The 236,391-nt window shown below is 40.3% G+C and overlaps 12 protein-coding genes across 27 annotated transcripts; 6 read left to right on the top strand and 6 right to left on the bottom strand.

Annotated features, from left to right (window-relative positions):
* Nucleotides 1-31,798: 31,798 nt before the first annotated feature.
* Nucleotides 31,799-40,667, top strand: LOC127374166 (melanin-concentrating hormone receptor 2). The gene is made up of 2 exons (XM_051419220.1): nt 31,799-32,466; nt 34,768-40,667. Exons 1-2 carry the CDS (start codon nt 32,063-32,065, stop codon nt 35,405-35,407), a joined length of 1,044 nt encoding a protein of 347 aa, XP_051275180.1. The 5' UTR covers nt 31,799-32,062; the 3' UTR covers nt 35,408-40,667.
* Nucleotides 40,668-64,804: 24,137 nt separating this feature from the next.
* Nucleotides 64,805-82,314, bottom strand: tspan17 (tetraspanin 17). Its single transcript, XM_051419225.1, has 8 exons — nt 81,674-82,314; nt 74,008-74,058; nt 72,074-72,220; nt 71,052-71,222; nt 70,444-70,569; nt 69,875-69,922; nt 68,072-68,188; nt 64,805-67,825 (listed from the first exon to the last, which is right to left on the bottom strand). Exons 1-8 carry the CDS (start codon nt 81,758-81,760, stop codon nt 67,760-67,762), a joined length of 813 nt encoding a protein of 270 aa, XP_051275185.1. The 5' UTR covers nt 81,761-82,314; the 3' UTR covers nt 64,805-67,759.
* A 3,066-nt stretch (nt 82,315-85,380) lies between these two features.
* Nucleotides 85,381-102,211, bottom strand: LOC127374153 (synaptopodin 2-like protein). 2 transcript variants are annotated; one of them, XM_051419177.1, is made up of 4 exons: nt 102,128-102,211; nt 97,066-98,323; nt 90,530-92,610; nt 85,381-88,564 (listed from the first exon to the last, which is right to left on the bottom strand). In XM_051419177.1, exons 2-4 carry the CDS (start codon nt 97,232-97,234, stop codon nt 87,362-87,364), a joined length of 3,453 nt encoding a protein of 1,150 aa, XP_051275137.1. In that variant the 5' UTR covers nt 97,235-98,323; nt 102,128-102,211; the 3' UTR covers nt 85,381-87,361. The 2 variants fall into 2 exon arrangements, with proteins under 2 accessions (XP_051275137.1, XP_051275136.1); XM_051419176.1 differs by having other exon boundaries at nt 102,003-102,151.
* Nucleotides 102,212-130,290: 28,079 nt separating this feature from the next.
* dctn4 (dynactin 4) lies at nt 130,291-140,883 on the bottom strand. Of its 2 annotated transcripts, XM_051419204.1 has the most exons (14): nt 140,697-140,883; nt 139,914-139,984; nt 139,637-139,815; nt 139,381-139,424; nt 138,779-138,886; nt 137,985-138,005; nt 136,660-136,733; nt 135,091-135,203; nt 134,887-134,996; nt 134,710-134,783; nt 134,229-134,283; nt 133,918-134,025; nt 131,932-132,029; nt 130,291-131,806 (listed from the first exon to the last, which is right to left on the bottom strand). In XM_051419204.1, the coding sequence occupies exons 1-14, from the start codon at nt 140,829-140,831 to the stop codon at nt 131,587-131,589; spliced, it is 1,410 nt and encodes a 469-aa protein (XP_051275164.1). In that variant the 5' UTR covers nt 140,832-140,883; the 3' UTR covers nt 130,291-131,586. The 2 variants fall into 2 exon arrangements, with proteins under 2 accessions (XP_051275164.1, XP_051275165.1); XM_051419205.1 differs by lacking the exon at nt 137,985-138,005.
* A 2,777-nt stretch (nt 140,884-143,660) lies between these two features.
* gpx3 (glutathione peroxidase 3) lies at nt 143,661-147,341 on the top strand. Its single transcript, XM_051419037.1, has 5 exons — nt 143,661-143,829; nt 145,447-145,597; nt 145,694-145,811; nt 146,330-146,429; nt 146,824-147,341. The coding sequence occupies exons 1-5, from the start codon at nt 143,737-143,739 to the stop codon at nt 147,043-147,045; spliced, it is 684 nt and encodes a 227-aa protein (XP_051274997.1). The 5' UTR covers nt 143,661-143,736; the 3' UTR covers nt 147,046-147,341.
* Nucleotides 147,342-147,480: 139 nt separating this feature from the next.
* On the bottom strand, nt 147,481-162,224 carry tnip1 (TNFAIP3 interacting protein 1). 5 transcript variants are annotated; one of them, XM_051419030.1, is made up of 18 exons: nt 162,083-162,224; nt 157,547-157,729; nt 156,836-156,979; nt 156,594-156,679; nt 156,350-156,409; nt 155,509-155,718; nt 154,454-154,548; nt 153,854-154,013; nt 153,501-153,593; nt 153,325-153,390; nt 151,748-151,879; nt 151,498-151,626; nt 151,282-151,416; nt 151,055-151,180; nt 150,842-150,925; nt 150,136-150,351; nt 149,777-149,861; nt 147,481-149,170 (listed from the first exon to the last, which is right to left on the bottom strand). In XM_051419030.1, the coding sequence occupies exons 2-18, from the start codon at nt 157,692-157,694 to the stop codon at nt 149,082-149,084; spliced, it is 2,058 nt and encodes a 685-aa protein (XP_051274990.1). In that variant the 5' UTR covers nt 157,695-157,729; nt 162,083-162,224; the 3' UTR covers nt 147,481-149,081. The 5 variants fall into 5 exon arrangements, with proteins under 5 accessions (XP_051274990.1, XP_051274989.1, XP_051274992.1 ...); XM_051419029.1 differs by lacking the exon at nt 162,083-162,224 and adding an exon at nt 158,813-158,947; XM_051419032.1 differs by lacking the exon at nt 162,083-162,224 and adding an exon at nt 158,813-158,947 and having other exon boundaries at nt 150,136-150,261.
* A 1,321-nt stretch (nt 162,225-163,545) lies between these two features.
* On the bottom strand, nt 163,546-176,305 carry anxa6 (annexin A6). Of its 3 annotated transcripts, none has more exons than XM_051419034.1 (25): nt 176,131-176,294; nt 175,101-175,156; nt 172,899-172,983; nt 172,643-172,737; nt 172,439-172,552; nt 172,271-172,361; nt 172,101-172,180; nt 171,914-171,970; nt 170,913-171,006; nt 169,989-170,084; nt 169,837-169,895; nt 169,507-169,629; nt 169,361-169,419; nt 168,996-169,074; nt 167,773-167,854; nt 167,586-167,680; nt 167,325-167,438; nt 166,533-166,623; nt 166,371-166,450; nt 166,096-166,149; nt 165,911-166,004; nt 165,685-165,780; nt 165,509-165,567; nt 165,138-165,275; nt 163,546-163,997 (listed from the first exon to the last, which is right to left on the bottom strand). In XM_051419034.1, exons 2-25 carry the CDS (start codon nt 175,101-175,103, stop codon nt 163,938-163,940), a joined length of 1,998 nt encoding a protein of 665 aa, XP_051274994.1. In that variant the 5' UTR covers nt 175,104-175,156; nt 176,131-176,294; the 3' UTR covers nt 163,546-163,937. The 3 variants fall into 3 exon arrangements, with proteins under 3 accessions (XP_051274994.1, XP_051274995.1, XP_051274996.1); XM_051419035.1 differs by having other exon boundaries at nt 165,153-165,275; XM_051419036.1 differs by lacking the exon at nt 163,546-163,997 and having other exon boundaries at nt 165,153-165,275; nt 165,509-165,596; nt 176,131-176,305.
* A 1,550-nt stretch (nt 176,306-177,855) lies between these two features.
* LOC127375028 (cationic amino acid transporter 2-like) lies at nt 177,856-185,097 on the top strand. Of its 4 annotated transcripts, none has more exons than XM_051420814.1 (14): nt 177,856-177,959; nt 179,298-179,372; nt 179,666-179,687; nt 180,095-180,468; nt 181,014-181,169; nt 181,256-181,421; nt 181,607-181,743; nt 182,506-182,728; nt 183,069-183,205; nt 183,300-183,402; nt 183,511-183,644; nt 183,796-183,962; nt 184,061-184,169; nt 184,257-185,097. In XM_051420814.1, exons 4-14 carry the CDS (start codon nt 180,099-180,101, stop codon nt 184,385-184,387), a joined length of 1,833 nt encoding a protein of 610 aa, XP_051276774.1. In that variant the 5' UTR covers nt 177,856-177,959; nt 179,298-179,372; nt 179,666-179,687; nt 180,095-180,098; the 3' UTR covers nt 184,388-185,097. The 4 variants fall into 4 exon arrangements, with proteins under 4 accessions (XP_051276774.1, XP_051276773.1, XP_051276775.1 ...); XM_051420813.1 differs by having other exon boundaries at nt 179,961-180,468; XM_051420815.1 differs by lacking the exons at nt 177,856-177,959; nt 179,298-179,372 and having other exon boundaries at nt 179,580-179,687.
* A 784-nt stretch (nt 185,098-185,881) lies between these two features.
* Nucleotides 185,882-189,189, top strand: LOC127375029 (platelet-derived growth factor receptor-like protein). Its single transcript, XM_051420817.1, has 7 exons — nt 185,882-186,176; nt 186,477-186,628; nt 186,722-186,864; nt 186,946-187,097; nt 187,250-187,543; nt 188,194-188,333; nt 188,673-189,189. The coding sequence occupies exons 1-7, from the start codon at nt 186,095-186,097 to the stop codon at nt 188,877-188,879; spliced, it is 1,170 nt and encodes a 389-aa protein (XP_051276777.1). The 5' UTR covers nt 185,882-186,094; the 3' UTR covers nt 188,880-189,189.
* Nucleotides 189,190-190,179: 990 nt separating this feature from the next.
* n4bp3 (NEDD4 binding protein 3) lies at nt 190,180-214,515 on the top strand. Of its 2 annotated transcripts, none has more exons than XM_051419653.1 (10): nt 190,180-190,433; nt 208,947-209,227; nt 209,352-209,523; nt 210,274-210,486; nt 210,749-210,870; nt 211,016-211,211; nt 211,294-211,386; nt 211,482-211,733; nt 211,918-212,176; nt 212,953-214,515. In XM_051419653.1, the coding sequence occupies exons 2-10, from the start codon at nt 208,980-208,982 to the stop codon at nt 213,330-213,332; spliced, it is 1,935 nt and encodes a 644-aa protein (XP_051275613.1). In that variant the 5' UTR covers nt 190,180-190,433; nt 208,947-208,979; the 3' UTR covers nt 213,333-214,515. The 2 variants fall into 2 exon arrangements, with proteins under 2 accessions (XP_051275613.1, XP_051275614.1); XM_051419654.1 differs by lacking the exon at nt 190,180-190,433 and adding an exon at nt 197,394-198,156.
* A 1,105-nt stretch (nt 214,516-215,620) lies between these two features.
* On the bottom strand, nt 215,621-222,173 carry rmnd5b (required for meiotic nuclear division 5 homolog B). Of its 2 annotated transcripts, none has more exons than XM_051419656.1 (10): nt 222,066-222,173; nt 220,310-220,486; nt 220,040-220,182; nt 219,823-219,960; nt 219,591-219,691; nt 219,025-219,191; nt 218,666-218,831; nt 218,425-218,527; nt 218,180-218,334; nt 215,621-217,639 (listed from the first exon to the last, which is right to left on the bottom strand). In XM_051419656.1, exons 2-10 carry the CDS (start codon nt 220,446-220,448, stop codon nt 217,576-217,578), a joined length of 1,176 nt encoding a protein of 391 aa, XP_051275616.1. In that variant the 5' UTR covers nt 220,449-220,486; nt 222,066-222,173; the 3' UTR covers nt 215,621-217,575. The 2 variants fall into 2 exon arrangements, with proteins under 2 accessions (XP_051275616.1, XP_051275617.1); XM_051419657.1 differs by having other exon boundaries at nt 222,110-222,168.
* Nucleotides 222,174-222,844: 671 nt separating this feature from the next.
* Nucleotides 222,845-235,407, top strand: si:ch73-43g23.1 (serine/arginine repetitive matrix protein 2). 3 transcript variants are annotated; one of them, XM_051420631.1, is made up of 3 exons: nt 222,845-222,989; nt 226,033-226,096; nt 226,591-235,407. In XM_051420631.1, exon 3 carries the CDS (start codon nt 226,670-226,672, stop codon nt 234,875-234,877), a length of 8,208 nt encoding a protein of 2,735 aa, XP_051276591.1. In that variant the 5' UTR covers nt 222,845-222,989; nt 226,033-226,096; nt 226,591-226,669; the 3' UTR covers nt 234,878-235,407. The 3 variants fall into 3 exon arrangements, with proteins under 3 accessions (XP_051276591.1, XP_051276592.1, XP_051276590.1); XM_051420632.1 differs by lacking the exon at nt 222,845-222,989 and adding an exon at nt 225,652-225,681; XM_051420630.1 differs by lacking the exons at nt 222,845-222,989; nt 226,033-226,096 and adding an exon at nt 225,717-225,995.
* The last annotated feature ends 984 nt before the right edge of the window (nt 235,408-236,391 follow it).

Below are 236,391 nucleotides of genomic sequence, written 5' to 3'. Positions count from 1 at the left end.
TTCAGTCAATGTCAAATTGTCAGACGTTGCCTCTGTAGTTATTTTCATTTGCTATAATCCCACTATCTCATGCCTATTGTTAATTAAAATTGTATGTTTCATTTTTAAGTCACTGGGTTCAAACGTTGGATTAACAAAGTAAACAGAGGACTCCAGAGGAAGAGAGTCTGCTGATGCAGCATCAGGTGCAGTTAACGGCGAGCAGGTTGTAGCTCTGGTTTCCTCATATTTTATTAATATATAATAAACATGCTACTACAGCAGCACTGACATTTCGGAGAAGACTTTTATTCAGATACCTAGAGACGGTTTGCAGATGTCACAAATTTTACAATTTCAAGGTCAAGACAAACCATAGAAGCTGTGATCAGTATGCAGTAGTCACACTTTTATGGTTTGTTGCAGCTGTGACTGATAACATTGAGACATTTGATAAACATATTCAAGAGCCAAGTATTTTAGTTTGGGCCTAATGAAGTGTGAAAGCCATAAATAGATTATCTAAAGAGGCCAGGTGCCACCCCTCCCGCCTCACTTTTCCACCTTGCACACACATGCACGCACACAAACACACACACACACACACACACACACACACACACACACACACACACACACACGGATACACTGTCTCTTTAAATTGTGGTACCATGCTTTGAAAACTGATTTTCCCTCATGTTCCTATAAAGTAACTGGAAAGAGTTTGACAGTAAGGTAATTATGTTTTTACAGTGTTCATCTTTTTTTCACCTTTCCACTGGTGTGCGTGCTCAGTAAACCTGGAGTCTATTTACAAAAGAAAAAATATAATCAAACATGACAACAAAGTTCAAACACTTCATAATACCAATTATAAATATATATATTGAGAGAGAGAAAAATGCTAAAAATGAGGAGACAGTCATCGGCAATTCAAGGAGGTGGCCACAGAGAACATCACAAATAACAATGGTGTTTTGTTCTGCAGGCAAGTACAACTAACACACTTCTATTTGTTGGCTGGAGTAGGTGTTAATTAAGAAGCTCCACCAGTGCAGCATGAATTACGGTCCTGAAGAGAGTGAGCTTACAACTGTACTTATGAAGCTCTTAATGAAGGCCTCAGAATATATTTATATTCCGAAAAGACACTCCTGAATATTTTTTGTGCAATAATAAATTGCAAATTGTTTTCTCCATAGATTTTTGACCATGCCAAAACGGAAGGGTCATGCATTAAATAGGCATATTAAACTCCTGCAAACGGAGATATATCAGTGAACTATCTTGTGTGTAATATTAATTTCAGTCAAGAACAGGAGGACCTGCCACTTACATAGTGTAGCAGAGATTTGTTTATCCAATTAATACTCTGTGGTGAAGAGGGACTGGATGTGGTGCAACTGTGTGCTTGAATGATGAATGTTTGTCCCAAGTAACAGCTTGCTGGGAGGACAAGTTTGGGTGTCCTTGACCTTCAATCTTTTTGTACCTGTTGGGCCCGACAAATGATAAGAGCACAGCATGCTATAAATAATTCCTTCTCATTATAAGGAAGTGCCCATGTTTGTCACACACTGAATGTATAATTGAGCACATGCAAATCTGTAGTGTGTGGCACTATTATGGATCAAAAAAAGTAAAGAAGATGAATGTCATGTTTTGCCTTTGCAATAATAATGTTAGGTGCTCATTGTTCAAAATATAAAAATTGCATTATGTTATTTGATGCATATTTTGTCTGAACTTTCTCCTCAGTGACACCGATATTAGTTTTACATTTCTATTCTAGTCCTGGTGCTGCACCATGCTGACAAGAGAAACACTCATGATTGCAGCCACAGGTGAGCTTCTTTCACTATAATGTTATCATCTATTGTTTCACAGACGTGGGGAAGTTACTGTAAATTATAGCTTCCTGTCAGAACAGTTACTCATACTTTGACGGTGACTGAATTGGAAGCTCCCTCACTGTAGGAGGATTTTGTTCCCTGACATAAGGAACACAGCGACTTTCAGTCTGCCCACATTCACCTGACTCATCCTGACAGCTGTCCATGGAGCTGTGCAATGGACTGAGCTAGTAGACCAGAGAGACACAGGTGTTTTTTTTTTTTTTTTAAATATTAACAAAAAAACTCAAGCACAAACAGAAAATAACTGAACAACACAAACTGATCTGACAAACAGAGACATGGGGGAAATAGTGGCTGATCAGACAATTTAGACTCACAGGGGGACAGCCTATGACATAACCATCAAAAAACGATTATAATGATAAAATATGTCAGTATAAGACTACCTAATATTAGCGAAGGGAATAAAATGAAACCACAATATCAAAAACAAAGAAATGATAACAAAAATCCAACTAGAAAACATCATCCCTGTCTAGGCTGCAGGGGAAACATGGTGCAGTGCAACTGCCAGTCAACACCATTTATGCAAGACTGTTGCAACTGGGACTCCTTTTGTTGGCCAGCCAGACAACTCCAGCAGCAACCCTCAGGAACTAAAAACTCAAAGAAAACTAAATCATGAATATATAGAAAAATTGCCAAAGAAAGTTCATGAAGTTAATTTGTTATGAAACAGTTTCAATTTAGTGCAGATGCCTCTACATGACCTACATAAACAAACCAGACCATCAGCGAGAAGACTGGCTATTTCTATCGTTATTCTTAACACCACCACCACCACCTGCCACCGGGTCAGATTCCCCTTCGAAATCAGATGAAACGAGGCGGTTGGAACACTACTGCTTCTGTCCACAGCCGCTGCCAGAATCAACACAAAATGAAAGTTCCTTGTCGCTGCTTTAGCTTAATGAGTACACTCCAAAGAGATAGCTGTGCTGTCATAAATTGCTAATAAAACTGAGAGTGTTTCTGTTTGTTTACATGCATTTTGAGTGTTGTGCTGAAAAAGAAACCTAAACTAAGTAAATTGTCCTTTGGTCCAGTGTGCGGCTGCTCGTGTGGCCATCACAAGCATGATGTCATCTGCACGCTCTCCCTTCCCAAGTCAGACCTTGTACCTCCATGATTAGAAATGAGTGTGGTGCAATGTAGGCGTCACTCTTCCACAGCAATACCCGAGAGGTGGAAAGGAAAGTCAACAGGCTATAACACTAATGATTATCCTGGATAGCAGTCATTCACTGTGACTTTGTTGCAGAGGTGAAAAGAAACATACATTATCGCAGTGAATTAACAAAAAGTCCCATGGGAGGACATATCAGACATGTTCACAGTTAGGTGTTGGGACAGTGATGTCATGGCTTCAGACGGCAGCCTTGCCATCTGATTGGACCATGGAGAAGGTCGAAGCTCTCATGACTCAACTGTTGTTGGCAATCTGCTGAGCTCCACCTGCTGGTTTAGACTGTAGCATCAGACAGTTGCCTTCTGTTGTGGCGTAGTTAGTCTGTGTGATACCTCTCCTCGGTGTTAGAACGGGCAGGAAGTGAATGACATGCTACTGTGAGTGGCCTTTGATTGTGAATCATTTCCCTCAGATGGTCTGTTTTAAGTGCATGAAACTTAGATCCCATCTCAAGCTTTGTGTCTAGTCTGAGAGGGATCTTCAAAGTCAAACAAGTGTTTGTTGCAGAGCATGAGTTCCACTTAAAGAGGTGGTGTTGACATTTCTGGGAAACAGCACTGCTGACAATATTAGAACAAGAGTGTATGATTTGCTTTTTCAGCTCTCTCTGCTATTTTTCTGGTGATCGTATTACCTTCTATGCCGGATATGATTCACAGATGGGGAGACAATAGCATGTTCATAATAATTTTTACACAATCAATAATTACTGACTGAAATGCAATTACCAGCAGACCAATGACTGCAAACACACTCGTCACTCACAGTGTGCGCACTATTCCAGAAACCTTGTTTTATTCCGAAATTCTCCTGGGAGCCACTGCCCTAATTTCTTGATTTCCAAGTGGGATTCAGGCTAAAAGAAAGGTGAAGAATGTGGAAGAAGCCACAGAATGAAACAGAATGCATTATAAAGCTGTAATGAGTCACAAGTTCAGACACCCTCCAAAGCTTATGAACAAAACCTGTTATAAATGCCTGTGTGCTTCAGTTTACACTTAAAGGACCAGTGTGTAGGATTTCATGGCAGAGGTGTAGTGAGTACAACACCCTCGCCTCACCCTCCCGTCCCAAACATAAAGGAAAAACTACAGTGGCTCATTCTGAGTTACTGGAGAAACATAGCAGCCTCCGTAGAACAGGACCAGCTCCCTTTGTAGATAAACCATCTCATTATAAGGTAATAAAAACACAAAGATTCTCATTTTCAGGTGATTATACACTAATTAAAAAATTTCTTCCAATAGATCCTCCTAAATGTTATACATTGTATCTTACACTATAGGCACTATAACATGCACAATATTACCAGGACTGAGACAGCTTATATAACATCATGACTGTACATTACTTTTATGGTTTAAATTTTTTAACAAGGAGGTCTGAGGACATCTGTGTGCCACAGGCTTTTTTCAAAATTTTTAGTTTGTGGCTTTTAGTAGCTAAGTACATTTTTATACACAGAGTGTACATATATATGTATTTGTTGGGCTTTTATTTGTCAAGTGAATAAAAACAACAACCATGACATCATCATATGGCCTCCAACCTTTTTATCGTGTCATATAGCCAGGGCATATTTTTAAGTGAAACTGGTATGGAAATAGAATAAAATAGAATGCATAGAAGGATTTGGGCTGATAGAAAGTAAGACGTATTTGAGGTTTCAAAACTAATTATGCCTATAAAAATACCACTGTAGCCTAAGGTTCCTAATTAAAGCATTACAAAGCAGCTTCAAGAAAAAAAAAACTATTCATTTGGATAATAAATAATAATAGAAACTTGATCTTAAGACTGGCAATAAATCTGTGTTCATGATGCAAATAATATTGAAGCTTGAAACAAAATATTTAAAATACATAAGGAGCTGGCATGGTGTATTTGTTTTTACAACTATACCTATGACTACACAATAAATCGAAGTTGGATTTTAATACAAGAAATGTAAAAGTATGCTTACATTTTTGCATATTATTTGTGGCATTGTCAGTGTTTTAAGCATTAAAAGCTCTTTTGGCCAGTTTTCAAATATATTTTGCACTGAAAATGGCAAACTGTCTCGTGTCGGACTATAGTCGGCAAACAGTAGATGGTGCATTATGCTGCCTGTCTGAGTTGAGGGCTCCATATAAAACAATAAAAGAAGTAGTCAGCTAATTTCCAGAGGAATTTTATAACACTGTTAGGTAGTCTATTCCAGATAAATAGTAAGAATGACCCAGGCACTCTTGTGGCAAATTGGAAATTGAACCCAGCATGTGATAGACACGACTTCCAAGTAGGGGAAATGACCTTTCAATATTAATGATGCAGAGAGCCATGATGTCATCAGGACCTGTTTGGGTCCATGTGATCCACAGCACAGGAAATGAATAGATATGACTGTACAAGAACACCAGCTCATCCACAGCCCCATTTACGCCATATTTACTCTAATAAAAATGTATCAAACCGACTACCATGCTCCAAGCTTGAGTCACTCTTTATTGAATACAGCAGCAGAAGTGTAGTAATTCAATGAGCACATCCTCCCACTCTCGACACAGCTGATGATGGCTTGTTGAAATGCAGTTTTTTTTTCTTTTCTTTAGCTCAAGCAGAACTGATAACCCCAAACATTTGTTTGTGTACTGGCCGGCTAAGGAAGTATCTCACACAATGTATTGAAAAATCAAATTTTCTCCAAACATCCCGATTGCAATGCAGAACCACAAAAGTCTTCTTCAGGCAATGAAACAGCTGAAAAAGGGGGGAAGTAATGCTGCGCTTCTGTGTACTCGGCCGTGCCTTGTTTTTGATACAGTGCAAAGCATGGGTCATTGGAAGCATAAAATCCTCACACATCACAGAAAATGCAGCGAGGGAAAGCGATGCTCCGTTAGTCTGACATTGATTCTTTCCGATGTAAGGACTCCTGGTGGGGAGGATGTCACCAGTATCATCGTTTATTTGTGGTCTCCATTTTGAGCTGTTGTCAGTCAACTTCACCTGATGTGTTGCTGTGATTTGAATGGATAATGAGGAGTAGAAGTGAGTGAAAAGTTTTTAGCAGAACCTGATAGCAGCAAAAGGCATCTTCCCCCTTCAGGGCTTCAAAATTCAAGCGGCAACTCTTGCAAAAATAGCTGTGTTTTGAATAATGAATACGAGATTGAAAAAAAGCTGATCTACTGATATGCAAAAATCTTGTACGAAATAAAAAATACACAAACTACAAATGCTACTGATGTGATTATCCATTTCCCAATACATGGTAAAAATCAGTTTTTATTCCTCTAAGAGTACTCTCAAACCTGAAGGGAATTCAACGAAAATGTTTATCGTCAAAGTGCGATGGATAATTACCCATAAATTATCCAGAATGACATTCCTTACCCTCTCTGTAAATGCATTACCTGCAAGTGAAAACATCCATTTGAAGAAGTGACAGTGCAGGGAAACACAGCAGGGATGCAGTTTTAGTAAGAAAACCCATAATGCTTACTTGGAAGTGTGTGGTTGCTGTGAACCTGCTTGCTGATGGCTCTGAGTGAGATACAATGTTGAAATACTGCTGGACCAGACAGCAATAAACGCCCAGTCGTTGCCAGGGTCCACCACAGTAAACAATCGCTGGGTATCTGTCAGCTGGATGTCTAATCAATCATGGGGATGTGTCCACTTTAATGCACTGTCAAGGGAGGTTTATGGATTTCTATTTTGACACGTCAATGTTGCCAATAACAGGGAATCCCATGCGTCTATTATCAAAATTTCATGATATTTCATAAGAGGAGATAAAACTGTTGTAGCATAAAATCAATGGAAAGACTGGACATTTTTAATTCACTGATTTTGAACACCAGATTGCCTTAACTGATCACATGAGTAAAAGAGTTTGCTACTTTTTACTTCTATCATACATACTACTGGTGTTTGAATTGGACCAGCACTACCCTAACCACAACATAACCCTAATCCTATTGGTTTGGCATTTTTCACCCATTTTAACAAGGACTGTTTCAGCACTGTTCTCAGCTAGTGCTATGTGTTACTTTTTTCCCACCTGTATTTCTTCTTCTTCTGATTGGCTCTGACCCTGACATTTTTTCTAACCCTAATCATCTCACTTCTCATGACTAAACCTAACCAACCAAACCAATAAAGGCAATGGACACTCAGACCCAAGTAGGGCGGGTCTTTCGCAGAATGTCGGTGGGGAAAAAACATCAAACATTACTCTGGTGTTCAGGGTTGCATACCTAGACTCACCAAGAGGTGGCAGTATGCAGTAAGAAGTAAAGGTACTTGTGGAAAAGAAATTAAACAAGTACTCATTACTGGCCCTGTACACTACAAGTGCTGCAACTTATAATTATTTCAGTTAAACAAAAAAAAAAACATTACAAGTTTCTAAACCTTACAGTGTATGGTGATGTCTTACCAATGGTGCGAACACAAAAACTATTCAGTTTTACTATCAGAGAAAACACAATTTTTTGTCATTTTTGCAAAATAAGAATACAGATTAATAAATTATCAAAATTGCAGATAATTCATATTGACTTATTTATTCAGCTCCACTGCATACTGTGCACAGTAAACAGATATGGAGTCACAATAGGTTCATTAAGATATTTAAAGCGATTATGCTCAGTATTTTTTATGATAACAATGTATCAAATGACTATGTGAAAACAATGACACAATGTGAAAGTAGTCGCTCTTAGACATTAACCAGCAGGGGATTATCACCTGAGTCTGCAGCTCCCCTCAGCTTTATAACCAGTTTTAGCTCATTATTTAGCTGTCAGGCCCTAAATTTTAGTATTTTGGTTAACTCTCAGCGTCATTTTCGGTTGCAGCAGGCAGCTGTTTTCAGTGTAAAAGCACTAAAAACCCCATTGTACACTACCTGCTCAGAACCAAACGACAGACACACTCAGAGACTAACTGCTCAACATAGTGGAGCATTTAGCAACTAAAGAGCCAACATATCCCTCCGGAGCTAGTGGAGGCCAAAAACAGCAAAAAAATTAGCTCCCTAACTGCTGGATGTGTATGTAAGCCGAAGAATCTAATTGAAAATACAACAAAACAAAGCCAGTATTTTATAATACATATGACCATATTTGTTATAATATGCAGAAATATACACAAATAGTCAAATTGTGTAAGAAAATGTCATGCACCACTTATAATGTCACATCTCTAATATTGTGTCAGTTTGCAAATTTGAACACAAATTCAGATGCCTGACATAGGTTAACAACCAAGGTCCAAACACTGATCAACTGTAATAATCTGTTCAGTAATGAGAAGTGTTGCAAAATGACATTTTATCTGAGACCTTTCACTGAAAGTCACTTAATTACACTTGGATGTGTACAAACGATCTAAACTGAAAGACAAGGAGTTATGTCCAGAAAAAACTGATCACAGCCTGTCAGTTTACATTTTGTGTGACAGAGCTGACATCCACTCCGTAGCAGCACATCCACAGTAGGATAAAGTACATGGAAGCGAAAACTAATCCCAGGGTTAAACTACAGTTGACTGTAGCGCTGACATGTCTTTGAAGACAGACAAAGACAAGACAAAGTGATAATAGAAGACACTGTCACATGGCAATTTCATCTTGGAAAGGACTATTGTTGCTCCATTTAACATACCAAGGTTATCTAGTGACAGGCGACAGGCAAGAAAAAAATACAACAAGGCTGTGACAAATGTAATGCAGCTTATCCAAAAATGTGTCTTCTCTTAAGTATAATGAAACCATTAAGCATGAAGCATGAAAAGATGAGAATAACAAGTAGAATGAGAAGACTGACCCAGCTGTGTTTTGTACAGAATTGGAGAGAAGAAATAGGTTTAGAGGGGCAGAATAAAAGAAGGAGACAATGTGAGGAATGGATGCAGTTAAGAAGAAGCAGTGATCAAAGCACAGGAATATGTAAGAAATCTGCAGCTAGCCTGTGTGTTGCAGTATTAGGTCTCTCATTGCATATATGTCAAAGAGCTTTGAAAGGACCAGTCTGCACCTTTAACTCATTTCTTCCTGATTGCTCAGCTTCATTTCACTGATTGTGTTAAATGTTTCATACACTATTGGAGAGGGTATACCCACAAGGAGGGCCTCCTTATAAAAGATTTATCCCGACAGATGTCTTAGTCCTCCTTCACTGCCACGTAACGCTCATCTAAGCCAACAGAGAATTGATTAGAAAGCTATCTATACTCACTGTGGGGACAAATGCTTCTAATGCTGTCTTGCATCAAGTTGCATTAGAAGAATATAACACTGACATAATTACAAGTCATTAATATCAAAGATATCAGACCCCTGAGCTACAAAATCTCAAATTGGGCTGAAATAATGAATATATTTCATTTTGAATATAGTTGAATGAAGAATTTCCTAAATTAAATACTCAACGCTTCTCAGCTCTATTTATCTTTTTTTGGCTGTTTTAGCTCATTATTTTGGTTTTATGGTCCACACATTTACTGTAAAGTTCAGTAGGAGCCACTCTCATTAAACAAAGAGAAAGATCTAGCTTGTGAAAATTTATTTACACCTAGCAGCTAAAAACCTAGATATTTTTCCTCAGGAGTTGATGGAGCCCAAAACAGAGATAGTGAATATGGAGTATTGCACTTAAATGCATAATTTATCCCAAAAATGGCAAATGACTGCTAATGTTACTCATTGTCTGCTTAACGTGTAAGTAGCAATTGTTAATTAATATGTAAACAGCCATTACCACATTAGAACACTGTAATGGTAGTGATGGTGTGGTTGTTGCTGATTTTCTGCCCCCTATTGGCCAAAATTCAGCATAAATGCAGCTTAAAATGGATCTATGGCATTGTGTCATCCCTCCACTTTAATATGGGGGTTGCTTACTGTGACGGTCCATATGGAGTACAGGTATGTGTATAAATACTTCCTCACTTGTTTTGTTCACATTGTTTTAAAAAGATGACCAGCTTCAATGACGACGCTGGTAGTGTGTGTTTGTGTCTGTGTGTGTGTGTGTGTGTGTGTGTGTGTGTGTGTGTGTGTGCATGTGTGGGCGTCTTATGAGCTGGTAGATTGAGTCAACACATTTTTCATAATAAGTGCCCTTCATTCGTCAGCAAAAGCCATTCTATATAGAAAGATGAGCCACTTCCTAATCTCTTAATGAAAAAGTAGAAGGACGCTTAATACTCTTGACAGATTCCACTGTTATTTAATTATTTCAGCATTTTTGTCCTTCTACACTGAACTTTTAAAACATTGGATTCAAAATAACCCTCAACTATTGCAAATGATTTTTGTTAACACATGGGCCATATTATATATATCACATATAATATATGCTTTAGATGTACAGCTGGAGAATTTATAATAAATGCAACATGGAGACTTCAAGATAACTGCTCTTAACTGAGTTAAATATACATTAAAAACTTAGATTCAACTCCTAGAAAGTCCCTAGCCCTCGCGGACTCTTCTTTTACAATTATTTTTTAATCTTTCATTACTAAAGCTAATGGACAACTGTAAACTGTAGGGCCACTTCTACTTCACATTAAGGTAAGGTATCTTTATTCAGATTGCTACCCATCTGAGTGTGGCCTTTAATACATGGCAGACAAATATCTCTAAATGTCTCATCACAGGGACCTCCCTGCAGTGTTTTGGTTAGAGCTGCAACAATTGGTCGATTGATGATTTTTTTATGGACCAAACAACTGATTTGATTTGATCTATTAATTAATTAATTAACTCGATTCAACGACTTGATTAATTGAGAAAATGATCAACAGATTAAGAGATGATGAAAATAATCGTTGGTCGCTGCCTTAGTTGTGGAACAATAAAAGTATAGAGGAATGTTTTTAAAACAGGAAGACAGTACCTGGAGTTGAAATATAAAAAAAAAATACAGCATTTTATAATAATATAATAATAAACCTATTTTCTGGTCTTGTTACTTTTCTCTATTCCTCACTTTGAGAAATAATTTGTAAAAATGTTTTACACTGCTATGCTGATGACTCTCAACTTTATCTAAACATTAAATAAAATACCTTTTTTACTACTCCAAATCTTAGAGATGTACCGAATTCAAACTGCAGATCTCTGTAAACGTGCTGCTCTTCAGTCATAACAAAACATTTTTCTCTCTGGAACAAATTTTGACAGTAGCTGTAGCCTCTTAGTTGTCCCCATTAGCATCTCACTTCAACAAGGCCTCAGGAGGGTTTCAATTATGGAGCTGATCCTTTCTGTGCAGAGTCTGCATGTTCTCCCATTATCTGTGTTAGTTTTCCTCAATATGTTTTGATTCCCTCTCACAGTCCAAAGACATTCAGGTTAGCTTGATAAGACACTGGTGACCAGTCCAGGGCTCTTATGTACAATCCTTGCTGGGAGGTGACATTTAGTTGCAGCAAAGACATATTACTAGGATTAACATCATCCTGTTTATTAGATCTTGTTGATATATACTGCTGTGCAAGGCGATTATCAATCAATGCCACCAGGTAGCCTTAACGACACTCCCTTGCATTAGAATGGTCTGTCTATTAAGATTGGGGAGGCGAACTCTGTAGACCTCCTTAAAGCCAGGCTGAAAATGTTATTTATTTTCTAATGTGGTCATTCTCAGCTTTAAACAGTTACTGCAAGTGACTCAGTACCTCATAGTTAGCATTAGGTCAGGTTCCTGCTGATTGGAATTGATTTTGCCTTTGCTGTCTTCCAGCTCTGTGTCTTTTCTGTTGATTAAAATGTATAAATGTATTTTAGTGTGAATGAGAATAAGGCATAAGGCTAAATGTACCTTCGCTGTGTGTGGCTGTCTACAAATTTATCATGTATTAATTATATTGCAGTGCTATTAACTTGGCCAGTGTTGTTAGAAACAAGGAATGATTAAAAATACATGTTGTAATGATTGAGTAAACTGAGGTAATAAGCATTCAGGCTTGCAATAAGCCTCAGAGCATTATTTTTATGTACTCTAGCAGTCTAAGCAGTGTAATCTGAGTGTTAAGTTTACATTTTGGTATTTCAGACATATGCTGCTTTTGCATTTTACACTTTGAATTTTACACTTGAAGAAACTGGGCCAAATCTATCCTAACTATAAGACAGATGAGCATAAGGAGCTTAAGGAATATCTTCTAACACTGGTTTTCTCATTGATAGACATACAGTATGTTCTTTCTCTGACCCTACACTGCACTGAAATGTAAAGTTGTCAATGACTGAGTGGTCAGGAATGTTGAGTAGCAGAGGACCAGGAGTTGACATACAGATACAATAGCCTGAGGTATGAGTGGGAGAAAGCAATACTATTGTCGGTGCTTGTTAGTTGATTGTGTTAGAACAAGTATTCCTGTTAGTTTGAAATGTGTAGGAGAGAGTAAATGACCCTGTATGAGGTAATTGGTAAGTGATTGGCAATTTTTATATTTTTTAATAATGAAACATGTCATGTTATGCAAGTCTTATATAAATGTGAAAATATATCACTGGGTATTCAGTCAGCAGTCAATGATGTGTTGTTAAATCTGTCTAGAGCCTGCTACGAATGTGCTATATTAAACCTAAGAATGGGGCAAGAAAAGCTGCTGTTCTGATTTGTTTGTGTGCATGTATGTGTGTCTGTGTGCGTCTGGACTAATTTAAAGCTGTTTTTCTGTCTCATACCCATGGACACCTGATGAAACTGCAGTTATATTACACCAAATGCTATCACATCTGCAGTGATGGTGTGAATTATCCAATTTGAAAATAATTATACACTGTTGAAACTTTTCACAGTTGAAAATGAAATTCCACATAGGTGTGTACAAGACACTTCACTCAGAAAGCAATGCCTCAGTGGCAGCTCAAATATTGCCTAAAAAATTAATCAAATCAAAATTATGTTGACTGATATATATGACTGCTCATAGTAAAGTACAAATATATACTTTGTTTTTTATTTTAGCTGCTGTCTGCCTCCCAATACTGCCAAACCTGCTGCATAAAACCTGTTAGAGCAAATCTCTCATCAGAAAGAATTTTGATGGCGAATCATCCATCATGCTCTGACGCAAGGCTATTGTGCTGCAATCATGAATGTGTTTACCGTGGTCCATTTACAGTGGTAGTGAGTTAATGTCAAGTGTATATCATGTGCTCTACCTGGAGGTTGTAAATGTATAGGCAATGGGCTGTGTTCATTCTGTGAGTAGCAGAGGACATCATAGCTGGTCTCAGCCGTGCCATTAACAGTAATGTACTGGGTTATTGTAAAAAAAAAAAAAAAATGACTGGCATTAGGTGTGCAAGTCCATTTGGACACAAAGAGACAGAACACAGGTAAGAAACCACAGAGGCAATCACACGAATAAGTATTAGAGTATTTTTATCCTTTCTCCTTTGTTTTTCCCTAATAAACAACTCGAGCGTTTGATTGTAATGTTCTGGCCTAACAGTGTTGAGATTGGGATTTATTTTCTTTTCCATTATCTGACTCTTGATAACAGCAAGGTAAATTATTTGGTGATTATGGTAGATGGGAAAGCACTGAGTCAATCAGTTTCCAAACGGAAACTGGATGGAACAAATACAAATTAAATATGGAGAATTTGTCTCCGGGGACACAGCAGATAGATGGACGTCTGGTCAAATTCTCAGCATGCTAAACAACTTTTGGATGATTCTAATTCTCGCAGCCCACCCAATTCAGCTGACAGTATAAACAACAAAGGTTAAAGCCATATTGAGACCCTGTGAACCAAAATAGCTTCAGAGAATTTTCATTAAAAAGCAAGAGAAAGCTAGCTGTTTTGCATGGGCCCTGGCTATAGTCATGGTTGAAATTCAGTCACAAAGCTTTCATCACAATGCTCCACTGACTTTGATAAATTTCATTCCACATAGCTTCAACTCAGTGATGCCCCGGCACACTCACCTTATACACGCACACAAACACACACAAGAGTGTAGCATGCACGATCAAGTAAACACACATGAGAAGCAAAAAGAGAGGGAGACATAGATTCAGTACCTTTAGGAGGAAGAAAAATGAACTTACTTGCTCACCATTTTACTGCCAGAAAAAAATACACTTTCCTGTGGCTTCACCCCCAGGGACCAACGCTCCCTTGTGCACATTACTGTCTGTCCTATATTATAGCTTTTTTTTATATCTGGTAAGTATCTGGGAGGACTGCACAGTCATGTGATAAGTTTTCACTATTAGCGTATTCTTGGGTGAAATCCTCTCTTTCACCCATTCTTCTAAACCCTTCAGAAGAGCCTGCATGCCATAACTCACATAGCCACCCATGCTTTGCAGCCAAGCCCAGGAGCTTCCTTGGAGGAGATTAAAGAGGAAAATTCTGAATGCATGGAGGAACATTCGCTACTCTGAACACTCGTCTTCACTGTCACAGGAAAACACGTTCACAATAACATATGAAGGTAGAGGAAATTGTTCATATGCACACAAACAATGCATATATAGTGTTGTTTTCTGCTGTAGTGATCACTGAGGTTGCAAACTGCAGTTTTTCTGTAATGAAAAAATAATACAAAACTTGCAGTTTTCTATAAAACTCAGATACGTCAGCTCCAGATGTGTATCCGTTATGAATACACATCTTCCCATCAGCTATCACTGTGGAGACACGGGCCTGCTAAATTAAATCCAGCCGGTTGAGAATAAAGCTATTTTTACCAGCACCATGAGACTGAGAGTCAATCCACGCTGGAGCTGCCTATAAAGAGGAGAGGCAATCTTGGTTCTGAATGGGTCTGAACGCTCAATCAGCAATACACTGCACTCCAAAGGAAATAAGGCAACCACTTCAATCCTGACATTGATTTCTTTGGTTTTCCTCTCAAGTATTGTCTTCATGATCACAGACAGTCACATAACTCCACATTATACTCAGATGAAACATGCATTGCTATACATGCACCCCTGAAGCTCAGGCTCAGTTTAAGCCCTCAGTATGGCTATCAAAAGCTCTAATGATCTGGCATAGTTAAGAGCTACAACCACAAATGTAATATTGCATCAAACCACAAGAGGGGGAGGCACCACCTGTTTTATTCCCAGTAGCTGAACATCAGAGCAGGTTTAGATGACAGGCTTAATGTAAAATGCACCATAAGAATGGTTTGGGTGCTGTGTCGTCCTGTATGAGAGGAAATTTGCAGCATGGATCAAAAATTGACGCACTGGACAAATTAAATGCAGGGACACCTGAGAACGGAGACACAAATCAACACAGGCCTGAACCAGCCTGTTTTGATAACCTCTATAAACCCCAGAGGCTGCCAGTGATACGCTCCACTGGCTGCAATCTATTATATAAATATGCTAAAATTTTACATGCATGTCTACTATGTGTTCAAATCTCAATTTTGCAGCAGTAATTTAGATTTGTATCATAAACTGGAAAATAAAAAGAGATGAGGATGATGTGCAGTGTTATCACTTGACCAGTAGGTGGAAATACATGCATATTAAGTGGCTGAGTCACTGCCAAAGAGCTTTTACTGCAGTGCCAAGAGCAGGAAGAAGAACCTTTAAAGTTTAAAGGCAAACAGATGCTTTTTATTACAAAGAATATTAATTATGGAAAACAGGAACTGACTTTAAAATGGTATAATATATGCACACTATTACACAAAATATATTCACTGTGACACTGAAAACACAACAGTGCTGTTTCTGTTAAGCATGACTCAGGGATTTTGCTGTAAGTTTTGGGAGATTGTATCTTGTATTATTTTGAAAGTAGTATGAAATAAATCTTAACAGTTGAAAAAAAAATATCTCCACTCAAGGCCCACTTACGTACCAGCTTTCCACTCTATCAAATAGTCCTCTTAACATGCTTTTTAAAAATGTGCTACTTTCCGTCTGAAATCTCTATCTCTACTTGTTTGTGTGTGAGCATGCATGTGTGTTAAATTAATTGGCACAAGGAGTATAGTGGAATGTTTTCATGTGCTATAAAACAAATCAAAAATAAAATGTGTATTTCTGGGCTGAATGTCTGTATACCTGATCTGGGAACTTCAAAGAAAGAAAGAGTTGCACTTTGTTTCCTTTTATTTCAGCACAGAGAACAACTCAAGAATACTTGAAAGGCAACCCCGAACAGAAGACCTTCACTCAGAATGCTAAAATACAACTACGAACCTGATGGATTTTGGATCCACAGGACCATGCTGTAATCTTTATGTTTGGTAGACTCGATACCAGAGAGGAACTCCTTTGTTCCTGTCTGCTCCTACATCTGATCAAATTACTAAAATTTGGCCTGAGTTACATGTTGATGTGGCTGAATATCGAATAGAACAAAGATTGTCACTTGTCAGGTATAAACCACTCCCCTCTGGGTAGAAAATCTATTATTGATTCAGACTGTGCTATAGGCTTAGTGCTTCTGTGGTGAAATCAGTGAAGTCCACTGAGGATTATGTTTAAGGTTGGCTGCAGGTCGATTTGCTTGTGACCATCTGCACTGACGCAGTCTGTACTTCTGCAAAGAAAGGCGGCGAAGAGATGTTATCTCGAATCCCATTTTGTTTGGCATGTTCATTTTTGGTCTGAAGAGCTGACAGGTGCAGGTGAACAAAATGTTATCTTTTGTCCATGAGATTCATGTGATGTCTGTTAACATGTATAAAAACTAATCAGACAAACCCACTTAACCACCAGCTCCATCTGCATCAGCACCTATTCAAATTATTCATTAAATTTTATGGCTAGTGGGGAAAAATTTGCACAACCCCTGGTTGATTGGAATGACTGTGTTGGAGCCTGTGTATTACTCATAAATATAGCAATAAAGTATAGATCAACAAATGGGCGGGGTGGTGGGTGGGGGGCACATGCCACAGAGTTATTTGCAGACCTGCAGGCATGTGTGCTGCATACTGATAATGCTGAAACCCCACAGACACTATATGAATCCCCAGATGCTACAGAGAGGTGAGAGCTCTTGCTATGGAGATGGTGAGCACTAATTCATAAAGCTCATTGGGCCCAGCAGGATCAATACAGCATATAGACTTTTTCTTTTTACATCTCCGAGGTGAAAAAAAGCTTTTTGAGTTTTGTTTATTGCTGGAAAGTTGACTGACTGCACTTATGTATACTCTTTACACAACCATCAAAAGACCTGCTAAGGATAAACTGCATGGGGGCATTTTATACTTTCAAATAAAAACACTTTGATGGCTGTCAGGCAAAAACATTTGTGCCCTCCCAGAGGCCTGAGGAATTGTGTAATTATGCCATTAAAAACTCAAAATGACATAGAAAGAATAGCACTAAAAATTTGTCAATTCAACAAAGCTGCGTTTGGCATTCCACATGGTGGAACAGCAATGGGTACGGCAGGGAAACAAATTGTGATTTTGTACTTGATGATTGCAGTTGCAAGAAAAATCTATTTTAAAAATCTGTAACCAAATGTTGCACGCAGCACTCTGCAGTATAACTGATAGATTTTCAACATCCAGCAAATTTGGCAGACATATTAATAGATGTAGTTTTTGAAAATATGGGAAGGCAATCAGTCATTGCCTGGTGCATCAATAGGTCCTCAGGAGCGAGGACATTAATAGAAGGCCAGACTGGAGGAATACAAATAAAAAGATGAAAGGATCTTGTTCAGAAGTTGTGATTAAAGAAGAAGAGATCAAATGTATCCATCAGTGGGCTTATTGACACAAACGTCATTACTATCAAAAAAAGATTCAGACAAGAGTTAAATCACGGTAGTACAGTTTCTTTAACAAAAAGTTTGGCTGATTACCACTGGCTTTTAACTTCACTTCATTTCCCCTTTTCTTTTAGAGTGACTCCAGCTATAGAGGTAATATGGCGCACACTGACATACTGTATTCCCATCCCACACACAACCCATATCAGTGAATCTGTATATAAATATATAGGAGAGTGCTTATTTAAATCTAATTATGGATAACAATGTTTACTGTGGCCTTAACTGTGCTGTGACCGGTCATAAATGATCATAATGTACCTAATAGGACAAACAATTCCAGGGGTTTAATGTTTGTGCACGAAGCAAAATGTTAAATTCATTATGAGCTTTTTTCTCTTTTCATGTGTGGTATTTTGTTGTTCCATGTGCTGAGGAGGAGGAGGGCAGAAATCCGAGTGTCATGGTTGTAGTCTAGTGTAATCGTGTTTGGAGATTTATGAAGATACATCTCAAGTTTAGTCTGCATACCTATACATATATTATTTTTTAATGAATTACACAAATCTGTAAATGGAGACTGTCCTCCAGAACAAAAGTTGTTACAGCAACACAATCCAGTACAGAACCAAATGGTTATTAATGTAACCATGACAATGAAGCTCTTTTAACCTTAATAATGTAGTAATTTTAACACAATTTACAACATTTTCCTAAACCCAACCTTGACCATAGCACGGTCACATCATAGAACTGATGTATTTTTCCAACAATAATTTGTCATGGTTTTAAAAGAAATTATGTTGTTATGTGTCTGACATGTAACCTTTCCCTGGGTGGGGAATCTATGCTATTAATCCTGACTTTAGTATCAAGAATATTTAAGGATTAGTTGAATCCACTTGGTTTGGTAAGTAGAGTGGCGGTGGAAATGCATATATATATATATATATATATATATATATATATACATTGTATATATCATTTAAAAGTTTTAATGAGCCTTGACAACAACAAAAAACACAGCGTTGGCTGGGCGCACTAGCCTAGAAAGCGCCTACTGGTGGATGATGTGCTCTGGGAAGATCTATAAATTGGGGCTACAGAAAATAACCTGGGTTACAGTGTTGTCAGGAGCGTCATATCAGACATTGCAGATTGTGTAATTTAACATGAAAAAAATTTTCAACAGCATGAAATCTTCTCAGTTGACTGTCTTTTATATGTGATGTTTACTACAATTAGTCTCCCTGGTCAAACCAGGTCAACAATGCACTGCGCACCCTTATTCTGAGCTATTTTCATCACTTGACATTTGGCTTTTACATTGTATAGTATCACTAACCAATAAACATAGCAAATGCACAGCAAAAATAATGTTTTATTCTTATGGCCATAATGCCAGGAAATGCACAGTTTAGATTGTGTTCACCATATCCAGCATATTAGATGCTGCACGAAGGCTTTCCCTTTCAGTTGATTAGCTCTCTATACAGTCACATGAAGATGGAGGGTACGTGTTCTGATTTGAGTGACACACATTATCAAAGCATGATTACGCACGGCAGATCCACTGTGGCTCCTTGATTAAATCTTGAGCACACAGCAGACCAGACAATTTTTTTTGCTTATCTGCCCATAAAAGCTGTTGGTCATTTGATATTGGTTATTGGGTATTCTGTTTCCTTCTTGGTTTTCCAGTTTACACAGTGGGAAGCGGAATAAAAAGAATCTTGTGGATAATAAATGGCAGCATTATGGAGACGAGTCAGTCCATGCCAATGTTTCTTTCTTATTCTCCAGGCCTAGTCTCCAACTCTGCTTGAGCCTTCCTGAGGTGTTTCTGACTTATAATCCTTTCAGTGTGTATCAAGACTGCCAAAGGGTCTCCTTCTAGTTAGGTGTGTCCAAAATATGTCAGCTTAAGGACAGGAAGGAGATCACACCTCGACTGGCACAAAGGAGCAGGTGCCACTCCGAGCTCCTTACATACTGTGTATATTTTAGCTCATCTGACTCGTGATGAAAGAAGTTTCCAACTCAACACATTCAGGTACAAGGCCCACGTCTCTGCAGATACCTCACCAATTCACCTGGCAATGTCATACTTTATCTTTACCCCTAATGAACAAAACCCTGAGTTGCCTGAATTCCTTCCCTTTGGCTGCCCTAAGTGTGTAACAGCTCACCGATAATTGGAGCCACGTTTTTTTTCTAAAGAAATAGGAGCCCACAGGAACAGGCTATGATCTCCACAAGAAACTGTTAATACATGATAGCTAAAGCAACCCAGCAATATCTAGAGCCCTCTGTCTGTATCTCCTGTTCAATCTGTTGAATCTTAAAAGCTTAAGTGAGGAACAGGAAAGAGAGAGAGAGGGGACGACATGCGGCTGAGGGCCACAGGCTGGAATCAAACCCAGACCACTGCGGCAAGGACCTAGTGTAGCAGTTTCAACTTCTGAAGATAGGAGATCAGTCTTTAGGAATATCATTTCAATATATTATATTGAAATGATATTCCTAAAGCCTGGTAATACAACAAAGCCCAATATGAGAAATAACTAATGCCAGCACTACAGTACGCTGCAACATATAAAACTTCACTTAGATCATTTCAATATATTAATGTTTAAACACGTTATACACAAAGTGCTTCACACAGGACTGCAACTTCATAACAAGTAGATTTTACAACGGTAGCGTTCACGATCATCCTGTAATGAGTTTAATATGTCCTTTCTCTGTCATTTTAATCCTTCATATTTGTGAACTGGCGGCTTGGAATTGGGGGATGGCATTGTGCGTCAACTGTGCATCCTTAACAAGTTCACCCCCAGGGATCAATAAACTATTCCTGATTCTGATTCTGATCTGATTATCTCCTTTTGTATCTGAAGGATGGTCCAGAGTATCCTATGCTAAAGGAGATAATAAAGGAAGCATTGAAGCTCCTTTCCTTAGCATTTAGAGAATTTGAACAGCTCTTATCATTCCCTCTCACTCAGTTAGGAAGCTTCCTAAGCAAAAAAGAGTATTTGACCGGACCCCCAGCATTTCCAGAAAGCAGCTCTCCACCTGTATTTGCCACATTGTTGTTGTTTCTTTATTACATGCCATTTCTCCTTTTATCACACTTGCTCGGTCTTTTAAACATACGTTTGAATAACACATTTGTGATCCAGGGTTAAACATGGACTTTTTGATCGTTACTACATTAACTTGAAGAATTTAGTAAATTTTCCACGTTAGAATCATTCGTCCAGAGACATGAAGGTCAAATTAACTGGCGCCTCTAAATTGCCCGTAGGTGTAAATGTGAGCATGAATGGTTGTCTCTATGTGTCTGCCATGTGATTGACTAGCAACCAGTCCAGCTGTACCCAGTCCTGCTGTGTCAGCTGGGATTGACTCCAGTCCCCATGCAACCCTCAAGGATAAGCGGGTACAGACTAATGGATGGATGGATTTATAAAAATAACGAATCAAACAAAAACTAAATAGTTTTTAAAGTGCTGATGTCTCCTTGTGCTGCTCTCTTACTCTTTCATAGTCCATTTCCACATTATTTTCAGTATCTCCTTTAGAGGTCAGCCAGCAATCACCCTAACAGTAGTCTAATTTGTTTACAGTAATTGTACTTGTACTGTATTAAATTGATTATGAAACCATTTTTTAAAAATGCTACACAAAGCACTCCTAAATGAAATTTCTCACACTTTAGTGGGATTCAGGCTCAGTACAGAAATAGCTGCAGGGGCCACAAGGTTAAAGAACATTGTTATCAGTATTTTGGTAACCTTGGTCAAGGAAAACATAAACCCATCTGATAAGATTCGTAAAACAAATCAAGACAAAATATAAATCATCTGATATGTCACTGATAACAGTTCAGGCAGAGGAGGTTTGTCGGTGATTTCATTACAGACTAATTTGTTAAAATATATATATTGTTCCTTTTATATAACGCAGCTCAATCGCTGTAATATGACAAAGTTCATAAAGGGAAACATTATTTATCCTCATATGAAGAAAAAAAAATCTATGATAAAATAAAACAACACTGAATATGCAGGGTTTTTGTGACATAGACACCTTATTATAAAGCCAGTTCTGCTTAAAATGGAAAGAATACAAATGTAAAGTACTATAATTTTTCAGTTTTCCACTCTATAACCTGTAGATGCTTTATTGGCATTGCATATCAAACACAACAAGACTTGATTTGACAGTCAACAACTCCACCTAGCACTATGTTTGTGTTATTGTGGCAATGAAAATGTCGCTATGACCACAAAACTGTTTTTTAGGCTCATACGGGACATGTTACTTGTTATGTTATTAAGAATATGAGGCTGAAACACATTTTCTCCCACACCACCATTTCATCCTGTATGTCACCAGTGCTTGTTTTAAATCAGAAATAGATCTACAGTAATAATGTGAAAAATGTTCATGTTTTGTATGAAATATTAGAAATTGGCATTCTGAGAATTCCTAGGGCACTGATTTCTCAAGAATCATAATTGGGCAAGAATAACTGATTGTTGTTCTGTATCAAATCTATAATTAGATAAGTGGGTTTTCATCTTCCTAAAGCAATGTTTAAAAAGCATTACACATCTAACAAGATCAGCAGCAATCTGCTAAACTTTGAGGGTAAACAGAGACACAAAATATCTATATTATGACCACTGGAGGCAACGGAAGAACCAGGATAAATAAAACTATGTAGACACCAGTTAGCTAAAATCTTTTGGTTTTAAATTCAACTTTATTGCAAATCACCCCAACTCTTATTTTCTCTCCTGTGTGTAATGAAATGGAGACACTCTACAGTTTTTTTGAAAGTACTTCAACAATATTGTTCTTGCTTTCTAAGAACATACAGTACTTTCTAATCTGAGTCAACAGGCTGTTTACATTAAAGAAATGGGATTACTAGATAAAATGTCAGCAAATCCCGACATTGTTAAAAGCCTGAGAGAGAATATAATATTGTTATGACTGTTCATTCTTAGAAAATGAATATCGTAAAGTGATTTGTAAAACTGGAGTAGATGTGTGGTTACTTTATAAAGGGTTCACCACATTATATGAGTTTGTCTTGCTCAATCCCCTGGAGGAGCTGCAGAAGGAGATCATATGATTGTCCAAAGATCCTCCACAAGATCTGTGTCATCCAGCAGCCAGCAGAGAACAAAACAAGCATGTCAGTACGAACGCTATGGTCAGACTAATTTCAGGGGAGCACCTGTCAAAGACAATTTGGTTTTTGATTCAAGCGAATGTAAAGCAATATAGCTTGAGCTGAGTGTGAGTTGAGAACTCCAAAATCTGATAATACACACGATTGGATGAGAGTTTTTCTGACATGTGTTGACCTATTGCTACTTCGTATTGACAGAGCTGTCCTGCTGAGAGTGAGTCATAATCTGATCAACCATGCAGTCAGAATGAATATAACGTCAACCTGCGTGGGAAGACACATACAAGGGATGTTGTCTTTGTGTGTTATGGCTGGAGAAAAAAACAACCTCAGAGCGGTGTTGTTGTTTACTACTAGTGTTTTGTCAGGATGACATTTATTTTTATTCACATATATTTCATGAATGTTTCATTATCTGAGAAGAATTTGAACAAAAAGCGTACTCATCGTGTTGAAACTCATACAGTGAATGTATTGAATAACACACTGGTTATTTATAAATGAAACAGACCACCAAAAAGAGTGTCACAACTTCATAGTGACACTCATAGGCAGAGGAGATATGTAAATGAGGCTGTGCGCCAATGGGAATCCTTCACAAAACCCAACATGAAAACACTGTCAGAATGTATTCTGACATTGAACGCTACTCATTTTGACCTTTCTTATTGTGTTCATCACATGTCCTGTGAAGACTCTCACACTCTGAACACAATATTTAGCATTGTCTTTCCTAGCGTTAAATATAAACTAAACACTGACCAGAGCATGCAATTAACATTAGCAAAGACCCGGAGGATTTATTGAGATGTTTATCTTATCTTGACAAAAAATCATATGACATCTAAGGCATGTGATACTATTAACTGTGAACCAGACAGGGCAGGCTACTGTTTAGTTTTTGTTGCTGTTCATGTTTTCTCTCTGGATTTGTGCTCAGCTTTAACAACACAGCCTGACTGGCTCAGTTGAACGTGCAGCACAAGCAAATGTATATTTGCATCACTCAAATGACCATAACTGCACAATAAATTACACCATGTCTGGTCTGACATCTGTGAGAAATCAGACAAATAGTAATTATATACTAATTTTATTAAAGTTTCTCTCTATAAAGCATATAGACGCTGTGGCAACTGTGGCATTTCAGTTCACGTTTTCATAATTTAATTATAGGCCTCAGGCATACCAGCAGCTATTCAATTAAAGATGGTCTTAGAAAAGTTAGTTAAGCGCTCTGTTATGTCCCACTCATTTGCAGACAGCACTTATCACTCACTGTTTTCAGTCCCATGTCTATAGAGTGTATTTATGGATACAGAGCACAGGATGTTTTCAGGTCAGTGTTCCTTGATGTGATAGAAAATTATGTGCTTTGGCAAGTCACTGATTAGAATTAGTGTCAGTCTATTTAAAGGTAACTGAATGGATGTTGAGTTTTTTCAACCAAATGAAATGTGGTGTGGGACAGGAGACAATATATGTGTGCATATATGTACTATATTTATGTGTGTATGTGCATTGTATTATATATTCTCACACTGTAGATGTATAGTTCTTTATATAGACATTTATGCTTTTTTATTTCTGTATATTTCTGTATTTTTACATAGGTGATGTAGAAAGTATGAATCGAGTAATTGGAAATAGTGCATTTCATACAACAGCACACTGCATGTGGTTCTAGCAGTCAAAAACACTCACGTAGACCGAGAGCGTTCTGTTATCCAATCACCAAGGACGTGCCAAAGCAACAGCCCATTTGCCCTCTTTGTTTTATTTTTGCTGTTGTGGTTGCATAAATACGAGTAGCCCACAACTGCTTAAGTAAGTCACCATATCATCTAAACTTTTTGTAGTGGCTTTCCTTCTGGATGTCACTATAGGCCACAAATGAACTGTGGGCACAGTAACTTCAGTCTGACGCTCACAGGAGATTTAATTCAATTTAAAAACGTTTACCAAAAAAAAAAGGTGAAATTAAATTGTGTCACACGGTAGAAAAACTATGCGCTCCCGTGCCTAACACAGCTCTCTGCCTGACTGACGTCACTCACTACATCAACAGGAGCATGAATAATCAATTCTACATGCATTGTTTCTGCACATTTTAAACATCACACATGACTAATGTTTGCAGTATATTTAAATTAACTTGTTGCCTCACATTATGGCTCTTACACTTTTATTACTTTTGTATACCTCCGCAGGACACATATGATGGGACACAACGATGGGGCAGTCCAGAGCCCTATGGCCCCGTCATGTGATACTGTAGCATCCAAACTTGGCATTGTTTCTGTTGTGTGACGGCTTGTGGAAAATGGTAGTTGTGGACATGTTTAACAACGATTGGTATAACCAGTGGGATGGCCTCTTAATATAAATCTCCTCATATGGTTCTCCACATTATGGATCCGCATCATGTTGTGCAATATTGCCTTATATTATCACGACCAATTTTAGCTAACTAGCCAGCTGGCTAACATATAGGCACATACAGGCTTTGTCGAAGTGACAAAAAGAATCACAACCTTGCACTTTTGATACCCAGTGACAGAACATCCTCTTTACCGTGAAAAACACTCCCACGTTACCCATTCCCTCTCTCTACCTGAGCTGAGAAACCGGAGGTTAATTTTCTAGTTTTTCTAGTTTCTAGTAATGATGAAATCAGTGCAAACTCCTTAATGCTCCTGTCACGTAAGTTAAGTAAAGGTCCATTATTTTACACTTTTCCAATGTTTTGATATCCATAAGACGGAGTGTTTTTAAGTACCAAAACGTCTCAGTATAGTTTTACAGCTCCTCTCTGTGGAACTCCAGCAAGACCAGGGCGTTCTGGGCTGCGTTCTGTCCGTATTAACATTAATGTACCTCTCTTCTGATTGGCTGACTCATTTCTGTTTGACACACAACCAGGCCAACCTCAGCTTTAGGAGCAGCGCCTGGGGACCTGCCTTAAGCCAGTGCCTTGGTCAAGGACACGGACGGGGGAATTAACCTAACATACATGTTTCTAATGGTGGGGAAAACCAGAGTGCCTAGAGGAAAAAAAGCAAACACGGGGAGAAAATGGTAACTCTGAGGAGAAAGTCCCTGCCCCAGCTAGGATTAAAACTCCTTTCTGGGAAGCATTAGTGCCAACCACTGAGCCACCGTCTTGCTGGGCTAACTTTATGTCACAGGCAATTATACTCTTCACAGTAACAAGACCTCATCAGGAGTGAAGGGAGAAATGTGAGAAGAGCAGGGCATTCAGCCAAGAGTCAATGTTTTTTTATTTCTTACTTTTTGTTTTTACATTTATGCTTCTTTAAATCAACACTACATTACTTGGGTGCTATGGGGAAATAAGATCGTAGTAGTTTAAAGGAATAGTTTGGAAACAGCTCATTCGGATTCTCTCTGAGAGATAGAACAGAAGATCAATAGCGCTCTTGCGTCTGTGTGATAAATATATAGGTCGAGCCAGCAGCTGGTTAGCTTAGCTTAGCTTGAAGACTGAAAAACAGGAGGAACCAGCTGGCCTGGTTCTGTCCAAAACTGGCAAAAACCTGCCTACCAGTAACTCTAAAGCTCCCATTATATATTATATCTTGTTTATTTAATCCATACAAACACTAAAGTTTGTTGCTGTATGTGGACGTATGTGCCAGACTATTTCTTAGTGGGGAGCAGTTGCCAACCAGCAATGGTTCCAGGCACATAACTCCCCCCCCCCTCCATGCGTTTGGTAATATGCACCATTTAAACTCAGTTGAAAGGAAAGGATCCAAGTCAAGGGGCAGATTCAAACCAAGAACAGTGTTATTACATACAAAAAGAGGCCACCAACAAACGCTTGATTATCTTTCATGTGCAAATAATTTCCTTCAATTACCAGGGGTGGATCTAGAGAAATCGGCTGGCATGGAGACTTTAAGGGATAGTTTTATTCTGATTTTATGGCAAACAATCAAATATATCAATATTTGCTCGTAAAAGTCCCGAAATGAAGAATGGATTAGATTACTGTGGCACATTAGTACAGCATTACAGAGAAATATCTACAAGTGGCATTAGAAATCAATTTATTGTTTTATTTCTGAATCTTTCAAATCATTTTTCTAAATACTTGTCTTTTCTTGTTGAGCATAAATCTGTCACTTAGTCTAAATGTGTCCATAACAGATCGTTACAATATTTGTTTTAATTTCCATTTGAAACATGTTATTTAGAAAACAGCTTCCCCAAGATCCTCCCCTGTGAACTGTACATCTCTACATCTCTGTCTATACCTGTATCTATTTAATGTGCCTAAAAAGAGTCCTTTGTCTTAGGAAAAGGGAAATTCTCATTATTTATATTTGACCCAAGATGCAATAAAGTACAGTTCTCCTAAAACTAGAAGACAGAGTACCAGCTAATATGTGATGTATTCAAGTGAATTAGCAGCAGTGAGTGGAGGAAAGCTGCGTGTCCAGTAATAAAACTAGCTCCAGACTAAATTGGCCTTTCAAATCAGACTAGTTCAAACTAGATCTCAATAGATATTGTTTGGAAAAACCCTAGATTTACACTAATAAACTGTACTCATTTTCTCAATGCTAATGAAGACTTGAATTAAACCTCCAAAGAAACAAGAATAATGCTGTTTGTCACATGGATACCACGTGGACTTGTTGGTCTATTTCAGTGTACGGGCCAGTTGTTATTGAAAAGAATAAACCCACACAATGATTTTGCTGAAATTATTTTCCGGCTCAATTTTCACATACACATAGAAAATGCAGTAAACATCAGTTCACTGCTTCATCACAAAAGGTAACAATATCCTCTCTCCATGTGCTGATCCCTTTAAGCGTTTTGTTTTTGTGACTGTATTCCTTTTTATGCTTCTGTTGTTCTGTCAGTCCTCTGATACCACCATATTGTGGGCTTTATGTGATCTGTTCCAGCTTTTATAAGCCGCCTCAGGCCAGTGGAGTGTGCTTATTATCTAATTAATGAGGACTAACATATTGTAGATTGTTAGAATTAAGTCCTGGACTCCATTGTCAAGAACTAACTTATCCATATGTAAGGTGTCTTTTAAAAAGCCAAGATTTTAAAGCTGGGATTAACTATTCTCAATTAGAACCTACTTTGGGTTTAATTTATACCCTTAAACTGGCAATAAAAGTCTTTACACTTTAATGAGCTGTAATATTGTGTTGATCCAGGTTGGAGATTTATTGAGTACTGATGCCCTTTTTGAGCAGTGTCCCGCTTCAAATTCGCACAGGTGCACACCTTCAGCAACGTCCTCCTCTGTCGACCACTGAGCAGATGGGAGGTACGACCCTACTAACCCTGTCTTGCACCAGTACACACGGTGGCAGTTGTTGAAGGAAGAACAGATTCACTGCTCGGGTTTAAAGATATTTGTAGCAGCCACAAGTCCAGTTCTTAAAGCTTGTAACTGCAACCCATTACAGTTCATACAAATTCAACTCCCAATAGCTACAGAAAGACAATAAAAAGTGACTTTTATGACTATAGAGTCTCCATAAACCTGCTTTGTCCACCCACTGTCAACATACTGTATGAATACCCTGATCACTTGATGCATGGACAGATCTGAAGCACTTTATTTCTCTGAAGAAAAACAAACCATTATAATAAAAAGACATGACACATATATTTTTCTTACGGAATAATGTTAGTAGGAAAAATGGAGGCAAAGGGGAAGCTTTTAAGCAAATTATTGAAAGCAGAAAAAAGATCATTGTGGAGAAAATGTGTCAACAATCTTGTCTTTTGCATCTTGCTACAATTATGTCACATTTTTCAACCAGCTTTTAAGGACGTGAATCTGACAGTCTGAACGTAATGTGCTAGACATTTTCAGGACTTTGGCAACCCTCTGAGTCCCTGTAGGCTTCTGCATCATTATACCTTCACCATCATTGCTATACTTCACTGGAATCAGCATGAGCCTTTCCTGGACATGACTGGATGAACACACCACTCGCTGGGCTGTCTTCGGTCCTGACTTTCAAACTGACAAAACATGGCTTCTTTAAAAAAATATTCAACTTCTTCCTTAATCTATTCATCAAAATCACTTTCTCTTTTCACTGCAACATCATCTGAACCAGGCTCACAATAGTTTGATGATGGTAGCAACTTCAGGCAAATAATAGATCTTTTGTTGTTGTTGTTGTTGTTGTTGAGATATAATAAAGAAAATTATTTGTCCTAGTTTTTATATCACAGACCACAGTAATAAAATACTGAAAGTCTCCAGTCAGGCTAGGCTCTATGAAGCTGTATTTAGGCACAGCAGTACTTTGAGCTAAATGCTAACATCAGCATGCTAACACGATCATAATAAAAATGCTAACATGGTGATGATTGGCAAGTATAATTTAAAGGACTGTTCAACATTTTACTTTAGCATACTATAAAGGGGATGTCATTACTTTTGCAGGTATAAAGATAGATAGATAGATAGATAGATAGATAGATAGATAGATAGATAGATAGATAGATAGATAGATAGATAGATAGATAGATAGATAGATAGACTTTATTAATCCCCGGAGGGAAATTGGGTCGTCATAGCAGCCAGTACACATAGTTATTATTATGGTCATAAACCAAAGTATGTTTTAACCTGATGGTGGCGTTAGGTGTTAAGTCAGAATAAGAGTAAAGTAATTATAATTCATCCTGAGAGGGACATGGATCTGTGCACCAAATTCAAACTGAGTCAGGGTGCTGTTGTTATGCTCACTGGAAAGGCTCTGCTACACTTAGTTTGTATCATTGGCAATCATTGGAGTTTACTTGACTTTTGGATAGACCTTTTTTTACAGCAGCCATTTGGACATTTTTTAAAGGTCTATGCATCCAACAGTTGTTGAGCTATTTCATTCCAAACCCACAAATGTGAACCTTGCAGGGGTGCTAGCGAAGAAATCAGGGGATAAGCAAAAGTCATTACTGGGAACCATGAACGACTGTAAAAAATGATGTGCCCATCCATCTTGTAGAAAATATGGATTTATCCTGAGGGGAACATGAGCATCTTTATCTGTTTTCTTTCTCTCGTTTCTTTTACTACTGTTGATGAGGGTTTTTAGTATAGTATATATAGTGTGTGCTTTGTAGAAATTGTCTGTGCTATGTGTTTTTTTGTTTGCTTATTTTGGTTTCCTTGAATAATAATGTAATTTTATTTTGCTAAAACCGGGGAGGACTCTGAATAAGCCTTTCAAGCTTTCTTCCTCTCCTGCAGTGTAATTACTGTTTTCTATATGTATGTATTTTGCTTTGTATTATTTTCCAACTTAACTAAACTAAAATATAAACTAAACTAAACTAATATCTGTATGTGCAGAGTTTCATGGCAATCCATCCAAACGTTAATTAGTTTCAACAGATAAATAAAATGGATTAGCCCAGAGCCTCAAGGTTTTGCTCAATAAGCAACTGAGTTCCTTCTTAGGGGACTAAATGCAGGTCCTCAATTTAAAAGTTGGTCACTTTAATTCTCTCTTATTTGATCCCACTGTATCTAAGAGTCAGAACCAACTGGCCTTGCTCTTTTAGTCTTTCAGACTTCATAGCCACACTAGACAACTCTTGTTTCTGTCTCTGGTAAAGAGCGGGTTAGACTCACAGCTCTCACTTGAAGAGATGAAGATGATAAAAGAAATTAATAATGGGAATTTTATTCAGGGTGGATTTTTCTTTTGCCGTCAGTAATGCACAGAGCTGAGTTTGAAGAGCTCATTGAAGCAGGTCTACTGTGTTCTGGACCAGCGAGAATGGCCAAGAGTCAACGTGTATTTTTTATGAAGGCTTGTGTGAAAATAATTATATTACTGTGCACTTTGAACGGTAGTTGGAACAGTAATGAAGCATCACAGGGAATGAACAATAGGTACCTGAAGCTGGCATGAGCTCACATTTATTCCTGCTGACCTGTGGTCAGATTCCAGCAGAACCCCCTTTCTGCTGAGCTGCTTTAAACTCTGGATCAGCTACTGGCCTACTAAAGCTGATAATGTCAGAACAAAGCTCTGAAGAAAATCATATCTTTAGTATGAGTGTTACACAGCAGCCTTCAGGGCACATTCACCATTAAAAACATAATTGCAGGTGATAGTCTGAATCAGTTCAATTTCTTAAAGCTGGAACTAATCATAATTTGGAGAAAACAAAAAGGGGGTGTTCAAAAGCCCTCCAGAAGTGTGTGTTTTAATTGAAAACCAAAAAGGAACACAAATCTCTTTTTATGTAAAAGTAATTGAACCATGTGGCTTTAGTTTAGCCTAGGGGTATATTCAGTTTTAAAAGTCCCTTAGATTTATTTGTTTGTTTATTTGTGAAGATTCCCGGTAGGTGGCCTAAAGCAAAGTCATCCTGGATTCCACAAATTTCCCACTGTTTCATCTTGTCTTAAAACTTTTACCATAAAGAGGTCATAGTTATCTTTACTGTCTTTCTGATTCTTCCATTTGGTTATCTTATAAAGTTTAAACCTGAAAACCTTTGTAATCTATGTATTTATCACACTAGGAAACAACATTTCACTTCTTAAAATACACAATAAACATGTAGCAGAGAGTTTGTTTACTCTCCTCCTTAATTTAAATGTGGTATTAAGATGTAAAAACCAAGATTTCTGGCATTTAAGCTCAATTTGAAGTGCTTTCTTTTCATTTGCTTGTCTTACATGTACGACAGATCTTTGAAGGGAGGGAACTAGTTGCCCCTGAGGCGCATACTGTGTTTAGCACAGCGGATGCGCACGGTAAATGTTCAGATCATAGTTTGCTTCCAGAGATAAACATGTTACTGCGACCACCACTGCTCATGCACTAAAACGTGATTAGATTCTGCGTTTTCCTGTTTTACATCATATAATCTTTGCCAGGGAAATCCACCTAACTCAAGAAGAGGCTACGCGCTCTTGGAGAGTGCGCGCGCCCAAGTTTGGAGACCAGACACCGGCCAGAGAGCGCCCGGTGCGCGCGTTAATTACAACCACACCGAGGCGATTATTAAGAGGATCTGAAGATGAATGACACGGACATATTTTGCAAAAACAACCAAACAGCGAACTTGACTGACCCATCATGTCTGAACTCAACCCACCCGTCTTACAACCACATCGACATCACCACTTTCATGCACATATTCCCTTCAATTTATGGGATCCTGTGTTCAGTTGGAGTTATAGCCAATGGACTGGTCATCTACGCAGTGAAAGCATGCAAGAAGAAAATGGTTTCGGACATCTACGTGTTGAACTTGGCAATAGCCGACATGCTGTTCTTGCTTGTGATGCCCTTCAACATTCACCAGCTGGTCAGAGACAGACAGTGGGTCTTCGGAAACTTTATGTGCAAAGCGGTTGTGGTGGTGGATGTCAGCAACCAGTTTACCACAGTGGGGATTGTTACTGTGTTGTGCATTGACCGGTAAGTTATGAATCCATCCATATGACAGAGTTGATGCCAATGTGTTATTACTATTATTTTTCTTTTAAAAAGAAAAAAAAGTAAGATTTGTTCTTTAAAGCACCCCAGTATAACACTATAACTACGAAATACAATATTTAACTATATATTTTTAAACAACTACAATAATACTTAAAAAAAACCTCTCTGAGAATAAAGGTAAAACTATTAGAATAATAAATTAGTAAAAGTATAATTTCCTCCTGTTACCCAGTGCCCATGGTGCCATCATTTTAAAGGAGGTAATCACTAAACAGTGCATCTAAAAATATATCAATGGAGTGGTAATGATCTGTGCAACAGCCCATGAAGACACAATGTTCCCTGCATAAATTATGTATATGTCATGTTTATGATCTGAACACACTTAGAACATTTAAATTAGTTTATTGCCAAGTGTTAGACCAATTTGAAGGTAATCACGGGAGCAGGAGTTGTTCCCAGAGCTATACATCTTCATTATGATATACATAAAGCATTTCCATAGTGCCACTAGACCAGCTAATTGTGTTCTGATGAGGAGCAACACCTGTAGTGGAAAATATCCTTTTTAACTGGTCTCAAAAACAAAGTGGACTCTTATTTTTTTATTATTACCAGCACTGTTTGGAGTAGACTTGATATGACAGCAATTCAACTCTGTCCTTTCAAATAACTATAATCATTTTTTTAAATGTTGCAAAGCTCTGTTGTTGCACATCATGCACAGCCCTATGAATCCTTAAAAACAGCTAATTATAGGAGATAAAACTAATGATAACATACAATAAACAAATACACAGAGAGTCTAGCCTGTGTGTGTTACCTCAACAGGTTATGAAAAATAAAAGGAGACATCATTTTAGTTTTTAAAATGTTTCACGAGGCAGATTAAACATCTTATTTGTCATCCTAATTCAATGAAACTATTGTGATTAGTTTTCCATTCGGCAGCTCCAAATGATAACCCTCAGGCCCCTGTCCTAATCAAAATCACATTTCTAGTTGTTTGTCTGACTTTAGGAGCACAGTGTAGTCATAGTGAAAATGGAAGCATCAAATATTAATATTACCAAGTTATATCTGTTAAAAAGATGTATATCATGTCATAATTCACACAAGTTACTTCTGTTTGTACCACTTTATCTCAGGACACGTGTGTAATTTCATGTCGTGGCAGTTTTTTGGACTCACAAAAGTCACAAAAGATTTGAAAAGTATAGAACATTTTGTTGAAGAGCAACTTTATATTAGGTTTGTACAGGATCACGAGAAATATTTAAACATTAGAAAGAAATACTGTCTGGATGCTGTCAAAACAAAACCTTTTTGGACCTGAATCTGTTTGCCCTAATGCAGTTTTTCTACAGTGAAATCAATAATGTAAACTTACATGGTTGGTACAGTTTATGCCCTTTATAGCAACTGCTTCTTCCTCTGTATAAAAACCTAAATGGATGTAGCCACATTTACAGCTACAGAGCATAAAACATTTAGTGCACTGGAGTTCCAGTAGTCCGGAGTGTAAGTTTTGATCGTATCAATATCTAACTTGGCTGATCTGAGGCAACACATGAGTAGGACAGAGACTGATTATTGATCTGCACTTATTGATTTGACCATCACACTAAAAGTACATTTATTTAACTTCAACAGAGCTTCTGTTGATAAACAGAATGCTAAACTATTCATTTATGGTCTAATTGCAATTAAGCAGGATTTCCTGGAAAAAATTACTAGAATGTCTGTGTCTTATGAAGTGCTTCAAATGCTATATGGACACAGCTAGTTGTATACATGTTTGTTCTGGCATGACCACAGCGTAGCATGTAGAGAGCAACTGGAAATATGTAATTTGCTCCACTCAAATGACACTTGGTGTAAGTAATGACATAGTGGCCATTTATTTCCTGCAAATGTCCTAAAGATGGAGGTCAGTTTTGATGAAATTAGCTGAGCAGCTTCTCATATTGAAACACAATCAAATATAAAATCTAAATGGAAATCTGTTCACTTTCTCCTGTCTCCCTGTTTAAATGATACTAATTTGTCCGTGCATGCATCACTTTACTGAGCACGTAATATATTGAGAGTGTACCTCTGACATAGCACTTGGTTTCATCATTCCCCCTTGCCTGATTTGATTCTTTGAGCTTGTCATGGATGAAAATTACCTCTTAAAGCAAAGCTAATGTTCTTGATATGCACTTCAGCAAAGTTGCGTTTATCATTTGTTGCCTCAGACTGCAGTCCAGCTCTAAAAGAGAAACTTCTTCCTCCTAGGTACATTGCTATTGTTCACCCCACCTCAGAGAAGAGGACCATCCAGTGGACCATCGTCATCAACATGCTGGTGTGGCTGGGAAGCTTCCTCCTCACTGTGCCGGTCATGCTGTACGCCAGAGTTGTTCGCAGACAGCATTTGGAGGTGTGCATGATGTACCTGGACGGGCCTGAGGACATGTACTGGTACACTCTCTACCAATCTATCCTGGGCTTTATCATCCCTCTGATCATCATCAGCACCTTCTACTCACTCACCCTCTATCACGTGTTCAGCTCCATCCGTCGCGTCAAACGTAAGCAGTCTGTTTGGGCTAAAAGAGCCACCAAGATGGTCCTAATGGTCATCGCCCTGTTCCTGATCTGCTGGTCGCCCTACCACGTCATTCAGGTGATCAACCTGACCAACAACAACCCCACTATTGCTTTTGTGTATGCCTACAACATCAGTATCTGCCTCAGCTACTCCCACAGCTGCATCAACCCACTCATGTTGCTCATCTTCGCCCAGAATTACCGCGAGCGTCTTTGCCACAGGAACGCACCGCACAGCTCCCAGCACTCGTCCAAGATCACGGTAGTCAAAACGGATGGATCCAGTACGACCAATGATCCCAACTACCGCTGTACTGTCATCTGATCAGAAAGATTACTTTTTGTATATACACATGTAAATGTTTTGCTGCTGGCCCCCGAAAAGGAAGTGGCTTGATGAATGGTGTTGCCTGTGAGGTAATATTCTCCAGATATTTCAAATAAATAAGTCGAAAATGAACACCTTACAAAAAAACTGGGTGTGAAGCTTGAGAGGCAATATCAACCGCGACTAACAGGTAACGTCAATGGTTTTCAACCTATACAGTACCACAATGTCTCATTCAATCACTCACAGTCACATATAATCATGTCTAAAAATAACAGCCACCTCCCTTTGCTGATGAAGCCACTGTCTCTCTCTACATGCCAACTGATTATCAAACTATCTGCCCTGCAAGACGGGCTTCTTTCCCCCTGAAAGCTGACCTACAGTGTACATCTCTTTTTACTTATCCTTGTAGGATGAACCTCCCTTCACACGTCTAGCCTTGTCTAATGACCTGCACTCATTATGATAATGATAATTACATATTATCCCATGTTATTATTATTATATTATTTATCTACCCAACACTTCCCCCTTTCATTATAGTTATTATTTCACAATATAAGCAATGAGATCACAATGGTTATTACTTTTTAATGGATTTTCTCCTGCTAAAACTTGGTCACAGCCAAACACTCATACCAATGCACATACTGCAGATCAGCCCACTAGCTCACACTTTCATCTGCATATTAATTTACTTACATAATTCTCTGCTCTACACCGACTTATTTATTTATTAACCCATTCCTGTTTGATCGTTTTATCGTTTTATTTAATTATTTGTTTTGCACCCAGACCCATTCTCTCCCCCTCCCAGTTACGGTTAATGAAGTTTCAGGAAATCATCCCACCATCAACGGTGGTGATGAGGCAGCACCTCTAGCTCAGCTGTAGAGTCCAGCGCAGGGTGGTGGTAGTCTCGGGGGGGGGGGTTTACAGGGCAGGGTAATAGAGCAAGGACTGGGTCCACTGCATTAAAGCAACGTTTTATATGATTTGGTATTTGTTGCTGGGTGTGCTCTGTGGTAAATATGGATAACGTTACAAATGTATTTGTTATGATTACATTGCTTATGATCAAAAATGAGCTAGTCAACATTTTGTTAACACAGCACAGCTAAACATCAAGCAAGTGCAACAACACAAGACTTTGCTTGCCAGCTAATATAACTTATTAGTCCCACAGCCAGAAGGCCAGCTTGCCGCTTTTTACTTCACAAAGCTCTCACAAGTCAGTCTGAGATTTACTTGAAGAAGCTGCTGAGCCTGGTTACACTCCCCGCCTGCTGGCATGTTGGTTGAGTGCTCTGAGCAACCAGTCCCAGGCGTTAAGGGCAGTACAGCGGCTAAGCAAACTAGCAAACAACAGCTACATTTGGCAACTCTTTTAATCACAGAGAGTTGAGGCAGAGCAGACATCAGAGGGAAAATGAGAAAACATTTTCTCCATAAAATATGATCCAGTTTTCACAAATATCAGTGACATAGTTGGTGGTGTGTGACTTATTGCCATAAAGCGCTACGCATGTCCTGATCTGGAGCAAAAAGTTACATAGTGCAGGAACAGGTGTATAAGGCACAGAGAGGGAATGAAGCTGTTATTGAAGCTGTTATTTTAAGGTGGGAAAGTTACATAATTGTTGGTTTAAAAATAAACCAAAAATGATCTCCCTTTCTTGGCAGTTCCTGAAAGGGGCCATGGGTATCTGCAATGGACCAGCACCCTCCCAAGGGTCTAGGTGTGACCCATACACTTAGGGTTTAGTTTATCTACTTTCATTTTATTCTATATTTGTTTATTTACTCAGTCTTTCACTCATACACATACACATGTGTGCCCTGCATAACAACTCTTAGCAACAATAACGGGCTTGCATATATTATTATATAATTATATAATTATATTTATCATAATATCTATTATTTTCTTTTGGGGGGGGGTGTTCTGTCAAGTTTCTGTCATGTTTCCTCCATTTGAATGTACATATAAACCCTTTTCCTCTACTTCTATGTATTTTATATCTCTACCTCTGTCTGTGTTTATGTACTGTCCCCTTTCACATAAAACAAAATGAAACAAAGGTTTTAAACAGAAACTCTAAGGAAAAAGAAACAGATCTACTGCTCAGAGGGAGGTGAGCTTGCTAACGAGGACAGCAACTGTCCCTGAGCCAAAACTAGAGAGAATATCAACACTGACTTTCAAAGATGCACAGATGACAAGGGACACTGAAAAGTCACTCATATGTGGCTCTTTTTTCTTTTGGACTCAGACCTTTCATTATTAACCTTTGTCAACCGCCGGCTACGTCCATGCTGGACAGTGACAACACTGAAGTGCAGCTTGTGAGATTTGTCACTGGCGAATATTAACAAGATCAAGTGTGAAATACTGAGATATTAGCTGTCTTATTATCAGCCAGCTTCCTGGGGGATTATGATAAAATGTAATTCCACTTCATAGTTGTAAGAGTTGTCTGATGGAAACATTGTGACTTAGTCAATGGGAACACTTTGCTCATAACCAATGGCTAATAAATAATGTACTAATTCTTTATAGATCAGTTATAAGGGTTCAGGTTGTAAAAAATCTAACTGGCTGGTGTGTTTTTTTTTTTCAATAATGCAGTTATAAATGTTGGTAATCCATTAATAAATGCTCAAGAGTTTCGAATAACACTAACTCATTGTTTGGTAGGTGAAAGAAATCAAAAGCAATTCAATTGTATAGTAGTCAAACATTAGAGAAACATTTCACAGCTGGTTTCAAGTGCTTTTGTAAGTCCAATAACAGCTCAGTTGTGTTAAAAATTTGTCACTAACATAACATATAACATACATAAGTACTGTATCTAATGAATATTTGCCAATGGCTGCAGAATGGATGACACATACATACATGCTGTACCTGATAACAGAGCTGAACAGTCAGTACACTGTTGTTATAAATACAGTATTTAAAGAGAAATACTGGTTGGTTATCATGAGCACAGATTTAAAGCCTGGTTAGTTTTAGACTCGGAAGAACAGCCCATTTCTGTTGGTTTTAGACTCTAATCGCTGGAAAATGCAGCGTAAAACACCAGCGAGTGCTTTACACCCAATGTCTGAACAACATAAAGGCAAACAAGACAGATTGTCGGGACAGGCCTACGATGGGGCAGTTGATCCCAGTGGATGTGTTACAATCTTTATGGATTGTTTTTAAAATGTCCTTTCTTTTTTCTCCTGAGCTACAGTTACGATCATTTTAGCTGCACACCCCACCAACAGCGTCCTGTTATCAGGTGGGGGTCAACTAAATACTTGCAGGTTTGTTACCTGGGAGGTTATCTGGTGAAACAGATACAGTGAAAAAAGTGGATACTATATATTATATATTAATTTAGATGGTGTTGGTTGCCTTAATTAGCAGAATAATGTAGTTGTGTTCTCTTGTTGTCATATTCATTGTACAATGTCCTTCAGGTTGTTGTTTGTGGGTTTTTTTTATTTTCAGTGCAAGATCAATCTGTATTCACCCAAACTGCTCAGGAGCTGCTTTTAAATTTAAGCTTTGAAGTGTATCGTTTGTGACAAGGAGCTTTTTTCATAATGGACTCAAAAGACAGAAACAGTGATATTGCAGAGACATGAAAGTACCTGTCCTGTGCTCTTGAATCGCTATAATGTAATTTGGCTGATTGTATAGTACATTTGGACATTTGGATAATGAAAAGTGAGACACGTTGTACAGAAACATTATATTTGCATTATCTTTTGTCATCAGAGTTATTAAGTATGTTTACAGTGGCACTGGAGCACTAAATGTGATGTACTTTGTGTCCTGTATACAAATCACTCCTCCATATGTTCAAATAGACGTGCACCACACTGTCATTATAGGGTTCTTTTCTGTGCTGTGTGCAAAGATTGTACAGTAGGCATTGTTTTAGTCTGATCAAGGCTGGATTACCATCTGGGCAAAGCAGGCAACTGGGTCCCAGGTCTGTAGGTTCACTCTGTGGAAATTAGTGTATGGTAATTTTATAATATGCAAATGTGTTTGGTTATATTCACCAGTAACGCACAATATAAACTGAACTGGTAAAGGTGGCTCCTGCATTCTTTTCATGATCTTGAGGCCTTGTGTTTTAATCTAGTTTGAATACCTTTAAAGGAGCACTCCCGTGATTCACAATTCAATTTAAAATTGGGGTCAGACGTTTAAGCCTTAGTGTTAGTTCAAACACACTAGATCCTACATTTCCTATAATGCAACCGATAGCATATTTTTATGAGACGTAATCACGGTTATTTTCAGACCTTTACGAGAGCTCCTCCAGAGCCACAGAAGAAATTATTCAACTGTTGTTGCTGTGAGTATTCCTAAATAAAGTTGAGTGTGATCAGGTGGCCCACAGCTTATTTTTGCCTCAGTGGTTTAATCCGGCCCTGACTTCGATGTATAGTCCATTTTCAGTGTGGTATTGTTGAAAAGTTGTCACACATTTTTGATGTTGAAGTAATGGCTACTAATTCCACTGGCCAATGAAATCATTTCAATTGTATGTGGTTGTTGTAGTCTATGGTGAAACATACATGCCATAACTTATAAATAATCAATATATGAGTCATAACTGAATGTAAACATTGTTTGTAAAGATTCAGACATATATTGTGTGGTATACTTGTATACTTAATTATTTTCCAAATGTTGTCAATGGAGAAACTGCAGCCTGTACTTTGATAGTCAGTAATTTAAGCTTTGTCACACAAGCTGTTTTTATTTAATTAATCAGTGCTCTTATTTCTTTTTACAATATTTTACAATTTTAACAACCATAAAGAATATCTGGAAGATTCAGGCTTTTAATCATTGATTGGTGCAGTGGTAATATTCAAGATTTATCTTTGATTGCCCTCACCACATCAAACAGAAACACTTGACTTTGCTCTTAACAGTGATTTTTCATGAGCTTCTAGGGGATGCCAAGTGAAGAAGTAGAAAAGGACTGCATGAAAATAAGACGGACTGTCATTTATGGTGTTGTGTCTGATGTTGTGGGACATATTGTGACTAATGTGACCCCATTGGAAACAAAGGTCAGTGGGTTAACAGTAGAAACAGTCGCAGAGGGACAACAACAAACAATCATCCACTTACGTGACCCTGGATGAGACCACGACCTTGTTTCTTGTTTGATTAACTAACGGCAGATTCAGACTGCAGAGGATTTCATAAAACTGCATTAAATTTCCTCTGAATTATCAATGTGTCGTCACAGCAGTTTTATGAATGATAGATTTTTTTTTTCCTGTCATGAGGCCAAAATGCTTTGGGAATTATGGATCCTCGATGTAATTTGATTTGAAAGTTATGGACACAGTTGAACAAAATTATCATGGTAGCCCAAACTGTATCTTTGCAATTTTTTCCCTATTTAATGAGATTGCCTGATTGAATCTTTGACAATCCTTATTTTTCAGACTGGATGAGTGTAACACAGCAAATATGTGCTGATGCCCCTTTGAGGAAAACAAAACACATGCACATATAAATATAGAACACCCCTAAAATAAAAAGAGGTGTATTGTGGTGTTAGTGATAGCTATCATTTTTATTTTGACTCTCATGAAGTCAAAATTGTATGTTACCATGAGGTTGCTAGGCAACAAGCATAGACTGTAGGAAGATGCTAAGCCTGAGCGCTAGTTGCTAAAAAATAGGCTAGTTACTGTGTGTAAAACCTTGTGTAGCCACATTTTTATATTTCTGTTAGTGAGGGAATCAAGCAAACAAGATATAATGTGTTAATGTTAAATAAGTTGAGCAGAGATATTTCGCCCTGTTTCCGGTCTTTATGGTAAGCTTAAGCTAACAGGCTGCAGGCTGCAGCTCATAAGAGTGTTATCAATCTTCTTTAACTCTCTGCAAGAAAGTGAATAAGTGCATTTCCCAAAATGTCAAACTCTACCTTTAAGTCCTGCCAGAACATAATGTCTGATATAAATAGCAAATTGAATTAAATTGGCAGGACAGCATTAGTTAAGAACAATCACTTGTTACAAAAGCTGAAAAATAGGCTCCCACAAAAATGATTGGTCAAACTGAACTTATTCTAATGTCCGCATTAAATTGTGACACAAACACATCAACAAACATGAGAAACTTAAGAAGAGAAGGTAGTAGGCAGGTATTAGAATGTCAATTCACTGTATATATTAAATATACATTCCTGAGGAAAATGTATATTTTCATTTTTAATGGAAATGACTTTGTTCCAAAATAAAAGTCTTCTTTTGTGGATGGCCTTAATCAACCTCTTAAATGGGATTATTTTCATCTCTCTGTTCAAAGTGAGATTTTACAGCTTGTGTTCTGACAGTTCATTATTAAAGATTAAGAATTTCAAATTACCCTCTTCTTCACACTGGTACAAGCAGCACCTGTTCTGCACCAAAAACACATTCCAGTCCTGATTCAATAAATGGTTTGACAGCAGTCCTTTGATAATCTGTGCGAACACATAAATCACATGATTTTCTCCTCACCTCTCCTTTCTACTGACTTCTCTTTCTTATCTCAGTAAAGCAGATCCCTCCAAGTCCCTCTGGAGACAACATAAATCAAATTATGGATTCTTTACACTCATGTCTCAGGCGTGGAGAAGAGAGGCAAAACTTTTTTCCCCCTTGCATTTATTATAGGAAGAGCTATCATCATGAGATTATAATAGATGCACATCTGACGAACTCTCTGCTCGGCTTCTAAAACATTAAAGATCACTGCATGTAGAGTAAGTGGGCTGGTTTTAACAGCGCTTTTCAGGTGCTCAGGTGGAGAGTTATAGCTGGTGAACCAACGCTGACGATAAAAACTTCACTTGTTAACACTAAAATGCTGCGGTAGCACAGTGCTGTCCCAGTGACATTGATATTACACTTGAAAATATCGCCCTGTGGAAGTGGAAGTAAGGTGGACTAAATTTCTGCTCATCCACCGTCCACACCCAAACGTCATCCAGATATCACACGCTCTCCCTCGCAACACTATGCTATTTCTATGTTATCAAACTGTTTTGCCAAAGATGACTCACTGGCTATAATAACCATTATGGGATGAGTTTTTCTTTTCTTTAACAAACTTAATTAAATGATAACACTGGTTATAATAATAATAATAATAATACATTTTATTTATAAGCGCTTTTCTAAATACTCAAAGACACTTTACATAAAAAAAATAAAATAAAAAATAGAATAAACATAAAAGCAGCCAAACAACATCAAATAGTAAAACATTAAAAACACATCAGACTTAGCTAAACATTAAAAGCAATTTTAAAAAGGTGAGTTTTTGTCAGTGATTTGAATGTTGGAAGGTCGGTACAGTCACGGATGGGTTTGGGGAGAGAGTTCCAGAGGGAGGGGGCAGCTACAGAGAACGCTCTGTCGCCCCAGGTTCGGTGCTTGGTCCGGGGTGGAGGAGTCAGGAGGTTTGCTTCAGATGAGCGGAGGCTGCGGGATGGATTGTGGCGATGGAGCAGGTCAGTCAGGTAGGAAGGAGCCTGGTTATGGAGGGCTTTGTGTGTAAGGAGGAGGATTTTGAACTGAATGCGCTGTGGAACTGGGAGCCAGTGGAGGGTCTGGAGGACGGGAGTGATGTGATCACGGGTGCGGGTGTGGGTGAGCATACGTGCAGCGGAGTTTTGGATGTATTGTAGCTTATTTAGAGTTTTGGATGGTGTGCCATAGAGGATGCTGTTGCAGTAGTCGATTCTGGAGGTGATGAAGGCGTGGATGAGGGTTTCAGCAGCAGAGAAGGAGAGTGATGGGCGAAGACGGGCAATGTTCTTGAGATGAAAGAAGGCAGTTCTCGTGATTAGGTTTATGTGATGTTCAAAGGAGAGGTTAGTGTCAAAGATGACTCCGAGGTTGCGACTGTGGGGGGATGGAGACAGGGTGGAGTTGTCAATGGTGAGGTGGAAACTGTCTGTGGTTTTGGTGAGGGATTTGGGGCCGATAATGATAAGGTCTGATTTGTCACAGTTGAGTTTGAGAAAGTTGGAATGCATCCAGGATTTGATGTCGGTGAGGCAGTTGGAGAGAGTCGAGTGAGTGCCCGGGGTGATGGATTTGGTGGAGATATAAAGCTGGACGTCATCGGCATAACAGTGGAAGTGGAGACCATGGTGGCGAATGATGTTGCCAATGGGGAGCAGGTAGAGTATGAAGAGGAGAGGACCAAGCACCGAACCCTGGGGGACGCCTTGGGACAGGGGAGCAGTGGAGGAGGTGCAGTTGTTGACATGGATGAATTGTTGTCGGTCTGTGAGGTAAGATTTTAGCCAGGAAAGTGCAGTGCCAGTGATGCTGAGAGAGGACTCAAGACGGGAGAGGAGAATGGTATGGTTGATGGTGTCAAAGGCTGCAGTGAGGTCCAGGAGGATAAGGATGGTGAGGTGGCCGGAGTCAGCGGAGAGGAGGATGTCGTTGGTGACTTTCAGGAGGGCTGTTTCGGTGCTGTGTTGGGAGCGAAAACCGGATTGAAATGGTTCGAACAGTTCATTTGAGCAGAGGTGGGTTTTGAGTTGTGTGGCGACAATACGTTCCAGTATTTTGGACAGAAAAGGAAGATTGGAGATGGGCCGAAAGTTAGACATGATGTCAGGGTTGAGTCCAGGTTTTTTGAGGATGGGGGGTGACAGCAGCCAATTTGAGTGAGCGGGGGACTGAGCCGGACTTGAGAGAGGAGTTGATGATTTCTGTGATGAGTGTGGAGATGGCTGGTAAAGAGTCCTTGATGAGGTGAGATGGGATAGGATCCAGGACACATGTAGTGGTTTTCATGCCTGTCATGATTTTGGGCAGCTCCCCTGGTGACACGGGGCAGAACTGAGACAGAGGCTGAGAGGCGAAGGGGGGGGGAGCAGATGAAGGAGTGGGATTGCAGGCTGTGGGGGCAGGAGCGGAGGACAGATTGTTATAAATGGTGTCGATTTTTGATTGAAAGAATGAAAGAAAGGAGTTGCATTTGTCAGTGGTGAATGACTTGGAGGTATTGTCGCTGGGCTTGAGGAGTTTATTTACTGTAGAAAACAGAGCCTTGGGGTTGGTGGAGCCAGCGTGAATGAGGTGAGAGTAGTAGGTGGACCGGGTGGTGTTGAGGGCATCCTTGTACTGCAGGAGGTAGTCTGTAAAAGTTTGGAGATGAACAGTTAAACCGGTTTTCTTGTAAAGTCTTTCAAGTTGTCGTTTGCGTGTTTTCATTTTGTGCAGTTCAGGAGTGTACTCCTTTTCTTGTCAATGAATCCCACAAAAAGACCAAAACCAACAATGAAATGACTCTACTAACAAGCATTGTGTACCTAAATCCTGATTACATCTTCACTGGTCCACTGTTAGGGCACTGGCTATTATTACAATAAACACGGGCATTGTAGTTTACTTTTAATCAATCCCACATAAACCATCCTGCTGCTGTAAATACAGCACCAAATGTATATATACATAGTGCCTTTCTAGTCTTCCCACCACCCAAAGCGCCTTACAATACATTAATCAGAATCATCATCAATCAGAAACAGGAAGCCAATTATTCGCTCACACCATTGGCACAGCATTGGGAGCAATTTTGGGTTCACTAACTTGTTCAAGGTCACTTTGACATGCAGAGGGAGGAGCTAAAATGTTTTGACACATTTTTAAAGATGCACGTCTTCAGTAGGAACCAATATAATATGTTCTGATTGCCACAGACAGGGTGGAGGAATCAGAAAGTACTGAGTGATGGACACAAAGTTGGTTTTGACCTTTTCAATCAGAGCCATTCAATCAGAGCCAATCAGCCTTATCCTTTAAGGAAACCGACACTGTTCATGTGATCAGTTAAAGACACAGTTCTCTTCCCTACTGACAATATTAACTACACCGCTCAGGGGAACATAGACTCAGAACGTAGAGGTGGATGCTGGGGTGGAGATTAGGCTTATGAACAGCAGCAGCAGCAGGAGAAGCAAGTGTCTGCATAGCTTTCAGGCAAGCAGCGTGGCAGCAGACATGATAGCAAAAAGAATGTGCTGGACCTGAATGTAAACTAGACCTGTTGCTGCAGGTGCAAAGTAAAGATTTTTTGGAAGTGCAAAGGACGACTGGTGTGACTTCATGCTGATCGTCAACTGTTTCCACTCAAGAACAAATTACACATAAGGACACTTGGAGGCTTTAAGAGCAATCGACCTAATACCCTTTAAAAAAATGTAATGAACAGACTATTAACACACAGATGGAAGCTGCGACTGAGGTGCTTCTAAAGATTGATCCACTGGAAAAAATCATTGCTGGCGTTGTCAAGACCAGACTGGTGACTATGTTTATTAACATGCACCCAAGAAACCAGAAAGAGAATAAAATCACACTGTGTGGAGGATAAATGTGGGATGTTTGTGTTGCATGGTCTGCATCTTCACAACTAGAAACAAAGGAAGTGAGTTTGGTGACGTATGAATCAATGTTTTGCACAGATGTGTGACATTTGTGGAATAGTTGCGGTGAATGGACAAAATTGCAAGGTCATGCAGAATTTACAGGGAATGGTTGAATTTGCGATTGCAATATCACAACTTCCTGGAGGGACTGAAGCAATTATATCCACACCAAAACACTGATTTTCTACGTCATGTAAACATGAAATCCATTTGAAAAAGGCTCCTTACATCTCGCTTGTCATCCTTGTGTTCTTACATTGTTACTTTAAAGTTTACATTCCATCATTTAAAAGAAGGAAATTGTTAAATCACTCCTGCTTCCCCCTCTTTCTCTTGACGAACAAATTATGCATTACGGCCATCACCTGGTTAGTGGGGGTCAGATCAATAGACAATTTTGACAAACAAGTTTAGACACTTTGTGCGTGTTCTCAGCAGGTTAAATGTGCCTACTGTTACCTTCAACTTTCTGTGATCACTTCTTTTGTGTTCAGAAGAGACCAACACAATATAGCTGTAGAAGATGACTGCAGAACTGTAAAATAGTGAACTTTTCAGGGCTTTCAAAGGCAAACAGTAATATCTGAACTGATGCATTGAGATCCTCAGTATAATTGCTGCTTTATACTCACATACTATATAGCTGTCAGTATAAAAACACAGTATGTCAACACCTCTATTGTGTGATCAGCTATTGAAGAATAAAAAATGAGTGACCACAAAGAGATCTGAAGGCTTCCCCACATTGCTGCTGCACAAATGCACCCACTATGTCTGTGAAGGTTAACAGGCACACATACGTGATTTCAAAAAGTAGTTTTTCTTTCCTACAGTGTGTTTTTCAAATTCATTCATTGTGATGTTTTTAACAAGCTCAGTTCTCACGTGGGTAAAACAGAAGTTTGGTGTGGATAGAAGAAGACTAAGAAGGACAAGGACAGAAAAAGAGGCTGTCATGTTTATATCCATCAATGTGGACACGCTCTTAAACCCCAGATTACATACAAGTCAAGTCAATTTTATTTAGCTCACTATCACAAATTTGCCTCAAGTGCTTTACATACAGTCGGCCATTAATCAGATATCTCCTCTACGCCTTTGCCACAGCGATACTGTTCTCCGAATCTGTATCACCATCAGGGCTCACACTCACACATTTTTTTCCTACCAACTCTTCTGAATTTGAAAGCACACATTCCAGCTCTCTTTTAGAGCATCACAGAGACTGTCTTGTGATGTTTGAATGTTTTTCCTTCTCAAACGTTCCCAAAGATATTCATTGGGGTTGCGGTCTTGTGACTGCTGACGGAAAGCGAGTGAACACTTGCTGCTATTCCTCGGACTTTGAATAGGCCCAGTAGAGCGCGCCGATGTTTGTTTAGGCTTTTGTCTTCCTTTGCAGCACTATTTTTAGTCGGTACTGTACTGCATGCTTCTGCAGGACAGAGCGCCACTTGTCTTTGGTTGGTGCAAGTCACCAGCTCTGAATATGCTAAACATCCTTCTCCCATTTTTCCATCGGAGATCATATCATCAGATCATGTTTGTTGATTTCATTCCTTTGTCTCTGATTTGGAAAATGCTGTTCTTCCACCATCTTTTGAGAGCACTAAAAGGAGCAGGGAGTTCTTTAGTCAGCTGGCTTTGAATCACTTTGTATCTTTGATGCAGATGCTGTTCCAGCTCATAAAAGTTTGTAAAGAAAATCACTCCACAGTGTCATATAAAGCCCTCTTAAAAATGTACAATGCAGCACTGCGATTATTTCTTGGCACCCGGAGAACATCTTGGCTCCAGTGTACTTTACGAACTCTAATCTCCAATTTTCTACCTCGATTTCCCCTTTTCCTCTTTCATTCAATTTTTCTATTTGCATGTATCTATTTAATTAGATTAGATAATTTAGTTAATCCTCAGGATAGATGAGGTTAAACGTTTGGTAACCCATGCACAGTGAGTGACAGGTCCCAGCAGACAACATACTGACTATAGTACTAACTATATTCTAAGAGGACATTAAAAAATATATATACATTTCACAGCTGTGAAAGCTAATTATAGAACAATTTATTTAAACAAAGTGAATGAATCAATAATAATCTATCACCGAACAAATCCACAATGATTACCAATATAAAAAATAAACTTGAACTTGACTCACTCACTCAGCAGCAGGGAGAGGGAAAAAGAAGAAGTAGAAAAGTAAATAAATCATATATTTGCAAGGCAGTTACTGCCTTCCAGTCTTAACATTAAAGACATGACATTAACCTCTTTACTGTATACTAACAGGCTCACAGGCAAAGTGTGACCATTAAAGTTATAAAAACCTCTTTCATGTTTTTCTAAAATAAAAAACACCTTCAGAGAAAGAATGTGTGATCAATGTAGTTGATAGAAAACATTATTGTGAGATTAGAAGAGGAAACAGACAAAGGTATGTGGTTAATTGTGTGCATCGATGATCCACACTGGAAGTCATTTGTGCATTGAACTTGGCTCAAACTTGAAAGCATAAGCCATGCCCTCCGTTCATTTAGAAATAATGAACGGAGGGCCTTGTACTGATGAATACCTTCCTCCAGGCCTCGCCTCAAAATGAATCTGCAAAGCAAAGCCTGTATATGTATTCTTATAAATATAAATATATAGAAGTCTGTGTTGAAAGAATGTTTTGTGTAATTACCGCATGACTTAAGGATCAATAAAGTGTAATGTGGTCTCATGAAGGCTCTCAGGAAAATCATTGCCACTGGTATAAGAATGAGGAGTCAGCCAAAGTCAACATCAAGCTGCTCAACAGTGTTTCCAGGAAGGTTTAAGTAAACAAAGTTATTAGATGCATCATAGTCCAACAATGTAAACAAAGAGTAAATATGTTTGTCTCTATAGGATACTGTATGTGAACTACATTAATCTCTTTCATAAAGCTTTTTTTAATTTTCTCTGTGACCCTGAGTGCAGCACAATTTCCTGCACTTGGGTGATTTAGTGTAGCATTTCTATATACATATCTATGAAAAGAAAAGAGGAGGCATGAGTTTAACGTTGTGGAGGGAAGATTAGGAGAAGTGAGCAGAAACTGAATCAGATGGCAATAGTCTGGTGTTTTGTTTATAAATCCAACTATCTAAACAGCAAAAAATTTCATTTACAGAAGGTTACCAAATAGACCAGAGGCTGGTTTGTCAGTCTAGCCAATGAGAGAACAATTTCATCATTGGAATCCTTTGTAACAGAAGGGAATCCAAGCAGCTGTTGTCCTAGTCCTGATCCAGAACTGTTATACTCCAAAGTTATCTCTGCTGATCTGCCCATAGAATTTATTTCTTGTTGTTTCTTGGTTTCCCACTGTTAGATGACTGCACGTCTATAAAGCAGTGAATTTATCAGGATTTGCAAACAGCGTGCAAACTAAAGGGGAGCCAGGGCGAACTTGGCTCCTCTTAATAAAACATGAGCTCCCCTGAATACATGATTTGTTCAATTTTGGGGGGTCTCTAAAATATTGACAGCATGTTCTTTTTGCAATGCTTTTCTTTCTGTATATACCTCATGGATCATGTATAAAGTAAGGCTATTATTGATGTGTGATTCACACATGAGAGCAAATTCACTTTAATAAAGATACCAGCATGCATGCTATTCACCATTAATGGGAAGCAGTGCAACATCATAAACTTCACCCAGCCGCTTTAACTCAAAGATGAGTAAAAACTAAACTTTTTGCTCTACTCAATCTGCACACCGAATCGCCACGCTGTTTGTAAATGCTGCCTGACCAGGGTTAACAGTTATTTGGGAATGATATATAACTCACCAGAGGATAGGAAAGGTTCTTCGAGACCTATAAGCTGGGAAAACTAGTGTAAAATAACAAAAAACATGATAAATTCAGTCAATCCAAATCATGATGGCATGATGTCAAAGATGGCAAAGATGTGCAAACTACAAACATTTTACAGACATCTTTCAAACCTACATGAGATTAGTGTACGAGAGGAAAAGTTTAACTTCTTAACAAACCAGATGGACTGAAGTCTTATGTATTTTAACAGGGTCAAACAAAAACCTTTGGCTCAAGGTTTCAGCGTTTTTCAACAAATGGAGTTTGTGCAGTTGTCATGGAGATAGCTCAGTTCTGACCATGTGACCTAAGTCGCTGAACCATGTCCATGACAACTTCATGAAACTCGAAACTCCCTCCACTGATGTATAAATATGTATTATGCGTATCTATTAATATATAAAAAAAAGAATGGCAATGTCTTTGGAAACTTTTTTACCCCGAAGAAACTGAAAAAAAGTTCTCAGATAAAAAAATGTGTTGCCATCAACTGCACGCACTAACTTGAAAAAGAACATCTTAACAACAACTTTAAAATGTTTCTGTCTGTCATTTATCCACAAAACAAACAAAAACAGCAATTAGCTAACATATCACATGTCTACCCCCCCCCGCACTGGCACTACTACTGCAAATGATTTGTCTCATATCCTGAAGGTGTAGGAAGAATCCTCCTCAATTTGTCATACTGCATCAAACGCTCACCAGAATACATCCACCTGCTTTAAACATATTAGCTAACATGCACTTATTGACGCCACTGAATCTAGTTGCTTTCTCTGATTAAGTGTTTTTCAGTCTCACTGAGGAGCGTCAGGCCTTCCAGTCATCGAGCAGGCCTGTGTGGGATGGTAATGTGGGGTGAAATAACTGAGATTGAATATTGATCAGGTGCCTGTGTACAGCCCTGAGGCACCTCAATATAATCACTTCCACACTTGTTCTGTCTCCTTCTGACCGCAGCTGATGGAGTGATGACAGAGGATGCAGCCGCGCTGTGTGAGGTGTGATTTGTCATAATTCAGTGTGCACAAACACACACACACACACACACACACACACAAACCAGTTATGAGACTGAGATTAGGTTACATTCAAGCGCTGATACAGATGCATCATAACTTAATTGTTTTGATCATCTGTTTTTAGGAAGTTGTGAGATGTAGATTAAATAGCGGGGAAATGCTTGAGTGTACTGAAATTGAAATGAGTTAGATCCAGTTCCATCCACTGAATCCAGCCTTTTTTTTTTTTTTTTTGTGCAGCACAAGTTTAATTGAACTGTGTCAGCAGTGTTAAAAAAAGTGGTGCACAGGCTGAAAAAGAGAGTGTCTGAGAGACATATTGATTAGCTGCTCCTGGAGGAAAGGATCCTCCTCATCACACTTCCTTGCAACACCTCCCACAGGGCATCCATCTTAATGTGATATGACAACCCTCAGCCATATCAAAACTAAATCTGGACATCGATTTCGACATTCAATTTCAGCGCTGAAAAACACTTTACGCTTTCATACGCACAGCCAGACGCTGGGGTGTTTTTCTTGCTGAGAGGGACTCCTGCTGAGGCCTTACACAGTGCACGTTGGAAGCCCAGACCCTAACTGCCAATAAATACATGTTTCTCAAAGTTTCTTGCTGTTTTTTGTATGATATTTTCTATTAAACTCTATATTGCCTGACCACCACGCAAAGTCATAAATAGATTTAAAGCAAGTACAACAATGAAAAGGTCAACTTCTGTTTGTCCTTTTGACTTTATTGTTACTGTAGGACAGCTCAAGATAGGAGAGGAGACCATGAGGCCCAAGTTCTACCAGGTGAGCATGACGAATCCCTGTGGTTGCCAATTCCACAGATCTTAGCTGAGGGGAAAAAGCCTGAGAATCAGTTCCCACCGCATAATACAGAAAATATGGATAAACAAATACTTTCACAATGAATAAATGTCTCTTTGATAACAAATGCCTCTTCAGAAAGTAAAAAAAATGGGTCCTAAGAGAGTTTGGAGAAGGGGCATTCTGTGTGGAGTTTACATATTCTCCCCGTGTTTTTGTGGGTTTTCTTCTTGTGCTCCAGTTTCCCCCACCACCAAAACATGTGTATTTGGTTAATTCTCCGGTCAGTCCCAGTGACTGAGGCACTGGCTCAGATCTGGAGCTGGGGCTGCACAGTGGCTGCCCACTGCTCCGAATACATAGGATGGGTTAAATGCAGAGGATACATTTCACTATACTGTGTATTGTGTATCGTTTTATGTGACAATAAAGTTGATTCTATTCAATATAATGAAAAGAAACCAATAAATAAAGCCTGCCGGCAGCAGGTAATTGTAGGGCAAGCAAAACTCTTGGATGAATGGCACTAAGATGCAGGTAACCATGTGGTAAGGGGTTCCTTAATATTCACTCAAGTTTCGGTTTCAGAATACTCAAAATAACTGTTCAGTTAGAAAACAAAAGAGACGGCAAAGAAATCTCAATAGGGCCTAAAGACCAGAGTTTCTGGCTGACAGCATCTGCTACAGTCTGCACTAAGTTAAGGAAGGATCATAATACCCTGGGTGTGCAGCTCTCCACCTCTCTTATACTTATGCGTTGTCACACCCTGATTGGCCAAAAGGGGAATGCAGCAAGCTGCTCTCAATAACCCTCCAATCAACTCAGAGGAATTTTGACATTCAGCAAAAATAAATTGGATAAAAGTAAATTAAATGACAGCGAGTACGAAAGAATGAGGGACTGCTACAATGTACTGTTTGCGCCGTGGCGCTTAAAGGGGAGAATATGGTTTAGCTATTGGCTCAGAGCTCAGGAGGCAATAAAAGGCCAGAAGACGAGAGTTTTGGCAGCAAAAACCAGCAGACCAGTTTAATAGGTGCAGACGCACAAATCTGCTCTGAGGTTTAAAGAATATATACGACCAACAGTGATGACACGGCCAAGGCTGGTGTGCCCATGTGGAAGTACAGTACATCATTTACTATACAGATTGTTAACCACACATCATTCAACCGTCTTGGCAAACTGATTGGTGTGTGTAGGTTCAGCTGTGTTGAATGTATGCTGCTGTTAATGTGCATTCCTCTTATGGTGTTTTTGTGTCTGAGTGAGGAATGTACAGTTGAACTTTATATCTATGAAAAGTCAACTTTTTTTTTAGAATTATTATAATATTGCCTTGTTTCTAGCCTGGGTGGTCCTTTTTTTTAATGTTATGGGTTGGATTTTAACACGGTCCAACAAGTTCAGCAAGTCAGAGTTTTCTCCTCCTACAGAGGGTCATGTAATTCTGTGTAGATGCATAAACTGCCAAAACTTTTTTGTGACAAGGTTCACATGACAATGGAGATGCATAAAAGATTCAGGATTATTGGTTTCTTACTGTATATATTTTTGGTGCCTTTGTATTTTGTATATTTTGATGCTACAGCAACAGACTTTTAAGGATTCATAGATTCAATTCAATACAGTTTGTGTACAATATGTGCAGGTATAAGACTGTGCTTGAAGAGAAATATGCAATGAATGATAATTGTTATTCCATAAGTATGAATAGGAATTAGACAAATAAATATAAAAGATAAAAAATTATAACTATAGGTAACATAAGTATTCAAAAGCATGTTTTTTGGCCCAGTGTGTAGGTGGACTTTTTAGACTTTAAAAACATCAAATGTACATAGAGTGCTCTAAGTTTGAACATTTTATGTAAATTAATGTAAAAGTATGTAAATTATAGCACTCTCGCAATTAAGTATTAAAACAAAACAATTATTTTGTATTTACTTTGCTGCATTCAAACAAGCAACAGACGACATGCTGGATATGTTGAGCTTTATTCTTGATGTTGGAATGGTTGAGACCAGACCAGAAGGTACATTTAGTAGCTGTTCTGAAGTTTTTCGATCACATCACAGGATCTTCATCTGCAGAGGGAGTTTGCCCCGTTGTTGTGATGTTATAAATGCTCAAGTTTTTGTTTCTGTTTAAGAACTTTTCATTCATGTTGGCCTAAAAGCCATCACAACTGGGCTCAATCTGCTGATGAAGATTATGTGATGTGGTTGAAAGCTCCAGAGCAGCCACTACGCGGAGCTTGAGGTGACATCTTTCTCTCAAATGATGAATGAGACTTTAATTGTGCTATAATCTGCTTTACAGTATGCTTTTGGTGGTTTTCTTTTCAGTAACGTGCAAAATCGAGATTAGGACTGTTGTCTGGATGAGTAGTAGAGTGTCTTTACGTGTTCATGTGAATGTCTTTGTGCAGTGCTACATGTGCTTCTTCATCCCCTTCTACCATTCCTGACAAGTACAAAGGTCCCTTTCAACAAGGTTGCCACAGTGTTTGGGCGTCCGTCCCACACACAAAAAAGAGTGACTCAGTTTAGGTAGCTCTGAGCTACAGTAGCTATCCATGTCCATGACTTCACTAAAACCAAACTCAAAAGGAGTGTGATTAACTTGCCTTGTAGTAACATATATGGTGGGAGATCTGCAGCACTGAAGAGGGTGAGGAAGAAGTCGGAGGTATTAAAGAAACTGCTTCTCACTAATATGATTAAGTAGGACTTGTTGGCAGCTGCATACTTATGTAAGCTTGCCTTGATGATATATAGAGGAATGATGTGATTATGAGCATACGGCTGTGTAGATAGGATTCCATATTTCATGCTAAATAAAGCTTAAACTCTTTGGTACATGAAGTGTGTAAGGAACTCTTATTGCACTTCACTTTGAGCTGTTTTCAGTGTGCCATTAGCTGATCCCTTTATGGTGGAGTTTGACGTGATTAATATCCTGGAAAGGCAGCCATTAACTTGTTAATTAACACGATTCAAGGCCTTTAAAATGCTTTACTTCTACACTTTAATTCTTCAGCATTACTGAGGAGACATAACGCTTTTTTAGAAGGAACATCTTAATTTGTGTGTTTAGTGGAATAAGTGCACACACACTCTTTAGGTCTCACAGAGACATTAGAGGTCTGAATGGAGAGATACAGTGTGAGTTTGTACGCTGTGGTACAACTTCCTCATACACAACACATACAGTGGATTATACCTTTAGGGAGGCACCGATCTGACTTTTTCTTTCTCTTCTTTCATCAATTATGACACCTTGCATATGGTGATAAATAAGGCAATATTAAGAACTGCTGTGAGACAAAAAGAATTGAGAGGACAACCTGAGGCGACAGTGCTGTTTTCAGCTAAATGCTAACGCCAGCATGTTAATATACTCACAGTGACATTTCTAACATGCTTATGGTTAGCAGGTATAATGTTTACTATGTTAAGTTTAGCATGTTAGCATATTTAGCATTTTACACAAAGTATAAAGAGCAAAACTATCTGAAAAACTTAAGATGGTATATTGTTAGTTTTGGAAGTATTTATTAGAAACCAAAGAACTTTTGTACAAAATTGACCTGATGCAAAGTTTATCCTGAGGGGAACATGAATATTTGTGAAAAAATGTTTTGGTTTCAGACTGGATTAAAGTGGTGGATGGCCTTGGTTCATCCCTTGAACCATGCTGTTAGTGTGGCTATAAATACTCCCGACAGCGTCTGTAAAACTCACTAATTAACACAAGCAAGCCCCCATTTGTCACAAACTAGCTCAGGGAATGTGACACATAGGGCGTCCACGCAAGCGGTTTACTTAAAACAAGAGTAATTTATTAAACTAAGTTAACACAAATCATAGGACAGCACAAAACACAAAGATGCAGGGTGGATGCCTGATCCAGCTCTGGAAGAGAGAGCAAGCGAACACATGGGTGTCCAGGTGAGCTTGATCAGCTGATGACCCTCTCATGTCAGCCAGTTGCCTGCTGAGGTTGGCTGGGGCAGCCTCCAAGGCAGTGTGAGGACCTTCATAGTCCATACAACAACAAAAAAAAAAGTGGAAAAATTAAACAAAAGACACACAAGTATTTCTTGACTGGGGGCACTGACTTCCTGGAGTCTTCAATGTGAGGTTGCCAGGCAACCAGCAGACTCTCGACAAGACCAAAAATGCTGCATTATTCCTGACAAGTTTTGTAAAAATACTCCGCTGAGGTTAATATTTAGTTTAACGTGATTTTCCTAAGTAAAAAGGGGCTGGAAGCACATCTACTCTTTCTCCCTCATTGAGAAATTCTGGATCAAATGAATGCCCGACCCACCACTGCTGCTCGCACTAGGTTTAAATCCGAAAAAAATGCACACTTCACCACTTTTGCTGTCAAATCTTTTACTATGCTAATAATGCAATCTCTCAATCTGTGTACTGACAAGTTCTGCACTGGAGGTTTCAGGGGTTTTTTGCTTGTGGCATTCGCAACACAGTGATTGGCTTTCGAATTTGTTACGTACCAAATCTAGTGTACAGACATCTCCTTCAAGTAGGGCAATGTAAAATCACCTCTCTAGTGACCAAGGTTATTATAATTAACTGAAAGAAAAATAAAAACTTGACCTTAGACAAACAAAAAAATATTTTGTTCTTACCAAACTAACTAAAATAATGTCTATATCTTTAGTCTTTGTCATTTTGGTCAAATCTGAGGAGGCGTTGCTGAATATTTTTCTTGAGACTGTCTTTATGACTTTGAGTCAATCTGTTTGTGTTGTAATACCTATTCTGAACTTCCTAAAACTTTCCCCTGACAAATACCCCCATATTATAATATGTGTATATGTAAATAAACTAAAACTAAACATTTTTAAGAAATTAAAACTAAACATAAATGAGCAAACCCACCCAACCCTACTAGTGACAATCTCGACACTGGCTACGCTCATTCTCTGTAGTCTAACTTTAACCATAACGAATACATGTAACAACCTAAACCAATCTGCTAGTCTTAACCATAGCTAATAAAAACAGAAACCAGTTTACATTTCAACAAATGGAACAGTAGTGCAACCAATTTGGGAACACCAATTTATCCCTGTAGTCACAAAAACCCCAGTTAACTGGTTTAAATGTAGAAAATCGTCCACATAAAGGCCCTAGCTCAACACACACACACACACACACACACACACACACACTCACACACTCACACACACACATACATCCTGTTCTTCTTGTCGAGCACCTTGAAAGCACTATAAATATATATAGCGCAGATAAATATTCCAGCTAAAAATGGGTGACATGCAATTAGCTCTTGTGTGATTCTGTCTTTAAAGCAGAGCCACTTGGGTGAGTTATGTTCGGCCTGAGAGGCTCTCTCCTTCAACTTAACCCCATGGCACGCTCCTGTGACTGAGGTGCCAGCAGATTAAGAGCAGTGCTGTGAGTTTTGCGCTTCGGCCATAATCCCTCTTGCCCATTAATTAAATTGGGCTCTGATTCAATCACTGTTTTGCAGGTAATTACAGAAATTCATTGGATTACACCATCAACCAATCAGGACTGTTGGACCTCCACAAACGGCACAAAGCTCCGACATCATGACATCATTGGACGTCTGTGTCTATCTGTCTTGTCTAAGAGTCAAGAAGAGGCCATTGCCCGCTAGTATGGAGTTTTGGACCATGCAGGGGTACAAAACTTAAGGATAAGAGATAAAAATCTAATTATTTCCTCATAAGACACAGTTCTCCTCATTTAATTACAAACAGGAAGGAGCACACTACTTCAAAAGATGAAGCGTATTCATGTTTTTCCAAATTCTTCAAAGATTTATATTTCTAGCAACTTCTGCATGTCAACTTCCTCGTACCCCTCCATCTCTGCCCTAGTTGCTCTGAAAGAGTGCCTTTAATACACCACATGAAAAGGCGAGGAGCTGAGTACTGTCATGTGATGTCTGTTTCTCCAAGTTAGCTGACGCAGATGTTACGTCACCAGCTACTGAATGGGTGCCTTTGACAGTTTGGCGGGGATAGTTCGCTACGCAGAACACATCAATAAAATCAATTGCAGTCCCTGCCAGCGGGACTAAAAGCCATATCTGGAGGCTTGCATGGTCTTTCCCCTCGTGAAGAACCATAGGAACTTTTCCCACTGCCACTTAATGAGTTGGTGTTCCTTGATGACTGGTTTCATTGCTGTGAACTATAGGAAATAATTCTATTCTTGCTGAGACACCTTAACCATATTTGTGTTATGATTTGTCTGATTTATTAATTCATTCTCATTAATGAAACGGGAGGGGCTTAGATGTTGCAGACAAGATCATTTCTAGCATTGATTCACCTTTAATTTATCATGCTCAAGCTGAAGTGTAAAAAAAAATTATTTTGTCCCCACAAACATCGTTGAAACTAGGTTGAGCTCAGAGTGACATCCCTTCAGGAACAAGAGGCTTTTTCTTCTCAGGGTGTCAAATGGAGGCCACTAGGCTCATTGAACATACTCTTTAACTGGCTAATTACAAACTGTATGGATCTCAGCTGCTCCGCCAAAGATTAAAACAAAATGTATGGACTCTTGTTCTATGGACGACTGAGACACTGCAGGACTGTAAGGATAACTGGACTTATCCCTGGCTGTCATTCACATGATCACATCTGTAGTGCAACAAACCGTGGGAAATCTCACTAATAATTCTGCAGAGTAAAAAACTCAACAGGCTTGATGAATGTTGAAAGGCTTAAGGTCTCTTGGGCAGAGCAACACAAAGTCTGTTAAGCCCAGACTCACAAGAAGAATAAATCTAGTGGAAAGCAAATTAAAGACAGTTTTGCTTGTCAATATGTAACATTAATACAGAAACTGTTTGGGTATAAATTCATTCATCAATTAATTAACAATATTGACATTTTAAATGCAAAGCACCTTGTTGAACCGGGTGGTAAGTCACTCACTTATTTATGTTCAACAGGCTGAAGATTATTCACTAGCAGAAACAGAAGCTGTGTAGTCAGAGCGATTTTATACACCATCCCGCAACATGTGATCGACAGCAAGTCAGCCATTTTTTGGAGGATCCCAACTGTGTCATCACCCATTTAGCTAGGTAGTCTCAACCTGTCCAACGTGGTCTAACTCGGTTAATGTTGAGTTTCAACATGATTGGTAAACACTGATGTATAATGGGTTGTAACAGCCAAGCACACGAGCAAAATGAAAAATAGATTGTGGGATTCTTTCCCAACATGGAAACTAAAAGAGGAAGGGAATCTGAACGTTATCTAGCAACAGCAAGCTTACAAGCCTGACTTGGGGGATAACGCTTTAGATTACAGCCTGTAGTGTAAGTACTTTGAAGTTACGGTGTAACAACACAGTACGTATCAGTACATATACTGTATGTAGGTACTGGGGAACAAGATGTGAGGTTATGGAATAAGGGGGCAACAATTCAGGATTGTAGAGAGAATTTATACTGTAGTTTGTTTGCTTTTTAACCCACTGAGCCATAATCTGGACAGTTGTGAGAAATTATACTGTAGTTATTATTTAACTGGGTGCCTATTGTGTTATTACAGGGTATGTATGACCTACTGAGAAATAAACTGGACCTGTCAGCAAAGAAAGAGAGATGACTGCATCAATTAATAAATCTTATGTGGGGTTTTTTTCAAAAATACCTTATTACCAACAAACAAGCAAACTACATTGTCCCTTTTTAATTATTACTTTGAGTAACAATGGGGTACATCTGTGTGTTTACTTCAGGGGACCAGATTATTGCTCAGATTACACCGTAACTGAAGTAATTACGCTGTACGTTGTGGGCTGTCATCTAAAGCGTTACCCTTATTGGTGTATTTACCATTGCTCTCCCATGTGCTCTCTCTTTATAGCTACAGTTCATTTAATAGCTGTTGCTTTTGTGTTTTTCTGCAGTTTGTACCACCTTAATTAAGCAAAATGTGGAATTGTTTCATCAATTACTGTAAAGCATCAAATTGGTTTCCCTATGAACCTGGTCATAAGGTAGGCAAACTATGAGATAGATATTTATATTTTATTATTGACACAAGTTACAGTTTAGTTAAAGATATTTAAATGTAAATCAACAGAGGATTCATAAAGATAGTGAAAAGAAAAAAAATATTCTTCCCAGTATTTGGCAAAAGTTGAGTACCAGTTAACAAAATTTATTTTGGTGGTTTAAGATATAAAATGGGACACAGACACAAACAGCAGCTTTAAAAACGAAAAAAACTACTGCCTCCATTACTTTCCCAAGTTAGACGAGAACAGAAGATCCAGAATTGCAAGTCCTGGTCCTGCAGAGGTGAAACTGGATGATACTGGTTGGTTAAGAATAATGCACCACCACATAGCCTACAGTAAGAAGCAGTTACTAAGACCAATTCTTAATATACACATTTGTTACATCCACTAACTCAACACAAAGGTCTGATATGCAATCCTTCCACTAAATGAAGAAAGTGTTGATCAGTGCCTGAGGAGATCAGCCAGACATGGTGTCACGTGGTTCAGTTGCTGTATAGCAATAAAACATGACCTATATGTATTCTGCTTCCTGCTTTCATTTCATTCACATTTTAAATTCTTAGAGAAGACAGAAATCTTTGTCTAACAGCATCTCATGGGAACACATACCACATCGGTAGATATCAGACAGAGGAAAATATTTGAGTAGTATTTAGTTCTGAAGGAGCAGCCTTGAAGGATGTGACTGCTCTCTAGTTAACGTTAAAGGAACAAAAATCAGACCAGTGAGAAGAAAACTGAACATATTATGAAGACCCAGTGCGTGTTTACATACGTGTGGGTTAGATGTCTGTTTATGAATAATGTACTGCTTGTGTAACACATATAGTATTTATTATTAAAGGCCATTATTTGATATATGGTACTATACTGTACTATATGTATACATGGACTATATGTTACAGTATGTGCAGTATATAGCACGTACATGTGTTTTATATATACATATTAGTATTATACATGTGTTCATTTAACATAGTTGAATTACATCAAAACCTAACACAAACTAAATGTATAGGTTGTTAGATTATTGATTAAGTTGCTTTTACAAGTAGTTTTAAGTAGCGCTAACTTAGTTTTTTAAGTCACAGCAATAGTCCTGATTAGTACCTTTTACGAGGTATTTTGTTTTCACAGTACAAATTACAAAAATTACTAAAGCTACTTAACCAAGAATGTTTTTTTTTAACTTACAAAATGTAGGTAGTTTTACTTTTTCAATTTGATGTAATCAATTTCAGCAATTTTTTTAGTTAAATGAACTTATCTGGTTTTACAGTGTATCTTTACTTCCATGATTACTTATTTGACAAAATAGATCTTTTGTTTATTTACTTACTGCATTGCAGACATTTATTAGGACTTCTCTTTTATAAAAATATATCTATTTGACCAGAGGGGTTGAGGTCAGGGTTTAGTGTGGTGTGGTGTGGTGTGGATAGGCATCGGATGTGGCTGGATAAGAGGACTGTATATTTCATGTATCATTGATCCTTTGTACTACTGCTGTTGAACTGTCTTGAGAGAAAAATAATAAAAACAAATTTAAAAAAAGGAAACAAAAGAGCACATTTCACAATGAGATAAAACCTACATGTTTTTTTTATGGAAATGCATTCAAGATCACTTATTTGTAAAGCCAAATAGTTACAGCAAACTGCTGTTGACACTCTGTTCATACATCAACGCGCTCAGTCAGCCGCAAAACAGAATAGATTATCAGGTGATGAAAATTAAACTATGCTTTAGATAAGACTACACCCTCAAGAGAGAAGGCACTTTTCTTTTAGCACACAAATCTGACTTCACCACTATCTCACAGATCTACAAACCACCATGGATTCAGGCTTCATTTATGAGTTTTCTGGCACTCCAACAGTCTTTAAAGTGAACTACTTAAAAAACAACGAGGTACCAGTGTAATGCAGAACAACATCTACTGTATCTACTGTTAAAGTCAGGAGGTCAGATGCATTAACACGGTTTGTCCTCTTGTAGCAGAATACAATAAGAAAGAAAGCAGCAGCATCAGCATCTGGTGTGGACTTGCAGATCTAGGATACAATCTGGTGAATAAACTTAACTCATAAGGGGGAATGGAGTGTGTATGCAGCAGTGATATCACTGATCTGCATCCTTGAAATAATATTAAACGGCCTTAATTTTGGATGATGAACTACTGCGCGGATGAATGGAAGCAGATTGTCGCTGCCTACAGTACATGTTGCTTCCTGTGCAGATAAAAACACAAGGCCAGTTACATTTATTGGACAGATAAAGCTCATGGTAGCAGCTGCTTTAAATCAAATCAAAAAGGAGGAATCTCAGTTGCAGTAACTGTCCTTCCGGCCATGAAGCTGCATGCTTTATGTAAACAGGTACGACACTAAATTCATGAATTTTCAAGGGTGGCTAGGTTTACAAATGATCATTTGCTGCAGTTCCCCGTGGCCATAAACTGTAACATAAAGGCCATAAGAGCACTGGAGCTTGTGTCCGTTCAGTCATTCGTTCATTGTCATGGAAACGGCTCCACTTTGTGCATCCTGCTTGTTTCATCCTACATGGTAAAAGAAAATGTCAATAACCTCTGAAGTTGATGGATTAATTTTGGTGAAGAGTTCTTCTCTTTGATTCTAACATCTTAAGACAGAGCTGTAATATCAGGTGATAAAATGGATTTAAATAGCTTCAAGCTGCTCTACAAAAGCCACTAACGGCAAGAACATAATACAATATAATGCTGTTGCTGCTCTGCCTGCTTTGTCTATCAAATCTTTTATTTCATTTTCTGCATTTCATTGTTACCTTACAGGATTAATAGAGGAAGTCATGGCAGAAGAGTGTCAGTGTCTGAATACAGTCACTATTTGTCTCCCTCTGTTGGTTGACTCATCAATCATATGATAAATTAAAGCATATTCTGATCAAAGAAAACTGTAAAAACAACATTCCAGTGTAACTGAAACCAGTGCACGGTTGCTTGACGTCTTTACTCGGAGTTCAGTGGCGGAAGAACTCAGATCTTTAGTATAAATCTGAAAACATATTCTATATATATATGTATATTATATAGCAAGTAAAAATCCTGCATACATGAAGTACATAACTATTATAAGCAAAATTTATTTAAGTCACTCTTTCTGATATATCATTATACATATCATTACTGGATTATTATTACTGATGCATTAACATGGAAGCAGCATTTTAATGTAGTAGCTGGTCAAGGTGGTGATATATATACACACATACACACACACACACAAATGTCAAACACAGTAAATGAAGCAGAATAAATGCAAATGGTCTCGTTGAAATGTAATGGAGTAGAAAATATTCAAGTACAATTACATCAAATTGTAAATACAGCTCTTTATAGAGTATAGTAAATGCACTTACTGTCAATGATTGCTTGAGTTAAAACAAGAGAACACTCCTCTGTTATCATAAATCCTTTAATATATGAAAGAGGCATAGTTTAACACAATATACAGTGTAACAGACCATGTCCCACAGTTTTCATATACAACATTTCTCTTTACAAGGCTACCCATCCGTGTAGACAGGTCCAAACTGTAAAACAGACAGATAATATGGTTGTTTGTTGTATTCTGCCGCAGTCGACACACACAAATAAAGACTGACATACTGTAAAGTAAAAGTAAAAACTGAGGAGAAATTTTTCTGTTGTCCAGCTGAACGAACGGATATTTATAGTGGTTTCTGTGTAACTACTTCATCTATATTCTGATATAACTCTGAGCCAATCTGTAAAAACCATCTTCAACTTGAAGCACTATTTCATTCCAGTCAGATCACGTTTGTGTCTGGCTCAGATATCTTGACCTGGTATGGAAAAGTCAGTCCTAACAACTGTGATATTGCTGTTAATATGCGCACAAAACAAGTCAATTATGCTGCTTCAATGTGCTCTGATGTGACCGGCGTTTCTCTGCACACGATGAGGTAAGACTTGTGAATGTCTGATGTGCTGCTCAACTTTGTAAGAAATATCAACAGAATTACCTCAAGACATTTGCAGACTTCAAAGCAGGAAAAAGGATCACAGGACAGATTATCAGAGTCACAATGTCACTTTGTATTGTATGCATAAAGACCAAATCATTCATATATGCATATGTAGCAAAATAAGTTTTACATCAATAAAATATGATCATAACCTAGACATATCAAATGATTTTAATATTTAGGAACCATCCACATTGTTTACAGCTACTGAGGAGAGATTAAGAATCAAGACCATTAAACTGGTTGTTTCTGATGATTGAAAAGCTCTGCGACTGTATATAAAATGTCCATGTAGGTCTGCAAACACACCTGGAAACACAATAAAATGGAATGCTCTTCTGCTTTCATGCGCACTAAAACAAATGTAAAAATCTAAAAAAAAAAAAAAAGAAATCACTTAAGACAACTCTTTATTTCACATTCCTAAACTTCACTTGTCTTGTGCATTGCGCTTCGTGAGAGTAACAAGAAATTTTCTAACAGAGCATGGAGCTGTCGGTCCACGCTGATACGGACTTATACATTCATGGTATGCACAAGGCTCCTCCTCTGGAATGATTTAACTGCCCACAGGGAAAGCAGGGAAATTAAGAGGGTGTTTCATGATGCAAGGCCATTATGATAAAAGGACAAAGCATAATTAGCATGGTTGTCTCCCTCCGTCTTTCCCCCTACATTAAAAGGAATACAAAACCAGAATCACCCAAAGCTGTTAAAACAAACATATTCCAGTAAGTCACCTTTGGAGAGTCTGCATATTAAAGTCCTGCCACTGCTACTACCGATTATTAGGGCATTATTGTCCTTATTACCAAGGTGACTGTCTGATTATTGGCATATCCATCCAGACACAGTGGTGGCTGCAGAGAGAGAGAGAGAGAGAGAGAGAGAGAGAGAGAGAGAGAGAGAGAGAGAGAGAGAGAGAGAGAGAGAGAGAGAGAGAGAGCAGGAGTGCTTTTTGTTTAAGAGCTGCAGCTCTGTACTGCCGCAGAACTGACACCCGTGGCCTCCATCTGCCTTCAGCCAGATCCTCAGCATCACTCAAAAGGCAGCGGCCCTCCATTTTATACAAGACAGAATCTTCCGGCATGCATAAGCATAGGGGTAGCATTTTTTTTTGGGGGGGTAAATGGGGGGGGGAAAGAGTTAAGACCCTGAGCAATGACTTCCAATCTGAGAATATGGAAACACTTCAAAGATTTGTTGAACTAATTAATTACATATTATATGCTTCAGCCCACTTTTCGAGAGATAAAACTAGAAAGGTGTTGGGGGGGGGTTTGATCCTGATCTTCTAGACTCTAGTGGTACCGATTGATTTACAACAGTTAGTGAAATCAAAGAAGCCCACACACATTTACAATAACAGGATGAGAAACTAAAGAAATCATGTTGCATCAGGCAACTTTGTGTGAGAATTTAGCTCTAAGTTGGGTTTTATCCTGTAAATGTTTCTACATTTGATCGAAGGAAAAAAACATCTGTTCTCTCAGATTGCTCGAGGCTCTTACTCAGTGATTACACCTTAAGCCCTAAAATGAATGAGCTTCTCCTATGCAAACTCATCCATTTCAACTGAGAGAAGTCATTAAGACTCCCATCACTCCAGCAGAGCTGCATTGTGCTCCACTGGATCTATTCTATTCGTGACGCCTAAATCAACTGACTGTTGTTTCGTCTTGCGTTTTACTTTTTTTCAAAACGAGCCGTGTTTAAAAATACATCAAAATGACAGGCTTTGAAACAGGTGCAGTCAGATCAGGTTTTGTTTTGAAGAGGGAGCGTGTGGGTGAAAGCAACATGTGACATGTACGCACACCAGACGATCATAAGGTGCTGTTACTGAATGTGCTCCTATATATGTATATATATTCTAGAGACAGACTCAGTGAAGCAGGAAAAGTTTTGGTGCACAGAATATTAATGCTACTCATCTTTCAACTCATGTGCGTTGCAATTCAAACCATGTTTTTTTGGCCGTGTGTGTGTTTATATATGGAGCCGTGTGTGTGTGGTCGGGTAAATCCCACCCAAATCCTGCCTGTGCTATGTATCCTAATAATACTGCTACAACCAGAAACAACTGTAGTGGTTAAATGCAGGCAGAAATATGCAGTATTATCAAGTGAACCCAGTTATATCAGACACTACATTCTGTGAGGATCGTGGACGAGATGAAAAGCTGCGAGGGCAACTCATAATGTAAAAAGATTTTTTAAAGAACAAATGGCAAGGTAAGCGGAGTACAAAGTGTAAACTTGAGAAAGAACAAATAATCTGAATATTACCCTTAGCCTGGAAAACAATAAAAATATGGCAGATTCTTTAAATGCCACCATGTGAGACGTGTTGTTAGCTCGGTTACTGTACTACATATTAATCTAGTCAAAGTTAAAGCAGCATTCATGTTATATTGAGGCTGTTGCTAATATCAAAAAGGTAACAGCACGTATTTACTATTCTATTTAAAAACCAGTCCAAACGAAAAGACAAAACATTGAATTAAAGATAAAGGCGATACTGTAACATTTTTAATTTCTGTTTGATTTTTCATTTTAACTCGCACTTCCCACATAAAAGGGACAATAGATTCACATTTTGCCCATCTAGAAATGCTATTTGTTATTCTTGGCATTCCTAACAAAATCAGAATTGTAGCCAGACAAAACCTTGGCAATTAGCTTGTGGCCAGCTGATATTATTTGGTCTCCATTAGGACTGCTAATAACGCAACAAAAAGAAGCTATTTCGCAGTTGACTGATGGGTCAGAGGTAAAATAGGTGCCTGCTAAAGTCAAACAATGAACCCAGAATTAAAATCTGTGTCTATGAAAGGACAGGAAATAAAGGATGAATAAAGGACATCTTTAAAAAAAAACAACAGACAAATATTCTTATTTCACTATGCAGAGCACAAAATATAAGACAAATGTGATAACATACGTCAAGTTAAAAAGGCCCCAAACCAGCAATCCCATGTGCCTGAGGGAAGCCCAGAGATAGACAATCTCAACTAACATTAAACCCTTTTCCCTGTATAGCATAGACCTACAATCCTAACCACACCAGGCCCTTCCATATAATACAATACAATATCCTTCAGTAAATCAACAGATAATACAATCACTGCAGGGCAAACAGGGCAACTTTCGAGGAACTGTCATTGTTTTTCTACATTAAGTTAGTGTATCTAAATTCAACAGACATGGATGGAAAAAAAAAGATATGCTTTTAACCGGTGGCAGAAAGTATACGTGTGTATTTTCAGCCAGGCCCTGAGGTATTGAGGGGCGGGGTGCAGAGATTCCATGTAAAGAACAGGAAGAAGACAAAAAAATATCACTGGAAATTAATGGCACTTTTTACATTTTGATTTATAATGTTAAATCTCCTGAAATGATTTGAAGTTGCAGGCTTGACCAGCCAGTGTTCCCGAGTCTTTTTCAGTGGTCATAAAAAGGTCACGATGGAGAAAAATGACACGCAGAAGAATCCGTGTGTGTGTTGGCCAGCCGGCCTCTACAGAAGTAAAGTGGGGATAAGCAAGTTAAAAACAGGCCGCTTGTTGGAGATGTTCAACCCCTCACTGAGTAGAAAGAGGCTCTGGCTTGATCTAAAAAAAAAAAAAAAGGAGACGTATTGTCCCTCTTCCTTGGTTTTTGTGTATCCTCTCACTTTCATCCATGGCTTCCAATCCCAGTTGACAGAAGTCCTTTTGCAACTGCGCCCCATAAATACATGCGTCCAAAGAACAAAATAAAACAAAAAGAAATAAAAGAACAAGGCAGGACCGTCCTCTGTATATTTGGGTTAAAAACCCAGCTGAGTGGTAAACAAAGTGTTGACTGTTTGTATGTTTGTTTGGGTCTGTTCCCTTCAAGTGTCACTGATAAACAGGGAAGTAAACTCTTGGTGTCCGCACATATACAAGTGTGGGAGAGTGTATGTGCTGCTTAGTTCAGTGGCAAAGTAGAGTTGAATGCTGTCGGTGCTCCGTCCTCAGCTGGACGGGACCGTTAGTGTGCTGTGTTGACTTGGCTGGCCGTGAGGGACGGGGGGGGTTGTCCCTCACTCAACCTCTCCTGTCACCAGTTGGCTTTCACAGCCTTAACATCACTAACCAGGTTTTGAGCAAGGCAGATACCAAAAATCTGAAGAGGACACAGGGGACAGATATTGAGCTCAGGATACAGCATGAAAAACAAAAAAAGAGCAGACTGCTGTATTGCAGAGGTTTGCATGATGCTATATGCTATGCTCACCACTAGATGGCAGTGATGAAACAAAATCAGAACCCAGGCATATTGTTAGTTTTAGGGTAAACACCTTATTTGAAATGCACTAGCTTTCCTCATGTAAATGTAAAAGAAAGTAAGTCTGCTAAGCCAGAGACTTACCTGTAAAAGTGCAATACCAACAAAGATCCCAGCTACAATAATCAAGTTGTCCTGAAGCCACTTCTCAAACTGTCCCACACAGCCCTTGGTATAGATATATTTCTGCCGGTCCAGCTCCTTTTTAAAAAACAAAAACAGTTTAGAAGTAAATTAAAATGAAATGTGACTAAATGTTTTTTTTTTTTTTTTTTTAAATCAGACCAGTTCTCAGAGAGGACATTGAACTTTTACATGATTTTAAATAAACATCTGAATTCTGACTAATATAGGGCAAAACAAACAACACAGATAGCATTTTGTCCACTGACTCCTTCACCGCTGAGGAGAGCATGAGGAGTGAGTGAGAGCTGAGTCACCCTTAGTTTACAACGTGTCAGTGTCTGGATGACAGGGAGAATATCAAGGCAGTGTATTCAGTTTCTCGGAGGACACTGTTGGGACTGAACAAACAGGCAGAGGCTGTTTCCTGTTACCGGACAGATGGCTGTTTGTGTTGTCAGATTCAGGCAACGCACATGGTCTATTCAGAGACGGAAAAGAAAAAGGTGTAATTTAGAGCTGCAAAGACACTAAAATAGGGGGTAAGAATGGGTGTGAACAGCACTCTTTACAATGCTCTCTTTGTTACTCTACGAGACAAGTCAACCCGGCAAACTCTTTGTTCTCCTGCAAAACCTGAAAGCTAGCTTTCAACCAATGGGAGGTAAGGGGAGCCCCTTGGCAGCCAATAAAAAAGCAGGAAACACTATGTTGTTCTGGCTGTGAACTTCCTCTGAAGCTATTTCAGCCCTCCGCCTTTGTTGCACTGCTGTCCTCCCCATGTCTCCTGCTCTTCCTCTTTCCCAGCCTGCCCTCCACAAACAAGCTGAACAGGAACTTTCTGCACATCACTGATAGTTAATATATAACAAAATGCCAATGGCCAGGGCGTTACAGCGGAAGAGCACACAGAGAAAATGAATTCATACCAACTCAGTGGCAGGTGGTTCACTGTATTGCAGTGCGCCTAGCAACAGCAATCTTTCTGACTGCAGTGCAGTGAGTTGTAACCACCACACCCACACTCAGAGGAAAAGGGAACGGACTGGCATAACCCACTGAGTCGCCAATTACAGAGTGTAGTATGGCTGCTCTCTGGGCTATAACTGGAGCCTAATTATCCCTGTTAGAAGAACAATCTGTTATTAAGGCAAGAAGCATGCAGAGGAGCCTGTGTGCTATTTAACCCTATATATTCTCTGTCTGCTGTGTTGGTATGGTTTTTGTGTGTTGTTTTTCCTCATCAAGAAGGTTAAGAAAGATGCTATGAAATCTTAACTTGACTGGTTTCATTCAAAGCTATTTCTTTATCAACTGTTAATTAATCAATTTTTTTATTTACTGAGACAACCAATCAAGCCCAAAACAAATGAATCTGATTGCCACTCCACCCTTCAACAACTGCTTAGATCATTTCAATCAAACTGGTTTGCAGCTTGTCAATCAACTTGCTCTCAGGAGTAATTCCACTCAGCAGCTTTGCGTCATTTTAACCAGAACGGCTGGCACTGGCTGCCAATCATGTTCAACTACTGCCGGAGACTGCACTGTGAATGAGAACTAGCTCCATTAAACTGGTATCGTTTCATTATGTTTTAGATGATATAGATTCATTTTAAAAAATATCATAAAACACAACATTCATTTTCAGTGAGCTCAGTCTTGAAAGGAGAAACAACTGGAGAGTATAGTAAAACAAATATAAGTTTATGTAACATTTTAGAGACATACAGAAGTGGTAGAGACATGTCTAGAGATACGAACCCCTTGAAGCCGAACATCATAACCACACTGCGTGTTGATGACATCCTCCTGCAAGAACAACACAAAAATTTGAAATCCTCACAGCTGCTGGTCACAGTGTCTGAGATGTTGAAAGACTCTTTTCAAATCTGAGAGGAGCAGAAATAAATTAAGAACTTAGTTGCTGCTTTTGAGAGTAACTTTACAACAAGTAATTGATCAACACTGGTCAGTATGGCTACACAAGAAATGCTAGATATTGGGAGTCATTAAAGGCAAAATATTACATAGTACTCTATCTTGTAACTTTCTTTTTCAACATGAAATAAAATGATGCTAAAAGAAATACTGCAGGTCCAAATTATATTGGGGCTGTAGCCTATCACTTTCATTATCGGGTAATCTGTCTATTATTTTCTCAATTAATAATTTTGTCTCCAAAATGTCAGAAAATCATGAAAAATGCCCATTAGATATCCAGTCTAAGGTGACGTCTTTGAGTAGCTGAAACCAGCAAATTTGGAATTTTTCTTTCTATACTAGAAAATTAGGCAGAATTAATAATGCATTATTATTGTTGAATGACTCACTGCAGGGTCTTTGATACAGCAGGAGAAGGGGACTCCACAGCGCTCCCTACTGGGGTTCAGCTCAGTGCAGTTAAAATAGATGTTCAGGTTCCAGTCGTCCGACCCGTGAGCTCCACAGCATGACCACTGAGACAGCAGCAACAACAGGGAGAGATTAAACAGCCAACTGTGGTTAACAGACAGATTTATTTTCTCTGATCTGGTCCTGAAACAACTCTTTAGAGCCTGACTCAGGTCAGCTTGGGTGGGTAGCCAGCTTACTGTGGCGGGTAGTGGCTACAGATAGTGGGACACAAAGGGCGAGAAAACAGCGGATCTAATCGCCTTTACAGTATGTCATCACAGAGAGCGGAGTTTACACACGGGACCCAATTATCTAAACTGTTTCATTCATGTAATTGGATAATGATTTGAGGGAAATACAATCACATTAATCGTGAGATTTATACCACAATTGCAATGGCTGACTCATTCTCTGCCCAGAACTGAGCTGACTCAAGATCAGTGTTGCAACATTTCTAGAGAAGGGAGTAAGTTCTTCAAGCCAAGAAACATGAACCATTACAAGGAAGTAACACACAAGTGTCAGTCAGTAGTTGTGGACTCACATATTCCTGGGCAAAGTCAATGAGATTTTGCAAGTCGATGTCATCGCGGTAGGCCTTGACATTGTTGTTGATGAAGAAGTTCAGCTGGTCTTTGATCCAGTCCTTAAAGACGAAGGCAAGGATCCCTGCAGTCAGCTCCAAGAAGAAGATCAAACCCAGGAACACAGAAAACTGCAAGTACATGACACACACAAGAGTGAACGGACGCAAACACACAAACAGAAAACAATAAATCTGTCACTTTAATCAGGGAATCAGGGAGTGCCCCCAAGAAAATCCTGTTTAGTAATGTATCAGAACACTAATAAAAAAATTTTCTCGTGAAAGAATTAAAAGGAACAGCTCTGAGGTAATGTCCCTGTACAGGTCTGGTTGTTGGGCCTGTCCTGATTTGCTGAGTGAGAGTGTGGCAACAAAAGCCGCAGTCCCAGAGGTACCGTTATATCATCCCTTTACAGTAAATGTAGGAGGAGAGGAGACAGGGCTGATGATAAATGCACAAAAGCCACATTAGCTCCTCACTCTGACGCCTGACTTACTGCTGCTAATGGACATCGGCTGGAGTTAATAGCTACTCAGAATCGCAGCCAGCAACAAGGCAAGTTTGTCTCCATCAGTCACATGTTGTTATCAATACAGCTGAACCCAAATAAACCTCCCCAAATGGTGTTCTTGTGGCTTTGGGCTTTAGAAGAAATCTTAGCTGTTTTTACACATAAAAAAGACAAAATCGAAAAGGAGCAGATTAAGAAAATAATATTTGACACGCTTGAAAACGGCTTATGGGTCACAAATCAGTGTTTCTGATCATTATTCTCTGATGAAACAGGACTTGGTTTAGTGATGAGATAACACATATTTGTGCCATGTAACCACCCATAGCATTTGGCTTGGGTGACTCAACCGAGTCCTGTGACACCTGCTGCACCGACAGCCTCATCTCTGGTGCGAACTGCAGATCTAAGGGGGTGTGAAACGGTTAAAATGGTGTCTGTGCTCGGAAAGTCTGGAGCCTGGCTTACAAATTTAAGCAGGAAAGTGTTCTCTCTGAGCGCTCCGATACAGCCAGCAAAGCCCAGGATGAACATGACCCCTCCAACGACAATGAAGAGCCACACGGGGTCAAAACCCCCTAGGTCTGTGATGGATGACAGATTGGACAGCACGCCCTGAGGGAAAGGAGGAAAGATGAAAGAGAATGGTTAAAATTCTGACTATAGTACTTCCAAATATAATCCTTTCTATCTCTATTACAAGGTCAAAGCTAAATTCTGCACTCTACAAAAACACACAGTTAACCTTGACAAGAGCCTGTGATGTCAAAGAGAAACAGTGACAATTTAACTAATGATACAGCCAAGAGGCCAGGGTTGCCTTGTTCAGAGATATATAGAGAAGTATAGCAGAAAAATCTATTATAAGGCAATACTGTTTAGAATGGTATCTATCAAGTGTGTTGCCTTCTAAATCAAATAGCAACTCCCAAGGTGTTATATATCAATTTATCTACAACACAATTTCACTCTCTAGCAGATCTCGGTCCAGCCTATAAAACAAATAACTTTTATCAGAACAGACACAGTTCAGAGCCTCTGGCAAGCATTCACAAAGAGATGTCCTTCCTCTCTGCATATCCTGCCCTCACAGCTCTGAGGCCACAGTGTGTCCGACATGTTTTCCTGTCAGTCCCATGCCTCACGCTGTCATATTTCTCAAACAGGAACGACACCTCGGCGCCAAAGAGCAAGCTCACTGGAAGATGTCACAAGGTAGTACATCGCAAGGAGGTGCAGTTTGTAAGTACAAAACCTTTTCGAATATAATGTGCGTTCTGGTTCACGCATAATCTCTCATCATCTCTTTCTGTATTTCTCACCATCTTGAAAGGGATCCCACCAGCGTCTGTAAATGTGGGCACCATCTCTTAGTTCTGACATCCCATTTGCTTGTCACATATAGTGCACATGTCAGACACTTGCAGCTAAAGCCCAGGATGCCGAAATCTCATACTGCTTAAGTTAAGCTCCCACTGCACTGAGCCAAGGGACAACTATACGACAGAGGCATAACGGCATTCTTGTGTTTTTTATGGCACTGGTGAAGAATAAAGTGCCTTCATTTGAATTTAAGCATAAGGCCCTGAAACAATAAACCAGACTGGCTGAACGCAGCAGGCCAGAAACTAATCATCTTAGTCACTGAGACTCAAACTCACCATTATGCCTTTCCAGTACCCGCTATTCATCATCGGACCTAATCCCTTTAAATTATTCACGTTGTTCCACCAGGTACTCCAATACAGGCCTATTTGCACAGAGTTCATGGCCAGACGTTACTAATCAGTACATGCTTCCACACTGTTGCAGCATTTACTGAACCGACTGGTACAACTTCTAGATAATTAATGAACAAATTGACTGTTAACTCGATTTGGAGGGAGTTTTAAACGTGGCCACGATCCACTGCACAAGAGGATAATGGCAGCACCTGACCTTGGGGCTAGTATACTGTGGAAAGTAAGCAGTAACCAGAATTTGAGGAGTTCGTGGACAAATAGATTTATGCCTGGTGGCTATGAGTCGGAGGAGTTCATAGTTTTGTTTATGGATCCATATTTGTAGCTGTGCCTATTTCTAGCGCCTGTTAAACTCTGCAACTCTTTAGAAAAAACATATTGGCTCAACAAAACTTTAACAGTCACAAATCACACTGCAGCAACATATTTCATCTCCTAAGGAGACTAAGACATGTTTACCAGGACCATCATCAGTTAATAGTGCTATAAAGCGTTTCAAAAAAGCCCTCATAAAAGCCCTGCTTTCATCTGACCTCTCTTCTGCAAATTGTACTTAAAGCTTATTCCCGCTGGAATATGCAAAACAAATTTAGCTATGCTGTTGAGGCAATCACATTGTACTTCAACAGTGTGTGTTTGTGTGCATGTGTTTATACTTACCTTCTCCGCCCATGCCCACAGGCCTATGCCCAAGAATGCTGCTCCTAGTAACTGTAAAACAAAGCACAGAGAAGCACAGAGAAGAGGATTCAGTGTCCTCTTTTCAAGAAACACTAACAAGATGAAGAAATTACATATTTGAGACTCAATGAGCATCAAAGTTAAACCTCGACAAATTAATAGAAGTTTAAGACAACAAAGACTTATACCGGGACTTCGTGGGTGTGGTTTTATCACATATGATTTACAGTAGTGTCTCCCCTGGCAACATATGCAAACAACCCAACAACTATCTTCACACTGATCCATAGTAATGTATGAAATCACCTTTTCCCCACACAGCCTCACCCACACTAAACAAGAAGAGCACAGTCAAGACACACATACAGAAATCTCCCCAAAAAAAAAAAACAGTATTCGTCTCAAACGGGCAGATAATTGTGCATTCACGTAGAACCGCATCACTAATAGAAATAATCAAATTGAGAAAATTGGCTTTTAGAGCTTTTTTTTTTTAAAAGCAAATTCTGAGAATATACCTTTTAACTTGCTGTCGATAGAGTGACTCATTACATCTGCAGGTTATTGCAGGTTAAAGTCACTGCACTGGGCCGTTTAAGAGGTTGGAGGATCTGATATCCTGAGAGTTAAGGAAAATCCCTTTGGTATTAGCCTCCCGTCCCATGAAGGATGAATGTAGGGCACACAGTTTAAAACATGCCAAAAACGAGAAAAGAACTTTGAAAAACCACTGGGTGAATGCTTGAGATGGCCACAGTACTGGACGACAATATGTAAAGATAAAGAACATTTAACAACATAACAGTAAGTCTTCAGGACTAATCTAATCAGACTGCATTTCAGTAAGAATCACACATTTCTGGGTAGTGTGGTTTCACTCGTATAATGTGATTTTCTAATCAACTGCTTAGCTGCCACAAAATGTCATTCCTAAGAGATTTGGGATGGTAATGAACTTAACTGAGGAACACTATAATGGCAGAGCCTGATATATAATAGCCCCATTGAAATTGGGAAAAATCATATTGTCGGGAAGCTGATTAAATTGGGTGAAGCAGGTAAACTGATGGCAATACGTCAGCGCACATAACAAGACCAACAATGTGACGGTATACCCAAACAACCAAAGCAACTGTGAGGGATTGCTACAGGGTTGGCCCTGGCAGTTACACAAGAGGTAGTAGTGAAGGGTGTGGTGCTTCAGCTGGAAAGTGACACGCAGGCAGAGTCGAGGTAAGCACATGGAGATCAGGTATTGGAGATTACACTGACAGAGCAGAGTATTAAACCATTTAGTCTCAGAGACTAAATATTCCACACAGATAAATAAGAGAGCAAGAAAAGCTGTGGCAGAGAAAACAACTCTCCCCTGCAGCAGTGAAACCACTAGTACACAACTCCATCTAAAAGTATAATGTTACAGAATGGTTTTCTAGATATTGTGGATAATTATCAATTCTGAACACTTAATCACGGTGAATTACAGATTCAAATTCAATAACCATTGTCAACTTAAACCAAAGAAAATCTTTAAATGTTGCCTATGATTTTTTTCTATAATTCTTAACTGTGAAAATTAGAATCGGGATATTATTTAAGCGACGCTATGAAGATTAGCTTCAGATAGAGTTAGATTGTTGCAGCAATCGATGTAAATTCATGACAACAGTTAATTCATTCTCCATTGTATCAAAAAGTTGTTAAAAACTGTGGCAAATGTGGCAATAACAGGACTCATCTGGTACAGCTGAACATTTTTCAATATTTGGATTTGAAAAAGGGAAGAAAAGCTTTTGTATGTTAGCCTTTGTGGTATTATGTTGTTCCTGTGTTTTTACCACTGCTGCAGCGATCACACTGCCATCACAGTATTCTGCAAAATACCTGATTATACCTCGTAGACTACTGCTCTACAGAATAAAAACCCAATATGCATATTTACTATATGAAAATCTTCTTAGCAAGACCTGTCTGCAGCATACATACAGTATGCAACAAGCTTTAGTTGTATTTGGTGCCAGTATTAGGTGGCAGAATGCAATAGTTTCCTCCTATAGATGGAGAAAATGGCCAGTAGACTGGCTAAGCAGTGCTAGTACACAAAAGCAGGCATGAAAATACAGATGCTGTTTGGATCCAAGGACATATCATGAGACCATAAAAACAGGAGAGGTTAGCCTTTTTTTGCTTTGAGATCAATAAGTCACATTAAAAGTGAGTCATGACTTACTGAACACTAAACAAGATACAAGTACTCTTTTTTTTGGTGTCTGGACAACCCAACACCTGTATGTGTTATATAACAGGGTGCAACTTTTCTGGCCGCATTTTCTGACTCTGACTCTTCGATTCAGGGTCTGGAAGTTTCTAAAGGACACAGCCAGTGAAGGAGTATCCTTTAGAGAACCAGAAGGCTAAACTAAAGCTGCACCTTCTTTCTAAATGAGATGATTCAGCTGCACACAGCCCAAAATGAATGTGGCATTTGAGTGGCCCTTAGAGCTGAAAATCCCCAGAGGTCATCACCAGGAAGTTGCCCTCAAATGGGCAACAAAGTGGCCAGAATTTTGAACATTTGGTGCAGCACTAAGGATTTAATCCCTACAGTATCTGTAGCAGTCTCACTAAGGATGTTTCACTAATGCGGCTTACTGCAGCCTAAAAAGAAAACAAACTTTTATGATTATTATCTGAAGATAGACATTTCTCTAGTAAATTCCTACCCACTGACACATGGGATGTTCTTCCTGACTTATTCCCATTGCTCTGCCCTCAACAGGAAACCAGAAAGAGTTGATGACACTTTGATGGATAATATCCTGTACACATAAAAACTGTTTTTTCCTTAACTAGATTTAATTTATACCATTGCTACATTTGGGATTCATTTGAAACTGTCATAATTAACCAGAGACAACATTTTATGTTCACGTATCACAATGGATCACCATTGTTTTTTGGCAGCTACAAGCATTTTTTACCCGCATTCGGCCGTTGCCAATTTTGTGCGCTGGCCAGACAGTATTAAGAATATCTTGGATTTGAGGGGGACCATTGTAGTGTTGGTGTTGCCTTCAAGTACTTCAAGAAGTATCCATACAGCAGACATTTCTGGTATTACCAGAGCTGCAGAAATGCAACATTCAAGGGACAAATACATAGGATGTGTCTTGTGTCAAACTGTGTATTGTTTATCATGCAACATGTCATGGAAATGATAAGAACCTGAAATAAATATACAACTATTTCTGTCGAAGCCCTCAAATCATCAATTACCGGAGGCCCTGGTGGTTCAGTAAATATGGACACATCCCTTTCCCATCTCTCCCATTTCCTCTCTGCTGTGAACAATCCAATAAAGCAGAAACGGGGAAAAAATTGCTTCTTCACTCTGGTGCTTCTAAAAGAAAACACCAGCCAAACACCAGAAAAGTACTTTTGTTATATGGCCAATTTTCTTATTATTTCCAGTCAAACGTACTTCAATGAACGTTAAGTTGCATTTCCTCCTGCCACAGCTTGAGGCGACCTGGAAGGAAGCATTAAGTGAGACTGCTACGAGGTATCCAAGCCTGGTACCCTGTCATTGTGACTTACCATTTCTGAATCTCTTTCTCAGTCGGCGAATACTTGTTTCATTAACTTTATCATTATATTAAACTCACAATTTAAATTTAGCCAATTTAAGCACAAGTTCAAGTTCAACTGTATTTAATTCCTTTTTTAAAAATCACACTATTGCAGAGAATTGACCTACTGCAAACTCAAAGTTTCACTTAGTTGTACTGTGAAGTATCTGTTACTGTAAAGGCCCAACACACTATCTAACATGCAAGCCTGTCAGCACATCCTGTACCCGGATTATGTGCCTTTTTAAAGCCATATTTGCTGACCAAACGTCCCTCATGGGAGACTATGGTTTTGATTGAAGTGAGTTTGACTGAATGAGTACATTGAAACTGAACTGAACCTGCCTTTGTACAGTCCTTGTGTTATTTCCTTTTATCTAAATTTTCCCACAGTGTAATGTGGTCAGCCAGAGTCAAATTCAGGTCGTCAATGGCATTGAATACACTACCTGAGCTAAAGTCTGTCAACGCCACCCTTAGACAAAAATGTTCTCCTGAAACTCTGTGCTTTTTACTGAGCAGTAGATAAAACCTAAGGGGAAATTATACACAGGTTTCTATAATAATAAAGAATAAATCAATAAAAGCAGAGTATTGTGTCCTTGTTTCTTTAGTTTATACCTATTGATTCTGTTTGTTTGGAGACAAGATGTTTTAGAAGTCCCTCAGGATTTGTTTCCCCCCCATTTTCGTCTGCATATTTTCATTATTCTACCTAATGCCTGTGCTCTTATCACTGTACTTCTACGTTTTATCACTGAGCAAATAAACACAGTCTGGAACTAGATGTCCTTGTATTGGCCTCGTTATTCAAATCCGCCTGTTAGGTTGTTGTTTTTTTCTCAAGTGCTGCTGTAAGATCTTTGTGTCCCAGAGCAAGGGGTTCCTCTCCATGTGGACAGAGAGATTATCAACACTTGAGAAGATGCCTCCCTAAGCCAGCTGATCCCATTAACCTCAACTAACTAGCAGACAAACCAAGCTCCACGCTGCCTGGACACACACAAATGCACAGGCTATAGGCTTACTCAAGTGTGACTGACCTTTCAATGACTCCCTAAAAAAGCTGAATTTCTAATGTGGCCGGCCGTGTGAACACACCCATTCTTGATGATATGATATCAGCGGCACTGCCAACAGCTCATCTGATTGTGCAGCAAGGAAACACTTCCACGCATTTTGCATTCACACTCCTCTACACTCGATACAGCAAAATCAATTTATCAATTTGGCTGATGAATTGCAACAGCATGTAACTAAAAACAAGTTTCAGGGGCAAAATGTATCTGACTCGAATGGACAATGAAAACTCTGGGCTGAGGCTATAATCGAAAGAAGGTTAGGTCCTGTTCTAAGCTATTATCTTGTATCCAGATATATCCAGATATCTTGCAGACCCAACTGAGACAGACTGCACTTGACAGAGTATCAGAACGAATCAGAAAAGAAAAATCCCCCTGTGAGTGGTCTTTGCCTCCGTGTTCACATTTGATTTTATCTGTGGGAAGCAGCTACCACAAAACAGAAAAACATACGCATTTGTTCTCACACGTAAGAGTGGAACGAAGCTAAATAGATGTTATTTGACAACAACTGCGTTTAGGACGTTTTAAGTAGTATACAACTAACAATTATTTGCATTATTTATTAAGCTGATTAAGTGAATTTGTCAAGAAATAAACAGTGAAAATGTTCTGACTTCCCAGAGCATAAAGTGACATATTCAAAATTCCCTGTTTTATCTGATAAATTATCCTAAAACCAAATATATTCAGACGACTATCCCCCACGACAAAGAAAAGCATCAAACCCTCACACTTGAGAGGCTGGAACCAGTAAAATGCTTGCAATTGTTGCTCGTAAACCGACCATTAACTTACACAGTGTGTGGACACATGAATCCCTGACTACCTGTAAATGCAGCTTGAACGATGCATTCACACCTGGTTCTCTACCGTCGTCCACCTGTGATGTGATCACCCAATTTTGGTGCCAAATGTGCGCGCAGACACTTAGAGCTGTAGCTGGCTAATAACACACTGCCTGCACCCAACTACCTCAGCAACTTGGTTACAGCTTAACAAGCTCTTAATTACAGCATGCAGAGCTCCCAAACATTTCAGCAGCTCAGGCAGAAAATATGATTAATTAAGTTGATGTGAGGAATGAGTATATTGTGAGGACGAGAGAAGGTGTGTTGTTCTCGGGTGGGAATGTCTGGCTGTCAACAACAAGCTTGTGCACTGGAAGAAATCACACAGAAAAGGAGCACTAGGTTTTATTACTCCATTTTGTCCACGATATTTAGGGCCTTACAAGCATTCTGTCTCACTTTAGGCAGCATTTTCAAGCCTGACAAGATCACTATAGAAAAGACAAATGGGTTGATTTGTGGAGAATAAACCCCATCTCTCTCTATTTCAGCAATGTATTGGCTTGTCTGTCAAATCCAGTTTCACAGCACAGAGACAAGAGGAGAACATCTTCTAGTGATTATTAACCGAAACAGCTAGCGAGCTGGAACTTGTTCCACAGTTTCGCAAAGGGCTCAGAAACAGGACTGTTAGCTTGGCCTGAGTGTCAAACAGCCTGAAAGAACACAATACGAATCACACAACACTTTAGCGCTATGACTCAATACTTCCTGCTTGATTGCTCACTCCAAAATGAATTATAGAGCACTTTTCATTTGTGAGGGCAATTGTAAAACGTATTTGCGCATTGTTTGTCGCATGTTTGGCAGTTCATATCACCTCAGTTTCACAAAAATAAAATAAACATGACGGTGATATAGTGCAATACTCCTACATTTTAAAGAGGAGTGTTGAGGAATGAAGAGAAGCAGGAGGAATGGGATGAGATCCAGTTGCATGTGGATCCCATGTGCCTGATGAGTCCATCAGAACAAGCATAGGAGGGGAGAAAACACAGAATCACACCCGTCGTCCGTCCCCCCCCCCCCCGAGTCTTTGTTATCACCATCACTCTTTGTGCGTTTGTGGGTGTGTGAGTGAGAGAAACAATGCTGTCCCGTAGAGCCCGAACACTATTGTGGTGGAGGGAGTGAAAGGGGTGCTTGACAAGAGGAGGGCTGGGTGGTATTCAGGCCCGTGTGGCCTTTTTCCCTCCATCAGTGTGTGAGAAGACCCTCTGGGGCACGCAGACACGCCATTCCTTCACCCACAGACATTATAGTACACCAGCCGCACAGAGGCGACGCAGACGGGCGAGGAGGGAGGGGTGAAGCAGACTGAACAGAGGAACTTTTCAGACTGGGGGGGTGCGGGGGTAAAGATGGATGGGGGCATTGTAAGGGGCTCACTTGCCGCTGGCCTAACAATACAGATGAGACTGCCATTTCTCAAACTCAAAACACAATGGTACCAATCCTTGGAGAGAGCAAATTACATCAGCCAGGGTTTTTAACTATGTTAGTTTGCATCTTCCACCGGTTACTCTTACAGACAAAGAAACCATCACCAGAACTCCCCTTTAGTTAGCCAATATAGTATTTATTTAAAGTGATATCTGTGACTTACTCACCACTATTAACAATCAGTTTTATGAAAGAAAAGTAGCAGCTGACAATAAAGAATAAGAAGCTAAAAGAAGGGACATTTAATATTCTAAAGCCATGACAAGAATTATAACTTTATTGCTACTTTTAAAGATTTATAGCACTTCTTGACTACTCTCCTACAACAAATATTATATGTGAATTTTCTCTGGGAAAAAAAAAACAAGTAAACAAGCGTCTCTGTTATGCAAGTTACCACACATAAGAAACAACAATCAAAGCAGAACAAACAAACAAACAAACAAACAACAACGTATGGCACCTAATTTAACACGTTTCTAGTTAAGTTAAATGATCATATCACTGAGACCTGGAGGTTTATTTAGATTCAAAGTCGGTCGAGACCCACGGTGCTAACGTTAGGCTAACTTTAGCAGCACATTTAATGAGACTTTAAAGTTAGTTTCGAGACGGCAACCGGTTCAAAGACTTTACTCACCCAGAATAAAATGTTGAATCCAAATAAGAAGTACTTCACGCAGCAGCTGACTTCTGCTCCTTTTAAATGATTGTGTTTTCTACTCATTCTTCCAAAGGGGGGGTTGTAGTGGTGGCTAACTAGCAGGCTAACGTTAGGAAACTACTTATGTTAAAGGTTTGATACTTTAAAAAGCTTAGCCAAAGCTGCAGCTCTTGAACCACTGAAGCCACGGTGAGCTGGCTCCATCAGCATACACAAAGTCGAGTTTACTCGCCCGACAGCACTGAGTAAACCAAAACACACAGCTGAGCTAAAGCTAAATGCTAAAGCTAAACTAAACGCCTTTTCAGCGCTTTAACCATTAGCATGCTAGGCCAGCTAGCCTGCTAGCTCGCAACTTCTATGGTTAGCATTAGCGGCTAACAACAACAAATCCGAGGGGCAGTTTAAGACTCAGGCATTCATCTGCAGTCCGGTCGATATTCAAGTTGCCCCGGCGTTGATTTCGCAGCGCACAGCGGGAGATATAGAGAAGAGCTGTCGGTCCTTTGAGCTACCTAAACCTCTCCTCGGTTATCTCTGTTGCCGCATCGTCGCTGGAAATCTTCATCCTTGTTGTTTTGTGCAGTAAAACGAGCCCCTGCTGTCAAACGAGGAAACCACTGCGCTGGCTTTCGCCCTCTTCACCTCAAGAGCGGCCTCTTGTGTCTCAATGGAGGGTTTTCACTTTTTTTTTTTTTTATTTTAATAGGTGGACAGCAAGATATGACTTTTTTTTTTTTGACACCCACTGAAATGAGCACAGTGCTTTATTTCTGGTTAGATGAGGCAGCAGATGTTAAAGGTTTATCTTTAATTCATGCAAAACTGAGGATAAACAACAGTATTTTATTTACATGGTTCAGAGAGCATATTGTATTCCCACCCAGAGCGAATGAACTAATAATAAAGCATTTTCTTTATCTTAAGTTTAAAAAAAACCCCAATACAATGAGATGAGTAGTGGAGGTTGAAACTGCTCGGCTTTTGAATAAAGGCTCCCAAACCCTGTGTAGAGCTGCTGACTATATACCACCTTATTTGCAGTTCTCCTGCAAGCCTTTCACATTTTTTGGGTTGAATGGTGTGATATCTAACACATATATCATCTTTTTTCTCTCTCTCAGGGCAACGGCTGATGCCACATTAACATAAGTCGTAATCATGGTGTGTCACACTGCTCACCGTGTTGTGGCTGGAAATGAAAGACTGCTATACAAGTATGATTAATGTCATGACTCTGACACTGGGAGAGTATCCGACTGTTTCACAATAGGCATTTTGTCGTAGCAGAAAAAGCACAGGAGCATAGTAATAAGATTAACAATTATTCCACCAACATGCGTCTTACCTGAGAATGAGTAAATGCAGTCGTCATTCATTTTATTAATTACGCTTCTGCTTTTCCTGCTGTGTTAAAATGTGTGTTAGGAATTACATTTATTCCTACTTTGATAAAGGGATATTAAAGTGTTTCTGTATTATTTTCCGCAATATTGCCTAATTTTAATGCTTTGATAAATTATTAAAGTAAATGGAGGCCATGAGATATAAGATATAATGTTTATTTTAGGAAACAGTTGCGTGTACACAATCAGCTCCAACAGTGCTGCTTCATTTGAACTTCTGTCTGGAGTCCTACAGATGGCACTCTATGAACCTGTGATAAATGGCTTTGCTTTGCTTTTCACCCCGAGGGGTTGCTGTTGGGGATATTTCAGTTCCCCTAACTATCACCACAAATATGTGGTATGTTGCACTGACAGTGAAGCATAACATTAGACTGCGAAACCAAAGAAATATGTCTACAAATGTGGTGGTTGGTCCTGTACATGTGCCTGTACTGACAAACTTGTGAGCATTTTCAAAGGGCATGAAAACCAGGGGGCCTACCTTTGTAGAGGATTGCATGTAAATAATTGACTAATACTACTAAATTTATTATTATCTAGTTAGTATGTTGTAATAATAGAAATCTAAGAAGTTTGAGATTAAGAGACATCAAATTATCTACATTTTCTTGGCTTACAATTTTAACAGAGGGGCTTTAAAGGACCAGTGTGTTGGATTTAGTGGCATCTAGTGGTCAATTCGATGACTCTGCAATGGGAACGGGCTGTGAAGTGTTTTAGGAGAAACTGTGGTGGCTGCAAAACTTACTAACAACACAAAAGGTCCTGTCTACAGCCAGTGTTTGGTTTGTCCGTTCTGGGCTACTGTAGAAACATGGTGGACTGGTTTTCGTTCTCTACACAGCTCTGAGACCACTCTGGTGAAGGTCACCAATGACTTACTGCTTGCTGCCAATGCAGAGAAATAATAAAATAAAATATAATAAAAATATATACAACTATATAAAGTGTAATAAATGTATTACATTGTGCCCCTCTCTTTTGTGGGGTCCCCCAGGGGTCTATTCTGTGTCCCCTCCTGTTTACTATATACATGCTATCACTGGGGCAAATCGTGCATGGCATGATAATAAAAATATAAGATTTCCATCGCTACATAAAAAGATACACAACTATATGTTCAATAAAGCCTGGTATTACCAGTGTATGCTGTATTATGTTGTACTTCACTGAAATTAAGAATTGGATGAGCAAACATTTGCTACTGTTGAATGACTACAAATCAGAAATTATTATAATTACCCCTTATGGGGTTCTTTATCCAGTTTGTTTATTCCAACTTTGTGGATGTTGCACATTTAATACAAATTCAACCAATCACTCTGAATTCTCCTCAACCTTGCGATTTTGTCTAACTTTTCTGCAAATATGACCATCATTGTAGTTTTCTGTGACTTTCAACAATCAGTCCCTGATGTAAAATGTTGAAAAACTACTTGCAATTTTATTCTTACTGGATAAAGATTAAAAAAAAGAAAATAACAACAATTTTCACTTTTTCCAGCAATTGTATTTCATTTATTTAATTAAAGACCTAAAATCATTGCAACATGCATTACAATGTTTAAGAGAAGTGCCTTTGAAATCAGGCATTTTAGGCCGCAACAATCCCAAAATACCACAAAATCTTTGTGGGACTGCTTATTGAATAATGTCAAAGAAGAGGTCTGTAACCTAGTTGTACTTTTTCTTGCTCAGGTGACTAAAGTGGGGAGACATTTAACCAAGATAAGGTCATTCCTTTCATTTACAAATATAGAAAAGGTCATCCTTGCTGTTGCCTCCTCCAGAGAACGCACTTTATTCTGGTATCAGCAGGCAAAACTGATACTTGTTGACTTCAACTTATACAAAACACTGCAAGAGAAGTGACGATACCACATCAACCCTTGCTGCCCTTCACTCGTTATCTGCCAGTTTTAGAATTAATTTTAAGATGTTACTGCTTGTTTTTAAAGCCTTGAAAGGTCAAGATCAAGCTTATATCTTTGACCTGCCAACCGCCTGTGTGCCTGATCGCTTCTTGAGATCCTTTGGCAGGACCGTACTAATTTACTTAGAGTAAATCAATTAAATATTCATGACTGATTTAAAAGTATACGTGTGTGGATAAATGTGTTGTATATGAATTGATGTGCATCCTATGGCATACCCTCATAATGTTTTATTGTGGTATATTAAAAAAGGTGTAGTATAGTGTGTAGTGTGTAGTGTGTAATTAAACTGCTATTTTCAGTTCAAAGTATGATAATAAAACAAGTGACATACCAAACATTCTTTAAATTGGTGTGTGTTTTTATTTCTGCATTCATTTTCAGACATGATACAGTTATGAAATGAGAGAAATTTCAGCTGTATTGGAAAATTACGGGCATGCAATCACAGAAACACCCAAACTCAAACTTGCACTGATTATTTTCTGTGTTTGAGGGTGTCAGCAATGTTTGGTTTGTCCAGAAGTGACCTAGGTTGAAACCAATCCATGACAGTGATAGGTTTAATCCTGCTGAAGGAGGCAGGTTACCATGTAGCAGGTGTCCCTGTCACTCAAAAGACACACATAAGTTAATATTTAGAAATGTGCTGATGCTTTTGGCCTGGAGCCAGGGACTGAAGGAATGATCTGTTGTGTGTGCTGGTACAGGTCTGGGAAAGATGGGAATGGTGTAAACGTGCTTTCAATAATCCCACACTTGAAACAAGATGCCAGTTGTGGTTTGAACGCCGCAGTCGGGTTTACAGTTAATTCCCACCATTGAGTGAAGGTGTTGAATAGTGTAGGAATGTTATTAACTTTACAGCAGGAAAGGTATTCGCTGGTTTTATTGTGAGTTACACCTGTTTAAGCAAATCAAGTTTTAAACAATGCCAACTTAGCTACTGAAATTGAATGAACAGAAGTGCAAATCAAGTATAAAAAGAAACTTTAGAAGTTAAAGAGAATGTACATTAGAGTTATGTATTTAAAATACAATCCATTCCTCTGATCCTTTTCTCACAAACACTTTTACAACATACAACATTCGTCTAACCTCTTTTCCCCATGACAGTTTAACAACATTTTGTTGTACCTTCTCTACTTGTGTGACACATGCATTTGCTTCTAAACCTCATCCAAACAGCCACTTTACAATAAGTACAGGCACTTTTCTATTTAAAGACATTATTGATATAAAAAAGACTTACTTAGAGTTTGTGCTCTTCTTTCAGGAAAAGCAACAAAACTTAGACATACATATCCATCTCCAATATGAATAATACAATCAATATGCCATTAAATTGTTAATAGCTAATATGTGTTCATTAAATTGTTCTTCATCTATCATTAAATGTTTTGAAACATTTTAATTTTTTTTTTCCTGAAACATGGAAACAGTGTTTGATTGAACAGGTGCATCAATGCCCCATTGAACCTCCACGTAACTCTTCATACTCAACGCTCACTTTGTCATTCTCTGTCAATCTGTCTGTAAAGCTTACATTCATTTTAGCAAATGCAGTACATAAAGCAACATATATACACTGTGATTATTGCACTGCGATAATTATGCATATGATTTATTTCGCATTGATTAAAATGCATAATAAACTGTTGTGAATAATTGACCATGTATGATAATGTGTATAGCACGTGTCCCACCTACCACTGTGTTTTTTTATGGAAACTCATTTTATCCAGTACGTTCTAAATCAGCATTCAATGAATAGTTAAATTTGATGCTTCACTAATAGAGTACGCTGAGAACTCCTTAACCAAAGTACTGTACAGTCCAACGAGCGATATATTTACACATTACTCATTCAATGTGTCCCTTCTATGCCTTAAAATGTTTAAGTCTCTTCCCATTTTGACTCACGTCAGCCCAGTAAACATAAACTACTACTCAACTATAAAAGTGGCTGTGAAGGTGAAAAAAATTATAAGTAACATTCATTGAAGTGAATTCAAATATCTTTGGTTATTTTGAGTCTTTGCACTTTTTGGTATGTAAGAAGCATACAAGCCACAGCAACTGCGTTATATTAAAAGCTTGTTCTTGTCAGTCATACATATTCTGAATGTAAGTCATATAAAATACTAATACTACCTTGATACAACATGTATTATTGTCCAGGATCCTATTCAAAGTTACAGAAAGGTAACTTATCTAATATTATTCTGAAATATCATCAGAAACTCTTTTACTGGTTGACCCAATGCCACAAAAGTCCATGAAAACTGAAATAATCTCTTAATCGCCACCCAGTAACACCCTCACAGGTCAGTGGAGACGGTGCTTCTCTTCACCCTTAGGCTACCGCCCCACCCACGGGGGCAGGTGTTGTAGGAGTGTAGACCAGGAGATCGGAGGCCTGAGTCTTCAGACTCAACAGAAGCATCAGAGTCGGTGAGGGAGCGAGTGTTGTACAGCCTCACAGGGGAACAGATCCTCTGTGTTGGGGTGGCAGGAGGGCTGGTGAAGACAGGGGACTGAGCTCCCAATGCCCGTGACTGGAAAGGACTCATGGGTGGTTTGTGACAGTCATAGCCATGGTGGGAATTGCCCAGAGGTGAGATGGGGAGGCTGTGCCCACTCAGTGCTCCAGGTGAGGGGCTGTTTTTACGTTTGGCTGCATTGATGATGTTCTTGGCCAGTAGGCGATGGTTGGCTTTAGAGTCTAGGTTATTAACAATGGGGGACATGCAGCGACTGTCTTTGGGTGGGGAAACCGGAGAGGTTGCAGAGGATGTGTGCAGAGATTTAGTGGGTTGGAATGATAAACTGGTCTGAGAGAGTGCAGGAGACTGGGAACGTGAGCCCCAAGGAGGAGAGACTGGAGATGTGGCTGTATATGTTTGGGTTGGTCTGGGTGTGGAAATGACACTGGAAGTATTCTGGCTTACCTTTGGGGACTGGCATCTTGATCCCCAAGGAGGAGAGCGTGGGGATGTGGCTGTGGAGGTTTGGGAGGGTCTGGATGTGTACATGGAGGTGACAGTGGAAGACTGAGTATGCTGGCTTACCAATGGGGACTGGCATCTTGAACCCCAAGGAGGAGAAAAAGGAGAAGTAGTCGTAGATGTTTGGGAAGGTCTGAAACCAGGAATAGAAGAGCTGCAGGAGGACTGGGTATTCTGGCTCACCACTGGGGACTGACATCTTGAACCCCAAGGAGAGTGTGAAGAGTTGGCTGTAGATGTTTGGGAGGGTCTGGATGTTGTAGTGGAGGTAACAGCAGATAATTGGATATTCTGACAGGCCATAGGGGACTGGCATCTTGTACCCCTGGGAGAAGATACGGGGGAAGTAACTGAGCGGCTAGAGATGGTGGTGGAGGGCCGATTGGTTTGGAGGCTTGGAGTCCAGGTTCCAGTGCTGGGGCCCTCTGGACTGCTGAAACGTCTGGTGAGGCTGGGTGTCCTGGTTGGTGTGGGAGTCTCACTGGGGGTTTCAACTGGGGAACAGTCCTTAGGTGTCTGTTGGACCATGACAAATAAAATACTTTTTATTGGACATATATACACAAAAATATAACACAAACACATGCACGATAGGAAATTGTAGTATAATGCTTGTGCAACTTTTGAATTATTACATTTACTATTATATAAATAGTTTGAGTTGACAATGACATTTTTTCTTTCTGCATAAGACCAGTATTTTACTGTACAACTGAACAGATCCTAATCTCGTTAAATAAGACACGTTTTACTTATACTAAGTGAATCTGTTTTGATAAAATAATATTTATGTGTTCAGTCTGAGCTGAAGTAGCATTCAGGTAATCTCTATTCCCTTCTTCTGCCTGTGTTTCCTCACTACCAGTGCACATAGGCCTGGTCTTTAGTGTCTCTCTCAGGTTACTGTCATCTGGCCTTCCTGAGTTGGTTAACCTTTACAGGGATATGAAGTTACTCAACTAAAGCAAGGGTAGCATTCCATCTTATGAACATAGTAATTAAGAGCTAACTATCTCCACTCGTGATAATAATATAAAGGCCGTCTTCAGTGTTATATACAGAACAGCTAGAGCTTACAGACAAGTTATGTTTGAAGAAGATGAATGTTACCGGTCACATTTCCAAAGTTAAGAAAGAAAGAAACAAGGCCCAGGGTCAAGGGTCATTCCATTTGTCTAAATATCTGAGCCACACAAGACCAACAAGACCATGGGTCAGGTCTTAACACAAAGACACATAACTCAAATTCTTAAGAGTGAAACATTTTGCAATGGCAAGCTGATAATAATAATTACTTTCAGACTTTAAATGTCACATACTGTGTTCCAAAATAGTCTCTGATGGTAAATTATCTGTTTTCTTAATGGAGGCATGGCATTTATTAGTGTGTTCAAGTGTCTGCAGTGATAGCAAGAAGGGCAGAAAAGTGAAATAACAAACACTTAACAGTAAAATGAACGGCTGAAAGAAGCCTGTGAAGTCAGGAAATAAGAAAAAGGAGGAAGAGGTCACAGCAGAGTGTTAGCATAAAGCTTTAATCAGAAAAGGCTTTTGAACACAAAAAATCAGTCATAACAGACAGAATAACAGCAGAAGAGAGCAGTCAATAAAGGTTTATGAAATGACACATACATAAACCTGTAGTCTAAAACAACAGTGATTGATGATGTTTTGTGACAAAAATACTTCTGGAATTACTGTTTTAAGTCACGGAAACAATATATATGTAGGTCCATGATGCAAATTAGCATGCAGCCAGCAGATTTGAAACATCAAAGAATCCAAGAACCATATATTTAGGTAGAAAATGCTGGAAAGCAGAGTAATTTACCCTGAAGACATAAAGACATAAAAGGAGTTCTCTCGCTCTCGTCAGTGAGCAGCATTAAATTGCAAATCATAGATCATACAACAGATGCCAGACCATCTGTTAAAGTGCTTTGTAAAGCAGCATCACCCTGGTGCCCACAGAATTGGGAGACAAAGTGGAAAAAGTGTGAGATTGTTTCTCATCATATTTTAAAACGCACTAAAAATTTAAGGTTTTTAGTGCTGATGTGCTTAGCGGCTTTGGGTATGGAACTGATTACATCAAGGCACTCTTTTGTTTTAATCACTGCTGCTGGGACTTTGTTACTGTGACAAAAATACTATTATATATTCAAGGATCAATTATAATGTATTCACTTCTAATTTTAAGATACAGACGAGGTCTGGCCATAGCAGCAATTATTATTGCTTTTCTTGTAAATCAATTGTTATATGATTAAAACATATCTTCACACGTAAAAAGATTCTACTCTGTTACCTACAATGCAAGAGATAGTATTAGTAGTATTAGAACAAGGCACAAGTTGAACAAAAAAGTGCAGTAAAGTTTACAGTTTAGCCCTTCTAAAATCAGTTTTCCAACCATGTGTGGAATCTCTACAAAAGATGTAAACATATTTTCTAAAAATGGTACAGAGAGGGTCTCCACACCTGTGGTGCAATCCCTGCCTTCTTGGCAGAAAACGTGGGCCTCGGCACCTGCACCCCTGACCGAGGAGAGGACACCCGCTCTGGAGAAAAGGCAGACATAGGAGAACTGATCCTCAGCTGCCCAGAAGCTGAATTTGATGGATATTCTGCTCCTCCTCTTGTGGGGCTGAGAGGCAGCTGTGGAGACATACACTGGGTACTGAAGTGAGAAGGAGGGTTATTAGGTAAGGAAGTCTGTCTAGAGAAAGACTGGGTAGACATCAGGTTCCTAGACTGCGGTGCTCCTCTGGGTAAGGTACTTATGGGATCCTTGGCTGGGTTAAAGATGAAGAGAGAAGAGTTAAGCTGGTAGGGCCGGTGCCTTGACAGGTCCATCTCTATCTTGGAGCAACCGTTTTCTAAAGGAGGTGGCTCTGGAATTGGCTCTGGTGCAGGAGCTTTTTGTCTTGGTTTTTGCTTGACTGCTTGTTGGGCCTTTATGTTTTGTGAAAGCTGAGCACTCATGTCAGAGTTTTTAGCAATGGCCTTGACCCTGCCAGGCATGTTTGATGGGTACACCCAAGATGGAGGCAGGGACATCGTGGGAGAAGGAGATCTAATTTGTCCTGCATTTTGTTTCTCAACGACGTATTTCTCCATCCTGGACTGACGCTTGGCAAACAGCTCAGCCCCCTTTCCTGATACATTGGAGAGTGTTTGCTCTGGCTTGTGTTCTGCCCTTGGTCGGGTCCTGGAGCTCTTCAGGCAAGAAGCCCACTCTGGAGCTCTTGCCTCCTCAGCTGTGTCCTCTTCCTTGGCAAGGAAGTTGGAGGCCTCTGCACCCAGCGCCAGTAACTCTTCCTCGGATGTTGGCTCAGGCACAGATCTATGTCCGTGTTTCTTCCTTTCATCCGCCCCCTGCACCAGAGAGAGCAACTCAGGGTTTGGAGCTACCACTGGCTTCTCTTTGAAGGTGAACATTGCCTTCCTGTTTGCCCTTCTAGCAGCGCCCTCCTCGAGTATTCCTGTTTTGATTGGTTGTATCGATTTCCTCTCTCCAGCAGGCTGAGGAACAAAGGTAGAGGGCTTAGGGGCTGTTGGAGGGCCATAATGGGGCATAGGTGGGTATTGAGATACAGAAGAAACAGGGAACTGGGAAGGTGGAGGAGAGGAAGGGGACATGACAGGAGACATCGGAGGTGGACTGGAGTAGTAGGTTTGTGGGCGTTGATTTGTAAAGGCCGGTAGAGAAGGTGTGGGATAAGACGGAGGTGGTGGAGGTGAGAACGCTGCAGGTTGGGGAGCAGTGAAAGCAGGGAGAGGAGGAGTGGCGTAAGAGGGAGCAGGGGGTATTTCCGTGACAGGGCAGACTGCCTCTGGAGACTGCACTGTCAGCGGTGAGAAAAAGGGCCTGGCAGTTCGATTGATGATAGTGCTTGTCTGCTTGGATGTAGACACAGAAGCCCTCTCGGGTCCAGAGGTACTGTGGCAGCTATTGTGGTGCTTTCCTGGGGGAACTGGTCCAGTGAGGCCCCCATTCATCTCTGCTTCTTCTTCAGCATGTCCAATAAGAACTGGATCAGTATTATTACTTCCAGGGGGAATCTCATCCTTTATTTTGTCCTCAAGCTCCTCGTGGATTTTATCTCTAGCCTCTTCCTCTTCCTCCTGCTCTTCCTTGACAGGGAGGAAATGTCTTTCTTGGATAACACGGTCCTCCATGTCCTCTTCCTTGTGGAAATCCTTACCTGGGTCCTCCGTGGTATCACCTACTGAATGTACCCTCCTAGGTGGTGACAAGAGTGGCTTGGTAGTGCTATTTTTAAAGTTCAGGTCTCTATCCTTCTCCTCACTGCTCCTCTCTGCCCATGTTAGTTTGTTAGACGAGGGGTCGGTTTTCACATTCTCAGCTCTGTCCTCCTCTGACCCTTCTCCACAGCTTTTAAGCGTGAAGGCGTTGACCCTCTGCTTGCGCCGGTTGAAGAGCTGCACGCCTCTGGAGCTGGAGTTCGAAGGGATGGTGAGCTGAGCAGCAATGATCTGACTCCTGACACGGGCCTCCTTTAGCTCCTTCTCTGATAAACTGGCACTCCGGGTCAGATCTGGAGTGAAAGAGACAGGGAGAGAAATAGGACAGCCTGATCAATGAGAGAAACAAGGGATTTGGTCTTTTATAACAGAGATGTTTGTTTGATTAATAATAAAAGAGACCCTCACTTTGGCAATGTGCTACATCTACTGTTCAAACAAAGACAACTCCCTCAACATCTAATTAAAGCTCACCACACCGCTTTTATGTACAAATAGAGAGAACCAGCAAGGACAAATTTTTAACTAGTCCAGGATTTAATATTCTCTTTAAAACCCACATAATTGTTTCTGCACCATATGGTTTTGATTGTTCTTTACAGTACTTTTTATTCCAACCAATCAAAGCAAGAAAAATTCGGCTTTGTGGACACTTGACTCAGCAGATCGGAGCTGCAGACAAAGAACTAACAGACGTAGGCGGAGAACCATTTCAAATAAACATTTTAATAGGAAAGACATTAAAGTCTGTTGACTTAAGTTAATAAAAAGGTCTAGATCAACGTCTACAGAGCCAAAATAAATTGTTGTCAATCATGTCAGACACTGGAGTTGCACTTTTGCTGATGGTCTTGAAATCATGAGATAAGACATGTCTATGTTAAAACTGACAAGTTTGTTTTCTGAGCTTAAGATCTCCATTCCAGGCAGTGGAGCTATTTCCTCTGCCATCTGCAGTAGTCCCTCCCTGAGCATTCCTCCACCACTGAGAAAACTCCCTGCTTGAGCTTCCAACATGCCTTTGGTTTCTCTCTGTAGTTAATTTGTGCAATACTGCAGCTTCAAGCCTTAATAGACCATTTTAACAATTTATGGCTTCCAAAAATGACATCTTTTGACTGCTGTCTATAAACATACTATACAATCAAGTTTTCATATAGTGACTACATCATGATTCAAAATTCATGAAAGGAAAATCAAAGCTGCATCTTTATTTTTTTTAAGAGAGTAAAAACCTTTAGTCATAGATTCTCTGATGGGTGTTTTAAATGAGAAAAACTGGTTGTGGTGACACATCTGGTAGATAATTCATCTAATTCATGTAACTCAGACTGGTGGAAGATATTCAACGTCCCTCCAGGAGGTTTCTCAGACAGCTGGCACCACCGTGACTCTTTCTTCATTTAATAAGGTGATGGATCCAGGCAGCTACATTATTTGATGTAATCATGTGCCAATCACAATAATTATGCGTAAATCAATCACTTCTAAAGCTTTCCTATAGAGCTCATTCTGCATGCAGTTTTTCCTGGCACAGATTATAAAGCTAACATGATCATTCCCTCAGTAAAAAGGAATAATATGCATCTGTCATTGATTTTACAGACTTAAAGTCTACCCTCACAGTAATTGAATTAACTCTTTGTAGGGTACCCTTGAGTTCCTTTTACATAAACTCATCTCAAGTTCAACTGCATATGTTTATTTTATCATGTTCATATCATTATTTTGATATATAAAGAGGGACTACAGGCCCCATTTGAATTATAAACATATGCAAAACTATACCCTTTAATGATGATGCTGGTTATGCCTGCAAGGAAATACATCAATGTCACCATCCACTCTGGTGCATTAATCAACCTGACACTGGCAGAGGAAAGACAGAACATGGCACTATAAGAGGTTGATATAACAGCCACCTTACATATTTGTGACATTTATAACAATGACGAAAGTATTATCAGACAACCCTTTAAACAAGCGGTCCTTTCACAACTATTGACATGAGCATAAATCACCTTCCTTTATACACTGCGGCAGGGAAATCAACCAACCTCATACACAGCTACTTGCTATATATTCAGTGCCTTTTTTATCAAGGTTGTCAATGTGGGTGGGAATACCACCACAGGTCCCAATTACATTTTTATTAGATATTTTATTTTTATGATACGAGCTACCTAAATATACCAGAGCAGTGGAGTTTGAAATGAAGTGTCCTCACTGTAAACATCAAACCTCAAGTTGGAGCTAGACTGAATATCAAGTAACACACAGGTGCAAATCCCATCAGTGATTAATATCATGGCCAAAACAGTGATCATATTTGTGCAAACAGCATCAGAGAATTGGCAAAACTTTGGTTATTATCTGAATACATGACCAATCACTTACATGGCATTCCCAGTAATATGTAAACTAGGTGTTAATAACCAGAAATAGCCTAAACCTGAGATAAATTAGTTGTTTTGGTTTTTTTTTAAGTTACAGCGCATATTACACTTCCCATAAGAAACTGATTATACAGCAATGCTTAAAAGTTCAATGGACTACTACAACTTTTTTCATTTATGAGGGGAAAAAAACTGTACCGAAAGTTTATGGCCAGTATCCGATGTCTTCAGTTACAAAAAACATCACACAGCTACTAACAAGTCGTATTTCCTTCCCAAAAGAGCCAAGCGCAAGTTCTTCCTCACTTCTAATTCAAGGCTATATCTTAATGATTCACGAGTTAACAGAAAATGTATCTCGCCGCCGGTCCACTTTACTGCCTACAATCCCTTACCTTTTTCATGTCAAACTCAGAGCTCCGCTGTGTTGTAGTACTTCCACAAGAGTTTTCAATTTAACTGCGTCTGATGGCTTCACACCCCCCTTTCTGTAGCGAGACACAGGATCGGATTTCTTTTTTCTCCGCAGCCCAGCGCTCAGGCAGACAGACAGACAGACAGACAGGGAGAGGGGGGGGTTGCTGGAGGCTGTGCTGTCTGTCATTCAGCCTCCGGGTCTGTTTCACTTTTTCAAAAATCTGCTGCACCAACACCACCTCCACGGGGTTTCCACTAATTATAAAATCGCAGACATGCCTCTGAGAAACGAGCTCTGGGCTTCTGTTGCGAAAGTATTGATGTTGTAGCAGTTGCACACAGACTAGACTTTGTTTTGACAGTTCTGGAGAGGTGTCCAATCAATGGCAAGTATTGAGCAGCTTATCTCTGTCTAATGTCCTGTGATGGCAGGGAAGTGCCTGACCCTTGTTGCAGCCCTTGAAGTGGAAAGGGAGACAAGAGATAGTCCAGATGTGTGTATGGATTAGACCACTGAGACTCCAGAGATCCAGCACCTGACCTCTGCGTGTCTGTCTGGATTTCACCTTGTAAGTGTGTGTGTTTATTGTGCACACACTCCCTCTAACCAAGTGTCTGCCCTCTCTGAACCCTCTGGGCCTTAAACTCCAACCTGCAAGGGCAGGATAGGAATTTCCTGTCCTCCAGCAGAGACAAAAATTCAGCCCCAGGCAATGATGCAAGAGCCTCCACATCATTGTCCACCCCCCCACCCCCTTTTCCTACCTTCCTAACTTTCTCTAACTCATCCCCCTGCTCTCTGTCCCATCCCCTCATCCCTGCGTGGGTGAGAGCAGACGGCAAACTCCCCCACAGCAGGAGGATTTAAGTCAGGGGGCCAACCCTGCATTTGTGTATCAAAGGTCAGATTACCCTGTCGGATGTTATCTTTCTCCGGGCGATGGCTGTGGGGTGAGCGGGATGACAGCACCGGCCCCCGTGGGTGATGTGTGAAGCGGTATGGAAAGACAAGGATTAACCGAGGTCCTGGGATCTTACCGGACTGAATGTGACCTAAACTCTCAATGGATCCCCTGGGGGAAATAAAAGACCAGAGCAGAGGTGGAAACCAAGCCCTGTTGCTCATATTGTTACTTTTGTGTGTTGTGAAAGGTCTCTGCAGAGGTGTAGTTGACTATTAACTGTGCTTTTGTGTTGTTTTGGGTGATCTTTGCTCCGTTTGAGGAAACCAATTAGTGAGTAATGAGTGATGGGAACAGTGTTGGAGCTACAGAGGCTATAGATCTATATCAGGGACAATTATCTGATGGCCATGACCTTTCTGTTATGCATAGCACAATGTCTTTTCACTCTCTTTGAATACTGCAGCCAGCAGGCTTGTCGCAGCCCCAAGGTGATTATCTTTCCAGTTGAGTATTGTTTCAGTGTTTTTACATATTGCCATTTAACAACATAACTTTTTGGTGTTATTACAGAGTTTGTATGTTGACAGCTGTGAAAGTAAACAGAAATGTCTGAAGAAGTTCCCAAACAGCTTTTGCCACAAGTTAGCCCATTATTGTGTGTTAGCCTTCCCTTTAGCAGTGATGCATGACTGCATTTCCACTGCTGTTGGGGCAGCTTGTAGTTTTACTGCATGGAAACAGATGTTTCATGGAGAACCTCACAGTGTCAAGTTGCACTGATGAGGTAGGGTTGTCTGTTTTCTCTATTTGTTATCTTCTCTACTCAGTTATAGGTTTTCTGATATGATGATATACTGCAGTTCAAGCCATACTGTTGCATTAAGGCAGCACTACAAACGAACCACTGGAAATGTATTTACTACATTTCTATTACATTATGAAGTCACATAATCGAGTAATAATACACATTCTTGCTGCTGCTTTGGCTCCCCAAATAAGGACATAAAACTCCAGATAAACAAACACTTACTTGTTTTCCGGCTCATCTGTTCTTTGTTGAATCCTGTCTTCTCCCATGATGCATTGCACTCTGTCTCAGGGGTGTGCATGTTTTGCGTTGTCTGTAGAGGTTTTCTCAACCCTCCTGGACTCCAGCTCACCCCTCTCCTGATAGGCATATGTCCCTTCTCCATCTCCATTGCTTCCCGCAGTAAAATGCTTCTGCTGCAGCAGAAACAAAAGCTCTCAGCAGGGGGATATGTGAGTGTTTCGTTCCGGTCAGCTCAAACGTCTCTCCTGATAAGATGAAACTGTTGGTCCACTTGGAAAATGGAAGTTTTAGTCCTCGCTGGCAGGCAGTGAATACATTTCGAAATACAAGAAAACACACAAAAAGGGACAAGGAAAGGAGGAGCTCAGCCTTTCAGCAGTAATCCTTCCAAATGTTGTCCTGTAGTCAGCCCAAATTTGACGGAAGAAGTGCGCTCTTACTTTGGTCTTCATGAAGTATTACTCTCTATCTAACAGGACCTCCCAGGAGGGTCAGCTCCAATGTGCCTTGGATGAGTTCCCATGGACAACTGCCACGAAATTGCACAAGTTTGTTGTGCTCTGTTAAAAATCTGGCAAACGGGTATGAGAAACAGTCCAGTCTTCTCTATTTGCATCTCTCTAATACTCCTTTTTTTCTTTCCCAGACGTTGCTCTTCCTCCTCTGCTATTTTGGTCACCAAAACATGCTTTTCGTCTGCATCCCAATCTCCAGCCCGCAGATTATTTTTCTTTCGGAGAAAAGGATCTGCCCTTTATCTTGGAGATCATAACTCTACAGTGACGTGAAGGGGAACTGTGTATATGGCAGCTTCCTGCTGTTAGGTGCATGTAAGGAATAACATTTTACTCTGGAAAGGTCATTGCAGAGACCGGTTTGTATTCAGAGCTCCAATGTATTCAATTAAAGTAGCTTTTTTTCTGGTTTCCTGTGTTATTTCTTATACATTGAAGCCAGATACAGCCTCTGAAAGCTGGATAATCAATTTCTTTCTTTTGTTTATTCACAAAACCACAATTTAGGGAGAAAATTGTTATTTCCTCTGTTGGTAGTTTTGATTAATACTTAGTGGAAAAAGAAAGAAAAGATTTGCTGTGTTCTGATTGTTCAGTCAGTCAGTAACTGTTTTAGTGTGGTGGACCAAGTTTAAGATGTAGATAAAGGGACTGATCAAGGGATGAAAGTTTGCTGTACTTTATCTAATCCTTCTCTGTGTCCATTTTCTGCACAGAACCACCTGTAAACAGAGAAATATGCTGGTTAAAAAAAAATGATGCAAAAACCATTTCAATTTATCTTTTCTTCAATTATTTAAATTTGACATTTGAAAAGACAAAAGCTGGAAGTTACATCTACCCACAACTTTGGCAAACCACAGCTTTGGCAAACACCTGGTACAAGAATCCTACTCGATTTTCCATCATTGCCCTTTGTGTTATGGCACGAGTTTCAACCCACTGCTTTGTACAGGATTTAAAGTATTATCCGTGATGGTTTTGAGAAAGCGGTCCAAAATACCTGACCTTTGTGCAGACAGAGTGTTTGCAGTTTTTAGAAATTGGAATGGGTTTTTGAGAAAGTGGCTTGAAGAACATTTTAATATAGTCTTCTTGGCCCATCTAATCATTTTAATGACCATTGGATTACTTCCAAAAAGCAAGTCTCCACATATGTCTTGTTTTCGAGACAATGAAAGTCCATTTCTCTGTCTTCAAAAATTAAGATCAGCCTTTGCCCTTCGAACTGTTGTCAGGCTGAGAGGGTGGAAAAGGAAATGAGGAGACGCCTTTCTAAAAGTCTGAACGTGATAAACTCAGTGTTTTCTTCAAAGACGGAAGGAAGGTCACAATTTATTAAGGCTTTAAGGTAGGAATTTATTTATATTAAACCTGCCAAAAAATTAGCTTTATCTCTGCCTCGGGGTCTGTGATGTGATACAGAATACAAAGGACGTGAATGTGGATTAAAGATTTCCATTCAGCATCAAGGAAACAAAGATTTGAATGTCCTACAGTGACATCTATCGCATCCTTCCCTCTTATCCGATAAAATATTTCATTATATCAGCAGTGTCATGTTCAAAGCTAATACGACCCACTGGCAAAGTTTGTAATAATAAACCAGTGTTTTCATGTCCTTGTCCTTGATCAGACTTGCCTCTCCTTGAAGCAGATCATGGTTGCGTTTGTTTTTGCTAGAGAGTCACCACTGTAACATTCAGGAGTGGGAGGGCTGTGCAGAGAACTACACACATAGTCATTATTTTTGAAATGTCTTTTCAGTGATTCCTTGGAGGCATAGCAACCATGCTCGCTTTCATCTTTCCTGGAGGTGTGCAAGCACCATGAACTTGTTTTCTTCCCTTCAAGACTCTGTGTGTGTTTTGCGGAGACGCTCTCCGACATGACAGCTGAGTCATGACAGTCTGTAGGAGGACTGCTCATTGGCCCCTGAACACAATCAACCCTAACAAAACACTGCCCCACCTCCCTGCTGAAAAGCAACAAGAATCCTCCACAATTTAGCTTACTGGCGTGATTGTGTCAAGTGAGATGAAGGCCGATACTGTTTAGACACTGTGACAACGGCTCTTTGATTCCCGCAGATGTGTTTGGATCAATCTGGAGCTCGTTTGGATGCTGACATTGTCTTTTTAGATTAGTCCCTCATCTTGCTGCGTGTCCTTCATTCACAGTTTTCTTTGTTGTTTTACGATTTCATGTTTACCGTAATCAATGAGAACAGCACATGTTGAGGCCACGTCCTAACACTGCTGTAATCGATTGATTAAAATATGGTTTGATTACTGTTTTTGTTTCAGTCTGCAAATATTTATTAACTGCAATTAATTAAAGAACCAGATGTAGGTTATTCAAAACTGACATGAGCAGGGATGCAGGCTTAACTCTGGCTCAAAAAACAAAACACAGACATATGGACTTCTTGAAATCTTCATCTGCCACAATCTGTTTTTTATTTTTTATTTTCATTGGTCCCAGCTTGTTAATATCCAGCTTGGGTGTTGTATCTACCCCACTCCAACTGATGCTATCTACTTACCATACCTAAGATCTGATGTCATCTCTCCTTCTTTCCTCCCCTCTAAGCCCTCCAATTACCTTGAAGTTCAAAAGTTATTTTACAGTGCCCACCTGTCCAGCTCAGCTCCCACACCCACACCGTTTTCCTCTGCCACCCATTGACCTCCATGATTAGAGCCAAGGATATCATTTACAGTCTGGCCCGGAGGCCACTTTAGTGTGTAATCACAGAGTTCCTGTACATCATCAACATATGATGGATTCATACATTGACAGCAAATCTATCCCACAGCTCTCTGCAGCATGTCTCACATAGTGATGATGCACAAAATAAATGGCTTTGGCAGGCGCACAAACTCTAATCATTCATTTGTCCCTCATGGCCGTTGTTTTGTACATTTATTAGACATCTGCATCAATAGTCAACTTGTAGAAAGCATGTCAGCCACCTAATAACTCATACACTGCATGCATGTTAACCTCAGGTATGGCATCTGTACATCATCAGTTGCTCTGGGCGCACATGTGTTGAGGTATGTGAGATGTGAGGATGTCAGGTGAGCGTGCATTCCACCTCCTGTAAGACTTAAAAGTGTATCAGTTACCATGCACATAAGGAGGCATCTGGTCACGACATTGACTGGCAATCCTTTATGACTGAATACCTCAGGGGCAGAGCTGCTATGTGGTTGCTATCTGTTGTCTTTTGCCCGGGTCTTTTACAGTTTTGTAAGCAAAAATCATTCAGCTGTAAATGCTCAAGGCTTTAGCAGGGCCCTTCGCTCTCTCGCTCAGACAAAGAACCATTCACAGGCCCTTGCAGATACGAAATAATTTTGGGTAGTGCTCCAAAATTGGCATTCCGGGTTCATAATTCCTCAGGAGGCTGTGATAGTCAACATGCCTCGGCTTGTGCTGGCTGATGACTGACACTGCAAGGCACAGACTCCCAATAAATGTAACACATGTCTCCTTCTTTCTAATTCTCTTTTCACTTGTGGGAATCATGCATCGAATCATGCAGAGAGGGAAACCTTGTAATGAGGAGTCTGCTTCATGTGCAACTCATCCTGCTCTCATAGTCACAGGTGGAGAACTTCAGGAGGCAAAATAAATACTTGAAGTAGGTGTGTGTGATCTGGTGCCAAGAGGGAGGAACCTTCTAAAACAATCAGAGTCATAATCTGAAAACTGTTAGACATCAAAGAGAAAAAGTACAAACACTTTTAAAAATGGAAACGTGTGCATATAATATCAATACTGCAGGAAATATTTGTCGAATGGTATTGATTGATATTGATATTGTTATTTTCTACACATTAAGACATTTGACAAAACAGTTTTCTACAGTTTCAAAGTGTCTTCTGTCAAAGAAAACTAAAGGGCTAGTGAACATATTTAGCTGAACAAAACCTACAGTTCCCCCCCTGTAAAGCAGTTAATGGGCCTCACCTGTTGTGTTAACAGGAAGCAATTACTTATATATGTAAGTCAACACAGCTCCAGCCAGGTCTTTAATTGGATACACCTTCTGATGTTACATGGTGCAGTTCAAGTCTATAACCTGGCTACACAGCAGGCACCACACAGTCAGGACAATAGGCTCAGATATCAGTGACCACAATGCTAATGTAGCCAGCAGAACCCCCCTTCGGCAAGTCTGCAGCCTGCGCCGAGGGAAAAACAGCGGCCACAGATGTTTGTCATCTACTCAGACAAAGACTTTCAAAGTTTCCCTCCTCTTCTGCTTCAGTTCACTGCTCTCCCACTGCTCTCTCTCTCTCTCTCTCTCTCTCTCTCTCTCTCTCTCTCTCTCTCTCTCTCTCTCTCTCTCTCTCTCTCTCTTTCTCTCTCTAAACAAAGATAGTGTCTTACCCCGTATAGATAAATATAATAGGCTGCAGGTGACAAAGTCTGCAGCAATCACAGTTTCACAGCGACAGATAAAATTCCAGTGCTCCTTCCTGTTTGGCTTGTGTTGGTTTAGTCATGCTGCTCACCTGTACTCCGGTGGGTCTGGCTGTGTGAGGCAGCGAGTGTTTGTACTGCCCCTTTTCAGCTCCTACGACTCTGCACACACACCTCCCCCTTTTACCTCTCCTCTCTCTCTCTCTCTCTCTCTCTCTCTCTCTCTCTCCTCTCTCTCTCTCTCTCTCTCTCTCTCTCAAATGAAGCAGACGAAGGATGGGGGTGGGAGGGGGGTCAGTTGGAACACAGAAGGCTCTTTGTCTGGGATCTTTTCATATGGTTTCCTTCAAGCTTGCATACTGAACACATTATGCTATAATATATTTTCATATTCAACACAGGGATGTTGAGGGACCAGTGGGCCCCACTCCCCCCCACCACCACTCTCTTTTCCTTTCTTGACCCATTTTCCCGCCATGCACACCGGGCAGAGAAATCCAAATAAAGATTGAAAACTATGTAAGAAAAATGTAGACTAAGTTCCTCTGCTAAACCCAAAGACTTTGTTGATGCAGTCCCAGACTGTTTTTGAATAATACAATTTAAACACAGAAAATTGTTTCCTCTCTAGGATTAGGACAAAAAAAGACTCTACAGAGCTTTTTACCATGTGTCTGGATTGCTCAGGACAGTAACTCATAGACATTTCATATTTCTTGTACAGTATCTAAGAAAATGATCCTCACTAATATCACTTCATATCTCCAAACACTGTTCTCCCAGATCCCACAAGTGCCATAAAATGTCAGTAACATCTGGTTCACTGTACAGTGTCTGAGGCTTAGAAATGGTTCGATTTTTTAGATTTATAGATCTGCAGTCTTCTGAAGAGAAACACCACTTTGTACTGAATCCTGAAGGTCTTTAGTGAGAGGACGAGCTGTGGGCACTGGGTTGTCGGATCGACAGTGGAGACTGTATGGCTGAGTCATATGGTGGAAAAAATGCATGTTGAATGGCTGCCATGCTTTAGGAGTAACATCTTAATCTCCCTTCATCCATAGGATAAACTAACTTTACTTGGTGGTGCAGATATTCTGCCTGTGGTTCACCACTCAGCAGGTCACACAAAGTTTACCGAAAGGAAAACCTCTACTTTTTCAAAGAGTATGAAATATTTCCAGAGGTGGGAAGCAACAAAGTACAAATACTTCATTACTCAACTTAAGTTGTCTATTTTTCTGAGAACTTTTTCCTTCTATTCCCTACATTTTGGCACAAATATCTGTACTTTCTACTCGTTACATTTTCAAACAGGATGATTAGTTAGATTAATACATTTGAGGGGAATTATTATTAGTTTTTGCATCATTGCACACCTTTCCAACATCAAGACCAGCGCACATTGCACACAAGAGACATAACATGACAAAAACAACATGAGGAAAACTTTGAAGTTTCAGTTAGCTTTGCACAGAAAAGGCTGGTAGCAATGTCCTTCAGAGAAACCAAGAGAATCCTTTTTACTTTTATACGTAGTATAAGTACATTTCAGAGCCTGTACTTTTTCCCTCTTGTTTGAGTAATGAAGTTAAATCAGTGCTTCTATTTATACTTGAGTAAAAAATGTGTGTACTTTTGCCACCTCTGAATTTCTATAATTCTGAAGGTGTTGCTGTTGGTGATTTTGGTGTCATTGTGTTTATCTGAACCTTTCTTTTCACCACCTCTTCCTCACCTGATGGATGGTGCTGCCAAACTGCTCAGACAATCCATCACCTTGAGGCTACTTTAAGTAACGTCTCAGCTCTGCCTCTTCTCCTCCTTCAACACCCCTTTCCTCCTGCTCCCACTCTCCCTCTCTGTATTCGCCTATCATTTTCTTTTCTTTCCTCACACATCTATCTGCCCAGATGGATTTTCCTTCTCCTTATCTCAGTATTTCGTTTCTTTATAGTTCCACTTTGGGCTACTTATTCCTATTTTCCCCTTCAATCTCCCTCTCTTCATCAGCTCCGTCCTTTGACCCAACCTCTCCTGACATGTTTATATGTGTAAGACCCCATGCAGCTGGGAGAGCAGCCATTAGCTGTTATGTCTTTCCTTCTTTCTTATTTCTTTCATTCTTTTCTTTCTTTCTTTTCCCTCTCTGCCTCTCCAGCGGCCAGCTTGGCTGTGCTCTTCTGGCGTGACTCTCTGAAGGGCAGCTGTGTGTGTGGGAGACCAGGGAGCTGAGGGGAAATGTTAGCGCACATTCCTTCAGAAAAGGGGCTTTTTCTGCAAAGAGAGCGTCGTGGAATTTCCTAAGCGATCTGGTTTGCATTCCCTCACAAGTCGGATCCATCTACAGAAGTTATTAGAGAGTGTTTGCTACGGCCGAGGCCTGAATTGATTAGAATCATACACAGGCCCCTCTCTGCTTTCTTGCTCACCATACCAACACTCAGCTCATCCCTCTGGATGTAATGGGATACAGCCATGGGGCTGTTCAAAGGCACAGCTTTAGTATAAACACAGAAAAAGGGAGAAGAGAGAGAGAGAATATTCACGCATGCTTGTGGATGTTTTGATGGATAGATGTTCCTCAATGATTATGAGGTGAAACTCAGTCAAGCTCCTGTCTCATTGTGTGCTTGAAAGTACAACTCCATTCCAAATGAGTTGATTACCAATCTTGTGGGATATGGTATGTGTGTAGGACTAATTCGGTTAAGGCACATTCATGTTTCAGTGCCGCCTCTGTTTATTTTCAATCAACCAGACATCTGTATTTCTCATAAACTACCTCAGAGGGTGTTGTGGTCTGAAGCAGAGAGGAATAAAGCCTGGCAGAATCTGGGTGTGTCCACTTGTGGTTTGATGATGTATACTACTGTGAGGCCACATTTGAAAGAAACAGTCCAATATTATAGTTCCTTTACAGTATCAGTGTTGCCTAATAAACTACACTAATTTCATATTTTAAGTAAAAGCAGCCTTGAGTGCCAGCCTGGCGCCTGATAATATATTAAAACTCACACACAAAGTTCCCAAATCCAATATGTACACTAAAAATACTCCATGGCACAAGTCCCACTACGACATAGTTTGTGGTCTAAATTGCTTCCACAGACTGGGCAGGGCATCTGAGCTGCTACTTTTTTGTGTGCATCTACATATGTGTGTGCTCATTTAATGCACTGTATGTGTGTGCTAGACTTAGACCCATAGCTCTATAAGCATATGGTGGGGGCCCCAGTGCACTAATACGTAGACTGAGACCGAGCCCAAACCACAATCAGCTGGCTCAGTGTGACTAACTGTCTGTCTGTCTGGGTATTGTTGAAACACACACAGTGCCAACGGTGCTATTTACACATAACAAAAAAAAACAAATCAGCTATATGGCAACATTGCCTCCTTTCTAATATGTTCTTGGCAACAATGCTGCTCAGACATGAGGGAATCAGGAATAATTGCAAATGAATCTCAGGGGCTTGCCCTGGACACAATCAGTGTTTCCATCACTGCCAGCTCGTCTGGTTTTGATTTGTAATGTTTTAATGTAATACATTTCTGGCGTTATTCAGGTTCAAATCACACTCATCAGTGTTCACATGGCTCCTGCAGCCAAAACAAACAAACACCGGATGTTGCAAAAAAGAAAGTTTGGTCATTTTGATTTTGTCAAAGTTTATTAGTGGGAGAACAAACAGGCCTCTTGATCATTTCCATATATGGACAATGTAGCCTACCACCAAATAGACCATGTATGTCCCATTTTAGAAGGTCAGTGAGTATCTGCTGAGTGAAACTGAATAAATATCAAAGCTCTGCATCACAGATAAGTAGTTTGGGTGTGAGTACCACAACACAAGAGTTATAGAGGAGTTTCACATGCAGACCAGGTTGTAATCTGTACAGGACATTACTTTATTCAATGGAATGTCATGCAACACTTTTACTCCTCATTCACGCTATTGCTATGTCAAGTGTTAAAGAATAACGGGAAGTGGGCAGGAGCTTAAGTATTTCAAAAAGGCCCTCCGATACACATACTGTAACTTGTTGCTCTGCTGCAGCCAGACTTCATCCATTTCTGTGCTGCATCATTCCAACCAATATGGTTTAGGCACCGAAATAATTAAAACTGCAGCCTTTTATCTGTCAACTCAGCATATGCACAAGTTCATGGATCAATTGATGTGACATTCCCGTCTGATTCTGTTTGGTTCAGCCCATTTCCATCTAAATGCCTTTCTGCTTAGTAGCTGGGCCTCTCTGCAGATGGGTAGGAACAAGGCAGGAATTATTCTCCCAACAAGAGGCTCACTCTTTGTTTGGATCAACGCTCCGCAGAATGTAATCAAAGTTAACCAGGAGACAAAAAACAAAATGCCAAACACTGATCTGGTTCACTGCCACACAAGCTAAAGACTTAATCTGTGTCACACAATACAAGGTCCTGACAAAATATTTATTCCTCTTCCCTCCTGCAAATTACATTAGTGCATGAGCCCAAAATATCTGCCGCAGTCATTGTGAATGCGTAATGTAGTGAAATGCCAGGAAATTTAGAAGCCACAGTGTGTGTGAGAGAGAAAAGGAAAGAGAAAAAGAAAGAGAAAAAGAGAAAGGGAAAGAGAAAAAGAAAGTGAGAGGAGTGATTCTTCATTATCTTATTTCCAGCACCAGTTCAAACTTGGCTTAGTTATAACAAAATTGGAACTTTAAACCTGAAATTAAAAGAGCTTGCACTACACAAGCAATTCTTTTACGTACAGATGACTTGTTAGTGAATATCTACACTTAGAAACCGCCGTAACTGTTATATAGCTAACTTAACTTCTGACAAATTAAACGTTAACATGGTGAAATATGGTCAACATTGCTGACATGACACTTCATAAAATGTTTAATAAAGATGTCAAATAGGAAGATAATGCTACAGCTTATGATGCTACAATGACTTCTTGTTTACAGCTACAGATACCAATTTACATACTTACCAAAATGCTTACTACCTTTGACATTTTTCAAGTTTTAATAGTGCAACCAGGTTATCAAGGTTTGTAAAGTTCTAGATAGAAAGGTACTACACTATAAGTGCAATATAAACCACTAGTTTTAAACCTGCCTGTAGTTACTAAGAACTTCAGTAGGAATTCACACACAAAGCCAATGAAACCCAATTCTGTCATTTATAGTGCCGTCAGTAGTCATCATGCTGTTATCTTGCTGTCACAATATTTCATGTTGCTTCAGATCTAACCAAAAATCATTTATAGAGCAACTTTCAGGTTTCTCCTGTGTCTTGACCTGATCTGATTTCGAACAATCAACACTTTCAACAGAGGTCACGGGTCTGGCCTCTGATGGCGCTGCTCATGTCGTTTGTCACAATTAATTTCAGTCATTCCAGACATAGTGAGTTGTAATAATATTCATACCCAGAAGTCTCTTAGGGTGTGTTTGTGCAGTTACTGTACCTTGTACCCCCCTTTGCTTGCATCGTGTCTGGAAGCAATTACAGTCATACCTTCATACCTCCTGCCATCTGGGCTCTGTCCTTCTGGCCTTCTCAATTTTTTACTCCCTGAATTAAGAGACTAGGTTGAATCTTTTTTTCCATTCTGTGGATACTTATTCTCAAGACAGCAGAGGCTTTGTATGTTCAGTGTTTTTTTGTGTTTTTTCTTCATTTTCAGTAAAAAAAAATAAGTTAGAAAAGATTTTGATGTCTCATCTGGGAATAACTTACTGTACCAAGATTTGTACAAATAACGCAGCTGCAAAAATATTCATATTAAATTATGTTATTTAATGTTTCATAGTGAGCCATAGTCTTTTGAATGATTTCATTCATAATGAAAAATCAGTTCACAGGACTTATTCAGAGAGAAATGTGATCAAAGAGCAACAGCTGAAGCTCGGTGTCATTTCACTTGCCAGGTATTGCCTCAAGGTTGCCAAACCGGTGAGCCGGTCTGTAATAGGTGTTCCTGCTGTTCACATTTAAGCAGAGTCTCTACAGTATGCTCTACTCATCACTGTCACTCTACAGGTTTAATGGTCTTTCACTGGCCTGCAGTGGATCCCATTACTTTGGGCAGCGACATGACTTTTCCATTAAGGAGAAAGTGCTAAAAGAGTCCATGGAGGCCAATGGAAGGGTCATGGTGAAGCTGCTTCACCAGAAGTTGGAGATGGTTATTTATCCTTGTTGGCCAAGCTCAAGAGACCACAGGAGACATGCAGTATCTAAAGAGGACCCCTCTGAGCTGTCCACCAGCAGTCTGACAGATGGGACTAACAGCGACAGAAACAGCCTTCCCTGCATCCTGGAAAAATCATACTCGGGACCTGATAATGAGCGGCAACATTTTCCATCTCACTCTCACCAGCTTTGCACTTCCTTTATGAACAGTGATAAAAAAAGATTTTCTCTTTTTGGCTCTGTCCAAAAGGAAGTTAGGAATTGCACAAGCCTTGACATGAGGAGTCACAGGAACCTATTCACACGTTAACCCTATTTAATATTATTTTTACATGTGTACATCTAGACATGTATTTAGGATGAACAGTCTTGTAAGTGTCATGGAACTTACTCACAAGCAGTCGGAGCTTGGTAACTCATTTTATAGCTCCTAGTGATTGGTCCCTCTCACCACAATGACTTGTTCAATAGTGGTTTGTGCCAGTAAAAGAGATTTAAAAATCCCCAAGTCAAACCCCAGAAAGTCTTAGGAAAGAATTTCCTCTGTAAAAGCTACAAGCAACTTGATCGCAGTTGAATGTGAGGGAAAGTTGTGACACATTCATGAGAGTTCACATGTGAAGTAAATCTGTGTGAGCATCAACTTTAACTTTAGAGTGAGATTCCCAGGTTTTATGGGACTTCCACAGAAGTGGTGGGCAACCACATTGTCATAGTTTTGGCTGTTATTTTGGGGTTTGGAGAGTGTGTGTGAGGGTATGTGTGTTTGGATGAACTGAAGATAGGTGGTCACACAATATTTCATTTCTTTGAGGAAATGAAATGGCTATGGATGAGAATATCGTTCGTCATGGTGGTTTCCAGCTCAAACTAAGAAGACTGGTCTGACTGGACAGATTTTAGTCATTAGTCAGTGAGGGCAGCCAGTCGGGACCAAATACAGTTGTAATGAAGAAACTGAATGCAAGGGAATTTTTTGTACAGCACATTTTAACAACAAGGCAAATGAAAGTGCTTTACATAAGACATAAATGCATTTAGGGGCCTTATTATGCTTTCATATATATATATTGTTACAATCTTGGATGTTCATATTAAACGTGGCCAAAGAAAAATGTCCTCTGATAGCTCTGCCTCAACTCTTGATGATTTTCAGTGTTTCCTGATGGACAGATAGTATTACTTATTACTAAAGGAACCGCCAACTACTGCTAACTATAGCTGCCATTAGCAAGTTAGCTCCTATTAGCTGACTCTGGGAGCTCGGAGTCAGGGGGTTGCGTTTGAAATGTCTGCACAGATTTGAGAGTGCGGATGCTTTTCTTAATTGATTTTAATGTTGATTTTAAAATTTTGGGCCATCGATACACCAAAATTTGTGACTGAAGCCAAGCACTGACTTTTAATTGCTCTTCTTTTCTTCTTCTCTTCAAAGACAATCATTTCAGTTATATATCAGTCTTATAGAATAGAAGTAGCTGGCAATTCTTTCAGATATGATTGAAACCAGTTTAGTACTGTCCCTGAAAGTCCAAGTAAGTTTTCCAGTCTGTCTAGTAATGGGTTGTGGTCTACCATGTCAAAGGCAGCACTGTGGTCAAATTATACCAAGACTTTTCCACTGTCTGTTTTCATTGAAGACTTTAACAAGAGCAGTCTCGGTGCTGTGATGTGATGGAAATTCTGATTGGAATATATCATAACAATTGTTTAAGGCCAAGAGGGTGTTCAGTTGTTGAAAAACATCATTTTCAATGATTTTACTTAAAAAAATTATGTTCTATGTTGGCTTTTAATTGTTTGTTAGCGAGGTGTATAGGTTATTCTTTGTTAGGAGTGGTTTAAAAGACCAGTGTGTAGGATTTAGTGGCATCTGGTAATGTGGTTGCCGATTATAAACCCTCGCCTCTCCCTCTCACTCCAAGCACGTAGGAGAAACTATGGTGGCCGCGAAATGCCCTCCTGGGCTACTGTAGAAAGATGGCAGTTCAATATGGTGGATAGTAACAAAAACATTCATATGCATCAGTTCAGTTTAGTGGCATCCATTAACACAGCTTTTAGTCCCTTAATCTCTAATCTCAGCTTCTTAGAGACATCCCTAAGAGCAGAAGTGGGGGGAGACTGACGAGACAAACTTTTGGTGACCTTGCTGGCCTTAATAGTCTTGCCAGCCCAAGCAGGAGAGAGCAATTTTCTTTTGTTTTTTTGTTATTAGCACAGTTGGTTTCACAAAATGAGCTTGTTTAGGGTGGAGGCGGATGATGTGGTAGTGCATTTAATGGCAGCATTAAAGATGTTTCACCTTTGACAGGCAGCAGGTGAAACGCAATCACCTGAATAAAATTACACATTTTTAGGGCTTGAACATTGTTGGAAACATTTGGGGGTAATGTAAGTACACACCTCAACAAAATATATCACATAAGCCTAGTATTTATGTAGATAATTTAATGTGTAAATGTTACATATAATATCTTTAGACAGTTTATTGAAGCCCTGCTTTGGTAAATCTGACAGCACTCTGGAAACATCACTAGCCTTCACATGTAGAAAAATTTTATTAATTTTGAAGTTGAGGAATCATTTTCTCTTTTATGTGACAGGACGTAGCAGTATTTATTAATTGTCTTACTGCTTATTTTTCGGACATCGCCTTCTCCCACAACCAGAGTTACAGGTTGAAAAGTCAATTTTAGATGAGTTTTTCCCCCTTGGTTCAACATGAGACTTTTTTTTTACCTTTTTCTGTCGACTGGCACTCTTTGGAAGAGTACTCCCATATCCAAACTTATCAGTAGCCATCTCCACTTTTGACCCATTAAGATTTATTAATGGTTCAAACCATTTCCAGTTTTAATGTCCTGTGGTCTGTATTTATGCCCACCTTTGGCTGTCCTCCAGATGTCCGGGGCTGCAGTTGGCTAAGCTGAATCCATAAATTTTTCCCTATGTGGGAGAACAGTCTCGCACTTATCTTTCGGTTTAGCACCCAGATGATCTCAGCAGGTAGAAATCCCATTCACATGACTTCACTGGTTTTGTTTCAGTGAGTATTATGGTGTTGTACGGTGTCATTTAGAAATGGCTGTCCACTTAAATCTTGTCAAACTGTGATGAACCGACTCACCGGCAGAAGACGGTTGCTGAGTGTCGTTGAGTTCAGAAGACTACATCTTCTGTAACAATTTATGACACCCTGTGCACATCATCGATTCTGATGAGCAGTGAGGCACAGTGCAGTCCAAGGGCACAATTCTGTCTGTAATCCGTTAAATGACTGTTGGGTCGTGTTGTCGTTGTGGGTAGCAGAGGGCAGTTCAAAGTAGATCATCGCAACCATGTCATGAATGATCCCCCCAATGATTTAGTTGTTTAGTAGTTAGATAAGAGTAAGCAAGAATCTGAACTGTAGCTGAGCAGGAACTGTATGCCTGGAGTTAACTCTGAGCGGATGTTCTGTTGTTTTTTATTACAACCTTTAGATTCAACAAACCAAACAGTTTTTTCAATTCTAAGGTCATGGGTAGACATAATCAGATATGAAAACAGAAACTACTGTGTGATGAACGGGAGTCCCGGTTCCACTAAGCTTGTTACCCTAAAAAGCTGGACAGACTTTTACACCCCCAGCAGAGGGGGGATATATTGAAATGATGGCGATTATCCCTGTTTGTATCTGTTGGCTTATGGTCTGTTATTTCATCCCAGATTCTTTGTCTGGTTAATCTGATTTATTAGCTGACTAATCAGCTTTATATGCCTTAGTGTTTTGGGAGGCAATATTACTGTCGGCTCATGCTGAGAGGACTTCTGTGGTATTTAGTGTCCTCTCTGAACCCCTGTCAGTGCCAGTTGTCAATGTCACAGCTCAGTGGTCATGTAAGCACTGATGGCAGCGTAATTGTTCCTTAAAGATACAGCTCATTTTTTATTTCTCTATGCACATGTATATTCTATAACATGTTGACTTTTGTAATCTTTACAAAAGACTTTTTGGAAATGTCTTTGTCAAATGGAAATTCTGTTCAGTAATGTTTGTGAGATTGTTTTTTTATACAGTAAATTCGTCAGTTTGTATTATTTAAAAGCTCTTTTAATAGTCACTATTTATCATTGTTGAACTATAGTTTGGGACTTGGTTAAATTGGAATTACTTATAATAATGCTAACCGTACGCACTAACATGCTCACATGCTAACTTGCCTAACATTATGTAAAATGCTAAAGGTGGCATGTCAGCATTTTATACTGAAGGATTGGACTAAAGTGGAGCCATGTCTGACGTTGTAGAGTTGAGCGTGACAAGGTGAGTCTGAAAGATGTAATACAATGGTCACTGTACATAGAATAAAAAAACTATGTTTCAATGTTTAAAGAAAGATTTTGTTTTAGTCGCTCCAGTCGTCATTTTCATTGGATGTAATAACACTGTTCTCACCAAAATAATTGCTTAGATCTCAGAGCCCGGAAACATGCCTCAAAAAATAAAGATGCAATGGGCCAACAAAAACAAGCAGTCAGACAATCAGAGAGGTTCACACTCTAAAGTTCACTCAAAAGTTTTGCCATTTTACTTACCACTTTATTTAGATATACAGCCGAAAGCACACCCCTAATATTGCTTATGATGTCTCATTATACAGGAAAACTAAATTCACAAAACTACCAAAAGTGGTATAGGTAAAAGTTCACCCACAAGAGTATCTATAAACTGTGTTATAAAATGTTAGACAGTTTAGATCATTTAACCTTGTTTTCTCTTCCAAACATGTTTGACTAACTTGGGTGTTTGTTTAGAACATTTATGACTTTTTGACCGCCCATGCTTGTTGCCCTGTTGGATCTATTTTAGCCTTAAAATCTCAGCAATTACTTTGGACTGTACAGGGTTATGATAACTGATAGAATCTATGGCAGGAGTTATGAAAAGAAAACAGGAGTTGTAATAAACTGTTAGCCTGGTATATCTGAATACCTGACAAACGGTATGTAGTGTTGCCCAACTACAGAGGTTGAAAGTCTGATGATAATTTTTCATTTGTTGTTTTTGAGAGTGAAGACACTGCTGAAGCTCTTCCTCAGTTTTCCATCAACTGTGACTGTTAATGACACATAAAATTATCCACTTGCGAAACTAAATACCAGACAGGACTGAAAACATTCTTTGATACCACAGGTGGATGATTCAGTCTATGAAAGATTAATGTGGAGGAACATTAACTCTTTGAACTTGGTACATCACCTTTTACAATGCCCCTGTGAGCTATGTTAGAGTCTGGCCAGGTGATTCAGAAGACTGGAGCTTCACTCTACACTCTGTATGTGTGTGTGTGAGAAAACATGTGTACTTGCATTCACACACACACACACCCAAACACACACACATACCTTTACCAGAACTGTTAAACCTGCCTCAGGTGTATTGAGCCTGCTCCACCTTACTGACAGCAGACATGGCCTCAACCGGATGTCTGGAGAAGATGCTGCAGCTCTGACATCAGCATCTCTTCCGATAAATAACAGATCCTCCATCATCTCCGCTCCTGTGCCTGACCCCTGACAGGCACTTAGCAATGTAGTACAATGTGGAATCAATCCCCAAATTATTCACACAGCATGCAGAGGAAGTGTCCTTTTCAATTTAAAGTGAACTCATTTGTTATTGTAAAGAGGAGGTTACACCTTAGGCCATCCAAGTTGTTTATCTATAACTGCCTGTGAATGCTGGTTAGGTTTAATCCCATCTGCTCAGCATATGGGTTGGAGAGGAAAATGTGCTTCGCTCTTTACAATGACCAATTAAGAAAACATGTTTTTTCACCTGATACAATTTGTAATGGAAAACCTATCTATGCCTCAAGAAAATCCCTCATCAACTACCATTACCAGCCACCCACCTTGATGATACCACTGCGGTCCTTCTGTGCTTAGAAATGGAGCGCGCTAAATAAAAACAGACACCAGAGGCTCTTTTTTTAGGCATCCTGCACAAGTGTGTTTTTAAGCTTTCGCCCCACTGGCACAACTGAGAGAGAAATATAGTCAATACCCATAACCTCTCTTGTGCGGGTGCCATAGCCTCCAGCTCTCTTGATTATTGCTCTTCCAGTCAAATGCAGGCATTCCAGACAGCAGCAATGAGTGTGTTGTAAATAGACAGAACATGCTTCGACAAGCTTCCTACATGGTCTTCTATTTTTGTGACAGTTTCTTTCTTTTGCCTCTCTCCCTATTTTGACTTCTTTCTGGGTTTTTCCTATACTCCACCCGCTTTATTAGTACTCTTAAGACCACAGATATTCTCTCAACCAAGCCAGTTCGGTTCAGAAAATTGAGTGCAATGAAATGTCCTTTTATAATCAAGCCAAGGCATGAGCAGTTAGTGGGGACTGAAGTCTAAGTGCTGCTTTCTCATGAGCTCTTTGTGCATGACCTAGAGGTTTTTTATGGGAGTTGAAGTCACAGCCGTCACAGCTCTGCAGTTTGTCTATCTGTGAGAGTCAAATGGATGCAAACAAAGCTTCAGAAACAGTCACCACAGAAGAGAGGGACCCCATGGCCCGGCTGAGTGACAAATTAGAAATACAGTACTTTCAAGTGGGTGTTTGGCAGTTGGTGTGTGTCTGTCGGTCTGTTGGTACATATATTTGTAAGTCTTTTTTATGTCTGTGTATGTGGTGGCATTTGATTGTGTGCACTCAGGAGCATACAATGCGTGCCTGTCTGTGTGCGAGTGTGTTTAGTCTACAGGCAGAGGAAAGGAGCTTGTGGTTTGACAAAGACGAATAGCCCAGTTTGTTCCTCTCCTGTGAACGTGTATCAGCACATGACATCATCACTTCCACTTTCATGCCGTCGACTGGCTGTTGGTCAAAGTGGTCTGGGCATGCTCGGGCACTTAAATATATAATAAGCAGAATGCATGATTGGAAAACAGAGGGAGTGAGAAAAAGACAGAGTGAGATCGGGTGCAGTGGGTGATTAGCTAGGCGGTATGCCATTGTCACAGGATGGAGCGAGATACTCTGGTATTACCAGAGCGTTAACTACATCAGCTTAAAAATACGCTGAGCAACAGTAACAGTGTCTTTTGTGGTGTTGAAAATATCACACACACTTGGAGGGGACAAAGAATGTTAAAGCTGTGAATGCAAATGCATGATAATATCAGTCTTTTGTCATGCAGTTAATTATTTTGGTAGTTTTGTTTTCCATTAGAAGAGGCAGAAGGATTTGTTAAGTCACTCAAAGCTTTTACATCAATGTGGCTAACTTGTTATCCCAATTTACATATTCAGCAAACATGGAGATCATTGATTTTGGCCACCTGACAAATGTAAAACAATGTCTCCTTTTAGCTCTGTTTTTGGTCTCCACCAACTCTTTCTGCCTCTTCAGCAGCTAAATGCTTTCACTTTTCACTTCAAACTGTATACAGACAAAGTTAACAACAAGCTCATTAACATTGTCTGTATACAGTTTGGTGCTGGACATGTAACATACAGCTACAGCTAGCAGGTGTGGCCAACAACGACGATGAGAGTGAGCAAAACCAGTAAAGTTGCAGGCTGTAAATCAAATCTGTGGGTTCATCACTACGAGGGACCCCTTTACATTACACATAATCTTTTAATCCATAGTTAATATGAATTAAATTGGCTGTAGCCATTCAAATATAAAGTTAAATTCGGAAAAATTAATTGCATAGCTAAAATGTAATAACGGCAATATTGCAACCACTAAAAAAGATCTCTAGCCTGTCCCCATGGTTTACAAGCTGTTTTGTCTTTATTCCCACAATGTACACCACCTCATAAATGGCTTTTAACACCATCATGTTTCCAGTAGAAGTAAAATCTACCCTACGCCTACAGTGAGTTTGTTAGTTGGCTCTGAGGTAACAAAGTGTAATTTGTTATTGTCGTTTGAGTCTTATCACAGTTCCTGTAGTCCCATTTCTCCTTGCTTGGACTCGCTAACATTTCCCGCCATATTCCTTTGATTAGGAGCACATCTGACTCCCATTAAAACTTCCACATGCAGATCCAGGGGCTGCTTTGGAGCTGGATGGAAACGTTTTTTGTCTTCCCGTCTTTCCTTTTTTTTTCATCCAACCAGAGGCCAACTGGAGCCCTCAGGAAAGGGAACAGTATCTGCCTCACAGTGAAGATTTAGATTCAGCAAATAAAGTGTCGAAGCAACTGTTTTCTCATTAACACTTTCCAATTCTGGTGACACACTCCATGCTTTTACCACTCAAAGTTACCAACTCATCATCAAATGAGCAACAAAATGTTTCTATAATGGTTTAACCAGCACCATATACTGGTATGGTTTTGAAAGATTGTTGGATAAGTGCTGTCTGCTTTTGGCCACATAATAAAGTCCTCGGCCAAATGCCATTCAAAGCCTGGGAATTATGCTGAAACAGATCACAGTTCCATCGCACTCACATTTCACAACTTAATTTTCCAACTGTGAAACAAAAAGGGAAAAATAAAAGCATAGAAAATAATGTTTTTGACAGCCGTGGACATTTGCTGACCGTGGCACAACCATAAGGCCATAAAAGCAGCCATGGACAAAGAAAAGCTGCAGCCAAGTGGGCCAATGCCTGGCAAGGACAATAGGAAGTGATATGACTAATCCACGGATTCCAGGGAGGAAATGACACACTGTGGAAAGCCTCAGAGGCCTTGAATCCCACAACATCAGGGGATGTGGAGTCCACCCCTGAAGGAGAGGAAGTTATTTCACAAACTGGGCACATATTCTGATTACTGTATAACTGTCCCTCTGGCTAGCTTGTCACTCTGACAGCAGTACAGTGTGTAACACAAGAAAAGAATTATGATGGACTGGAAGACATTAAGCAGACACATAACAATGTCTCAGTTGGCAGAGCTCTGAACCTTTGTGCTCTGTGTGTCTACTGTGAACCAATACAGTATATGAGTGTCTTTGCCTCTATCATGACTCTAGGAACTCTAGGCAGTGCTGGTCCAACACTTTGGTGTCAGACTGAAGTATGTCAGCAACTATTTCTGTGGATATTCATGGTTCCCCAGTGATGATAATAAAGGTTTACATTTCTGGTTTTAAGTGAAATATTTCCACAACTATTTGGATCAATTGTCATTTGTAGAAATTACCAGAAAAACTTCAATTAATAGCCCCGGTTTTTTTTTGATTTTTTCATTGTATTCAACCTGCCTTTATTTGGGACAAATTCCTTTTGCTCAAAACTCTTGCTCAGCAAACATAGGAAATACTATCAAATTGTTTATTTTAACCGGTATGAATATTAAGCAGCTTAGAACTCACTTAAGCAGGTGGTGGGGTGGGATTTAAAAGGGTTTTATACATTAAAGGAATTTCTATAATATCCAGTCCAGGCATCTACTTGGCTAGGAAGGGAGACCTGTGTCTAATTGGGACCCTGCTTCTTATCGAAGTTTTACGGTATAATAACTCAGGTGATCCCTTAACTTTTCATCTTGTTACGTCATCAGCTCAAAACTCAATACTATGGCAGGCTAACACGCTAAACTAAAGGTCTGATCATGGTGAGCATTAGGCGTACAGCTGGCAACATTGTCATCGTAAGCCCATTGCATGACGGTAGACTCTTTTTTGAAATTAATTTAGTTGTTTAAGCAAACTGGGAAAGGTGACATTCTTCACTTGAAACACATATACTACATGTTGATACTCATCATATTTAAGGCCAACAAATGGCCAATAAAAAATAAAGGATTCAGTATATCCTTACCTGAATTTTATTCCTGTCAAAGGCTGTGAAACACCATAAATAAATATAAAATTTACAGAAAATATTATTTAATCAGTTGACAGAAAAATGCAATATGGAAAATCCAAATAATGTTATCCACTTAGATTTTGGTGCCTGGTCAAAAATATGTGACGGGGGGCAATGGGGGACCTGGACCCACAATCTCTGTATATTTCTAAATCTGTACAAATACAATATTGTATGTGCATATACTCCTACAAACAACTTATTTATTGAATCTGAACAGAAGTCTTGAAACATTTTGACTTCTCTCTGGATTGATCAAAGTGTCGAACACCATATGGGACGTATTACCATTCACGCCCTGTTTCATATTGGCTACCAACCCCTCTATATCAGAGCAGATTCATGGCACTGACAGACCAGTTATTTCGGGTCATGCACTCTTGCCACAACAACCCAGGCATGTTGTAATTTGAGGCCTGTCGCCAGGAATTACTTGTCTGTTTTTTTGCCAGAAAACATAAATCAGTTGTCTGCATCCTTTCAGTGTCAGCCATTTAGGCCATAATCAACCATGAAATCAGCCATTCACGATGCTCACATATACTAGGGAGGTAAAGGTGAAGTTCAAAACTTCAAAACTCAAGTCAGACCAAGTAAAATAAAATAGGTACAGGTGGAAAATAGCAGGAAAAATGACTGTTGATCAACCCTTTTTGTTGATTATATTTTCAGTGTATGAAAACAAGATCTCTGATAACATCTGGACACATAATCAATAGTAACAGGTTTCTAATGAATGAGTTTGACATAATAATAATGCCGGACTGGTTGCTTGTTTTCATAAGTCCCTATTTCCTGCATGTCTGGCTCTTTTCTAGGATTAGCTAAGTGTTTGCAAGGTCCAACTAAAACAAAGATGACGTTGGTAGCTCGAGCACTGCCCTAAACCACCATCCGATCTATCTGCTGATCTCAGCCTAGATCCTGTCCAGACAATACCCAGCTTCCCCATGCTGTACCAATCAAAACACATGCCATTATATGGCAGCCGGGTGAGAGGCCTGGAGACGAAAAACAAGGAGAAAGGAGAGGGACGGTGACAGAAAGAGAAAACGAGAGGAGGAGGAGGAGGAGGAGGAGGAGGAGGCATGAAGAGAGAAATACTAGGGTAAGCTGTTACTGCTGAGGAAGCCAAAGTCATCAAATGAAGAGAGGTATTTGTGTAGTCTATTTCGGCCACCCTTTCCGCCTTTGTATAATCTTTTGTTTTGTTCTCATACCCATGGCTCTGCTGACTGCACTGCCTCTACTGTTCAGTGCTCTCAAAGAAAACCCCTTCAGTAGGTATGGAGAGCACTCCCCAGTCTCTGGTACTGTGCAGACCAGTGCTCTGATCAACTAAAGGGACTGGGGCTGCTGGTCGGGGGCAGTGAACTCGGTCCTCCCCTGGTGCTCTGTGACAGAGTCTCTAATCCATTTAGGTCGAGTCCTGGCAGAGAATCTGAGGTCTGACAAAGCCCAGCTCTGTCTGTGTGATCCAGCCCACTGAGTTTTAAGCTTTTACAGATGTGTGGAGAAAGTGGGCAAGGAGCATGCCCAGGCTGGGATGGCTGACTAACTGGTCGCAGGGTGCTAAATCTTCCTCTCAACAACAGCCTGATGAATCCTTTACGTCTGCTTCCTGTCTTTCTGCAGAGAGAGCTTGGAGGTAACCAACACACAATGAACTCAGACGTCCAAGGCCTGATGGGTATTTCCAAAACTTTTAGTTGTGTACAGGACAGGCAGCCAAATGTCTTATCAGCACTGATGTTGTCTTTCTTGGTTTCTGTCCAGATGCCAGAAGGAGAGGAGTGTCTGATGAGGAATGTAATTTATTTTGACTTGCATTTCCCTTAAGATCACTCATGAGCGATGGTCACACTGTTGGCATCAAGCAGATCAATGGAAACCCTGGAAAAATGTAACATCTCTCCAATCAGACAAGTCAAAGCAGGAACTACGCCAAAAATGATATGGAGGACATCAAAGCCGGCAGGTGAAGTTGACTTTTCCGACGGGCAGTATATCTAGATTATGTCATGGCAGCTGAATACAAAAAGATTTACACAACATGATGCTGAAACAGATGTCAGCAGTGTGCGTTGCCATGTGAATGCCCCTTTTGTTTCCTTTTCCAGTCAAGAAAATGAGTTACGGGGGCCGTCATGGTGAAATCCACACCCAACTACTCATTTCCCCCCCAAAATACTCTTTGAATCAGTTTGCTTTTGCTTTGATCAAGACCAAAAGACAAGGCACATCATGAATCTATTAAAAGGTGAAGGAATGAAAACAGCATCCTCTAGTGTACTACTGTACAATCATACTGATCAGAGATACACAAGTAGAAAATCCTTATTTTAATAAAAGCTGCACCCATGAGCCAAGATACACACCTACTACAGTAGAGGGTTACTTAGAGGGGTGAGCTGAGGTGATAGGATGAATGTATGACACACTCATTTTTGGACAGGATAGACAGAGGGTGTGTAAGTTAAAACCAGGATGATAACTGTGGGTGTGTGTGCAGAGAGATGGAGTACATGAGGATGTGGTGGTTGGCTGAAATAAAATAGGTGTGATAGCAGCACTTTCCCTGTGTCATTTCCTGGCCACCTGTTTGCCAGCAAGCATGAATAGAAGAGTACTGTGCTTCTCTACCTTAGCATCCCCAGCAACACCCTTTCCTCCACCTCCTCCCCACTCTCTGCTCAGCAAAGTCTAGCACAGACTAGGTCAGACTCCATTTGAGAAAAACAGTAACCTACTAGTCATCCCGCCAAAGATTTCCTAAGAAACAGTGAAAGGGCTGAATAATGTGTGGGCTGTACTTTCAGACTGAGTCCAGTGTGTCTCATAACCCTAATATATCACGCAGACCATAAATAGTTGGGGAATGAATGTTGAGAAAGTCACTAGGAGAGTGGAAGTTTATCAGAAGTTCAGAAGCAAATAAAAAATCCCAGCTGGATGCTTAAAAGCTAAAAAACAAAGTCAACTGTTCCTTTCTGTTTTAATGGAATAGGGTGCTATGACTCCATGACTTGCTGGACGTAGTTTTTTTGTACAGATTAAACAAACAAGATATACAATGTTAAATATTGAGCTTAAGAGCTGCTGGTACACAGACTTTGTTACCTTTTGAAAAGAACCACCTAGCTATTTACCTGTTTCCAATGTTTATGCTAAGATAAGCTAACTGGCTGCTGGCTGTAGCTTCATATTTAACACATGAAAGTAGTGTTGATTTTGTCATCTAACTCAAAAGTAGATATACCACAGCGTAGAAATACTCTTTTACAAGTCCTGTAATCATAATTTGACTTAAGTAAAAGTACAAAAGTATTAGCATCAAGATATACTTAAAGTTCCAAAACTAAAAGTACTCATTCTGCAGAATAATGTCCACGATATTATTGCATTTTATTGATGTATTAATATGTCAAACAATTGTTGTATCTTATGAAGGTGGGATTCATTGTAATGACTTTATATACAGCTTGTGAATGCATCATATTGATTATATTTTGTATTATTAATCTGAACCTGTCAAGTAACCAGTCACTTAAATAATAAATGTAGTGGAGTAAAAACTCTCTTAAATTTAAATTAAAGTAAAAATACCTTATTACTAATATCTGAGTAGTTACTTTCCACCACAGTTGACAAGACAACAAAAAAGGTGAATTTCCCAACATGTCAAACTATTCCTTTTAAAAGAGTTGCGATATTCCTCCACAAGACTGAAAACCAGAGCGACACAACAATGTTATTATTGTCTGTAGAATCAAAGAAAGGACAGGACCGTTTCTTCTGGGATTAAATCCAAACTAACATTCTGCTTCCTAAATCTGAGTCAGTAACCATTGTGTGTACTTTCCAAGTCTAATTACTGGCTGCAGTCAGGGTTAACTGACAGTTTGGGTTCTACCATATTTCCCCTCATAAACCTTTAGTAATGTAAGGCAACACCACACAACCCATTAAAACAAGTGGAGAAAAAAAAATATGTGACAAATACTTTTTTTTGCAGAAACTGCACACCCATAGGTTGCAGAGGGTGAAAAACACACTCCCAGAAGAAGTTCAGCTCAGGCTATATACCTAAAATTATATAGTCTCAACACAAGGCGTTGAAGCTGAATATAATACTACGTTTTCTTTCTTTTCTGGCGAAGGACTAATGCCAGGATACAATGTTTAACAGAGCATCCGGTATAGGAAAATCTGTTCCTGAAAACAATTATGTAATCATGATTGAAATGATGAAAAAATAATTACCTATAGTAACATCTTTGGCAATGCAGTGTTAGTTGTAAACTCGTCAGGTATTGATATAACAGACGTGTAAGTTATGAGAGTATCCCTGGAGACACACCCAAATATAAACAGCCTGAAATACACGTCTGCCAATCTAGCCAGCAGCAGCCATCTGGGCCTATCCAGTTACAGTGCTGAATAAGAAAATGAGAAAATAAATAGCTATCAGCACCAAGTTCCTGTTCGGGCTGACTCAAGAAAACCACCTTCTCTCCGTTCCAGCCCACAGGTGATCGAGCCAGTGTACAAGCTCACTAATAAATTCAGCACCACAGTCCCTGAGGTGTCTGGGATTTTGGGGGTCTTGATTGAGGGGATGTTTGACCTTCTGGTTGGAGCTCTCTGCCTCCAGAGGGCTGTTTGAAGCACTAAAAAGTTGTCCCTGGGTTTCAGTTTCGTGACCCACTTAAAGGCTATGGGCTGGCAAACGTGCCCTGAAAAGGTTTCTCATCTGGCAGCAAACCTGGTTCACTCAACTCCTGGTCTGCCAAACTCACAAGCTTAGCAACGGCATTCTTATTTTTATTCCCCTCTAATTAGGGGGCTGGGTGGACCAGGAGGAGAGAAAGGAGGGGAGGAACAAATGGAAAGATGACCACAGAAAATAAAGAAAAGCAGAAGAAAGTAAAGTTGTCATTAAAAGCTGTGAATACGAGGGAGAAAATAAAAAAACACACAAGGGGAGAAATGAGAGAGACGGAGAGCTGTGGATGGTTTTTATTCTGGGCAGAAGGAGAAGGAATGCTTTGTTTAGCTTTTCATGAGGTCATGTTGTGATAACCCTCAGCATGAAAATATTTATGAACTCAGTGAAGTGCGGAAAAAAAAAAAAATCCCTTAATAACAGATCATGTTGGACATTTGCCGGCATAAGTTTCTGCTAACAATATTGTGCAAGCTACACCAGTAACATGAAGTCACTGCAATCCTAAGGCTTACACCCACATGTTGTTTTACTCACTTAAAGGAATATCTCAACAGCAACACAAAATTCTCCCTGTGACTCTAATCTGTACAAAACTACACCTCAGAGGTGGTCCCTCTTTTAACATTTAGCGAACAGAAAGTCTTTTAAAGCTGAAACAGAGTGATGTTGATCCAGTGGGGAATGTGTTGCTCTTGCTTCAGGGTGAACAAGGTCAAGTACTCAGAGGTCAAGCTCATCCATCCTCTGTCAAATGGAAAGATGTCAGGGGTGTATTACTACTGCACTGCCTGGAGTGCAGTCGCATATTTGTAGCTGTGGGTGATCTACTGTGTCCAGTTAGCACGTCTATTTTGCAGCCCTTGCTAAAGCTGGTGACTATTGCAGCATCTTTAGCATCTTGTTTTGACACAGATGATAGTTCGCAGTTGGCAGACACACATGCAAAATGAGTGTAAATTCAAATGTGCGGCTGAGTGAGGGCGAACCTATGAGGAGTCCATGCCACAAAGTCTCAACCGTTATCAGAGGATGTTACACAGGAAAGGAGTGACAGATGCTTCAGATTGGTCCCAGACCAAAATGTTCCCCTCCTTTGAAGACATATTTTCTTCCCTCAGATCCCCTCTCTCCCTCCCCGTCCTCGATCTTCATTATTCCTCCTCTATTTCTTTGACCTTCCTGCACCCTGCCACCAGGCCGAGCCACTTCTACTGCATTGCAATATTACTACGCTACAGCAATACAGACATATTGTATAAAAACAGATTTTATGAAGGTGCTGCTTTCGGTGAAAACTCTATTATGTTCATTTAAGAATTTAATTGTAAAATGTATTATATACTACTACCTACACTTGCTCTCTTTCTTTTTGTTTTCATATTCCCACCAAGTCATAGCAAAACTAAATTATGAAATTACACACAACAGATGTGAAACTCCAGCGATGCCTCTCTCCCAACGGTGAAGGTGGTGGTAGGGGGGTTTCTGGGTTCGTAGATGAAGTCGTTTTGGCTTATTGAAGTGAAATTCTCCCCCACCAAAGTCAGAGGATTGGCAACAAGATTATCTTTCCCGCGTAGGCAGGAAATCAGATCTGTGAGCTCCATCAACAGGAAATTAAAGAGAACAACATGGTTTAGACAGACCCCGGTCTACCCAGATCCTCCCAGCAGCAACCTCAACCAGCTATGACACAAGGACGTCCTGACAGTGAAACACTCCTCCGTTTAGTAGATAAACAGCAGTCAGAGTCCTCAGACAGCAGACATCCTTGTGTAAATAATAAATGTTTGGACATTTCTACCTCAAACACTGGTGAATGTAGTCTCCATCCTCTTGTGGGGATTATCTGGGCTCAGTTCATTCATTTCTCTGTTACTTGAAAAAAGGCTCATTTTGGAAAGGCTGCAGTTAATACAGCCTCTAATACGATCCTATATAAGCTCAAAATGGAAGAAGTTCAGCTAACCAGACAACAATCTGTCCCACATGGAAAATATTAATGTTGTTGTAGAGTACACTTGCAGGTATAGACACATAATATGACTTCACAAATGCACATAATAGTCCAGAGGAGCATCTACATAGTTAAACATTCAAAGTACAGCTAAGATACATGATAAGTGGTTGAATCTGTACTTTGTACATACCTCTCTTCGACAACAATTAGTCGACTCACACGAACTGTATGCCATCATGATCTCATTATATGTTCCTTGTTTTATTGTTTTATAGCAGGGATGGCAATGGTATAATGTGTCTTAAATTCTTTGGGCATGACTGAGATTTGTAACTGAGCCCTCTGTTCTCTGCTAACAGTCCCTGTGGGATCTTGAGTCTGACTCTGTTTCCACAGCGGAGCTTGAGTATCTATTAAAACTCTTTTACAGATGATGTTCTCATTAATTCAGTGGGTACAGGTTTAGAGTTAGTAGGGTGCAGGTGGAAATAAAGATCATTTGGGCCTTAAAGATAATCAGTACTGAATCTAAATACCCCCTAAACCTGGCCTTTTAAAGGTCCAGTGTGTAATATGGCAGAAATGGAATATAATATGTTTTCATTAGTGTTTAATCAGCTGAATATAGAAATTGTTATGTTACCTTAGACTGAACCGTTTATATATATAGACACCGCAGGCAGTCTTCCACAAAGGTCGCAATGTTGAACCACAATGTTACTACAGTAGCCCAGAATGGACAAACCAAACACTAGATAGGGGCCGTAGGGTGAATCGTGGGAGTTGCAATCTGCAATTACATCGCTAGAAGCAATTAAAACTGTGAAAACAATATTGGACAACAAATTCAATGATTACGAATAAAAAAAATAATTTAAATAAAATTTTAAAAACTCTGACTACCATAAACAATAGAAAAAAGATGTTCTAAAATAAATAAATAAATATAATAATAAAATAATAAATAAAAATAATTTATCCACAAGAGTAAAACACATATGGTTAGCCCAACAGTAAATGAACAGTTATTTAGACAGCTAGCACACTGTTAGCATTAAACTGATTGCGGTAAATTAACAAAACAAAAGTACCAACAGATAATGCGCCAGTGGCATTTGGCGAGCAGATAAAAGAAACATGTCAGTATTTGATGACAGACCTGACAAAATGGTGGCTGTAACAATGTCAGTTAAACTGCAGCCAGTAGAGGTTGCTACTAGCAACAGAACTGTCCTTGGCAAAATACGATGGAAATGTCACTAAAATACGGTTTTAAATCAGTGGTTCTCAACCCTTTTGGCTTGTAACCTACTCGTGACCTCTCATCACAGGTTGCATAGCTAGAGTAGTCATTGGATGAGTAATTCGTTTTTCCATCTCGGATGTGTCTCAGTTTGATGGTTTGTTTAAAGCCCTGACGGTATCCAATATTCCACAAGAAGAAAAGTTTGAAGCCATGACTATGCAACACTGTATGATGAAAAGCTTTCCAATCTGTTGCTGTTTACTCCAACTACAGTGGACTCTTCAGGGGCTTTTATCGTTCTCCAGCCTTTTAAAGGGTCTCCTCAGCCTGTGAAATGTGCCACTGATAGAGTCTACAACAAATCCACATCTACAGTTTGACATTTCATATTCCTGCCCTGTAAATCCAATGAAGCTCTCATTGATTCCCTACATTGATTTAACTTAGCCTCTCCTGGGTGAAATACAGCACTGCTCTGTGCTGGGAACTTGTGTGTGCATACTGGATTTGAATATACAGTATTTGTGGTGGTGGGTCATGTTGGGCTGGGCTTCGGTGGGTTTGGCTGCACGGCCTGGGACGTCTGCACAGTGGAAAGCAGCCGCCTCTGTCTTCCACATCCATCCACACGTTCTCAGCTGCCAGCACACTATCAGCAAGAGCTAATGGGGCTTAGCTGCTCAAGAAGCCTCCAGCTATACCGTCCACAGTGAGGCAACAATAGTGCTTATATTACAAGTGTTCCCTAATTGCAATCCTTTATTTATTGAACTTGCATTATTGCTGGTGTGTGGCTGAATTTCTTTAGGGCATGTAATTCATTTTGGGGCAATTAATTATCCTTGTTTGGTTGGATACTTATAGACCACAGAGGATTATCTTGTGCCGGGCATCATTGAATTAAGATGTTAGTGTGGCAGGTGCAGAGGTGCATGACTCTTTTCTATAAATGTCAGGGGAACTCAAGCTCTGCTCTGTTTGTTGATATAAGCAAATAAATGAGTGTCATTCATGTTCCAGGTCAAAATGTCCTGTGACTGGAATTATATGTTTGTGCAAAGAGACCCAAAGCCTGCTGGAAAACTCAAACCTATGTGTGACTATGGCAGCATACTCAAGCTCAAGTTGATCGTCAAGGTGTCGTCACAACTCAGTACACAGACTACTGTACATGCTAGTGAAAATAGCCTCTTACTTAATTTGGGAAATACACTTATTTGCTTACTTATTTACTTATATGTGAAGATTGATACCACTATCAAATCTGTCTGCCAGATATGAAGCTGTAGACAGCAGCTGCTGCTTAACCAGGGTTGGGATACAATTACTCAGTCAGTAACCTAATCCAAGTATCACAATATCAGAGAAAATAAATATCAATAAGATGACAATGTAACCTTAGAATAGAAAAAATGGGAACCAACATTTTTAGCATCAACAGTGTGTCCTCTGCTCAGTGTATTTTTAAAGAAAAATGTTTGTATTTTAAAATCTTGTTTATAATCCCCATTTCTACTATATGTAATGTTTTTCTGTAACTGTAATGTATTACTGTAACCTCTTTTTGTGCCCTGAAGGACTGGAAAGAGTTGGAAACAGCTGGTTTTGTCTAAAGGTAAAAACAAATAATATAAAATCAACTACCAGCATATCTACAACTCACTAATTAACACATCATATCTCCTTTTTTAATCCATAAATTAAGCTGTTTTGCTGCTGCTTTATTTATATGCTAATTGCAATGAGAAGCAATCAGCTGCTGGTTCTTTCAGCAAAAAGAAAATTAGCAGATTTCACAAACTGTAGCCAGATTTGTGACTTAAACACTTCCGACATTCAAAATAATTATTTTTAACCTATAATCCGATGTATTTTTGACTTCAGGCAAACATCTTATCTCTACAGGAAGACAGAAGACAACTGTGGCATCTGGTCAAAAATGCAAACTATTCCTTTAAGGGTATTACTTCCCTCACTAAGCTATAGACCAATCTGTCTGATTTCATTTGTACTCCGAGCAAACAGCAGACTTGGAGCTCCCCAGTGGCTTTGGTGGATCCCCAGGCCCCAGTCCGTGGCACTGGCCTCAGCTCGGGGTGCTGACACACTTGTGCCCCAACACACGTAATGCACCCGGCAAGCAATTGAGCAAATAATACATGAAAACACAGAGCACAGGGCTGCAGCCTGACTCCCTGATGGAGAGGGGGGCTCGGAGGGGGTGTCGAGGGTCAGCTGCTTTCTCAGAGCGATCTTTTTCAACCAGACGTCCAAAGTCAACATTCCAGCTAACCTACAGCCATCAGAATGCAGACTGAGAATGAAAGCGAGCGGAAATGGAGGGAGATGGAGTGAAAATGACTTTTTTTTTCCCCCCTTGAAAAAGCTAAGGTTTCACAGGTTTGGCTCTCCCAGCTTTGGAAACCCACATGCCTACAGTTATTCATCTGGGTAGACATCATCAATTACCTCTAATTAACCAGATGATGGTCTGGTGAGCAGAAAATGAAGACGGCGATTAATCACCAAGAGCACCTTCAGGCCTACTGCTCAACTTAAACAAAAAAAGGAGCTTTTGGGGTCTTTTTATGATTCTCTTCCTCATGCCCCCAGAAACAGGGCATGTCCATACTATTCTGGTCAACAAGCAGGAGAAGAAGGGGAGGATTATATAGGCAAAATCTATCCCACTTGGCATATTTAATGAGGAAAGCACACCCCATGCATGTACAGTATGCACTGCATAGTTGATCCGTGAGAGTGGGTAACATGATAGTTGTGCAGACTTCTAGAGGCCATCTTTTTATTATATGGAGGGGATTTACTGCCTCTGTTGAGGTGTAGCTTTTTCTTCTCTTTTACTTGCTTGTGTCATGCTTCCTCTGCGGGTGAGTTACTGGCGGTTTGGACGGTGACGTAATTGTGGAAAGGTCCTGGGTGCAGTCAAACTTGTAATTCGGTGAGGAATTTTTCATCTGGTCAAGGCTGGCCGGGTCTGTCTTTATAAATAAAGATGTTAAGTCTTCAAAAGTGGAAAAACAGGAAGAGGAAAGGAGACACATGAAAGTTCTTTACTAAGCCACTTACTTACCCGACATTGCTGGAACACCCTGATATTAATTTCTAATCCCCATAACATGGTCACAGGTCAGATTTCTATGCTGTTTACAGAATGAGGTTCTACAAATAAGAACACGCTGATGCTGAGCATGAAATAACTCGAGTCTTGATCCAGGAAAATATTATCCTGACCAGAAGAATCCAGAATTTATCTTCCAGACGGTGTTTTTGGGCATCATTCAAGGTCTGCTCATAAGTCAGTAATAAGGTTTCTGCATAAATCTCCTCTACTATATGCACATTCAGTCGTTTTCAATCACTGTCTTGTTCCCATTGAATTCAATTATGGTCATGGCTATTTTTATACAGGTTTAGCACAGCAAGTGTTCATCTTTTTTAATAAAATATGATATTCCCAGCAGGAAGAGCAGGTACAGTACACTACTGCTGTGCACTGAAAGTCAGCTACTGCTATCATCAGCTTTGCTTCGAGTGGGAGTCTGGGCTGTTTCAGTGGCACGGACTCGCTCCATGTGTGCTTTATTACCTCATCTTCAGGGGTGATTTATGGCTCTCACACAGGCCACTCTTCTGAGCTGTTTATATCTGCTGAAGATAAAAGAAAATCATGGCTTTATTACCCAGACGAAGTGGGTCTGTTTACACAGCAGACGAGCCTCATTGGACAGCTGCAACAGGCCTGCATCACACTTATCTGATCTGTCTTTCCAGTGGAAAACAAACCGTCCCATGTGTGCAGAGCATCACTGAACAGGACTGATATATGTTCAATACAAAACGGTATCTGTTGGAACACAAAATCCATTAGTCTACTCCTACTGTTGACAAGCAGACATTTTATTCTCATGACTCATACCCGGAAGAAAAAAAAATCACCCAGCTTTGCTTGGGTTATTATTAAAATGTTTCTGTCTGGGTCAGAGCGCCTCGTACCTTCTCAGCCAAACATTACTGTGATCTGATGTACTATTTCAGCTAGTAGGGTCTGTCAAGATCATACAAATAAAAGGAAGACATTTCCCTGTATGCTTTCTCATGTCTTTACAAAGCTCCCCCATGCAACAGCTACAGTATCTATAAATGCTAACCTAGAGCTCCACCCTGTGGTGAGAAATAGCTAATGCACAGAAGAATTTGTCATCATGTGCTTCAGTGAGTTTTAAAAGTTATAGTCACGCCTAGACAAACAAAATAAAAATAAAATAAAGTCAAGAGGCCTGTTACAGTATCACATTAGTTTATTAGCTGTTACAGAGGATTAACTGTGTTTGTTGGAAGGCTCTGTTTTACTAACACACTGGAGACCAAACATGACAGCATCTTACGATATACACTGACAGAGAAGTCAGTGAATTCTACCGACCAAAATACATTTTTAAATCAGAAAAAAAAATGATAGTGTCTCAGTACATTTAAATTATGAACACTGTAATTTACAGAGCTTCTTATACATCCTCTCCATAGTGCCAATGAAGGTTTTACTTCAGACAATAGTAGACATAGTAAAATCACGGGCAGGTGGTATCACCTTCAACCCACGAACAACCTTTCTGGTAAGAAAACAGTACAGGATTTGTGATGACATTGTCTAATATGTGCAATATTTACCATAGTTGAAGCATGCGAGTTAATACAATACTATTGTCTGCAGAAAAGGGTGTTGGTAAGGATATATAAGCTAAAAGCGCAGAGGTGTATGCTGCACAACTGGTTATCGTTCAGATTGTTCTCAGGTATGATTTCTGATTCTGCTCATCGACGTAATTCAATGTCTACTGTTTTTATACCTTCAGTGCTGTTTTTATTCATGTTCAACCACTCGCTGTCATCTCTGAACAGAAACTGCACTTTTCTACATAAATTAAATACCAGTGTTTCCCAAAAGAATCCACAGTTAATAGATTTAATAAGACAAAACATACTGTAAGTGCAGAGACAGAGGCCAGGTTAGTTATTGCCATTTAAGAAAATACTGTATGTACAACTGTGATAAATTCTGTCGCATTCGAGCAACAGCAAATAGTTTGAAACAAAAAAACAGTTTTTAATAAGTAATATGTGTATATATAATGTTCTGTTGTCTACAAGTAACCTCACACTAAAAGTGCTTTCTACTGATAGATTATATAGTGTTTAAGCTGAAGAGGATGATGGTGATGATGGTAAAATACACTATAACGTCATGTTTTTGGTACTGCTTGTAGCAACATTAAAACAAAAGAAAAACATTAAGTTAAACTTGATGCACTTAAGTTAGTCTGCGGTCAGCCATGTTTCATATAGTTTAATAAACTGGGCTATCATGTAATCACTGTATGTTCTACAATGTATCTGATGATGCAACTTAAGCTTATAAAAAAACTCTGAAACAACTGTATGCTATATACTCTTAAATTGTTCTTACACGTCAATAAGCAGAATCAGAAATCATTCGTAAATTAAATTAATCCCACAGTTTAAAGAAAGTAGTAGAATCCAACACTAGGACTATTTGATGGTAAACGGAGTATTCATGTTCAGGGAGCAAGCGGTCCAAGCTGCAGCTCTACGTGGTGTGTGAGCCAAATGGCCTCGGTGGTGGTTTCGGTTCCCTCCTCACTCGGCCTGACGGGAGCTGCGAGGTTGCGGAAGTCGTGCCGGATCTTAAATGAAACAGCGACATCCGCATCCTCTTCTTTCTGAGGAATCACTTTGATGAAGAACCCAATCTTATTGGATTTCCTGAAGGCAACAACACTGCGGAAAAGTCAGAGGGCTCAGGTTAAGAGTTACCTCACGCTATTAATTCTTTGTGAGTGTAAGAGTGCGTGTGTGCGTGTGTGTGTGTGTGTGTGTGTGTGTGAGAGAGTGTATTAACTTACTCTGGGTCATCCTGGAAGTCCTGAGGTTCAGCCAGTTCATCATACTCAGCAGCAGCATCCTTTCCTGCCAAGACCAGCTCCTTTGTGGGTACTATGACCTAAAAAAAAAAAGTTCCAACATTCAGTGACTTTCAGACTACTGCATGAATCAACCTACATTTTAAATGTCATATGCAACAAAATCAAATGAAAAACAAATCCAAACGTGCTTGGCTTGTTGTTACTTCACTTGGATGTTTGACCTTCACTGTACAGAAGGACGTTTGTGCAGAGTTAGAGACTAAACGTTGGTTTTCACGTTCATCTGTTTGTTTTTATGTTTTACCTTAAATCAGAGTTCATGTAAGTACGAGCATAGTTTTCACAACTAGCTCTAATATGCAACTTACACAAGGGTGATGTGGGAAAAAGAAGCCTACAGTGGACATACACTGAGAATAGGACGTAAGAGACATCATGTATCTAGTAATTAAACTTTAGAAGTGAACAATATTTGCTTATCCACAGATTCAGTTTTTTTCCAATGATAGGGAAGTAGTATATGTAGTTGACACATTTTAACAGTATAATATAACTGTCTGTGAAGCAAAAAATATCAGACACAAATTCATATTCTAATATTTTCATATGTCTGGACAGGAAATGGTGTGCAAAAAAGATGAAAATAATTAACTATTAAAATGGCTTTTGGTAATTTGCACAAACATGAAATAAAGATTAGTTTATGGTCATAATAAATGATGGCTTTAGTCTGATCTTTTGAACCTCTCTACTCCTTTTGAAGGTGTACCAAAATCCAATTTGAATTCAACTTATTCATGTTGCTGCTCAGAAAACAAGTCATATTTGTGTCATGTGTGAGGGACGAAAAGGAACCTGGATCACATTTACGCATTAAATAAATATACTTTACCCTCAGCAAACAGAACACAATGTTTAGATGAAACAGATAATACATATGTAAGAAGTAAGCGAAGCCATCCTTGAAAAGAGCTGGTCGATGAAATCAACCGCGCATGGCTCGCTGTGGTTTGCTCTGGCCTCCAGGTGTTTGAATATCAGATCAAGCAGAATGACAAGACAGCACACCCTGTTTGGCCTTAATGTGAATGGAAATGGGTCATAAAGATGCTCTGTTTTGGCCAGGAGCTCTTCCCTACCCAGTCTGGCCCATGACTTCATCACTAAAGAGGCCAAGACAAACAGCCTGTAGTCACAGAGAGCCTCACAGCATCTGCTGGCAACAGGCAGCTCAGCAGACCATTTACCACAGGAACACGGTACTCTGAGCTGTGCGTGTGACAGCTGACAGATGGAGGTAAAAATGGGGCACAAACGCTCTGCATATGAGATGATGACAGGGATATAAGAAACAGGCAGTGTGAAGGAGCTGAACTCTCTGAAGCTGTCTGGCAAGATTGCAGGAATAATGTGCAATGTTTAAGAATAGGCAGGTGGTAAACAACTGCCACAAGCTGTGACTGTGCCCATTTCTTATATTCTCTATTTAAGCCACGATGGTCTTTACAGCGGGTTCACTGATGTTTTGGCCACCGTGTGGGGCAGAAGTAGTTCCGAACACTCAGTCCTGACAAATCCTCTGATCATCTGACAAATGTAACTCCAATGTTCACCGGCCTTTAAGCTCAGTCTTAGTCTTCATTAACTCCAGACAGAAAGCTGGGTGATAATTCTCTACGGTTTGTCATGAAAGACTCTTTTCACATAATCCTGAAACTTAAGATTCAGGATTTACATAAATAACTATTGATTATTTAAGCTTCAAGTCTCATTAAAAGCAAAGACAAAGAGGCATACAGCCTAAAGTCAATTAAAGGCAGGATTTACACCATCACAGTTTAAATCATAGTGTCAATGGTTGGTAGTAGTTGGGACAGTAATGAGCATTGATTATTTGTGCAATACCCACTAATTGATACTTTCTGTGACTACAGTTTATTTCAGCAATAAAGTATAGTTATGTACCTTGGCAGTGCTGTTGATGTCATCAGGATCTTCATCCTCACAAGCAGCCAATGTCACATGGGTGATGTTCTCCACTGGGTTGGTCAGGGTCAGCAGCACTTGACTCTCCTAAATACAGAGGGACGGGAAAAAGACAAAAGTTGGAACCAAATTAGCCTTCAAATCTGGTTGAGTTCACTTAGAAAGCAATGTAGTGCAGCTCTGGTCTTTTTTTGATTGTTAACAAAAAAGAGGGATTACGTTAAGCTCATGAACAGAATGAATACAATATGTTACAGAATTATTTAACCAGAACCAGTGCACACACTGACCTTCATGTACCGGAGATTTGGAATGGACATAATTCTCACTTCGGGGATGTAACTCCTGTGGGAAGGAAGGCAGAAGGCCAATCAATAAACTGTAACACACGGACAGCATTCAACCACATTCATTAAAAGCTGAAAGTGGATCTCTGGTGGTGGTACTAGCCAAAAAAGTCTGAGAACATCAGTATGCTATTTGTAAAGTACGGATTACCCCCAAGACAGTCAATAGAGGAAATTGGGTTTATAATTCAGGACACAGTTTTAGATCTTGTATAAAATGAGGTTATTTTCCACGTAGAAATCACTACATCTGTTCCAGCTACTTTGGCACGAACAATTTCCTGAACGTGTGCTTATAATTACACTTGTCTAAAATTAAACTTTGGGATCTTAATCTAATTAAACCACACCAGTCTCCAGGCTGATTTATATTTTCATTAATGAAAACTCATGTTTAGGACAGAATCTGATGACCAATACTCACACAGCCACCAGCTGTATTTTAAACTTGATTGAAGTGGGATTAAACTCTGGCTTACTCAAATTGTGCTCACATTTCTGGAGGAGGAAATGAAGAAAAAAAAATTATCTAAATGTGATCTACATACAAACAACAGCCTCTGATTGATACGGTAGAGTATGAGCCTGAAGTTGTACTGACCCTGCAGCGCAGTGAGCGCTTCATCAGGAGGTGTTTGTGTCTGGGGTGGAGCTGAGACGCCCCTGCAGGCTGGAAGTCAGGCTGCAGAAGCCGCTGGCGCAGCGTGGTCACTGGGAGGACACAACGAAAACTCAGATTCAACTCTACCTCGATTAGAGAGACGAAAATGATCTGTATTGTTCAGTGAGGCCTAAACGTACATACCCTCTGGTAAGCTGATGGGCCTGGTATAACAATCTTCAGGCAGTGGTTCCACTTCATCAAGGGCCTGGGCAGGTTCAATGGTGATCTCCTTCTGGTCCTCGCCCTCTTTAAGGCTAGTGAAGTTACACAAATACTGCTATCAACAATCTGTTGTATCTCTTATCATGATTGCATTTAAAAAGGCCCACTGTGCAACATTTAGGAGGAGATTGTCCTGCATGCTTGGAAGGCTGAGCTGTATTTAAATGGTTGCAAACTGCAACTTCACTGATAGATGTCGCTCCATCCTACAGACTGGTGGAAACTGAAAGCTGACTACACTGTAAAGCATAGTGAGTAGTGCTGTCAAACGATTAGTGAGGTGTTTTTACACCACTCAGACCACATACACATTACAACAGATTTCCTAACAGTTCCGTTGGTTTAAGTTTTAGGACATTAACTTTAGGCTTTAGACTTACATTTTGTATTTCTTGGTAGCCACTAGTTGCCACACCTTGCAATCCAGTAGGTATTTCAGTCTAGAAGCTACATTTTATTGTATTTTTTGTTTTAAGTTACATTAAAATTGCATGGTTATGCAGTTGGGATAAGAAACTTTCAAGATCTCCATGTTGGTGCCTTCAAGGACACTATAACACGGTTGGGCGACTGGACGAATACATTGGCAATCAGTCTGTAGCTGGTTGTTTTTTTGGGGCAGCTTTTGTCATGTTTTGGCAAACTTAATGGCGCCTCTGAAGAATAAGAGTTGCTCAGTGACAGACGTTCAGCGGCGCAGTACACACGCTCAGCCAAAGATCATGACATTTTTTTATGTTGCTTATTAAAGCTATTAGCGGTTGTTGCATGTAGTGAAATCGCGACTCATCTCCCAGCTGAAACTACTGGCTGGTGATCGTGAAGGGGTCGGGGTGCCGGCGCAGCACGACTATATTGGCAGTTGACAAATATTGGACTTAGGGTGGCCGGATGGAAGATTTTAATATACTGCCCAACCCCTACACTACAACATTCAAGATTTTAGTCTTTGCTATTGAACGGTAATCTATAGAAAACAAGAAATAACCAGATTCACATAATTATTTTCATGATGTTCTAGCCTGCTTTACATTTCTCTTCTGGATCTGACAGCATACTTTGTCAATACTGTGCCTTTTGTCAGCCAATTATTAATTTTCAGATGTTAAACAGGGTCCTTGACTGCACCCCGGTGGTGAAATTTAAAAATGGTCTTTACTCACAAGGGAAATGGAGTAACTTTGAGAAAAAATAAGGGTGACAAACTGTTCACTGTGATGGATTACGTATGTATCTCAAGCCAAGTTTCAAGGCTCTGCAAATTGATTTTCATGGCTCACTGAAATTAATTAAACAATGGCTGCTGGAAGGTAAGGGATCGATTCATCTAAGTCACCAATAATATGTATGTACACAATGTGTAGTTACTGGGTGGAAACATGGAAAACCAGGGGAGCCGTCCTCTAATTTTACACTTAGTCTTATTGAGGAGGAAAAAAATGTGGAGTAATTTGCAGCATATGACAAAAGAGGTAAAAGATCACTCACGAAAGGCCAGCCAGGCTTGATATGGGAGCTCCAGACCTCTGCCTCTGCAGTCTGGTTCCAAGGCCATATTTTTCCTGAGTGAATTTATGAGGGGAAAAAACAAAGATTAGGCATTCTGGAAAATGAAAATTAAGGAGGACTTTGAGTGAATCTATGAAAATACCTACTCTACAACATTTTTTTCTACATAACTACTTCTATCACAACGTCTTGACAGTTATGACAACTTTTAAAAACAAAAATCAAAACAAATGGTATTTCACATTTAAATAAACAATAAATAAGCCAAAGTAAATGTCATTGGTTTTCTAGTAAGAGACATTAAGAGCCTGTTTACACCTGCTATTAACATGCATCGAGATTGGACCGGAAACAGACAGCTATAAATACAAGCATATGACCACCAAGATGCGCTGTGATCTGATCACTCAAACCATTTGCCAGGGTGGTCTGGGACACATTTGACCCCATATCTTTTTGTAGTGTAAAAGCTAATGCATCCTGGGGCACAGTGAAGGACTGCCTGACTGTCCTGTAAGTACACGGAAACATGCTGTCTATGTGGTTCATGTTTGGGCTCTCTTACCTGCCAAGTTAAGCAGCAGATATTAGTGAAAACACAGTTTCGGCTGATGAACTTGTAACTACAATATCCTCAGACTCCCTCAAATTTTGAGAGCTGAGTGAGGAGTAACTTTATAATGTTGTGAAACACTATTTACGATAGATTCTTCATTATCTGGGCCTTCTTGTAAATCCGGTAAACGTTACACATTAAGTTATTTCTTACGTTGTCTGTTTGTCCCAGTGTGTTGGCTACTATTGTTGGGTCACCGGTTAAAAACGCATTTGGTCTTTGCAAACAGGAAGCATGTCCATGTTTCTATGAATATAGAGCAGGGAAGTGAGATCTGATCACAAGCAGTCACTTGAGACGCATGTGCAGACGCCAGGCTTAAACTGACATACTAAGACCTGTCTGCGTGTGTTTAGATCACCCCAGACGCATGTTAATATATCAATAAGTGTAAACAGGCTCTAACAGGAGCCCTCTTGCCCAGGATAGAGGGAGAGGTTCAGAACTTAATGTAATATGAAAAATATTTTGTTCTGGTTACACAGACTTCAACAAAGTCTTCTATTAATTCTCTCCCTCTATTCAAAATAAAAGCTCCCATTGTATGGATCTCGGTCTCGTTTACCCAAGGAGACATTCATGTGATCTGTGAGGCCACTCAGTAACAGATTAGACAGGGACAGAGATAAAAAGAAGACAGCACTACTGTAAAGATGAGACTATCCAAGTTGTGAAAAATACAACTCACCACCACATGAATAGTGTGTTGCTGGGGGGGTAAAAACCAAAATATCAGAGTGCATAAGCAAAGAAAAAGAGAGAGAACAAAGAACCAGGTGAAACCAAAGCGTTAGCATTAGTGGCATTTGGTGACATGCAACAGCAACAGAAATGCATCAGTGATGGAAAACAACTGCAGGACTTCAGAGCTTAAGTGTTTACAAATGGTTCCAACACACAAAAAGAAAGACTGGTTTGCATTATTGGATGTTAATCATTGTAAAAGCAGAATGCAGGAGGTGTAAACAATGTGCCAACAAGCTTAGGAAGCATGAAGACCATGTCCACACAAGAGCAACCAAATTAGAAAGTCTTAAATTTTAAAAACATTTTCTGCTCTGTTTTAAGACAGAAAAAGCTGATGTTTTTTTCTGTTGGTGTGGGGAACTTTTCCAAAGCAACCTGAAAACATTTATGATGTTTCCACATGTAAACAGCATTTTCAAATGTATCTCCCCAAGTATTGACAAGGTGCTAATCTTGCCCTCCAACCAAACACTCCAGCAGCTGATAATTATTCCCTCCTGCTTGGGTTAAAGATGCTCTAATCATATAATATCCTCAATGGCATTTTGAGTGTACACTTGGTTATACTGTTCAGATTTTCTTAAACGCATATAATTGTTGATCCAAGTTCTTCTCCAACCATACCTGGACATTTTAAAGAAAATTACACCAAAACAACGGCTGTTTAACATTTGAAAAGGTTGAAAAAAAAAGGGGCATGACATTTCTGAAAAGGCTGAAGTGTGCGTAGAGTACCGAGAAAGCTAAAGGCATGCACTGCCGTCTCCTGGCCAGCTTCTTCCTGTCTCTCTCCTGCTTCTCTCTGTGGGCCAGCTGCTGGTAATACTCGATCAGCTTGTTGATCTGTAGGGAACAGAAATTTCAACCAGAGACTGGTCATCAATGTGTCATGTATTTTTTATGAAAAATACCCCCCATCCACTCAGAGCACAGTACAATGAGAATGTGAGATACTTTCAAGTAACACAATAGTCCAGGAAGGCATCACAGTAAAAAAAAAAGTGTCTTCCCTTAACAAAAATGAGTTAACAGTCTTTGAATTAACATGTGAAATGTGGGAATAAAATATCTGAAGGTGTGAAAATTCAATATTATTTGCTTTAATAAACACTTCAATTGTGAAAAAATGAAAAGGAGGCATTTATGATGTGTTGTTTGTGGCCTCAGCAATTTAGCAATCACTAAGTTAGTGATTAGTTACTTTGCTTTTGCCTGTGGTCGGCTATGTGTGGGTGTCACTTATTCAGAAACACATCTATTTAAAACACAAGTAATGCATGATCAGAAAACATGTGAGCAACTCGAGAGAATTTAAACTGCCCCGAGGGAAAACTTACCCGCTGAGAATGAGTGTTCTCTGGCTCTTGCCAACCACCACTGGCTGCAGTGGAAAAAAAAAAAATCACCAAAATGTAAGAAACAAAGACAACAGACAGCAGCTTTCTTCAAGAGCTGAATTAACGAGTAACTGTAGACCTACAGCAGGACTTTTACACAGTATGGTGTTTTGGTACAGTTGATGCTACTCCGATTTAAAAATCAAAAGACTGTAGATATGACCTAATAATGTGTCTTCATTATATCAGCACCCACCAACGGATTTGTCAGCCATTCCCACATCCCTGGAGGTCCAGCGACAGAAGCCGCAGGCCAGGTAGTAGGCCTTCTTCATGGCCGTCTTGGTGGGGTCATCGGGCAGAGGAGCTGGGATGTTGGTGGCCCGAGTAGACAGTGTGTGCATGCAACATGGGCAGTCGAAACAATTTGCACACCTGCAGACATTAATGACATAAATATGATAAAGATATGTAGATTTCTTTACACTGCTGCACCTTATAAACACTGCCAATGGTCTGCACATCAGTCTCACCTGTTCTTTTTAAGCTTAGCCTCTGCAGATGGCATGTTCTCCAGACAGCTTGGACAATAGTGGGAGTCCACCTGATCACCAAAAACAAGGGTACAGAGAGGAGTCCGTCACAACTGTGCATCCAAATCTAAAAGCTGATTTAACACTGACTTCCTAATTGTTGGATTATCCGAGTAAACATAAACAAACGCGACTACCACTGAATATCGTTGGGCATTTTTTTGGAAGCAGTGAGGACCTGATTATGTTTATCATGAGGCAAGATTAATGTGTTTCCGTACCAACTGTCTGTAATCACACGTTTACAAGGAACAATCACTGACTGGCTGTATTAAATGGGAATAAATGAAGAATCTAAGTCAGTCTGGGTGTGGTGTCCTTAACAGTGAGCCACGTTCACAAGCTGGATTAAGACAGCCAGGATGTAAACGGAGGTGGCCTAAGCTTGTAATAAATAGTTTCTACTCGTCAGACATGCCGTTCATATTATTTACGGATGAATACTTTCAACATTAAAGAGACGCTAACCGCTAGCTAGCTTGTTCGCCCATTTGTGCTGTGCTAGGCGTTAACTCCAACGGAAGTTAAACGTCTCTCCTTTCGACCAATGAGACGAGGAGAATGTTGATTGACAGGCGGCTCCGCCATAGAATGCGCGAAGAGCTCGGCCTAGTCCCGCCTACACGTCAAAACCGGCTAACAACAAAAGTAGCCGCTGACTTAGACGAAGCTAACAGCTAGCTCGTCAAAAAAAAATAAAATTAAATAAATAAATCCACGTACCTCGTGAGACACACATTCCAGAGATCGGAGCTCACTACAGTAGCGGCAGAAATAAAGTTGAGACAAAGGGGCTCTGATCCTTTTCTCGCCGCGGACCAGATAAACGACTCTATCCGGCTGCAGAAGGGACGCCATCTCTGACCACAGCCGCCGAGTCCGAGGGCTCAGTCACTGCGCTGCTGGTTGTCAACCGCGTCTGAAAACACTGCGAGCTCAATGTCGACCTCATGTGGGGAACTGGGGAACTGCCAGCCTCCCCCCCACACACACACCCATGGATGTATGGGTTACTGGATGGGTTTAGGGGAGTAAGGGGTCAGGGAGCCCCTGTAACTAACTCATAAAGGGCTTTAAGTTTCTGTAATGTCTCTATTAAAGCCTCTGGTGTTGTGGAAATTAGGTATAAATCCTCTCTTCATAGCCAGCATGAACAAAATACAGATTTCAACTAACAGCAGTAGTTAACAGTTATAGTTAACAGGGCAAAATGACCATAAGTGGCGCCCGAGGGACAAGACCAGACATAATCCCTCTGACTGGTAAACAATATACAATGAACCCAAATTGTGGATGCAGGAAGTTTATGTAAGAAGAGCAATTTTCTAACTTTTCCTGAACATCAGAGTTTTCCCTTTTCTCAGAATGCTGTTTTACATACAAGGAGTTTGCCTTGGTTAGTTGGTGCATAACAATTAAACATAGAATAATATAAATAAAGGTTAAAATAGAGACAATAAAAGGAGACTATATATATATATATACAGAATATAAACAAGTGAAGAGCTGTACAGAAATGTGGCTGAAGAATCTGCAAGTTTGTGAGATGTAACAATATTTGCAATGTGCGAAGATAAAAAGTACATTCATAAATCTACATAAATATAAATCCTGCTTTCTTTCTGTCTGTATTATACATTTTCTTTATTTTTAACAATCATACACACTGAATAGGCTTATTGTTTGACAAATTCAGTGTTTTTTCTCCCTGTTGCTTGGCCATTGTTCTAATATTTTACCAATGCAGGACGAGGCTGTTGAGCAGAGACTCTGTGAATATATCCTGTACTCAGGTCTTCAAAGTTTAGCTCTTAAATGATATTCTAAACATTAATAAATATTCAATTTCGTTTTATTCACAGAATTTAACTGAACGTTGAGACGATATACGTCTACTGTGTATATGTTTTAAGTTTTCTTAAGGACTCGAAACCCCACGTGAAGCTTTGGCGTCCCCTAGTGGGGGTCCAGACCCCCAGGTTGGGAACCACTGTCATAATCCATACATGCCCACACCAGACTAGTTTTGAATGAAACACCTGTAACATCTTTTTTAACTTTGACCTCAATGTGTGCCAATCAAAGAAAATATAGTGACTAAGATAGTTATAAAATATAAATATAGATATTTGAATATAGGTCTTATAGTCATATAATGTTTATGTATTTGCTGTTGAAGTGTCCTAGTAGTTCGTTCTAATATTCACCATGTTGCAGCTCCAGGCTCTGTGAATTCAGTGTATTATTTTTCCCCTTAAAGAGACACATTGAAAGTGAACAGCAGAGTATTACAGAAATAAGAGATTCACACCTTTTGATGGTGCAGTGATGCAGGTGATCCAGTCTCATCTGAAATTACATTGTCAAGCTTTCCACATGCATAGACGGTGTATATAGCAGACGAACAGAAATAAATATCATGAAGTAACTGATCATATTCAGACACTTTCTTGTGCCACTCAGTAGCATTATTTTTCCCCTTCTTGATTCTAATCTTTTGTGTTGCATCATAGCTTTGCACTCATGTTTGCCTTGCCTGCAAAAAACACATTATGTGGCCTTGTGGGACACTACAGATCCGAACTGAAAACTGTGTAAAATGAGGTGCCTTTAACAGGACGGGAAAGAGGCCTGCCAGCCACCCACGGGGCATATGGCCAAGTACCAGCTCACCATGGCAACAGCTGATCCCTGAGAGGAGAAATCATCCATGAATAAAAAATTAAACCAACAACATTTTCTCCTGGAAAAAAAGGTGACGCATCTCATTTTGTGTTCATCAAGATTCAGCCAAGTTCGACGTGTCACTCTGACAGACGCTTTTATTTATTCATCATAGGCTACTTTTTCTCTACAGTCTTAATGAAGGCTGTTTATGAGTGTTCACAGTAGGTTAGGCATGAGGCATGCACAAAGTGACACATACACAAAGACCTTGTCAAATGTGTTTACTTCATTTTTGGCAGACATTCTTAATTAGGGAAAGTGAATGTTAAGGGAGAACATTATTGGGTTATTTATAAATACATACTCATTTCTAAATAATGTGGATACCTGGAGAATGGTGTAGTGGCATGTGGAGAGAAGTGGATATACTCTTAATTTATGCCCCAAATGTGTTTTCAAAGCAGCCTGTCCAGCAAAAGATAAACGCCATGTTATTATAAACAGTGACATAAGACTACTTGTGCATATATAGCTCTAAATAAAGAACTATTTGCTCATCGTCACTTAACTTTTGCAGCTTAAATTCAGAAAATAAGGATCATTATGAAATTAACATGACCCACAGAGGAGGAGCAGATTTTGCATGAATACCGGCTCAGACAGGTGAGACAAGTTATGCAGAATTATGCATTTTAAGTTAACTTTTCTTTATTTCCTTACTCCACCTACTCATGGAAATTGGACAACTATGCCATGCCTTTGCTATCCTATAATATAGCTTGCAGAAGAGGAGATTTAGAAGAGGGTATAACCAGTGCAGACTGAAAATATACCTGCACAGAAGCTACCCTGCACTACACCACTGAACCTGAATAAAAATTACTATCGAACCTTCCATCAATCTAATATCTATACTGTTTTAATTCATTTATTCATTCATTCATTCATTCAATCAATCTGTCATTGTGTAGGCTACGTCGTTACGTCAGCAGAGGGCGTAATCTCAGCCAGCTGTGTCCCCCTCCGCCCCCTGCCAGAGGATTTTAATTCATCCTGAGGGAAAGAAGCGGACAGACATCCACAGCGAGCAGTCACCATGTCGGCGAAGGACGGCATGATGTGGCCCCTCTTACCGCTACTGCTGCTCGGTCTGCTGCGACCCAGCACCGCCGGAACCTCATTCAAACAGGTAACCTGTTGATGACAACACAGCGCATTCACAGTATGAGTCCAGGATAGATTAATGTGACAGCCTGGTATCAGATGACATCACTGTGTTGTCTAATAATGAACCGTTCACAGGGAGTAGTATTTGTTTGGGAATAATGTAAGCTGAAGTAGCCTAAGTGTTAACTGTATGCAGGTTTTGTTATTTATATATTTTTTAAATTAAATGTTCAAAAAAGGTGGCAGACAGCAATATAAAAACACTAAATTACAATTCCACTGCTACACATGTGGGTGATGGTAATTTAACTCCGTATTTATTTTTTTATGTCATCTTTCCTATTCCTTGATGGTCATTTTTACCTTTTTTGGTCCATATTTTGAATTTTCTAGAATGTTTCTTGACAGATGAAGTTTTGGGGGGTTTCTTTGAACCTGAATTTTGTGGGGGCACAAATGATCTGCCCACTTTTTGAGGTGGTGCAGATAGTTATGTAAACACCTGTTATGCTGAACTTTATGACAATTACAAAACATCAGTGGGGCAGTGGCTGCAATACCTGAGAAAGTCAGACACAACAAAAAGTTAGAAAGAAGTTAATCCACATGAAGGGATGGTTGGAAACTTTTTTCTTCTGCCTGTTTTTTGAGTATCAACTATAACAAATGTTGAAAATATTGTCTAATTGACATTTTCATACACTCATATTTCACAGACATGTTCTTCCGCTTAGGTTCTCACGCACCTATTATGCAAATCCAATCTCAACTGTATAAAATAATAGTTAGTTAGCAATATGTCATTGTTTAAAGTTAATTGAGATCTATCTCAGGTTACACAAACTTAGTTTTCATTTAACCAAGGGCCTCTGGCTCTTTGAGTGCAATGTTCTCCCACTCTGTTGACACTGGGCCTGTGTTGTGTAGTGGGGGGCGAATGTCAGTATAACAACAGAGGTATGAAGAGGAAGAAGGGTGAAAGCATTGCAGCTGTCCCTTATTTGGTTAAAGCTTTGGGATCCATTTGATAAATAAGCTCCTGATATTTGCTTTGCAAACAGGACAGACTACAGAGACAGTAGATTCATTATTTGGTTGATCTTCAGGGCCTTTTCAACATTTCTTGGTATATTAAAATTATGATTTGCTTTCAGAAAACACTGGATAATAAGTCGTGTTAAATTTAGAGTTCACAATCTAATATACATTTTTTCACCAATAGCCTACAAATATTATTTTTTTGTTATTCTGAAGATGTTATTTGTCCTGATTATGAATCAGAACAGTTGATATTTTATTCTTCATAATCATGTAGCAGCACATCCAACTAACAAACAAGTGTGTGACTGAAATGTTACAAAACACACACCACCTGTAATCAAACAGGTGTGACTGTTCACATCGATGCCGTGGCATACTATTGGCTAGAAAATGGGTGTTGTAGAAAATGCAAATCTCTAAGCAAATAATGGACACTGTGTCGAATGGATCTATAAAAGGCATTTGTTGTTTTGCATACATATGTTGAGAAAGCATGTCTTGTGAGCAAAACTACTACAGTAAATACTGAAATACTGATGATTGTGTTTGCTGTTGGCCAACAAATATAACCTGCTTTGACCTGTGTCTGTGCAAGCAGCAGTGTGACTCATCCACAGATGGCACCATTTACAAATACCACGCAAAGACTCTAAACGGGAGTCACACTGTGAACTTCAGTGACTACGCCGGCAAGAGTGTCCTCTTCGTCAATGTGGCCACGTACTGAGGATACACCTTTCAGTATGTGGGTAAGAAACGGCACCGCAGGCATAATTACTGTGTTGCAGTGTAACAAAAAAAAAAGCTTCAACCTTAAGCCTTTTCATTTTCTTTTCTATTATCAGAACTGAATGCACTACATGAGGAGATGAAACCTCTTGGACTCACCGTTCTCGGCTTTCCCAGCAACCAATTTGGGAAACAGGAACCAGGGCAAAAACATGAAATTCTGCCAGCTTTAAAGTGAGAAATGTTTCTCTTTCAATCCAACATCAGGTCATCAGCCACAGCACACTGTGTGAAAACACTATAAACCTAAAAAAAAAGGAAGCTTTGATATGGCAGCTGTTTGGATTTTTTGTTTTGTTTTTGCCTATAAGAAGATTTGGAGAATCTCCTAAATTTGAGTGACAATCTTCTCAGTATATGATACAGTATATATTGTAATGTTCTGTAATATAAGAACCTTTAAAGCTGGATGTAGAGAGGAATTTGCAATATTGGTAAATCCTCTGTCAATCAACAAAGCTTCATTTAATCAGGGAAAGCATCCTTTGGCAATAAGATCAGCTTCTGTTAGGGGCCTCTCTAACACACAGAATTTATGTCTCAGGTTCCATCAGTCATCTTACATCCATAGCAAAGCCATTGCAATAGACTGTGTGGTTTCACTCTGCTTGGAGTGAATCTAGGGCAGCTGCCAAGCCACAAAGTGCTCAGAGGCACGTCCACTGATAAGCTGCCCTCTTTCTGGATTCCAGGCATGTTAGACCAGGCAATGGATTTGTTCCAAACTTCCTGCTGTTTGAGAAAGGTGATGTGAATGGAAAAGATGAGCAAGAAGTTTTCACTTTCCTTAAGGTATGTTATGGTCTGCTTGCAAAGTGTGTGATAACATTTATACTGTACCTGTTTTATAGTAGTTTAAATTACTAATGCTACTCTCCAGCTGTGCACGCACCCTTCAGACAAATATCTAAATCTCGTTACTCTTACCTGATAAGTCACATTACTGAATAGTACTCACACCCATTATAGAAGCATACCAAAACCTAGAAGGGTGCTTTCCACATTTAAACTGCTATTAATAGCATTGTTTTGATTATGAGCCACTGAAAAACACTGTCACTAGAATGAACAAGGTGAAACGGGGAGTGGATTATTGACAAAGAGATGTGATGCCCATACACATCTCTAAGGTGGAGGCTGTTCGCCTGCACTCTCTCACTACAATACTGTGCTTTCTGCCATGCAGAACTCCTGCCCTCCAGTTGGAGTCGGCTTCGGTAACCCCACCGGGAGACTGTTCTGGGAGCCTCTGATGATCAGCGACATCAAGTGGAACTTTGAAAAGTTTCTAGTGGGACCCGACGGGAAGCCGGCGATGAGGTGGCACCCAAGTGTCAATGTTTCTGAGGTCCGAGCGGACATCCGCAAATACCTGCTCAAACTATACACACAGGAAATGTTTAATTAGATCTGATCATACAGTATTGTTCATCTGATGAAGTAACTGTAATGAGATGCTAAGGTAGAATGTAAAATAGAAAGTAATGCTAACAGTTTCTGATCCATGAAGATAGCATGTTGAATGAAGAGGAGGCTTGAAAACAGGAACTCTGTGGTGCCTCTTTGGAGTCTGGGGTTCAGGACAGCTCTTTAGTGCATTCAGGCTGTCCTGCATTCCCACAGCATCATGTCATCTTCTCATCCCAGGACCTGTTAGTCATTACAGCCTTAATGTTAATTACTTCCAATAAATCATAAACAACACGCTGATGTGTCAACTCTTCTTTGCGAGAGACAACTGTTCTGGATGTCACGGAAAAGTGAGCATGAATGTGGCACATTTCTGTCCTGCAATAAAACAGGACAAAGTATGAACACGAATAAGCAGGGTGAGATGCTAATAGACATTCAGAATAGATTTATTAAGCCAGTCAAATACAAAAAGTCTCACATGTGCTTTTGCCTACAGCAAAAAAGAAAAAAGGCTACAAACCAAGAAAATTCAACTGCCAGTAATTACAGCATACCTTTCATAGTGCAATTCTGCTAATTTCTCATTGCAGCTCTCACCCCTCAGGATTTTGTTCCCAGTAACTAATAACTTGTTTAATAAAATGGAGCCTTTCAAATTCATCCGCACACAATTTTGAAGCCCTTCATCTGACTACCTGATGTACACTATACTGAAGAAATTTTAATGGGTATTTAGTCAAGTGGCTTGAGTTTTAGATTGGATCTGCTTTTAAAGTGGTAACCCACGTTATCTCGAGTTGTGTGTCCTGTGTCTATCGGGGCTCTCGACTTCGTGCTACAGCAGTTCACAGGTCAGTCGGCATGGCATGGATGTTGCTGGTTGTTGGAGTGGACAGAGAGCAAAGCCAGACATCCAGGCAGAGGTTTTCCCTCTGAGGAGCGGCTGTACTGCTGTAACACTGGATCAAAGGGCCTCCAAATACTGATGAAAATCTTCCTCTTTGTGTTGCTAAATCAGAATTTCCACGTTTCAGTGCTAGGTGTGCGTAAGTTAACGTGAAAAGACAGGATGAAGAGGAAGACTGTCATCGCTGCTGCCTTGTGGTTTCGGTCCTGTTACTTCTAGATACTGTATGTCGGGGCTAAACTGTTAGCAATAGTACAGGATGCAGTAAGATGGGTATGAATATAGGAATGAGTGGTCAAATCATCAAATCAATTGTGGTCAAGTAGAAGTGTTGTGTTTAATGAGATTAGGTCCATCATCATGGGGGAAAAAAAGGTTGTGTATGTACTGTGTATTGTGTCTGATACAAACATACAATGTCAATAGCTACAATATATTGGGATTACACTAACAACATAGAAAGAACAGCATTACTAAAGACAATGATTTACACTTAGTCAATGCGACTATCAAAACAGCAGGTTATAAATAAATTATCAATAATCACAATCATGTTTTTGGTATGATACCATCAAAATTCATTTCCCAAAATTTTTGTATTTCAACAACCACTTTTTGAACAGTTACACATATGGGACAGTTCTATAACATCGATGGTACTGAAGAAATCTTCATAAATCAATTAACATTCACATTGTAAATTCTATGATTCAATGTACTTATATAATCATTCATTGTTGGAATGAGTATATGTAGCCTTAGTCATATTGGGGAATGGCTTCCTGTAACCCTACAAGTAACAAACTAAGTGTCAAGTTGTTACATATTTGCAGAGAGACAATCACATAGGTATATTTTATGGAAAAAAAGAATGTTAATTATTCCAACCTATTTATTAAATGACTTCAGTTCCTGATAAAAAAATCTAAATAATATTTCATGTATATATTCAGAATAGCGAAGTGTTTCACAAATAGCCTTATAAAACGCAAGTATAAACAACATTACAATAGGATATCTACAGTTCAGTAGGAAAATTATAGATCAAATCACACCTTGTCAACTCAAAAACAAACTGATTTCATGCTACTACCCAGACTGCATTAAGTGGGTACGGTGATGCTTTAGTGCTTTCCAGGGTCAATGTTCTGTCGCTCCCTTTTTCCAAATCCTGCTCCTGTGCCTGCTGCTGCTGCTGCTGCTGCGGACTGATCTGCAGACACACAAAAAAACACAAGACTGCATTATCTTCACAGGCACAAACTTTGCTCCTAGACACTTTTTATTCAAACAGTAAACCTTTGTTGTCGTCCATAAACTATTAAACAGATACATGAGCCACACAATTGTACTTGGTCAGGTAATGTTCCGTCATTACCATGAACACACTGTGTAAATATTATAAACATGCAATAGTATGTATTGATCTATGACTGGAAACAGTCAACAAATGGAGGATTTACTCTTGTTTGAGTAATATTTGCTAAAAACTACAGTGCCAAGCCATTCTAGGAAATTATTTTGCCTTTTTTTAAAACGTCACTATATATATATATATATTTGTGACCCAATTTTTAAAGATTTGCATCTTCAGTAGGAGCAAACAGACTCAGGTCTGAGAGCCACAGGAAGGTAGGAAGATATAAATCTAAAAGTATTGAGAGACAGACTAATACTACGAATGTATTGTTGGGTTTGGTCTTTTAATGGCATTTTGTTGACATTAAGGAAAATACAGACTTCTCAAGCCTTATTCTTTGTATATAAATAATTCACACTGTAAGAATAAATGATTGTACTTGGTTGGGCTGCTCCATACCTGCATTTTCTGGTGGTGGTCTTGAACTCTCACCTACTGCTCTGGCCCCTCTGGGCTGTGGAAATGACGGCTGCCAAGGAAAACCCTGACCAAAGAGAGAGCACCATGTTAGTTCAAATCACCAAATATATATACTCATTCATCACAACCAGCAGCCCTCAACTCTTTGCCGTAAACCTAACAATCGTTATTGAATGTAAGCGTGTCAAGGTTGAGCTACAGTTTAACCTCATTACATCTGCTTGTTCCTCCCAAATGATAAGGGGAGTAGAGAAGAAACAGAAAAGAAGAGCCTTGTATTCTCAGTGAACCAGAGTCACTCCAGAGAAAGAGACAGAGGGGCCTTAGAGGACCCTTACCGGGGTAACAGGCTGGAAGTCTCGTACAGGGGGTGGCGCTGCGGCGGCTGCGGCTGTGGCGCCTGCTGCATTGGGCATCCGGGGAGGGAAGTGTATGGGCCAGCCCTCAAGGCCCTGCGGTCCCACCTGCACAAAGGGACCACAGTAGGGAGGGCTCAGCGGGCCGTTCACTGAGCCTGACGTGGGGTCTGAGGTACGTCTTTCCTGTTGCTGCCCCTACGAGGGATCACAAGTACACACGTGATCCCCAATCAGTGCACGGCTGCTACTCTCAGCTAGCACAGTGACCCTGTCATGGCATGGGCCACTGCTGACCTTCAACCCTACTGCAGCTGCCTCCCACTGAGGAGTGTAAATTTTCCACCTGTTGATCCCGAATGCACTAAAAAAAACAACCTAGCTGGAGTGAGGCTCTTGTCCTGGAGTATTGATTTGTCCAGTCTGAATTTATACAGTAAATATGCATGTGGGGATGCACTCACAAGGGGGCGCTAGTCTGCAAGATTTACCACAACTATCCTATCCTACTGCTTGATGTATCCCAAAGGCTTGAAGAGCAACTTTCAGTGAATTCCTTGGCCCTAATTAAATGTACATGGCCAAAATGACCAAACATATCACCCATCCAGGCTGACGGCATCATTTCATTTAAAATGTCTTCATGTCTGCAGTGCTAGTGGGCTCAGACCACAGCTTCAGCCAGTACCTGTTTGTGATGCTGCATCTGCAGTCTCTCCAGCTTACATCTCTCTGTTCGTTCTCTCTGACACTCGTTCTGTGCCTGATGAAGCTGAACACACAATAAAACAAAACAAATCCACATTAGAGAGCAGTTCAGTTATAAATGTTATTCAATCAAGCAGAAGCTTTCACTAATTGTCCACCATACAGAAGAATATAGTCTAAACACAAAGCTTACCTGATTGGTCAAATTAGTAATCTGACCCTGGAGTCTCTCAACTTGCCGCCTCAAGTCCTCTTTCTCCTCATTCATTCGCTCCCGGTCACTCCTCTCTTTCCTGAAGTCTTCTTCAAAGATCTTCACCTGAAGTACAAAACAACAATTAAAAGCAGTTGAGGAAATGCATGTACTATTGCAATACAACTGTGTGTATAAGTGTGTGCATTTTTTGTAGCATGCCTGACCTGCTCCTTCAGTACAGCAATTTGAGTGAGCAGTTCCTGTTTCTTTAGGTTATTGGCTGCATCTGCAAAGTTACCCTGGCCAGGTGGTTGTTGGGAGGTTGAAGGGGAGTGGAGGTTTAAGGCTTCTTCTAAAGCCTGAAGTAAGACATAGTATTACACAGACATACGCACTCTTCTACATTTCTCTCTCTCTTTCTGCAAGTATTCCACACTCACCCTGTTGAGGCGTTGGATCTCCTTCTCCTGGTACTCCCTCTGTTTGCTGAGGGGCAGCAGCTGATCCTGCAGGTAGCGAATCTTCTGCTTCAGCTCAGTGGTCTCAGAGTTGAGGCACTCCTTCTCCCCCTGAAACATACACAACCCAAAACATTGAAAACACCTTTCTTACAGTGTCCTGAAACATTTTTTTCTTCTCTGTCCTGGTTGTTTAATTTCACCCGGGTTTTTTCTGTCTTTGCATTCTCACCTGTACATTTTCAATCTTGGACTTAGCCAGCAGCAGCTTCTTGTCGTAGTCACGCTGCCTCTGCTCTCGCTCTGCCTCCAGCTCAAGCACGGTTTTCTGGGACTCAGCAAGCCGTTGTCTGAGGTCTGTAATCTGAGTAGGTAAACCATTTAGTCGAGTCCAGTAATCACAGTTGTCAGGTAAAATTCTCTCACACACAAAAAAAAATTAAAAACTGTGATTCAGTGATATCAACTCTCTGATAAAGATTAACATCAGCTGTTGCATGTGTTAGGATAGAGCCTTTGAAACGTTTCAGAAATGTGTGTTATCAAATTATAAACAAAGCCACAGCAACAAGGACACATTTGCAAACTCATGCAGTTCTGTTTTTGTGTAAAAATATGAACGAATCTAGTGACGCAAATGGATATATCTAGGGTTCTGTGGTTTAAAACGAAGGTTGCATGGTGTCCCTGTCTCAACAAAGTGTGAAAGTAGGTTTGTGAGTATGAGTGTGAGAGTGTGTACATATGTATGTCTGTGCTGCCCTCTGACTGCACCACAGCAGGAAGTCAGCGGGTACCAGAGAGGTGAGGGGAATTCTTACTGAGGTGTGACAGGCCTTGTGGTAAAGTATGCTCTCAGATAGCGAGCTATTGCAAGATTGCACCTTTTCCACTGGACAAGCATATATTTAAAAAAAAAGAAAATAATTAAAAATAAAAAAAACACACACACAGCTGCTTCACTGCCAACTGATGCACAAAAACATCAGTCTTGTGTTCCTTACAGATTTTCACAAATTACAAAATCCTTGCCATCTGTCATTTCACTTATTTGAAAAACATGAAAAATAATTGTGATTGTTCCAATGGTATAATGCAAAAAAACAACAAAAAACACCACCGGTGTCACAATGTTACAACTATTAAATTTAAAGCCTGCTGGAATGATAACATTATTGTATTTGGCATTTTCTGACCGTATAGTATTCAGTAATCTTCACCTATTTTAGAATGTCCTTGTTTGGAAAACTAAATTCAGCTATAATTTTCAAAATGTGTTACTACTGGTAACAGTATCAATAGTAATTCATGAAATGAATTAGGCTGAAATGACAGTGAATCGTATATAGTATAGATATACTGTATAAGAGAACCTAGGGCAATAAATAAAGATCTGTCTCTTCTAAGCCAATATATTATTTATACTGAGTAAGGGCAGCTTTTTGAAAAATTCAGGACACAAACTCCATATATTTGTTGTACTGTACATGTAGATGCATCCTTGTACAGAGCTTTGCTGTGAATATAAAAAGAAACCTAGCATGTGTAAGAAGTCTAAGCACTGACACAGGCCAAAGTGAAAATAAAAAAAACCAAAATGAGACAAGAATGCTTGGATTGAACTGATAAAACTGAACAAATGTGTTCAATCTTTTACTAGTGACCTTAGAAATTAGAAAAATTTAAATGCTTTCTAAAAGAAATTCAGAGAGACTCAGCAACAGCAAATCTTCAACAGCTCTATATCAGTCGAGGACACAGCAAGGTCTTCCCACACCCTTCAGAACAGCTGTAAAGTCATTACTATACCTTCTGTTCAAACTGTGACTTCATGGAGTTCCACTGAATGTCCCACTGCTTGTTCACCTCCAGTACCTGTAAGCAGTGCCAGAAAGTGAAACACACTGAACATATAGGAAACAAAATACACAGAGACTTTCCCCAATGGCAAAAGAGGATGAGCAGTAAGAGCAAAAAAGACTCACATCCTTTCTCTGCTTCTCCAAAAGCTTGATCTTCTTTTCATACACCTCTACATCACAAGGTTTAGTTGGGGTTTTCTCTGCAGCTTTTCCACTCTGGGGGCACAAAAAAAAAAATATATATATATATATTCCTAAATCCACAACATTCCTCCATTACTCTAAAGCCACAACGTAAAAGTTTATAACTGTATACATTTTGAACAAATTCATTAAGAAAACATATATTTAGTGTATTTCTAAAAAGGGAAAATAAAGTTTCCAACAAAAACCTATTTGGTACATAAATGGGACAGATTTAGTCACATGAAGCAAAGTAAATAAAATAATCTGCTATGTAATTTAATTTTAACTACCTTCTGCGGTGTGGTGGCTTCCATCTTAGGTCTTACAGCAGCTGATTCCTCCTTCAGAGGCTCCTCTTTGGCCTCTGGAGCTTCAGTGTCAGATGGCGCAGATGACCCTGCTGTTGTTGCTCCTCCTGTGACCAGCTCCTTAAGTTTCTGATTCTCCTGTCTGAATTGGCAAGAAAATGAAAATGATAGCATTTTGTGAGCAAGGTCCCTTTCTCAGAGCTTGTTGAAGTCTTGGTACAGCTTCAAGAAGTCCTTTGGGAAGACCCTACAATACCCGCTTGGTGTAATGACACCAAGAGAAAGTAGTGGAATAATCCTCCATCAAAAGTGAAAGCGTGGTCAACTCCCAAAGTCCATGGCAAAGTGAAGGGCATTGTCATCAAAACAGCATGTGATCTACATTCAAAAAGGCCATGAGAAACAATACTGTCGCACAGAGAAAGACCCGAGGAATGACAGTGAGATGTAAGTGTTTGTATTATTTAGGAACACAATACAGATTTCACAGTTTGCTGTTTTTGACCACACTAATAATGTTTCTGCTCCGGCAGAAGCAACACAAACCCCAGTCAAATTAAAAGACGAAAGGAAAAACATTACCTCAGCTGTTCCAAGTCTCGATTCCTGATATGATGATCCTCTTCCATTTTCTTTCTAAGCTCGTTGTTCTCCTGTCTGAGCTGCTCACAGAGAGTCTATAAAACACAATTATCACAATATTTAGCTTAATTCTGTAGAACGACCTCAACATTTATTTACGTAGCCTGACAGCAATTGTCTTTAACACAATGGTGGAAATTATGTTTGAATATTGTAGTTTATGAGCAGATTTCTGAAAAAATATTTCCCACCTCAAAGGCACAAAATGACTCTGTTTTTCAGACACAGTCATTTATTTTTTAATCTATAAAACATCAACCAAGAATAAAAAGGAACTTGACTGAAAATATAAACCCAAGTCACCGCAAATACTGCTTTACTTGAATATTAAAACTTTGTGGTGATGCACTTCTTCTGTTACTGGCTACGAATAGAAAACCTCCTCTATAAGTGTACATCTATACAATATAGGTTTTTATTGCAAAGCACTTTGTAACATTGTTTAGAAATGTGTCAACAATAAAGCAATAAAGTTATTACAGTTAAAATTACAATGTGTTGCAAAAAAGGAAAGCCTGTGTTGTGTGCCAGATGTATGAGCTGTTGTTGCCTGTGTGTGTCATGCACAAATGCCGAGCCCACACAGAGAACTGTATACGAGACCAAAAACTACTGTTGCACCAATGAATAAAAACAAATATAATGTCTTTGTTATATCAAAGAAAGAACTTTGTCCTCATTTTACTATACAATTTAGCCCTTAAATTATCATATAATCATATGTACAAATCTGGTATGTCATAAAAATCACTCTGTAGCATTTAATGTAAAACAGCCTATGAAAGGTTTAAAGTAAATACATTATATTTCAAAATAAAATACACACCATGCTCCCACCGTATGAGGCTAATTAAAATAAACTCTTTAACTGTAAAGTCCCTATAAAGCCATCTTGGAGAAATTGCTTAAATCTTAAAAAAAAAAAAAAAAAAAGGAGTGTGATGGTTGCTTCTGGATTTTTTTTAATTTCGTCATACAGTCGTTGTGTCGCATACCTGTAAGAGGGAGGTCCTCTGTTCATTCTTTTGGACCTTAGAGGAAAGATGGTGAAACTCCACAGCCATTCGACCGAGGTGAGCCAACAGCTGGTTCGGGTTGGACTCCTCTGCGAATATACTGAAGGAGCTCTCTAGTCTCTTCAGCTGGCTCGCTAGCTCGATGTTCTCCTGAGGAAGGAGGGGGATTACTCCTGCCACTGACCCGGCCTGGAGAAACCCACACAGGTGAAGAGTCAGTCAGTTCTTCCTCTCAAGCTGACTCATCATGCGAGCTAGCCATTATATATGTATTTCATCCAGCACGAGACTGAAAGATCAACAAACTGTACGAGTCATCATGCTGCTATTTCTAAGAACAGCGACAGCCAGTTGAACCAGTTTGTCCAGTCAGATCTAAATGTAGCACCAGATGTGGATACTGTGCCAAAGTAGGCTAGGGAATTTTGAAATATATGGCTAGTCAATAACAGTTGTTTTGAAGTCCCTGAATTATTTTGGCATAGTGTCCTATTAACACATTCCCCAAGGATGTAGTGTGTGAATGAATCAGAGCTGTAATTCTAGTCAGTAATAATCCTGGACTTTCCCCTGACTGAGTCAGGCTGGAGCTACCAGTATTGAGTTTGTTTGTGAGTCACCACACCAAGGATATGTTCCTAATATTGAGGAAACCGCAATAAAGAGGAAAGGTTTAATTTAGCCTAAATAAACTACATAAAATACTTTTGGGAGTTACAATTAGGAGCACTGTGATATTCTAAACAAATTGTTTAACATTAAATATTCTTGGGAAGTACAATATTTTGAGTTTCTGTGATACAAAAAGTCTGGTACGTACAGTCAAGGCATCGGAGGTCTTCCCATCCATATTCACGACCTCAAACTCTGATGAGACCTCCTGTAAAGACCAAAAAGTAAGTAGTGCCATAGTACATGTAGTGTCCATACTGTAATCACTTCAATAAACTTAGAAGTAAGAATAAAGTAAACATCCTCCAGTTGAGAGCTGCCAAATGTCAGCATCTAATAATTCTACAACTATAATCATAACAAAGTTGTTTCTGTCTGTACAAATTACTTACATTGGGCTTCTCAGGCTGAAGAGTCTTCCCTAAACAGCTTGTTAGATCTTCCTTCTGCTCTGCAGCGTGATGTAAACAGGGTTTACCTTAAATAAGCCATAACAATTCCTTGGTAAATGCAAGTTCGGGCAGCAGAACAGCCTCCAATATGGTTAAAATACCGTCCAGATTGATAAGCCACAAGAATGAAACTATGTCTACAAAGTTACAATCGTAGTGACCATCAAGTCTGCGAAACCTACTTTGTGTCTCAGTCTGAATGGGCCCTCCCATACACAGACTGGCTGCAAAGCTGGAGGACTTGAGCGCCTCGTTGTCTCTCACCAGTTCCTCCACTCGCTGCCGTAGCCTTGATGCCTCTGACTGCGACTCTTCCAGCAAATCACCTGCAGGTTTCAGAGAGAGATCTTGTCTCTGTCCAGCATCAGTTCTTGACTATCACTAAATCTAACTGTGACTTGTCTCTTACAACACGATTAAGGCTAGATCTATCAGCATGACCTGTCATGAAATACGATATGATAATAGTTCGGTGAGAAATTACGTGCAAGTAGCACTCCTTTGGTGAGTCACAAAATGAGCAATCAGACCATTCACATCACTACCAATGAAGATCATCAGGTTTTACTACATTCCACCTCATTTGCTGCACAACAGTTTCCAGGCTGTATTTGTATATTTTGACTGAGAATTTGTTTATGTAATCTGTTATGAAAGAGGTCAAATGATAACTGACATAATATTAAATAGCACTTAATTCAGTGCTGCTACAAAAAGCAAGCTGAACACAGTTTTCTGTTATAGATTTCACGAATTACAATAACAAAACGAATGTTCCTTTATTACCGATATACAGAACCAAACTGGAGAACAGATGTGTAATGCCAAACAGCAGCTGGCATTTGCCCTCCATCCACCGCCTTGAGGTAACCAGTCTGTTTTGAGGAACCTACCTAAGCTCTTAAGTCCTTTCATCCGCTCCCTCAGTATGCTGTTCTCCTCCAGTAGCTGTCGATAGCTGCTTCCCCCACCGGCCTCCTCCCTGGCCTTAACCTCACTCCCACCTGGATCATAGATGCGGTACGGGCCTTTCCCTTCCATTGCCGTTGCTCACTTCCTAGACATGGTCCTATGAACTGTGGAAAGAAGACACAAACTTGTTATTTTCACCTTAAGTACTGAACACTACCCAGCGGAGTGGCTGACCTTTACAGAAAACCAAAAAACTGTTATACAGTAAAGCCTTTAATCATAAAGGACTTGCATCCACAATTGTCCTCCAATCTTTTGTAATAAGAGAAGCAACTGAAAAAACAACTTCAGCAATATTTGCATTACAAATAGTCACATTTGAATCCAAAGTTAAAAAGAATATTTCTCAATGTAAGGCACAGGATGAGAACAACATCGACACCGAACAGCTCATGCAGAGGAAGTCAAGAGCTGAACAAAAGCACTGGCTTTATAGTAAAAGGAAAAATAGCTTAAGCATTACCTAGAAATCCCCTATTACAACCACTCAAAACTACAACAAATGCTGTTTCTGTTTCTTCTTCACTGCAGATGAAATTTCCTTTAAATAAAACACACACACACACACACACACACACACACACACACACAACCCCTCAGAGATGCCACTCTATGTGCTACCAAACTAGAAGGAGCTCTTTCGGCCCTTTTCTCAGATGATAATCTATAGCAGGACGAGTGTAAACCACCGGTGAAGCCAAAACGAAAGCTTCGAGAAGACAAACCCACCAACAAACCCCACCATCATGCTGCCCTGCCAGGGTGAAACATATGGCAAGAATGTGCTATCGTTAGTGATGGCTAAATATGACAACCACAACGTTCACATCCGAGGGGGGAAACAGGACAAAAGCAGAGTAAAAATACTAAATATTCACGCGAATCCTGCTAACAAACATCCACCCAATAGACGAGAGTCAAATACAGCACAATCTAGCTAATGATAGCTACCTTGATTGGCTGAAGAAGGCTAATATTAGTTTTCGCTGTTGTCATGCAAATCGCTAGCAACATCCTCGTTAGCTGTCGGCTAGCTAACGCTAGATGACAGTGCGGGACAGGAAGCCGCTAGCTCTCCTTGTTTTACTCACTACGGCTACTTTTTTTTATCGATGCAGTAAAGTCAGTCGGAAAGCGGAGTTAAACGACAAATCAAAGAACAAAGAGATTGTCTCTCGTCTGGATACCTTTCAGCTCGCAGTGGCCTCTCGTCTCTCTGCCCAGACATCTATTGCGGAAGTGGTCTGCTGGTCTGTGCTGTAACCTGGGAAATTCCACCTCGCAACGTTCGATGTAAACAGCGGTGATTGACAGCCCGGCGGACCAATCAGCGCTCAGCTTTCTGTCAGCGGGGGGAACCAACGGGAGCCGCTGACCGTAATGTAAACACTGGAGCTTAAAGTTGATTCACATGTTACTATTTCTTTTGGTAGGGGGGGGGGGGATTTAACCAAAAAGTGTCACGACTGTTCACGTGATGGACTTTTAAGTATAAATGTTAGTTTATAGCAAAAAGAAAAAAAAAAAAAAATCTTATCTTACACAGTGACACTGGGTGAGTAAGACTGATAATCAATTCTCATTTTCCTCTTAAATCGTGATTATTTATTTGATTATTTTCATTAAGTAACTTCTTAATCTTCTTTTTTACCTCTTGAAACCAATACTGCAGTGACGAACCCGACCATTTTCATTGAATGACTTTTTCCTTCATTGATAATTTTAGAGAAGGGGCTGGTGGGGGTTTCTGTGATTGCATCACATATTTCCTCTGAACTAAGAGGGCAATAAGATCTAGTTCAAGTTAAACTGAGCTTTTTAACTCCACATTATAGGTTAACAGGAAATATTTGGTATGAGAGCTAAGATATATACTTTTCCTATTGTGATTAGGGCTGTAGCAATTGTTTTTATCAATGATTATTGATAGATCTGAGCTTTTTTTCTTGATCAATTATTTGTTCAGTCTTTAAAATATCAAAAATAAAAATTAATTCCTGAAACTCAAGTTGATAAATTCAAACTACTTGCTCTGTCCAACAAACAGTCTGAAACCTAAAGGCACTGAATGTACAATCATATATACACTATACAGAGTAATACACAAAATATTCATAATTTTTATTTATTTGAGCATTTTTCTTTGAAAATTAGAACGATTAATTAACCAATTGTTTCAGCTCCGATTGTGATATGTTAATTTAAACCTGGGATTTGGGATTTTGGTTTCAAATGATACCACAATTAAATTTTCAGTGTCATGTTTTCCTGTTCTTGAAGTCAAAGTCACAGGTTAAGAGGTGTTTGTTGAGGATCACTGTGTCACATGCAGTAATGTTAATGTTGACCAATTTAGAGCAATAGTGACATCTTGTGGGAATTGACAAACAGGTAATCTGCGGTCATATTTCTTCCTCTGGGAGCTACAAAGACCATTCCTCGGTTAACTGGAAGCACAAAGTTCTTGTGATGCCCTTCAGTTTGTGGCCACGTACAATCATACTGAACCACACAAGAGTAGGCTGCTTGGTAATCCCAACTGAGTACTGTATGTCTCTATGGCTCAAAATGGGTCATGAGTCTTATATGAATCACCAGTAAAAACACACAGCTGCTTGTTCACAAAGACGATGAAGACAAAGACCCCTCCATAGTGACTTTACATTACACAGCATCAGCCTCGGAGGTCTTAACAGGAAGCATGCCGTGATAACACAGGAAACACCCAGTTCTCAAATTATTTTACACTATACATGATGTGATTTATGATAAAGCTAAACCACTCAGAGTCACACCATTGTTTTTCTCTTTATGTAGCCACCATTATTACTTCCCGTAATGCAAAAAAAAGGTGTAATATTGAGGTACAGCTATAATGTCAAAACCACTGTAATAGAGAAACAAGTTTAGTAATATCTTCCTCTCATCTTCCCTAAATAGTACCCTCCCCAGTTAATTTAAAATATAATTGCACCGTACTAATCATTTGCCTCTTTGACTGAATGAAAATCATACTGTAAGTGAATAAGTGAGAAAACGAGAACGTGGGTGAACAGGCTGTAATGGGTGTGTGTGCTTTAATAACAATAAACCTTCTTTTAAAATCATTTTCATATATAAAAATGCAGCTTAAACCGCTTTAGATTTAATTGAGGAGTCACACAATTCAGTTAAAACCACATACAACTACAACACAATACCATTTTAGACCATATAGTATGAAAGCTAGCAGTGTCCCATGGGCCAGAAAACACTGGTAAAATATGTGAATGCGTTCCCCAGAGAGTTCTCAGTTGGCTACAGGAAAAAGCAAACATACAGTTTAGACACAGATGTTGTTGGGGTTTTTTTTTTCTTGCCACCAAACACCTTGTCCTTGCTTAGAGGTCTGTTCATAATGTTTCCATCTCAGGCTGCTGTGATGTGCTAAAATAATAAACAGGCTGGTGACGCTGAGCCTGCCAGCACAAAAACAAAAGCCTGAGGATACAGGAAATGTCGCCCATCATTTAGTCCTCCTGGGTAACAAATTGTGTACTTTGTTTTCTCCGCCCACCTACTTCAAACAAATATTTTAAAGCATTTATCTCATTGCACAAAGACAGAAGAGTGAGCGGGTAATTGTCAGATTGAAGCCCACTGTGTCACAAGTAGAGCATGTACGTCACCCTGCCGAGACACAAGAAGGGTCCAGTCTCCAATCTCCTTGCAGCAGAAATCAGCAGCTGATAGTCATTAGCTCTGTGCTGCTTAATACAAAATGTCCTTTTGTTAGGCGACTAGTGACTCCAGCTGTCTTCTCGAGGCCTTAAACCAGGGACATCCTCGTCTCTATCACAATGCAAAAAAACTGGCCGAGATGTGCACTGGCAGAGGTTAACTTTAAACAGCTTCTTCATGTAACTTTTCATTGAAAATCTAGAATCTGTATTTTAATTATGACCAGTGTGACAGATTGCCAAGTACATTACTCTCAGGCTTGCATAGAAATAATAATAATTATAATGAATAAATCTTTTAAGGTAAATTTTGTGTTACTTTCTCTCTAAAATCGTTTTATTTTGTTCTTAACATGGATTCATCAACATGCCCATAGATCTGTTGACATGTTGTAATGAATTATAAAATCAAAGAAAAAAATAAAGATATACTGATCAGGACATATTAGACACTGTTGTTGACACATTTACCAACAATTTACTTGGAATAGGCAGAAAATACTTCACAATTATAGAGCTTGTGGCATTTGTTTGAGACATATAGGACAGAAATCAATCGTATCATTATGTTTGCCTCCAGTGTAATGTACCAAACAGAGCACAACACTCATTTCAGTGACAACATAAAATTATTCAACCCTCCCTGAATTTAAAAGACAGAACCACAAATAATGATAATAAATCTAATATGTTCAGTTACTACACCTCAACAGTTAAAACAAATAAACAACAACTCACCCACACATTCAGCTTGTCTCGGAGAGGCACTTTTTAAGGAAACTGGTGAATGGGGGGAAGCATTTTCACTGTGAGACTTGGGGAATTCCCATAACCCAGTAAAATGGCTTGATACTGTATGCTCAGCCTGAACAGAACCTGGTGTGTGTCCAACTGTGTGGCCTGCCTTAACTGAGTAACACAACACGTGAACAAACACTGAATGCATTTAATTAATCTTTGCACAGTGGCTTGCAGCACGTACACCATGCTGCATCATACATTAATGCATGTCATCAAAACTGAATGCACAAAGGAGGCCACGGATATGACACATGAGTTGTTGAGAGCAGGATTTAAGAAAAATGTGCAGATGACCTCTAATATATTCTAACTTGTATATACAGTACAATATGTACAGTGCAGTATGGGGCTTGTTTGCATGCTCAAGTCATGATGCTACCATAAATATGAGACTAGATTTAAAAAAAAAAGTCAAAGGCTGAAGCAAAACCTATAAATATCTCCGAGGATGTGACAGCTTTGAAATAAGTAAACTACAATCTATTTAATTTATGCTGTACATGATGTTCTGAGCAACGCCACAGTACAAACTTCCCCTAGATGTGAAAAGGGAAATTCAAGAATGGTGTATATTTTGACATCGCTTTGACTGCATATTAACAATGTACTATTGAAGTAATCTCTTAATCTCTCATAATTATCATCAAATTGAGCAATTTCAGGTTGGGTGTGCCATTAAAACCAGAGTGTGACTGACTGCTGTTAGACTCTATTTGTTGCCTTGGATTTTGGCGTACTGCAGGGGATTTCCTTGCCACATTCGTCTTTTTTTTTTCTCCTTTCCTCTTTTAACTCAAAGATGGCCTGACAACAGCTGTGCTCACACATACGCAATGAACTGAGACATTGACAAGAACAGAGGCAGCTGTCTTGTACTTTTCTTCTTCAGTAACACATACACAAGTCCAACTGAGACACATGATGAAGTGTAAAGTGACATTTTAATGCAGTTAAGTGTGAACGACATAGTTTCTTTGTTGCTCATTTAAATGTGTGAGGGTATAAATAACTTTTCAGTCACGCTAGGTAGTCAGGTAGCTGAGGAAGTTGTGCCATGGCTGTTTGTTTGAATGTAAAGAAGCAGTGTTTGAAATCTATCCAGTAATTAAAATACTAGTTTGAATGAATTGTTATTTAAATATAGTGCACATTCATGAACGACAATAATGGATGTATATTTTTAAATAATTTGTTAACCAGAAGAGGCATTGAATTGGAGCGGGAGTTTCCAAATATTCTAGTTCCCATTCTGCTAGACCCAGTAGTACAGTAGCCAGTATCAACAGAGTTAATCATTGAACTGCCCTGCCAAATACAAACCAGGGCACCCCACCCAGAACACACACACAGCTTGTATAATTTACATTTAACATGATATACATTTAAAGAGAAAAGACAACTTTTTTATATTTTTCATCATTTTATTCAGGTATATATGACACCTTAAAATCACAGTAATTACTGGACGGCCTGCGATCTTAAGGCACTATTCCACTTGCTAATTTCAAATCTGCACTACATGTGAAGCACCTTTCCACACTAACATGAACATTTTAGTGTTACATATGACTGTAAAAAAAAGAAAGACATCATCCTGATGGACAGGACTATCAGACAGGAGAGCAGAAAAACTGGCTTGGGAGGTTGGGAGGTCATAGGTCATTCAGTTTGGCTGAGTGGCAGCAGTTTGGGGACAGTGACAACATATACTGGCGTTGACCACCACAGTTTCACTCTGTGATCAGGCTTGTCTCTAAGTTTTTCACTTTAAGTCTGTGAGCTGCAGAGATATTTAATCTTCCCCTCCGCAGAGCATCAGCAGGGTTTTACGGTAGTCTCCTGAGGTATCACCCTGAACAAGGATGGGAAACACACACACACACACAAGGAGCAAGAATTAATGGAAAATACTGTTTTCATTGTGTTTATGTCCGCTGACATTTAGTCACAGAAATGAACCTAGAAAGCAGGGTTTACTTATCACTCTTCTCACTTAAACGGTAGCAAAACTCTGTTTATCTTTCACCAATGTTGAATGAATGAATGACAAAAGTCACAAAATCAACTTAAGTCATCAAGGGAGTTAAAAGTGGAATTACCCTTCATATCAGCTGACACTCAGATTTCTATCTTTATAATTATCTTCACAATTATAAAGGGACTATATTTATTACAATAATTTGCTTTCTTGCCAAGAGTTAAATGAGAGGACTGACACCAGTCTCACATCTGTACAGTAAATATGGAACTACACATAGCTTAGTTTAGCACAAAGACTGGAAACAAGGGGAAACAGCTAGCCTGGCTCTGTCCAAAGGTGACAAAATCCACTTAACAGTACCTAAAGCTGGAGGTTTTAGAAGTGCTGGTAGGTGCATTTACTGTACAGACATGGGATTTGTGTGGATCTTCTCATCGAACTCTCAGCAAGAAAGATTGATTGATTGCTACTTTACCAAATATATTTAGTAGTATTAGTTAGAAAAGTTAGTAGAGTTAGTATTTGACAAATTGCTTGAATAAAAATCTCTTTTGCAGCTTAGATTGCAAGCCAAAAAATATGCTACTATTTCACAACACACAGACACTTGAGAATAAACAAAATACAGCAATCCTTCCTGTTGCATAATCTGATAATATTTCTGGAAAAGCCAATCCAGGGCACCCTACTTGCATGCTTGTATCGGTGTCAGGGTGATTTCATCTATAAGTTATTATAGAACTGCTTCTGGGTACTTCCTGTCCCTGCTCTGTCAGCCAATCACACAGCAGATATAGAGGAAGTTGCATACAAGGGAAATTCCTAAAAGGCTGTGCACTAGCCACAGACCCATAGTCCACCGCAGGAAGCTATAGATTACCGTTCCCCACCACCCTACCACAGCAGCAGAAGAAGGATGTGCGACACACACAGGCCATGAGAAAAAAAAACTCCACAAAGAGATGAAAACACAGCAACCAGAAGAGTTAGTAGACAAAGGCTGCGACTTACGATCATAGTTTCTACCTGGATGAATTCATGGAGAGAGACATCATGTGTGTCCTTGAACTCTTTACGAATGTTGAAAAGGTCGATCTCGCAACGGGACACCATGATGCGGATCAGCGCTCTGTCATCTGTACCGAGGCCCTGCAGAGGAAATCAATAGATACTTTGTTTATTCTGATTCAGTTACAGTAGCTGCTTCTGTCTGAGAGCACCCAACAGCAGCAGAAACAACAAGAAAGTACACACTAAACCTAAATATATTACACACACAAACAAATGTGCCAAATGTGGCATCTAATGCTCAGGTGGGGTACTGCAGGCCTCCAGCTATAGTTACACAGCATAAACATATCAAAAGCAGCGTGAATAAATACCTTCATGGCTTTGTACAAGCGGTCAGCAAAATAAGAGGGCTGGTTCTTTACGCTGCAAACTGCAAAGCAAAGAGAGAGCGAGAAAGGGCTGAGGAGGAATCACAATAGATGTTGTCAGCAGTATACACTGTGAAAAGTAAATTATTATTATAATAAGGGTCAGAGACAGTAATTACCTATTGCATAAAAGGCATTTTTCACATCTCCTGACATCTCCTTCTTAATAATCTGTTCAATGTCCTTGTTGGAGCATCTGACAAACTCCTGGAATACTGAGAACCGAAAAAAGTAAGATCAGTTACCACAAGCTTGATCCACTTGTTGTTATTGAAATGTAGATAAACACACACATTTACATTTGTAATTAATTGATCACTGTGATCTATCTGTCTTGAGCTTTACCTTTTCTAAGATGAGGAAAGCTTCTGGTGCACAGAATACTCATGAACTTCATCTCCATGTCATCAGACTCTGCATTGCATGCATCTGCAAGTTCCTGATTAGTTCGGGAGCAAAAAACATTCAAACCCATTCTTTCATTTAATATTTTAACACTACACAATATACTAAGTCATACACTAAATCACCTGAGCATCTGCATTAGCTCTCTCCAGATCTGCAGGGCCCTCTTCTCTTGCTCCCTGAACAGAGTAAAGACAGTTAGATGTAAATGATTAATGATGAAATATCAGTGGTTCATCAAGAACACTTTGGGGTTTTTTTATATAACGTAAGACACAAAACCATGCATGTGATTAAATAGACCTTTTTTGTTCTCTGCTAGAGTCAGCAAACAGACTGCAACCAGTGAGTGGGTGTGGAAATTAAACACAGTCTAAGTTCTCACGAAGATGAACATTACCTGCACAAGAGAAACAAGGATGCGGCAGAAGTGGCCTGATGTTTCTGACTGAATGGCTTCCTCCAGAGACTTCTTATAGCCTGTGAAGTGTGGGTACATGATATATTGCATGTAAGGTGAGGTGTAAGGTTTCCAAAACAGCTTTCTAGGTTTCAAACTCACCAGCCTGATAAGCAGCGTTCATGGCATGTATTTCCTCATTGCTCCTGGTGACCAGGATCTCGATCAGAGCATGTTCATCCGTCCCTGCACCCTGTTAGAATGACGATTTGTAAGCACAAAGAGCAGAGGGACAGGAGTTTCACAAAAGCAACAACAACAAAAAAACAAGCCACACAGCAAGAGAGAGAGTGCATATGAACTGTGCCTCCTAACACATACTGACACAATTCTTATTTTGCAGAAATGCCTGATTTCACAGCAGCTTTTCAAAAAATTGGAAATTGAAAAAAATTGATTTGTTTCTGTCATTCCTTACAAATTGAAGGCAGCTTGTTCCAGTGATAATAAAATCACACTGTTTGGGGGGTAAATGTGAGACATTCACGTCTGTATCTTCACAACTAGAAACCAGGAAATTAGTTTGGTGACGTATAGCTCAAAGTTTAGGGGTACCTTGACTTTTATTAAGCCTAAAAAGCACATAGGGCCATTCAGTGCTTGTGACCATACAATACTGTTCCGAGTAAAGGTCGTTTTCTACACAAGCAAATTCAGTCATTGCTATAATGAGTTATAAATACCTAAAATGCAAAGTTATTTGACTTCCAAATACATTCTGTGTAATTGTCACGGCATTGACGCAGCATCAATGCCATGACAATTACACACTATGCCTCTCTGCTTAACATCAGGAAAATATTAATAGTTTATTTATGAAGGGGTAAATTTAACCCATGAGCTACATATATACTGTAAATGAATCAGTGACAGCCAGTCTTGGATCAAGTGTACCTCCATTGCCTTCCTCATCATTTTGGCATCAAACTCTGCAGGGCTCAGCATGAGCCCAATGATCAGCCTTTCTAAGTTCTTTGACAGTTCAGACTTCAGGTCCTTCATCAGATCCTGAGGACAGATTAAACACACAAAGTCGTTATAAACTCGCTGCAGGAAACAGCTTGAAGCAAATGAGAGATGTTGAGTTTAACATATCTAGTAGTCGATGTAAGTGTGCATCAAAACATAAGGAATAAAGAAATGTGTTTGTCTCACCCTTCCCAGGAGGGATTTGAAGGTCTGTCTGATCTCTTGCCTCTGAGCATTGCTTCTCTGTGCAACAATGTCAATGATTGCATCTTCATCTGTTCCTGTAGGCAGTAACAGGCAGTAACATTTGTAAAACTTGTTTTGCGTAGAATTGTAGCAGAGTAAATGTGCTTTAGCTTTCAGGGTTGCATACCGAAACCCTTCATAGCTTTCCTCAGCGCTTGTGCATCAGCAGCAGGGTCAAAACTGGATGCAGGGCGGACAGTTGGCCTCAGCTAATGTAAGTGGAATAACATAATTAGAAGAGTGAGATTCAATAATGACACACACACACACACACACACACACACACACACACACACACACACAATGTGCAGCAGCAAAGAAAGTTTCACTTGGTTGAAAACATATTAAATTAAGTATGCTTAAAGTAGTGGTTCCCAAACTTTTTCTTTAAGGGACGCCTTTTCTATAATTGAGTAAACTGACGACCCCTGACTGTGGTATATCTTATGGATATTTCATATTATATTCAATGTGTAACAATAACAGAAGAGAACAAGTGATAAACTGTCTAATTAACCCCAATAGTGAACACAATAACTGCAGGAAGTTTGTGTAAAATGAGAAATTTGGATGATGATGAAGATAATTTCCTGTGAATATTGATCAGAGATGTTTTTTTCTGATATATAATTAAATAATATATATATAAATATATAATTCTCTGTATATATTTTTAGCATTTATAACAATCGTTATCGGTTGTTTTAACTGCTGATTTTTTTCTCTAAATATAGCTTGTGTTCAGGTCCAAGTTTTCTTACATCCCTTAAAATCAAGAAGGCCTTGAATCTTTGGTGACCCCTAGTGGGGGACCCCCAGGTTGGGAACCACTGGCTCAAAGCACTAAACATGCACAAATCTACAACATATGCAAAAGAGAAAAGAAAAAATTATTCAGCTGATATCATAATTCTGAAAACAGCATATTAAGATTCCTGATAATAATCTCCTGACATTTGGGAGGGAAAGTGCCCTCTTAAGGTTAAAGGCCATGACACCACCAACAATAAAAAGGTGGGTAGGCTGAAAAACCACTCCGTCAACGAAACAGTTATAGGGCGTTAGTGAGGCGAGCTATTGTTGACAAAAATGCTGAGATCTTTGTGACATTCAAACAGAGATTTGGAGAGTGCATTATAACAAAAACTATTTGTATTTGAGTGAACAGTATTCTGATCATGTTCACAGTGCACAAAGCCTTCACTGTGCAGGCATGGCAGTGTTATCAGCACAAGTTCAGGGCACTGCAAGAAGTAGGGTCACTACAGGGCAAGCAGGTAATTAGGATGCATGCCACTGTAAAGCCAAACATGCAGACACGTCTAAAGTGGGAGCGGATGGGGCCCAAACCTGGACTTTGGTCATGGAACTTATTTCCCACATCTTGTAGGCTATCTGAGCAGCTTCAGGGAAGAACTCTCCAGCTAAGCTGTAATGATCAGTTTGACATGAGACAACACACTCAGCAAAGCAGAACCCTCAAGCGGTACAGAGTGGGAACATGGATCAATTATTAAATAAACTTAAATCTGCTGCTTTAAGAAGGTTTTCATATGTCTCCTCACTATTGCAATGACAACATGCCTCTCCCATTAAGTAAATAAACATTTTTTTTTAGAGTTATACTCCCCTCAGAAAAACAATAGCTCCTGAAAAATGGTGCTCTATCACCCCCATCTGGTTGCTGCTGTTGTTGCAGCTACACTGTAACTTACTCATCATCTCCTCCACACAGATTAAGCAGAGTCCTCTTGTAATCCCCTGATGTGTCATCCTGACAGGTTTGAATATATACAGAATCAGGTTATAGGTGTACAATCATCTGATGCTAGATATTATTTTTAAAAAGTGTTTAACCAACCTTTATCATGTTATAAAGGGACTTCTCGTATCTTAAACGGAAACACTCCCGAATGTCCAACATGTCTATTTCAGAGCGAGAAATCATGATCCTGATCAGGGTGTTGTCAGCTGTACCGAGACCCTGGAATGAATCAGAGTGTTTAGGGTCAGGATACTAAGGCAACTATATGTAGTCCTAATTAATTTCAAATATCATATTAAAGAGTTAAGACTACAATCTTCCATTACAAAGAAAGATGTGTCACAATTTCTGTGTAGCTAAGGCATATCTGTCTGCACATAGTTTGGAACCGGACAGAATAGTTATTTTTAGTTAGAGTATGATTACCTTCATTGACTTGTAAAGGCGTCTGGCAAAGAACATGGGAACACTCCTTATGCACTGGACTGTGAGAAAAAACAAGAAGAGAGCCCAGTGTTAATCAACAACTTGACATTCCCCATGTCATCATAAAGCGGTACTTTCAGCGTGTTTCTTACCGACAGCCAACATCAGCGTCTCAAAGTCCCCAGACAGCTCATTCTTTATGCTGTCCTCTATGGACAGCTCTGTAATCTTCTCGTATTCATCAAAAACTAAAGACAACAGTAGACAACATTTTGATATATGTATATATATATATAAATATGTGGGCTTTTATTGTCTTTAATTAATAATGACAGTTGTAGAGTGACAGGAGAGAGAGAGAGAGAGAGAGACAGATAGAGAGAGGGGGGGGATGACACAGCAAAGGGCCACATGTCAAACCTGAGTCAAACCCAGCCCTTAGCCTTGGTACATGGGGCACCAGCACTTCCAGTTAAGTCATGTTAAGGTTAGTTCACTTCTTCACTTCTTGTGATGAAGATGACGCTGCAGATATTCAAGGTCCCTAGATGATCACTGCTGATAACTTTAGTGGTCCCCTGACTTTTCATCTAGCCCCATGTTCTGGTCAACATTTCTCTTGGTTAATGACTTCTGATAGCTGCGAAATGTATGACATTCCCAGAAAACTGAGCTCTTTAGTGCTAATTCGCAAATATCAGCATGCTACTTAGCTTCTAAGCTACCTCTAATGAGATGGTGAATATGACAAATACTACCTGTTAAAGATGTTAGAGTCTTGTTACACAGGGCCTGTTAGCTTTAAACAAATGCTACCATCCACAAAAAAGTGACTAACTATAAAAAAAAATGTACTTTTTTCTTCATCTTTCTTCCTCCGAAAAGCTCTCATTCCATTAAACAAACCTGTATTTTATTTCTGTAAGGGCCTCGTGATGCACATATTTAAATTTCAGTTCCGAGCAGCAGGCCTCATACAGCTTGATTGGCATTAGACATATAAGTGGCAGTGGTAGAGGAGTGGGAATGTCTGGATGCCTCACTGTGGTGATAATTTCCCTGAGAGCTGTACTCACCCATTCGGAGGTGGGTCACACTACGGTTTCCCAGGATCATGATGAATTTGGCCTCGTCGGTCCCCCACTGCTCTTCTCCAGCTGCATACAGATCCTATGTAGAAAGGTTAGAAAGCACAAGTTGAGAACATGGAGCAAACATAAAAAAAAAAAAATCTACCTTAATTAGTAACCTGATTGTACAATGCAAATTAATATTATATGCAGGCTTTTCAGAATTTTTTAAAAGAAATCCACCAATTTGGTTAATTAACATTCCCATCATTAGTTTTGCTGTGCTTTCGGTTTAGTGCTATTATGTACATGTTAACACACTAAGATGGTAAAAAATAGGCTACCTGCTAAACAGCATATTAGCAGTTGTCAGTGTGAGAATGTTATTATGCTGTTGTTAGCTTTTAGTTTAAAGCACCACTTTGTCAGCCTTACAGAGCCGCTAGCATGGCTGTAGACTCGTAGTTTTGTTGATACAGGTTTTATTGTTATTAAAAAAATAAATGGAATGATATCTATAATATAATATCTGTAAGTAAAAGTAACAATATATAGAAATTAAGCCATTCAAATGTCACCTACATGTTACTTTAAAAGAAAAATATTTGAAAGTATTGCTAAGATAAAGAAAATTAATTATACCCACAAACATAAAAAAGAAAGTTATACTTTAACAACTAGTGGTGTTGTAACTCCCTTGTTTCACCCTCTCACGAATGGCCCTATCTAGGGTCAGTGATTGGTTTGTCCTTTCTGGGCTACTGTACTAACATGGTGGTTTAATAATGTCTCATTCTAGAGTAACAAAAACATACAAATTCTTATTTTCTGGTGATTATACACTAATCAAAACATACCTATAAATATTTTTATTCCATATCTGCCAATAGGTCCTAAATGTAACACACTGGACGTTTACAGATTCAAAGATTTTTTTGAAGAAGGCCATATAAAGTCAATAAGCATGCTGCACTTCTCTACTAGTCATAAAATGTTCAAATTCTCACTTGTGCATCCTGCTCCACTAGGTCTGCGTCCACCACTCCTGACTCATCTCTGGTCCCCTGGAACCATCAAATCAAAAACAACACGCTGCGGATCAATCAGTGGTTAAAAGTACTGTGGCTATGACAGTCGCTGTACGGTTGACTGGATACTTCGCTGGTGATAATATCAACTCGTCTGGGAACTGACCTGAAGTAAAACAACCAGCATCTTCTTAAAGTGACCTGAAGTGTCTGCGATGATATCCTCCTCTATGTCACTGCCATAGGCTGGAGACACAGACATTATTGTCAAATGCTGAGGGATACTAAACACATAATATGTTGATTTAAAGTGACATATTATTGAATGTGTCTTACCATCCTTGTATGCTTCAACCATCTCATGTATCTGTTTGTTGTTTCTAGATGCCATGATTTCAATAAGGCATTTCTCGTTTGTTCCAGCTCCCTTGAACCAAAGCATCAAGTTAAATATGAAGTAACTTTCTTAGGATAAAGCATCTTACGATTAAGTAAATGCCTTACTTTGACTGCATCATGGATTTCTTTGGCATCATGGTAGGCTGGGGTTCTCATCAGACTGACAATGAGACGCTCAAATTTGCCCGTCAGCTCATACTTCAGATCCTCAATCAGGTCCTGTTGAAACAACACAAACATAACTTATAACTACTGTGTAAATGTGTAAGTTACTGCATGGCATGATACTTAAACTATCTTTCACTGTACCTGTCCAAAGCTGCTTTTGTATGCTGCAATGATTTCCTGCCTCTGTGCGTTGCTTCTGGAGGTGACCAGGTCCAGTATGGTCTCTTTGTCACTGCCTGAGAAACACAAGGCAACATTTTTCAACAACCTTCATCTCAGACCTGTCACGACTGCTGTGTGAAATTCTTTGTGCGATCACTCAGCCTACGAGTGGAGAAGATGAAAGATGACCCTTTCGCCTTCGTGGCCAAAAATCACGGAGGAGTGAGGCACTCACCGATGCCTTTCATAGCATTGTAAAGGCCCTCTGCATCAGCACTGGGATCAAAGTCCGGAGCGTCTGTTACTGTGCCTCTGAAAACCTGTAAGAACAATTGTGAATTTCAGAGGAAATGTTTGATTGTGATGATTCAAGAACACAGTAATGTAGGATGTCTGGAGGACAACACATAAAAATGCAGCTTAAGCATTAACATATTATCCCTCTAGCAGAGTCCCTAAAGACTCCAGTATATCTAAAACAGGATTTATAATTATGTCTGGGATGTTTCGGTGGAATGAGTCTTAACAGTGGGTGTGTGTCAGATTGGTGTTGACAGCAGCCAGCTGGGTTGTGGCTACTGAGCTGAGGCTACTGGCCACAGCTCAGGGAAGTGTCAAAGTCATAGCAACAATGATAATGGCATAAAACCCAAGAAAATACTGCTCGCCAGGATTGCAGCTTTTCAATGACTTTTTACTGGATTGGCCTAAAATTGGGTACAGACATTCATGTCCCCTTTAGGACGAATTTCGATGACTTTGATGATTCCTTAACTTTTCATCTAGTGCAGACTGCCAAAGCTTCACACAAAGCCGTTCTTGATTTTAATGGGTGTAAGAAACACAGTAGGCTTATATGTCAGCATTTTGTTCATTTCTGTAAAGACCTATTTGAGTTAATTGCACAGTACTGTTATTGTTATGCATTGAATATAATATGAAACATCCACAAAATATGTTACTTAGTCAGAGGATGTCAGGAAAAAGGTTGGGAACCACTGATCTAGTGCTATGAGCAGGCCATTTTTTAAATTTGACCAATACTGTGCTTTGTGTTTAATGATTACCAAATGCTAGCATGCTAACATGCTGAACTAAGACCGTGAATATTATTCCTGCAAAACATCAACGTGTTAGCATTGTCAGTGCTGTTAGCATTTAAATCAAATCATCATGTGTCCAAGTACAGCCTCACAGAGCCACTAACAAGGCTGTAGTTTTCAGTGTTTTCTCCTTTCTCCTTCATCAAATTGAGAAAGAGGTTGGATGTAAAAATACTTTACTTTTTCAGGATCACAGGTTTTCACTGCATATCCCATTTTCTACTAGTACACTGGCTTGATGCGTACTCCCTTGCTGGGTGTGAGCAGTGGACTGTGTAAAAGTGCCAGTGACGGGACGCTGTGACAAGAGGTGAAGCCAAGTCTGCCATTACAGCAGCTGACTGCTTGCACCTGTCTCACCCCCAGCAGACCAGAGGAATACCTGCGTGTGTGTGTGAGGCCAGTGCATGTGTGTAGGGATACGGGACAGTGGGTGTGTACGAGCACTAGGGGGTCAGGTTGCACACAAAGTAGCTGCCATTGCAGGGGTCTGTCATACCACAGCACATAGAAACTTCACTGGGCATGTAAAATAAAATGTAAAGCTCTGCATAATGACATTGTTGTAAAAATGAAAGTAGCTGCCCACACTTATGAATATGATCTTAGCTAGGTCATTTTGTCCCTATGGAGTTGTAAAGTAATTAGCTCATTCACTGTGGGAAATAAGAATACTTGGCCTCCATATTGAAAGCTCAAACTGCAGCTGCTGCCGTAGAGATCACTGCTGCATTGAGGCAGTCAGCCAAAATGTGCTCCTAACCCTGCTCAGGGGCCACTACACATGCGCTGATCCTCTGCTTCACTACAGCGACCATCACTCTTCACGACAGCTGGAGAGCCTCACCCACATAGCAACCGGGCCACAAATACAAACCCCTAGCAACAGGCATTTAACTAAAATATCCACATTTCTTATGAAAAGCTTTATTGGATTTATTTTCATGAGCTAAATCTCCAGTCCTTTCCTCCCTCCCTAGCAGGAACAAGTGTGAGTTTCCCTTCAAGCAAGACCAGAACAACAGGGCACTGACTTATAGAAACAAATACAAACAATACATTTGGACCTCTGCCACAAGCCTTAAATAATTCGACAAAGCTATTCCCTTTAGAAAGAAGCTGTCATGTGTGTCTGTCAGATGTACAGGCGCCACAGGTAGCAATGACACCCTACACTGCCGCCTTTATGATGGGGAGGACTCACATGGTGACAGGTGGCAGAAAAAAGACCTCACTCTGTCCACACGTCATTCAATGGTACACAAAACTCCCAGCAGTCTGATAAAATGCACATCATAGCCTTACATAATGCAAGAAGAGTCCTTTCTACTTACCATTTCTATATTTGGTCTTCTGTGTCAACACTGAGCAGGAATCAATAGTTTCAGGCCTAGAAGAGAGAGAAATGCTGATGTGGGTTTGAATAGTAGCATTGCGAAACACCCCTGCCCTTGTGAGGGTGTCATTCCCCTCTGAAGTGCGGAAAATTGTGTTGCAAAGAGAAAGTGTGCACGACGGTGATCTCTCATCATTTCCTGAGTAAATCTAATGAGGGGGTCTGTTCAGTGTGCTGTGCTTAAAACTTTGTCACCACCTACAGTAATTCTGAGCAAGAGAGAAAAACAGCACAAGAAACAGAGCAAGGAGAGATGTTTATATTAGACCTCACATTCACTTAAAATATCACATCGGCAGATGGGATCTGAATTAAGACTATTCTACCAAACTATAGTCACATTTTCCATGCTGCCACAGTTTAACTTATAAAGCAGCCATTCAGACAAGTAAAGCATATGGAAGGCCAGCTACTACAGGGAAACTAGTTCTGCTAACTTTCCTTTGTCTGAACTTAGAATCTCAGTGCAAAACCTACCTCACATTTCTACAGATTAGATTCATTTGAATGTATACTTATACCTATTCAGCTTTTCTACAGAGACAGAGAGAGAGAAAACTTCATCCAGGTTTTAAAAGCTGTGCTGTTTGAGAGACAGAAGTGAAGCTCTCCCAAAATAGCATGCACAGTTAATGTCAGAATCAAGGTCTGGAGGGAGGGGGACTGGGCCTCTATCTACAGAGCCACACCCTTCTCTGTACCCCACACTATAGAATAAACTTGTATCCAACTATAGATTTTTCATTCTAACTTTACTTTACTTTCTAATATAACAAAGCAAAGACGATGTAGTTGTGATTGTATCTTTTTTTTAATATCCACTTAACTCAATTCCAACTATCTCCCAGTGTTATCTTGCTGCCTGCATCGATTAATTGGCACATTTAATAATAAAGACGCATGAAGACAAACTTCTCCAGACGCAGTTTTTGCTTCTTGATATCTCCAAACGGCAGAAAATGGCTTACCTTCTCGGTGCAGGAACTGTCGGTGTCCGGTGAGAGTGCTACAGCTGTCTCAGCTCTTACCCCGATCACCCGCTCTGTCTGTCTCCTCCGGTCAGACTCAGGCAGTCCAGTTACGTGTCCTCTGTGACGCAACGACTGCGGCACTCGCTCCCCTAGTGTGTGTGCAGGGAAAAGGCTTATGGGAGAGATGATATAGCCTCCGATTTTAAACGTATGTTACCGGGTAACATTCGGTCTTAAGTCAAGTCTACTAAAATCATGAAGGACGCACAGTTTTACGCGCAGCTTTTTCTGCAGAGCTGCTGTTGCATCTGGAATACGCAGAGATCAGCAGCTTACGTTCTTGTATTTATTTTTTGCTTTCTGTGGACCAAACATGTACCTCTCTTTAAAAGCACCTAAAAGCTATTTAAATGCGTGAGGAAACACGCACACCTTTATTCAGTGCAAGTTGCCAGATTTTTGACCTTTGTCACATGACTGAGAGTTGAACTGTGAGAGGAGCTTGCCGCCACTGATGTGACAGCATGCATGCTCTATTTCTGTCCATTCAGGCGTCTTTTCCAGTAAGAGGGGGAAGAGAGCAGACACCAGCATAGTTAGGGGGCAAGGGGGGAATGAGAGACCATGTCAGCATTGTGAATTACAGAAGGAAAAAAATGAAAATATGAAACAAATTAAACAGAGGCTGTGAATAAACTCTCGGTGCTATGAAAGTAGGCACAGACACTGAAACAAACTTATTCCATTTGTGGCTTCATACATTAGTTTAAACTGGAATTTACTTTTATCTACTGCATTAATTATTGTAAAATAAAATGCTGTTTAGAGTTTGGAGATGATGAGAGAGAAGAGGTGACTTCCAGGAAGCCCAGAGGCTTACAGACAGTCCACTGACACACATAGCAGAAGGATGACTCAGTATGTTTCACTCTGACTGGAAGCCAACCCCATGTGTCCCTGACACTTTGTGGTTACTATTATCATTTTCAACCTAGCATTACTAAACCCAGGTTACTGTCTTAACAAGAAGGACATTTTTTATGCATGCCTCTATTAGAACCGTTTATGATGTACCCAGCACCGTGTTCCTCTTATTCTTGTGTCTTTCAGTATTCAGAGAGAGAGAGGGAACCATATGAGGTAAACACAGATTTAGGTGGGAGGCACCAGGGATGAAATTGAATTGTTGTATACTGACCTCTTCTGCTTTAAAAATGCATTACACACTGATCATGAGAACTTGACCCTCATTTCAGAACTCACTAACATCCCCAAGGACTTGAAATAAAGTTATTATCATTTACAGAAAACGTGTTTATTCTGTATTTAAAATGTTTTTAAATATTTTATTTTATCTACATGTTTTTTCCCTTTTAATTTTTATCTTATTAATAACTTTGTGTAATTATAACAGATTCATTATTTCAGTTTTCAAATCCCTAAGATCTATTTATGCATCCTTCAACTTCATAAGTTTAAAAAACGAATTAACGAAAACTTATGAAAATAACTACAAATGAGAAACGAAAACAAATAAAGTGAGCACAAAAGCATTTTTGACATTCTGAATAGGTTTAGCGGTTCACAATTCTCACCCTGTGCCTTCCATGCAATAATGAGCACATTATGACTGAGACTTTTCGGGAGTGAGAAAGGCTACTTTGTAAGTAATTCCATTGAGTGGGAGGGTCACACAGACCAGTGTTGTATATATCGCAGTAGAAATCATGTTTCCTTCATCCAAGTCAACAGCACGGATATTTTTGCTTCATTGCGGTGTTTCCACTACACAGTCACCAGTCACTCCTCGTGGGACTGAAGACAAGGTAAATAACTTGTGTATGTCAGATTCAAATCCCTGACCAATGCTTTAACTTGCATCTGTGAATTCAATGCAATAGTATGTATCTGTAACACTGCATCTGAGGTTTCTTCTTTGATTGCACAGTAGAGAGCCATAAATAACACATTAGTAAACTTTAACTGAGCTGCACTGTGATCAAGATCAACCCTCTGATCATAAAGCTGCACATCACGTGTGTAGTAACTGTTATTTAGTTAAGTATTACTCCATTATTCCTCTGGAGATGGCATCTCAAGCAGTGAGATCTGCAGATAGGAAGCCTGCAGATTAAGTTTGGTCAAAGGTACTTTGACCGTCCACACAGGCTGCCTTCCCACCCGCCTCCGGCCTACTCAAGTAGATGCCAGGAGGGATTAGGTGAACTGAAATCCCCTGATGGGAGATGAGAAGGCGAAAGCTACCTCTCAAAGAGTAAGTGTGCAGCCTGCTGTACGCGTAAGCCATGAAAGGTGCTTTGTCCTCCTCTGTTTCATTAACTCACTGGGCCATTAGTCTGGCAGGCTCACACCTCCAGGTACAGATGGGGACACGGTTCATATAAAGCAGGAGAGCTGCAACATAGCTGGGTATAGCATGTAAACACACTGTGAGAACATACAGTATAGTTTTGGAGGGTTATCTGAAAAGCAATACATTATTATTGAGAATGTAGTCAGAGGTTTGTTTGTTTTTTAATGTAGTTTATTTCTCTCAGTTTTTCCTGTTTCTTTTCTACTGGTTCCTTTCTGTGAAGGACAAAATCCAAAGTCATAGAGGAATGTGTACCTTAAAGTCTTGGATTATCTTGATGGCATAATCATGAAGAGATTATCAAAGCCACAGCTCTCACTGACATTACAAGCACGAGTATGAGCATTATATACATATATATACACTATATACACAATTTTTAAAATGTAAAATGTTTTTTATGTAAAGCAGACATGACACACAACACAGGTAATATAAACACAGTTTTCTAGTTTTTCTGTTCAGACAAAGGAAACTCTGCATTTCTGATAAGATATAGATTCAAGATTCAAGAAGCTTTATTTATCCCGAGGGAAATTACTGTGCAACAGTTTCAATACAAAGGTGGTAAAGTAAAGTACTACAGGGTTAGAGTAAAAATAAGCTAACATAAAATAAAATAAAATAAAATAAAATAAAGGCTAACATAATTAACAATTAACTAAATGCAACAAAATGTAAGCACTTACAGGTAACATAAGTAGAAAAGAAGAAACAAGTAACTAAATGTGACAAAGGTCTCATCTTTATTTCTGAGTGTTTTTAATTCGATTTTTTCATTTGATTTTAGCAGTGATTGATCACAAGTAGCCCTGAATAAGACTGAGAGGAGGAGTTATCTCTGACATGATACTGCTCTGCTGAGGTGAGAACAAACTTTGGAATATATTTGGAAAATATTTTTGTTATTGCTAGGTGAAAAGCAAATTTTAAAGGGATCTCTCACATTCCTCAGAAATGTTCAAGGAAGTAATTGTGTAAGTAATTGAAGGTTGAGTAAAGTGCAGTTCGGGGGCAGGGCGTTGTTTTTGTGCTGTAGGCTGCAATGAAAACTCCAGCCATCAGCACTATCATATCAGGGGGGTGATAAAGAAGGGCAAGTATAAAGGAATAATGTGATTTGGGGGAATGACGGAAACTTTTAATTTTCTCTTCTAGGCACACCTGTGAAGCAGGAGAGGTGAGTGAATTCAGTCTTATTTTATCATTAATGTAAATTCTGGTAAATATTAGCAGAGCCTGTCATTTGAGTTACATTTAATCATATTAACAATTTAACTTCAGCTAAATTAAATTTGTCCAAGTCTCTGCTATTTACAGGTGTTTCATTTTAGTGTTTTTCAAAATAAGTAGTACCTTTAAGTCCATTGTTAGACTACAAATAGGTTTAAAAAAATGCTTGAAGACTGAAGACTGTGTTCTACTGTAGGGCTGACCTGACAATTATTCACAGGTTCACCGATCCGCCCTTTCTTCTCCACTCCTCTCCTGTCGCCTCACTCTTTCTTCCACTTTCTCATTAACATCAAACTGCACTCCCACCTGTTCCACCTGCCCAAATCTTTCCATCCTGATCCAAACCCTTAGAAGCATGTCGTGCGGCTGGGTGAAATCCTTTCTGGTGAGCATTTCTCGGAGGAAGCCCCTGGAGCCTGAGGGGGAGCAGTCCACATTTAACCGATGCCTGACCACTCTGGACCTGGTGGCCCTCGGTGTGGGCAGCACCCTGGGGGCCGGGGTCTACGTCCTGTCTGGAGAGGTAGCCAGAGACACTGCTGGACCCAGCATCATCATCTCCTTCTTCATTGCTGCCCTGGCATCCATATTTGCCGGGTTGTGCTATGCAGAGTTTGGGTCCCGGGTTCCTAAAACTGGCTCAGCGTACCTTTACAGCTACGTGACTATTGGAGAGCTATTGGCTTTTATCACTGGGTGGAATCTGTTACTCTCCTACGTCATAGGTAAGTGTGATACACAGGATTATAATTGATTATCATGTCTTGTATTCAGTGATTTAGGTTTGAGAACAAGTTCTTTTCTAATAGTTCTGTTGTTGACAATTTAAATTTAGCCTGTATATGCCAAAAAATGTACAGAAAATATTATTCTCTGTGTTAATATCAATCTCTGGCTCAAACTTGTGACTTGCATCCTCTGAAAAACAGATATTTTCCCCTTATGCAACATGTTTAGTTCACTGAAAACAGCTGAAACCCATAAATGATCAACCATCAACACGAGAAGCTCTTGTGATCTTTCACCTGCTGTAGGAGCATATTCTTTGCTCTTTTAACAGTGAAAATTTGAATGTTTTGTTGGAGTTTTTCTTTACTAACAACCTTCTTCTTCCATATTGGTAACCCCATAAACCAGGAATAACACAGTCGTAAAGCATTTAAGAGGCACAAAAGGAAACATCATCATCAGTGTTTTCTGTTTATGACGACTGTTAAGTGGTGACTCAAACTGATTAGTTTATTGCACCGTTCTGTCTCTATCTGCTCAGGGACATCCAGTGTTGCTCTAGCATGGAGCGGGACATTTGATGACCTCATAGGTGGCCACATATCAAAATATTTTGAAGAAAATGCAGCCATGGGCCTCCCTGGCCTTGCACCTTACCCAGACGTCTTTGCTGCTGTTCTCATCTTGCTACTGTCAGGTAAAGTGATGAAACTGGTGTTGTTATGGAGGTGACCGTCATATGTACAAAATAAAGGTTAACATTCACTATGTTTCTTCATGAAGGTGTGCTGGCATTTGGAGTGAAAGAGTCAACAATGATCAATAAGATCTTCACAGCAATCAACATCCTGGTGCTGGTGTTTGTGGCCATCTCTGGATTCATCAAGGGTGACATCTCCAACTGGCAAATCAGTGAAGAGGCTTTGATAAACGCCACAACAGAACTCAAGTAATGTGCAATATATATATATATATATATATATATATATATATATATATATATATATATATATATATATATATAATGCTGTCTGTGTTTGGGTGTGTGCAGGAGACTGTCTTACATAAATACAATAGTATTGTTCTCCTGGTTATCATACTGGAATTAACTACAAATTAATCTCCCCACTGCAGAAACCTGAGCTCTAATGTCAATGTGACGAGTGTGTATGGGGCGGGGGGATTTTTCCCCTATGGCATCAGTGGAACGCTGGCTGGTGCTGCAACATGTTTCTACGCTTTTGTTGGATTTGACTGCATCGCTACAACAGGTCAGAGTACCTCTTCTCCCTTTATAAGTATCAGTGCAATTATTATTATTATTATTATTATTATATATTAGTAGATGATGCTTTAATAAATATATGTGAGCTCAAATACACATAATATAAACAGGGACAAAGCGGAAATGTGTGCTAAAAGTAGCCATGGATTTGAATATGTTTGGTGTGCTATAATCGTTGAAATGTGATTAAATTGTGAGAATTTTACACAGTGCAATTCCTCTATTGGAAGTAGTATTGATATATATGTAATATTAAAATACATCAAAACTGAATCAATTGTCCAATAACATTTTTAATTTAGTGTAAAGATTTGACACCAAAAAAAAAGTTTCCACTAGCCACATCTTATGGCCTTCATCAGGAGACGGTGTTTGTTCAGTTGTCATAGAGATAGTTCAGTTGTCATCATGTGACTCTGAGTATGGAATTGATCACCTGATAACATCTGAACCATCTCCATGACATCTGAGCAAACTCTGTCGGATGAAGATCAATAGATGTGGCTGAAAGCTAAACGCCCAGTACTGAAGCTGAACAGTCAAGATGATACAATAACCTTCCTACTAATTTATGACTTGATAAGAGCAGTAAAGGAGAATTCTTCTTATCTTCATAAATTATCACTGTCTTACACATTATTACTGCAATATCTTTTCATGATGTTCCATCTCTTGTATTGCGTAACAAACCTAACTAAATTATTAAGTAATAAATTATTATTAAGATTCTTTATTCTGTTCTTTACAGGTGAGGAAGTGAAGAACCCCCAGAAGTCTGTCCCTGTGGGCATTGTGGCCTCACTACTTATCTGTTTCCTGGCGTACTTTGCTGTGTCTGCTGCTCTCACCCTGATGATGCCCTACTACTTGCTCAGTGAAAAAAGCCCCCTGCCAGTGGCCTTTGAATACGTCGGCTGGGGTCCCGCCAAATACGTAGTGGCCGTGGGATCCCTGTGTGCCCTTTCCACCAGGTATGATACCTTTGTGCTGCAAGGTCACTCATTACACACATATTATTAACATAGCATAGCACAAGAAGATTGTGAATTATATTTCTTTTAAAAAGGAATCTGTTTTTGTGAGTTTAAAATACATCATCATCATCACCATCTGAGGACGGGCATTGAATCACATCAAGAAACAAAATATCAAAACATCATACATCTAAGTTTGGCATCAATGTTACTGTCTTTAATTAACTATAATTAATCAGGAAAGGCCAGGTTCTTACACTTTCCCAAATAAAATAAGTCTTCAGTCTGTTTATAAAGCATTTAGATGGTCGTTGATTGTTTGCGTTCGTCTCCCCAGCCTGCTGGGTTCGATGTTTCCTATGCCCCGGGTGATGTTCGCCATGGCAAGAGACGGCCTGCTTTTCCATCCCCTGACCAAAGTCACCCCCAAGGGCAGCCCTGCTATAGCGACCATATCGTCTGGAACGGTGGCAGGTACAGATGTTCCAGCTGTTTATTAGCTTCTATCTACATGTGGTGAGGTTTATGGACTGGAAGTAAATCCATATGGCCTGTTTGTCATCTTTAGCCATCATGGCCCTGCTGTTTGACCTGGAAGCATTGGTGGAAATGATGTCCATCGGCACTTTGTTTGCTTACACACTGGTGGCCATATGCATCTTGATACTGAGGTATATTTATTTTATTAGTTTCCTCTCTGACTTAGACCTACTTAGAATGCTGAAAAACTCAAAAACTCAATTCATTTAAATTTTTTAAAATGTGTTTTTGCAATCAAGGTACCAAGTGGGTCCATCCGAAGACACGGACCTACAGATCATAGAAGTAAAGGCCAAGTTTGGCTTCCTGAAGCCTCCATCATCTCCCACTTCATCCACCTCCAGAACAGTCACAATCTTGACTGTATTCTCTGGTAAGTTAGGCAAACATCACCGAAGCACTGTCATTGCATGCACTCTAGTACCTTTTATAAACCACCAATAATTTATTTGTTTTTGAGAATTCCCCTTGTTCTTTCTGGTTCTCAAACTGATCTGCAACGTTCATCTTTTCTATTTCTGCAGTTGCATGTGTGGTTGCATTGTGTGTCACCCTGACACAAGCCATAGATGCTCTGGCCAATATGGAAGCGTGGAGTATCGTGATCGTCTGCATCCTCGCATTTATCGTGGTGCTCAACGTTTTCCTCATCTGGAGGCACCCACAAAATGCAACCAAGGCAACTTTCATGGTGAGAACATTTAAATTGTGTATCTTACACCCATAATGTTTTTTGTAAATTCAAATAACATAAACTAACCCCACATCCCCTACTTTCTCTGGTCACAGGTGCCTTTGCTCCCAGCTTTGCCTATAGTGAGTACACTCATCAACGTCTACCTGATGGTCCAGTTAGGCGCAGACACATGGTTGCGATACGCTATCTGGATGTTAGTGGGTAAGACAGTATTTCTGCTTGAAAGGTTTATTGGGCTTTTATTGAGATAGCTGCTGAACTGTAATGATCCCCTTCTTCTCTCTCCAGGGTTACTCATCTATTTTGGCTACGGTATGCGTAACAGTGTTCAGAGGAAGCGTCTCAGGGCCGGCCAGATGAGGATTGAAACTGTCAGCAGCATAACAGACAAGAACATCATCAAAGAAGAAAAATTCTGAGCTTGGCTTGAGTGGAGAGAAATAGATTGAGATGTTACAGTGAGTAACTGCTTTAAGTGTGTAACTACTGTTTTACATGCACCGGTGCTGATCTGTTCAATGTCTGTAAGGTGTACAGTGTTGAAATGCAGACAAATGGACAGATGGGCCAAGTTGTTAACTTTTATTCCACATTTACACTTTATTACATGTTGATGGATTTTGTAATGTATCTAAATATTGTCACTGCCAACACTGAAATGATGCCTGGCATAATTTTAGACCTGTGTATGTTGCCTGTATCAATGTGAGAGCCCTGTCCTGGAGCCTCTAAATCTACTATCAAAGTAGTACACCATAAAAAGAAAAAAGGGCTCAGACTGTTTTCTGTTGATGATTACAATTTTATTCAACCTAAATAAAATGTTTGCACTTTTCATACCACTTGTAAAATGTAGAAACTAATTATAATTGTATACAAATTTAAATATGATTATGAATAACAAGATATTTGTTTCTTACATATCAAAATATACAGTTGGACTGTAGAAAAGCGCATAATGTAGATACAGAAAATCTTGTGAAAATGTCCTTTTTTTGTGCTCTTAGCGTGTTTAAGATTCACTTTATTAATTGTTTATTGTTTTAAACTGTAAATACGGAAACTGTACATGTTTTCTAATTGAATATTGTAAATGTATTCCTTAATTAAAAATAAGTTTTCAAGACGAGTACAATCTGGAGTTTCTGCAGGGCATGCTGATAAAAAGGAATAGTCCAGTTCCACTCGTAATCTTGGATAAAGAGCCAGAGACCGGCTCACTACCAGCAGTTCACTGAGAACAAAAGAACCTTTCACAGCCGCTTACCTGTGTCATGTTCAAAATCATGGCTTAGCTAGTCCCTCAAAAGGAAAGGTTTACATTGTTCTCACTGGGTACAGCATGCTATGGATTTAATCAAATATGCAAAACCCTTAGGATAACAGGAGAGTAGAGAGACATTGTAGTCAAAGTCAAATCAAGTTTATTTATACAGCCTAAAATCTAAAGTTTTCCTAAAGTTTTACAATCTGTGCAACAGATTATTGTGTTAAAAAATATTGGTCTAAATGGATGGATTTTCACATTAAAATCTTGTTAATCAGATAATTGTTTCACACTAGAAATTTGGGATCCTGTCCACCTAAAGGCTATTTGATGCTTTACATGAAGCAGTAGAACATGTATGAGCTTGTGCAATTTATATTAGTGTAAAGCCGGTCAAACCAGTAAATTGTTTTACTCCTGGAAAGACAAGCAGCATATGTAGGGCATAAGGTTTATTGGGCACCAAATGCCTTTAATAACCTTGCGACAGTCTTCCTCTGGGCAGTGTGGTGTGTTTTGGAGGGCCAGACTCATGCTGCTAGCACACTTCCAGTCCAGCAGCTAAGCAAACAGGCTGTGCAATTCCACATGGAGGGGCCTCTGCCTCTGGAACCTCATTGGTCTGGACAGGCTTGAAAGCCTCCATTGAGCCAGTCAGGAGGAATTTGAGGTACTAATGCCACTCTCAGGAGGAGGAATTTGTGTGATTCTGGTAAACAGCTGACGGCTCTCTTTGCAAGCTCTGCCCTCCTCCTCGTCTCTCTCTCCTTCCCTCCTTTTGGTTTCTGCGGTATATTCTCTGTGTTGAACTGAATGAACTAACAATCCACAGACCACTTTGATATCCCACTGATCAATCATGCCTTTGGTGAACTTGCTTGGGTCAAAGCGGAGACTGGTGCTGAGCGCTCTCCTTATTTGTGCCGTAATCTTCGAGTTAGGTAAGTTTATTCACTTGCTGAGCACTTCTCTGAAGCTGCGTTCCTAAAATTACTAAGGAGGGATATTTCTGTTGGCCTAATGCATGACATGGCTTACTCTACAAGGTTACATCTGATCAAATTGATACAATTACCACACACAGCCATCTTACTGTATCCCTTTTTTATTAAGATAGTAACTACTTATCGCTCAATTCATATGATTATACATTTGACTGTATTTGTATATATGTATTTCTATATTTGCAAAGTATTCATGCATGACATGCTCTCTACAACGTGTCATTTATTGTCAAAAAGATGCCCAAGAACAGAGGACCACTCCAGAGAGGAAGCCCAAGCCAAGCAAACCCAAACTTGGGAAATCAACAAATAAAGGCCCCCGAGCTGTAACAGCCAAACCCAAGATCAAAGCCACACCTGCAGCCCCAGCACAGACCTTCCTCACGCAGGTATTTTATCCAGCCCTCAATACCTTTTCAAAAGTGAGAGGAACCTTCATCAAACAAACGGAAAAATTACTGTTTTGTATCTGACACATAAAGGTGCTAAACAAAGGGAAGTTTAAAAAGGTGGGAGAGACCATAAGTGTGCAGACAGGAGACACTCTGGAGCTGAGGTGCAGGGGCAAACCAGTGCAGTGGAGCATCCCCTCTTACCTGGAGGAGGATGATGATGGAAGGCTCAGGTAAGCTCCATGGTTGAGAAATCTTAAAAATGTGTTATCTGTCAGCATGTTCTTTGACATTTTCCTGTTTTGGCTCTGTAGGATCGTCCAACACGAGCGATACAGCGTGTTGACATTAGTCAACACTACTGGCGCAGACACAGGAGAGTACACTTGTTATCCTATGTACTGTGAAGACACAGACTGCAGGAAGGAGTATGACAAAGCTGTCAAAGTCTTCGTCTTCTTTCGCGGTACAATATATCAACTTTATTGTTGCTTACACATGCACTTCTCAGAACTGCAGGCCTCTGCTTTATTTCAATGCCAGCTTGATAGGAAGCCTTTTTACACTCACATTTAATCTTATCATCAATCTGCCATATCTTCCCGCTGTGCCAATCAGACCCACAAGAACTATTTGTCCCGTCGTCTGACTACTACGAAGTGATTCAGCTGAGAACCAACTGGCCGACGGTCCTCCCCTGCCAGGTGACGTCACCTGAGGCTAAAGTAACTCTGCACCGCGAGTTTCCACCAGTGGAGGTGGCAGTGGACGGGACGGAGATCTCCTTTAACGTGAAGAAGGGCTTCACCATTCATCGACCCCGGCCTTATCACGCCGGAGCCTTGTACTGCGTAGCCAGTCTGGGCAACCTGAGGCAGAGTTCCACCAAGTACATGCTCATCTATGTTAACTGTGAGTTCTGCCACACTCACAAGTCATCCATTCACTTAATCATACATTCATTGATAACAAAGGCTATCCCAGCATGCATCAGACAGGAAGGCAAATTCTATGTAGAAAGTAGACAAACCATCACAGGGCTGACAAATGTACAGAGGATCACAATCATGAGCAAATCATGTCCACGTAACTTGCATACAGGGGTGAAAAGCGCTGGATGAATGACCAATTAATCAGTTAGGCATTGGAAACTGATTTTGATTTTCACTTGTTAAAGTAATTTATCAGGAAAGCTGCAAACGTTTTTTGTTGTCTTTCGGGGCTTGTACTGAATCATCTTCAACTCTCAGCACTTCAATTTTCACTGCTAATTCAACTTCATTCAGTATTTCCAATTCCACTGCGTGTTGAACTACAACTTCAGCTGTTTCAGTATTTCAACTTTTTAAACATTTAAACAAAAAATTTCATCAGTGAATTTTCTTCACAAAATTTTGCTTTTACTAGTTAAAAATCAGAAAACAGGACTCACAGATTAGTCAACAGCAACAGGACAAAACAGACTGAACATATAAACTGCACACAGATACAATTATACAATTATTGTTTGGTGCGTGACTTATCGCTTTCATAACTCACTTATCCTCCACATTTGCCTTCAGACCCCATGGCCCCTCCTGCTCCAGTAATCCAGGCCTCCTCAAGTTCAGTGACTGTGGGGGAGAATCTACGTGTCAGCTGCTCCGTGGTGGGAGAACAGGACGTGGTCGTAGAGTTCACCTGGGATTACCCAGGACAGCAGGTCAGACACTCAGGAAGAGATGGCTGTTATTTATTAATGCTCTACAGATCACTAATAAGCCATTTTGATGCATAAAAAAATATACATTACAGGTTGGTTTTGAGACAAATAAAGGGAAGTATTCGTGTTATTGATGCACATCTGTCTTTACAGCTTACTTTGTCTTTCTGGCTAGTTGGTTATTAGTTAAAAGGCCACCAACCTTGGACTGCAGAGCATCCAGGCATATAACTATTTACTTATTAACCTTAAAGACTTAATGGCTTATTGTAAAGAGGTTACTTTCCATGCTGTATGTGTTTATTTCCAAACTGAACGGGGCCCCTGTATTGGTTGCAGATTGGAAGGCCTCTGTACACACAAGAGAGCATCAGCCCAGTGGGTGGAGGGACGGTTCGACAGCAGTCTCAGTCTGTCCTCCTGGTGGAAGAGGTGAGGGACGTGGACCAGGGAACTTACACCTGCACCGCCCAGAACCTGCAAGGAGCCACATCAGCGTCCACAACCGTTAAAGTGGTCCCTAAAGCCAAACCTAAGAAACCATAAAGCATCAAAACTGAATAATATCACCATATTGCTTTCTCTCACAGTATTAAACAGTATTTTATCAGTCACATATGAACATATAATTACAATAAATCATCTCATCCTGTTGCTATTAGTAATGAACACACACTGCAGCATTACAATGACAACTTGAGATTGTGTTGTTTAAATGAATGTATGTAAATTGTTGTGCATTAAGCTTGTACGTTTTATATACTGACACTGTTGCTCTGTCTTTTTCTACTTATTTCTCCCTGCCAAACATAAAGGCATAGAAAATAAATAAAATGAAATAAACAATAAAACATGATGATATTATTATTATTATAAGAGTGAGATATCATACCCAGAAATATGGGTCACAACATATATATTCATGAACACTGGGTTGTAATATTCATAATTACATTCATAATTGTTTACACTACAAGAGAAATGATGCTATGCAGAGAAACCACAATTATGAGTATAAATATTTTTAATGTTTCACTATTTTGCGACTAAACAATTAATCGACAATCAAAATAATTTTTAGGTGCAGCCTTACAGAAGGATACAGTCAGTAGCTGTATTAGTCTGTAAGGAGGCCCTAAGGCAGTTTGAAGTTGGGCCCCTATTGACTCCCTCTGTATGAATCTAGGTGTTCATCAAGCACACTGCACACAGCACACTGCACAGGGCAGCTTCATCATTTGCAGAGACCAACCAGCACTCTGAAATAACCCCACCCAGGACCAGGTTTTATTGTGTCTGTCTATTTTGAAATTATGTGACTTTAATATAACCCATGTAGGCCTCACAGTACTTGCAAACTACATTTATCATGGCTTTTGCCAACAGGGTGAACACAGGTGTTGTGTGCATACTGATTTGGGGATGATGGTAATTATTTGCACCTACCTGTCTATTGCTCTGATGAAGTTTCAGATAGACAGAAAGCTTGCTAAATAAAGTAACATGATTGCATTGATCTAAGCGTGCTGAAATCTTCACTTTCAGTCCAATATAACCTAAAATAATAGTCTACAATATACTAAAATGTTGACACAGGGTTCCTGTACAAGACTGATAACATTAGCTAATAATGCAGGAATCCTGTGGGCTTTTGGGGGCCTTGGGGTGATCCAGCCATAACTAACTGGGTGTTTGCCTTCCATGCCTTTGAATTTCTTTCTTTATGCAGCGCATCTACTTCTGTGGTCACTAGATGGCGTTGTCTCTCTGGAAGTAAACTCGGGCCAGTTAACGGGGGGGGCAGAAGGCACATGTTTCCCTGCCGCTCATGTTTTTCCTCTCACTCTGCTCTCCGCCGTTCAAATCTCCGAGAGGGAAAGAGACAGTCCCCAGTGTGCGCTCCTCTCTCTCTCTCTCTCTCTCTCTCTCTCCGCGCCGCCAGCAGGCTGATCGCTGCCGCTCCTCTCCGCGCTTAAAGTCCTGGAAAATATCCTGCGGAGCCACGTAAACGCAGTTTGTTTCATTATATAACCGAGCGAGGGACAAAACTGCAGTAGACTACCAGAGCTGGTCCAAGAGATGTCCTGCATGCAGAATATGGTGAGCGCCAATTTTTCTAATCTTATCACCTATCACCACCTCCACCTTGCACATGCAGCCGGGATCTGTGTCCGTGTTAGTGCGTGGATAAGTTGTAGTTCATGTTGAAAACTTTCTGCACACTATGCGTGAATAAATTAACTTGAAGGCATGTTTGACTGTGTAGAGATTAAAGGCTGTAAACTAGTGGCACGGTGTTGCTTTCAGCTAGATCAGTCCCTAAATCAGGGTTAATCCTTACAATTTGTTTTCACTGTTGTGCTGGCATTTGCAAGATCTTTCCACTATGTGTGTTAGAGAGAGAGACAGAGAGAAGAAGAAAGAGACTGATGGATGAACAATGATGGGTTTTTTTGGCCATTTATTTCCTGTCACTTTGCAGCTTTGGTGGTCTCCTGCACTTCCACTGCAGTGTATTGAATAATGTTTGGCCTGCACGGCTGTAAATGTTTGGGTTGAAGCTCACACTCCAGTGTCTCTTTTTGATGCACAGAAGTTTGGGGACAAAAGCTGTTTCTGTGTGTGAGAGAGCCTGAATGTGTGTGTGTGTGTGTGTGTGTGTGTGTGTGTGTGTGTGGGGAGAGTCTTGGGGACTTCCAGGCTGTTGTCCTGGAGACCAGAGGCCACAGGTGACCTCTGACCTGAGGACTCATGGAGCGTTGCAGGAAGAGTCCTTTTGAGTGTGGTGGTGGTTATGGGTGCGCGCTGACGCAAGTGGAGGAGTGCGTCTGACAATAGAGAGACAATAGATGTGTGAGCTGTTGTTGGAGACTGTGTTGGTAACCAGTCCTGCAATTTAGGAATGGATTATAGGAGGATTCAAAGATGTGACAGTGGGGTAATATACGGCTGTTGTGTGAGCCTGTATGACTGATCGCTGCACGGCAATCGCTGAGACAGCTTAAGTAGTGTTTGGGGTTAAAGTCACCACTCAAAAATGCATTTCTCCATGTCATCCAGCCCACTAACTCATGACACAGAGGTGAGAGATGAGATTTCGCCATCAGCCTTTCTTTATCATGAACTTCAAATAGTGCTGTGTTAGCTAGAAATTGTGTGAGATCAGGGTTGACTGCAAGATTAACAGTTTAAAGGGTCGGTTCACCAAAATCACAAACATACACACACACGAAAAAATCCTATTTTCTCATTGACCTCAGTGGTATCTGTACATGTTCATAGCTTTAGTTATTTTGTGTAGAAGTTATTAGTGTCTGGAACTTCCTCAGAAAAGTAGATGAGTGGATTTTGTGCTGATAAAGAAACTACCTGCATGGCAAGATACTATGTGAGAGAAGACCCTTTAAGGTTGTATTAAAATAAAGTGAATCAACTGTTGTAGCTTCTTTTAAAATGAGCAGTTTTAGCATCTGAGTCTTGTCACATTAACACGATCAATTGATTTGCAAAATGGCCTTTTTCAGTCTGCGCTTATCCAATTACTTGATCGGTCCACAGGAAACTAATTGTGGCTCATTCTAACTATCGATTGATTGTTTAGGTAATTTATCAAGCAGCAGCATCACGTGCTGATTACAGCGTCTCGCCTGTAAGGTTTATGATTGCTTGTCTCTGTTTGGTGTAACGGTAGAAAGAATAGAGTATATAGATAAATGCTTATCGCTTTAAGTTCTGATAACGTGTATGTCATCTTTTTGAACATTTGAGACATTAAGAGAAAAAATAATCAATTATTAAAATATTTTCTTTCTAATTGTGTAATTTTAATCTTCTCAAAGAGTTCACACAGATTATTGCCACATTATTAACATTCGGCTATGTGGTCAAAACTATCGTGATGCTCAATTTTGTCAATACTGCAAAGCCCATCTGTTGACTAAAAGCATTTTGGGAGATTTTTGATAACAACCTATTAACACAGTCTGTCTCTCTGCTGCTCTTCTCTCAGCAGAATCAGCCAGACAGCTGATGAGATGTCTTCATTCAGCTGTTTGAGCTCCCAGGGGGTTGACACTCCCCTGTGTGTGTGTGTGTGTGTGTGTGTGTGTGTGTGTGTGTGTGTGTGTGTGTGTGTGTGTGTGTGTGTGTGTGTGTGTGTGAGAGAGAGTGTGAGAGTACATGCAGCCCATTACGGTACTGGCAGCTGATGAAACACTAATTCTGCTGAACGGTCAGATGTCTGCTGACCATTTGCTTAGTGTTGCCTAATCTCAAGAGAGGAGGATAAAAACTCCTTTCCATCAAGGACAGTCACTTTGAATAAACTCCACGCCTCCGTATTCCCACAGTGGGATGTGGGTCCTGATGTAAAGCTTAAATAAAGGTGAATACTTTACCCTGTAGGAGCCCAATAAACCCGACATCCTTTTTCTTATTGCATGTAAGTGCACTGCAGGTCAGTCATGCGTACTACAGTCTAGCAGATGGTGTAGCAGGGGAGAGCTCATAGTGGCACTGTGTTGGTTGACAGAGATTTCCCCTCAGGCCAGCCAGCTAATCAAACACTAATCAGCCCATCGTGCACTCCCTGGGTTTACACTCCTCAACTCTGTTTCCTTCTCTCTTCAGAGTTTCCTCTTCTTTCTTTCCCTATTTTCTCATTGTTTGCTCCTAATCTTGGGCTTATCCTATTCTCTCTCCTGTCTGCACTCATCTCATAGACTCTTTATAGACAAGGTCATGCCTGACCGCTCTGAGGAGAAAGTGTCACGCTCTTACACTTAGAGCTTTCACTCCTTGGTCATCCCTTTGCCTGTGGCTGGCCTGATTCGCTCTCTGGGCCGTCTGTCGCTGCGATTAAAGGCTGGCTAGGTTAAGGAAATCACTGTGGGACTTGGCCAGGCGTGCACGGCTGCCTGCCTAGATTCTCCCACTGTTGCATATAAGGCTGCTCAAAGCTATAACAGTAAATTGTAATAGTTTGGTGACTTTATTGTCAGTAGAATCAAAAGAAAGTGTTCATCGGTGTAAGTAACTGCTAAAAAATAGATGTCCAATGTAATTCTGTGCTACGTGATCAGTTGTTAAACCACATTAACTGACCAGTCCACCCAAACATGTTGTTATTCTCGCAGTCTTAAGTGTGTTTGACAGCAGCTCAGATTTAATTAGGCTCAGTAAAACATTGATTTACCTTACACAAATTCAGCTGGGTCAATTTGCACGGCTTATGGGCTTGAACTGAGTATTTTGTAAGTGCCAAGACAGAGAACACACCCAAGTTAATTATTATCCCCAAGTGGCAGGTGTTTACAGACGAAGATTGATCTCTGAAAGTATGTTTCCATTCCCAACATTTCCTTCTTACCTACAACTTAATCATTTAAAAGGAAACCACTTGTCCTTGAGACACCCTAAAGTTTCACCAACATTTCTATATTAACAATTGCTCAGTTGATGATGTGTAATGTGAATGGGGTTGCTTGTAGTGACAAAACCCACAGAAAAACATTATCCAGCTCTGCAGTTCTCTTCAGTTCTACAGAGCTTTTCAGAATCTTTCAGATCAGTGTTTTGCTTTGACAGTGTGGAGCTTTACAGCTTTGATTTTGGCAGGCAGCATTTTCTGCAAAACACTCTAAAGCCCCACTGTACGCTACCTGCACAGCACTGAAAGACAGCCAGACAATGTAAGTGACTAGTAAGTGGAGCATTTAGGAGCTAAAGAGACAGGTATTTTCCTCAGGAGTCGGAGGACACCAAACCAGAGCCAAAAGGAGAGTCAGGTGGCCAGAAACACGACTCCACATGAATGCTAATGTTGCACTGTGTCTGCTGGATGTGTAAATATCAGTCCCTCCAGGATTTCACAGGCTTTTTTTGGGATTGTTGCTGCCTAAAATGCCTGATTCTGCAGCAACATTTCTAAGAAATTGCGGTGCATTTTGCGAAAGTTGCAAAAGTAGGTGAGATTTTTGTGTATAATTCATTCAAATTCAAAGGCAATTTGTTCGAGTGAGAATACAATCCCTAATAGTCTTAGCCATGACAACTTTATATGTGTCAGTATTTGTGTTTACATCTTGTTCTGTTGCGCCCAAGTGGCCAAAATACAGTTCTTAATATTGCTTTAAAACACTTCTTACTTTTTAAATTTTAACACCTGCAAGTCAAATGGAAATGTTGTCAAGTTCTTTGAGTGTGCCTTACTTAAGATAAAATAGATAAGGCAGGTTACAGCAGGAAAACCAAGTCTGCTAAAGTACTATGATCTCAAAATAACACCTGGAATCACAGACTGATGATATATCACTGTGTGCAGGCATCTAAGCAAAGGTGGCAGTTCTTTTCGGGGAACAGGCTGGGATGTCTGAAGTATGTTCTCTCTGCCCAATGTCCAATCCAAACAAGTCAGAGCTCTTTCCATACACTTTAAATAAACAGCCTCTGCAAACATCATACCTGCTGTCTACTAAATCATTTAAACTACCACTGTGATTGCTTAGCCATAACTTAGATTTCTATAATCATGTTTAAATTAGACATAGCCACATTATAAGACAGAAAACAGGAACCACTTATGAAAACTTTTCACAAAACAACTCACAGAACATCACAGCTTGATGATGTATAAGTGTAAGTGTGAACATGCATGGGTGGATTTGGCATAATGAGGAGCAAGCTCGCTGGCCCACATGCTTATTTCTGTCAATCAAAGTCTCCTCTGCTGCCAGATGAACCAGACCCGCCGTGAGCTTAATATTTAATCATTGTAAAATCTACTGTGTCCAGTATTTCCAGGGTTAATACTGACTGCGTGGTTGATGGAACTGCCACATGACTGCTGAACAATTGTTTTATCCTCATGGGACAATTGGGACCCTGTGACCTTCAGAGGGGAAAGGTCTGAGAGTGTAGGAGGGTGGACGGACCCCATACTGTGACCATTGTCTTTAAATGTCACCAACTCGGAGGGCAGACGGAAATAGCTGCTCCCTGCCACTAACTCGCGCAGCATCTCATCCCCGGACTATTGTCTTGTTAACGAATGTATCCTTCTTTTTCCCCATGAGTCAGCCGTGGTGTGTTCACCTCAGCTCGGCCTTATCGCTTCCTCATGTTTTTATTGATCTTGCTTATCTGCCCGTGAGGAGCCCCCGCGTTCACCTGCCTTCTGTAGATATCAGCAGCAATAGTTAGGCTGCGTATGTGTGTTGGGTTGAATTGTGTGTAAAGTACTTTGGCCCTTGTCTCTTTTATTTAGTCTGAAGAGTTGTAGCATTGCAGAACAAAAGGCCACGAGTCGAAGCCCTCCTCTGCAAGTGGGCATTGTTGTATATTTATATCTGTGTGTACAAGTAGCCGTCGTCGAGGCAGCTGCAGCTCTGTTCTCTCCAACAGCATTTCAGTTCGCTGTCACATCCTGTTCTTTTTTACATAAAATCAATACGGTGGATTTAAAGGTTGCATTCAGTTACCATGACCTGCTCATGTCTCATGTTGGTCATGCAGGTAGAAATGTGGAGCAAAGCCTCACTGACACTGTAATTCTCATCTTTTACTAGTTTTTTCAAAGAAATTGTTTCATATTTTTTACATGTATTCATTTTCTTTCTGAGAGTTAGATGAGAAGATCGATACCACCACACATATTTGTTTGGTAAGTATTAGGATACAGCCAGTAGCCAGTTGGCTTAGCTCAACAGAAAGACTGGAAACGGAGCTAAACAGTTAGTTGGCAGGTACAAATTAAACAAATTAGGTATAACATAATTATTGAGCTTTAGAGGTGCTGGTAGGTGGACTTTGTTACCTTCAAACTAGAGCCAGGTTAGCTGTTTCCAGTCTTTGTGCTAAACTAAGCTCAATGGATGCTGGATCAAGCTTTATATTCACCATAAACATCTGTCTCATCAGTGTTTCAGCAAGAAAATGAAAAGGCTATTCCACAAAATATCAAACAATTCCTTTCAGAATGGGACTCTTTCATTCTTTTTCGTTTCTTTGATTTGAAATTCCCTTTGTGGAATAAGATATTCCTGCTAGCTTCTTCTAAATCCTTAGTGATCAAACTGTCAGGTTTTACTAAAAGAACAAATTCCAGACTCCCAGATACACCAAGCTCAGGTGGGTGTCTGACCAAGGATAATGTTATTTCTCAAGAGCCAGACATCCAGCATGCCTCCCATAGCTGCTTCCTGTAACTTTATTGTCCAGGAGAGCTTAGCCGGAGGAAATGAGTCTAGCCCGGGTTGTCGTCTCGTCTAGTTGACTGGTCAAACAGGTATAGTTGGCCCCAACTTGTTATTCTCTGCTGTTTCTGCCATGTATCTCCATCTATGGGTCCCCACATTCCTATCTTCTCTCAGTCCTTACTCTCCCTCCTCCTGCTGCCATTTTTACATCCATTCACACATGCACCACCTTCACCACTCCTCCAGGTTCCCAGAGCTTTCTTGTTGTAGCTGCTATGTCGGCCAGCTGGGAGACTTACAAGTGAGAATCTGTGGAATCTGAGACTGGTTATGCCTGTGGGGCCCAAAGGTAATGAGAGGGGTACAGCGGCACCTGCTTGAGTGTTAGACTGGGCTGTCTAGCTTTGATGGGGTTATCCCCTTCTTTCATTTTTCAGCAGATTTTCTTCAAATTGCACTGGCCAGGCTAAAGGGCACCACAAAACATCACATTATTGCTCTGGAATGCCTTTAATAGCTTGCCAATCTCTACATTGTGCATCTCTGGTTGGCAAGGTGCTTTATTAGATGGGATTCCTGTGTGCCCACCTATTGGTGCCAGCTTTAAGAAGTCCAGATGCCTCCTTCACTCCCCTCAGCTCTGTGGCCTAGATCACAAGGCAAAGAATAGAAGAAAAGAGTTGGTCTCTCTCACTTAAGGAGCAGAGAACAATGTCCTCTCTTTTCTCCCTGCTCAGATGCAAGTGTCTCTAGTTTGAGTTATGTAACTTGATACGTCGCAGAACCCGTCCAGTAACCCAGCCTCAGGAAGGGAGACTTACACTCAGACTATTGTCCAGACAGTCCACGCTGAGAAAAAACCCCCACATGCTCTCATTTTCCACTTGTTCCTCGTCTGCGCTCTCTTATTTTTTCCTACCTCTCATCCTTCTTTCTCTGTGTTCCTGCTGTCTGTCTTTTAACTCAAGTCTGATCCCTCATTATTGTCTTATTATCCATGAGCAAACAAGGCACATTGCATCGTGGGTTTTTGTCCGGTAAGGCTGGCTCTCGTGTTTCAGTGCAGGGTCTGGGTTGACCGCCTCAAAGCTTGCTCACATGCTGGGCTTTTGTTTCTAGAACTGGGAGAACAAGTCCAACCACATCAGCCCCTGAGAGGGCTCAAAGAGCACAAAGAGATGAGCAGGTGAGACGTGGAAGAGGAGGAAACAGGAGAGAGTGCATGGTGAGCAGGAGAGTACCAAGCTCTATCAGGGGAAACAAGACTGACTTATAGCTGCAGCAGAGCTCAACTTAGTGATTTCTCCCAGTTTCCTGCAGAAAACACACAGGTGAATCTCCAGTGATGCGGGCTGTCTGTATTTAAACCATCCTCACACGCGGCTTAAGATCAGCTTAGTCGTCTATTTAGATCCGTGCAAAGTCATCCTGTCGTGGCCTGCAGGTCAGCGGTTAGGACCGGGCAGCTCCCTCCCATCCACACCTCCCAACTGCCATCACAGACTGAGAAACAGGAAGTCATGTGGCGTGATAATCAGTAGCGCGAGCATGAGACAGAAAGAGAGAGAAACAGACTGAGCATGGGATCAGGAGCAGAGAAGTAAAGTTTCAGGTGGACAGACACACAGGTAAACAAGTTTTTCCTTTTTCCTGCCTATCTTTTATACCTCTGTGGGTCTAATGTCATTAAATATCTTTTTTAATTTACTTGGAAAAGTCACTGTTACAATACTGAAACTCCACAGTCTGCTGTTTAATACTGGGCTTCAGATCAAAGCAAGAACTCGCCTTACCTGTATGTGTATATTTTATACATTCCTGAGCTTGCTGTTGGCAAAGTTTGACTTGTGTATATGCCAGCAAGCTCAAAGTGGTCTGAACCCACTGTGATTTAAGGCTGCATTGTCAAAGAACAGCTTAAGCTGCCGAGTGAAGAGGAAAGCGCCCTGATTGTTAATTACTCAGGCATGCTTGTTTGCCGTGGAGCTGAATAGGAATTAGCTAACTTTTTAACTAAATCTTTTCTCCCGGGCAAATGACGTCACACTGAGCGGCAGCCTCAGCCTCCCCATGCACTCCCAGCACAGAACAAATATGCTAAGTAACTGTTAATTATTGAACGTCCCAAAGTGGAGCCACATAAAGAGCAATATATAGGATTATCTGCTCCATTGGGCTGTGCATCTTGATTTCTTCAATGAACTCTTTCCGTTACGCGCGCTCGTTTTCTTGTTTACTGATAATCGCTGGTCTGATGGTCTATTTGTGTCCCTGGAATTCCCCCTGAGGACTATTCAGGGCACAGTGTTGTAGCCAAGCTGGGTAACAAGATTTCATTTGAGTGACTTTGTTCTTACCGATTGTATAGCTCAAGGGGTAATGTCAAGGTGAGACTCTCCTCTTTCACTGCTGTTGCTTGTTGTCACTGTTAACTCTGCACAGTAAAGTTGTGACCCGAGATGGCTGAACAAGCTGATTTTCAGAAGTTCCCACTGTGCTTCTTCTCAGCACTAACAAACAACAAACACCTACTTTATTTACAGAGAAACACCACAGGAAGAAAAAGTGCTGATCCTCTGACTTGGCATCATCGTGCGTCAGCATCACTGTTTACTACCTGACAGGAAAGCCTGCTTGGCTGCTCTTATGGTGTTAGGGTGCAGATGAGATCAAAGGAAAAAAGTTTGCTGGAATGTGATCAGTACAGCTTTTCATCTATGCCTGAACTGGAAAGTATTAACATCTAAAGCAGGCATACTGTGGGTCAATCCATATCAACGTATTCCTCTGAATTCCAATCAGTTATCAGCTGCAGTCCACAGATTTTCCCATTTGTATTTGTGCTGAGTGCGTGTGTGTGTGGTCTAACATTGAGGCTGTGTGTGGATGGATGCATGCACGTTCACTGCAGCAGTTAAGTGGAGCTGGTTCAGGTGTGGGTCGATGCGGGAACCACTCGATTTCTATCGCTGTAATCACAGAACGGTGACTCCTACATGAACCGCTCCAGGAAACAAAGAAGCCACAGAGAGAATAGAGAAAAGAGAGTCTGCTCACGTCCCCTCTATCCTCGCTGTAATGAATTTAATAAGGAGCTAGCTCTGCGCTTTTGTCTTTATCAGCTCAATTTAACACTGCAATGGCTCCCCCGCTCTGATTATGAGGTAGAATTATCAGTCATTAAATGTCTGATATTACCAACATAGCTCTCATGGGAACTAGAGTGCTTTGGATAATAGACACTGTTGTTTAGCTTTTTTTTTTTTTTAGAATAACCCACAACACTTCAGGGGCTGGAGCAAAGCAACAGGGCCCTCCACATCACCCATATCAGTGCTGTATGGGTTATGTGAAGGCACATTAATTATTACCCTGTAAGAAATGTAAGGAATGCGTTTCTCTCCTCACATCGCTCTCTCCCTTTACATTCTTCACTCTGAACTTCTGTTCAAGCTGATAGCAGCAGTTGGCAAACACTGTACAGGCTTTGCTTTGCGAACAAGGTGAACAGAAACCAAACAGAAAATCTGAACTGGATTCAAGAGTAGGGGACATAAATAGCATGCCGTTCTGTTGTTTGCTTTCTCACAAATTCCAATGAAGTGAGGTGAGGACATATTTCTGTATAGTGCGGTTTTCACAGTTGTTGACTTCCTTGTTAACTGAAATCTGTGTGTTTACATATTTCTAAAGGAAAGGAAGAAAAGGGAATAATTATCTCATCACTATCCTCAAAACAAATTAAGAATAGCACCCTTATTATGCCAGGGACTGTTTCTTAACAGCTGGACATAGTGTCAAAATCATCATCCAGATGAAGATATACAGCACGGTGCTAAAATAGGTCATGCTTCCAAGAGTGGTCAAAATCGCACCAGCAGTGTAAAGATGCATCACCTTAAAAATAACTGGGTTTTCCAAGTAGGAAATTGCTGTTTTTGTACCCATATTTGGATTTGGTCCTTCAGAAAGTCCCCTAAAAGTCCCGTTTGGAGCTCTGTCAGCAACCTCTACCAACAGTACCTGGGACAGCGTTAAGTCTTTTCTGCTAGCAGTTGTTGTTTTAGTTGGCAAAATCCATCATTTTCTAGAAATGAGATGCTGCTTTTGTCTACTTCTATCTGAAATCAAGGACCTATTGTTTCACTCAAGCACCGATAACTAAGGGGGACAGGGTTTAGCAAACAATCAATTCAATTTGATCATTTCCTCCAGTTCAACCTCCAGATTATTGACACAGGACTTGTGAACTCTTGTTATGGTGGATGGATGTGAGAGACATGCAGTTGTTGCTGGAAAGTCTGTTTTAATGAAGGATGTTTTTGTGTATTTGCCTTAAGATTTAATTGTAGTATATAGCATGTTGTTTTTACCACTTGATGTGATTGGTGGATTAGTAGTGTGTGTGTGTGTGTGTGTGTGTGTGTGTGTGTGAAGGGCAAGTGGATGTCATTTAAAACAGCACTGGGGTCAGGTACTTATCCTTATGCTGGTACTACTAATCTCTTTTTATCACACACGCACACACACACACGCACACACACACCCACACCCAGAGGCTGAACTCGTAACCTCACAGAGGGATCAAAACAGGCATTCATCTAAACAACATTAGGGATTATGCAATCAATCCTTTTTCACACCACAAATTGAAGACTCTTTGATATTTTAACTAAATAGACTCTTTGTACTCTTTGTACTGTCGGAAGAGAACTAGAACAGGGTTGTTGTTGAATAAATTCCCACCAAACAACACTAATAATACAGTTGGCGGGAAGAGGTGGCCCTGTGAACACACTCCCTCGAGTGCCATCTTCTCACACTGAAGCATCCTTATGTAACGTCAGTCCGATCCACATCAATAAGGTTCCATGAAACACCAGCGCAACCAGTCGCCCCAGATAACCCCAGCGTTGTTACTGTAGTCATAGCCAGTAATTGAATTCAGAAATACAATACTGTAATGTCAGCAGAGGCAGTAAAGGCTAAGGTACACTGTGCAGACAGCCATCAATATGCTAACAGATGCAAAGAGAGGAAACCCACCTCAGCTGGTTCGCCTCAGTGGAAGTCTTGACAGCTGATTTAGTGGAGTGAGGCCAGGTCAGAGCCAGCAAGTCGTGATCAGGACTGTGAGACTTCTAAACAGATCTGTAGAGCTCATAAAAATGAAACCGGGTGAATCCTGTTCAGATCCTCTATGAGAGTTGGATAACATATAGTGTTCAAATTTAGAAGTCTCATCTTTCTACAAAGCATGGAGAGCCATTTGGATAAAGGACCAACTCAAATCAATTAAACGGCTAATATATTGTTTAATGGGAATATTAAGATAATGAGATGGATGACGGGCATGGCAGCATTTAATGAGGTGGGATTTATCTTTCAATTGTTCCAAAATAGTGTTAATTTATGGGACAGACTACTTAGTTATTAAATGTTTCAGTCATATCAAAGGATGAACCTTGAGACTGTTTATCCAATGAAAATGTGCCACACATATTTAAAAAGTAATATCTGTAATGATATTTGCCAGACTGTGGACTTACCTCGGAGTATGTTACTTAAAAGTGATAAATTAAAGAAATAATGAACACACAGAAAGTGTTTGAGTCGTGTTTACGTCTGTCTCACACGTGTCTGACGGAACAGATACACTTCTATTTGAATCAATCCGGCTGTCTGCACAGGCTTCACTTCAGATCTATTTCCTTCTGTTTTACATGTGCACCAACAATGATTGTGCGTTCTTTTGTAGACACAACTTGTTAAACCTAAGACGTTCATGTATGGAAAGCTGTTTAACAACTGCGTTTGTTCTAAGACTCTATTTATACTATATTATATTCTATTATATTTCATGATTTTCAGTAAAAATAGTGCATCACACAGTGCCAGCAAAACAGTTGGACGAATATTATATTCTTAATAATGTGTTAAAAGTATATATAGTAGTATAATATTGTACACAAGCTGCTCCAGTGTTCCCTAAAACGTAGCCATTCTCCGTTGTCAGAACTCACAGAATAAAACGTCTGTGTCTGCTCTTAACTGTCTACGAGCTCAATAGCACCCTGTATCTACCGCCATGACCAAATATGACCTGTTGACCTCCGTAAAGACTCAAGTGTTCGTCATCAATGAAGACAGTGTGAGACTGAACACTGGGCCTTCAGCGTTAAAGACCGCCACATCTAAACCGCCAGTGAGTTATGTCCCGCGCTTGACAGAGAGACCGCTTCTCGTCTGAGTGAAAGTTGACCTTTTCATGTGAAGTTCTGTCTGCGCTCTCATTCAGAAAACAGAAGACAAGAATCACCTCGAGGCAGTTTAGCTTGAGGCGTCTGACCAAATTTCCATGTCTTGCTTGTGTCCTGTCAGATTTTGACTGATTTATGATGCTCCATGACTGCGTTCAGACGCACAGAAGAAGGAACATTTCATGACCCTGCTCTTCCACAGCTTGGCTCCTCTGAATGGCCCTGGGGTCTGTGGAGAGGAACGGGGTCTGTCTTCCTGATTGTCTCCCATCCATAATGAATAACCTGCTAACAATTAGAGGTTGCTGCTGCTGAGCACTCCTCCGCTGTCATGCCCCACAGCCAGAGACACTCTCACACTCACTCATTACACGCTAGCATGTAAGAGTAAATCAGAGAGTGGAGTTCTCCTTTGCTTCACATGTAGGATAGTTCCTTCCTAGTCGGCCTCTGGCACTGCTCACCGGCTGCCGCTAACAGATTTAGACAGTCAACACACCGTGATATCAGACATGAGTTTAATTGTGTTCACTCTGCTGTAGAAATCCAAAATATCCATTATTATTGGAGAGAATTCACGAAATGCTTGATTGCATGTTGAAAAGTTGCACTGATTGGCTTAAAATGGCTGTCCTACAGGACTCCTGCATCTCATGTGTTTACTTGCTTTATTATGCCAACATATTTGGTGATGAGAAGTCACTTGTGTGGTTTATTTGTGCCAGAGATCACTGGGCAGGCAAATGGCATGTTCAGTTATTTTCCCCCAATACATTTATTTTCCAGGAAGAATCACTGTAAATGTGCGGATTGTTTTCTTTCAACTGGAAGATTCAAACTGTTGGTGAGTAGATTCAAATGTCCCTTTTTAGCCACACTAGCTCAAAGGACGATGGTGTTGGTTGGTCAGATGGTCCACCACTTTTGTGTTGACTGAAATATCTCAACAAATATTGTACTGCTGTGACATTTTTTACATTTTCATGGTTCCCAAACAATGAATCTTAATGACTTTGGTGATATGCAGACTTTTCATCATCATCTTCATTTCGGGCAATTCTCTATTTCTGACCAAATATCTGCAAAATAAATAACATTCCCATCATCCTCAGCTGAGCTTTGTGTTAAAGGTCCAGTGTGTTACACTGAGGAGGATCTATTCGCAGAAATTATATATAATATTCATAGCTATGTTTTCATTAGTGTAGAATCACATAAATATAGGAATCATTATGTTTTTGGTATCTTAAAATGAGCTGTTTATATCTACAGATGGTGGGCCGCCTTCCGTGGAAACTGCCATGTTAAACCACTATGGGTCTACAGTAGCCCAGAAGGGACAAACCCAAACTAAACACTGGCTCTAAATAGGCACATTCACAGACAAATGTCTTGCACTGCAACAAACCTCCATAATATCCTGCCATTTGTTTGTCAGGCTAAATATAATACTGCAGTTCTCTGTAGAATAGATTAAATAAGACGAGTGGCTGATTTGGTAATGGCTCTACACAACCAACAGCTGTGAAAACTAGCGAGCACAGCTTTGATAGAGCTTATATAATGCAACAGAGTGTGCGCTGTGTGGGAGTTTTAGATGTAACCTGCAAAGTTACCCCACAAACGTAAACAAACTTTGATCATGGAGCAGGGGAGAGAGAGGCGCCCGGGGGAAGAGGGCAGAGGATCTGGAGCTGCGAGCCATGCATATGCTTTTTTTGGGGCTTTGTTGAGTGACCCGCGCACACACAAGTGTGAGTGAGCGTCCGTGGGAGTGCGTTTTGTGCATCAAATACTGACGAGCCCGAGCTTGTGTTCTGCTAAGCATCCTTGGAATTTGCCTTCCTCGTCCTTCTCTCCTCTCCTCTTTCCCCGTCCCAGTGTTGACCTGTGTGTCTCCGAGGGTTTGAAATGTCCCCTTTTCAGGCTCAAGCATTCCATTGAAAGCTTTGTTTTCCCCACAGGACACCTGATTACAATATTTTAGGAGAGCGCATCCTTGAAACCCTCCTCTTGAAGGCTCCATGCTTTGTTTTCTTTGTGATTATAGTGAAGTGGCAGTTGTATGGTTCTCTAGATGAGTTAGGATATCATCCTGAGAAAACTCAACCTTCACTGTAAAGCCCCACTGCAAGGCTTTAGAGACCCACACCTCTCAGCAGTATGTTTCTTAACAGCTTTCCTCTTTAGTATGCACTGCTCTAGATCACTAGGACTGTACAGTAGTGACAAAAGTAATGTGATTTTTATCATGACCTGTGATGCATACTGAATGAACACAGAAGGGAGTGATGTCAGACACACGCGTTCTCAGGTTTCATGTATGTAAAACAATATTAAATCACAATATTTAATCAGTTCTTTCAGTTTGGGAATTGCAGTATTCAGGATCACCCAACTCCTATTTCAAGATCAACTGTACAATTAGGAAATTATACTGATGCTCAGCTACATCCAGCAGCCTAACAAGGTGTGCTGGTCAGATATAGCCAGTAGATCTGTGAAAGTTCCAGTTTAAAGCCTTAAACTTTTGCAAGGACGCCATCGGAAACATGTGCAGCAGATTCAGGTGTAAGTGTACAGTATCAAAAGGATAGAGAGGCACTATGATAAACTGATGTTAAACATTATTATGTTTCATCAAAGTTAGCAACTTTTGATTTGAAGAAGCTCGTCAGTGGTTTGAAAAAAGCATAAATCAAGAACAGAGCACTTTTCAATTAGACCTTAACTGTACAAGGCTGGTAGGAAGCACTGCTTTGATCCGTGTGTGTGTGTGTGTGTGTGTGTGTGTGTGTGTGTGTGTGTGTGTGTGTAAGGAGGTGTGTTGCATTTCAGAGGCCCTTGGTTAGTTGATGCTGGGTTGTAAATCTTGCTGTGTCTCCTGGTTTGCTTGGGCTCATAAACTAGAGGGCAATTATGGAAAACAACTGGATGCAAGATTTCTTCTGTCCTGCAAGATTTGTGGTTGCAGCCTAAAAGGATTGTTACCCTCCTATCTACCCAAAAGGAATTGCTGTGCCTCAACCACCCACCCGCACCTCAACCCCAGCTTCCCGTCAAGCATCGATTGGCTTCTCATGTCTTTGGTAGATACACAAACTGAGTAAAATACCGTTCCTAAAAATACAGTGTCAGACCTTGGCCAGTGGCCATTAGGTTTGGTGCACTCATGATTTATTCATATGGTGTCAGACACATACACACTCAGCATGACCTGCACTGACTCATATCCATCATGTCTTACCCTGACCCGGGAAAAGCAAGACATCCTGGTCGGAGGGGTTGTGTCACATTTTATTTGACTATATTCATCATCATTGATTATCTGCTTTTTTTTCCTGAGCCTAAGTTCAGCCTGTATTATATTGGCTTATTAAGAGCCGGATGCTTTAGTGGAAAGTTTTACATTGGGAGAAATAGTACCTCATGAATATAAACATGAGCAGCTTGGGCTGCTTTGATCTCAGCCTGGCGGAGAGCCCTGAGTGGAGTGGGCTGGAGCTGCCTTTGCACAGCTCTCTCTGCCTATTTTAACCATTTGCATAATTGTTATAACTGTCGAGGCCAGCGGAGCAAAGCACTTGATAAATGTGGATTGTATTAGAAGCAAGAGGAGATGCCAGAGTGTCACTGCAGGTGTCTGTGTTCATACATAGTATATATCAGTGTGACAGCAAGAGAGAGAAATGGCTTTAAGGTAGCGTGTGTGTCAACGGAGTGCACGGACTGAGAACTGACGGTCAGATGGCAGGATGGCCCAGTCATTAATTGGAATGAGCCCAGGTTTGATCACCCGTGTAGCGATGCACCTGCCAGAGCCTTCAGAGGAACCACCATACTGGGTTTTTAGCATGTTTCATCCAACAAATCATGTTCATAATGTGCATATGAAAACAAAAAACAAGTTTCCAATGCTGGATTTCCTTCCTTCAGTCACTTGGTTCAATTCATGTGACTGTTGTAAAAACAACTTGCAGAGACCTGAAACTGGCTTGGTGATCAGTCCCTCGTAGTGAGCAGTTTTTCCACAAAGTTCTGCTATTGTTCTATAACCATGCAGGAGCCAGCAGGATGTTTAATGACAGTCTAAAATATCAGGCTTGAGTGACACCTGCCAAACAGCATAGATCTCTAATGAAAGAGATATCCAAATACACATGATTCTTTAACAGTATTCATGTTTGCTCAATAGTGATCTTTCAGGTTGGATCTTGTGATAACATACCTTCATAGTCGAGTGGTTTTTGGCTGTCATATCTGAAATATCAGATGTCTGATGTCCGTGAATGCACGAAGGAGGAAAAGGTTTACCACAGAACAATAAAATATCTTTGCCAAGGAAGGGTTCTTTGCGCTGAACTAACTGATAGTTTCCTTCTTAAGTAAAGAAATGTTTTTTTTTAAGTATTGAAGAGTTCACAGACAAGGACATTTTCCAGTATGGCCCTTTTAAACTCTACCTGTTCTGTGAGTGCCACATAAGCTTGCAGAGCACAAAAGAAGAATTTGCCTCCCTCAGGTCCTGTTTATAATCAGAAAGACTGCGGCGTGTTTGTGTGTTTTATGGTCTCAAGAAGGTTTTACGGCTGCTGGGGGTGTGTTTGCATGGGAAGAGAGGGGGTCAAAAAGGGTGAAATCAATAGTAATCCTTAATGAGGTTGTCTGAAAAGAAAGGAAGGGAGGGGATATGTGGGTGATTTGACAAAACGCGGTGGGGAGGTTGTGGAGAGAGGATTTGCTGCGTAGGGCTGAAGAGGCTCAAACTAAAGTTGGCAAAACAATAGTGTCTCTTAGGTAGGTGTTTGGGTAACTTGGCAACTGGTTTAGTTTTGTCAAAGTCAAGAGAAAAATGTTCATCATTGTATTGTTTCTGTTCTCTACAAAATGCAGCCTGCTCTGACTGACAGGAAACCTAATCTCACACAGACATAATATCTGTTGAAAATGTATTCAGGCCATGCTAGACTTATGAAGGCACACTGATTTGTACATTTGGATACACATGATTTTCATGAGAGACAGGAAATTTGCAAACAGAATAAGCTGCTGCACTGCTTGATTAAATTGTCCATAATGTGCATCATTACCAGAGCATCTCTGTCTGATTATTTCACTTTTTTTTTTTAAGGAAATGAGCCATGCTGTTGTAACCTAGTTGAATCAGAGTTACATAACAGGATTGTGATGGGACATATGCTGCCCGACCTCAGAATAAAGTACATGTTTCACGTGATCCTGTAGTCTTTTGATTTGCCGTTGGGAAAGGATAACATGAGCGTCTGAGAGGCAGACATCATGAAATAAACATTTCCAAATTGGTTTGGGATTTATCCTCTTTGTAAACACATTATTTTACATTCATTGTTCTCCTACAAAAGCGTTGTCATGGAGGTCAGTTTGTGTGTTTGTTTTGTAGTGATGTGTGATGCTGTGGGAAACTGAGTTGTTCTAGCTGTGCTTTGAGACAGCTGTCTGTGCAGAGAAACACAGCTGATGAAACCACTGTGAGCTCAACCGTCTTCCTCCAGAGACCAACATCCGCTCAGGGTAGTAAAGGGGCATTTTATTTCAGTAAAGGAGGAAAGACAAAAGTCTTTATTTATGGCAGTGTCAGTCGGTCCACTACTTCTAAAATATCTCAAAAACTATTGGATGGATTGGACAAAATTTAGTGAAAACATTCTTGGTTTAAAATTGAGTGAAAACATTCTTGGTTTCAGAGGTTTCAGATTATTTTAAGGATGGTAAATCTATCTGGTTCCAGCCTCTCAAGTGTGTATATTTTCTGGATTCTTTAGACTTTTAGACTGTTGGTCGACATTTGAAGGTGTCACCTAGGGCATGGAGAACTTGTAATGGGCTTGTTATTTGCCATTTTCTGACATTTTATAGATAAATGGCTATCAGTTAACTGAATAAATGATAGATAATGAACATAATTGTTAGTTGCAGCCCTAAAAAGCCCAGAATGAACAGGTACCTGGCATTTAAAATGTTAAATGTGTTTAAATCACAGCAGGAAACATCTTAACAGAAAGCCTATAATAATATGTTTCCATCAAGAGCCTGGTCATCTTATTTAACATAAACTATAAAGGTCTACCTACTTCACCTTCCTTTGAGCACTCATCTCATTTTTTTTACTTTCTTTACAGAGCACCTCATCCCCCCACAGAGCCCTGTAACCAATGGCAACCTCAGTCCAGACTCTTCCTCTGACCCGTGGCCCTAACAAAAACTTCCGTAACCCTTTCCCAGCCCAGCCCCTCTCCTCCCGTTGCGGCATGGGAAGTGTAGGCAGTCTGGTGGAGAGGCCAGATGTGTCTCCGTCTAAAGGCAGCCGCGCTGTGCCCCAGGTGAGACCCAAACAGACCAACGGCCTCCTGAAGAAAGGCTTCACCCAAAGAGAGCTACTCAACTACCTCAATATCACCAGGTGAGTGCTGCCATAAGGAAGCAGATGCGTTTATGGAAAATTTAACATGCGGAAACTTTGAAGGTGCTGCAAGGTACCATAAAATGTGGCAGGACCATAGTTGACCTACTGTGCTTCCAAACAGAAAAGAGCCTAAAGCAAACCCAAGCAGTGACGGCAAGAAGGACATTATCTCTGGCCTCAGCTCTACTGGTGCCCGTGAGGAGGACAACTTATACGCCAAGGTCTACCACAAAGACGGCACCGAAGTAGATTTGACAAAGAACTCACTTCCAAGTGGGGGCAAATATGAAAAGGTGAATATTGTCGTTTAGAATCCTAAAAAAAGATCAATTCAAGAAAGTTCTAACTTATTTTTGGATGATTTCAATCTTATATTTTATCAAAGAAATTATAAAACTTGTTTCAACATAACAGGTCATGATTTGGCTTCTATCTCATTTTCTGAAGCTGACAAGAAACAAGTATGTGTATTGCATGGCCTCCTAGAAATCTATTACTATAAGAGTAAATACATAACTTGTAGAATTAAAGAAATCTTAAAATTATTTCATTTTAAAATAAAACTATCCTTTAAAGCAGCAGGTATGAGAAGAACTGAGTCCCATTCACCAATCACAGATGCAATAATGACTTCCCTATCGAGTTCTTTTTAATAAATGATATACAGCCTGTGACTGGCTGCTGGGGCTCTGTTAAATTGATCAGTATCACATTTATACATCCCTGGCAGTGTGATGCAACACCCCATAAATCAAGCATAAATCAACCTTAAATCTCTTCCAGCTCACCAGCATAGATTGAGAATCTGCCACTTGCTGTGTTCTAAATTTATTGCAGCAATCAAATCTCACCTTTTTTTGCTTGAATTGATCAACGCTAGGAACACAGAGGGTGGAACAGTATTGATTTAATAGAAACATTGTGATTTATGTTCTATAGCCTACCCTCTTTCCTATGAGTAAGGTCTTTCTCTCCCCTTTAGCACAGCTACTTTCTGCTATCTTTGCATCCTCTAAATGTGCGCTAAACCTCTTCTCCTCCAGGCTCGTTTTAGGTCTTCTGCCTTCAAGCCTGTCACCCCCAAAAATTTCAGCTCCATGCAAAACCTCTATCCGTCTTCTAAGTCGGAGGATGTGGATCATGGCCTTTCCAACGGGCTGCACAGAGCCTACGCCCATGTCCCTAAAGCTGTCTCCACCTCGTCCTCCTCTTCCTCACCCTCCCGTCATGGAGTACAGGCATCCAGTGGTAACAAGGTAACAACAACACAAAGTTTTGATCGGAATACCTAAAAATATTTTCATGGAGTTCAATTAAACTTGGTGGAACATTGAGGTATGGGAACAAGTGAAGTAGTTTTTGGATGCAGGATCTAGTCTTTGTACATTAATTACAGAAGCAAAGTAATTAACTACTCATGATTTGTCATTTTATTCAGCCATTATTTGTGACTAAAATTAATCTTTTCTTAGCCTATTAATGTTACGCTGATGAATAACTATAATTATGACTCTGTAGGCGCTCTCCTCTGTGCGTGGGATGAGCCAGGAGGATGATAACCTGTCAGACTCGGGCCATAACTCCATGAGCAGCCTGCCGCCGTACCGGCCTCCCTTCCGCCCACATCTGGCTCACATCAGGTCTGCCTCAGCATTATTGTCTCAGCTCTGCTTTCTATTCAAAAGAACTGTTGCTATAATTGATTTTTTTTATACTTAATGAGTGTGTGGGCAGTGATGATGGAAGAGATTTTAACGGTCTTTGTGGTTTCTTTTGGTACCTTAGTGCATCTATGGGCCAAATCAACACCATCGGCTCCCTGGATCGCACCTCATTGGGCCCCAAGGCTGTAGGGTCAGGGGGCGTGGCCATAGGGGAGATGGCGTGTCGGAGCATGGCAACACTGAGCCGTCTGGCTCCATATGGAGGGGAGGCTCCACCTCCTTATGAATGGACACTCTCCCTGTCTGTTGAAGAAGTGGTGAGTACTTGGAAGATGGATGGATGAGTAGCTGATCAGTATGATTTACAGATTGGTAAGTGATTCATGTTGTCTTTTCTAGGTCCGGGATCTGGAGGAGCGCCTGGTGGAGAAAGAACATGAGCTAAAACAGATGAAAAGAAACCTGGATGAGAGTGAGGGCGCCATCGTTCAGGTGAATCTCATTGTATTTGTCTTTTCTTCACCATTAATCTTTATATCCATCTGCCTCTCTTTTGAAGTATAACCCCATCTGCTGTCCGCATGCAGGTGTTTGAAGGGAAACAGCGTCTGTGGGAGAAGGAGGTGGAAGAGCTGAAACGCCTTTATGCCGCCAAGCTGCGGCAGGTTTCCCAGCATGCCCAGCACTCCCAGCGCAGCCTGCAGTTGCAGGTGTTCAAGGCCCAGCAGGAGAAGAGCCGACTGCAAGAGGAGCTTGACAGTCTGAAAAAGGAAAGGAGCCAAGAGGCTGGAGTCATGGCAAAGCGAACCAGTCCGACTCTGGAGGAGACGCAGTGGGAGGTAAGGCCTTGGTAGGACAGGGGAGGGACGCTTTATGGAGCACTTAAAGAGTAGTAATTACAGGGGACAGTAGAGATAACAGAATTCCTTCCTTGTTTGTCCTCTTAAAATAATAGGCCGGTAGAGTCTGTAAAAAGGTTTCTCCTGCCACTGTCCCTTATTTTATTATTCTTAAATCTCACAGGTTTGCCAGAAGTCAGGGGAGATCTCCTTGCTGAAGCAGCAGCTGAGGGACTCCCAGGCAGAAGTGACCCAGAAGCTGAGTGAGCTCTTTCAGCTGAAGACACAGCTCAGGGAGACCCGAACAGAGCTACGCAACAAGGAAGGCCAGATAGATGCACTAAAGCTAGTCCTGCAGGGGACACAGCGTCGCAGATGCCCCTCTCAGACTGCACATGAGGATGGAAAAGGAGCTGAAGAGGGTGCTTCGGCTGGGGCAACAGGTAATTTTATGCATCTGTCTCTTAGTTATGTGTACATATCGTCACTGGCAATGTTTGAGTTAATGTGCTTTGACGGTTCAAAGGAATACACCTTATTTTAGTTATGCTGAGGATCCACAAGCACAGATAAGAGATGAAGTTCATTTGTTGACACAGCACTTAACCCAAAGTAAGTCTCATAACACTTAAATATAACACAAAACATAAAATCTTGCAACGCAAGTATTTCAAACCTACTTAAGCCAGCACATGCCTAGCTGACATGCATGGAGGGGGGGGGGGAGCAAGATAATTATCTGCCACAGATGTCTGTTTAACATCCTAATACATACCAGGAATGGACAGTTTACCTTGTGTGTAGCCTGATAAATGCACTTGGCCTTTGACCTTATCCTAACCCTTGTGTATGGCTTCTAACATCATACTTGTATTTCTACATTCATTTTTTTAAGTATGTGAATGAAATGTCTACATATACATCTGTTTGCACACTCACTTGCCTCAAATTGGGTATTTTGAATTGAATTGAATTGAATTGAATTGAATTGAGCAGCAACTGAGGCATCTAAACTGGGTTTCTTATCAATACAGCAGGAGCTTGTCTGGGTTATTTTAAGTTATGATGTTTACATGCTTGGACCCAAAATCAGGTCATTTGACTAACCAGGTCAGGAGCAGAGTTCTCTGCACATTTAAAAGCAGCCAACATCTTTTATTGTATTTCCCTATGGCTGTGTTGGACTGTAGTTGAAGTCATGTGAACCTCTTCCTTACAGGAGGGTGTGGGGGCTCTACAGAGGAGCGTCTGCGTGCAGAGCTCCTGCTGGAGCGACGCCAGAGCGAGGCCCAGGCCATGTCTTTTGAGGAAGAAAGGCAGACATGGCAGACTGAAAAGGACAAGGTCATTCGCTATCAGAAGGAGCTGCAGGCCAGCTACTTAGAGATGTACCACCGCAATGAAGCGATGGAGAGGGAACTACACCAGCTGAGGGCAGGCAGAGAGCAAGGAGGAGGAGCAGGAGGAGGAGGGAGCAGAAATGGGACATTGGAAAGAGAAGTGTCAGAGCTGAGGAGTGAGAGAGCAGGTGAAAAACCAGATGACAGACCTTCCTCTGGTTTGCCTTGGATAGAGAGAATTGAATCATCTGAAATTTGAATGTGACATTTGCAATGCAAACTCGGGTTTCCATGGAAGCCCACATCCACCAGGAAATGGAAAATAAATAGACTTGGTTTGTTCAAACTAGGAAATAAGTAAATATTTTTACTTACTAAGACAAGATTTTAGAAAACTAAGTTAAGAATTACAAGATGATGTGATAATAGTCAGATGTTGACTTACTATCTCAATAGTTCTCTTATATTTTTTATTTTCCTGGCAAAAATGGGCTTCCATAGGTTCCTGTCCATTTGCCATTCTCTGCCCACGCACTCTTGTTGATTGTTTAATGACCTTATCCTGTAATGACTGGACCAGTAACCTCCCACAGGGTACACTAATACTGAGGGTAGCTAAACAGAAACACTGCCTGTGCTTCATCTATCCTTGGCAGAAGAGTTGTCAGTTCTATAAAAAACACAGCCAAACACTTAGACTGTCCCGCTTAAGATTTTTGCCCCACCCACAAAAAATGTAAATGAGTGAATTGAAATGCTACTATTTTGTGTTTATTTGTTAGTTACTTTTTAGTTTGGACTACTGTATATGTCTTGACAGTAACCAAAGGATTCAAAGGGATTTAGTGTGGCCCATTAACATCTCAACACCTGTTCAGTCTGTGCAGAAGGTTATGTGGACTCAAGGGTCCAGCTGGGCTCTGGGAGGAAAGCTTCATCTCTGGGTTAAGTATCAAGGATTAAAGCTATCTGTTGCTAAGGTACACAAGAAAACTGTCCGCTACTTAAGAAACTGGAAATGTTGAACTTAATTGTCATTCAGTTTCCAGCTCCTGTCAGGTGAGATCTATATATTTTGTACATATTGTAATTTTGATTTTATTGGCCTTTTGTCATTGTACTCCAAGCACACTGTTGTCTTAAATGGGCATACTTCCACATCTTTTGATTGCAGTGAAAGTAATCAATCAATAAGGACGCTGAACATGACTGCCCTGCTTATTGGTGCAATGTGTTGCACATACCCAGCCAATAACATCAAATGCATGACCTAGGTGAAGTTGTTCTCTTTTACTGTTTATTAATATATGAACATTCAAAAGCCAGCTCTTAATCGACCTTTCAACATACTGTGACTCGTGTCTATTTACTGGAATTAAAGCTGTACAGTATAAATATGTTTGTTTTGGATTCATAATAAACATTTATGAAGTGGTGTGAAAGCTGGTTAGTTCGTGCTTGCTCCAATGGCATTCTGGGGTCAATCAAGTTTGCAAAATGTCTTTGTATTAGGGTTTGTCTGTCTGCAGTTGCCGGAATTAAACTTACCAGAAAGCACTTGTCAAAATGTTAGGAGGTGTAACTGATGGCATTCACCCGAGGGCTCAGACGCCTGCTGCCTGCTCTGAGTTAATATCTCCACAGAGCGTGCCAATAAAACCCAAGGACAGGAGCTTTATGACAGAATGAACAGAGCAGTGGAGGCTTTTGGGACTAATGTGGCTTTTAGAGGTTTAGCCTTCAATCCTTATCTCAGCCTCTCCCTCAGGGCCCTCCCTGCTCTACCCGGTCCTCACATACCATCTCCTGCGGTACGGACGGCCGAGAGGTGGGAGGTCAGCTGAGATGGAAACATAGGAGGAACCTTGTTTGCTCAAGAAAATAAAGCATCAAATGTACAAACTAGAACAGAGTGCCAAAAATACCTTGGCAGGGATTACAGTTTAACACTTGACTTTTTTTTTTTTTAGTCCATGTTGTTTAAAGGTATGCATAAGTGAGAATATATATATATATATATATAATAGCTTGAAGCGAGAAACAGCACATGAAGTCCATAACACAGCTTTATTTTTTACACAAGGTCGTAATCTAAATAGTTATGAGCTGTGGCTGACTCACAATGCCCTTACCTTGGCATTTAAAATATTATATAAACTGGGGCTTAATATAACTGTACAGCTCAGGAGTGGTTCAATGAAGTGGGATGAGAAAAGATTCTTACCTCACATGTTATCTCTCTGTAGGAGGGTTGCAGCGCTGAATACCATCAGTGCTGTTTATCTGATGAATTAACATGATTATTAATCATTAGTGCCTAATTAATGTGGGAAAAAATGGTTCCTCCTTGTGAAACTCAAATTAAAACCTTTGCTTGAGATCTAATAGACTTTAAAGCTATTTGGTTTGAGTACTAATAATACAGAAATAGCTCCACCAAGTGGTGATAAAAGGAGGGCTGAGCAGCTCTAAAATCATGGAGGAAAATGATCAGTGAGCTATGGTAGGAGCAGTCCACTACCACATGCCAGTACACGCCTCCAAAGCTGACGTGGAGTATAAATTTTTATTTTAATTTCAGATGCAAGTATATGAAACATGTTAGAGGATAAATATTTACAATAAAAGTTGCACACACAAAAGCAGGAAATGCAAACATTCAACAAAATTAATATGACAAAGGTACGGAGCGCTAGCAGTCTATCTGGAGGAACACTCGAAGAAGCAATGAATGATTGTCAACCAAAGAAAGAAAAAAACAGGCAATTCAGTGAAAGTCCACACAAAATATGTGCTTTAACCCATTCCAAATGAAACCAAGATAAAAATGTTTATGTTATACTCTGACTTAAAACTGAGTGTAATGTTGCATTGTCAGTGTTAGCTTTGCTGGTGCGGTGCTTGCTGAACAAATTAGCCTCACTAGAGTGTGAGGTGACATCACATTTTCAAGAGGACACCAGGAACTTGCACTATTAGTATTGATCATCTAAACATATTTTATGGTACATCCAAATGCCTCGGTACTCGGTGACACGCTTTCCCCAAGTTGAATCACCAGCTGAATAATATATACAAACTCCAACAACACCCAAACTATCAGCCTCAATAGCGGAAATATGTGTAATCTTTGTTCCTTATATAAATGTACACCTTTAATACTAACTGGGAAGTGTGGTATGAACTGTTATAATGAGCCCTGAGGAAATGTATGGATATCTATTCTGACTCAATCTCAAATAAAAGCAAAACCTATGCAGAGGCTTTTTTTTTTTTCTAGGTATATATTAAACAACAGCCACAATGATCAGAGGACTTCCCCACCCACGACGAGTAAAGCTGAATCACAAGCCTACAGCCACTGCAAGTCAGACCATACGGCTACCATCACACCACTTTACATCTCCAAATCACATGGCGTGCAAGCATTAGGATACACAATGCAGGGGGCAGAGTGAGGCGATGGCACAACCGTGACGAGAACCGCCGAGTCGTTAGTTCTGAAAGTTTGCGCAGTAGTGTTGATTATGCATTTTGCTGTTCAGTTTAATTTACTATTTTACATGAGCCGTTGTGGCGGTTGCAATGAAAAATAGAAACAAAGCACATTTCACAGTAGTATATATTTTTTGTTTCCTTTTTGTCATTGTTTGTTAGATACATACATAGAACAAGACAAATGGCTTCTACAATGAGGGAAATCTTGCTGGTGCAGTCAGTCACAAAAAAAAAAAAAAAAAAAAGAAAAGCTGTTCCACCATTGATGAGTTAATTGTTCTACTGATCAAACGGATACGTCAGCCAACAGTGACTTTCAAGCTACGTGAGGCCTTTATTACATTATGGAGGAGTAATGGGGTCACAATCAAGAGTTCAATTCGAGATAGACCTCCACAGTTCCCTTCACCAGCAAATAATAAACCTTCAACACATTTGTTTGTTACTCTGTGGTTTTTGTTGTGTATAATAGAAGTTTATTACCATCCAGAAATCAGAAACTGTCTATCTATACCATTTACCCACACTCACCCATTCATTATCATTCAACTGCTTCTGTCAAAAAAAAAGGAAAAGAAAAAAGAAGCAGTCATCCAACTCAAACTGTCAAAAAAGCTGAGAAAACAAACACTATAAAGTATTACATACTTTAAAAAGATAAGCCTATAACTCTGCAGGCATTTGCAAATGAGTTTCAATGAATGATCCTTTTTCAGAGGTGCTTCTTCGTGAGGATGTTCTCATTACTGACAGACTCCTCACTCTTCTACAGGTTGTAGTTGGACCATCCCCGCTGGACTCTGTATACTACGCAAAGTTGGAGGGTCCGAGGTGGGTTACAGGATGGCCAAGGCTGTCCAGAGGAGCACTGGGATAAAACCTTAATGCTTACAATAACAGGCCAAAAGGCCAGGGACAGAGGAAAGAGGGCCAGAGCAAATGGTCCTGGAAATGCAAAGAGCTCCAGGGAACTTCATCCTTACTCATGAGGAGAGTGTGCGGTATCAAAAGTAGATCTGCTTGGCATGTGACGGATTCTGCTCCATGGGGCAGTACGGACATTTCAACCTGGGGACAAGACAGGGGAGGGCGAGGAGAGCATGAACAGGTTGTTACAGTTTGTGTTAGTTTAACAGACTACATTGGTTGTTTGGCTGATTAACTATAAATCTTGCACACTTTATATAGCTGGCCATCTTCTAGAATAAACATAGTTTTTGGATTGATTTCTTAATTTATAGGAAGCCACTGGTTTCCAATCATTTCACCACAGTGCTGCAGGTTCAAAACACGATTGCTTGGCTTTTTGACAAGTGTTGCTTCCTAGAAACTGCGAAATCCATATTTTGAGAAGTCGCACACCTGAACCCAATTTTTTCAATGCAAGAAACATAAATTTTTGCTATCCGTCTAATATAACTCTTAATTACAATGCAATTTTGTGCTTGTGTAAATTACATCAGGTTTATTACTTGAAAATAATTCCCAGCGAATGAGCATGTAAGAATGAAATGTTGTGATCCAAGATAATACCACAGGTTTTTTAGCCGTTGCCTCACACAAAATCTTATCCTGCCATCAATCAACCGGGCTGTATTGCCAACTTACTTCCCAGCATTAGTCAGTTTGTTGAGGGCATCTCTGGAGATGACGTGGCCACAGATGAGCTTCATGGGGGGATTGCTCTCTGAGGTCTGCTGCCTGAGGATCGGGCAGGCGAACACAGAGTGGTACCAGCACTTCTTCCCGAGGTCAATTTCAATCTACAAGAACAAACATGATGTCAATCAACGGAATGGTGGAAAAAAATTTAAAAAAAGGAGTAATACATTGAGAAATTCAATGGTACTTACAGGCAGCTCGTCTTTGTGCGTCCAGACTCCGCTGCACTGTCTCTGCTCTATCACCTGCTTGATGTTCATCAGCACTGGCAAGGCCATACAGCCTGATGCAAAACTGCAGAGAAACAGACAGTTTGATTAATTTCGACTGTAGTTGAAATCTTTTAAGCACACAGGCTCAAATAAAGGGTGTTTTAACCTCAACTTTCATATAAATGTAAAGCGTTTTCTGTGTTGTTCATGTTTTTCTAACCTAACACTGAGCGGAGACTCTACAGAGAGGCCCAGTAAAGCGCAGGCATCCCTGGTGAAGATGTTACAGATCTCAGCCCACTGATTTGTCTCCAGCAGGCCGCGGTATGGAGAGTTCTCTATGCCATGACGCAGGTACACAAGACTGCCCATCAGAATCTGAATATCTGCAGGGACAAAAAAGTACAGGTGTAGAAAACAACAAAACGAACATTACATGAGTATTGTGAGGTAGGCCTCATTTAATCACGTATTTGCCTCAAGAAAATTTTTTCCTTCTGGTCATATCCCAAATAGTTGTACGGACTCCGCTTAAAAGAGAGTCTTTGAAGTTAGGTTCGGTTAGGGGTTATTGTCTACCTCTCTGATGCTGAGAAGCGAAGGGCTGAAAGTGCCTGGCGTACTGCAGGGCCTCCATTTGGTTGCCGATTCCCCCACTGAGCAGGCTGATAAAGTACAAGCGGTGTAACTTGAATTCTAGACTGCTGTTCAGGTCCAAAAGGCGCTGCCGATTCGTTACAGCCCACCTAAGAAGGCACAGGTATTAATAAGACATGAATAAATACAATCGACACAATACAGTTCTCTTTTTAGACATCATTATGTGTTCAAAAGTGAACAAGGTATGACCAAAGTAAACCTAATCTCAACAGAAATTTCTCAAGCATATTTGGGAAGTTCTACTACGTGGCTGGAGAGTTCGCCAAAGTTTGAGTAGTCAGCCAAATGGGAAAATCATTGTAACCTTTACAAAACAGTTTTTTTTCAATGCTACACTGTGTTGATAAAAGGTTTTTTCGCCTTGAAGTGCTTTTAACTTAGGGCAGCTAAAATCTCTGTTGATGTGTGGAAACAGTCATGTCAGTTTATCCTCTTTACAAAGATGTCTAGACACAAATAATGGTAAAAAGAAAAAGAAAACATACTCTAGTGCCGGCCTGAGGTCCTGCATCCTCAGAGCTTCAAGGATTCTGTTCAGCTCCAGAAAAGGCTGCTTCATACTCATATCTATAACTACACCAGATTCCTAGAAAAAAGAAAAGGGCATTTAAGATTATTAGGAATCATTCCATTAATTATTCTGAAAAGAAATAAGGATTACACTAGATTTGAAGTGCCGTAATGTTGCCTTATCTTGAAGCCATCACAGTTTCTTACCTGACAAAGATCCTCTGCTACACTGAGCATCCCTTGTCTGTACAGGTGCTCCACAATGGTCTCACTCAGGTATTTCTGTCTCTCTGGCGTGTCCCACACTGTCTCTGCCACCACAGCACTGATCTCTGCGTCAAAATTCTGCAGAGAAGCATATCAGAGATTAAGTATATGTATGCCAACTGTTCAAATGGTACACAGCGCTGCTCCCTGTCCTTACCCTGTCGATGGCTTTGCCCACTTTCGACACACTGCCATGGATGTCCTTATGTCGGGAGGCTAGCATCTGCACTGTTTCTTTGATATTCTTACAACACTGTGCCATAGTCTGAGATAGGACTGATAAGTCTGCATCTTGTACTCCTGCAAGAAAGACAAAGGAAAGGGCTTGTGTGAATTAAAACTACCACAAACAATAAGATTAAATTCACTCAACTTGCAAATATTATACACACACATCAGTCACCTTAGGTGCATCAGTTTTTCTTACCAAAAGCAACTAGCTGTCCTCGTATCTCACAGACGCTGCGCAGGAGCTCGTCTAGCCTCTCCTCAGACTGGTGGCCGTACATTACAAAGCGATGGAGCACTTTCTCCAGCTCCCGCTCAACACATGCACACTGTTCCATGGTTCAGACTGGAACACTCACACACACGACAACAATACCTACATTTAAGAGAGAGAGAGAAACAGAACAAGAGAAAAATACAGGTCAATGCCAGTGAACTATAATTGTATCCTGGCTAATAATAGATTTCTTGGCTGATAGCGATATTAGACAGTTTGATAACATTATAATAGCTATTTTTGGGGCTGCAACTTAATTTCATTGTAGATTAATCTGTCAATCATTTTCTCAATTAATCAGAAAATGTCAGAGAATGTTTTGTTTTTTTCCTATGGCCCCAAAGATATCAGACACAGAAAAGCTGCACAGTTGAGAAGCTGGAACTAGGTAATGTGATGTTATTTTGTTTTACAACAACATAAAACAATGAATACATTTTTTTAAATAGTTGGGAGATAGAATTACCAGTTGATCGACCAATCATTTCGTCTCTGTTTTCTTTTACACAAACACAAAGCATAATAATATTAATGTAACCCTCAGTTAGTGCTTTGTAACAGCAACACACACAAATATATATTTTATCTTGATTTCTGAACTGCTAATTATTGCTACCAGTCAGCTAACAGACATACAGATAGTGACATATTAGCTCATCTGATGTATTGATCAGGTCCACATAATTAATGGTTTTATTTTCTCTTTTCGGTGAACTCAGTTTGCAGATCTTTGTAGTTTGCTACTGTGGACTCAACACAAAAGAAAACCCTACAAATTTGGATTGTGGATCTTATCAGAAAGATGCAGGATCCTCTTTTATTGCTTTAATATCACAAACCAGTTGCCTGCAGCCTTCCCACTACACTGATATCATCAATCCCACGATTGTCCCACTGTCATGAACAAGACAACAGAGGTAGATTACAATGTTTTGAAAAGACATTTGACAGCTGGTGCGATCACATTTGTTTATTTTTATTTTTTTTTACCAAGAGAAGAGAAAAAGCAAACCTACCCAGCACTGTCCAGATTAAAAGTTTGGTCTAGTGTAAAACTGCTAACAAGTAGCAAGGGCCTTTAGAGTATTAAACACCAGGCACACTGTGTACTCTGCGGCCTGGTGTTTACTAACGCTGGTCGCCACTAGCGTCTCAACCACACCAAAGTACCATTTGATCACCAGGTAACGAGAGGACCTTTGAACTGGTGATTGTGTTTGAGCAGCTGGTCTGCATTCAGATACTTTTACTTTCCTATGATAGGTGAAGCTTTGCTGTAACTCGCCGCTTGAGTACAGAAAATGTCCACCAAAGCTAGCAGTTAACCCCGTAACAGAGCTAACCAACATAAACGCAAACTACCTCTCTGTTTTAATCGAATATTAAATTATATTACTAACTAGCAATGATAAATATGAAGCGCTGCAAAGTGCTAACCATTTATTTCGCTTCGACGCGGTAATTTAGTAGAAAAGAAGCTGTCGCACAGCTAACATAAACAAACGGTGACTGCTAGCAGCTAGCTGACGTTAGCCTGCTGCTGACTGACAAGGCCCAAATAATTTCAGGAGAGAGTGACAACCCGCTCGTCTTCATTATTTTCGCACTACTCAAACACTTACAGCATCCGTCGCCGTTCACGTTAAATTTAAGACACGTTTAAGTAAACACCACTCACCTGTGCTGCTAATTAGTTAGCAAACATTAGCGTTAGCCACTTGCCTGTTATGGCAACACTTCACCAGCAGTCGTAATGCGGATCTTCCTGTGTCGCATTCTGCGTTAAACTGGGCCTTTCACAATAAAAGTCTTTTACTCTGCGACATGAGAGACTGTGAGCTCTTCGTGCACCGTGTGATTGTCACTTTAATCTGATTTCTCTCTTGCACACGAAGCTGTCACAAGTCCTCTTTGTGAATGATAATTTAGTACAATGCAGGTTAAGGTAGGGTGTTTTAAAGTGTTTTTATGTACTCTTAGGTAAAAGTAGATTCATGAGTCCCACTCTTTGTGGTGTAAGGTCGAGGATTTTACACTAAAACTAGCTAAGAAGTTAGAGGTGGATCAGAGACCCTACTCACAATCAGCTGCTGCGGGTTATCCATCTTGTCTTGTCAGTGTTTTGGAGAGAAAATAATACAACACAGATGAAGTTTTGGAGTAAATAAGGATCCCCTGAGCTCACTGACAAATCCAATAACAGTGGAGATGATGGTTTATCAATCCTGCATTACTACAGGCATGTGAGGACAAAAAAAAAAAAAGTAAATGTGGACCAAAATAACCAAAACACTAACAATGCTGTATGTATGTTTAATCTTTCATCCAGTTTCAATAGACCTTTTGTATTTGAAATTACATTTGCATAACAAGACACATACCCATGTGAAAAGTGCATGTTCAGGTTTCACTATTACTGGTGAATATATATTTTAATGTTGCACTTTTTTATCCTAAACTAACGACAAACAGCATATGCACTATGCTATGAGATTTACGGACTGACAGGGTGATGGGGGCAGTCCCTGGCTCTAAATGGTCTACAGTGACCACTAATCATCCCAGGAAGACCCAGCACCGCAGAAGACCACCACAGGACCATGTGAGTACAATTACGACCTGCCCCCTCCACGCCAACACCACCCTCTTCACCCACCAAAAGTTATTTTAAGCCTATTTTTGTACAGATTAAGCTTAAAGTCCTACTCTTTACTAAGTTAAAGTTTAGGACAGTTCTTACAATCATTTTGTAGACATTTTACATATACAGACCCCAGGGCTATATTCATAAAACACACTATAGCCACTGGTGGAAAAATGCAGTATAGTTGTCCAATTTGCATGAGTGGATTTAGTAAAGAATAAGGAATATTTCACTCAAAATGCATAATTTTGTGTTTGTATCACCCGTCTGTGGGCCAGTATTGCTGCAAAATCTGCACCTCTTCTGTGGCAATTTATTTCAAAATGATTCTTAGTCCCTGAAGTCAGGCAGCAGAAGTTAAGTGCAAATACTGCTGGCCCATTTTTGGGTGAGCTAAAAATGCAAGAGTAGTCTTACATGTCACTGTTTATAACACAGGGTGTTTACTGGCTGGAGGGGTGTTTTAAAAAAAAAAAAGGGGGCATAAATTATTATGTTCTTTCATTTCTAGGAAAACATAATATTTTTTAAGCTTATCGTATGTTTTGTATCTAAAGTCTTAATGTGCTATGTGAGTAGTATGTAGTGAAGTAAAAAAGTGCAACATTTCCTTCCCTCCTGAAATGCGTTGGAGTAAAAGTCTCAATATTCAGATGCAGTACGAGTGCCTCAGAATTGTTCATCATAACCAAAAACATTTAAATATAGTTAATATTAAAAAAAATAGCTTGGCCATGCAACACGAATCACATCCTAGATATGGATCTGGAATGTGATCTTATGTTTATATTATTACTGTTTACTAGCACTTGAACAAATCATGAGACTGGATCCTTGTTTAGCATCATATCCCACAGATAGAACGCAAGCAGAAAAAGTAGCCGTACTTAATTTTAAAAAAGTAAGTCATGTTTATCTTCTTCACACGGTGCCAGACAGTATCTGATATTTGCTCAACATGTGGACACGGACACCAGTCCCTCTGCCCTTGATTTAGAAGGTTATTATACACATGTCTGCTTATAGATGCCCACGCAGCGTATTGTTTATGCCTGGCTTTTTGGTGTGTCGCATTGCTGAGGGTGAAGGTGGGTGAGGTCTTTGGACTTGAGCAGGCGGGTGTGACTAATCTATCAGTGATGTAGACTAAAGCTCCCCATTGCTGAGGTGCTTAGCATTCTTTCCCTCTGAGTCCTCTTCCAGTCTACTGTGCTGCTATAACCACAGAGGTTCAAATTTATCAGCACTTCTCTCCACTAGTTCACCCAACTCATACCGGGCACACACATCTACACATGCATGTTGTCCTCTCAAATCTTTTACAACTTTATTGCTCTGGAAGACCATTTTTTATACTGTCACTCTGTTTTCCAAATAACATCTGTGTTTATTTGTAACACATCATGAAACAGTGTATGCCAGTTAACTGTATGAGTTCTAATCATGTCATCCATCCTCTCCTTAGTACAGTCAGAGGGATGGTGATACATGCCTGTCATGCCATTAGAGTCTTCAATGAAATATGAAAGCACTTACAGGATATCTTTGAAAGGAGATCTGGAGTCTATAAACACTAGTCTATAAAAAATAATGAATTTATAGAGAATTAATGGTGTAAAAAAAAAATATATAGGTGATGTATAGCTCTGTGAGTAGAGCCATATTGCATTAACTCCACCAAGGTCAAGGGCTTTTGGTTACGCACACTAAAGACTTCAGACAGAAAAGAGGGCCAAATGACATATGTATGATGCCATACACATAATAGATTATTGACTTTCCAGTGTTGAGAGCAATCTCTCAACCCCTTGATACGACGGATATAATATACCCTCAGTCACAGATTTATGCAACAACAGTTGGAGCTGCAATCAAAGATTTTCCATTTGCTTGCCCTGAATGACTTAATGACTCAGAATGAATTGTAATCACATGAGGTATTAGGTTAGGGACAGAGGGATTATCCAAATTTATTAACATCAAACATGCCCAGACAGCCTGAATGTGACTCAGATGGTGCTGCTATTGTAGCAACAATAATTTGTAGTAAAATTGATTGGCTGGAGTGGTCCTGGAACATTAGGTTGAGGTTAAAAGGAGAAAAACATGACTTAAAACATGTGAGAGCACCATACCGATGTTATGCAAGTGTTGCTAGCTACCATGCAGAGCACAGGAGTGCTGCATGTGAGCTGTCAAAGTTGGGTGGTCTGTGTAAACCTTTGACTTGTTGTACCCCAGCTTTATCTTAGCATTCACATAAACACATACATACTGCACACACAACCATACGTTATTTATTCCCTCAATGTTAAGTATAATCACATACAGTATACAATAGTGGTTAAGTGGACAATATGTGGGGCCGGATAAACTTCAAGCTCTGTATTTCCCCTTTCTTTCCCCACCAGCGTGCCCTCAGCTAAAGCTATGGCTATCTGGCCCTGATAGTATAGGTCTATATATAGAGGAGCCCTGTGACTGAGCTGCCTGTAAGTGTCAGATTCCAGGCACACTCATCCGTCCTGGCCGCCTCAGCACCTGCTGCTAACTATAAACCCACCCACCCCCAGCGCTGCACCCCAGCCCAGCACACAGAGGAAAGCTAATGTCCAACCAAACCCCAGCCTGGAGAAGAAAAAAGATCCAGGTTAGACTCTGTATGCAATTTCCCCGAGGGCAGCTCATAAGGGAGGGGCAGAAATAGAGATGGGAGCATTAGAGGATGTAATGGGTCTAAGCGAAATGCCCCGCTTTGCTTCTTCTATTCAAGTCTGATACATGGCAGTGCATTTTGCATTCTGAAGCTGTCTAGCCAGTGTGGCACTGCCAGTCTGAGCTGTGTGGAGCTGCTCATTCCTAGATTCAGCTGTGGATTTTGAGAGACAGTTCGCTGGATGAGGGGCAGATATTGCAACACAGAGGAACTCAATGCCCTTGGGAAAGCCTCATCATTGGCCAAAGGTACAGTACCAATCATTCTGTCTTTCTCTATTTGCAGAGGGAGCAGTCTCTCTTTCTCTTGTCAGTCCTACACCAATCCAATGTGGAAACTTAAATAAAGGGTATGTATTGGGCAGAGCTAATCTAAATATTCTCACATTCCATATAAAATTGATAAATAAATCTCACTCTTTGTAATTCAAAATGAGTTGCATGTCGTATATAATGTCTTGATGAAATCTTTTGAGATTTTAAGCACATGTAGAGATACACTGAATTTCTGGTATCAACTCAGAGTAAATGTTTGCTTATTGTCTTGTGTTGATTTAAAGTTGCATGCAACTGGATTTTACAGCATGTTGACAGTTACAGTATGTTTATGTTCTTAACCCCTTTTGGAGAATTACAATCTGTGTGCTGTAGGTATTCTCAGAACATTTGAGGGTTAAAAGCTAAATTTGCTGTTGGCAAGCTGACAAAACGGAAATAATGCACAATGCTTTAGCCTCTATAGTTGCTATTAATAGGCTTTGGTTCTTAATGATATTCATCAGTATTCCTGGTGATATAAATGAATAAGCTACACACCCTCCAGGTGACCATATCTCATTTCCAGTCCAGGAACAGAGCCCAGAACACACTAGAGGAGCAGACTGGACTGGCCAAAGTGAGAATTTGGAGCTTGTGGACGAGCAATGGACAGCTGGACTCTCCAGGGGGACAGCTACTCCTTCCTGCGCAGTGCGCCCCGCACCTTTGCCCTGTGCCATCGTGACGGCACCCCGAACCACGTTGAAATCTTCGACATCATCAACGTACCTAGTCAGCGCAGTGCAATTTCCGAAACTACCTGCCTGTGTGACATTTTTGGAGACGACTGTGAGTCACCCTCCCTCCCAAGAAGCCCTGCTGTAGCGGCTTTTGTCCCTTCCCAGAGGGAGGTGGATGGGACAGCTGCTGCATCACCCCTGGTTGATGATCTGAACGACTCCTCAGGCTCTTACCACACTGCACAGGGCTCCAGTGAAGGAGAGGAGGGCTTTGAAGATTCAGGAGAAAGGGTTTACAGCCCCCCCTTGCAGAGTGAGTCTTCAGAGAGGCCTGAGGGCGAGGGACAGAGCTCAGGGCATCAAGAAGTTTCTGAGGACAGTAGCCCCAATTTAGAACCAAAAAGTAAATCACCTGAGACTCAGCTTAGTAGGGCTCACAGCCCGTCATCTGAAATTCTCAACACTGGTGAGAGGACCCCCTCTCTTGGAAATAACAGCCCCTATAACCTGAGTCCAGAGGGGAGAAGGTCATCCTTATCTTATTCCTCAGTTGAAAAAAGATGTTCACCATCGCCACCTAATCCCAGACAAGTGCATTCAGAAGCTGATCCAAGGAGAATTGCTTCTACTGTCAAAGATAGATTCAACAGCCCTTCACATCAGTCTTTAACTCCAAGTCCCTCCTCTGAACCTAGGAACTGTGTCAGCTCATGCTCTTCTGAATCAGTGAACACCCACGCTTTGCCTGAATTCAGGGTAGCACAAATCTCACCTGAGGCAAGGAGCAGCGACTTTAATCAACACAGCAGTCCCTCACCTGAGCCCACATCCAAAGATTTTTTTCTAGATTTGACAGAATCAGCCTTTGAATCTAGAGCCCTCTGTTCATCTCCTTTACCTTCATCCAGTAGTACAGATTTATCCCAGTCAAGAGAAACACTGGTCTCTCCTGAGCTGAAGAATAGGTCCTACTCCCCTGATACTCAAGCACCATCTCCTTTTCCTGAGCTAAGAAGGAGAGTCTCCCTGCCTGATCTCTTCAGCAGAGGCTTCACACCTGATATTGAAAATTCTACCCACACCCCTGAGCTGTTTTCAGATTTTTGCACTGCAGGAAGGGACACCACAACTACTCCTGAGAGCCAAGATACCAGCTTATCAGTTGAACCGGTCAGCACTGTGTCTACACCTGGCCCACGATACACTCCTCCCTCACCTGCAATAGCAACATCTCCTGAGCTTGCGTGGAGTAGTGTCTCACCTGAATTAAGTCACACAGCTCCTTCACCTGGCCTGCTCAGTGCTGTTTCTCCAGCTAAAACTGGGACAAGAACTCCCTCTCCTGACCCCTTACGTAAAATAAGACATATTTCAACTCCTTCTGAAATCGGGACCCAGGTGTCTACATCTGAGGTAAGTTATAGTTTATCTCCATCACCTGAAGTTACGAGCAACGGCTTTCTCATCGAGCACAGATATACTGCTCCCTCACCCGAAATCAGGATTACAGCCTCCTCACCTGAGGTCAGTAGGAGAGAGCAGCCTTCTGAGGTGGAGACATCAGCCTCGCCTCTGTTAGAGCCTCACTTTGACTCTGCCTCATCAAGAAGCCTCACTTCGTCCCCTCATATCACAGGGATTTCTTACTCTGTTGTTCAGCCTGAGGACAGGGGCACTCCCCCATTTCCTGAGCTCTTACGTCTCTCCACCCCTGAGCCTAATAGGACACGTGTGTCCCCTGAGGCAAGGAGCCCTGCCCCAAGCACAGACAGTATACAGAGCAGTATAGCAGAGTCCACTGGTACACCACGAGACTCACCTCATATTTTAGGCTTAACAAGCTCTGTCCTGCAGCCTGAAATAATTCAGTCACATCAACCTAGGTACAAAACACCTTCACCTCAGCCACAGCATTACACTCCCTCACCTGAACCAAGATATCAAACCCCTTCATCTGACCAGTATCAAAGTCCCTCACCTCAGCACAGAGGTAAAGAGCCATCACCTGTTGCCTCAACTCCTGAGCAGAGGTGTCATCAGCATTCACCAGCAAAACTCTCTACAGAGCACAACCCTCAGTATACACAGTCTACTCCTTCTGTAAGAAATACACCCGAGGTTGAAGTGGATTCATCTTCAGGTGACATTACAGAAACAAAGTACCCCACACATTTGGCTAAAGAGAGTGTGTCACCCTCATTTGAATCAGACAGGGGAGACAAATCAGTTGTAACTGAAATCAAAAGCAGATCACCAGTGGTGGTAGTTCATTCAACTAAATCTACTTCACCTTACTTAGCAGAGGAAAAAGTAGACAGTTCATTGAAACAACAAAGCACAGAGAGGGAAGCAACACCAAACCTTCAGGATAACTCAAGTGTAGCCTCCTTGTCTGAGGAAAAACAAGCAATTGGCCCAACCATTTTTCAGAAAGAAGACACTTATAAGAATCCCCCCATTGGAATCAAGTCTCCTTCTCCTAATCGTCTAGTCTCTAAAGACAGAAGTCCATCCAACTCCGCTGTGCAGAGACCGGAAAACCCACAGCCTCAATTCACTCCTTGTTCCCTAACTCCTGAAAGCAGCAGTTCATTAAAATCACTTTGTACACCTGAGCACGTGAGAAGACAGCTGTCAACCAGCGTTAGACGTGAAAACCAAGAGAGGTTCACAGAGGACATGGCCCACCATGTAAACAGACGGCGGACACCCTCTCCACCACTCACCAGGTTTACACCTGTGCACATTATAGCCCCTGAGAAACCATACAGACAGTGGCAGAACAGAAGCCGTAGCCCCTCTCAGGTTGTAGGATCCTCACCGAGTGGTAATTTAAAGAAAGCGGTGACAAATAGGGAAAGCCCCAATGTTGACCCTGTTGACAATAATAGCCAGGCCCACTGGGTCAGGCTAGGAACGCAATTGGAGATGGAGAAGGAAATGCAGCTGGAGGAGGATAGAGAGGTAGGTAGGGAGAGGCAAATGGATAGAGAGATGGAGAGAGAGAGAAAGAGGGAGGAGCGGCTTCCTGAAAAGGGGAAGGGGTGGCAGGGGGACACCAGTTACAGGGGAGAACAGGTTGAGCTGTCATTCAATGCCAGGAATAGAAAAGGGCCTGCAAGTCGCAGAGCAGCTCCCACAAGCAGAGAGACCCGTCAGGGACTGCCAACAGTGCATTCCTATTCAGAGGGCTTGCTTGCCACCAGACAGCTACAGCAACAACAAAGTCTGCTTAGACTTGCTTCACAACAAGACACCAGGGGTGGTGGTTCCAGCAGACGGCTTCAACATCCTGCATCCCAGAAGAAGAACAGTGGTCCTGGACGCGTGTCCATAAACAGGCCCTGCCAGAGTTCCAGCTCCAGCATGGGAAGTGAGCTTGATGAGGCAGACAATGAGGTGAAGTGGTTTACAGACTTGGCTTTCAGCAGCCTGTCAAGCCCTGAGGTAGATTACCTTGATATGTACAACTCCAGTCACCGTTCATCTACCAACATTTCTCAACCATCTACGCAGGAGAGCCCAGCTGGGCTCAATGCTGCTTGGCTGGCCTATGCTGACTTCAGGGGTTCTGCTCCAAAGTTGGACAATGATGAACTCTCCTTCCATCAACCATCTGCATACTACTCAGATGGCCTAGATCCATCAAGGCGCTATGAAATGGGCAGCTTTGAGTGCGTAGATGTGGCTGTGGAAAGAGATGACTCCAGGAAGGTGAGAAGAGGAGTGCCAAAGAGACAGATCCAGCTGAAGAGAAAGGATAATGCTGAAGGGACGCAGGATGAGAGCAGTGAAAATAGTAGTCCTGGAGTACCAGTGATGGTGGACAGCCCCTCTCTAGAGAGAAACTCCAGAGAGACATTCGTGAGACAACACAGTACACCAGCAGCAATGCAAGAATGTTACCCTTTTGAGCACAACCTTGAGCCCAGTCAACAAAATGAAAGAAAATCCAGACTCCAGAAATCTGCTTCTCTGGATGAAACATGCACTAAAACCAAGATGGCCTCTTGTCTCATCAAGAGTGTGTTGTCCAAGAGGATGCAAAGTGGTGATAAACAACCTGATGAGCAGGCAGAACAAAAAGTGAGCCCCACTTCTGAGGAAAACAGCCCATCACCCGAGTCCCCAAAACCTGACATTCATAATCTGAGTTCCAGTCTTCCGTCAGATTATAGTCTTTCATCTGAGGGGCTATCTGTGAGAGGAGAACAAAGCGCAAAGGACGAAGCCAAACCACCAAAGAGCTTTGGAGTGAGATCCAATAACAGGCCAAGTTCATCCAGCAGCAGCAAAAGTGTTAACTTTTCACAAACTGAGAGTGAAGAAGCTGATTCTCAAAGAAGGAATTCAACATCATCAAGATCTGAAATGAGATCAGAACTGAAAGTGCCACTTGATAGTAAACGGTCAAGAGCTGAAGTACAACAAGCAAATGACAGTAAAACATGGGACGGAAGGGAGGGGGATGAGTCAGCAAATGCCACTGCCGGGAACACAGGAGCTCCTTCTGCCACTGGAGCCAGCAGCACGCAGGCCAGGGCGACAAATAGAGACCAGGAATGTGAAAACACATTGGACCATAAACAACCACAACAGGGTGACAAGGGTGGCTACACATCAAAAACACAAGAGATTACACTCAAAAGCAAAAAGAAAGCCTCCCTAAATGTTTGTCTCACACCTGAAGCAGAAAACAAAACTTATGCTTCTTCACCAGACATGTCTTTCAGAGAGAAGGAGGAAAGGGTAGACACCAGTGTAGAGAAAACAGAGGAAGAAGAAGGGAATGTTAAGGTCCCCATTCACAAAGTTAGAGATGTGAGGCGACTTGTAAAAAATACATATAATCTGTCCTTCAAGGCAACTAGTGCTGTAATACCATCACATGTCAATGAGGAAAGAATGGAACATTTTAATGAGAAAAAAAGGGAAGCAATAAAAGAGAAAAGGAGAGAAGAGGTCATTGCAGGGGAAGAGACTGTGTTAAGGCAAGAGATAAGGAGGGAGGAGGGGAGTTCAGAGAGGGAAGAGGAGTTCAGAGTGGAGAGGAAAGAGGAACCAAAAGAGGAGGTAAAAGACTCAAAGCTGCAGACATCCTCTCCGTCTCCTCGGAGCAAAGTAAATCCCTTGTCTCGTCCACAGCCAATGCAAATAGAATACAAGGCTGTCTGCTGGAAAGAAGACAAAAATAAAATGTTCTGCAGCACAAAAGACTCAGAGAATCCAGGTGGCAAACACCAGGCAGATCCAAAGCATGTCATCGAGGTAAGCAGAGATTCACAGAAGTCCTTGAATGCAGATACACAGAATTACAAAACAGGAGACACTGCAACTGCCATGCCATGTCAACATGACCTAAACATGGCAAGAGAAAAACAAGAGACTATGATAGAAATGCATAAAGTGCCCGACAATGAGGACAAACCTGTGGTGGTTAGAACAGACAGAAAACCTCCCATTCTTGGAAGTCTCCCCAAACTGCCCAGTAAGGAAAGAGAGGTGTCCACTGCTGTAGTGTTAATAAAGGATGGATCCAGCAAGACCAAGACATCTCCAGCCCAAGAAGAGATTCCCACCCCACTCCAGGCTCCAGCTGCTTCACCCTCACCTAGGCCCACTACCCCTGGCAGCACCCCTGGTAGCAGCGGTCATTCAGTTTCCATGTTATTAAAGGAGAAAGGCTACCAAGCTGACATCGGAGCAGTGGTGGGTGACAACCAGAATGCAGCTGGAGGTAAAGGGGTTCCCCGTAAGCATGTAAACTGCCTAGAGATCCCCCTTCAGACCATCACTCCTTCAGATGGAAGTCAAATCGAGTCTCATAGAGAGAGGACATTCTCCTCCTCATCTACCACGTCTGGCCCTTCAGCAGTGTCTGACAACACAGACACCCTTACAAAGACCAGAGAAGATGAGGGAGGGAGCATTAAGCCTACTGTAAAAGACACAGCAAAGCAAAAACGTTCTTCTCCACTAAGGAATATGCTGGAGCAAACACCACCTCCCACCAAACAGAAGGAACTGGGAGATTTTGAAGCTGTGAAAAGACAAGATCCAACTTTCCCCCCAAAGTCCCCTGCGATAAGGAGGTTCAGACCACAGCCAATTGAGGTTAAGTCACTGTCTAAAGACATACAGAAACAAGAGATGCCCGCAAACTCTACAGGAAACAATAGGCCTCAAACCATTGAGGTCAAATCTGTAGCTAAAAATTTTCAAAAGCCAGTTGTGCCTCCAAAACCAAGTTGCAAATTTAAACCTGCAGATTTAGGAACAATGCCTGATGAAGCACAGAGACCATCAGCAACAACAACATCAACTGTAAAACCACAAGGTGAGGATAGGTCTCAAACAATTGTAGTGTCCTCACCTACAATCTATAGAAAGATATCCAATGAGTCCACAACAACATCAAACTATACAAGAAAACTAGCTGTGTCTGCAGTATCCAGCCTCAAACCTCCACCTTGCAAAACCACAGCCACCCCCATCTCCAATCTCTCAACCCAGTTAACAACACCATCAGAGACAGAGCCACCTAATGAAAGGGTTCAGCAGCAAAAGCTAGGGGCCTCCTCTCAGAGCTCTAGTTATACACAAAGACCCACAACTTTAGCGATAGCCCTAACATCGGGCTCTAGCCCAAGTTTAACCTCAGGTCCAGGTCCGGTTTCTGACCCAAAAACGAACCCTGTCCAAACCCAAGTCTCAGCCGACGCTAACAAGCCAAGCCAGCCAGCTGTTGTGGATCCAGATACCCAACCACAGTATCCCAGGACTGCATATCCTCATGAACAAGCTATGCCGGTAACTTCAAACTATACAAAACAACCAGCTGCTGTTTCCACAACACAAGTGCCAGGATACACACACCAGCCATACCACAGATCACTAGCCAGTGAGCGCTCCCAAAGGACAGATGAGCTGCGTTTTTATGCCTCAGATGACCCTCCAAGCTACGATGAAAGAGAAAGCTTTAGTCCCCTCATGCTCCCAGATCTGACCCACAGGAGGTCAAACCGCTATCAACCCTCCTCCCGCCCTCTTCCCTGCTCCTGCACAGCTGGCTGCCCTTCCCACCCTGGTCTGACCCCTCCTCACCATCACCGCAGCCCCCATAACCTTACCCCCCCTGCCCCTCCACACTCTCCAGGCCACACACTGCCTTACCCAGTGGCTCAGCCCTCTCTCCGTACCCACCAGTGCAGACCTGACCCTCAGCAGATGAGCTACCAGCTCAGCTCTCCCAAATCCAGCCCTCTTGGTCCAAGCCAGCCACCGGCCATGTACCAGCCTCTCCACCAACCTCCTCCCTGCCCTCCCCACCCATCACTCATGCAGGCCTGCCCTGCAGACCGCCCATTGCAGCCACCACAGCATACTGACCCTCGACGACCCCCTGTACATAGATCCCCCCAGCAACAGCCACCAGGAATGGCTGGGGCTCCTTACAGTGAAACTGGCCACAGCCACTCTCCTGGCCTTCCTCCTATGGATCCCCAGTACCTATGTGGCCCTCAAAGCCTGGGGCCTTCGTATGGCTCTGAATATGGGGGTGACGGCTCCAGTTTGTACTCAGAGAGTAGCTATGGACAAACACCTCGCAGAGTTCTCCTGGATCCTGAGACAGGGAAGTATTTTTATATTGAGGTGCCTGTACAACCACTGAGGAAAATGTTGTTTGACCCAGAGACTGGTCAATATGTGGAAGTGCTCATCCCACAGCAAGCAATGTCACATTCAGGCCTTTATCCTCCTTCAGCAGCTCCCTACGCATCTCTCCACAACCCCAACATGTACGCCCCTGCTCCTCAGTACGTGCCCTATGCAGCTCCTCCTCCCCCAGCTCATCCCCAGCCTCAGCCCCAGCCTCAGCCCCAGCCACCCCGATATCCTGAGGCCTCTGCTGCAGCAACAATGCACCCAAGTGGGCCTGGGGTCAGTTACAGGAATTCCTCTGGTCAGGTGCCCAAGCCAGAGACACAGAACCATCCACCACTGGACCAGAGCTACCTGGAGAGTATGTATTATGTGCCTACAGGGATGAATGCGAGCCCCAATCCCACCCCACCAGACTATTACCACAAACATCCCCCCAACCTACCCCCAACAGGGGGGAAAAGATCCTGAAATAGAGGATAGAGGCCGCCTTCCTGGAGCCTGATGGGTTTTAAATACACAGTGTATAAAGGGGGTGCCTAATGTTAGCCTGTAATGTTATTTGAGTTTTCACATTGCAACTGAAGACAGCAATTCTTTGGTTGTTGTTTATTTGCTTCTGCTTGTTCTGTGCTAGGCTGCTTTAATAGACAATGAAACTGTTATTGAGTTCATAGTTTTGAAAACACAAGAGAGTAAGCCTTTTTTATGAGGTGTTTTTAAGAAATATAGAATGATCTATTAATGTTTTTGTCATTTTTTGATGCAGGGTAAGAACATAATACTGTAAGTTCATCAGTAATGCACAGGCACTATAAATCAATAGGTTTACTGATATACTAATGTGTGTACTTTAACAAAGAATATCACCAAAACACTTGAAAATTCTGTTTTAAAAGAACCTCATATTTATTTTATTATTGTGTTTCTCTAATCTTGGATGAGTGTGTTTATGCACATGATGTCTGCATCAACAGTGCCAATAAAATATGTCACCAATGCATTGTTCTTTTTTCATGCCTTTTCCATGATTATTTCTATAGTACTTTATCTCAGCATTTATTTACTAGCCACATCATGTAACAAAGGTTTTAAATACTGGAACTTTATAATCATGTAACTTTTGAGCTAACAGTCTTGCTAATAGTTTAGACTTTCATATGATTTTCTTTATAATCAATGACTTTATTATAGTTTTTCTGTAACAATGCAATGCATGAGCATCATCTTAGTATTTGCACACTACATGTGCACTAAAGTTAAACGTATGTACAATATTTAAAAGGTTGAGGTATATTAAACCAAGTTTTAACAAACCATTAAATAATCAGACTTCAAGTTACAACAATTATTTCCACTATCAAGTATTAAACGTAGGCCATCTGGTAGTTTGAAACCAGTTTTTCAAAAACAACACTTTATATAGTTGCACCCCTCAGTTATCTCTCTCTCTTTGCCTCTAGAGGGCACTGTCACTATTAACAGTGTGCAACAGCAAGAATTAACCTTAATTCATAATACTATCAACCATTGGTTTTAGTATTGATTTGGAGTCTCTAGGTCAAATGATATGAAGTTATTGACAGAAGTTATTAACTGGCCAGGACTTTTGTAAGACAGAGAAAACATAAATATGAAGTATAAAGACATGTCCCCTATGCTACTGGAAAGTTGTAGCAGCGCATTGTACTATCATGACCACTGGAGGGTGCCACAGACCACTGGAGCAGCACGGGAGGTCCCATCCTGAAGGTACATACAAATCTGCTAACCTTACGTGAGAAGACCCAGTCATAGTAAAACAGTTAAATGATTTCCTAATCAAAACCTGACCCTGTTAAGTAAAACCAAAGCCTAATTTATTAGTCCAGAGGGACAACATTTTCTTTGATGTGGATGGCAGTAAAACTAATGAGAGGTCTGGCCAGTAGCTGTGAGGGGCCTTAGAGTGTGTGTGTGTGTGTGTGTGTGTGTGTGTGTGTGTG

This window comes from Dicentrarchus labrax, unplaced genomic scaffold (assembly GCF_905237075.1).
Source record: "Dicentrarchus labrax unplaced genomic scaffold, dlabrax2021, whole genome shotgun sequence".
NCBI lineage: Eukaryota > Metazoa > Chordata > Actinopteri > Moronidae > Dicentrarchus > Dicentrarchus labrax.
The sequence above is the reverse complement of the archived record's forward strand: the minus strand, read 5'-3'. Positions and strand labels throughout refer to the sequence as shown.

Excerpts from the sequence above, each read along its gene's own strand:
- LOC127374166 (XM_051419220.1), top strand. The coding sequence starts at position 32,063 with ATGAATGACACGGACATATTTTGCAAAAACAACCAAACAGCGAACTTG. Across the intron at positions 32,467-34,767 it reads ACTGTGTTGTGCATTGACCG|GTACATTGCTATTGTTCACC; the intron begins GTAAGTTATGAA and ends TCTTCCTCCTAG.
- tspan17 (XM_051419225.1), bottom strand. The coding sequence starts at position 81,760 with ATGAGTAGAAAACACAATCATTTAAAAGGAGCAGAAGTCAGCTGCTGC. Across the intron at positions 74,059-81,673 it reads GATTCAACATTTTATTCTGG|TTACTAGGAGCAGCATTCTT; the intron begins GTGAGTAAAGTC and ends TTTGTTTTACAG. Across the intron at positions 67,826-68,071 it reads TTGGTATTGCACTTTTACAG|ATTTTTGGTATCTGCCTTGC; the intron begins GTAAGTCTCTGG and ends TGTCCTCTTCAG.
- LOC127374153 (XM_051419177.1), bottom strand. The coding sequence starts at position 97,234 with ATGGAGATGGAGAAGGGACATATGCCTATCAGGAGAGGGGTGAGCTGG. Across the intron at positions 92,611-97,065 it reads ACAGATGAGCCGGAAAACAA|ATCTGACCCGGAGTGCCAGT; the intron begins GTAAGTGTTTGT and ends CTTTCACTCCAG. Across the intron at positions 88,565-90,529 it reads AGGCAGGGATTGCACCACAG|ACACCTAAGGACTGTTCCCC; the intron begins GTGTGGAGACCC and ends ATGGTCCAACAG.
- dctn4 (XM_051419204.1), bottom strand. The coding sequence starts at position 140,831 with ATGGCGTCCCTTCTGCAGCCGGATAGAGTCGTTTATCTGGTCCGCGGC. Across the intron at positions 134,284-134,709 it reads AAAATACAGCTGGTGGCTGT|GAGTTACATCCCCGAAGTGA; the intron begins GTGAGTATTGGT and ends TCCTTCCCACAG. Across the intron at positions 131,807-131,931 it reads GACTTCCAGGATGACCCAGA|TGTTGTTGCCTTCAGGAAAT; the intron begins GTAAGTTAATAC and ends ACTTTTCCGCAG.
- tnip1 (XM_051419030.1), bottom strand. The coding sequence starts at position 157,694 with ATGGAAGGGAAAGGCCCGTACCGCATCTATGATCCAGGTGGGAGTGAG. Across the intron at positions 154,549-155,508 it reads AGAGGACCTCCCTCTTACAG|ACTCTCTGTGAGCAGCTCAG; the intron begins GTATGCGACACA and ends TGTGTTTTATAG. Across the intron at positions 149,862-150,135 it reads ACTTCCAGCCTGTTACCCCG|GGTTTTCCTTGGCAGCCGTC; the intron begins GTAAGGGTCCTC and ends CTCTTTGGTCAG.
- anxa6 (XM_051419034.1), bottom strand. Across the intron at positions 172,738-172,898 it reads CAATGCTATGAAAGGCATCG|GCAGTGACAAAGAGACCATA; the intron begins GTGAGTGCCTCA and ends TGTGTTTCTCAG. Across the intron at positions 172,181-172,270 it reads GGTTGAAGCATACAAGGATG|CCTATGGCAGTGACATAGAG; the intron begins GTAAGACACATT and ends CTGTGTCTCCAG.
- LOC127375028 (XM_051420814.1), top strand. The coding sequence starts at position 180,099 with ATGTCGTGCGGCTGGGTGAAATCCTTTCTGGTGAGCATTTCTCGGAGG. Across the intron at positions 181,170-181,255 it reads TCTCATCTTGCTACTGTCAG|GTGTGCTGGCATTTGGAGTG; the intron begins GTAAAGTGATGA and ends TTCTTCATGAAG. Across the intron at positions 183,206-183,299 it reads ATCGTCTGGAACGGTGGCAG|CCATCATGGCCCTGCTGTTT; the intron begins GTACAGATGTTC and ends TGTCATCTTTAG.
- LOC127375029 (XM_051420817.1), top strand. The coding sequence starts at position 186,095 with ATGCCTTTGGTGAACTTGCTTGGGTCAAAGCGGAGACTGGTGCTGAGC. Across the intron at positions 186,865-186,945 it reads GATGATGATGGAAGGCTCAG|GATCGTCCAACACGAGCGAT; the intron begins GTAAGCTCCATG and ends TTGGCTCTGTAG. Across the intron at positions 187,098-187,249 it reads AGTCTTCGTCTTCTTTCGCG|ACCCACAAGAACTATTTGTC; the intron begins GTACAATATATC and ends TGTGCCAATCAG.
- n4bp3 (XM_051419653.1), top strand. The coding sequence starts at position 208,980 with ATGGCAACCTCAGTCCAGACTCTTCCTCTGACCCGTGGCCCTAACAAA. Across the intron at positions 209,524-210,273 it reads GTGGGGGCAAATATGAAAAG|GCTCGTTTTAGGTCTTCTGC; the intron begins GTGAATATTGTC and ends CTTCTCCTCCAG. Across the intron at positions 210,487-210,748 it reads AGGCATCCAGTGGTAACAAG|GCGCTCTCCTCTGTGCGTGG; the intron begins GTAACAACAACA and ends ATGACTCTGTAG.
- rmnd5b (XM_051419656.1), bottom strand. The coding sequence starts at position 220,448 with ATGGAACAGTGTGCATGTGTTGAGCGGGAGCTGGAGAAAGTGCTCCAT. Across the intron at positions 218,832-219,024 it reads CGCTTCTCAGCATCAGAGAG|ATATTCAGATTCTGATGGGC; the intron begins GTAGACAATAAC and ends TTGTCCCTGCAG. Across the intron at positions 218,528-218,665 it reads GAGTCTCCGCTCAGTGTTAG|TTTTGCATCAGGCTGTATGG; the intron begins GTTAGAAAAACA and ends GTTTCTCTGCAG.
- si:ch73-43g23.1 (XM_051420631.1), top strand. The coding sequence starts at position 226,670 with ATGGACAGCTGGACTCTCCAGGGGGACAGCTACTCCTTCCTGCGCAGT.